This window comes from Triturus cristatus, chromosome 10, assembly GCF_964204655.1.
Source record: "Triturus cristatus chromosome 10, aTriCri1.1, whole genome shotgun sequence".
Classification (NCBI taxonomy): Eukaryota; Metazoa; Chordata; class Amphibia; order Caudata; family Salamandridae; genus Triturus; species Triturus cristatus.
This window is the reverse complement of record NC_140593.1, coordinates 1,088,275,575-1,088,525,529: the sequence shown is the minus strand read 5'-3', so window position 1 is coordinate 1,088,525,529 and position 249,955 is coordinate 1,088,275,575. Positions and strand designations below refer to the sequence as shown.

Genomic DNA, 249,955 nt, shown 5'->3' with positions numbered 1-249,955 from the left:
ACATCAGACTTGTTTTTGCTTAATAGGAAGAGATCTTCTTTCTTTCCTCCTCATCCAGAAAGTTATTCTTACCCTAATCCACTACAATTCCCTTGTACCTGTAAGCATAGGCATTTCTGACAAGATAGTTGCTGTCTAGTACCTTTGCGCCAACCCCTTTCCAATGATATAGACTAATTCTTTCAATGTATTAATTTTGGGTATGTGCTCTATCCCTTTACTTTTGTTTTTTTTAACAACGGTTTTTGGTTTGTCATTTATTTCTAATGTGTCTGTCTATTCTTTTCTGATGTATGAAAGGCTTTTGGACATAGCACGTTTTTAAGAAACTTACAACTCACAGGGTGACCAGAGGTTTTCAGTTTTGGGGTTAAAGCTATGAGCCTGTCTTCCACTTCATCTTCAGAAAGAATATTCTTTCCTGTCCTTATGGAAAGTCATAAAGAAGTGGTTCTGACAATGGACCTGTTTCTCATGACCTTTTTCCCTGCCCAGATATGGTCATTTCCATATAGCGCGTGTTAAAAATAAATTAATTAATTGGTAAAAAAGATATATGTAACTGTGACAGAAGGACATGATGGGACAACTGAAGGATGATGCCAGATCAAAGGGCACTCTGAGTAACTAGCAAGATGGGAACAGGGATGCTAAGAAACAGGGACAAACCCACAAGGTGGCACAGACACAACAATGACTGGGCACACATGTACACTGATAATGACACTGACATGTAGACACTGTTATAGGGCAAAAGGTAAAGGACACAGGTCTTGGGCATAGGACGCAGAACATGGGACATAGGGCATGGGGCCACTGACACATGGACATGTATACCAGGTGACTAGGTGGCAAATGCAGTATGAACATTAGCAAACCTCAGGCACTGGAACACCGTGGATATAAGGACATGGATGTCAGCACTAACAAGGTTATGTCTGCAGCTACAAAGCCTCAGGCTCTGACTGCATATTGTCATTGTCCCATATTCCTAACAATAACAGCATTGCACACGAGGAATAATAATTATGGCCCCTGGTTTTATGGTATTTATTTTTTTAAGATTTCCGGCTGTCTTTATTCATATTTTTTTATGCCCATCTTATTGGTATTTATCCATTTTTATTTTGTGTTTGAAAATAAATTGAGTCATAAAATGGTATATTTCCACATTTATTTAACTGATGCACGTATACTTTGATGCAGGTCACATTTTAGAAAATTAAGCAGCCAAATCTAGCAAAACAGTACAACCACAGGTAAATATTAACATAATATACAAACATGTGTTAACATTACCTGTTTTTTTTAACTCCATAGGGAGCAGATGTAGGTAAAATCAAATTTGCGAATCCTTAATAGCGAATTTTACCAATTCGCTATTAAGGACTCGCAAAATTGAATGTAGGTAGGAATCGCTAAAATATTAGCGATTCCTTAACATTCCTTAATAACGAATCGCAAATTGAGATTAGCTAATAAGGAATACCTACCCATTCATTCCTATGGGCTAGGAGGCCCATAGGAATGAATGGGAAGATATTCACTATTTGCGATTCGCTATTAAAGAATGGCAAATAGCGGGCGCTATCTCAAGGGTGCCAGGGTGTCAAAAGGACACCCTGTTGCACCCCTGGAATGTGTATGTGTGCACATGTGGCGCATATACATGCCCTAAGGGCATGAATGTGTGCCACATGGCAGTTTAAAAAAAGCAAAAAAGTGCTTATTTAAAGGAAATCGCTAATTATCACCAACTTGAAGTTGATGGTAATTAGCGATTCCTTAAGGCTAAAGTGCACTTTCTTTTGTGCTATTAACATGGCATTTAAGGAATCGCAATTTCCGATTCCTTAAATGCAAGAGCAAAATAAGGAATCACAATTTTGCGATTCCTTATTTTGCTAGTAGATTTAAACTCATCTATATTGCTCGCAGTCAAATAGCGATCGCAAACGCTGAAATTCTGCTAATTTCAGCATTACCGATCGCTATTTGGCCACCTACATCTGGCCCTATGCTGTCTACCTGCTCAGCCACTGACTTGGAATTCATGAAGGACAGCATGGAATGTCACTCACAAAAAGCACCATTTTCTGTATTTTTCTGCTTTTAAAAATAAATACAGATAGGAAACACATTAATTTCTGTCTGTATTTGTCTGTAAAATTCAGTAAAAACGGAAAACTGGGAGCCTTAATTATAATAAGCAAGGTCAGTCATGGAGACCATGGTCTCACTTAGGAGTTCTTCATAACTGAAGTTATTTATCACATTCAATAAATATTGATACCCTGGGATACCCATCGAAATGGGGAATAACGTGCATATTTTGTTTCCTACTGCACCAAAATCTGTATGTCCCGTTATTTACTGAATTGTTCTTAACAAGTAAATTTTGGCAGGTTTGACCTAATGGAATTTATTGGCTGAAAAATCAGACTGTTTGTTTTTTCGACACTCTCATACATCTTATATCAGTGCAAACAAAGATTTTTATAGTTCTCGGAATTTAACGAGGCACTCAAAATTGAGGCCTTAGTTATTTAAAATACCGATTGCAGAGGGGCGTGGCTTCGACGCCGACACGGATGGCCGCCTAAGTCCGGAGCTCCGCTGTGCCGGGACGGACTTTCAACGCTGACATCGATTTCAGAGCTTCCTTCTTCAACTCCTCGGCCGTTCCCGGGATCGGAATACAATGCGCACCCGGTGAGAGTTAAAAGAACCTTTATGCTGCCCAAATTATATCGTTTTCGTTGCGCCTTCTAATCACCTCAGAGAGCGTCCGCCATTTTGTGGATAGCGCGACGCTAGTACGATGTCAGCGCGCGTCTGGGACTTCCATCTCCTGTTCTTCCAATGAAGGTCTTTAAGTCCTGATGGCCCCCTTTGCAACATCAATGTGCCCCCTGTTCATTCCATCTGCTGCCTCCTTGCTAACTTAGCCTTGGATATCAACTCACAGCATTGGTCATGCTGCTCTGTCCTGCTTTTCTTATTTAGCTCTGATATTTCTGATATCCTTCCATATCTGGGCCTTCAGCATTGAATAATACACCGGTCTATTGGAGTCTTTTGGATGCCTCTATGTTATTTACGTCACCAATTTTCTTTTTTCTTAAAATAAAGCCTGCTCTGTTAATTTTCTGTCAACCGCACAGAGTCAAAATTTTTGCATTGCTGCTTTTACATGCTCATTTCGACTGTTTCCAGTGAGTGTTTCAACGCTTCTACCACGGATTTGCTTGCTCTATCCTGGTTACTTTCCACTGTATTTTCTATCCATTTGGTCTCCTCCGGCACAACGGACCTCGCTCAGTTCACTATCTGAGCTCTCTATGGGCAAATTACGTAAGTAAGTTCGTCTTTGTGCCTTCGAAGAGTTCTCCTGCGGCATTATCTTCCTCTTCTCCAACCACAGGCTCTCCTTCTACTACAGACCAAATGGCGGGAGTTGCCCCCAATCGTCCTTCTTCGTCGCAACCAATCTCGAACAAATCTTCTCCCCCTACTACATCAACTAAACGCTTGAAGCAGGACTCTCCTCCTCCAGATAAATCGTCTTCTTCTATATTCATGGAGTTACTTTTAGAGGAGATACGCGCTTTGCGTCCGTGTGTAGAGGAAACCAATACCAAAATGCAGCTTCTTGAGGAGAAATGGTCAACTATGGAAAATAGAATGTCTTCTGTGGAGCAGCAGATTTCAGAGATCCAAGTCAATTCTCAACGCATTTCCTCACTGGAAAAGTCTGCTCTTGCCCTCCAACAACACACTGAGGATTTAGAAAACAGGAATAGGAGGAATAATCTACGCATTTATGGTCTGCCGGAGTCTCTGGAAGGGGATGACCCCGTCTCGTTCTTCTCCTCCTTCCTCCCGAAACTTTTGGAAATGCCTACTACCACCTCTCTTAGTATCCAGAGGGCTCACAGGGTTGGTCCTCATTCATCTGCCTCAACTAAACCACGTGGAGTCATCATTCTCTTTTTGAAATTCACGGATCTTCTTCTAGTTCTCTCTGCAGCTAGATCTAAACGCCATGTTTCCTGGTTGGGCCAGAGGGTGTTTCTCTCTCAAGATGTTTCTAATGCCACTGCGTCAAGAAGGAAAGAGTTTTTGAACCTTCGTACTCCTCTACGTTCTCTTGTTGCCAGATACGGATTATTTCACCCTTGTATCTTCAAAGTTACCCACCAAAATCAAACTTGGACTTTTCAAGATCCTGCTGAACTTAAAAACTTTATTCATATTCAGACCACCAGTGGCATGGATACCTCCGCTTCTGCTTGTGGTTGACTGTTTAATTCTCCTTTTTCTTACAGGTTTTTTCTTCAGATAATGTTTTTGTATTTGCCTGTGTCTGTTATATGCAGATTCGCCTTTTGATCGCCTTCAAAGAGTTTTAGTATGGTTTCTTTCAATGTTTACTTCTTTTTCTGGTTGTTCTCCTTAAATGTCTCTTTTTGCTCCAGTTTTCACATTACTTTCAGTTGTTGTTGGATTATATTTCATACTTACATATTTTCCTATGTGTTTCTCTCATCCTAACCGTTTCTTATATTTATTTATTCATTCAGATCAATTGGTGTGTTTCCCTTCATCTCATATGGTCCTTCCCCTTCATCCTCCGTCCTGGTGCGGTATGGTCTCCTGATTCTGGGAGGCCAATCTTGTTGAGTGTTGCCATAGCCCCGTTGTCCTCTTTATGTCCCCCTCAGGTATGTTACTCTCAGTCATCCTTTTTGGATATGTACTGTCTCTTCTTGTACTTTTTTCTCTTTATCCTTCCCCTCTTTTCCTTTCCTTTCCCTCTTACTTGTTATCTGCACTCACTTTCCCTCCGTTGGTGCTATTACCCTATGTTTTTATTTGTATAGTTTCATTTGCTTTTTCTTTATATCTCTTTAGCTTCTCCCCTGATTGCTTCTTCTTTCTTCATTCTTTTTTCTTTCACTTTTTGACATTTTCTTCTCTCTATTTGTTGCTGTAGTTTTTGCTTCTATTAATGTTTTGCTGTGTCTAAATTCAGAGTAATCTCCTGGAATGTAAAAGGTTTTATTAGTCCCATTAAACGACAGAGAGTCCTTTCCCACCTAGCTTCGTAGAATCCCTATATAGTTCTCTTACAAGAGACTCATCTCACTGAGGCTGAGTCTCTTAAGTTAAAACGAGGCTGGGTGGGTACGGTCTTATTCTCTCCTTCTACCAATAAAAAGAATGGTGTGACCATTTTATGTCACAAGAGATTAAAATGTAAAGTTCTGCTACAAGAAATAGATACTGATGGTAGATGGATAATAGTTAATTTACTAATCAACTCTATACCCCTTACTGTATTTAATGTTTATGGTCCTACACAACTTGATTCATCTTTCTGACCCTCAATTACGAACAAATGTATTCAATATAGAGATGACCTCTTCATTCTCGGTGGTGACTGTAACCAGATTGTAGACCCGTTTCTTGATCGTAAGTCAGCTGTTTGATACATACCTCACAAACCTCACAAACAATTTCTTGCCACTATTTTTCAATCGCATCTCATTGATTCTTGGAGACTTTCTCACCCTGACACTTTAGACTACTCCTTTTTCTCTCCTCCTCATGCATCTTTCTCTCGTCTTGATTACATCTTTTTCTCTCAATCCTTATCTCAAAATGTATTATCTTCTTCTATCGAACCCATGCTCATTTCGGACCATGCCCCTATTGTAACGGACCTCGATTTACTTCTCCCGCATTCCAAGTCTTCTCGTTGGCGCTTTAATAATTCTCTTCTTACTGATCCTCTTTTCTCCTCCTCTTTTCGCTCTTTTACTAACGATTTCTTTTTGTTCAATGGTGATCCCAGCACTCCATCCCATCTTCTCTGGGACTCTTTTAAAGCCACAGCACGGGGGTTTATTATTGACTTTGTTTCTAAGAAGAAGAAACATTTTCTTCAGAGGCGCATGGCCTTACTGGCTCGTATTAAATCTCTGGAACACGAGTTCTATACTTCCTCAACTAACTCCATTTCTCTAGATCTTATCCGCACTAAGATGGAATTTAATAAAACTTCTATTGAGAATGCTTCATCGATACTTCTTCGTAGTAGTGCTCGTTATTATGGGGGACGCAATAAAGCAGGGAAGCTTTTAGCTAACTACCTTAAATCACGCAAAGAACGCTCCTTTATTGATTCCATCTACTCTTCTGATAACACTCTACTGCATAAAGATCAAGACATACTTGACCAGTTTCAGCTATTTTATTGTGCTCTTTATACGCCAGAATCGCCTCCCACTCCATCTCTTATTCAAGCCTATTTTGAGAAACTCCCTAACCCCTCGACTTCTCTTCTTAACTTTCCAGATCTTGAAGTTGACCTTTCATTGCATGAACTTTCTGCGGCTCTGAATGCCCTCACCAAAGGTAAATCACCTGGCCCAGATGGTTTTTCAGTTGAATTTTATTTACATTTTTCTGATCTTTTACTTCCCAAAATGTTAACTCTTTTCCAATCGTTTCACTTGTCTGGTAAGGCGACGGGTACATTTCAAGAAGCTACCATATGCCTCATCCCTAAAGTTGGCCGTGACCCCCAATTTTGTAAGAATTATCGCCCGATTTCTTTAGTTAACGTAGACTATAAATTATTTGCCAAAGTATTCGCTTTACGCTTAGATCCCTTTATGCCCCATCTTATTGGTAAAGAGCAATGTGGATTTGTTAAAGGTCGGCTTACCTCTGATAATTCTCATCTTTTCCTTAATGTTTTAAATAAGGTTTCATCCCTTTCTATTCCGTTAGCAGCTATCTCTGTTGATGCAGAGAAGGCCTTTGACAGAGTCGATTGGTCTTTTCTGGTTGCTTCACTGCGTTTGCATGGTTTTGGCCCTCATTTCATCTCTCTTATCTCTCTTCTGTACTCTGCTCCTAAAGCTTCGGTACTGGTTAATGGTCAGGTTTCCTCATATTTTCCTCTTCAGCGGGGCGTTCGTCAAGGTTGCCCCTTATCTCCACTTCTTTTTGTCCTAGCTCTTGAGCCCTTTTTGTCCTCTATCCGTAACAACAATTCTATTTCAGGCTTTCCTTATGGTAATAATCAATTGAAACTCTCCGCGTATGCAGATGACATTCTTTTATTCATTTCTGCTCCAGAAACGTCTATTCCCCCTTTACTATCTGAATTCGATTCATTTTCACAGGTCTCAGGATACAAAATTAATTCAGATAAGACTGAAATTCTTCCTCTTACTAAGTTTTGCCTCCCCCACTTCTTCTCATCTACTGGGTTTGCTTGGAATAGCTCGAAGATTAAATACTTAGGTATCTGGTTCTCTAACTCTATTTCCTCTTCTATCAACCTGAACATATCCGCGGTCTTGTCTCGAATTGAACAATTATTCTCCTCCTGGAACCCTCTTTTTCTCTCTTGGTGGGGGCGACTGGACTCGATTAAAATGATGATAGCCCTTATTTTAATATATATCTTTTCCATGTTGCCCGTTCATGTCCCCGCAATCTACTTTAAATGAATTGATTCATGTCTGTCAAAATTTCTTTGGAACAACAAGAAGTCTAGAATCTCTTTAGTATTTCTTCGAAAACCCAAACCTAATGGTGGTGTCAACTTCCCAGACTTTCGCCTCTATCATAAATCCTTTTCTTTACGTCAGGCGTCTCGATGGCTTGCATCAGATTCTTCTCCTTTCACTCCTCTCTGGCTTCTCATCGAACAAACATTGCTGTTACCTTTCTCCTTTAGTGAAACCATACGTTTCTCTACCAAGGCTCCTCACACTTCCTTTCCCTTATTTAGATATACCTCCTCTCTCTTAAAACCCCTGGTTGGCCCTACCTCTATTACTCGTGAATCCTTTTTGAATTCATCTATCTGGTACAATTCGCTTATCCTTCTAAATAACAGGCCCATCTTTTGGAAATCTCGGTGATTAAAGGGTATCATATGGGTTAATCAGCTCTTTGATGGTATGTCACCTTGCTCCTTTCCTCAATTTCAGCTATCCTTTCATTGCCCTCGCTCCTATTTGCAGAAGTTTGTCACACTGATGACAGTTATTCTCGACCTTTTTTATTCTCTCCCTTCTTCCCCTTCTTCTGTTTCCCAAAATACCCTTCTCAAAAGTATTTCTACCCTTCCTAAAGCCTCTCTCATTTACAAATTCTTTCTATCTCCTAATCCAGATCGTGTTAAATTTAAATTGGAACTCTCTTGGGAGGCCGACCTGGGATATGTTTGGTCCGTTGCCGTATGGGATAAACTTTGGTCCAGACCTTTTAAAATCTCTCGTTCTGCTTCTCTTACTCAGTCTTTATTCTATCTGTATCACAGACTTTATATTTCCCCGCTTTCTCTAGCACGTTTCTCTGCCTCTCCTGATTCTAACTGTTGGACATGTGGCTCTCCTAACGCTGATCTTCTTCATCTCTTTTTTCTATGTCCAATAGTTTCTCAATTCTGGCATACTGTTTGGTTGTATATTTCTCGTATATTTACTTTCTCAGTTCCGTATTCTATACCTCTCCTTTTTCTCGGCAGCCTATCTGATTCTTTAGACCTCCCTCCACACTCTCACGGTCTCTTTGACCTCACGCTCACTCTTGCATTTCAACACATCACCTCTAATTGGAAATTCCTTACAAAGCTTTCCATACGTTGTTGGTGGAATACTCTATGTCACTTTCACAGACTTGATGTTGCTTTTGCCTCCTTGTGCAATCCCACTCATAATAGGGATCTCTTCTGGTTACCTCTTACTTCATATTTGGACCGGTTGGCCCTGAAGAATTTATCACACATCAACTTGGAAAATTTTAAACCTCCTTGAGGGAGATTGTATCTTTTCTTCTATTTTCTTTTACAGGGTTTCTATGTTACCATAATTTTCTTTTCGAACTGAACATTGTTTATTGCTTTATCTACAGCATTTATTTTAATGCCATAGTTTACATTTTTACATTGCTCTGTTAAATGTTCCCCCTTTTTCCCCTTTTATTCCTTTATTTGCCCCCACCCCCTTCTTCTCCCTTTGTCCCTTCTCCCATAAAATTTTACAAAATGCTTTTGTCCTTTTGTATATGATATTGGCTTGATTAATGTTCTTGTATTTTCTTTTATTTTTGATTATATCTTCGGTTTCTGCTGATATCTTTTTGTATTACCAACCTCTTTAATAAAGCTTTTCAAACTAAAAAAAAACAAAAAACGACTGCATGTCAGAATCCCTTTCAGCGTCCATATGCGTGGCAAGTTGCAGGAAAAAAACTCCTCATAAAAGAAAAACACACTGGTAATATTTCACTTCCTACAACACAAATTCGAAACCTTGTTTACAATGACAGTGTGGCACATCAGCCTAATTTTAACTCGCTTGAATTTTGAGAATAAGGAAGGAAGAATTGCTGCCAGAAAATGGAAGCTGTGTGGTTTCTAAAAGGGAAGGCGAGTTTCTTTAGAGGGCAGTGCTGAATAATTATGCATATGAAATCAACAGTAACAAGTTGCAGACTATTACTGCTTCTGTGCAGACAACCTTGTGATCAGTTGTATGTCGCGATAATGAGGTTGACAATATTGGTCTATAATATTATCATATCCAGTACATCACCTATCACTACATCATAGTAATTACTGCTCTTCACTTCCCCATACTTATGGGAATTAGGTTTAAGAGTTAAACATTGTAATTATATACTTACCTTGTAATATAGAGGTAAGTCAATGAAGTAGACGTAATATTAGAGTCATGCATTGTATCGCATGCAGTATAGTACACACTACCTTGCTGTCTATGCTACTAATTGCAGAGCAGAAAACTAATGGGACCACAACACATATTTAAAACTTTAAAGAGGTATTCATTTTTATTGAAGGTTTTTGGTGTGGCGCAGACCTCATTGTGAGGAACAGAAGTGACTCCAGGAAAACGATCACTCATTCACTCGTCACCAGCAGACTGGACTACGGCAATGTCCTCTATGCCGGAATCAACAATAAACTCCTCCGCAAACACCAGACCATCCAGAACACCAAAGCCAGACTAATCCTCGACATTCCACGGCACAACCACCTCTCCCAACACCTCCGCGACCTCCACTGGCTCCCCGTCGAAAGAAGAATAACTTTAAAGCTGCTCACGCACGCCTTCAAAGCCCTCCACAACATCAAACCTCAATTACCTCCTCTCCTTCCACGCCCCCAAGAGAAACCTTCGCTCAGCCGATCTCCCCCTCGCCACCATCCCATGCTTCTACAGGACCAGAGCAATGTGGAAGGTCTTTCTCTTACCTCACAGCCAAGACCTGGAACGACCTGCCCCTTCACATCCGGCGAAGCCCGACACTGCACCAATTCAGGAAGGACCTCAAGACCTGGCTCTTCGAATGACCCAATGGAGCGAAGCGTACTTCACAGAAAACCTATATTTTGGCAGCTGAATCTGAAACACCAAAACTGTGACGTTGTGTTTAAGGAACATACATTGGGACCATCCACTGGTTAGGCATTTGTCTTACATACGTCTGTGCTGCATTACATATCTGAACAATTTAAAAAAAGAAAGAAAAACTTTTTTTTGATCAGATGTAACAATCAGGTTTAAAAACCATAGGCCTGGATGACAAAGGTATTTGAAATAAGAAAATAAACAAAACTGCCTATTCTAAATACATTTATATTAAATATGATCCTTCAGTGTATTTGTTCTCCTCACCGATACACGAGTTGACAGAGACAAGATATAAAGTGAGTAAAATGAACATAGGAATAAAAACAAGAGGTATACTTATGAGGAAAATGAATACACTGAGGGATCGTTTATCTTAAGGAAATGAGAGAATAAGACGCACTGTACTGCTGTTGTCAGCCAAAGTTCTATAAATACTTTACCATAGACCTGACGCCTTTTTGTACTGAGTTACTTTTTACAGTATATAGTGTACATGTGGCTGACAGTGGATGAATGATTGTTTTGTTAGATTTTATCTTTTTCTTGTAGGGTAGGGGGAGATCTTCATATGTCTTTATGTTTAGTTACAATTAAATGTAACTCTAACAGGTTTCCAAGGAAAGGTACTGAAAATTCTTACTTATGCCTACGCGATGAGCTTTCAGCACTCACACTAGTACTTAGTATGCAATTGCACATACAGCTAATCCATTGGATTTGAGCAAATTCCCTTTTCTTTTCTCCATTTCTCTCACATAGAATTTTTTTTTGCCTGAGGAGAAAATATTTTCCCTACACCCTATCAATTTGGGGGTGTTCTGTGGTAGATGAAGATGCAGGGTAGCCAGTAGTATAGGTGATACCAGGATGCTTTATTCTTTAAAATGAGAGCCTCAGGCTACAGGTAGAAGATGGTAAGAAGGTATCAGAAAAGCCCCACCGGGAGCAGCATCCTTGGGGCTGCGCTCACGCACCCCTACGGTCATTCACTCTACCAGGCACACATCAGCATTCTGTTACCTTACACTGGCTGAGCAGCTGGGGGCATAAACCTAAGGAGAGAATGCATGGCTTAGAAATGAAGATACCACACACCTCCCTTCCATAAGAGAATAATAGAAAATAACAATGGAGGTAAGATGGTAATTTTCAACATCATAAAATGAAGATGAACGATGGAAATAAAAATTCACACACACACACTACATAAAACAAACGGACCAGAGAAGGAAATAATATTCCTAGCATTACCCTGCAAATGGATTTACTCCTGCCCGTTATAGGAGTACACCACTGTCTGTTTCCAGAGTGCTAATGGTTCAGAAAAAAGTTTGTGAATATCCACAAACTCTTAAGTTGATGAGCACTCACAAACCAATCGACCACCAGCAGTTGGTACTCCTTGCCCATATCTTTGTTCATAAGCTGCAAATAGTTGGTTGTTGATGGATGAAGTGTATGAGAAGATATTAATTAACCCAGTGATGTGACTAGAAGCTAAAATATCCATCATGTCACTTCTGCTAATCCTGTCGATTTATGAATCAATGTCCATGGTACAGCCAGCAGATATTATTAATGCACATAAAGCTTCCTATATGCGTGGCAGAGCCACTGTCGGCATTAGTTGCAACAAATGTAAGTTGCCATGGTGTTATAGAAAGAATGTATTATTCTCTTAGAGCTAATGTCTAAAGAGAAGGTTCTTGGCATTGAGTGAGAATCTTGTTCCCCAAGTTCCTGGGTCAATAGGCAACTCAAGACAAGTGCTTCCAAGTGACCCCAGAGAGACCTAGGTCAAAGACACCTGTCTTGACAGGGAAGCACTAGGTCATCTTCCAGTCCACCAGCCACCCAGAAGCCTTAGGCCAGTCTCTTGAAGGTACTCACTAGTAGTTGTTGCACAGGCTCACAGAATTAGATTCAGAGCTCCGCCTTTTAACGGTTTTTCCCTGTGGAACGTCCTTTCACAGTCACTTAAGACTGGAAGAGGACTGACTCACGATTATGAGTGCCCTGAAAACCCACCTCCTCTGCAAGGCGTACAACTTGGACTCCATGTTCAAAGCAGAAGGTAACCCACATGGCCTTTATGTACACAATCTGACTGCAGATCCCACCCATCTGGCAGCCAAACGGCTGGCCGTCTTCTACTGCCCCTCCCCTAGTAAGCGACTTTATGTACTTTACCCTGTGGTCCCCACATGAGCCCCAAGTATGGACCCGAATGCATGGATTGGGAATGTGCCCAGTTAAGCTCAGAATCTTGGCCACACAAACCACAGCTGAATCCTCTTTTTCAATCACAGGAGGCTATTTGAACCACATGCTAACCTAGCTGTAAGAGCAATGCACGTGATGAAATGTGAAAACCATGGTCAAAAACCAATGGACCGGAGAATCAAAAGATTCATTGATCATCAGTTTCTACAAGAATGCCCAAAAGCAGAAAACTATCTAATTAAAAACAAGTGTCAGAAGACTTCACGTCTCATGATACCAAAACTGAAGTGAAATTTTGGAAAGCTCAGTGTGATACAACAGTCTAACTTGAATTATAAGAATAAGGAAGTAGGAGAATGCCATGAGAGTGCTGGAGAATGGAAACAGTGTAAAATCACAAATGGGGAAGAAGAGAACATGTTTGAAAGTGTGCAGCAAATTACTGATGCTTAAAAAGGAAACTCCAGTCAACTGCAGGAAATTGGCAGGGGCGTAGCTTAGTCAGTGAGATTTGGGGAGAGGGTGTGAATCTCAAATTTCCCAACTAAAAAAAGCAGTGGGCGAAAAGGCAGAACAGTGAGACGACGAATGTTCGGGATGGACTGTTTCCATGAGGACCAGGATCAGTACTGATTTCTATCAGGTAGGCCTCTGCCTAAAGTGGTTCAATGGGCAAAAAACTAAGTTTTAGAATGACACCTAAGTAATTGCCACTGGTTCGAATATTTGCAACTATTCATACCCTCACCTTTTGGGTGTTTGATTGGCAGTAGTATGTCTGGAAACCTGAGACTGGCACAGCTTTCCAAGCCTACTACTGTCAATGTTTGTGAATTCCAAAAAGTTGTACATTTGCACCTGTTCGAGGAGTACTTCTATGGGTTCAGACTTACTACATTTTTTGTAAACCAGTCTCTATATATTTGAGTTTCTGCTCCAAATAATTAACTAGTAAAAAGCTCTTAGCTAAATGAGAACAATGAAAAAAACTGACACAGATATAGCAGATTCCCAGGGCCCCCCGACCCAACTACTAAGCCAAGAATCAATATGGGGGTGTCAAACCCCAAACTTCTCCCTGAAACTTTGCCCTTGCCTGTCCCACCTGGACCTGGTAGCTCTCCCAGGGAACTCATGACTATGGTCACGTACAACGTAACATCCTTGAGTCCCTGCCCTGGGATCACTTATTTTAAGTGTATTTTCACTGCACTCACTCTTCTTCGTCTCTGCTACAAGAAGCCTTGATGGTAGCGGTGTAAAATCGATGCATGTAAGAAGGGCTCCATGTATCCAGTCCTCACCTTTTACAAATCATTTTATCAAGGGACTGATGGCCCCATGTACGAAACCTCAGCTGCCAATAGAGGTGGATGTGCAAGCAAATTAATAGGGTGAGCCGAGTCACAGCCGAGCCAAGTGTCTGGCTTGACTCTAAGAGTCCATGTATGAGCAAACACATGAAGATGTTTGGAATGTATATCGTGCAACAAACATAATGTAAAAATATAATACAGTCTCTTCAAAATTCAAAAATAGTAATTTTTTAACATGCTGAAGCATTTCACCTTAATACATTAGATTATATCACTGAGTAGACAGATATTTATTGAAAGTGGTGGTTTTGAAACATGAACTTAGAAACAATAATGGCTTGCCCTCAAAGACAGTGCCATTAGTGAAATAAGAGGCATGTCAGTAGTCATGTAAACCATAAACATGGCCTAGATTCTTATTACAGATGGAGCAGCATTACAGTCTATTCAATAAAACATTAGATGTGCTTCTTCAGCGCACATCCTGAACTCAAGTATTCGAGTAAATATACGAGTGCGGAGTCTCCGCACTCATGGCAGAATCTCTGCACTCGGGGTGAGTCCCTTTGTGAATTTGGTCCCGTAATCTCTGGAGATGCTCAAAAACTGCCCGAAGCAAATTCGATAGTGGTTAAATATCCAGAAATGTCCCAATGAAAAGATATGTAAAGGGGTCAGTGAGACTATGGTTTTGTATTGCGGAGAGGACGGGGTGCTAACAAACAGAAGATGTTGGTGGCTTTGAGCTACAGTCAATACTGCAAAAAAAACTGGGGGGTGAAGTTACTCAGAATATTTGAACTCGTGTTCCTGTTGCATACAATAATTTTATAGACGCTGTGTGTTGTGGGTTGTCACCCCGGTAGAAGCCTGCTTCTGAGCAATTTCCCGACAATCATGGATGCTGGGAGAATTAGCAAAATGTCATCAATAGAACAATCCCTGCTCTGTTTACAGATAGCCTACTTGCAGCCTTGGAGGGACTATAGGTCTAGCAAAACTGTCAGGAGAAATGTGGGAGGTGAAATTTGAGGTTTCTGAAGTAATTGATGGGAAGAAGTATGACCTGGTGACTATTGATGGGAATGATGGGCAAACTATAACCCTGAGCCACTGGGGAGAATTTGCATGGAGAATGCTTGAGGCAAGACCAGAAGTTGGTATGCTGATGCATTGGCAAACTGATTCATTGTGGAAAAGGAGGAACATGTGTGTCAAAAGAGGAAGCAAAGTTTTAGGGAAAGTTTTTAGTTTATGATGTCTTTATGATTTTGAAGAAGTAGGTGACTTTGGCATTGCTGTGCTACAGACCGAATATGCAAGTGTAAGGGAAAAACTAACAACAAGGTTGTAGAAAATGAAACTGGCTGAGACAGAAAGAGTGGATCAGCTATTTAAGAGACTTTAGCTATTTATTTGTTCATATAAAGTGACAGATAACTAAAAGTTACAGGGTAGAAGGGAGATAGAAATAATGTAACACAGGCACAGGGATTATTAGATGGTGATGCGCAGTCAAACTGCTTTTTCATTGAGGAACGGGTTGGAAAGACTCCAGACTAATCCTAAGAAACTGAAATTCACTTTGTTGGGATTGATGCCACCATGGAAGGAGCAAAGGGAGGGCTAAGGGTGACAAAGATGAAGGGATTTGGAAGGTCATGAAAAGGTAACCGAAGCCTCTATACAAACATTTACATAGATATGTTGCCAAATAGGCCATCAAGTAAAGAAGCAGATTTGGGCAAGTTGTTCATTTTTAAGTGGAAATAAGTCAATGGAGGCAGATGCTGTTGATAGGAGGCTGGGATTCACCTATTTTGGGGTCTCTGTTGACTGATCCAGGAGAGGTGGTATGCGAAGGGAGTGGATATTGCACGTTACTAGAATATAAGGCATGTAGGTCGCTACTGAACCTGGTTATAGTAAATCTAAAGCATGAAAAAATAGGGTTCAAATTCATTAAACCGACGAAAAGTGATATCTAGGCATGAACGCCATAGTGGACACACGTCAGAATTATTTGGGTGTGTTTCTTTCTAGGGCGCTATAGTATGGAGCGTGAAACAGGTACAATTAGGACACTATGATATGTGGTGGAAAACACAGGCAGATTACGACACTTTGATAGAGAGTCGGAATTGCAGGCGCAATCAGCAAGGACAGCAGAAAAATTGATTTTGTATCAAGATCAGTTGAGATATCTTTATTATGAACAAATTACACATGAAACCCTAGGTCTATTTTCTCCCTAATCAAGTCTATTTGACCTGAATTTGTCCTATATCGGGTACAAACTTATGACACATAACTATACGATAATGTGGCAAAGAGCATGAAATCTTGGACCATGCGGAGAAACATTCGACTGTGGGAGCATCGTAAGACGAAGGCTGTTCATTGGGATAACAAGTGGAGAGTAGGACGTATAGGCCATAAGGCAGCCGGGTTTGGCATCCCACTGTTCACTTGAGTGGGAAGGCAAAGATTGTAAGGTCATGAAAAGTGGCTATCAGCTCTGGTAGAGGTGGCCTGATCATTCTGGCAAAGGGGACTTGATAGATCATGGTACAAGTCTTTGGTGAAATGCCTCAGGCCTTGTAAACCCAATGAGGTGGGGCTTGTTAGTGTTGGAGAAGGTTTTTCTTGATGCATGCCTCAGTTCAGATCTGCCCCTTTCTCACATCTTAAAATGCCTGTGCAGGGACGCGCACCTTCTCACCCCTATTGACAATGATTCCTTTGATCCCTGGTAATAACAGTGGCGTGACCTACTCAAATTACACAGAAAACAATAGCTCATTTTTGTGTTGAGCATGTGTCGTTAGTCATTATCATCATTCTTCAACCTACACAATGTCTCCTGATCTGTGACTCTTTTAGTGCTGAGCCATGATGTTATTAATGAGGAACAACAGGTTTCTCTACAAGCTAGACATGATTAACAGTGACAACGAGCATTGTATCTGTCCAGTACAGGAATGTCACTTTTCACAAGCATGTCTTGGAAAGATTCCAAAAGTCACAAGGAAGTAAGAGGGAAGAGACAAGAAATAGAAAGCTGGAGAGGAGTCAGGTTATGTTATTAAAGTTGGACAACAAATGGAGAGCTAGATGGGCCCTGGGGTCATTCTTGGCTGTAAACCTCACATACAGTGGATGTAGTTAATATGACACTTGTGCATGTGACTTCCTTGGTGCAGCATACGTATTCCAGTGGGTACAACTGGTTGAGATATGCCATTTCATGTTTATTAATCTTCAGGGCGCTACTCTTGCATATCACAAATATGAAATACAGTAATTTGTAGGGACCACTATGATTTCCTGAAGGCTCTTGGACCTAGCTGCCACCGCTTCCCTCTGCTATTGAAGCTATGGCATGTCCTATTCCAGCAGCCTGGTGACGACAGGAGAGCTGAAGGGGCGATCGCGGTATGTTATTTGTGGGTTATTTATACAGTGCTAAAACCCTGTTCCTTCACAGATCAACTCAAGAAGTCTGGTGTCACCCAGGACCACAAATTCTCAGAGGAAGAGAAAAAGAGGAAGAAGCTGTTAAGCAATTAAAAAGAGCATATACATGTGAGTTACAGTCTGAAGACATCCCTTATTTGTTTGAGACATCAATTAAGCAGTCTTCTTTTTCATGTTCTGCTTTTTATCATTTTATTATATTATGAATATGACCCAAGCCCCTAATCAATAAAATACAAAATAACAAAAGCAATCAATATAATATAGTCAAAGTATATCTTCATAAATGAGAAAACCTGATGTTTTTGAAAAACAATGAGGTAGAAAAATGGATAACAAATTATTCCATGTAAAATGGAACCCAGGTATCAACAGTCTGTCTGGTGTCATGCAATCTAAGAACTGAAGAAAGCAGGTGTTTCTTTAGCATATCACAACACATTATTTCATGGGTGAATCCCTCTACAGAAAATCTTGTTTTTGATCATTTTAGGTACAAAAAACACGACTGGAAATAATTTCACAATCTCCCACATAAATTGTCATCTTAGAAACCCACTTTACTTAACTCACCCCTTAGAGCTCTAAAGGCCTGCCCTTTATGCGTCAAACACTTCTAAAATGTTGGTCTATCTTTTTAACTTGCCATTTCTTATTCCGTATTCCTTACCCTTCAACAACTTCCTGTCCAGCTTGCCTTCATCAGGCCTGGGCTGCCCCCATAAACGTTCTTGCTTCCCCCTGCCTTGTCTGAGCTCTCTCTTTCTGTCTACTTCCAGCAAGAGTCCATGGAATCTGAACCACTGGAAGTGATACAATGCACTGACCACCACATTGACGAAACCTTGTATGTGTCAAGCTCAAAATGATTACATTGCTTTTTAGGGATTGGAACTTTAACTCTCATAACAGCTCCAGTACCCACAAGTCATTGGCTTCCTGTTTGTTAATCACTTTCACCACCGCCTCATTATCTAATACAAACATCATTGGGGAGAGGAGTTGGCCTAACGGCTAGGGCGGTCGACCTCGAATCTGGGGAACCGGGTACGAGTCTCGGCAATAACGCTGAACATCCTGTGATTCTGGACAAATCCTTTAATCTCCCAATCTCCCAGTGCCTAACAAAAATTAATGTGTCCTCATGTAACGCAACTGGTGCTATGTAAAGCGCCCCGATACAGGGTCAAGTTTGCGCTATATAAAACTCTGCAAAAAAAAAAAAATGCCTTGCTTTTCATTTCACTCCTCAATACGTTTGCATTTCTTTAAGTTCTCTGGCCACTGTTCTGTACATCTCCAGTAAAGGCCTAAATCCCACTTCCCCAGAAGCATCCGAAAAAATTATTCCTATCTAAATGACGAGGTGCACAGCCTTGGTACAATTTTGAATCCCAACTGTACTCGAGTGGATGGATTTTTGTCTTAGTTGAAGCTGAACTTCAACAGTTCAATAGCATATCAATAACAGTGAAGCCCATTTTGCCCCAAAGGGGCGGCAGAGAGTAAGAGATTTGCAAGCTCTACATGTTTATAAGCATGTTAACAAAGAAGCGAACTCCAATCCTGCAAAATTGTCAGAAAATAATAATCACCTGCTTATAGAATAAGTGAATATGATCCAAACATGTCAGAATAGCAAATACAAAGCCAAGTTATTTAAAGATCATTGTAGGCAAATCATGAAAGATTTGCTTCTCCTGAAGAACAACTCCCTCATATTAAGTAAAGGTTTGAGTGAAGTCAGGGAATTTTAAGCAGCAGGTGTCAGTAAATGAAGTGTCTAACCAGAACCAAATTAACGTTCTAATCAAAGAAGGAATGTGCTTACTCGAGAGATTAACTGTGTGCCGAAATTAAATAAGCATAGGGTCTCAAGAGTGGCAGTGGGACATCTTCCTCCAAAGGTGGACAGGAGCAAATCTAATCATCTAGCTTAGCGATGCACAATTCAAACATAGGATTCAACTTTTGGGATATTCCTTACTGTTCCCACAGAGAAGAAACCAATCAAAACCAAGCATTTGCAAACTCCCACTGTCACCCCTCTTCCCATGCGAATGACTCATACATTGGAAGTTTTCAGCTTTATGGCCTTCCTAGATATTGTGCACAGAAGGATACATCTAAGCCAGTCCAATAACAATACAGTTCTAATGAGCACACTGTTGGAAGCTGGCTTTTCAAACCCGAAAGAGATTATGCACAGCAAACAGAAACACAACATTTCTAACATGGAGCCAGTGAAATCAGTGACTAGGGCTAAATTAATGTGAACACAATCTGTGAATTCCTATCAATATAAAAATCAATAATTATGGTCAATCCAAATAAAAAATCACCCTTGAATGTAATTAACAATGATTATATGTGATGTGCATTAGCATGAAATCAAACAAAAATGAAAAAATAGTGACAATGCTGTCAGGAACCGGAACTCAATCCATGTCTGTCTCATCTGAGATCCTAATCATGTGATGTGGGTTCATAGATCTCCTCATGGTGAAAGCCACATGTATGCAGAAAGCTCTGACAACACACGTCAGATGACCAAAGGCGCCAAAACTCACTTACGGCACTTACATCCAATCCTATCCTGTGACGAATGAGAAAGGATGGGATCTATGCCTGTGAATGACATCTGGCCTTATGCAGGGATGCAAAAGACACACAGATGATGGACTGAATGCAGAGAAAATCCAACATTCACCACCAGTCAATGGATCTGGGTTAAATCCATCGTTCTTTTACTCACCATTCCACCCAAGTTTAGACCCAGCCATATGGGAACAGTCCAGACCGAACTGCCAAGCCAGGTCCTCTCTGGATAGGAAAAAAGCATCCTAGGACCGGTTTGGGGGCATCACCCCTCATCAGCCAGCCCGCAATGTCTGAAAAATGTGATGCCGGCATGGTCACTTGCCTACAGTGGATATCACTGAAGACTCCCATGGCACTGAAGGGCTTAAGGAAGGTAAGCCCTGCATTGCGTGTCACACTGCAGAAAGCGAAGTGGTGCAGGTAGCCTGGGACAGGCAGCCCAAGCTTCAACACATCGATTTATTTAGAGAGACGATCTGAGATCCTATGTCGAAATAAATCGATATATTTCATATTTTTTGCAGAAAATATGTAGGAATTTCAGAGGGGTGCAGCCCCAGAGCCCTAAAACACAAACTGCGCCTGCTGTGCACCAGAGAGAATTCACATTGGCACAATAGAGTTTAGGAGCTGCTATAAACTACTCATTCTTTTTATTATGGTATGCATTTGGTTTTCAGGGTGACATTTGTTATGTATTTTTTCTTGCCCAACAAAATCAAATACTATTTTAAGGATGTTTTAGGAAAATCTGGAGAGTCACAAAAATCTATTCATTCTCAATTTATACGTTTAACAGGACAGTGAATTTTACTAGAAAACAGGTTAAAGTTCCTGCTTTTGTTCATATAAACTGGAGCCATGTTTCTTTTATTTTATATTTTGTGTTTTATTCAGTTACATGGCGCCTGTTGAGATAAATTCTGGTAGAACATTTTTTACCTTTGTTAATGCTTTAACATGGCCATTCATACCTCTTGAGATAAGGGAGAAACAACATACCAAATAATGGTGACCAACCAATGGCCTGTGCTCCATGTTGTTTTAGAATCCAGCTCAAACACTTCTCTCCCAGCCTATGTTTCACCTGTGCAATCACATCCATGGAATCCTCCGCCTTGGGATGGTTAGCTTCTTGTCCAGTGTAGATCGGTGGAGGCTGTCATAATCGTTGACTGATTCAAGTAGTGTCCTTCCCCTACTTGCAGGAAAGCCACCCCCCAGTGAGTGAACAGCCGGGATAACACAACGGCATTGGTGTTAACTAATACAGGAGCGGACCAGAGCACTGGACTAGATGACTGTGAATTTCAACTACCCGGGGCTGTACTACCAAAGTGCCCCGGTGGAGCAACAGGTGTTTGCACCTGCTTTATGTGCCCATGGGCACTTTGGTATTACAGAGGGGACCGCAGATGCTTGCACGTCCCCTTCTGTCATACCAATTGCGCAGAGGCACGTAAAGCGCCAGCAATATCATAAGAAAGCGTTTGCCTCTGCTCCCACGCCATTTTAGACACAGGCGCAGAGGCAAATAAGCCGCCAGGAGCTGAACTGACAGTGCACCACCTAAAAGGTGGCCCACTGTCAGAGCCCCCTTGATGGCAGTCCTCTGGAGGGGGTTTGAGGGTCCTACGGACCCCTCAGACATCCTCTTGCAGGCTGGTTCCGTCCCTCACTGCACCTGCCTGCAAGGGGATCGCTAATCCCCTTTAAATGTGCAGGCGGGTTGCCGCCTGCACTGTGAAACACAGGGTCTTCATAGCAGCTGTTCCCTAGGGACAGCAGGAGTTCGTGACTGCCCTGGGAGCAGCGCATTCATTCTAATGTGGCACATTTTCCTTGATTGCACTGGGCGCTCCTTTTAAAAGGTGCGCCCAGCGCAGTCAAGGAAAATGCGCTGTATGTATAATACGGCCCCTGGTGGCCAGTGTTGATGTAAATGTCGTTTTCATGTTCCTGTGACCCTACCCCTCCCCGGATATACATGAGTGCCAGTCCACTCCAAGGGGGGCTCCGGCGGGTGCGGGCGCGATCCTGTTTCCCTCTGGGTGGCTTTGCACAATGGAGCGGCCACCCAGGTGTAGTTAGGGGGGCAATCAGGGAGGCGGGAGGCACGCGAGGGAAGGTCATAAGTAGGAGGCTGGAAGGGCGGGAAAGTTAGTGTGCCCTCGGGAGCGGGAAGGAGGGGTAGTTCTAATTTTGTCCCACCCACCCTTCCCTCTTTTTTCTATCTGTCTTTACCTCTTTCTTGGGAGATTTTATGTTTATTCCCTTTGGTTAAAGCCAGAACTGTTTTTTCTTCTTGCCACGCTAAGACAGGTTTTTTCAGTTAGATAGTTAGCTTTTGTAGGCGGGTTTTTGCCGGGGGGGTGGGCAGCCTTGAGCGGGATTGTCCATCCTCCAACGGGGGAGGTGGGGGACTCAGTCACGGGAACAGGAAATGAGAATTAGGGGGAGCTATCCACAGGGGTCAGTTATTCTGGTTCTGATTGGGGGTTTACATTGGGGGTATGGTTTTGTAGATAGGTGAAGATAAACTTGGGGAATTTATTTCATGAGATAATGGTGAAATGTGTTGGAGAAAAATATAACTGGCACCTGACTTAATAAAGTGGCCTTTTTTGCTTAACAAGGAAGTTGTGGTTCGTGAGTTATTGTGCGAGAACTAGTGATAAGACATAGGTAGGAGGGAACATGGCTTCTCTCCGGTGTCACGCTCGGCGGCTTGATTTACGGCGCCCGGAGGTGGTCTCGGGTATCTGCGTTGGTGCGGGGGTTCAGTGTTTCCACGCTCTGAGGCTGGCTAATACTCGATAGGGTGCGCCGCACACCATTGAACTTCTCCCTGGCAGAGGGAGGTGGCTGCAGGCGGCTCTGGGGCTGCAGGCAGCTCTGGGGCTATGCTGGGACAGGCAGACTGCGTTGCGGGTCTCCTTCCGGGGCACACCTAGCAGAGTCATCTCCTGCTGGGTGCCCTCGCATCAGCTTGCAGGGCAGAACTCCCTGGGCCCAGTTGCAACTAGACAGAGCAGCAGGTTCACCCGTGACTGCTACGGTGATTCCGATCAGCACTTGAGCCCCAGGCGAGTCAACCGGGCTGGGGGCAGGGAGTCCTGTGCTTCCCCCAAATACACAGTGGCCGGCGGGATGAATAAAACGAGGTCAGAACAAGCAGGGGAGGGGGGACCAAGTAGAGTTAGCAGTGAAAACCTGCCAAATATTTCAAACAGATATGGTCTAAGAAATAAATATATCAGTTAAGTTGAAGGATTCTCTCAACTCCAGGACCCTGCATGGGAGAAAATAGAGTGTAGGCAGGAAAGTAGGAAAATTGAGGATTTGAGTACATTGATTAGAAATACCGACCATGCCTCCTTGTCAACACCAATCCCATCTAAAGCAAAAGACCCTTCAGCTTTATCTGATAAAAAAGCTGAGCGAGTCAAAATAACCCCTTCATTAAGAACCTTCTTCAAGGTACAGGCTAATGGGTCCAACATAATAAATCTTCCCTCCCCTGCTGTTGATGCGTTAAATAAGATTATTGATTAAAAAGGAAAAAGTATAACCGTAATGGAGACTGACAGACAAAGAAGAGCAGAGGCTATTTTTGCAGACATCGAGACCACTAACAGATATCAGGTGCTGGGAGACAGCACAGAAAACACTTCACCGGAGCAGTCCGAGGACAAACATCCGTCTGTTACGATGGATAACCCCAGCATAAATAAAGATGTTGAGAAACAGCCGGGTCTGGCAGAGATACTGGACACCTTAACTGCAGAAATTAAAAGTAAGTTTGCAATATTCGAGGGAAACCAAGCCATAATTAAAAATGTGCACACATCCCTGACAAGAATTTTCAATTCTATTAAGGACACGGAGGGGAGGATTATGCTTCTCTTTTCTTTACTACTTTTCAACAGCAGTCAATCACAATAAAGTTTTTAATAGTACTACATTTCCCGTAATATCACGTGACCAACCATGGAGCCACTGCCGTATTTAATCCCCTCACAGCATCTCAGTGTCCTCTTTCTTTGTTCAGAATCCGGTAGAAACAGTTAAGTCAGTTCAAAACCATACAACTTTGTAGAACATTCGAACATGAATCCTGACATGGCAGGCCAACTTTCTCCTCCGGTCCCAACATGAGACTCACCTGGGGTCCGACTCGAAACTTCAACCAACGGGATGCAAAGAATCCTTCAACCACTCTCCGGCCACCAGCAGTGGGTCCGCTCCTCACCAAACCAAGGTTTGCCTAGGCCAGGAACATCCGCTCCGTATGTAAGTACGTATAAGTACCAGACCAAACGTTGGTGGCACCATGTTGCAGGGATTATGCACAAGCACAGAACTATGCGCATGATTATAGGACCTTGGTGTATAGGGACTGGGTCTTCCTCCCACCTTAGTACCCATGAGCCCAGGACCGACTAGCTATAGTGTCTCACATGCTCTCCTACTCACTCACAGAGAAACAAATGATTAGACACCCCAGAACACAGCACTCCCAGATCTCTCGGGAATCACGGTAACAAGACACACCCTTTCGCTCGCACTCTTGTACTTCTCCACAAAAAGATCTGACAGAGACACGAAACTGTTTAAAATATTTATTTTAACTAACGTGCCCTAACAAGCAGTATACGTGCCAGAACAAGCAGGAAAATCCACAGTACAAATAAAGTCAGCATAGCAGCTAGCCCATAAATCATGAAGGGAGGTGTCATCATGGAAAGACAATAGAGCCTAACCTCCCTCCTTCTCCTTGCTATGGAGTAATATTATTATATATCAGAAGATCTCTGGGCTTTGTCAGCATACCTCATAGATGGCAGATCTACATCATAGGTGCTTTCTCGCTCTTCTCTCTGGAAAGGTTCCTCTCCAAATGTGTGCCACCTATTCTTGTATTCTAATAAAACCCAAGTACATTTATCCAAACAACAGCTGCATCGGTATGTTTTGTCTAAGGGCTATGGTCTGGCCAGAACATGAGTTCTCATGTGAAAGCGGCCATAAACAATATTGCAAAAATAAAGACGTGTAGTAACGTGCGCAAAGCAGCAGGCAGGCTGCAGCGTGGTCATGCTAACTTAGTGAGGACGTCAATGTCTCTATGGGCCACGTGACAGAAGTAAGCCTTGCTTTGGTCATTTTCGGGGTTCTGTTAGGTGATAGGTCACAGATAAAACGTAGAAAATAGGCACGCACAATTGTTATTTGTTTTTAATATTATTGACAAGTATGGAAATTTGTTTGAAATGGGTATCCCCCTTACCACCGGAATATTTAGATTGGGTTAGGTCTGTAAATAGAGTAAACAGCCTAGATTGTAGCTGCCTATCAAAAAAAAGAGTAGGAAACTGGGAGGCCTGGGAAGATTGGGTTACAAATTTTTATTAGATAACACCTATATAAGGTCCATTGATTATGAAATAAGTAAAACCATGGCAGGGAAGAGGTATAACACCCAGGTCGATAAAAATCCTCTGTTTGCCTGGTTCATATGAGTCTGGTACTCAGGAAATAGGAGACGGTTGCAACCGCTGAACCAAAAAGAAGCCTCTCTCCTTCGAAACTTCACCTGAGCTCATACCTCTCAAAAAATTACTTATTTATGAATGAGGACTAAAAAAATAAATAAAAAAAGATAAGACATTGGTAAAGCAAAAACTTTGAAACAAAGGTATTCGAAGGTATTGATTCACAAAGAGCCTTCGTAGTCATGGCAAAATTTCTGCATTGCAGTTTCTCATTGCGGAGAGCCCACCACGGGTGCAGTGATCCCGCCACAACTGCGAATCCTCCACCACAACTGCAGAAGCTCTTTGTGAATCGGGCCCTTAGTTTTTAATTTTTATTTTTTACAGAGTTTTATACAGTGCAAACTTGACCGGAATCGGGTATCAGAGTGCTTTATATAGCACCAGTTGCATTACATGAGGACACATTTATTTTTTTGTTAGTCACGGGGAGATTGAGGGATTTGCCCAGAATCACAGGATGTTCAGCGTCATTGCCTAGACTCGAACCCAGTTCTCCAGATTCGAGGTAGACCGCCCTAGCTGTTAGGCCAACTGACTCCCATGGCGCCTCATTGGCCACCTGTTATTCTCATTGAGCATTCTTTATCCACAATTACTCCATCACCACTGGGAAAATGCCTAACACTGCTAAACAAACCCCTGCCAATCATCCTGCTCTAACTAAGAAATATAGAAACCTAAATCTGGCCACGTAATATGCCTGTGAAGAAGAAAACAGACAGCCCTTCCCTGGACTGTGCCCCTTAACCTCACAACTGACTCCTCTGCCCTACCTCGACCCAACGTCTGGCCCATAGCACAACCTGCATGTCTGGTACTACAACCTCCCCGAAATGCCTGAGGGACGCGTCATCAACCTCCTCTCACCCAGGGCATATCTTTATGGGAAATTCGCTTTTCATCATTAACTTGGTTTTGTAGCAGATTTTGTTTGGCAGCTTCTATCCACAGAAATGCTGTGATTTCCCATTCATTTAACAAACATGAGGTACAATTTTAAGAGCACACAAAAACTGATATGGTTCTACTCTTTGTTAAAAATCTATCTTATGGTCCTCACCCCCATTTAGCATTCTTTGATCTATATTTTACAAAGAACATATCTAGCACACACCACTGAGGAACCAAGGATAGAATGTGAGGCAGTGCTGCATGATCCCCTCAGTGCCTGACAGTAGTGTGAGCTCCACGCAGCCGCATCCAGCCACATGACTGCATTGAATTGTTCTGCTTCCTTAAGCCTAAAAGCTTGCTGAGGTGAACCCATCTATGACACCCATCAGTCTTATCGTTTGTACTATAGTTTATCTTCTATGTCTATGAGCTGTGCCATTCAGTTCCAATATAGAACTAGAGTAATAACATTAAAATCTGGATGAGAAAACAAAAGGAAATTCACTGCGTGTGCTTTGGAGCACGTTGCGTGAAATTAGCACAACATGCATATTCATAGTATTGTTTTTTTACCAACCTATGTTTCAAACCCACTTATTACAGCAGTAAAGTTTTTTCAAACTAATAAAAAAACTGAATGAGGGATAGCCCCGTTGATGTGATATCCATCATCCTATTTCAACAGCTTTATTCTTAAACTATCCCTTCATTATGCCAATTCATACATTCTCAAATTTTAAAGTCTGACGGAGGGTACATATTGGAGGACAAAGGGCACTCCCACTGTAATTTACCAAACTGGACTGTCTACTGTGGTCCACAGCCCCATAACTTGTCAACTCACCAGCATTTGGCGGATGTCACTCACTTTTTACTTCTATTCACCCGCCTGACAAACAAAATGCCTCTGTAGATTTTAATGGGGTCACCCTCAGGTCCTTCGAACTCTTTCTGGATCTGTGGAAGAACGGAGGAAAAACTGCACCTGATGTTTGAGACCTGAAGGTTGAGACCTGCTCCCACACGTATCCGGAATGAAGAAGTGGACTTCAAGGGTCAAATGGCTGACCTCCTGTGTGGCTACAGGGACATCAAAAGCTGTAAGAGGCCTCCTTCCTGTAATGTGACCAGTTATCAGTTGCACCGGGAAGAGAACTGGAGACTTCTGCTGGAGTGAGTCCTGATCCCTAAGTAGTGTCACTTATGTCTTGGGAGCCTTTGTGGCATCCAGAAAGACCTATTATGAAATTTGTGAAAAAGTTGTGGACTTCCAGGAGTACTTGGACAAAGCATCCAAGTCAATCCGCCCAAGGCGAGACCACTCTGTACAAGAAAATCAGGTTGGACCTGCCAGTAGCTTTTTCCCACCTAGAAATTCAGCTCAGCAGACCACAGCAACATGCCTATCTAACTTTGATGCAACCTTCCTAGACACATCCTGCTGCTTTACCACTGAAGGAATTAGAGCGCTAGAAAAAAAGAAGCCAAGTCCGAAGGTAGAAATCTTGACCAGGATAAGGAGATAAAAGTATCTGGAACACAAAATAGGACTTCCATGGGAGCAACATTTGACTTTTCCTGCTCTGAGCTTTTCCGCCGAAAACAATGGCTTCAGAGGGACATCTCTCAATGCCTTTTTGACTTTGAAAGGACTCTTGCCAAATATTGCTCACTGCCTTGCCCTGCTGAAATATTTTGACTTCCATTTCAGATACTAAGTCAGAATGTAAAATGTTTTAGCAGGATGGACCAGTCTGGTGTATCTGACCAGCACTCCATCGCAGTCTGCCTTAAATTGTGCTTTGGTCCCAGTAAACCATGCGCAGTGATTACTGATTGGCGCTTCACTTTTTTTCTACCCTTTTTGCCTAAAATCATTAAAAATTCATAACTTCGGTTCCTCTTATTGGATTTTTGGTGTTTTGGTTTCATTTTGTTTGTTAAGTTTCACTCTGCCCTTATTAAATGACAGTTTGGGTACTTCTAAAAGCTTTACACGTTGTGTTATAGTTAAGCCTGCCTGCTCTGTGCTATAATTACCAGGGGATGAGCTCAGGTTGAAATTACAGAAACCTTTGCCTAGACCTACTAGGTTAGTGACTTAGGGCCTGATTTTGATTTGGGTGTACAGCCTTTACTCGGCCAATGCAATGGAGTACATTTTTCAGTAGCCCTGATGGAGGTGCAGCCTGCCACATTTTTAAAAGTCTGTCGGCCCAGTAAACATTTCAAGCATTGACAAGAACTGCCCGCAAGGCAATTCCTGACAATGCTTTGAAACTTTGCCAAACTGCTCTTTCAAACATGACGGAACCATACAGCAAAGTTAAGCTTCTTTTTCCATTAAAAAAAAGCATGATTTTCTTTTTTGAAAATTAAAAAACACAATGCACCCTCACCATGGGCGTTCCCTCCTGTGGCGAAGTAGGGGGATTGAGCCCTTTTTTGTGCCCCTTACAGCCAGATTTATCCTAGCAGTGACAGGAGACTTGTGGCTAAATGTCCACCCTTCTAAATAAGGTGGACGGACATATAGCCAATTTTCTGAAACCCCTTGCACTGTCAGGCCGTAGGAGAAGTTTGACCATGGCGGAGACGGAGTAGTCGTTGCCATCCTTAAATTGTAGTCAAACCAAATCAAAATAGGGCAGGGGCACCATAACATTGGCAGGGAGAGAACTCCATTGCCGTTGCTACCGAGTTCATTCTCTGTCAACATTTGAATTGAGCCCTTTATTTCTTGTTGTGAACTACCATCCACCACAATTCAAACACAATTATAACATTGAGCTCAATGGGAATTTCTAAGTAAATGCAATTAATTACTTTTTCGATTATTTTTCTTACCACAGGACTGGATCCTAGATTCAGTCCTGGGACATTTCGTGGAAGCAGGTGAGTAAAAACGTTTTGGTTACAGGTATGATTTTTAAGGAATATAACTGTATTTTAAAAGTTGACACTTAGAAACTTTTTCACATAGAATCACCAATGTTATCCTATGGGAGGAAATTCACTGAGCACGTAAGTAGTGTTATCGTTACTTTTCTTACTCAGTGTTGGATCCTGGACCCAGCACTGGTGCATCTCCTGTAAACAGTTGAAAGAAATCGTTTTTATTATACAGGCGATTTTTAAGGAATACTTGTAAGTTTCAAAAATCGAGACTTCGAAGAATTTCTGGTGAAAACCAGGCAGTGTTATCCTTTGGAGGAAAATCAAGTTAGCTGTAAGTACAGTTGTAATTACTTTTCAGGGTCAGTGATGGGCACCAAGATCCAGCACTGGGATCTCTCCTGATAACAGGTGAGTAATTTCGTTTTCGTTATTCGGCTGATTCTAGGTGAATATTTTAAAGTTTCAAAACTCGACAGAAGAATTTCCAAGTGAAACCAGTCAATGTTACCCTATGGAAGAAAAGTGAGTTATCAGCTTTTGGGTAAGTACTCGATTGGCAGAGTTAAGGTTCTGGGCATAGACTCAGGGGTCTCCCAGGGTCAGGTAGGTACAGTTGTTACCCCCTTGTGCTTCACAGGGGCAGCCGGGTGCAGAGAGAGTTAGGCCCAATGTTATCCTATGGCGGGCACGGGCCTTTGGTTGGTGGCTGCGGGGAAGCAGGCCACGCGGCTGTGGGAGCTGGGCTCCTCGTCACTTACTCAGGGCAAGTGGGGAAGTAGATTAGGATAGCTGTTGCACTCCCAGGGGCACTCGGGCGGCTGGTTGCAGGGTGCTTTTGAGCCATCGGGCGCTCAATGGATTTCTATGGAGAAGCTACAAGACGAATAAAGGCTGCAAGCTTGGGGACGAAGATTCTTCAGGTGCGACCACCACTTCGAGAGGTACGTTGGGAAGCTGTAGGTTAGGTAGGCACCCAGGAGCTGGGCACAGGGGGCCGCAGTGCGCCGGGTGCAGGGGTGTCTTTTCACATCGGGAAATCTTACCCTCAGCTGGTCGCGGTTGGGGGGGGTCTCTGGTGTTGAGGCTGCAGGCGTCGTCAGGAGCGTCGAGGAGGGTCCTTGGGTGCTGCATTCTGAGTCACAGTCACTGGAGGGACGTCCTCATGGTCTTTGTCCACTCCGGCACAGGCCAGGCTTGGCAGGTGCAGAGTGTGCAGGAGTCGCGGTTCCTAGCTAGTGCCAGGGGTCTGTTACTCGCTTTGAACAGAACCACTGCTCGTGGAAGTCCCAGTCTTTTAGAGCCACAAGGCAGTCAGGTCCTCCAGGGTTTTTGAGATTACTGACCACTGGAGACACCGTGGTTTAGCAGGAGCAGGTTCGAGGGTCGACAGGTCTGTAGGGCTGGGGTCAAATCAGTTGGTGTCTTCCTCTCGTTAGCAGCTGCACGGCACGTCTTCTTGTTTCTTGTTCTTCTTGCTTGTTTCGGATTCGGGATCTGAGGAAGGAAGGTTCAGGGTGCCCCTAAATACTAAATTTAGGGGCATTACAGGTAGGTAAAGGGCAGGGACCAATGGGTCCCTTCCCTGGGGTGGGTACACCCCCTATCCTGCCACTCTCCTGTGGGAGGTGGGCAGTAGCCTAGTCCTGACTGGGCAGGGCTCCCCATCTTCAAGATGGTGAGATCCCGGAGATGTGCTTCATCTTGCCTCCCCCACCTGAGGGGTGGGGTTGGCAGAGGCTGGCACACCCCCTTTCCTCTGTTGGGGTTTCCCGCCAGTCTTCCCGCCAGAGTGGGGGCTAGAACCGGTGGGGGCCAGTTGCTGAGTACAGCAAGTGGCCTGGAGAAGCTCACAAAGGCGGCATGCCTTTGAAGCTTCCCCTGCCCATCTTGGGGGAGGAGACCTAGCACCTCGCCCTGGATGTGCATTGTTGCAGGCCCAGGAGAGCGGAAGGCTCTCTACCCAGGGGTCCAGCAACATGTCAGCTGTGTGGCAGCCTAGGCAGCCTCTCAGACAGGACGTGGATTGTAGGTTAGGTTCAGGGGGCAACTCTAAGTTGCCCTCTGTCGTGCATCTTACATTAAATCCCACACTGGCATCAGTGTGGGTTTAATGTGCTGAGAAGTTTGATATCAAACTTCTCAGTCTTCAGCATCATAGTGCTGTGGAGTTCGTGATGACGACCTCCAAGCACCATATACTCTTTAATGGCAGCACTGCACTTACAGTGCCCAGGAATGGACCTGGGTACTGTAGGGGTACAGGGCTCTTGCCCCTATACCCTCACCACTGGCATAGTGCACCCAGCTAGAAGGGTGACTGAGGTATGCCAGGGCAGTGTGTTTGTGGGCATGGCACACAGGGTTGTGTGCGATGTCGACTCTCTGTTTGGTTATGCACCAAGACACTCAGCCTGCAAGGACAGTGTGTGTCTGTCAGGGCCTCCAAGGGTGGCACAATAAGTGCTGCGGCCCTTAGGGGTCTTCTCTGGTCACAGGACCCTAGGTACCTAGGGTACCATTTACCGGGGGCTGACATGTGGCCAGAGATGCCAATTGGGTTTAGGCTGTTAGGCAGTTTTAGGGAAGGAACACAGGCCCTGGGCACCTGATTGGCAGGAGCCCAGGGCACACCAAGTCAAAGAGTATCAGTAGTCTGGCAACAAAAAAAGAAAAATGGGAGGGGTTTACTGCAACAGAAACCCACTTTCTCACACAACCCCAATCCCATCTAAAGCAAAAGACCCTTCAGCTTTATCTGATTAAAAAGCTGAGCGAGTCAAAATAATCCCTTCATTAAGAACCTTCTTCAAGGTACAGGCTAATGGGTCCGACGTAATAAATCTTCCCTCCCCTGCTGTTGATGCATTAAATAATATTATTGACGGAAATGAAAAAGTATAACCGTAATGGAGACTGACAGACATAGAAGAGCAGAGGCTCTTTTTGCAGACATCGAGACCACTAACAGATATCAGGTGCTGGGAGACAGCACAAAAAACACTTCACCGGGCCAGTCCGAGGACAAACATCCGTCTGTTACGATGGATAACCCCAGCATAAATAAAGATGTTGAGAAACAGCCGGGTCTGGCAGAGATACTGGACACCTTAACTGCAGAAATTAAAAGTAAGTTTGCAATATTCGAGAGAAACCAAGCTATAATTAAAAATTTGCACACATCCGTGACAAGAATTTTCAATTCTATTAAGGACACGGAGGGGAGGATTATGCTTCTCTTTTCTTTACTACTTTTCAACAGCAGTCAATCACAATAAAGTTTTTTATAGTACTACATTTCCCATAATATCACGTGACCAACCATGGAGCCACTGCCGTATTTAATCCCCTCACAGCATCTCAGTGTCCTCTTTCTTTGTTCAGAATCCAGTAGAAACAGTTAAGTCAGTTCAAAACCATACAACTTTGTAGAACATTCGAACATGAATCCTGACATGGCAGGCCAACTTTCTCCTCCGGTCCCAACATGAGACTCACCTGGGGTCCGACTCGAAACTTCAACCAACGGAATGCAAAGAATCCTTCAACAACTCTCCGGCCACCAGCAGTGGGTCCGCTCCTCACCAAACCAAGGTTTGCATAGGCCAGGAACATCCGCTTCGTATGTAAGTACGTATAAGTACCAGACCAAACGTTGGTGGCGCCATGTTGCAGGGATTATGCACAAGCACAGAACTATGCGCATGATTATAGGACCTTGGTGTATAGGGACTGGGTCTTCCTATCACCTTAGTACCCATGAGCCCAGGCCCGACTAGCTATAGTGTCTCACGTGCTCTCCTACTCACTCACAGAGAAACAAATGATTAGACACCCCAGAACACAACACTCAAAGACCTCTCAGGAATCACTGTAACAAGACTCACCCTTTCACTCGCACTCTTGTACTTGTCAACAAAAAGATCTGACAGAGACACGAAACTGTTTAAAATATTTATTTCAACTAACGTGCCCTAACATGCAGTATACGTGCTACAACAAGCAGGAAAATGCAGAGTACAAATAAAGTCAGCATAGTAGCGAGCCCATAAATCATGAAGGGAGGTGTCATCATGGAAAGACAATAGAGCCTAACCTCCCTCAGTCTTCTTGCTATGGAGTAATATTATTATATATCAGAAGATCTCTGGGCTTTGTCAGCATACCTCATAGATGGTAGATCTACATCATAGGTGCTATCTCGCTCTTCACTCTGGAAAGGTCCCTCTCCAAATGTGTACCACATATTCTTGTACTCTAATAAAGCCCAAGTACATTTATACAAACAACAGCTGCATCTGTATGTTTTGTCTAAGGGCTATGGTCTGGCCAGAACAAAATAACAGGGGGCATTGTTGTTCGACCTTGCACATAATGTTCAGTCAAAATCCCAGGAACATGCAGAGAGCGAACACAGCAATGAGTTCTCATGTGAAAGCGGCCATAAAAAATATTGCAAAAATAAAAACGTGTAGTAACGTGCGCAAAGCAGCAGGCAGGCTGCAGCGTGGTCATGCTAACTTAGTGAGGACGACAATGTCTCAATGGGCCATGTGACAGAGGTAAGCCTTGCTTTGGTGATTTTCGGGGTTCTGTTAGGCAATAGGTCACAGATAAAACTTATAAAATAGGCACGCACAATTGCTATTTGTTTTTAATATCATTGACAAGAAGGGAAATTTGTTTGAAATGGGTATCCCCCTTACCACCGGAATATTTGGATTGGGTTAGGTCTGTAAATAGAGTAAACAGCCTAGATTGTAGCTGCCTATCAAAAAAAGAGCAGCAAACTGGGTGGCCTGGGAAGATTGGGTAACAAATTTGTATTAGATAACACCTATATAAGATCCATTGATTATGAAATAAGTAAAACCATGGCAGGGAAGAGGTATAACACCCAGGTCGATAAAAATCCTCTGTTTGCCTGGTTCATATGAGTCTGGTACTCAGGAAATTAGGAGACGGTTGCAACCGCTGAACCAAAAAGAAGCCTCTCTCCTTCGAAACTTCACCTGAGCTCATACTTCTCAAAAAATGACTTATTTATGAATGAGGACAAAAAAATAAAATAAAGATAGGACATAGGTAAAGCAAAAGCTATGAAACAAAGGTATTTTAAGGTCTTGATTTACAAAGAGCCTTTCTTAGTCGTGGCAAAATCTCTGCATTGCAGTTTCTCATTGCGGAGATCCTGCCACGGGTGCAGTGATCCCGCCACAACTGTGAATCCTCCACCACAACTGCAGAAGCTCTTTGTGAATCAGGCCCTTAGTTTTTTTTTATTTTTTTTTATTTTTTTCAGAGTTTTATACAGTGCAAACTTGACCCGAATCGGGTATAAGAGCGCTTCACATAGCACCAGTTGCATTACATGAGGACACATTTATTTTTTTGTTAGTCACGGGGAGATTAAGTGATTTGCCCAGAATCACAGGATGTTCAGCGTCATTGCCTAGACTCGAACCCAGTTCCCCAGATTCGAGGTAGACCGCCCTAGCTGTTAGGCCAACTGACTCCCATAGCGCCTCATTGGCCACCTGTTATTCTCATTGAGCATTCTTTATCCACAATTACTCCATCACCACTGGGAAAATGCCTAACACTGCTAAACAAACCCCTGCCAATCATCCTGCTCTAGCTAGGAAATATAGAAACCTAAATCTGGCCACGTGATGTGCCTGTGAAGAAGCAAACAGACAGCTCTTCCCTGAACTGTGCCCCTTAACCCCATAACTGACTCCTCTGCCCTACCTCGACCCAACGTCTGGCCCATAGCACAACCTGCATGTCTGGTACTACAACCTCCCTGAAATGCCTGAGGGACGCGTCATCAACCTCCTCTCACCCAGGGCATATCTTTATGGGAGATTCTATTTTCATCATTCACTTTGTTTTGTAGCAGATTTTGTTTGGCAGCTTCAATCCACAGAAATTCTGTGATTTCCTATTCATTTAACAAACATGAGGTACAATTTTAAGAGCACACAAAAACCGATATGGTTCTACTCTGTGTTAAAAATCTATCTTATGGTCCTCACCCCCATTTAGCATTCTTTGATCTATATTTTACAAAGAACATATATAGTACACACCACTGAGGAACCAAGGATAGAATCTGAGGCAGTGCTGCATGATCCCCTCAGTGCCTGTCAGTAGGGTGAGCTCCACGCAGCCGCATCCAGTCACATGACTGCATTGAATTGTTGTGCTTCCTTAAGCCTAAAAGCTTGCTGAGGTGAACCCATCTATGACACCCATCAGTCTTATCGTTTGTACTATAGTTTATCTTCTATGTCACAGCTTTCCAAACTTTTTATGTTGGTGACACACTTTTTGGAGATGCATCATTTTGGGACACAGTGAGGCAGTGTAGCGAGCGAGCGTAGCGAGCGAGCCCGAACCACCTAAGGCGGGTTCGGAATTTTTTTTGAAATAACAGTGGGCAAATGGTGCATTGTCAAGAAAATTTGAGAAAGCAGGAAGGTTACTAAAGCAATTGTGAATCTGTTCGAACAAAGACAGTGACTGGCAAAACTGGGTGTAAGGTTAGGTTTGTGCCTGAAGCAAGAATATAATCATGCACACATTAACACATGCCCCAGTGATTTACGACACAAAAAGGGCTGGTTCACGCACTGCCAACCCTTTCAACCATGCACAAAGTCCGCCTGCTGCCGAGCGAGCGTAGCGAGCGAGCCCAAACCACCCAAGGGGGATTCTGTCTACCTCTCTCTGTCTCCTTCTCCTTCTGTCTCCCTCTATCTGTCTCCCTATCTCTGTCTCCCTCTCCCTCCCTCTGTCTACCCCGGACTCCCTTCCTCTGTCTCCCTCCCTCTGTCTCTCGTTCTCTCCCACGATTTCCCTTTCTCTCTGTCTCTCTCCCTCTGTCTGTCTCTCTCTGTCTGTCTCCCTCCCTGTCTCTCTCTGTCTGTCGCCCTCTCTCCCTCTGTCGCCCTCCTCCCGCTGTCTGTCGCCCTCTGTCTCCCTCTCTGTCTCCCTCTGTCTCCATCCCTCTGTCTCCCTCCCTCTCTCCCTCCCTCTCTCCCTTTGTCGCCCTCCTCCCTCCATCTGTCTGTCTGTCTCCCTCTGCCTGTCTCCCTCTGTCTGTCCCTCTGTCTCCTTCCCTCTGTCTCCCTCCATCTGTCTCCCTCTCTCTCTGTCTTCCTCTCTCTCTGTCTCCCTCTCTCTCTGTCTCCCTCTGTCTCTGTCTTCCTCTGTCTCACTCTCTCTCTGTCTCCCTCTCTCTTTCTGTCTCCCTCTCTCTCTGTCTCCTTCTCCCTCTGTCTACCTCTATCTCCCTCTATCTGTCTCCCTCTCTCTGTCCCCTCTTCCTCCCTCTGTCTACACCGGACTCCCTTCCTCTGTCTCCCTCCCTCTGTCTCTCTCTCTCTCCCATGGTTTCCCTCTCTCTCTGTCTCTCTCCCTCTGTCTCTCTCTGTCTGTCTGTCTCCCTGTCCCCCTCCCTCTGTCTGTCTCCCTCCCTCTGTCGCCCTCCTCCCTCTGTCGCCCTCTGTCTCCCTCTCTGTCTCCCTCTGTCTCCATCCCTCTGTCTCCCTCTCTCCCTCCCTCTATCACCCTCCTCCCTCTGTCTGTCTCCCTCCCTCTCTCTCCCTCTCCCTCCCTCTGTCTGTCTCCCTCTCTCTCTCTCTGTCTCCCTCTCTCTGTCTCCCTCCCTCTCTCTCTCCGTCTCCCTCCCTCTCTCTCCCTCTCTCTCCCTCCCTCACCCTCTGTCACCTCACCCCAGCTTCCTGGGCACACACACTTCGCAGGTCTTTCAAAGACCATTTACTTGTTAATGAGGCTTTGTTGTGAATCACCCGAACCCCATAGGGCAGAGTGTCTCTGAGTCTGCGCTGCTGCGGCGGTGTTTGCTGACACTCTTTTAAAGGAATACCTCTTAATTAGCTGCAGTTATGTGCTAAATGGCCGTTCATACCGGTGTCATCCCGCGACACGCCCACTATTTGCAGGCGACACAGTACTGTGTCGAGACACACAGTTTGGAAAGCTCTGTTCTATGTCTATGAGCTGTGCCATTCAGTTCTAATATAGAACTAGAGTAATAACATTAAAATCTGGATGAGAAAACAAAAGGAAATTCACTGCATGTGCTTTGGAGCACGTTGCGTGAAAGTAGCAAAACATGCATATTCATAGTATTGTTTTTTTACCAACCTATGTTTCAAACCCACTTATTACAGCGTAAAGTTTTTTCAAACTAATAAAAAAACTGAATGAGAGATAGCCACGTTAATGTGATATCCATCATCCTATTTCAACAGCTTTATTCTTAAACTATCACTTCATTATGCCAATTAATACATTCTCAAATTTTAAAATCTTACAGAGGGTACATATTGGAGGACAAAGGGCACTCCCACTGTAATTTACCAAAATGGACTGTCTACTGTGGTCCACAGCACCATAACTTGTCACTTTTTACTTCTATTCACCTGCCTGACAAACAAAATGCCTCTGTAGATTTTAATGGGGTCACCCTCAGCTCCTTAGAACTCTTTCTGGATCTGTGGAAGAACGGAGGAAAGACTGCACCTGATGTTTGAGACCTGAAGGTTGAGACCTGCTCTCACTCGTATCCGGAATGAAGAAGTGGACTTCAAGGGTCAAATGGCTGACCTCCTGTGTGGCTACAGGGACATCAAAAGCTGTAAGAGGCCTAATTCCTGTAATGTGACCAGTTATCAGTTGCACCTGGAAGAGAACTGGAGACTTCTGCTGGAGTGAGTCCTGATCCCTAAGTAGTGTCACTTATGTCTTGGGAGCCTTTGTGGCATCCAGAAAGACCTATTCTGAAATTTGTGAAAAAGTTGTGGACTTCCAGGAGTACTTGGACAAAGCATCCAAGTCAATCCGCCCAAGGCGAGACCACGCTGTACAAGAAAATCAGGTTGGACCTGCCAGTAGCTTTTTCCCACCTAGAAATTCAGCTCAGCAGACCACAGCAACATGCCTATCTAACTTTGATGCAACCTTCCTAGCTACATCCTGCTGCTTTACCACTGAAGGAATTAGAGCGCTAGAAAAAAAGAAGCCAAGTCCGAAGGTAGAAATCTTGACCAGGATAAGGAGATAAAAGTAACTGGAACATAAAAGAGGACTTCCACGGGAGCAACATTTGACTTTTCCTGCTCTGAGCTTTTCCGCCGAAAACAATGGCTTCAGAGGGACATCTCTCAATGCCTTTTTGACTTTGAATGGACCCTTGCCAAATATTGCTCACTGCCTTGCCCTGCTGAAAGATTTTGACTTCCATTTCAGATACTAAGTCAGAATGTAAAATCTTTTAGCAGGATGGACCAGTCTGGTGTATCTGACCAGCACTCCATCGCAGTCTGCCTTAAATTGTGCTTTGGTCCCAGTAAACCATGCGCAGTGATTACTGATTGGCGCTTCACTTTTTTTCTACCCTTTTTGCCTTAAATCTTTAAAAATTCATAACTTCGGTTCCTCTTATTGGATTTTTGGTGTTTTGGTTTCATTTTGTTTGTTAAGTTTCACTCTGCCCTTATAAATTGACAGTTTGGGTACTTCTAAAAGCTTTACACGTTGTGTCTAAGTTAAGCCTGCCTGCTCTGTGCTATAATTACCAGGGGATGAACCCAGGTTGAAATTACAGAAACCTTTGCCTAGACCTACTAGGTTAGTGACTTATGGCCTGATTTTGATTTGGGTGTACAGCCTTTACTCTGCCAATGCAATGGAGTACATTTTTCAGTAGCCCTGATGGAGGTGCAGCCTGCCACATTTTTAAAAGTCTGTCAGCCCAGTAAACATTTCAAGCATTGACAAGAATTGCCCGCAAGGCAATTCCTGACAATGCTTTGAAACTTTGCCAAACTGCTCTTTCAAACATGACGGAGCCATACAGCAAAGTTAAACTTCTTTTTCCATTAAAAAAAGCATGATTTTCTTTTTTGAAAATTAAAAAACACAATGCACCCTCACCATGGGAGTTCCCTCCTGTGGCGAAGTAGGGGGATTGAGCCCTTTTTTGTGTCCCTTACAGCCAGGTTTATCCTAGCAGTGACAGGAGACTTATGGCTAAATGTCCACCCTTCTAAATAAGGTGGACGGACATATAGCCAATTTTCTAAAACCCCTTGCACTGTCAGGCCGTAGGAGAAGTTTGACCATGGCGGAGACGGAGTAGTCGTTGCCATCCTTAAATTATAGTCAAACCAAATCAAAATAGGGCAGGGGCACCATAACATTGGCAGGGAGAGAACTCCATTGCCGTTGCTACCGAGTTCATTCCCTGTCAACATTTGAAGTGAGCCCTTTATTACTTGTAGTGAACTACCATCCACCACGATTAATAATTCACTTTCTTACAGCAACCCTTAGGTCAAAAAGCTATCCAGCATACTATATTACTTGCACCAAATCTCTTGCAGTAGCTTAAGAACTTAGCGGCCTGATAGAGTACTTCCTAACAAGAAACAATGAAGTCAAGGACTACGACACTAGCCAATGTAAGAACAATAAAAATAAAACTAAGGGGGAACGTGTCCAGCCAAGATGGCCGAACGGACATGATCCTTGAGCCTCCGCTGCAACTTAGGCACATAGTTGTGGCATAACTATACTTCAGAACCTTAAATGTCCATTAGCAAGCGACATTCACGGCCCGGAGGCGGAGGCCCCAAATGGACGGTGTGATGCTCCCTCCGTATGAAGAGAAGAGGGCAGATGGGCACCAGCCTGTGCAATTAGCGGTGGCGGCCAGTGAGCATACGGAGAAGTGGGGTTGCCCGCACCCGGTTCCAGGCTCGACTAGCTGCGGATGGTAGAATCGGAGCCCTCCCGGGAGGAAACAGTGTGAAAGGTGAAGAACTAGGGTGGGACCTGCATGGACCTCGGCCGTTGCCGCGGGGTGGAAAAGTGCAGTTGTGGAGGTACTGTCCCAGAGTGGCTGAAGTTGGAGTCCCGCTGGAGCGGATCCTTGTGACTGACGGCCCATGCTGGGTGCCCCAGTGATGCACCAGGGAAGGAGCGGGGGCTAAGCTGGACGGGGACTGATGCACCATACAGAAGTAGACCAGAGAAAAGTGTTGCCTGCCTGACCCTGATATGGCAGACCAGCGTGGTGCGGCCTAGTGCTGCTGCTATTGGTGGGAGCACTCTGGGGGGGAAGTGGGCTATATGTCTTGAGGCTCCCACAGAAGGAGGCAAGAGGGAGGAGATGGATGATCAGGGGCCTTCTTAAGAGTAACGCTCCCTTTTCTACTTAAATGGAGGGGTGACGTTTTCCAGGCCTGCCTGACCCCAATATGGCAGTATATCGGAACACTGTAAGATTGGATGTGAAGACTCAGCAGTGCCTTCTGGTTCCTTCTTCCAGTCTTCAAGAGGGGGACAAGCTGCCTCGATCCTTGTGTCCCGCTTTAGTGACCGGGCCCAGGTGCAGGGAGGGCATCATTGAAGACTTGTGAGGGCGGTGCATTGCCTCCACTGCCATCCACGAGACAACACTCGCCAGATCCAAGATGATCCTTCCAGAACCAAACCTGCTATAAGTGAAACCCTTGAGAAGTCTCCAATCTAAAAGGCAGTGGGTACAGAGTGAATCGGTTGGTGGTGCGGTTCCTCAGTGGGACTGACCGTGAGTAGGGGCGGCTTCAGCATACTCACCTGAGGCTTGACTGCCCCGGGGGACTCAGAAAACAATAGACGCCTGGGAGGCACATACAACTTTGAGAAGAGCTTGGAGATTCTCGATGCGAGGCCCCCGTCTTTGCCCGATAGGCACAATGGAGAGAGCGTCGGCTCCCATGTGATGATGTTGTACTCCGGATTCTTCCCACAAGAGGCAGCCTCATTTACCCCCTCACCAACTTTTGGACTCCCTTGGCATCTACACTTACTGACTTTATGCCGCCCAAGAAATCTCAAGCTAACAAAGGCAGAAGTATGTGGGGGGACCCCTTAGGGAGGAGTAGAAGGCAACCTGACGTTCACAAAGGAATATCTCCTCACATCCCTGCGGGATTTTAAGAGGGAGTTGGGCGAAGAACTCAAGTCTGACCTGAACGCATCCTTGGAGACGCTGCGCTCAGATATTCAAACTAAACTGACTTCACTCCTGCATGATGTGGGTTCTGTCGGCACCCGCACACTGGACTTTGAAGCTAAAGTGCAAGAGCTCGACCACCATCGCACTGGCCAAATGGAGGACTCAGTGAAACTCCTTCATACGCAGCTCCAGGCCTCCATCCTAAAATGCAAGGACTTGGAGAATAGATCCCGGAGGCATTCATCTATGCAATCTGGAGGAGGACGCGGAGGAGACAGATTTGGAGGCTTTTGTTACAGGCCTATTCTCTGAACCATTGGGCTCTTCTGGCATGAAAATCAAAATAGACAGACTTCACAGGGTGGGGTCCCCAGGCCAGGGTGGAAATAAGTGTTTGAGAGATGTGCTAGCAAAGCTCCATTCTGTTAAAATGAAGGAGACAATCTTCCAGGCTGTCTCGGAAAGCTGAGGACATATCTTTTCAGGGTGCCTCCTGCAGTGAACTGACCAAAATTCAAATCAGTGAGCGTTCGGTTAAACGAAGCCAGACACCTTAAGTGTATTGCCTTAACCAACCAAGCTTTAGTGCCATAAAAAAAGCATTTCCCACAGATACATTTAAATTGCATTTATTTTTCATTGAAGGTGTGTGCATTATATTTAATATGCAGTTACATGTAGCTGAAACACAACAAAACAATTACAGAATCTTTTGTTTTGTTAGCCATGTTTGGACTCCGTCTCCACGCTAGCTGATTACGCCCCCATTGTACCGTACCAAAAAATTTACAGCACCTATGGTACAACATTATACCCAAATGAACCACACAGCAGACGATATAAAATGGTTCATAGTTGAAAAAATTCAACCAAAACAAGGCCAAGACTCTGAAGCGGTAAGGAAACATCAGGAGGTTTATTGGATCTTTACATTGGATACGTTTAAAAAGGGCTTAAACCAAGAAATACCCTGGGAACAAGCAATAAAATTCAACCAATAAAAAGCCCTCAACAATAACAATGAACAAATAATCAAAATCTACTCATTTAAGAAAGGCTGTCTATAGTAAACCCACTCTTTTGAATTTAGGTTAAACATATACTTCCAAAAGAGTACACATGATGTACATTCAAAAATGTAATAGGGTTAGTTATCATCCAACTTCATCTAATAAAAACATAAATCAAAACCAATGATTTATATTCCAAGGGTATGATACAACATTAAACATGCCTTCGATTCATTATACATACCACAATAATTCCCCTTTCCTTAAAAACTATAAAAGAAACATCATGTCTAGCATTAATTTAACATCCATGCGGTGTTCTTAACATCTGGTGGCACATTTTCAGATCTGTCCTCTATTGCCATCCTAAACTTAACCTACTGTTTATCATTTACTTTCTAGGAGTAGCAACATTGTGAAAATCTAACAATCATTTCATCTGAATCTGACATTAATTGTAATTATATATACCGCACTCACAGATATAATACAGCAACATGATGAAATTGTATATACATTCCATTTACATTGCTGTGAAATCCAAAAGACGTTGCTCCTCCCTATAAAACAAGATCATCGACCCTATATCTCTTTTTTTTTTGTCCTCATTCGCCTTTAACCATAATAGCCAAACCTACTGTTCATACCCCTACTTGAAGGTCTGGGATAGCGCCTACTCTTTGATGGATTCTATCAGTACCTTCAGCCTGTAGGGGTATCTTTCCAGACCGACTTGCTACTTCCCCCCTGAAAAAGAAGGTAGGTTTCACTCCCGCCTGATCTTTATGACCAGATGGACTCTTTCGATGTCCCGGGGGAAGACCCAACATAGTCCAGGGAGTTTCCGATAGGCATAATCATTGGACCCGCCCTTCGTTATAAGATTTTCCCAATGAAAGTAACATAACAGATCTAAGAATGTATCTTAACTACTTCCAGAGAAGCAACAGGTCTCAGTATGCAACGTTCTTTCGACTCCCGAATCTAGCCAAGTCCATCTTAGATGTTTCATATAACGAGGTCAGTCAGTCCGAATGTTTGGGAGGAACAGGGTCTGCCCACCGTATACAGATTTGTCTCCTTGCCAGTAAAATTGAATAAAATAAAAGTGATCTAGCTGGTCCTACAATATGGCTGTTAAGACCAAAAATTATCAGAGATAGGTCCCTTTGAATTGGTATTCACAGAATACTCTCCATTGTTGTTCGAACTTCTTCCCAAAACAAACCGATTGAGGGACAGTCTTTAAACATATGTGAGTCCGATGCTTCTGCCAACCCACATTTTTTACAGTTGACTTGAGAGCCTGTTACGATTTTAAATAACCTAAGGCGGGATAAATATGCTCGATGTAACGTAAAAATGTGATTTCTCTTCAGCCATGCAGGTTTGACTATGCTGAGGCGATTTTTAAAAGAGTCCTCCCAAAGTAGATCACACTGTACATTTGGTATCTTTTCGCTCCAGAGCTCGTTGGCCAGCTTAAAATCCCCATCCACCACCCCTTCTACGGCCCAATACCAAAAAGAAACCTCCAACTCTGCTCTAAGCTGTTTCCCTCACTGATATGTCTATTCTGTCTGATCTGGGACTGAACCCAGCTTTGTAGCTGAAGATACTTGAATCTTGAGAGGCCAGTACCCAAACTGCTCTTTAAATCTTCCCATGAGATGCATGTTTTGTTGCTAATAAGATCTCCCCATACTCCCAGTCCCGCATCTTTAAGTGGTATTGCCAGCTTATGCCGAAGGTATTCGGGCGAGCCCAGTGAGTCCCAGTGTGATGCTAGATTAGAGAAGTAGTTGAGACCTGTCATGTTTTTTATTCTTGCCCATATTCAGGCAAATCCCTGTAGGACCTTCAGTTTAACATTTTTGAAAAATGTTTGATCGCCAAATTTAAACATAAAACCCACCTCCAACAGACCCGCCTCTTTTAACATAGCTAGTAACATGTCTCCTCCCCCTATGACAGTCAGAGTTTGTAGTAGCATCCGGGAGTATGTAAGTTGAAAAGCCCACACATAATATTGAAGATCAGGTAACGCTAGACCTCCTTTCTCTCTCCTCCGCCTTAGCTTTTTCCAGGCTATCCTGGTAGATCTGTACACCCACACAAAAGAGTTTATTCAACGTTGAAATTTTTCAATAGTGCCCTTGTCGAAATGTAGAGGGATTGTATTGAAGAGGTAGTATTTACATTTTAAAAAGGTTTACCCTCCCCAAGATAGACAAAGGGAGATGAGACCATGTCTTCATCTGCTTCTGACATTCACGAAGGACTCTAATTAAGTTGACATCTGCTAATTTATCTATGTCTTGGACAACTCTGACCCCAAGATAGCGCATATTATGACTTATGCTATGGACTGTGCCCAAGATGTTCAAAGTCATAATTTCTGTTTTTCCAGCGTTTATCTCATAACCTGAGACCTGCCCAAATTCTTCTGCCAATTTAATTACTGCTGGGAAAGTTGTGTCCAAATCTGCTGATAATATCAGAATGTCATCCACATACAAAGCCACTTTCCTCTCCCAATCCCCGTGTCTGAAAGGCTCGATGTTGAGATCTTCTCTGAGCTTCTATACAAATGGCTCAATATAAATGTCAAACAACAGGGGGGAGAGGGGACAGCCCTGTCGAGTCCCTCTGGTAATACTAAATGCCTTGGTAAGAGTACCGTTAACTAAGAGCTTGGCAGATGGTGCCGAATATAGCAACTGTATGGTGCGACAAAACTTGTCTCCCAAGTTGAATTTTCCCATAACTTCTGACAGGTAGATCCAATTTACCCTGTCAAAAGCCTTAGTGGCATCCAAGGTTAAAGCTGCCAGGGGGAGTGAGTAGGTGGAAGCGATGTCAATTGCACCAACCAGATCGCGGGTGAGGTCTGCCAATTGTCTCCCTTTCACGATCCCCTTCTGGTCGGGATGGGGGATATCCTTTGCCACCATCCCCAGCCTGTTCGCTAAAATGGAGATAAAGATTTTATAGTCAGTGTTTAAAAGTGATGTGGGGCGATATGACCCGCAGCTAGAAGGATTTTCACCTGGTTTTAAAATCAGGACTACTGTAGCATCATTCCATGATGCAGGAAGACTAACTCCCTCCAAAAATATTTTATTGAATAGTCGAGTTAGTATTGGGATTATACTCTCCCCGAGTGATCTATATAATTCGACTGGTAGACCATCGGGTCCAGCAGCTTTCCCTCTTTTACAGCCTGCCAATACCTTCCTCACCTCTTCTTGCGTTATACTCTGTTCTAAATCTGACTGTTGGTCTGCACTAATAGGTGTTAAGGTGATTTCCTCCAACCATATTCTCACTCTGGTTTTGTCCTCTATGGAGGTCTCTTTATATATCTCCTGAAAGTATTCCAGGAAGGCCTCCCCAATACCTTCATCCGAGGATATGGAGGCTGCACCGTTACTCCCAGAAATGTCCTTTATGTGATTGCGGAGCTGATCTGCTTTGGTTTTCCAAGCAAGTAATTTCCCGTCTCCTTCCCCATACTCAAAGTGGGCAATCTTTCTAGCCTCCCATCTGCGCATGAGCCTCCCCGGATGAGCGGCCTCCAATTTTTCCTTCAGGTATTGACACTCATCTAGGTCTTCCTTTTGGCCAACCCCTGCCTGGTTATTCATCCTTGCCTCCACTATCCTCATTTCTCGTTCCAGAGCTGAAATCTCTTCTCTGTACTTTTTGCGCCTATAGCTCGACCTATCAGATATCATACCCCTCAAAAAGGCTTTAAGAGTGTCCCATATTATATTAATGTCAGCTGTACCCATATTGGTCTCTAAAAATAGACTTGCTTCTCTCTCGAGAAGACTTGTTTCCTCTTCTTCGAGTAACAATGTCCGATCGAAGGACCATGTTCTACCCTGTTGCGTTTGGGTACAGTCTAAGGTCAACAAAATGCCAGAGTGATCAAACAGATATGATGGCAGATACTTTATATCTTTTACTCTTTCCCTAAGACTATAGCTAATCAGAACATGGTCAATTTGTGACTTATGTTTATAGTTACAAATTCCTGTAGGATACCCCCAATTGTTGTTCTGACCTCTCTCTCCAGATGTCACTGAGCCCCAGTTGAGACATTATTGTCAAAAGGGACACCCTGGGTCTTGAAGTTACTGTCGCTCTGCTATTGGAGGATTTATCTAATTTAGGATCCAGAACAATATTAATACAGCAACATCATGGAATTGTATATACATTCCATTTACATTGCTGTGAAATCCAAAATACGTTGCTCCTCCCTATAAAACAAGATCATCAACCCTATATCTCTTGTTTAAATTTGAAACGATAGTTCATCTAAGATGGCTCTATAACTTCATAATCCGCTTTTCATCATTTAGATCCACTGAGTCCATTTGCTATCTCGGTGTTATATTGACAGCAATTACGTGCACCATTGTAGACCCCTATCAACGTAGAAAGAGACTTTAAACAAAAGTTCACCTAAGATGGCAGTTCTATTCTACAGTCCGCCTCTACATTCTAAACATCCATTGAGTCCACTTTCGATTTCTCTGAAGTGCTAACATCAATTACGTGAACCAGTTGAGATCCTTATCAGCTGTGTATGAGACTTAAATAGCGGCACGACTATGCCGAGCGGCTTTCCTGATTGGCTCTGCGAGATGCAGACATCCACACAGCATGGCGAAAGTAGGAATACCCTCTCCTCTTTACTTTAACTCCTCACCTCCAATCCTTGTTAATCGCATTTTATTAGCCAGTGAGTCTACTTCATCTTATACCCCTGGTTGTATTTTGTTTTATCAGACAAAGAGAACCCACTATGTCCAGGGATAGGTACCACGTAATTTCAGCATGCACAAAAAAATCTAATTAAAATTGTAAGTATAACAGTTATGCCACCTTAATTAATAGGCTCAATTGTCATCTACCCAGACGTGGATAGAAACTAAAAAACATACTCGTTATAAAACATTTTTCCATATGTTTTTTATATATACTTTGCAGGAATGGATAAAAAACAGACTGACTTTTGAATTCTAGACATCTTTTTGTGTCTTTTGAAAAACGCATAAAAGACCCTGCTTTATACAAGACATGGATCTTTATTTATGATACAGGTACCACCGATAACTGAATGCTGCTACATACATATATTTAAAACATGATAGCCAATATAGCTCAATAGTTTTGTAGGATTTGTCCATCAGCAGCCATTTGTTTTCTCATCTTGTCCCAGATCTACTCTAATCAGGCACATAAAAGAGGACCCATTATTGAATGTCCAGGCAACTAGGTCCTACGTAATTTCAGCACGCACAAAAGAACCTCATTAAATTGTAAGTATAACAGTTATGCCACCCCAGTTAACAGGTTCAATTCTCATCTACCCAGATGTAGGTAGATATTAAAAGACATACTCTTTACAAAACATTTTCTTATAATGTTTTATATATACTCTGTAGGAACGGATAAAAAACAGATGGACTTCTGAATTCTAGACACTTCGTAGGGTCTTTTGAAAAACGTTCACAAAGACCCTGCTTTATACAAGACATGGATCTTTATTCATGATACAGGTACCACCGATAACTGAATGCTACATATAAAAAGCGAAAGCCAATACAGCTCAACAGTCATGTAGGATTTATCCATCCTTAGCCATTTGTTATCTTATTTTGTTCCAGATCTACTCTAATCAGGCACATAAAACGATCCACAAAGATAAGCATCTTACGTCTTTTGGTCCTATCAGCCTCCTGCTGATGTAAAAAAAGGTGATCATAGCTTAAAATAACTTTTCTCACATTGGCATATACGGGATAACCATGGAGCACTGACTCACAGCATGTAGATAATTTCTTGCAATGCACAATACACCCTTTTGGGCACAAACGCTATTTGTCTTAAAGCATGCCAAATTGCGTTTTATCTTGCATATTCTATAAGAGAATATGTTTCTAACTTTTACATTTCTTCTACCTTCCCATTCAATGTTTGCCCTACCCATTGGTACTGAATAATAATCAATGCAAATGATTTATAACCTTTGGAAAAAATTTAATATAATTTCAGGACAATTTTTGAACACATACATATTCTTAGATCATGACTATTATGTATTCCATGCAGAGAAAGTTGAGATGGTCCCCTGGTGAAGGCACCTCAGCCGAAACGCGCGTAGCTTCCATCTACCGCCAGCCTCCCCATTGTTTATGGTTCATCTGGATCCCCCATTTTGTGTATATACATATGAAATGAAACAAATCATTTGATTACCTGTATAAATCAATTGCACTGCTATCTCTTGAATACATGTTTGTGTTGTACTGACATTTTTTTAATGATTTTATTTTTAATGATTTATTATAAATTGAAAAATTATGGTTTGATATTATAAATGAAAAAAAACACTAAAATAAAAATATTTTGGTAAAATAAATAACACAACATAGTCATAGTCATTGTCCTATATTAATGCACAATGTTGTCATGCATGATTATTATGTTGTCCTGAAATGTATGATTATATGATTATTGTACACTTCTTTCTAGCATTCCTTTCTCCTTTTAATGTCAATTTCCCCAAGGCTAGCAAGTTTATTTTTGCATGTAGGGGGTCCCCATTTTCCTAAACTACGCCCCCATTGTAACCAGGATAGTAGTTTCCATGCTATCCTTTATGCACTTCGACCACCGGCCTCAAGCTCCACCATGGAAAACCTGAACTACAGTGACTTGACGATCAAGCACGGGAACAAAACTAGATCAGATGACAGCTTGGGTAACGGGTTTGGGCAGTGTTTATACCGGCTGAACCGCGCTGGCTCCACAGCCAATGAGCTAGTCAGAGTTTTGGCAGCACGTTCGGATTGGCTGAGGTACCGCCAAATCTCCAATCCTAGCTCATTTCACACACTACTAATACCTCCCACTCAATACTAAATCGCGGGATGTTTTCATTCGACCCGGAAGTACAGGGCACACTTGAAAGAGTAGCAACGGACAGCATGTGTAGGCTCTGTTGAATTCACGTTTCATTCAGGGTACGTAGCTTACTGGCGTGGACATTGCTGAGGTCGCGGTCCTGAGCGCCCTCGTTGACATCGCCACCTGGGTAATGAATACATATCTTCCTCCGGTTACTTTTCCATTTTCATATATTGTTTACAATCCAAAGATAGTATGTGTGGGACCATTTAGGTCGCCTGCTTTTCCACGTAGCTATATTGATATTATCGGTCCCATAGTGTGTTGGAACAGAACAGTAAGCCCTGCCCGAATTTGATCAATGTTTATACACCAGTGCTTTAAAGTTCAAATGAGTCGGTGCGGAGTGCCTGCACTTTCAGCATGTGTCCAATACTCACAGTGGGAGCGTACTGGCACTTCTCGCTAGCAACCAGGTACTCTGGGGTAGTAATCACTTGTATTATTTAATTTCAGTCTTTGTTGCGCGCTATGTACCTGCAGTCTCTCCACGAGCTCAGCCCATTTCTACGTGTCAACAGTGAGCGACCATCTGCGCATCCTTGGCCGCTTCCTGTAGTCCGTTACTCCTGCTCTGCGCATGCCCAGCTACACGCGCTCAACCACAATCACATTTTCAGCTGTTCGTCAAATATTGTGGCTCAGCTGTAGCATGCTCTCGTTCGCGCGTTGCCCGTGCCACGCATCTATACGCGCATTCACAACGCTGCACGAGACGTCTTACCCGTAACCACCACTTGCTTACTTTTGGCTAGGTTTTCCATTTTAAACCCGGTTTTATTCGAGTTTGCTTCTCTAGCCCCTTATAATAATTAATTCGATGTTATAAACATAAAGCGGTGATTGCCAAAGCAACAAAAAGTAGCAGTGGGAGCAGAAAGTAGATACGGTGGGAGTCCACGGTGGCAAGAAACTAAAAGAACCAATAGAAACGCTGTACAACAATTATGCAACTGTCAAAATATTAAGAATATTCCGTTTGCAAACACTACATTGCAGGAGAATTCTTCCGATTCCCCTATTCAAGCCAAGGGAGGTAGCGACATATCTCAGTAGAAGAAAGGGAGGAAAATGCAGTTGAACTTAGTAGAATATCATAAAAAATCAATTGTTTTATTCCACGTACATAATAACCTCTGAGGCATCCTAAATGCAAAAGTAGTGATAGGTCACTGCTGAAAAAATTAGACCCAAGGCGCTGTTTTAGTGCTTGGATTGCTGAGCGCTTAGAAGTCCCACAAGTATGAAGGGGGCAATAGTTCTATAACTGCTTCTTCATAGCAGGCACCACAAGAGTGAAGTAGCATCCCTGCTGGAACTGAAATGGTAGCTGCAGCCTGGAAACTACTGCTGCAAAACCATCCGCAATCCGTGTAGTGTTGGGAGTCTCTTCTAGGGCTCTGGAGGTCTTCACCGATTCAGCTAGAATGGACAACTCTCCCTAGAGAAGGGGTCTTCAAACTGGGGGGCGGGTCCCCCTAGGGTGGCCTCAAGTGATCCCAGTGGGGTGCCAGGCTCTGGTCAAATGACATTTTTAAAATGGTAACAGAACTTAACTTCAATTTCTAAGTGGGTCTAGACATTTTTAAACATTGCCTATTTAATACAATAACTGTAAACAAGCATTGGCATAGCCAATTGGTCTCACCTTTGGGACCATATAAGTGCTTAGTTATCCAGCACAATAGCCTTCGTGCAACAACATCAACTGTTGCATGGCTAATCACTTATAAGGTCCCAAAGGCGAGACCTATTGGTTATGCCAATGCTTGTTTTTAATGCTGAAGTCGATTTATGTATTTAGTCTGAAATAACCGGGCGCTCAACTATTAATTCTGAAACATTCATTTAATAAATAAATAAGCTGCTTGGAGGGAAGGCAGCAATCACACGCTGATGAACACCACAGGCCTGAGCTCAAGTGGGTTGTAAACTATCTGTAATCGGAGACACCTGTCCGAGGCTTGATGAAAAGGCCTGCTGGGGCTCCAATTGTCTTTCGTTGACAACAGGGGGCTGCTTAGAGTGTTTTAATTGCCCCTCTCAGACTGCTGCCGCGAACACTCCCTCCTGCTTTGTACAAAAACATTAGGCCATTAAGGGACAACAAAAGGTTAATGCGGTGAAATAGCGCCATCAATGGTGGTCGTAAATGACGCTTCTCCACAGTGAAGGATCGGCCTACTCATTTGGCAGGAGACGCAAAGTAAGCACCCTGTGACGTAATTGCAATGTTTTTTTCACTGGAAAACATTGGTTCACACCAAACCACACAGCGTCTAGAGACCAGACAGATGGTCCAATGCGCTATATATTGTATGTTAGCATGTCGCACGGCAAAGACGTAGCGTTGGTAATTGGCGTGCTAATGGTCAGGAAATAATTAACCTTGACAAACACTCTGGTATTCAGATTTACTGAAAGATAAAACAGCCTGTGAACGCCACTGAATGCGTAACTTACAATGCTTTGTGATGGAATAATAAAAACTCAGAAGTGCATTTTGCACTTGAGACTGTTTAGGATTTTAAAGCCGGCCATTGCTATAGTTCAAAAAGCCTCCCGCCGAAACACAAATGTTTTGCATCTAAATGCGACAATGCGTGTATACAGCTAGGGCTTAAAATGGAGGAGTGAATTACGTCTGCATAATACGTCAAAGGATTCCTTCTCCTACATGAGAGCAGAGGTGAGCGATATGTTTTTCGCCGCAGGCACGCGATGCTGGGAAGCTGTCTGGCAGCAGGGCCCTCCAGGCTACCATAAAATCAGGTAACGTGCACTGGGGTGGCGGCGGAAAGGCAAATAACACATGTTAAGGGAAACAATGGACTTCAAAAAAGGAACTCTCTGCCATTTCATTTACAGTCCTACTGATCAAAAAGTAGAAAAGTCGCTATGGATAGCACCCGGAGAACTATCAATGCATCCTTAAAATCACCACTGATATCACAGTTTGTACAGTTGTTGGAACACAATAGATGTGTTTGACAGCCCATTGACGAATATTGCACTAAAACCTTAAGAGTCTGTTCAAAAGATAAAACAAAACCAAACGGACAACCTGGGGACTAAAACATAAAGGAAGTCTAAAACAAGCAGGAAGTGGGATAAGGGAGGGGAATAGGGAACGTCGCGCGCACTAAGGCGGAGAGAGGCATGCAGGCTGGCAAATGGTGTGCACTTTCGCGGCCGCTTTGATGTTCTCAGTGGCCGCGCGGCTCACTGAGAACATCAAAGCGGTCGCGAAAGTGAGCACGCAGGCTGACAAATGGTGCGCGCGCCCGGCGCACATGCACTGTAGCTGGAGGCCTGACACAAGCCACTAGTTAGCACTTCCAAAACCGGCTTACTAAAACTCTATCCAGAGCAGCGCTAAAGCGCTGGCTCAGGCGAGATCTAAAAATGTAAGGGGGCCCTAACCTTTTATTCCGGGGTGGGGGAAGTTGGTGGCATTGCAAAGTTTGAAGACCCCTGCCCTAGAGGGACCGAAGTTACGCAGTGAAACTCTCAGCCCAGATCTCGAGAGAGCTGTGGCAGCAAGGCAGGGGTCCTGAGAATATGTAACATTCATTAGGGCCATATTCTAGGGAGCTGTCTGCATGGTACACAAGCTGCTGTAGCTTCATGATCTTCTACCCCATGCTGCGACTAGCAGACTCCCCTCTTCCTTTACGGTTGTTAGACCTACAAATCTTTTTTCATCTCATTTTTATTTTTCACAAAGGGTTTTTCATATTTCTATTTCAACACAGGTTGTATTGTTTTACCGGGTTTTTTTTCTTTTACATTCATTTTATTTTTCAAAATTTTCCACATGAGAAAAACATATCTTCTGTGAGTTTGTGTAAAACAACTCTAGCTTCCTGTTGATGGAACTAAAGCCCACGCTCCTTTCAGAGACTGCTGTAATCCAGTGGGCGTGTGGACATCCCCCTGCAAAAAGCAAGCCTCTACGGCGTTTTTCACCCCTGCTCTGGACTTTTGTCTACTGAAGGTTCATAAGGCTGAAGTCTCACTCTGTAAGGTGTTCATAAAAGTTATATTTATTTGCTTGCTACAAGTTCCCTTGAGTGTAATCTGGAGACATGCAGTCGCTTCTCCTTGCATACTTACATCTATACTCCTGTACGTACTCTCCCAGGGAAACATTAATAACCAGTAAAAGGGTTAAGATATAGCCGTTAATTAATCACAGCTACTTTCGTAATATTGTTCAAGATAACGTAATTATTTCCACATTTGATTTTTTTTCCTACAGGTCTATGTAAAGTAGATACCAACATAAAATGGTACATTTAAAAATAATTTTTGTAACTATATCAGGCTTGTCAATATTTGTGCTCGCTAACATTCAATTGTTGTACAATCTGATTACATTTCTGTGAGTCATAATATACGTTTTTTCAACCAATTTATATTGTCCCAGGAAGTAAATATTGAAGTGCACGTAGAGCTGGTTTTAGCTTATTTGTGGTGCGGCCATAATTTTTTAATAGACCACTAATAACCTGATTTTTTTGTCCCAAAAAGTAAATGTCACCCAAAATAAAGTCTATAATTATTTTATGTTTTTTTTATGGTGAGTCAGCCTCTTAGCGAATGTCAATGTCTTTTGACCTGTAGAAAATGTTTGAAGCCCCTTCAGGACGATCCCAAGGACCTTTTTATTTTACAAGAAACTAAAGGGAGACTTTGGGGGTCCCCAAATTAGTATGTCATTGAAGCTCTGGGGAGTCCTGATGTATCACCAGGAAAAGTGTTGTGTATAGGGCCGAGTCTGGCAATGCAAAGAAAAGGTTGCCTGTTGCTGATGCGTTTTTGGCTGTGGAGAAAGCCGGGCTAAAAAATCCATTGTGTCTGGCAATTTGGAACCGTAGCTAATTTATAGCGCTAGACATCCTCATATGATGGTTTTGCTCCAGCGGAAAAGGGCAAATTTACATATCCTCCCTGCATCACAGACCCGTCATCACCCTTACTCATTCACGCACGCATTAATTGGTGGGATCCATAACACCAACACTCATACGTCTCACTCGAATCTGCACACAGGAGGAAAGAAGCGGTGGACAATGTAGGGGTACCTTATTACCTATAGGGAAGGAAACTCATTACAGTATATACATATTTACATCACTCTATAGAATCCTAACCTCAACATCAAGGCACTCCACCACTTGGTCGACGGACCAATTAGTTGGACTGGTTGATGGTGATTTAGAACCAGCTAAAACACATTTAAAGCTTCGGAACCCTTAATCAATATCTTATTTAAAGAATCACAAACTCATTTTCTGTTAATCAATGTTTAGTTTATCTAATTAATTCGTTTTCATTTGCATAATCAGTATTTTAGTCAACACAGAATTCAAATTTGATTATTCGGCACAAATGAGTATGACAATTATATTTACCTAAATCTTGATATCGGTGACCATTCCTCAAACCCTGTTAGCCCTGCATAAATCAAATCCCTTCGGGTGAAATCGCCCAATCGAATGCAGGCTAATACCCAAATAAGTCCGGGAAAAGTTTATTTTCGCTCGGCATGACACAGTCCCAAAGATATCCAAAGGACCAGACAATCGTGCAAGCAAATCGATCTACGGCCACCAACGCAAATTCGGGACACCTTTCTGGAACGCACTAGTCTATACCCTCTTCTACAGTTCCCCTTTTATAGTAATTTCTAAAATAATCTGCAACATTTTCTAAATCTAAACACTCGTATTGGCTAAGCCCCTCAATTTTGTAATATTGTTCATGATTCCCAGAGTTTTCTTGGCTCACATGGAATTGGATAGGTCATCCTTTAGATTGTACAGTTCTCATGCGAAAGGGTCAAGTATCAATATGCAGACCTCTAAGGACAGGTTGCCATTTTCTTTTCTGTCATTTACACTAGTTGAGTTTTGGCAGCCTGCAGATCTTCAGAGCCATCCGAGTCTGCGCAGTAGACATTGCGCTCACACGACGGTGGCCACCTCCGAACTGCATTTTGAATATTATGGCCTAGTAGGCACGAATGCCAACTTAAGCAAAACAAACATAAAAAGTAATTAATATACGGAAATAAGGATTCTAATGTTTAAACCCACACTAATCCCAATATATATTAGTAGTTTCCTAGCTTATAGCAACGTTTAAAGCAATAATACTCACCATTCTGCCATACCAGGAATGCAAACCATTACAAAAGCAACATAAATCATGCAAATTTCTATCACAACACATACTACAGTTAAGATGCGTACCACAGTTAGTCATTAGAGTTATTTGCCATGCAATGTGCATTTAGTTCCGCGTGTAATTCGTGTTTATTAAGGTGTAATGTTGATTAGTGATACCACTGCAAACAATTAATACAGGTTAATATTTAAATGCTAAATAGAGAAGGTATACACATTTTTCGTTTTACCTGCTCCACCAATCACCCCTTTGGTGATTTTTAATATAACCACAAATCCCATTAAATTTAATACATTTTGTTTTATGGAAATGATTTCTCAGTTCCCTTTCGTTTCGTTACGTCACATCATTGTTTCCCCCCATCTCATCCTCTCTTGTTTTCTTATACATATTATCTCTCCACTCTTCCAATTCTATAGCTCCCATTTCTCTTTCCCTCGTTTCCTTCCCTCTTTTCTTTACGACTTCTCTTTTTTTATTTTATTTTTCAACTTTCTTTTTATACATACACACCCTAATCTCACAATCAATATTAGTATTACTACACAAGTCACTGGTATTAGAATCTTACCTATAAATGAACTACCTATTTTCATTAAGAAGCTTGTTATAGCAGAAAACCCTTTACCAATCCTTTCCCAAACACTTTCAACCTCCAATGGACCAATTTCCTCCTGCAAATCTGTTATATTCTTAATATATTTCTTTAAATTCTTGCTTTCGTCAGGAATGTAAGTGCAACAATGTTGCACCTTCAGCATTCCGCAGACTCCTCCCTCTTTTGCCAAAATAATATCAAGGGCAAGTCGACTTTGCATCACCATGGCTCTCATGGCAACCATTTCGATATTTACCAGTAAGAACCCACCAGCAGTGCTTGTCGATAAGCGATCCACTACTGTAGACAATTTTGTAATTTTATGTGCATTTAGAGATATTCCAACGGCTGGGATCAGTGCTCCAAAAATATCCACTACAATTTCAGACCAACTTTCCCTCCTTCTACATGTTAGTTGTCTACCTATCTCGTACACACCATCTTTTCCCCTTCCCACATGAAATGTTTTCGGCAAGACCAGGCCTAGATAACATGTGCCATACCAATGGTCCGGCAACCAATAATACGCTTTGTTCCCGCAGATAAAATATAATCCAGGGAATACCGGATCATTTCCTCCCTTAAATCTCCATCCTCCCATGATTCTATACGTATCATGGCGGTACAAAAGGGGGGGTGGTGATGGACGGAGCATCGGAACCAATCAAACACTCACACCCAGTCAACAGATCTGGGTTTGATCCATCACCGTTCTTTAGCCCACTCTGCCACCCCAGTTCAGACATGGCCATATGGAAATCAGTCTGACCCTGTGCCTCATGGGAACAGTCCAGCACGAACTGCCAAGCCATGCCTTCCCTGGACCGGAAACAAGCTTCCTAGGACCGGTTTCTGGCATTTCAGCCGTCTTCAGCCAGGCTTGCTTGAATCCAGTGGCAAAGTGAGCAAGGGACTCACGTCTGAGCATACCCTGCCAACTTATGGCGAACAAAGCGGTACAAAAGGGGGTGGTGATGGACGGAGCATCAGAACCAATCAAACACTCACACCCAGTCAACAGATCTGGGTTTGATCCATCACCGTTCTTTAGCCCACTCTGCCACCCCAGTTCAGACATGGCCCTATGCAAATCAGTCTGACCCTGTGCCTCATGGGAACAGTCCAGCACAAACTTCCAAGCCATGCCTTCCCTGGACCGGAAACAAGCTTCCTAGGACCGGTTTCTGGCATTTCAGCCGTCTTCAGCCAGGCTTGCTTGAATCCAGTGGCAAAGTGAGCAAGGGACTCACGTCTGAGCATACCCTGCCAACTTATGGCGAACAAAGCGGTACAAAAGGTGGTGGTGATGGACGGAGCATCAGAACCAATCAAACACTCACACCCAGTCAACAGATCTGGGTTTGATCCATCACCGTTCTTTGTACCGCTTTGTTCGCCATAATTTGCAGGGTATGCTCAGACGTGAGTCCCTTGCTCACTTTGCCACTGGATTCAAGCAAGCCTGGCTGAAGACGGCTGAAATGCCAGAAACCGGTCCTAGGAAGCTTGTTTCCAGTCCAGGGAAGGCATGGCTTGGCAGTTCGGGCTGGACTGTTCCCATGAGGCACAGGGTCAGACTGATTTGCATAGGGCCATGTCTGAACTGGGGTGGCAGAGTGGGTTAAAGAACGGTGATGGATCAAACCCAGATCTGTTGACTGGGTGTGAGTGTTTGATTGGTTCTGATGCCCTGTCCATCACCACCCCCTTTTGTACCGCTTTGTTCGCCATAAGTTGGCAGGGTATGCTCAGACGTGAGTCCCTTGCTCACTTTGCCACTGGATTCAAGCAAGCCTGGCTGAAGACGGCTGAAATGCCAGAAACCGGTCCTAGGAAGCTTGTTTCCGGTCCAGGGAAGGCATGGCTTGGCAGTTCGGGCTGGACTGTTCCCATGAGGCACAGGGTCAGACTGATTTGCATATGGCCATGTCTGAACTGGGGTGGCAGAGTGGGTTAAAGAACGGTGATGGATCAAACCCAGATCTGTTGACTGGGTGTGAGTGTTTGATTGGTTCTGATGCCCTGTCCATCACCACCCCCTTTTGTACCGCTCTATACGTATCATGACATTCACTCGCACCTATAAAATAATTATCATGCACAGTTTCATTTCTTCGGATACACAATTTTCCTATCTGAGGCCAATCTAAAGCCATTGCTGGACTTCTTTCTCCTTTTAAAAGGTTTTCTCTTTCTACGTCCCAAACTGCTGACTCTCTCTTATCCTCAGGTACCTTTCTTTGCATCTTAATTCTCCTCTCCTCTACCATGTCCAAAAAGGTCTTTTCTTCCTTTCTCAGACTACAAGTAAGATTATTCTTAAACAATTCTTTCAAAGTTAATTCTCTAGTTTCTAGGAAATATTCACCTAAAGTTTTACCAGGTTTTATCTTGTTTAGTTCAGGAACTACTTGTACTTGTGAGAAAACATTATCTACATTAGAATAATGTTACGCTAATTTCCCTGTTTTGTAAAACAAACTGGCTAATACACTATATGTTATCCCGTATGTCACAGGAAGGTGATGGTAGGTAACACACTCTAACACTGATGCAGGCAACTGCATGCAAACATAACAATCTCTAACATCCATAGTTTTTACATATTCATACAATAACTTTGAAAAAACAGTATTAGAAAAATCAGTTATAGATCTATCCTTATGTAAGTCAGTCCTATCTACCAATCTAGTTTCATGAGTACCATAAACCCTTTCTATATTAGTCTTATTCTCCGTGTGATCTTCTAAATTCTCAAATGTTACTTTAAACGAAATTATTATAGCTAATATACTCCACATAAGCATTAATAATCCTGTGCAACAACAACACACTTTGCACCATCTTCGAAGGAACCCACATGTAGGTTTTCTACCTTCTGTGTTTGCCATTTCGGAAATGATCAGTGTCTTTTGACTTAGCCTCTTTTATTTACAACTGACTTTTGTCTAAACCCAAGGCTCTTGGGCGCCTACTCGGTTCCTTTTCGGTTATATGTCTTATCCGGTAATTCAATCTCTCTGCATCTTCTTTTGCCACTTCACTCTGGCATTTGATCGTCTTTGTTTTTGTTTTCACAATCTTGGTTCAGAATTTCCTGAACATCGTTTCTTCTCCGATATCAGACAAGATAACTCTCAGGATTTCTGAATCTTCTTCCTCTTCAACCACTTCCGGTACAGTCACACCTAGGCTCTCTTGGCTATCTGCTTCTTCTTGTACTTCAGGAAGTGCCACGTACGTCCATTCCGGTGACTTATACTTCTGGTTGGGATTCTTGGTTCGCCTCTGTCTTCACGTGTGACAGATCAGTGTCTCCCGATTTCTCCTGGCTAGACACTTCATTTACTTGTTCTGCTTTTGGTGTTTTCACTCTAGTTAATCGATAACCCCAGTCTTTTTACTTTGTTTGGCCAAATTTCCTCCTTTGCCAGCCTTTTTAACCCAATTCTCTTCTCACCTCGCTTGGTTTTCCATCTCTCTTCCTCAGGACTCGTCCTTCTTGTGCTTCTCCTTCACTTTCTTCAGATTTGGTCTCTATTTGACCTTTACCTTCTTTGAGTTTTTCTTTCACGATCTCCTGTTCCTTATCTACAATTGTCCCTCCTCGTGTTTCTTCCACACAATCTTCCTGCTGACTTACTGTCCCTTTGTCTACCTGGATGTGTGTAGTCCCTACACCTCCTCGGGGGGTCTTCCGCAACAATCTTTCCCTCACTCGCTGTATCTAATTCCTCACCTTCTATTTCTATGTCCTCAGGTGGAATCTCTCTCGTACTTGCATGTGGAGCCTCTTTATCAAAGATCTCTTCGTCATTTTCCTCAATATTTTCTTTTACCTTCTCCTGTATTCTCACCTGTTCAGTATCTGATTCAGAGCTAGTATCAGAAATTTCCAATTGTCTCCTTAATAGCAAATTCTCTGGTTCCGCAACTGGGCTTGGTTCCAACTCTTCACCCTCTTGGAGTTGGTCTGGTTCAGGATTCCTCAGATTCTGAATCTGAACTGGTATCCGACTCGCCTAAATATTCTTCTTCAGGTCTATTTGCAGGACTCTGGATTCGGAGAGTATGACTCGCATGAATCCAATTCTTTATTCTGGCACATTTCACTGCCGTCGTCATTGTCAAAATCACTTGATGTGGTTTTCCCCAATGTGGTACCAGACAATTTCTCCTTCTGTGCACTTTGATCCTTACTCAGTCTCCTGGACTTAAATCATGAGCTGGCTTATTTTCAAGGGTGGTTGCATCCGATCCAACCCGATGAAACACAGAATGAACGGAATCAGCCAATCCCTTGCAATAATCCAACACGAAGTCATCAGCTATAGGCAGTAGTTTGTTGACAGGAATGAAAACATGTCTCATCGCTCTACCCATAACAATTTCATGGGGACTCAATCCAGTATTCCTATCAGGAATTGATCTAATCGTCATGAGCACTAGAAGCAAGACATCAGGCCATTTTAAACCTGTGGCCAAACACATCTTTTCCAATCTGTTTTTAATGGTGCCGTTCATCTGTTCCACCACTCCAGAATCCTCTGGACGGTAGGCACAATGCAGTTTGTGTTGTACATTCAATGCTTCACAGATCAATTTTATGATTTCATTCTCAAAATGCTTTCCTCTGTCTGACTCAATCGTGACTGGGAAACTAAATCTAGGCATAAACTCTCTCAATAGGAGTTTTGCTACTGTAACCCCATCACTGCTTCTGGTTGGGTATGCCTCTACCCACCGTGAAAACAGACAAACAACCACTAGGACATATCTTAGCCGATTACATGGGGGCATTTCAATGAAATCAATCTGCATTCTGGTGAAAGGACCTCCCTCTCGTCCTATTGTTCCCAAGCTCACCACTGTTTTTCTTCCTGGATTGTATTGCTGATATATGAGACCACTTTGACAAAGGCTCTAAAGCCGAAACTTGGCATTTTACCATGTCTGTTTGAAAAGTCTGATCATAGCATCCCTTCCTATATGTGCCTGCCCATGGTACATCCGTGCCATGGTAGAGACCATGCTATCAGGCATGACTGGTCTTCCATCCCGATAAACCCAAACTCGGTCTGCCTCTCGGGGTGTGCATCCTGATTTTATCCACTGTTTCTTTTCCTCATCTCCTGCCTCTTCCTGTAACTGCCTCACCTCTTGCCACGTATTCACAGTGTTAGTAAAAAGTAAGGGACATGAGTTCATTTCCTTTTCGCTGTTTCGATTGACTGAGTTCTGGTTCCGCGCACAATATTTGCGAATTCATTTGCACTCTTCGAATGGGCAGCACATTTTACTACTGCCAATTGTTTAGGCAGCTGTATCGCCTCAAGCACCTTCCCAACCACTTCAGCATTCCTTATAGGGGTTCCACTCAATGTCAAGAACCCTCTTTGGAATACAGATTTGCCCAAAGTCATGCACAACTCAGAATCCTTACTGACTATCAGTAATGACGGTGACTCTCAAATTCTTTCCAAATTTGCATGCTCTCGTTAACGCAAATAATTCAGCAACCTGAGCTGATCTCACTCCTCTCAGACAAGACGCCTCCAATACAGCTGCTACAGTACACACTGCGTATGCTGCACTCAAAATTCCTTCTTCGGTTCTCAAACATGACCCATCCACAAACATCACATAGTCACTTTCTTTCAGGGGCACATCTTTTATGTCAGGACGCGGCTTGGTGCAAAAGTCCAGCACTTCCAAACAATCATGATCCACGTCATCCTTCACTTCCACATTTACAGCATCAGGCAACAACGTTGAGGGGTTTACATTGAGACACCTCACAAGGCTCACATTTGTTGCACCCAAAATGACTTTCTCATACTTAGACGACCAGGCGTCATAAATTGGGTGCGGCTCCTTGTTAAAAGGATCGCCACATCATGAGGTACACACACTCTCACAGGATATCCCATCACAATTCTTTAACTCTGCTCCAAGCTCTTACAGGTAGCAGCCACTGCTTTCAAACAACCAGGCAATGCCACAGCTACAGAATCTAGTACAGCCGAAATATATGCACTTGGTCGTCTCAATTTTCCATGTTTCTGTGCTAACACAGAAAGTGTACACCCATCTCTCTCGCTGCAATAGAGCTCAAACTCTTTTTCATAGTCAGGCATTCCAAGAGCTGTGGCTTCACACAAGCTGTCTGTTAATTGTTTAAAAGCCTTCAACTCTTCCTTGTCAATTCAAGAGGGTCTTTCACATCACTCTTCGTCAATCGCACCAAAGGTTTTGCAATCAGTGAAAAGTTGCTGATCCACTGACGACAGTATCTAACCATTCCAAGAAACATTCTCACTTCTCTTTGAGTCATTGGTGCTCTCATTCCCTTTATTATTCTGATTCTATCTGCAGTCACTTTTCTCAGCCCTTTCTCAATTTTATGGCCTAAATATTGTACTTCCTTTTTGCAAAATTGTAATTTCGATGGGGATACTTTAAGTCCTCCATCCGCGAAATGATTCAGTAATGCAACTTTATCTTCTACACAAGCCTCTCGGGTTCTCAATGCCACCAGTAGGTCATCGATGTATTGAACTAGTACTGAGCTTTCGGGCATTTTTAAGTCTTCCAGGGATTTCTTTAGAATCTGATTAAATATTGATGTACTTTCTGTATACCCCTGTGGGATTCGGCACCATGCCAAAGTACGTTCGCCGAACCGGAATGCAAAAATTTGTTGGCTGTCAGGGTGCAATGGGATGGGAAAGAAAGCATGACACAGGTCAATGACTGTGTACCATTCTGCATCATGAGGAATCTGGTATAGGATCACTGAAGGGTTGTACAATGGGACAACATGGTACAACAATTTTATTCACTTTTCTCAGGTCTTGTACTATCCTGAAAGTTCCGTTAGGCTTTTTCAGACCCATCATTGGTGAATTACATGGACTACTCATTATCTCTCTCAAAATACCCTGTTCAATCATTTTGTCTATTATAGGAGTCACTCCTGCAATTATTTCGGGTGTCAATTTATACTGGGGAATATTTGGGTAACTTATTCCTTCTTTTACAGTTATCTTTACAGGGTCTACATTGCTCATCAATCCCATATCTTCTTCCGTGAAATCCCATACCTCGGGTTTCACTGTTTTCTTCAATTCTCCTGAGGCAATTCTTCTGGGTCAAATACAACAAATGCCTCAGTAACTTCGGGTTCCATATTGGCCATGGTCATTCTATACAGTACATCCTCATCAGGAGTTTCAAAAGCTATGCCATCAGGAGTACAGAAATTGTGCAATTCATTTTACACAACAAATCTCTCCCTAACAAATTTACAGGGTTGGTATCGCACACAACAAAGCGGTGCATGTCAGAAAATTTCCCTATTTTAACTTTAACTGGTTCAGTAAGATACGTTTTTATCTGTCTGTTTGAGACTCCAACTACTTGGATTTTGTCATCCGAGAGAGGAAGATTTTTGACGTCAGCCGATCTAACAGTTGAACGAGTAGCACCAGTATCTACTAGGAAAGTAATATTTACATCATTTACCTTTCCGTCCACAAAAGGGCGTGTCTGGTCTACTTCTAGAGTTGCGCCAAGTACGCACTCTTCTTCCTCTCAGCACCGTCAATAACTCCCTTCTGATTCACTCTCATCGCGTTGCAGCCAATACTGCGAAACAGCACTAGCGCGCGGTAGCTTTGTTACCTGTTCCTCGGTGTAGAATCCGGTCTCATTACTGTATCTCTGAGGGTTTACGCTCTGTGGGAAAGTGGCTTTGGCACCTGACACTGTTGGGCAACAACCTGCTGCTGTCGCTGTGGTTGACAACTCACCTCATTCTGCACCTGTGGATTCAATGATTCATTATCGCCATTAGCACTTGGGGGCAATTTACACTCTGATTTCCAATGCCCTAATTTTCCGCAATTATGACATGGCCACTTCTTTTTGGCTTCGTCTATACTAATCTGTCCCTTTCCTTTTCCAATATTAGGTTTTTGTCTCACAGGTCCCATGCCATTTGCTTGTTCAATCAGCTGAGCTTCTTGCCTTTCTGCTACCTTAACCTGTGCCCACATGGCCTTCTCTTTCAGCTTGCGTTGCTTTGCCTCAATTTCGTCACTAAAATATTTTGCATGTTTTCTTTACTTCATCTATCCTTTTATTTTTCCAATCTACCATATGCTGTTTAATCATTTCGCTCACTTCAGGTCTCAACCCATATACAAATTGATATACAAAATGACTTAAATCCTTTTCACTCAATTTTTCATTGCCGCTGTATTGCTTAAAGGCTAACCACAATCTTTCATAATAGGCATGGACAGATTCTTTAACTTCCTGGTGAGTGCTATCAATCTTTACCCAATCAGTTTCTTTTGGAGGCACTTTATTTTTCAAGAAGGTGATTACCTGTTCATATTTACTCATCACTTCTGGATCAGGGGCACCTGTTTTAGGATCCCTAGGATACTCTTGAGTGGGCCAACCTACCGTGAGGTTACATTCTGCCCATAGATCTGCGGGCACAATTATATCGAACAGACCATTCAAATCTAGCCACAGTACTTTTGATAATTTGACAAATCTTTCTACTTGTCGATACCATTCCACCGACTTCTCCCTTAGCCGGGGAAAATCATTTGTAAATGATAAAATGTCCTGTCTAGTCCAAGGAACTTGCACATAACCCCCTCCTGGGATCTCCCTCATGGGACATTCTGTTACCACACCCTCCTTTTCTCTCACTGGAAATGCCGAGGTTCTGTATGTTTTCGCTGTAAACTCCTTAACCAATCGCTTAATTTGTCAGAAGTGGGACCTACAGGAATTGTCTAATTTCTTATTCGCTCTATATTTCTTTCTGGGGTCTCTGGTGCAGATTCCGTTGTCATCAGCGTTTTACTCACTGGACTATGATTCACTGTCAGATTTTTAGGAGTACTTAACCCTGAGGTTCCTACTAATTTTCCCCATGGGTTTTTTCCTGAGTCTCTTTTTCATGTCTCAATTTGTTTATTACTATTGTAAGGAATTGTTAAACAATGCTCACTATCTTTCTGTTTATCAAAGACAGGCATCACTGGTCCTATAGTTACAGGTACCGTGACGGCTTCCATATTTTTGGTTAATTCCCTAATCTTCTCAGTTAATTCCAGGGTAGTTCTAGCCAATTCAGCTCAATTTTTATTTACCATCCTAACAGGTTGTGCTGTTTCAGAGTCTCTAAATGGATTATTCTTCCCTAAATCAGGTGGCGTTTGCTCAAACATTTTATTTCTCGGTGTGTCTTTTACTGGCGCACTCGGTGTCAGCAACATTGAATTTGGTTGTACGGGGGAGGATTTTTATAAAACATGTCCTCTAGCACATCATCCTCCGACTCATTCACACCACACTTATAACCTTCTGACCCTGTATGGTTTCTTTTCTCTGTACACTTTCTACCGCTAGTTTCTTCGGCGTTTCTTAAGGGAAACATCCCATCAGTCATGTTCTCACTCCGCCATCTCCTCATCCTGTCATCATGATTTTCCTGTCCACATGGTCTACCAAACATGTAATTATACCTTCCGCCACTTCGCTGCCGTTCTCTTTCGTAATCTCATCTTCCCATTCAGTTAAAGCTTCAAACTGAGTAGGTCTAGGTTCTAACCTCTTCATCCTTTCTCTTAAATTCCGTAATACAGCTAAACTGAACGAACCACTTTCTGGAAATGCTAGAACCCCTTTTCTTTGGTATACTTTGCCCAATTATCTAGCCAAATACATGTATGATACCCATATTTCGCTACCATAAAGGATGCAGGCGATTTCGGTGGGGGAAGTAGCTCTCCTTCCCTAGTCACAATTGGCTTATCCTTTTTAAATAGACTTTTAATCTTCCCAAACCAGGACTTTTTCTCTTTCTCTGGTGGATCGTAATACATAATGTTTCTTATCCTGTATCGCTATATTTCTTAAATCACTTCTCTATGATTATTCTGTTTGCTGTCCAATCCCAGCGCGACTCACACTAACGCACCAATCCTGTGCGTCTACGTCACACTGGAAATTCTCCACTCCTAGCGCGGCGTACACCAGCGCACCAATTCATGAAAGCTTCGTCTCTCTAAGGCTGGCCAATCCCAGCGCGGTTTTTCTGACGTCAGCTTGTCTCGCTACTCCTGCTTCTGCTCCCCCTCCTTTACAAAATTTATCGACAAACTTTCCTTACGTTTTCTTCATTCAAATCTGTTAGTAACAACAAAAAACCACCACCATTGCCTGTTTCGCTAAACCAAAGAGATAGTTTTGTCCAATTATACAAGAATTCTGTATTTCCCGAAGGCAGCGCTTACCTCTAAATTACCACAGAATTATTCAGTTTCGCCGATAAAGTAGCACTTCCTTCTACTTTACCCTTCTAGCAAGCAAAAAGGCTAACCGTTTCTCTGGGGATAAAACACATGGGGAGACTACACTGCTCCTGAGAATTAAGGTCAGAGCTTCACGAGAGAACCTGTTGCTATTGCACTCACGCACTTTCACACAGAAATGTCCCTAAAGATAACACACGACGATGTTACCAAATCGAACCCAGACAATGCGTCGTGCGACTTCACTTCCCACACATTTTTCCCCGTGTACCTACAGGGCAACAAGACAATACACTGTGCGACTTTACTTGCCACACGTTTTCCCCGTGTACCTACAGGGCATCCAACTTCCTACATCCCGTAAGTCTTAAAAAACAACATAGAACGCGACTCAACATAGAATGTTAGTCCATAAATCAATAATCAATAATCAAAATCAATAACCAGTAGAACTGCTCCAGCGGAAAAGGGCAAATTTACATATCCTCCCTGCGTCACAGACCCGTCCTCACCCTTACTCATTCACGCACGCATTCATTGGTGGGGCCCATAACACCAACACTCATACATCTCACTCTAATCTGCACACAGGAGGAAAGAAGCGCTGGACAATGCGGGGGTACCTTATTACTTATATGGAAGGAAACTCATTACAGTATATACATATTTACATCAGTCTCTATAGAATCCTAACATTTTTTTATTTATTTTTTTAAAAACTTTATTTTTCGTATTAAAACATACAATCTCGTTACTCCCCCCGACATCAGTGAAAAGCAGTACAGATAGGTCCAATCAAAACACATATACTTATGTTGTGCTTCAGAGTGAGACAGGTCACAGTCTATATCGTGTGCGAATCTGGCCCAGCCCAGCTCAGTGCAATACAGGAGGAGACTCGCCGTCATCCCCTCCCCCCCCCTCAGAGGGTAGCGGGGAATACAACTCTCCACTTGTTCCCTCCGACTCACTCTGTGACAACTGCCCCTCCACTGCCAATCCTTCCATACACAGAACTCGCCACGCCAGGAGGTCCTCCTGCAATTTTTCATCCCTCCTAGAACACTGCATATGCGTTTCTTCCGCCAGCGTCCATTCCCGCACATCCCTGAGCCATGTGTCAAGCTCCGGGGCTTTCCGCCCCATCCAGGTAATCGCGACCCTACGCCTAGCCAAAACTAGCATTAACTGCAGCAATTTATAGGATAATTTCCGTTTCCTCGGCTTGGATAGAATCCTAACATTAACATCAACGCACTCCACCACTTGGTCGACGGACCAATTAGTTGGACTGGTTGATAGTGATTTAGAACCAGCTAAAACACATTTAAAGCTTCGGAACCCTTAATCAATATCTTATTTAAAGAATCACAAACTCATTTTCTGTTAATCAATGTTTAGGTTATCTAATTAATTCGTTTTCATTTGCATAATCAGTATTTTAGTCAACACAGAATTCAAATTTGATTATTCGGCACAAATGAGCATGACAATTATATTTACCTAAATCCCTTCGGGTGAAATCGCCCAATCGAATGCAGGCTAATACCCAAATAAGTCCGGGAAAAGTTCCTTTTCGCTCGGCACGACACAGTCCCAAAGATATCCAAAGGACCAGACAATCGTGCAAGCAAATCTATCTACGGCCACCAACGCAAATTCGGGACACCTTTCTGGAACGCACTAGTCTATACCCTCTTCTACAGTTCCCCTTTTATAGTAATTTCTAAAATAATCTGCAACATTTTCTAAATCTTAACACTCGGATTGGCTAAGCCCCTCAATTTTGTAATTTTGGACATGATTCCCAGAGTTTTCTTGGCTCACATGGAATTGGATATGTCATCCTTTAGATTGTACAGTTCTCATGCGAAAGGGTCCGAAGTATCAATATGCAGACCTCTAAGGACAGGTTGCCATTGTCTTTTCTGTCATTCACACTAGTTGAGTTTTGTCAGTCCTCCACGTTCCTATCCTTGACGAGGAACACTGTGCCCTGATCGGAGGACGCCTGGAGATCTTCAGAGCCATCAGAGTCTGCCCAGTAGACCTCGCGCTCACAGGACGGTGGCCACTTCCGAACTGCATTTTGAATATCATGGCCTAGTAGGCCCGAATGCCAATTTAAGCAAAACAAACATAAAAAGTAATTCGTATATGGAAATGAAGATTCTAATGTTTAAACCCACACTAATCCCAATATATATTAGTAGTTTCCTAGCTTACAGCAATGTTTAAAGCAATAATACTCACCATTCTGCCGTACCAGGAACGCAAACCATTACAAATAAATCATGCAAATTTCTATCACTACACATACTACAGTCAATATGCGTACCACAGTTAGTCATTAGAGTTATTTGCCATGCAATTTGCATTTAGTTCTGTGTGTAATTCGTGTTTATTAAGGTGTAATGTTGATTAGTGATACCACTGCAAACAATGAATACAGGTTAATATTTAAATTGATTACGTAATTGATGTTATCATGCAAAATAGAGAAGGTATACAAATTCTTCATTTTACCTGCTCCACTAGTTTCAAAGCGGAAAAGTGGATTGGTCAAATGTACCCCTTTGTGTGTGCATAAACCTACTTTAGTCATGATTTTTGTTGCGCTTGTGCTCAAAGTGGTAAATCTCCTTGCATGTTCTGCAGGCACTGCAATCCTGGTGTACTATTATCATTCACACACCAGGGACGTGAAATTTGCTCAGCAACTTGCAAATTAGAATGTGACTTGTGATGCAGCCTATAGACTGATAGCTCGCAATGCAAATTGTAGATTCGCTGGGAATCTCAAAACGGCCTGACTACACAATATTATTAGACAGATTATTATTTGTGGCTACAGATGCTGGGTTGGTGCCCTGCAAGAGACGAGAGACCTCTGCCCCTGTATTTGCACTCTGCAATGGGGAAACTGCCATTCAAAATGATGCGTTTGGGGAAATTTCAGAGAGCTGGAAGTGCTCTCCTGAACCCCCTGCCTGCGTACTCTTCTACAACAGATGAACACATTCACAAATGGGACACCTTCCCCTTTAGGATCCGTTACAACCCTAACCTGGCTGTCAGAAACTAAGCAATGGTTGTGGCCATAATCCATTGATACATCTATCTGTATCTGAAACAGGAGGGGGGGGGGGCACCCCTTTTGCACCCTTTCATATTTGTGATTCAAAAGGCTCACAAAAACCTTCTACATTAGGAAAAAACATTTTGTGGTCTGAAACCTTGTAAGTCTGTGGATTACAGTGTTTGCAACCACAAGGACCCTATGAAAGCTTCAGGCATTTTGCTCTATTCAGCCATCTCTTATTATTTTACTTGCCTAAAATGTTCCAATTGATCTGTTCGCCCCCTTTTCATTCTTTCTGCCGTTTCCAATATTTTCACGAGTCTGGAAGAAGGGCGGAGGGGGGGTCTATTCCAGGAAGTACAAGTCAGTCCAACCCATTACGGGATGGAGTCTCTCTAGTGTGCATGTGCTCTGATTTCTCGTCACATTTAAGCTTTTCACAGTAACGGGTGTGTGGGTGCTTGGAAGGGCCAATGACCTCCCATGAGACTTGAGGGAAGATGACTAAGGACTACCAGTGCAAGACTCACTACAGTGAGTAATCTGTAAACTTCTCTGTATTGTGGGATTTAGAAAAGCTGTGAGTAGGCCTTAACTAATGAAAGCCGAAGACTCCAACATCTGTCTTTTGATTGTAATTCGTTTTGATCCTTTTAAAATAGGTCTGGCCATGCTATTTATGATTGCTTGATTGATTAAAAAACATTTAAAAAATATTTAATGGAATGTCTGGAATCCACACTAGGCAGAGGTTGAAGCAGTATCAGATATCAGTGTGCAGGAAGGTAAAGAAGGGAGACTGGATGGGCATAATATCCGAGATCAGTTGGAGTTTCTTTGGCAGGTCCTTGGGTCCTAACCTGCAGGCTGTTAATGTCAGTGGCTACTTGGTCAATTAGGATGACCTGCCTCTCTTCTGTTGAGCGTGAAATAACCCCAGCACCTGTTTGACTAAAAGTTCCTCGCCTTTTTGCTGCAGGTGACTGCAGTTAATATTTGCAACCTCAAAAATTACGTTAGTTCACTGGTTCTGGTCTGTTACTCGGTTACTTTCAGATCTTATTGTAATTGTTTTTCTCTTGCATTCACTGTTCCTCATTATTTTTATTTTTTTAGCTTTCAAACTGTTACCTGAAGATATGTCGACTCAGATGACTGATAGTCACCGTAGATTCATCCAGGTGTTGATGTCTCATGGTATAATGGAAGGATCGGAGGCTAGGGCGCTGCACAGGCACTGCTGCGAAGTACATAAAGGCAAGTACAGCTTGGTCCGAGCTTCCTCTATGCTCAATGTTTTTTTAAAATCATTTAATGCTGAAGTATTTTCCCATTGAGAACGGAATTTAGGTGCAGCAGTGCGGATTTACGCAAGTCATTATCTGAGTAACAGCCAAGCTTTTAAAGATGTTTTTGATGGACAGTATTGTCTGAAGGTTTTTCCAAAGGGTAAGTGAAACCTTTTAGAGGATGTGAGTCAAACCCGCTAAGGTTATCACAATCTTTTCCTTTGATGGTATAGCGTGTATAGTAGAATACAGTAATGTTTGTGTGTATGTATGATAGTGGTGCTTTGGCCTACGGTGAGAGTTATGGGGATGTATGATGGTGGTATTTTGGCTTATGGTGATGGTTGTATGGTCCTGTTGGCGAATGATGTTGGAGTTTATGCGTCCTGATGATTATATTCATAGTTGGTGTTTTGGCATGTCATGCTGGTTTTGTGGATGCATGCTGACGGATGTGCGGTCATATGACGTTGGTTGTGCGGACATTTGATGGTGGGTGTGTTGGCATATAATGGGTTGTGTGCTTATTCTACTTGTCTCGGCTCATGAGGGTGGGTGTGTTGGTGTATGATACTAGCGTGTGTTGGAGTATGACAGTATGCATGATTTATGGTAATGGGTTTGTTGGTGGATGATTGTGAGTGTATTGACATATGATGTGGGTTGTGTAGACATATAACGTGATGTGCTGGGGTAGGATTTTGGTTGTTTCGATGTATGGTGGTGGGACTAAAGATTTATGATTGTGGTCGTATGTGCATGTGATTTGTATGTGTTTTTTCGTTTCCCTGCATCCACTGTCTAGAACCCCCAGTCCCTTCCTTAACATTTATGCTCCCTGCCGCACTTCATATACCCCCTCACCCCCTGCTTTACCTCTCTGCTCCACCACCTTCCCTTTAGCACTTCTATGTCTCCCTGCAGACCAGCTGCGTGTCCCTCCACCTCCCAGACATCCTTTTTTCTGTGACCCTGCGGGCCCCTCTTTGTGCCAAATAATCAAGGTTTTTCAGGGGCTGATTATTTATCGAGCTCAGAATTGATAGTTTATACATTTCTGTAATGACGTGGATGTGCTTTTTCTTTTCGCATCTTCTGTCACAGTCGCAAAATACAAATATTTGGAATTAATAATGACTTTTGTATTCCGTCCTTGGTGGATCCTTCTGCACCTACCAATAGTTTTATCAAATGAGTCCCTGCATCTCTCCATTTTTGATGCATTTTTTTTATTGTCAATGGGTGTTTAGTAAAGCTGTGTTCACTCGTCTTAGAAAATATTTTTGTTATAAAGTAAGCCAACATTTTTGGAGTACATGCAGTTGTTCATTTATAGAGGGAAGAGTATGGATATTTCCCTCATTTAAAATATTTCTGTTCGTGGTTGTGCAAGTTTGGATTCGTACTCTGAAGGGAGTCTTGCATACCTTATTTCTTTAATATGTAAACGGAATCATTCCTTTCTTGTTTTCAATATATTTTATAATTTATTAATTTAAACATTACAGTTAGCGGTTTAGTGGTTTGCCACCAATATGACTTGGCCCATTGGCATAGATGATTCTTTTTATACCACTTTTTGTACAGGGATAATAAGCTGTGTGTACCAGTGCTACTGGAAATAACGCCTCCGAATGCATTTTGTTTCTCCTCTCCTTAATTCCTTGATTATAGCTCCCATTTTATCGTCTGAAAGCAAGCTTCATGGCCTCCCTCTTCAAAAACAAGAGTGCTTCCTTGGCATTGGCTCTACCTACAGTTCAAAACAATCGGAAGCCATTTTTTAACTGAAAGCAAACAAATTAATAGCGTACAGACTCAAACTCGTCACATGAAGTATGTGCGTATGGGATCTCACTAGTCGGGCTAGGCAAAGGCCAATGACACCATGATCGTTTAAAGAATTAGTCTTCAGTGTAAATCATACATAAACGATTAAGTGAATCCCTTTTTCTCACTTAATTTGATGCACTCAAGATCTTCAAAATCCAGGCTCTTCGCCCTTGTAGTTCTGCACCTGAGGGTTCCAAAAGCGACATTGATCTCAGATTGCTCTGAGAGCGTTACACGTGGTACAGCATGGGGTAGCACAAGCTTAAATATAATTGTTGCTGCGAAATTGGATAAATATCCGTGTGATGATCTTACACCTGCATTTCCCATCTTGAACTGATACTGTGCTACATTTGGAAGCCCGTCCACCACTGGAGATTCTCAGTGGGCATCTTCTCAAACTAAGCAGGGGTCTGCTCTCATCTAATAAAATGACACTGATTATTTTGCATTGATGGGTCTAGTGTCAGTCCAATCTACTTGATGGATTAACAGAAATACATGTAGGCAGCTGGGCCATATTAATATGCTAGAGGCAGCAACCATGGCAACTTAAAGTACCAGTCACTGGCAAAGCCAATAGGTTAGACTTTTATACAGTGAATGCACAAAATCACTCAACATCCTCACACATTGATAAAGGTTGCACGGTCTTGGTTCACGCAGGCATCCTAAAGAGTAGTATCCCCACAGGTATCTGTGCAGACATTACTGTTCATCAGTGGCCCTAGACACTTGCAACAACCAGAGGACCAAGGGGTGGCCTTTAGCCCTCTCTCTGTACCGAATGCAAAAAGTTGCCATGATTGGTGCAAACACGATTATTACCACACCTAAACGTTAGGAGGCCACTGTCGCCTAATTGAGAACACTAAAGTAACCCCTTCACCCAAAGACTCCCTAATGTGTGAACGCCTTAAGGAGGGTTTGGACATCATCTATTCAAGCATCTAATGCAGACAGATATTGTCTTTGCAGTGAAGCACCCCATAGGGCAGATTTAATCCTGAGGCTTTGATTGACGTATTCTAGACCTGTACTCCTGACTGTGAATTGTAAAAGCAGGACCACAAAGCAGTGAGAGCTGAATGGCCAGATCTGGCTGCACATCTGCCACCATTCACAAGTCCTCCGACCAACCTTAATTCTCTTCAAGCATTGTAGCACTACTTTCTTAAACTTGGCTTCAGTGCCAGTTACCATTGCGGCCAAGTGGTTCCATATCATGGGCGACTCCCTCAGCATTTCTGACTGGGATAGGTGCCAGAGCGACGCACTCTGGGACTTGTAGTTTCGTTTTTAACAGTGCACATTGTGGACTCAAAATCACTATCCTGCAGGGTGCTCTTGTCTTAAAACGAAATCAGAACTTGCTGAATGTGTTTCACATGACATGGCCTCACTTTACAGTTATGTGACCCTCTCTCTGATTAACACAGATGCATACACCTATATTTAGCTTTAAGTAGTATCTCCAAACGATCAAGCAACCTGAGGCCCTCTGTCATTACTGCATCAATAAAACTATTACATAGATGACAGCTGGCTTTTTGTCGTGGGCGTGACTGCCACTGATGCCTCCGCAGCTTGCACTGCTGTTCTGTGAGTGACCCTGTGTCATGAGAACCCTTTAGTCAGTCCCTGCTTTTGTGACATAAGCACCCTGCATACTGGGATGTTTAGGGCCTGGTCATGAGCCAGACAGAGCTGGATTTCTTCATGAATTTTCACAGTGCCGGATTCTGAGTAAGCCGGTGGTTCTGCACCCAGTTGTCACCGATCTTGCAAAACTGGACCAAATTTTACAAGGCAGTAGTTCCACCCTGTAAAATTGCCTAAAGCTTTAACTGCAGTAGGCAAGCTTGTGTCCTCTTTTTTAGGTCTCGGCTCGAAGGCTGCGCTTGCGCAGTCTCGCTCCGAGATTTAATGTTTTGGAGTGGGGCTTTAACCCGCCCCTTTTTTTTACCTCTTCTCCATTGGCTGGCCTCTTGAATGCTGGCCAGCCATTGGAGAAGAAGTTTGTCTCTCCGAACAGGCCCCGTCCTTTTCGGATTCGGGGGCGTGTTTTTTGCTACTTTTCTCATTATCTCCTCCAGCCAATGGCAAGAGGAGAGAAAAGAAAAACACGCCCCTGAATCCGGAAACGCCGCTGCCTTTCTCCGAGGCATTTCTGCTTCGCCTCGGAGAAAGACGGTGGTGTCCAGGGCGATTCCTGCCTGAATCGGGAGGGTATATAGCAAGTAAATTCAGCAAACCGAAAATTATTTTTTACTAACTCGTTTTGCCGCTTCAACCTATTACGCCTCTCCTCCCCCATCTCGGGGACCCTGCTCTGAGTTTTGAGCGAAATGCAGACATGTGCGGTGACCAGTGCCGGCGGCGGTGCCCTACACACGGCGTCATCGCTCCAACAACTTGGGACTTCCGGCAACGGCAGGTACAGACACCATCGACCTCCTTACGCGCTGCGCCGCCTCCGGTCCTTCCCCCGAGCCCGGCATTACAAATACCTCCCTGTACGGGACGGGGGATGCGGGGGCCTGTGCTACGCCCCTGAATCCATTATCATACTTGCAGTAGGTTTGTTGCAGCTCACCGCCCCCCACGTGATCGTGCTCATAGCTGCGTTCATTGTATGGCCTGACAATGGCAGAATGTTTGGTATAGCTGCGCAATACGGAAGCTGGTTAGATTCGTTTTGGTGCACCCGCTGCTGTAAGCATTTGAAGTTCTCTGTACGTTCGTACGCCCTGAAATTAACAGTATTTCGATGGTTTCTTCAAAAGCAGACCGATTGCAATTAAATACCTTCAAACATTAGAGAACATGATCATTTACTATTTTAACCCCAGTGTCTTGATTGGATACTTGGAGAACGTCTATTTCTGGTCCAGTCGTAACCTAAATCTAGTAGGTGGGGTCGGGAGTTAAAATTACGGGCATGTTGCTGCGCATGCGTGCAGCGCGCCAACTTCTGAAGTGGTAGGACATTGGGTGTAAACGCCTCTACTAAAGAGACGCCATATGCTATACGTCAGAAAAGGTAAGGTGGGAGAGACCGGTGGAACTTCACACCCCATCACACAAACGAGACCGTCTTACGTTATAGGATAGGCGGACTAAGTTTACCAGAAGGCACTGGGGTATGACAGCACAGCTGGGTTGAACATTAATCTCACTTTTCCTACTACGACCTTTGGGCTCTCAGTTGTTGGACGACTGCGTGCTACGTTGTGAGCGTTGCTTGTCCCCAGGGCCCGTTGTGAAGGCATATCGTGTTGCTGGAATGTTGTCTGCCTCCCGCCCTCTGTGCTGAGTCATGCTTGCTAGCCTTTTTCACAACCCTCTGTGCTCAGTGAGGGGGCGGTTCCCAGAGTCCTTTGTCACACCTCTGTACACCCAGAAGCACAGTCAGTTTCACATGAAGAGAAACCGCAAGCGAGAACGGTACTCCCGGGAACATAAAAGTAACACGATGTAGTCACGCAGCGCAACAGAAGTAAAACAGCTGTAATGTTGAGTTGATCGTTATTTTATGATGACATTTTGTGCAACGCATATGTCCCCTTGATGTTGCATTTGCTGTGTCTCTGCTTAGTTCCCCAACTTTCCATTATTTCATAGGACACAGCGCAACAGAAGGAAAACAGCTGAATCCCTTGCTCGGCCTGATTCATCTCACAAAGGCCCGTAAAAACTTCCTCAGTGTGCTCGAACACCGGAGCCTAAGCGAAACCGTAACTAAAATTCCCTAAGAGAGACCCACCCAACAAAAACATAAAGAAAAATGTCAGGAGCAATGCCAATAGCTCTAACTTTAACAATGCCGAGACCGTTGCATTGTAAATGCTTGTTTTTTTTGGTAGGAAAGAGCAAACACTGCTCCTCCTATCTTAAATGTATCCTTCCAGCCCCCAAGATCCCCACCCCCCCATCCTTGTTCTGCCTATCACACAAGGAGGCCCCCCGTATACATATACCGCCTGCTTGGAGCATGTGGAAATGTGTGCATTAAACCTCCACAGAATTTTGTTTATCTTTGACTGGTAAATCCAGCCTCAAGCTATTACTCCCCATTTCATGGGACTGCATAGTACTGGCGCAGTGGTACCGCATGGTAACATTGGTTCCCTATGCGGAAATTGCACCCCACCAGTGCAGTGCAAATCGTAATCTGACCTAAATTTTAATAGTGCAATCATAAGTCCCTGAATGCAACCCACTGATGGCTTATAGGATGGATCACGTTTTAGCTGTTTTTCAGAAGAGATTGATTTTGAGATTGTAAAGCACGTGGTTATCTGTGGCGTCTCCGCACATCCCTGCATCGAGCACAATACATCTCGTTTGCAGTATCGTCTAAAAGCAAGTACTTTTCATTAAAAAGGAAGGTTCAAGTGCCCCCTAAAGTAAGAAAATCTCCCCCTGCCCCAAAATTCTCGCTATGTCCCTCAAGCATGCCTAACATCTCACCTTGTATTTGCCATTGCTTTGGTCAGAATTAGCAGCGATGAAAGTGCTGTATAATCTTTTCTCCAAAACGCTGGTCCTGGAAACCAAAGCTTTCCCTTTAAAGCGAACCTCTCTACTTGTCCCGCAAACAAGGTGTCTCTTCACAAGAAAGTCTCAAGAAGAGAAAACAGAGACTTTTTAAAAATGTTTTTCCTTTTTGAGGCATCGTTTTCCTTTAAGGAAGGTGATGAGGTGGAGTGGCAGTATTGGTAAAGTTAATTACGGCGAGAGCTGTGTTCCACATCACACAAAACTGCGATCCCGCCCATTGTCTTCTAGTATCTCAGATCTTTTATGTAGCAATTAAGAGTACTCAAACATAGACCAATACAGTAAGTAAGTAAATATGTATTACAGCTAGCTAAAAAGATAAAGCATTCTACAAATCATATAAAGTATGCCACTCTTTAAAATACACTGATTAAAAGCCTAGAGCCAATCAATCCTCCTTGTAGAATCTAACACAGTCGGTCAGTACTGCCACGTTACATGTAAAACCATTAAAACCAGTGATATCTTATCACTCACGCATGCAGCAATTTATTGTTTGCAAAAACGATAAAAGAACTCTTCGGTTGTGACCAATTCATCTGTTTTTCCTGTCTGTGCAAACCAGCAGACTTTGCATTTCTGAGGACCTCCATTGATCGCTGGACAGACTCTTGACCCATCAGATTTACAGGTTTTCATTAGTTAGCCAATACAAAGAAGTGTGTAAAACTGCACTGGCATATTGCTTCAGAGCGGTTGTTAGTTATTTCGGGTGTTGGATGCCATGTTGAATTCAGGCTGACCGTGGCTGTTGCTTGGAATGGTGAACAGTGAGGCTGATGTAAGGGTCAAGGCCAGGAGGGACTCCATGCAGGAGCACAGCACAGTTCACGGATGTTGTCTGGGTCATGGCTGCAGACCGTTCAGGGTGGAGGAAGCTGCCCTGGTGTTATGGCCTCCAGATCTGCTCTTGCTGGGTGGAGTGTCATGAGATGGAAGCTCCTGCATTCCCCCAGCAGCCCTATGCGTATCCTCCAGCAGATTTGGGTTTTCCAGAATTCACCTCTGATGTGTCCAGGGAACCCCCTTAGCTCCCAGAGGCAGCAGAGGATAGCACACTGGGGACTTACAGTGGTGATCCGCAGTGTGAAATGCAGGGAAAGAAGAGTGTACTTGTACTAGGTGGACATGCGGTACTGCCCTCCCAATTCCATTGTTAGAAGAAGAAGAAAACTCCATATGTCATGGTTGATGGTTACAGGGAGCAATGGCAGGTCCGTATGTGACTGACCCTGTAATCCGCTCCTTCGCTCTGCAAATTACATCATGCTCATAACGACACAAGCACCATTAAATCAAACCTAAAAGTCACATTTTTATTAATTAATAAACTCACAAATTCACATGTTGCAAAAGACCAACACTTAACAAATATATAGTGCTGATGCAAAAAAAAGTACTCCTTATGTCACTTCAAATTAGTAAAATTAGTGGTGTTTCACAGTGTACAGCACTGGCTCTTGTATGAGTACTCTGTACCTGGAAAACATAGAAAGCCTTAGTATCAATCAGACAGTGAGCTGCCAATGCATGCGGTCAAGCGCACCCTTCACCTGGAGTTTACTCACAAACTGGACTCATTCTAACCTATGGATCCTTCTTTCTACAGACCTGGACGGGCATCTCCATCTGCACCTCTCAAACCTGGAATACTCCACTATCACCCACAACTGAAATGAACCCTTCTCCCTTGCCTATCCCAGTAAGGCATTACCGAACTTAGTGAAACTTCAATACTTTGAAGATTAACACCCTGAACTATGGCAGAACCTGGTGGGTATCCCGTACCACAAGATGGTACAGCTATCAAAATCTCTACTAATAAGGTCCATCAGGAAACTATCACAGCTGAATCAAATGAGCAACAACATTATGGAATGCAAATAATGTATGGGAATTGTTAGGAAATGAGTTGATCTTTAAGAGTGCTCACTACAAGGTTACATGGTGATTTAAATGGAGACTCCAGAATAATTTCGGGTGCACTGTTATTGGTTAGGGGGTGATAAGTGACAGGGCATGACACTCACGTTCAGCAAAGAACGGTAGGATCATAATGGAGTTAGTTTCTTTGAAGCCGGGGGAGTTTTAAGAGTCGATGTACTGATGGTACAACAAGGTTGTGTGGTAGCTGGCTCTGTGTGTGTAGGAGGTCTTCTATCCTCTTGCCTTTCTCATCACAGCTACCCCCAACACAAGTTATTGATTTAGGGTTCATGCCCATATGGCACACAAGAATGGAGAGGCAGTAACTGACAGTTCAACATTTCTGAATCACCCCCCATGTCTCCCTTCAGTTTCTCATTTGTCAATGCCAACGAAAACCGAAACATATGGTTTTGGACTCACTGGGGTTTGGCAAATATCTTAGGGGCATATGTATCAAGTTCCGTTTTTGCAATTCTCAAATAGCGATTTTTAGGGAATCGCTATTTGAGAATTGCAAAACTGGATGTAATAAAAAATTCTCAAATGTTTTGCAATTTCTTAGCATTCCTTAATTGCGATTAGCAAATTGCTAATCGCAATTAAGGAAAACCTTCCCATTTATTCCTATGGGCTAGGAGGCCCATAGGAATGAATGGGAAGACATTCTCATTTTGCGATTCGCAATTTGAGAATCGCAAAATGAGAATGCAATTTCAAGGGTGTTAGGGTGTCAAAAGGACACCCTGTTGCACCCCTGAAATATGTATGTATGCACATGTGGCGCACATACATGCCCTAAGGGCATGTCTGTGCGTCACATGGCACTTTGAAAAATGCCAAAAAGTGCATTTTTCAATGAAATCGCAAATTAACACCAACGTGAAGTTGGTGGTAATTTGCGATTTCTAACAGCCAAATTGCAATTTTTCTAGGCATCATACATTGCATTTAAGGAATCGCAATTTGCGATTCCTTACATGCAATCGCAAAATAGAGAACCGCAAATTTTGCGATTCTCTAATTTGCGTTTCCCTTTTGGGATGATACATCCCAAAAGGCCTTTTCCCGTTCGCAAACGGGCCGATTCTGAGAATCGGCCCGTTTGCGAACGGGAAAAGGGTTTGATACATATGCCCCAAAGTTGCTAGTTCGGGGTACATGGTGTTGTAAGAACCCGGGCTGAACATTGCTGTTGCACCTATCATGGTGAAACTGTGAGATGTTTGTATGAGTTTTGTAATCCGTTTTCAAGGTTATTGATTGGTCTATAGTCCATCTATTAGGTAATGTTCTAACTGAATTACGGTCTATTGGAAGGGACAGTAAGGAATGCTTAAATTCTGTAAGGGAACAGTATTTCAGTATACTTTCTATGAGAAGACCACTGTTTGCAAGAGAATCCTGTTACAAATTGTGACCTCCTCAATTTTTGCTCTCCTGGTTTCCATTTCTCTTTTTGTGCCTTTTCTAGCGATTTTTATCTAGAAGGTACTATGCCTCTGCGACACTGCGAAAGGATTTTGTTTTATTACTGTTCACATCCTTCAATTTGGCAGGGTGAAAGCTAAGCATTTGAGAACCGTAAATCTTTCCATGAGTTCTTGAAAACCTCATTGCTTTTCAGCTGTAGGAGAAGAAATAGCAGGATGCATAAAAATGTAAACCCCAGAGCAGTCCGCAATTTTATGCCTCTACAGCTTTTCAAGATATATTTCCTTAGCAAGTATTTTCCTTGGTTTATCATCTATGGTAGGATCTCGGTGGACACCATGCATTTTGGCTTTGAAAACTACTACATACTCATTTGTCAGCAAGGTCTGCATCATTAGCATAATCCTTTGTTCATTCATGCCTTTTCTGATGAATACATCTATCCACAGGTTTCTCAGCTTTTGAATCCCTTCCTCGCACCAGACTGGATCTGGAAACGTTTGCCTTAGCTTCTAGCAGGTGGTGCCATGAGTCTCCAACGTGACTCCATCCCGCCCTAGATATGAAGACATGGAGCGCACATAGGCGCCAACCCTGTGAGCTGACATCGCTTCCTTTTTTCCCAGCCCTTCTTCGCACCTCCAATCCTACTGATTTCAACTGATTTAGTACAACTATTGATCATTATCCTTGTGCTACTTGTAATTGCTGGTCACCACCAACTGAATGATCCTTGTCCATTAAACTTGGCTATGCTTTGAAAGTCGGTCTGAAAAGGAGGGACTTGCCAGTTCATTGAGCTTACAGTAGTTACTCATTCTCCTGGTTTCAGGGAGGCATGTTATACTTGTTACAAGGATTGTCCAGTTGCCTTTAGTTATCTAGGCCCCAGAGAACTAGCCTGGCCCTAGGAGTTAGGATCTCAGAAACAGCAGGTATATTGAATAGAACTCAAGCTCAATGTCTGCCTGTGCTCTAACGTAAATGAAAATGAACACTTTTTCACAGCTAAGTAAAAAAGAAATTAAAAATATGACACAGATGACCCAATGTATTACTACTGTTTATGTGCTGAAGTTTATTAAACATTGCCCTATAGCCTATGTTGTGCTCCGGGGCTGCGCTTGGGTTGACTCAAGGGTTTTTGAGATTCTTCGACTTTATTACAATGTTTACCAAGGAAGTCTGTATATGGGACAAGTGCGCCAGGAAAAACGACAATATAGGAACTTTGCTATGATATGGGCTGCCCTCTGTTTTTGTAGCTAGAGATTCAGTAATGGATATCCTATGGGGCTGCAGCCTCAGCTGCTGTGTTTCCAGCCAAGCATAGTACAATTCCCTGCATCAAACACCCAACACCAAGCGTCCCATCCAAGTAAATGTCCTTGGTGGAGTTTTAGGGTGCCAAGAGTATGTGCCCAGTTCAACAGTGACCAGGATCCTGATGGGAAGTAAAAATATAATATATTAACAAAAGAGGGGGACTAGTGGGCTTTTAAGGGAGGTCCAGCATACAGGCCCAGTAAATCATTTAGTAGAAATGAGTATGCAGTTCCTCAGAACAAAGGGAGAGTAAGAGTGTGAGGAAGAGACCGTGTACAGACGAAGGGGAATTCCTCTAGTCGGAACTAGGGTCCTCACACACCCAGCAAGCTAGGTGTCATGCTTCATCATATGGACCTGCTCCTCGTCGGGACGGCGCTGCAATCCCCGACGGGCACCCTTAAAGGGGCTCTTTAGCGGAGATCTTTTGTTCCTGGCCGTATGATGTAATGTGTGTGAGGGGTCTAGTGGTGTAGATGTGGATGTGTGTATGTGTGATTAAAACAAGTTGGATAGTCCAAAAAAAGGACTTTATTAAGAATGGCTATCCACTTGATTAAAAAACAGGAAACAGAGTGGCAGCTGACTGACGTTAGGGTTCAGCTTAGCTATGCTCTTCTGTAATGGTCAACATGTTTCATGCCTAGTGGTCTAATGATCCATGGCAATTCTTCAGGACCTAATTATCTGATAACTATCTACACACTGTGGGAAGTACAATAGTTACCTGCCACGTGTATTATGGGACAACGGTCTCGCCATATGTAAGGGGGGAACCTAAGGGAAGAAAAGTGTTATATAAGGTCACCCAGACATCGGTCAGTGTTGATATTTAACTTATTATTCAAACAGTAATCACACACAAGGTCTCTCCCTAGACGATGTGACATTGAACTGTGTCAATTGTGACTTAGTGTAGAACAACAAACTATAGGGTTCTTAGTGCTCTACGTGAAAGTGAAATTAAAAACAAGCACCAATTTAAAAATCAGAAGACAGGAGGTGTACTCTTCACTACAGTGAAGTATAGAGAACTAGTGTTCACATTCTGAGTTTACAGGGCACTCACCTCTGAGGGTGTATATCCCTGCTTCTGTCCGTATTCGTTGCGCCACCCGTGACACCAGACTTCTGGTGTCCTGATAAAAAACAAGAGGTAAGATGGAGAACGAAGAACAAATAAGACCGCACGCCCAGCTTGTAGTGTCATCATAGGTAAGGTACTATCGCCCGTGGTGTGATCCCGTCGTGCGGGCCGGAGTGATGCAGGCCATGACACAGGCCGGGGGTTTTTTAAGTGTCAAGAAAAACCCCACAGGGGACTTAGTGGAGAGTCAGGATGAGGCGTAGGGTTGTAGTAATCAACCACCAACCGGTTTAGAGTGTACGTTACCGGACATTACAGGAGCCCCATCGCGTGGTAGCCAGAGCCCCCAAGTGGAATGCGGGGTACGTCCAGTCCACACACAATGTATCCAACACCGCGGTGTTAGTGCGTTGGACTAGCTGATTGTCAGGCACCACTGCAGCGCGCAGTGCTCGACCTCTACTTGAGGAACAACGGGGATCCGCCCGGGTACGCATGCTTGTGTTCCCCTCCCCACACCGTGGGTCCCCTGGATACATTGTGTGTGGACTGGACGTACCCCGCATTCCACTTGGGGGCTCTGGCTACCACGCGATGGGGCTTCTGTAATGTCCGGTAACGTACACTCTATACCGGTTGGTGGTTGATTACTACAAACCTACGCCTCATCCTGACTCTCAACTAAGTCCCCTGTGGGGTTTTTCTTGACACTTAAAAAACCCCCGGCCTGTGTCATGGCCTGCATCACTCCGGCCCGCACGACTGGATCACACCACGGGCGATAGTACCTTACGTATGATGACACTACAGGCTGGGCGTGCGGCCTTATTTGTTCTTCGTTCTCCATCTTACCTCTTGTTTTTTATCAGGACACCAGAAGTCTGGTGTCACGGGTGGCGCAATGAATACGGACAGAAGCAGGGATATACACCCTCAGACGTGAGTGCCCTGTAAACTCAGAATGTGAACACTAGTTCTCTATACTTCACTGTAGTGAAGAGTACACCTCCTGTCTTCTGATTTTTAAATTGGTGCTTGTTTTTAATTTGACTTTCACGTAGAGCACTAAGAACCCTATAGTTTGTTGTTCTACACTAAGTCACAATTGACACAGTTCAATGTCACATCGTCTAGGGAGAGAGACCTTGTGTGTGATTACTGTTTGAATAATAAGTTAAATATCAACACTGACCGATGTCTGGGTGACCTTATATAACACTTTTCTTCCCTTAGGTTCCCCCCTTACATATGGCGAGACCGTTGTCCCATAATACACGTGGCAGGTAACTATTGTACTTCCCACAGTGTGTAGATAGTTATCAGATAATTAGGTCCTGAAGAATTGCCATGGATCATTAGACCACTAGGCATGAAACATGTTGACCATCACAGAAGAGCATAGCTAAGCTGAACCCTAACGTCAGTCAGCTGCCAATCTGTTTTCTGTTTTTTAATCAAGTGGATAGCCATTCTTAATAAAGTCCTGTTTTTGGACTATCCAACTTGTTTTAATCACATACACACATCCACATCTACACCACTAGACCCCTCACACACATTACATCATACGGCCAGGAACAAAAGATCTCCGCTAAAGAGCCCCTTTAAGGGTGTCCGTCGGGGATTGCAGCGCCGTCCCGACGAGGAGCAGGTCCATATGATGAAGCATGACACCTAGCTTGCTGGGTGTGTGAGGACCCTAGTTCCGACTAGAAGAATTCCCCTTCGTCTGTACACGGTCTCTTCCTCACACTCTTACTCTCCCTTTGTTCTGAGGAACTGCATACTCATTTCTTCTAAAAAAAAAAGAAGTAAAAATATAAACAACTCACTGTGCCTTGGTTCTGGTGGTGTACAGCCCGACTCAACTTTTGTCAAGGTTTTATTAGTAAAAACCATAGATGCCATGTGTGGTAGCTCAATTCCATGTTTATGTTTTGTAAAGCGCATGGCTACCCGAAGGCTTCCCAGCGCTGGTGAGTACTGTGCTGAGAGTAGGGCCTCTGGTACATTAACAGGGAAACAGCCATGTCTTGAGTTTCTTCCTGAAGGGAAGTTCATTTTCCAGTGCTCTGAGACTGGGTGGAAGATCATTCCACAACTTCAGTACTACGTGTGCAAACAATCTTCCTCCCCATCTCATCCTTTTTACCCTGGTTGTTCTGAGGTAATGAAAATGTGAGGATCTCGGGTGTCTAGTGGGAATATAAGTGGTTACCAACTCTGTGTTTACTGGGCCCTTGTTATTTATGGCCCTATGAACAATACAGAGGGATTTAAACTTAATCCCTTCCTTAATTGGAAGCCAATGCAGCTGTTTGAGGGGGTTCTCTTGCGGAGACATAACTAGGAACCTTTAGAAGGAGCCTTGCTGACGCATTTTGCACAGTCTGAAGTCTCTTTATTATGTATTTGGTTGGGCCCACATAAAGTGAGTTGCCATAATCCAGATGGGAAACTATGAGAGATTGAATGAACATTTTCCTTAGATGCTCTGGGATCAATACCAGTATCTTCCTGAACATTCAGAGTAAAGAGAAACAGATGCCAGACAATTTATTTGCTTGGTGGTCCATTGCTAGCAAATTGCCCAACCAGATTCCCAAATATTTTATCACAGGTTTGGGAATGGGGGGGGGGGGAGGAGGGGTGGGGGCATGTCAACAGGCCAGCTGATCAGAGGTCTGTGTATGGCCTGGTTTCCAAGGATCATTAATCCGTCTTATCACCATTCAGCTTTAGGCGGCAGCTTGACAACCTGCTGCGCATTTTATCCAAACAGGATGCCAAATGTTTATTTCCTGGATTAGGGCCTTCTGTAAGAGAAACAACCAGCTGGGTGTCATCCGCATAGGAGACCGCTGACAGGTTGAATTCCTGCACTAATGTGGCAAGCTGGCGCACATATATATTGAACAACATGGGGCTGAGAGACGATCCCAGAGGGACACCACAAATAGTTGGAAAGCTGTCAGAGGTAGTCTTTGTCCATGACTTGGTAGGATCTGTTTTCCAGATACGAGGTGAGCCAATCAAATGCTTTGCCCTGAATTCCCACCTCGCAAAGTCTATCTCTTAGGATCTTATGATCCACTGTGTGGAAAGCCACACTTAAATCCAGTAGTAGGATGGCGGCTGAGCCTCTGTTATCCAGTACAGCATTGAGCTCCTCTGTGACCACCAGAAGTGCTGCTTCCATGCGATGGTGGGTATGGTAGCCCATCTGGGTTGGATGAAGAATGTTGTATTTTCCAGAAAGTTTGCTATTGTCAGATTGACATGTTTCTCTAGTACTTTTCCTAGAAAAGGGAGTAATGAGATGGGTCGTAGATTGGCAAGGATTTCTGGATCTAGCTGAGGTTTTTTCAATAGTGGCCTAATTGCTGCATGCTTCCTTTGCTTAGGGACCAAGCCCGCCTCTAGTGAGAGATTAAGAAGCTCCATAAGTGACGGTAATATGACCTCTGCCACTTTGGATAAGGTATTGGGGGGAGCGGGATCTAATGGAGAGCTGCATTTGGTTGCCTTTATAAGATTATGTATTGTCTTTGTCAAGCGTAGGGAGTTTTGCTAGAATTGGAGGCGGTGGCTCCATGCTTGAAGCATGCTGCTTGCATTTCAACCATACACAAAGCCAGCAATTGCCTTTTCGAATCTCATCCGTTATACCCTAAGCTGTTATCCATAAACCAGACCTAAAACCTGACAGTGCTAATATGTAATAAACAGTGGCACAGATTATGCAGTTCAATATAGCTTGCTTTCGAATAAAGATAAGAACTATTGACACTGCTGTGCAGTGATACTGTGTGGGTGCTGAAAGGTTTGATGACACTTCAAAACATTTGCGTTTGACTTCTGCTTGACTACGTTTCTTTTCACTTCCAGACACTGTGATTTGTCATCTTATTAATTCCCTCTTGGCTACTTATTTCTATGCAAATCTGCTAGTTCTGAGTTGCTTTGCTTATGGAGAAGAGTAATTCAGCTGCTATCTGCACCCTGGGGCATATGCCTTGTTCTAATGATTGATTGTGCCTTAAGAATGTAAAAATAGAATAATTAAGCATATTTGTTTCTTATACTATAGTGCACTATGCCCATGACAAACTGGATGACTTCATCAATGTTATCAACGCCCAGCTTCAGCCTTTGTTTATGCAGATCAGGAAGGGAATGTCTGAGGATGATGGGAGGAGACACTATGCACTGGTAAGGGAATTTAGCATTCGATCACAGTAAAATTAATCACATGCGATATCAGAATAGGCACAGGCAGCGCATGGTCAGCCACTAAGGGGTAGAACATCCAAACAGCACTGTGGGATGACCCTCACTGAAACTAGGGAGTATGTGCTGGTCCCTCCAAGTTGCCTACTTGGGCTCCCACACAGCCTCTCACTTAATGGTGCACACTAAGATGTTGGTAGCACACACTCTTGGAGCCTAACGCTGACAATGCTGCACTTGTGTTCTAAAAATCTGTTGGAAGAGTTGAACACGAGTTAATAATATGGCTTCCAACATCCTGAATACATACTAGTGTTATTCTGTGGAATTGTAACTGAGTAGAATTGTCTTCACCATATGGATGGGGTTAAAACCCTTACAGAAGCAAAGACTTCTCTTTGTATTTTGCCTCCAACAAGCAAAGCACTACACCTTTAAAAAAAAACCTGGTCTTCATACTCATATTCTGAATGTACTTTCCCAAGCTTCCTCTGTTTGGACCATTATTTTGCATTTCCTAGGTCACTGAGCAGTTGGGGGTTACAGATTACATTAGTGAAGCAGCTCACTGTTGAGTGTGGAATCAAACTTGCTTCTGTATTTGGAATAATGAAGCCTGTCCTTTCCATACACCTTCCACTCATGCAATCCCAACTTTGTATAAAGCCTACACAGGAGCAGATTCGTGGTGCACTTGAGGGTATTTTGGTACATGAAACCTGCTGGTGCTTGTTTGTCAATGACCTGTAACAGGGGAAAGTACTTGCTTCATGTTGTTGACTGCGACCTTTAGTCAAAGTCATGTATACATATATGCCCTTAAATCTCTATCCCATTAAAAGTAACCTTGTTCATCCAGGGGGAATCGGAGTGGCCTGACCGCACTTCGTATTCCAGATGTAGGGGCTCACAGGGTACTTGCTATCTGATTGCTGAGGCACTCTAACTATGATGCCCTATTTGTTATGTTTCTGCTTGAATTGAGTTGGTCAGTTGCTGCTTTGCAGGAGCATTTCGGTGGTGTCAACTTCTACATGAAACCATGCTTTGACTCTTCCACCATGTAAGTGCCAACTTAACAATTTGGTCCTGTGCAACGAACAATTCCTGTGTAGATTTCAGGAGCACTACCAGTTCCTGATTGTATGAATGACTGTGGGTGGGAAATTGGCAGCTTATAAAAAAAGAGTATGATTGCCACACCAGGCACAAACGTGTTAGACAAATATATTGTTTTGTTGCTAATTGAACCAAAAAAGTGCAATATTAAAAAAGGAATTGTTACTTTGTGTAATGTGTATATTGTCATGTCGATTTCTGTTGACATTTTACAAAACATTCGTCCTTTGACTTCGTTGGTATTCGTGGAATTTTATGTCACCGGAGCTCCTCGATGGCAGTAAGGCACCACATGCCATTACCCTTTATGTATCGTCATAACCTATTGAATATGCACAGATGTGGATGGCTGCAATTCCTGGCCTGTGGTAAGGCCTTATGGCCAACTCCCCCACTCTACTTGCGTACAGCCTTTGGTCAGGTCCTGAACCACACCACCGCAGCTGTTGGCCTCTGGCACTGGAGGTTGGCCGCAGAACTGGGTGCCCAAGTTCCTATGTACCCAACCTAACAGATACCAGGGTATATCAGTATACCTTCTACTTTCTACCTTTTACTTTCTTTTTTTAATAGATTTTGTGAGATTTCTAACCTATTACCATGTGCCCTGTCTTTTAATTGGAAGGTATATTTATTAATCTTAACTTTTAATGTAATGTTTTTGTGGGCCTCTGATCTCCTTGCTAGACTTGGAGACAAGGGCAGTTCAGCAGATCATTTGTACAAAAAGATGTTGCTGTCTCTGAGATGACTTGGCTGTGAGCCCCCTCTGAACATTTTTTTTAATGCAGGTGTGATCTTTAGAGAGATCCCCCACCGAACACCCACAGTTTAAGGATTTGCTGGAACTCACTTTGGCTACCACACCTTTCGTGGCTATTAAAATAATGTATTCCTCATAGCACTGTTTGCTATGTTTGCATAACATGTCATCACTTTTAGGAAACTGCCTTCTAAGTGTAACAATCACTTTTTGTTGAGGGAGCTGCTGGGCCTTTATCAGTACAAAAACAATGTAAAGGGATTCTTCCTCCTTGATCTTAGATGGTTTTGGCGGTATCTGTCTGTAGGCATAAAATGAGAAGGGGTGCATTCTTTGTTGAATAACATTGGGAATAACCAGGTCATAACCATACGTATTACCTCTGAGTGAATTTTAATGGCAATGATCTTTGCAAGTAGGGAATTCCATAGTTTTGTGGCTTGAAAGGAGAAAGTAGTGCCACCAATGTTTTTCTTGCTTTAAGTAGGAATTAAGTGTGTGCCAGCTAGGAACAGACGTTCCTGGGTTGGGAGTATTTTGTGACTTTTAAACTTTTTTTTTTTTTTTTTTTTTTTTTTTTTTTGCTTGAATGAATTTTGGTCCTTTGCCATTGGAAGCTGTGTGTGTAAATCCCAGTAGTTTGAAAGTGGTTCTTCTTGCTATTGGAGCCAGTGGAGACCCTTCAGAACTCGAGAGATGTGGGTTCTTCTATTTGCATGTAGAAGTAATTCTGATGCTTAATTTTGGATTTTGTTTAGCCTTTTCATAGTTGAATGCTATAGTATAGTCTATTAGCAGAGTCAAGCTTGGAGAGGGTGAGAGGATGAGCAGTGTTATTGCTTGTATATTTTGAGGCACCCCAGGATGTAGAAAAATGCATCAAAGTGTTTTTGTTGTGTAGAAAGTTGATTGGGAAGCTTATGAGATATTTACACTTGTTGCTATTTTTTTTGGGGGGGCGGCAGGTCCCAGTTCATCTGGCCAGAAAGAGATTGGGTGATAACTTTTGCATTCAGCACATGTCAATATTTCATTTTCGAAGTATTCAGCTTGGGGCGATTCCATGTTGTATAGATCTAAGGCTATGAGGCAGATGTTAAGTTTTCATATTCCTAAAACCTTAGGCTTTTCCAATTAAAAAAGATATATAAATCTTTTAATTAGAATTGGTGCAAAACGCCAAACAAGTCAGGTCGTTCATCGACCCATATAAAACATTAGTATCCCACAGTTTACATCATCAAGAAGCATTGCCTCGTCCCTCACGTTTACATCGATAAAGTCAAGTTAAATCCGGAGTAGTCCAAACTTGATATACCATTATAAGTGAAAAATCAATCCATGAGTCCAGTCACATTGAGATATATAAGTGCAATGTCTCTGCATTTGTCATCAAGAAGAAGCCCCACCTCCCACACCTGCTGCATGAACAATAGGCAAGACAAATTGCCTGGTATCGTACATTGGCCCCTCCCCAGTGCTTGAACCGATCTGGTCAGAGATATAACCCCTATATGCATTCCAACTTCCCAAACTTTAGCCCATTTCTGGGGACATCCCCAACCTTCGTACACCACCTTCCCTGCTAGCATATACCAGTCCATATCTTTTTTCCAATCCAACACTTGTACTTGTTTTGCTCCACTCCTAGGCGTGCAGTGTTCCGTTTGGCCACTCCCTGGCTTTTCCAGTTTAAAAATTATCTGTGTGTTGTCTGCACAGTTGTAGCAGTTGAGTTTAAAGCTATAGTGTTTTCAAGTATATGTTAGAAAGGAGAGGTGAGATGATAGAGATTGATATGCAAATCCAGTTTTTATGCAGTTAGGATTTCAATAGAGAGGCATTGTGTGAATCTGGTATGAAATGGTTTTTAGGTCATAGTGTATTGTGTTAAGCTGCTTAAGGATTAGTAATGCAGCTTCACCGTTTTTGTTGACCTTGTTTTAGGTCATGCGAAACTGTGATTAGGGCAGATTCAGTTCCTCTCCCTGGGATGATTGCCAGTTTTAGAGTAGTTTGTGTTTTTCTAGATGCTCTGAGATCTGGTGAAAGTCTGCTCTTTCCACAAGTTTACTAAGGAAAGGTACATTGGAGATTGGTCTCTAGGTATTGGGTATTGAGGGCCCAGTTTGGTGTTAAGTCGTTTTGCATGCCTATGTCTTTATAATTATCTCTATGAAAGTTATTTTTTAAGGAGTTAGTGATAACATTTCTGACAGGGATTGATATCGATGTTAACTGGAGGATCTTTTTGTAAGTGTGTGCAGGGCAGAGTCCAAGGACAGCTGCTAGGCTGTCCACATTTAGCAGGTCGCCACATCTTGAAGTTGTAATTTATTGCAAGGCTGATACAGATGGAGATTGAGTATCTGCTGTGATTGTTTTGGGCTGCGTAACACAGGAGCCGTTTCTCTTTGTTCTTGGGTAAGAATCAAGTGTGTCTGTTTTATTTAGGTAATGCATTGCTATTTTTTTGCAGAAGTCTTGTAAAACTTAGGTGGGAATTTGAGAGCTCTCTTGTTTGCAAAATTCTGATAGACTGTTATGGCGATACTTGTGTGGGCATTTTGAATTGCTGATCCTGCTTTGCGAAGTGGCTTTTGATGGCCTATTTTATGCATGCTTTGTACATCCTATTGTGTCTGTATAGGCACCTTTGTCTTAAGTGGTCTTGTACTTAAACTATCTGTGGTGAAGTGTTGATTTGTCCTTCAATATTTTAAGCTCTTGTTCCTCCAAGGGGTGTTATTGTTTTTGCCTTGTTCTTAAGTTGTTTTTGGGAAGGCATCCATTCAGGTAGTTTTCCACGAAGTTTTTTTTTTACCAGTTCAATATTTATTGTTCGGTAGAATTTAAACACCTGCATGTTTTTAATTTCTTCCACTGTGTTTAGGCAGTACCTGGATGGTGGGCTTTATTTGATATTTTATTTGGGATCTTGAATGAGAAGGTGATGTGGTGATTGATTTATTTAACAAATGAGTTTTGTTGAATGGTGATTAGCTTTGAATGGGAGAAAATCACATCCCTTGTACAACCTGCTATGGGAGTGGCTTCAGAGATGATGTGTTGTAAGTTGGGTGTATTTAGACCTTTAGGTTGAGGCATATTTGGTTAATCAAACCAGATTTACAGGTCACCAGTATAGACATACTGGACAGTTTTGTTGATAGACCTGAAACGGTGCCCAAGAAATCATCAGTAAAGGCTCTGTTGTTGGATGGAGGTCTGTACAGCAAGAGGGAAGCGGTAGGTGAAAGTGGGGCTGGGTTGCCATCTAGCAAGGATTTTCCAGCCTTTTTATATCCACACCTTCTAACTTGTTGATTGTTATGGCTAGTCTATCTCTTTTTTCCCTCCTTAACGGTTACATGTAATGACTTGCTAGCCGGGGGGTGTGGGTTAGTTCACCAGTAGGTCAAAGATGCTGTATTTCTGTTTGCTTATGAAAGCAGTTGTAGTAATTTTCTTTTGTGGAATGAATTGTATGCATCTGGGTTATCGCTGGTCTAATCCATTGAGCTCTTTGTGTACATGTGGTTATTATGGATTAAGATTTGTTTGGGAGTTTAGGAATGTGTAGAGGTAGGAAGTGCTGCTGGGATTGTTGCATCCCTCATCTTCATTGTCCTGCTCAAGTAGGTTTATTTGATAGGCTTTATATGGCAGGGAGAATATGAGTGAGATTGTTTTTGAAATTGTTGTTGGTGTAGGATTATATTTTGGTGCTATGCTCAAACAGAATTGCTGTGATATGGGATGTATGATGCAAAGTTTGTGTGATTAATGTTTCTTTCTTTATTGTTTGCTGAAAGTCGAAGGGTTACGAGTAAGGGGTGGTGGTCCAGTTTTAGTGCTCTAAAATCTATGGTTGATGAGTCTTTGATTGGTAGATATGAGGTTTGTTTAGTCTTGTGTAGTGCTGAGACATTAAGGTGTTGGGTGAAGAAGAATATTTTGAAGATGGAGTTTCCGAGAGGTAAGAGTGGGAAGGTATGTGATCTTGTTTTGCGGGCAGAAAAAAATTGTGAATGACTCAACAACTGACCAAGGCTAGAAGCCTCTGTAAGATGTATATGTCTGCTTTCTCAGAGACCGAGCGTTTTTTGGGTTGCTAATAACTTTGGCCCTGTTTGACGAATCTTCACAAAGCCTTCCAAAACAAAAGTTTATCCACCTCCGCTCCATCCTGGAAGGTTTCAAAGTGATCCATCAAGCGGGCCTGAGAAAAAAGGTGAAAACATGAAATCCCCATGCGTTTTTCATAGACTTCTTTAGACAAGGCTATAGCAAAAACTGCTGAACTGAATAACACCAAATTCGGTAGGAAGGTAGATGTTGTTCCGCAGATTGTGCCTTTTTTTTTGGTGTAAATCCGTTCAGTAGTTTTTTAGATATGTTGGGTAAAAAGAAATAAAGACGGGTGGGCTCGCAGGAATCTCAGACTCTCCCGAAAGTAGCAGATTAAAAATAGAGCATTATTTCTCCTGGGCCATTTCTCTCCCACAGCAGTTTGACTCCCACGAGCATGCCGATTGGCTGCCAGCAACATGAGAAAAATATTGCTGCCAGCCATTATAGGACTCTGGCCTTTGTCCCATATCCTGAAGTTGTAATTTTATTTTTAGATATATGGGTGCAGGGTAGGGATACCATGACCCCCCTTGGCCCCATGGAGGGGGGGGGTTGGGGAATCTAGAAGGACCCCCCACCTCCCCCCCCTGGTTACAGAGAAAAATCTGCATAAAATGCTACAATCCTGCAAGACTCTGACAGGAGAAAAAAGAAACAGTGGTGGCTGGGCAGCATTTAAATACTGCATGCCCCGGGGAGCCTACCCCCAGAGCTGATTCCATATAGGGGACCGGCCCGCCTCACAAGCTTCAAAGGCCACAGGTAGTATCCCTCCCCCCCCCCCCCCCCCCCACCCCCCGGGCCGATATGTAAGAAAATAAGGAGGGTCCCTCATAGCCCCCCTAGCCAAGCCTCGAGAGCCCACGAGGTGCTGGCCTCGGGCCGAAAGTTAAGAAGACTGGGAGGGAGGGGGGCGCACGCCCCTCCTCCCCGAGCTTGAAAAGGCCTGGGAGCCTACCCTCGGGGCAGATTCCTTTAAGGGGACCCCATTCCCTAGGGACGACTCAGAAGCTATGTCCCAGGGAGCCTATCCTTAGGACATAGTGGTATCCCTGCCCATAGTGCTGTGGGCTGGAAAGCTTGTTTGCTCTTGCTTGGCAGGTGCATTTTTTAAAATCTCCCACCGAGCAAGAGCAAACTCCAGCAAGCTGGATCTTCAAAAATGCTTCTGCCTGCTGATAGCTGATTTTTCATTTGTTTCCCTGCCCATACTAAAGCGGCCAAGTAAACAGATGACAATATTACTCCCACCCACAGGAAGCATAATTCGAAGCTGCTCCCGGCAGGCGGGAGCAATGCCGTCTCCCGCTATATGCGGGGAGGCAGCTGGGGCTGTGTGGGCCTTGGGGCTCTCCTCGCGGGCCCCAACAACACTATGGGCAGTGCCCTGGGTGGGCACCCGGGCACCCATGTTTATTGTGCCGCCGAAGTCATCCTGGAGAAGGGGGCCACTTGCCCCCCTTCCCCTAATAAAAGATGCTGGGGGATGGGATCCCTAGGCTCTAAATTGTCCAGAGAGGTGGGCTGCATGCCCCCCACCCCCTAATAAATTAAGTAGCTTTTGACACCATCCCTCGGGGACCAGCATAAGTATTGGTAATGCACCTTCACTTTATTTGGTAATGGCCCTGGGAGATGGGGTCCACAAGGCCTTACCAGACCACCCTCCCCTAATTTAATCAAAAGGCTCTGGGAAATGAAGCTCCTAGGCCCTGTGTCCAACCCCTTGCCACACACCGAATTTAGCCATGTGCAGCATGTGGTTTGCTTTATGCTGGGGTTGGTCACAGGCCAGGACCTACAGCCAACTTGGCTGTGCGCGGCGTGTGGTTGACTTTATGTATGGTAATAAAATATCACTTTACATTAAAAAAAACAACTAGAAATTCACTGAGAAAGGCAAAGATTAAAGTAACATTCTAGTTATGTGTCATACAAAGATCTGTTTTCGTTATAAAAACAAAACGCAGAAATTCACAGAAAAAAACAAAGGTTAAGGTAATGTTATAGTTAGGGGAATATGTCAGTGACAACTTTAACATTTTAAACTAAAACAAAACACAGAAATTCATCAGTTGTAGTTAGCAAGGCTAACTCTAACTTGCGACCCGCCATACCCTGCTTATAGCCTCACATGACATCACTGAGGACATCATCCAAGCTTATTTTGTACACATTAAGTAAGTGCACATTAGCTCCGAAGAATATGAAGCATCTTTACTGCTCTCATGCATACCACCTCCCCAGTTAAAGCAAGCTTGTGTTATTTGCAACATAGCCCCTATACCATCCACTTTACGGCTAGCCGAGTTCAAAATGACTATTAATTACAGATAAAAGGGTAACCTATCCTGCACACACTGTTTATTATGTATACAACTGTTCAGGGAAAACAAAGTTCCTCCAGATACTCAAGCTTTGTTGCATAACCAATGCCCTACTACGGACAGTCGTTACCTGTATCAAACCTCTGACAGTTACTGAACCTACACTGAGAAATGTAATTGATACGAGTAGAAAAGTGCGTACTGTTAACACTGTTTACTCGATGGAAAGAGTTCACTCCATGTGTCTCCAACCAGTCGATCGAGAGCTACCAGTTGCTCACAGACACCTTCAGAGTAGCTCGAAGCCTGGAGCTCATTTTCAAAAATGCACAGTCTCACATTTTCCTTTCAAAGTTAAGGGAAGACTGTGTTTATTTTACATTATTATCATCAGGCTGCAGTTAGCAGGGCCTGATAACGAGCAGTGTTGAAGTCAGATTTATGATCCTTGGTTGGAAACAGAGGTGAAGAACTGAAGCACTGAGGTATTTAACTCTTAAAAAAAAGTCCTTGTCAACTCAATACTGGAGTGTGAGAACGGAATGATGCTTCTGAAAGCTTTTAAATAGGAGAATATTGAAATCAAAGGTTACCTTAATGATTGTTAACTCTTAAGTTTAATTTTCGCACATTTCAAAGTGTCACATTTACCAACGGCAGGCATCTTGCTCCTAATGGCCAGTAGACACTGTGCATATTTATTACTGAAAAATACTCATTTTTAAAATTGAGAGACGTTAAAGTGAAGAAAAATATTTCTATGAAACGTTAAGTCTTAATGTTTTTCTGTACTTTCAATTTAGTCAATTAAGTCTTAATATTTTATGAAGCTTGTTTCTTAACTTTTAATTCCTCCCATTTAACTAAATGGCTGTATTTTTCTGTTATAAATATGGCACTCTGTCTACAGGCCACTGGGTGCAAGAAGTCTGCTGTTTGTAAATGAGAAATTGAAATGGGAGAATATTTAAATGATGAGTTTTATGGAATCCATATAAAGAAAGTTAACTTTTCAGTTTAATTTTCTCCAGTTTCAAAGTGTGACATCTACACATAGCAGCCATCTTGTTGCAGTGGCTGGTAGGCACGGTGCTATATGTGTAACTGAAGTGGTAGAAATTTCAAAGTGCAGAAAAATGGTGCATATTATGAACATTTTTGAGGATCATTTTTCTGCACTTTAAATTCTCCCATCTAAAACAAGCATTTGCAATGCAAATTGGTCTCGCATTTGCCAGAGTTAGAGCTATTGGCATTGTAAATGACAATGTATTTTACCCATGTGTTCTGGAAAGTATGTATGTGGTGTGTAGTGTAATAATGTGGGTTGGATTGAAATTGTTAGCTGAGCAGCTTTAGGAACAACGAAGCAGAGTGAGGAGAATAGAGCACCGTTAGTCACAGGCGGCAAGGTGAGAAGGTGAGGAGCAGCTTTAGGAACAAGGAACGAGAGTAAGGAGAAGATCAGAATGAGGCACAAGGAAGCAAAGTGAGGAGAAGACCGCATGAGGCAAAAGGAAGGAGAGTGAGGAGAAGACTGCATGAGGCACAAGGAAGGCGATTGAGAAGGAGAAGACTGCATGAGGCACAAGAAAGCAGAGGTGTGGAAAGGAGTAGCATGGGGCCCAAGGAAGCAGAGGTGAGGCCCAAGGAAGCAGAGATGAGGAAAGGAGCAGCATGAGGCACAAGCAAGCAGAGTGAGGAGAAGAAAATGGCATGAGGCACAAGGAAGCAACGTGAGGAGGAGAAGAAGCATGATGCACAAGGAAGGAGAGGAGGAGGAGGAGGAGAAGAAGGCATGAGGGATAAGGAAGGAGAGTGAGGAGAAGAATGGCATGAGGCACAAGGAAGGAGAGTGAGGAGGAGAAGAATGGCATGAGGCACAAGGAAGGAGAGTGGAGGAGAAGACGGCATGATGCACAAGGAAGGAGAGTGAGGAGGAGACTGCATGAGGCACAAAGAAGCAGAGTGCGGAAGAGAAGACGGCATGAGGTACAATGAAGGAGAGTGAGGAAGAGGAAGCAGAGTGAGGAGGATAAGATTGCATGACGCACACAGAAGCAGAGGTGAGGAAATGAGGGTACCATTAGCCACAATAGGCATTGCGAGAAGCAGAGCAGCATTAGTGCAAGAGGGTAAAATAAGGATGAGAAGGAGTGTAAACTACAAGAAATTCACCTGCACATTGTGAAAAAAAGTGCTGCCTTAGAACTTGAGTTTAAGTAATTCTTTCTCACAATTCTCCAGAGTTTGCTAGCATACCACATCTAGAAATAAATAAAACTGCTGTTCGGCCAGCTAAGTACAGTTTCTTTATAATTGGGCTCTTGAGGAAAGAGCTAGGATTTTATATGGAGACATGGAGAGAATTGAATACATGTTTTTATTAGATGAATAGATTTGCTGACCTCACTCACAAGACACGTGGAATCCTCTTCTCTTCTACCGAGAATAGTCCTTATTAGCCAACCAGCTGTGCCCAGTCCTTTCCAATTCAGGGCTGCTCCTTTTCTGCCCAAAAAAATCTTGTCAGCCAAACAATGTTCAGATGGCAGCAATAAGAAACCTTTTTGTATCAGCATTAATCAACTTGGCTATAAACTTCCAAGAAATGTTTAAAAACCAATCAATAGCACCAGCCATGTTCAAACTGCATCATTTGCTAGAAAACAAAATTTGTGAACCACATATGTAATTGTTACCATTTTATTTCATAATCACTATGCAGATATACCTTTTTAATGTGATTATTGAATGCCAGCGAGTATATTTAGAATGTAAGAAGTCAAGACACTGTTGTGTGAGGGAAGCAAAACTCTAGACTGCTCATCCGGCCTTCAAATAAGGGGAAAGGAGTCCTCCACAAGACACTGGAGGGCACACAGGTGGGACCATGCTGCAAGATTATGCGAGGCCCTGTCCCCAACTAGGGCAAGACGGAGCCTAGTTAAAATAGTAGGTATATGAGGTCACTAAGATGGCACCAACTGTGCAGGACTATTCAAGAGTCTAGTGAGGAATAGAGAGCGAGTATCGCAGAATGGGTGGATGGGGGGGGGTTACAAGAGCGGCCCCAAAGAGCCATGAAGCTAAATAGAGGGCATGGGACTGCGATAATAGCAATGGGGTCTGTGAGTGATCTAACAAACCTACAGAGGGAAGGGGCAGACTCCCAGAAAGGACTCATTTGAGGGTAGAGGGAGGTGCATGTCAGAGGCAGGAGAGGTCCGAGCACTGGGCAAAGAAGGGAGAGCGTGCGGATACTAGTGGGACCCCATCAGAAGGGCGCTACAAGTGTCACCACACTATAGGGCAGAGCAGTACATCAGCAGTGGGAAGCAGGAAACCTGCAAGGAACTTCTCAGAGTACCGCAGAGTGTCCACGAGAGACCTCAGAACTCAAAGGCATGATTTATGAGGGACCTAGTGAGAGGACCTCTTGTTAGGACTTGAGAGATACATACACTAGTGGAGAGATCACGAGTGGCCTGAAAGGGAAGACAACAGAGCGAGAGGAGCCTCAGAATTACAGGACAATAGACTACAAATGGAGCTGAAGAAGGACAGAAAGTGAGACCTCAGAGGGCAGGAATGGATAAGTAGTACCCTCATGAGACACATGAGGTATGCTATGGACTTACAACTTAAACCACAAGAGGGACCTCAACACAAGGGGTGAATGTAGGAGGAACCTTCCTGGTCAGAGGAACTATTATGAGGGACCTCAGAGGGCATGGAAAGGACCTGGAGGGATTCCATGAAAGGGTTGAATGGGGGCTTCATAAGAGGGCAGGGGAAGAGCCACAGGGCAGCGATAAGGTACGAAGGACCACAAAGGGCAAGTGAGGGACCCAGGGGGAACTCTTCAAAGGAGAGAGAGAAACAAACCCAGGTTACATAAAGTGTGCAAAATAGGCAATAACTTTGAATGTGGCCCGACTAATTACCAGTGGCTGAGATAATTCCATCCATCACTTTTTTGTATAATTAAGTGGAATTTGCAATGTAGCAAAATCTTTCCTAGCAAGACTGACACAAGATTCCATTTATTATGTATCTTCTAATAGCACACAGCTACTCCTAGTAGTGTCCCGGCACTCTGCTTACAGGTAGAATCACAAGCTTTGACAAGACCTCTATTCTTGTACAAAACAGCTATGTCTTCAGTCTGTCTTTTGAACATGGTAATTGATTCCAAAGAGCGGTGCTTAAGTGGGAGCTTATTCCATGAGTACAGCCCCAGATAGGAAAAAGCGCACACTCCTGCTCTAGCATGGCGATTCTTAGGAATTCTTGCTCGTAGGCTGTTTGCGGATCACAGGTTCCTGGTGGGGAGGTAGAAGCTGACTCTGCCACCCAGATAGCCTGTTCCTGTATGAGGAAGCGCTTTGTGAACTAAAACCAGCCCTTTAAACAGGATCCTCTTCCACAACGGAAGGCAGTGAGTGAAGGGTGCATAGATGAGGGGACACATGCGTTTTCAGTAGTAGGCTGAGGAGAATGCGTATTCTGGACCACCTGGAGTCTATTAACCAGATAGTCAGGTAGGCCCAGATACAAAGCGTTCTCATAGTCCAACCTCAATGTGAAAAGTGCAGACCAAAGCAAGAGCCTACCACTGAATTCATCTGTGGTGAAAAAGAAAGCCGGCTGTCAAATTTGATCCCAAGATTTTTGACTGCTCCCCCCCTGAGGGTCTGGTGCGAGGGGGCGCAATCTGGCTAAGAGATCTACCAAATTGCTGGGGAATTTCGAACGAAAAACAGAATTTCAATTTTGTCTGCATTACACTTCAATTGATTTGGTGATCCAGTAGAATACAGCAGCTAGATAAGATTTAATTGCTTCTCCTGCAATCTCTTCTTCCTTCTTGCAGGAGAAAAGCAGCTGTGTGTCTTCTGCATAGATCACGTTTGCCCTCAAGCCTTCTACCACCTGTGCTAGTGGCGTAAGATATGTTGAACAGCATGGGGCTCAATGCAAAGCCCTGAGGCACTCCTACTGTTAGGTCCAAGGACTCTAAAGAGAAAGGAGGGACCCATACCTCCTGTCCTCTACCACTCGAAGGATGCAAGCCAGGTCAGAGCCTGATCCTCCACCCCAATTGATTGGAGATGCACCAGGAGCCTGGAATGGGAGACCGTGTCAAAGGCCGCTGACAGCTCTAAAATTATCAGCACTGCTCCCCCCTCCCCCCTGCATCCAGGGTACCTCTGATGTACTTACTTGGTAACCTCCATCAATGTGGTTTCAGTGCTAACATTTGGTCTGAAGCCAAACTGGCTAGGGTGTAACAAGTTATTGTCCTCTAGATACTAGAGTAGTTGCTAGTTTACGAACCTTCCCAGCACTTTGGACAGAGCTGGCAGCAAAGTTGTCAGTGTGTTGTTGGACTGTTCTTTGGGGTCTGCCTTAAGAAGTCTGGTACGGTTCATGGTCTTTATGGTTTCAGTACTAACTTCGAGAAAGGGAGCCATTAGCCAGCTGCCTCCTCTGGAACCCAGAACTTCACACGGACTGTTACAGATTGAGTGCACTGTTAAACTGCCCTACACATTTATGTGACACATCTCTCTTCCCAACAACAAAAAATGGAGTTGAATTTACATAAATATTAGTTCACAAATAGAACCCTGTAAGGTAAACAATGTAGGATCATATTATACCTTCACTGAGAAGCTATATAAAACTATTTACATTCACATATTTGCATTAGTTAAAGTTATACAGTGATCATCAAAAGAAGGTGACAACAAATCCCTAATTGAGAATTGTACTTCTTAAGTAGTCAGCTACAATTCATATTTGGTAATCCCACGTCCACAAAAGCTTAGAGTAAACTCTTTAAAAAAAAAAAAAAAAAAGAAATATATATATTTTTTTTTATTGGTTATTTTTTAAGAGCAAACACAGCAACAAAACAAGACTACTGTACACGCCCTACACAAAGGAGAAGTAGGCAATTATGGTATGAGTATATCTCGACAGCTACAGTGTTACTCAATATGGTACAATCTGCAAGTTGATTATATCCTTAAGTCCATAGCAACCATAGAAGATATACTGGACTGGAAGTAGGCATTACATAGTGATAATATTTCATACTAGTGCAGAATATGTCACAACACTTAAAACTTTGTATGCACCGTGAGGAGGCTTGTTTTTCCTCTTCCTATTTTTAGGATAATATCGCACATATATGTTAACCAGAGGCTCTTCATTTGGAAGAGGGAAGCAAACTGCAAAAAGTAAGGGCGTCAGAGCAGTGAGCACATGAGTAGGATATACTGTAGAGAAAGCTGGGACATCTGGGGAGTCCTCTAACCACCTCCCTTTGCAGCGCCTGATTTTTGGAACGAACTCTTACAATCTTCTTAGATATGGCTAAGGCCTAGTTCTCAGTGGCAATTTTTTAACACTAGGAAGGAGAATGCCATGAGCCACCGTATCATATGGGCTGAAAGATAAAGCTATGCCTTCCTGCTCAACCAGAAGCCAGAGATTGTCAATAACCGATACCAAAGCAGCTCAAATGCTATGAAGTGGATGAAAACCTACCGGTGCAGGTAAAAATAAATCCCTGTGTCGGAGAGCGTGAAATTGAATGATTACGTTTTGAAGTATTTTGATGGACAAAGGAAGTAATGAAATGAAATTTAAGACTGAACAGTTCACCTGGAAGAAATAAGGTCTAAATTTACTGGGGAAACCTAAAAGGCACCTTCTAAAATCATAGCAATCCCACAGCAACAAGGATTCATACTGGACATTAGTGTCCAGAGTTTTTAAGTATTAAGGTGTGGATTTCAGTTCTATGTCTACCCAAAGAGAGAGATTAGTTAACATAGAATTTAGTCGTAATAGACTAACATGCTATTCAAGGATAAAGCTGGCATAACATGGAGAGTTTGTGAGGTGAATGCTCAGTATGGGTGTCCACGGTAAAAGGACACCTCTAGAGCTCCCAAAAACATGAATACTGCTAAGTGTGTGTTTTAAAACTATAAAATACATTCCAGAGATTGTTGGTTTCTCTTTCCAGAAGCTGTTGGTTTCTCGTTCCAGAAGCTGTCTTTTTTTGTAATTATAATGTATGTACTGCTGTAAACTGACTCATTTCCACCTCTTTATTGTCACATTTCAAGGTAAATCTTGCAGAAACTGAGGTTACAAAAATGGCATCGGACTATGCAGAAAATGAGCTAGAACTGTTCAGGAAAACAGTAAGTATAAATCTTTGATTTTTAAGGTAGAAAAGTAACTGAGTGTGTCCTTGCTTCTACGCAAGGCGGTTAAATGATGCTTCAGTAGTGTGCTATCAAAGAAACTTTGGGCCTAGTTTAAAGTTTGATGGTCAGGGTAATGTGTCATTAATGAAAAACCTATGGTCCTTGTGAGTTGTTTAGAGATGGGAGGACCTTATGTTTTCCATCCACAGAGCATCCCTTGGCTCCAGCGACAACCGTTCCTCCTGTGGTCCGATGGAATGGGGGCTGTCTGAGGAAGTATATTACTGCGCCCGCCCTATTTAGTGCAGACGGTGTAATGCCTTTTTTTCCTGTTTGTCACCCCCAGGAAATACCTGGCAGTGAGGGACAGAAATAAAACCATGATCCTCAAACCTTGAGAGAACTCCTATAGCCTAGTAAACATTTATTTTTTGTTTTTCAGAAAAAACTCCTGCTTTGGGAGTTTGTTTCTGAAAAACAAAAACTTGGGGGAGGTTTGGTGTACGGCCATCAAAACCGATGGTAGCTATCCACCGAACATTTTGTACATTGAAATACACCGACATTATGGCTCTTCCTTTCAATGTAGGATGACCACTGAGACAGTGATCATTTCTAAATTTGTCAGACAGTAATCCATCAGTGAGGCAAAGGTAATGTTCGCCACAACCAGCACTGTAGTATCGCCCACCAAACCCTAAATCATTATCCAATGTACAGTGAAGAAACAGAATCGTCAGTTCTTCATGCAACAGAATTGTTTTGTTTTGTAGAATTACTTTAACTTTGTATGTTTACGGATTAATTTCAATTGTTGCTTCACAATAAATGAGCAGAAGGAAGCAAAGTAAAAAGGCTGCACTTTGTATCTCGCTGCATATTGCAATTATCTTTGTTTGAATAATAATGTATTTAATAAAAATGAAACAAATTTCAAGCATTAAGTTCCCGAAAGATCACTTAAAGCGTACGGATTTCAAGAAATAAGGTAGTTGGCAAGCCATGGTTACATCATCTACATGGCAAACACTTATTCGGACAGTGTAAGGTGAGGGAACACAGAATATGAGCAATTTTATTTTAATTCCGTGATTTTCTTTTGTTAAAATACCATCTTTATAAAACTGACTAATTTGGGGAATGCCTTTCGATTGGTTGCTGCTGATTTCACTGATACTCTCTTCTGTGACTTGTGGCCTATACGTAAAATATACACTGTGCCCCAACTACTTCTGCTCTTTGTCACTGGCTTCTGTTAGATCTTCTAGTTGTTAGGTCTGGCAGTCATTTCAGCTGCTGATGCTTCTTGATGTTGCTGCTGCTCATGTCATTCAATTGGAAGGTTCTTCTTTCTTTGGCATGATTCCGTTCCTTCTCCATAGCGCTGTTGGGTTTAAACAGAGCCCCACTTGGTTTTCATGCAGGTAGTCCTTTATAAACAGTGTAACAGTCGCCTTGCATAAGATGCTTGTGTAGTAGTTGCAAGAGTGCGATTTGGGGGTTCAGCATAGCATGTGTGTGGTGTTCTCTCAGTAATGAGTTGTAGGAAACGTTCAGGTGCTTCTTCTATCCATAATGAGCTTCCCTATGATTTTCAGTTCATGTACCTGTTTTGGGTGTATGAAAGGATATAACATGCCATGTTGGTGAGTTGTAACGGATGTATGGATTGCATTCTCTGTGTAGCCTTCTGTGTGATGAAAGGATCCTAGCCTAAAGTTAAGCTTGTAATTGTGGTCCCTTGTACTCAACATGTCTAAGATCTTTTGGAGGTCTATTGACATCAAGCTTCTTCTGGCCATGATGTATGTGCCAGCTATGATCTCGTCAAACTGTTTTATGAAAAACAGGCACCACGTGTTTCAGATCAAGTGACTGTGATGCTCAGGATCTGTTCTTGTACATTTTGTTACAGGTTACACAATTGATTTAGCCACTTTTGTTGCAGAATCACCTGCAACGTTTACAATTTTGGTGCTTGTGTGCTGTGTTTCTTTGTGTGCCAGCTCACCTTTTCTATTTGTACAATCGTAGTGTCCAAATACCTTTTATTTAGTTTTGTCAGTTCCTCGGTGGTGTTAAGAAATTCAGACTCAAGAGGGTATGGGATACGTCGCACATCAGCCATCCTAATAATTTGCAACAGTTGTAATTTGTACATGCTCTTACTATATGCTTTGTCCATTTAATTTTTTCAGTCAGAACAAAATGTGTATGCTTACCCACATTTGGTAGTGTGTAGAAGGGGAGGGCTGTTTGGTATTCTGTTCATAGGGTTTGTTTGTGAGGGTGTTATTATATTGTACTCATGGGACTTTGTTGTGCAAATGGTTACTTCACTTTTACTTTGTTACCGGATTCCTTATTCGGTTGCTATGGGCAGTTTGTAGGTCTGCAGACCTTATATCATTAATTGTTCTGAAAATCAAAATAAGCACAGAAAGGGAGTAGGCTTCTGGTCAGCCCCCTTCCACCATTGGCTCTTGTGTATTTTCCATTGTTTGTCACTGTTTTGATGCGCTTTTCATTGAGGACAAGGCATTTTGTAGACAGCCGCTTTGTTCCATTTGTCTCCCTTCTAGGCCTTGGGGATAGGTATTTAGTAGCCATTTTTAGACTGCTAAAGTCATCTGACTTGAATCCTGTAATTGAGAGCAATCGGTTTATTTAAAAATGTTTATTATGTACTTTGTTTAGATGATATTTTTATTGCTGCCTTGTTTTATTCTTTATTAAATGGGTGATGTTTGAATGCCTTAGCCTGTTATAAATACATCGTGCTATTTACTAACTGCCCTTGTGTGTTCATTTGTTTTACTTTGCTGTCATGATGACACGTTGTAGGAGTTAAAGATTTTTGTTCACAGTACTTACGTACACGCACTTAGACTTGTAATGAAAATATTTACCCTTTGTCAGAAGTGTTTTCTATGCATTAGTTTGCTGTAGTACCATTCACCACTTCACTTGGAAGGCAAACTCAAACGTCATCTTCTGACTCCTTTTTAACAACACACACCATGCAGCATACAGAATACACTCTTGAAAAGAGGCTTACAGTCATCCCTTTAGCCATTGGATGGTCTGCCATACCGAATCCACAATACCTTTCGGACTTGCTGCTTGCTGTTGGCTTTTCTTCGGACTCTTCACCACTCCTTGCGGAACCCGCTTCGCGGGTCCCGCTGCGGCGCGAGAGCCGTCTGTGCAAGACCTGTGGATTGTTTTAGTGAGGGACTGGGTGAGTGCAGGGCTGCGAGCGGCGGGACAGGACTACGTCTCCCAGCAGTCCTGTCAACCCGCGCCACCTGCCTCCTGGCCGATCTCCCTGCAAGCCCCGCCCCACTTACAGCCTGAAAAAGCCCCTCTGAGCTCCACTGCCCTGGGATACCTTTCGGACTTGCTGCTTGCTGTTGGCTTTTCTTCGGACTCTTCACCACTCCTTGCGGAACCCGCTTCGTGGGTCCCGCTGCGGCGCGAGAGCCGTCTGTGCAAGACCTGTGGATTGTTTTAGTGAGGGACTGGGTGAGTGCAGGGCTGCGAGCGGCGGGACAGGACTACGTCTCCCAGCAGTCCTGTCAACCCGCGCCACCTGGCCGCTCTCCCTGCAAGCCCCGCCCCACTTACAGCCTGAAAAAGCCCCTCTGAGCTCCACTGCCCTGGGATACCTTTCGGACTTGCTGCTTGCTGTTGGCTTTTCTTCGGACTCTTCACCACTCCTTGCGGAACCCGCTTCGCGGGTCCCGCTGCGGCGCGAGAGCCGTCTGTGCAAGACCTGTGGATTGTTTTAGTGAGGGACTGGGTGAGTGCAGGGCTGCGAGCGGCGGGACAGGACTACGTCTCCCAGCAGTCCTGTCAACCCGCGCCACCTGCCACCTGGCCGCTCTCCCTGCAAGCCCCGCCCCACTTACAGCTTAACTCTCCTCCTACAAATTTAAACAGCAACTTCCGCGTCGCGGGAGCGCCCGGGGATAAGGGCGGGACCGTCTGTGGCCATCAGGGGCCGCAGGAGGCTGGGCTGGGCCCACTCTCTTTCACCTGCATTTCCTTGATCATATCTGGTTTGTGAAATAGGTTCTGGGTATGTCATCATCGGTCACAGGTGAAAAACCAGCAAAGGAGGGGGGAGCCAACATCGGGACTCTGGACAATTATTTTAAATCGGCAAAGGGTGATGGGGGAATCGAAACCTCTCTCGAGATGCGTAGGGCAGAGCGCCGTCGCTCGATCGAACACATGAAAAATAGGCCCCTCAGTGATATAACTCCCTATCCTATCTCCCAAGAGGAAGGTTCCCTTAATGGTAGCCAGGATCTTTTATCCCAAGAAGATGTTCCCCCTATTACTACGGGATAGCTTTCCCAACCCTGGCTCACTTCCCAAACAAACTACGGACACCATTCCACTACTAGTCGCCAGTAGTTCGGCTGTTGACTTACTCACCCAAACGCACACCAGAGCTAAAACCAGGAATAATAAGCCAAAGCAAATTGTGGTGGCAGAGGTTCATGACCTACCACCAAATAAGCGCAGAAGGAAGTTGAGGGGTGGTCGGGGGAAGACCAAGATCCCCCATTCTGATTTTGGAAAGACACTTAAGTCCGTATCTATGTTTGATAGGCCATTAGTTAATGTGCATAATGCTACTCCCCCCAAGGGTACTAATACTATTACCACTGCTTCCACCAGCGACAAAGGGAACATCCCACGTAACACATCACTCCCTGGCATCTCTTTGGGGAACATTGAATCTCTAATTAGATCACTCCTGTTGCCCATTAGCGAGAGCTTGAAGAAAATAGAATTCAGGCTGACCATTTTGGAGGCAACCTTAACCAGCCTGAAAACCTCGGACAGCAAACAGAGTAGAACCATTGAGTCCAATCTACCAATAGGAACCTTCCCCAATATTCAAAACCCTCCGATCCACACGGGGCCTCCTTTGGGCACCACTGCCGCTCCCCTTTTACAGCCACTTATGGCTAGTTCAGTTCCAATTCCACCTAGCAATCCTAACATCCTACCGCCACAGACAGATGGCCCAGCTTTCCAATGTATAGCCCCCGGCACAAACCCTCGGGTCCTACCTAATGCTAGTATTGCCCCCCTATTCCCTGGTAAGCCTGCCCCTAGACCACGGAGACCCGACTTACCACCAGAGGCTAATAGCCTCATGGTGGTTTTGGCAGGTGTTCCTCCTCTAGAAATGGGTGAAAATGAGAACTTTCACTCACTCAAGAGGAAAATCATCAAATGGTTGAATTGGAACAGACCTCTTCCAGCCCACCTCAATAACGAGATCATTATGGTGAGAAGGGTACCATGGTTGGGGAAGACGGGAAAATCAATAGCAGGGGACTGTATCATGGTGTCTTTTCGAGACCCTGGGACAGTACTACACATTTGTGCTGGGTCAAATAGATCACTGGATTCCACCATACAGACTTTGCCAGTTTCTTTCTTTTTCCCTCCCATTCGCATGCACCATGATTTGTTACAAGGTAACTGGACAAGGGTGGAACGGAGACCTAGACATAGGGGATATGCTCCATGTCCAGTTTATCGACCTCCGGAGACACCCTTTTTGGATCACAATCGTTTCAACTGTCTGAACGGTCTGGATGGGGTTGACTGACTGTCCTCAAACCCGGACTCAAATCCTGTGACCTTGGGTAATGGTCCCAGCAAACCTTCTGATCCGGCTAGACCCACCTCTGAAAATGACCCTGATAGAGCAATTGGGGTAGTATCTGGCTCTGGTACTGGCTCTTCCCTCCACTCCACCTCTGCAATCCCTTCTGTGGTTGCTCCAGCGCACATGAGATTAATTTGGTGGAATGTGGCTGGCCTAGCCAGTAAACTGGGCACTCAAGATTGGATAACTTACATCGAGTCCGGGGATGTTTGCATGCTCCAAGAGACTTGGGCAAGGGAAGAATATAAGCACCAAGGTTACGTGTCATTTTTCATCCCGGCTAGGTGGGAGGGTAAGGGCCGCCCCTCTGGTGGACTCATAACTTGGGTGGCATCCCACTTAGGATGCCAGGCTTCACGCCTACCGGTGCCATCAGACGACATCCTAGTGGTTTTATTAGCCTGGCCGAACCTAGCGAAACTTGCCCTGATAAATATTTACTCCAGGCCAGTGGGAGCTTCGCGTGAATCTTCCACTATAGAGGAGCTTTCAGCCTATTTAGCGGAAATGCCAAGAGACATTCCTTACATAGTGGGAGGGGATCTAAATTCCCATTTCGAGCCGCTGGTCGGCCTCGTAGAGGGATTCCCCATGGAAGAAGAGTCCAGGTGGTCAGTACCCTCTGTTGTAGCACCCTCCCCAAAGGCATGGACGCCTGTAGCACTGCAGATTACTGCCCTTACCCTAAAGCATGGAATTAGAGCCTGCAATGGACGTATTAAGTCTGATGTACCAAGCAAAACCACGTATAACAGAGTGGGAAGAGAGTCCCGCTTGGACTATGCCCTTGTACAGATAGTGAACTGGTCTTCTATCTTGGACTTTAGGGTTATGGAGAGACTAGATAGTGATCATAACGCCCTTGAACTCGATCTTAGTCATCCCGGGCTAGAGGCCTCCATAACAACCTTTGAGGAGTTCAAACCTGAACTTCTATTAGATAATAACAGGAGAAGAATCAGGTGGGATAAACTAGCTACGAGCCAAGTGAAACTCTCGAAGCTCTACGCAGGTTTAATTCCTATTTTGGAAAAAGTGGGAGATCTAGCCAACGATGTGGGCAATAAAGACCACCATGAGAAATTATATCCGGCTCATGAGGACCTTATAAAGGGAGCGGCCTCTGAGCTTTTTAGCAAGGTCCAGAATCAGAGGAGGGCCCAGCAACACAAGTCCTTATGGTACAATGCAGCCTGCAGGAAGGCAAAGGGAGAACTCCTCAGAAGCATCAAGGAGGGAACAGGCAGAGAGAAGCTGTGAGAAAGTAGACGGGCTTATAAAAAACTAGTCACCCATGAATGTTTTGGAGAGTAGTAAATGGGGGGGTCGGGGAACCTCCATTTGGCAATAGAGCCAAATATTGCAGCAGGGGTGTGGCAGGCACACTTCCAGTCTCTCTACAGTTCTGAGCTGGGCGAAACTAAGATTGACATCGGTACTGGATTGGCAGAGTATGACGGGGACTTGATAACAGTGGGGGAGGTGAAGGTAGCATTAATAGGACTTATAGGTGGAAAGGCGCCAGGATTGGATGGCCTGCCCGGGGACCTGTTTAAGCAGGAGCCCGATGTTTGGGCCCCCTATCTGGCCGCTGTGTTTAATGGAGTTTTGCATGGCATGGAAATCCCGAGTACTTGGCTCGGGGCAGAGGTGGTTCCTATATTTAAAAAGGGCTCGCCCCTGCTCCCAGCTAACTATAGACCAATCAGCTTAATTGACGTGTCACAGAAGCTGTTTGGCAGGATACTGCTGAATCGGCTCCAGGACTGGGTGGAGGAAACGGGCGCCTTCAGTCCGTACCAGGCGGGATTTAGGAAGGGAGTTTCTACAGTGGATCAGGTTTTTCGTCTGAACGTTATCTATTGGAGGGCAGCGATATTGGAAGGTGGTAGTTTATACACCATATTTGTGGACCTGAGGGCCGCCTTTGACCTCGTGCCCAGAGGGAAACTCTGGAGTGTTCTGGCTGAGATGGGGGTCCCCCCAGATATCCTGATAATTTTAAAGAGATTGCATCATAATAACTATGCCCGGGTCAGGTGCGGGAAACTTGGGGAATTAACGGACAGATTCCCCGTTGACAGGGGGGTTAGACAGGGCTGTGTATTGGCACCGACCCTGTTCTGCCTCTTTGTCAACGGGGTAATCGCCCATCTCAATGGAACTGAATACACTGACGCCCCAAAATTGAATGGCAGCAGGGTGCCTGCAATCATGTTTGCAGATGACACCCTGCTGCTGTCCAAAACCCCTATGGGGATACAGAGGATCCTTGATTCTTTTGTGGCTTTCTGCACAGACAGGGGGTTAGAAATCAATGCTACCAAAACCAAGTTTATGGTCCTGAACCCAACCCTAAGATCACGCCCGAACCCCCTACTGGGAGCATCACGTTTAGAGAGAGTCTCCACCTTTGAATATCTAGGTGTAACGTTGAATGAAACCATGTCTTGGGGAACTCACCAGACTAATTAATCTTAAATTAGTGCAGACCACTGGCGGCATTGCTCGGTTGATGAAAAGCTCCACATATCGACCGTTGGGGCCGCTTATCCAGATATACAAGGTACAGGCTAGAGGAGCTCTGATGTATGGGGTGGAACTGTGGGGTCATACAGCCTCCTGCAGCTTGTCTATAACTGAGAACAACTTCATTATACAGATAGTAGCACTCCCGTCCAGCACTCCGCTCCTCCCCCTGAGGATGGATCTGGGACTGAGACCAATAGCAGATGAACTAGGTCTCAGACCCATAGTCTTCTGGCGAAGGCTATGGAGCAGTGAAGAACTTTCTTCTTATAGGGCGGAACTGAGGGAGTTTCTAACCCACCCTAAAGCTCTACAGATCCCGTGGATAAAATATATAAAAAAGTCCTGTGTGAGACTGGGGCTCCCCGACCTGTGGTCGGATCCAGCTAACGCCTCACTAAGGATCCCACGAAGAGCTTTGGTCAATGCTTATCACGAGCAGAAATTATTTATGGCCCTAGACTGCAAGGATGAGGGGTCATTAACATTTGTATTCGCGCAAAGCAAGGACTCATACAGGCTGGAGAGGGTTCTGGACGCTATGTCTCCTGTGTTGGCCAGGAAGCTATTTCTCCAATGGAGATATGGCACATTGCCTCTGCGATCTTACACCTGCTCCTGGTCAACACCGCCCTCTACCAAGCAATGCCCGGCATGTGTGTGTGCCGAGGAAAGCGATCTGCATGTGGTCTTGTTTTGTCCAACTTACAAGGCCGCCAGGAAATATTGGCTCCTACCACTCATTAGAAACCTTGGTTTTAGGGAGTACCTCCCGGTGTATAGAATTTTAAAAACTGACGTTTCAGGTCCAATTGTGTTTGCATTAGCCAAATTTCTTACTAATGTCTGGTATATTCGCACCCGTATTCTAAAGTCGCAGGCTCTCACCTAATTTTAAGTCAAAATTTTAATCGCATGGTCTTTTATCTGATGTGTTTCCTGATTATTTTTCCTTGATGGTTTTACATGTTTCATATGTGTTTCTTTTGTATATCTTTTATGGCCAAATTGGCCGAAATAAAGATTAAATATATATATATACAATACTTACCTAACTCACCTATCTCACATACCTAACCTACCTACAATACAGCTACCTTACCACCCATCCCATACCTGAACGACCTACCACCTCTAAGCTAACTCTGCAGTGTGTATATCCTATTCCTACCCTGAAGTGGTGGCTTAATGAAGGAAGGGCAAGTTGTGTTCAATTTGACTTACTTGAAAAAGCAATTGGACTCTACTGTAATAAAGTTGAAATGTTTTTTGCTGCAGCTGTATTCTGGAAATTTTAAGCCTCAATATTTCTCAAAAGCTATTCGTGTACACAATCACAAATTAACATTCAGGCAACATGTATCGTGCAGAATTCAGGCACCAAGCATAATACTCCTCAAACACTTGCAGTGCATCTTACAATAAAATAATACTACAAACAAACTCTCACAACTACTCTATACTGCCAACCTTAACACAAAACACATTGAAGTACTATTCTGTCCACTTCAACGCTTAGTAACACTTCAACCCTAAACTAAAAAATAACCAACGTTTTTAAACCTGTGACATTTCTTGTAGCTCTCGTCCACTTTCTCCTGCTCTACTAACTTTGTATTACTGTAAAATTAAAAAATGTGCTTCATTAAACCAAGCAAATAAATACCTAAGTAAGATTTAACTAGAAAATTACAACTTGATTGGCTCACAGTGCTTTTTAAAAGTCTTTTAATGTCAATTTCTTATGTATAGTGTAATATAGTTAGTACATAATACTATAAAGCAAACCTTTGGCATTGCCAATGTTTGTTTGACATGAAATTTTTAGATCTCGGTTCCAGATAGTTTTAGCTCTGTGCAGGCAGACCTGTTATTTCCGATACTTAACATATGCTAGTTTCGTCTCAGATACTTGCTCAGGATCGGGTGGTTTTGTCGTCTTTCTCAGTTGTCTGCTCCAGAGCTGCCCAGTTTTCAGATTGTTTTTATATGACATTTCCATCGTTTCACTGCTCGTATGAGTGACATTTAAATGTCAAATGTGACACTTTCTTCCCAAGTAAAACGAAGCAATGAAGTGCATGGAATGAAAAAATAAGAGAAATTAACCCTTTGGAGCGATGAGAAGCTCTAACAAGCATTAAAAATGCACTAGGTCTCGCCTTTCATTAAGTTAAAGCCATTTGCTTTGCTATACAATACCATTAGCAAAGCAAATGGCTTTAACTTAATCAAAGGCAAGACCTATTGCATTTTCAATGCTTGTTCCTTTTTACGAGGGTCTGGGATCCTGCGACCAAAAGGGTAGCATTCAGGAGCGTGAATTTAAGGAACGCCACTGGGGAGAAAGCACACCTTTCTAAAAGCTCTTCTGCGATGCTTTAATCTCCTGATCTGAGTTTTGACATAAGCATATCACAAAAAGAAAGAATAAAGTCGTATTCTTACTTAAAGAGGGCGATGAACAATGGGATTATTGTGGATTTACCTTAATTAATATCTTCATTATTAACATTAATGATGGACAACAACAAAAAGGCATTCACTGCTTTTCTTGGAGCCATCAATCAAGCTGGTACAAGTATGCTATGCTACGAGTCATTAACTCTTAGTATCTGCAGTCGTCGGAAAATAACACAGGACTCTGTGTACCTAATTAAAAGGTCTGGTAACCCAATGTATGCTTTGCTGATTCTGCACAATCATTAACAAGAGTGGGGGATTCTCCAGTCAATATCCTGTTGTCCTCGGGAAAGTCCCAGTAACCAGGATATTAAATAAAAGTATTTTAACAGTTTAATCAGTGCCATGTCCAGTATTCATTCTTTACATAAACAGGAGCCAGATCTGGCATAAGGGTAGCTCTGCAGAGATGTATCACAACTGTAACAAGTCGGAGATCTTTACAAAAAATATTTCATGAGCTTTCTGGGAAGTAATGTAAATGTCACTAAATTTCATATTTTTGATACCCATGATAGAGCATCTAAAGATGAAAGACCTCACTCACCATAGCTTCTTAGCCTTCACCTTGAACTTGGCTAAAGAAAGCAAAGTTCACGGCTAGAGCTAGGTCTGTTGCATGTTACTGACGGAAATCAAGGCAAAGTAGTTTATCTGCATTTTTAATGGACCTTCACAGTTCCCTGCTGATCACGTGATAAGTGAGTAGAAAGTAACAAAACTAGCTCCTCGCCTGCAGAGGTTCACCATCCGCTGCAGAAGCAGCATCACACGCACACAACTTCCCAGGGAGTATCCTGGTGTCCTACTTTGGAAAACGGACAAAGTAGGGAGTTTTTCTGGTGCAGAGGTAATCGTAAAAGGAAGTCCCGCCAGATCTCAAACCCACCTAATTACCACCTGCTGAACTAAGAAGAAAAACCTCTTGGGGAGCATCTGTCACCAATGGGATGGGGTGTATACTAGTTACTGGGATAGGGATCAAACATAAGAATAAATCACTGTCATGGAGTGAAGAGAGAATTATACCTCCTACACCCTATACTTCTTCCGTCCATCTAGCAGCTTCAGATAACTGTGTGAGTTCATTAGTTTAGAAATAGAATGAGGTACATTCAAAACAAGCACTGTGTATATATGTATGTGTATGTATGTATGTGTATATGTATAATATATAATTTTAGAAAAATCAAAATGTCTCAGCTAACCTCAGACTTTAAAAACAAAAAAAGTGTTTTGGAGGTATCCCTCCGAAGACAATGTTAAGCCCCCAAATTTGTGGTGGCATTGTAATAACACTCAATATGATAATGATAATATAAAAGCCACCCAGGTGGTAGTTCGAGATTCATTAATGCGCTTGCTTATGAAGGACTAACACAACGTTGCAGTCACACTAGTCCATGCAGCTTCTCTGACCCTATTTTATAAACTCACACTTGGGTCGTGTATTCATACTTGTAGGAATGGACAGTTCAACATAACTGGTTTTTGTATTGTCATATAGGTTACCCATTTGTATAGTATACGTATAGCACTTTTTCACCTATCACCACAAGTCACCTTTGCTGCACTTCAATCACTTCATCGCCGTGTATTGTATTGCTTTATTGACAGCCATATGCATTGATATGTATACATAATATTCATACAATACAATCGTCATTTTTTGACCAATAAATTGTTTTGTCTTTATGGTGTGTTCCATTTATCCCAATTTAGTTCTTAAAAAGTGTTGAACCATTTTCTACATGTTTTACATTAAGTTTGTAATGTTTGCTATTGAAAATTAAAAATTCAGGATGTATTACACACATTGAACAAAGGAATTGTCACTCTCCCGACAGAACCACTTCTTTACATATTATACATACCCAGGTTCTGAGGGACACAGGGTTACCCCATTATTGCTAATGGTCCACATTTATATAGAGGCACACATTTTCTGAGCTGCAGTGCTTACACCTGTAAACTGCAGTTTACACACAGACTTCCTCCCCACCCCAACAACAACAGATCAGCTTTATTAGCAGTCACCCTTGTGTCTTAAACCGGGGTTCGAACAACTACGCTGTAGCATGCACACACATCGCGGACATACGTCTGGAACCTGCTTAAGATCCACTTAAGCAGTTTGTCGTGCACATATGCCTTTCCCAGTAGTTTGCTCCTCTGGTAGAGTTTGCTGCTGCCCAGTTCCAGGAAATTTCATGTTTGTGTTATGTGTTTTACTGTGTAATATACATCGGCGGTGGCCATTCTGTAGTTATTGTTCAGCTGCACTTTCCATTGAAATGGGATTTTTTTTATTTGTTTAAAACTTTTGACCCCAGGGACAGATTTGCATGAGCCTTGCCAGTCTAGTAGCTCAGAGTGCTAACATTTTGATATGCCAAGGTTTCTGAAGATCCATTACTGGGGAAAAATGGCAGCCAGACAGGTTTTTTTGATTGTCTAGATTCCCATCCAGCTTAACTTTTAGGCCAATAGGTTTTCTCTTTTTGGCCCAATTCTGACCTATTTAGCTTCAGTGAACAAGTTGGCGCCCAAAATACACGAAGGGACAGAGTGGTTACGTGATCACAAGATATGTTGGAGAAATTAAGAATTATTACTCAACTATGCAAAAGGTCCACAACAATTTTATCTGTTTGCCTACGCCAGCCATCATTCTTGAAACTAGAGTTATATATGAGGGTAGCCAAATAGTTCTCGATCTGTAATCTTACTCCTGCCGAAAAATGTGGACTGAAACCTACAGTAGTAGGAAAACTATACATTAAGTTATATCATCATTACCTTATATACACCGGTTAATGTCCTAGAAACTATCGCTGCTTTATCTGTGAATAGCAAAATTTGGATTAAGACCTGCACTCAACTTTGGGGGATCCTCTTACATAAATAAGTTCTATTTTTAAGTTCCATTACCTCATCATTTGTATGTGGTAAAAAATAACATTGCTGTGTGAATGTTTCTGTGGTACACCCCTTTATTTATGGGACTTTTCAGGAGTTGTACCTCCCCACTCCCTGCCCCATTATATTGTAGCACAGTTTCTGCTTTCCAAATGCTTATATCTGCTCATACGTTGATGGGCATGCACACATTTATTTACTTAACTATTTTTGTTAGAAGATAATAGAAAGAGGTTTTTAGTTGTATAAAGTAACCTAAACCAACTCTCCACCTAATTTGACTCATTCCAAGATCATAAAATTAGTGTGGCGGAATTGATGTAGGGAAATAATAGGAATACATTTTATAGACACATATACACAAATATAAAATTCCGAACCCCAATACATAAATTTCAGTTAAGGGATAGTTGCAAACCTATGTCAGCAGTGAACCAGCCTAGGCTAATGCATGGACGTATTGAACAAGATAACTGTGAGCTCTGCAGAAATACTTAGGTTACAGTGTACATCAGTTTTAGGAAATGCACATAAAGGTTGCATGGTCAATTTAGCTGTGCTGAAACACACAAATAGATTATATTTCTTTGCAGACTCAAACTTGACAGGACATCAGCAGTTAGTACAGACACGATAGAAAAGGCCACCACATTTCTATCTGTTATACAACAAGAGGCCGACTGTAGGTTTTGTTTTTACACTAGCATGGAGCATCGAGTACAGGGAGTTAACAAGGGTGGATTCTGCCTCAACGCAAGCCTGTTGAGAATATTTTAAAGTCCGAAAGGCTGGGTTGGGCCATTGGGCCATTGACGTCAAACAGGAGAACTCGCCGTGTAGAACAATAAAAGTGTGTTTCTATGATTAGCTCACCCTTATTCTGAGAACTAAAAAAAAAAACACAAGAGGGGGCTTCTGCTAAACATGGACACGTACACAATTACGTGTTTTGGCAGTATCTTATCTGCCCAGCATGCTATTTGCGTCATGGAGGAATGTGTTACCCGTGTTTTTTGTGGCTTTTGCAGTATATATGCTACTGCCTGTAATCCAGAACTTTGAGCTTCAGACTTTGGTCTCTTTTTGAGACTGGCTGATTTTCCCAATTGATTAATTGATTAAAACCATATTGTTGTGTAAAATTGTTTTGTGTTACTTTATTAATAGATGTACCCTCCAACAGATTGGGAAAAATTACTTTCTTTCGAAATGCCACTTGCAAGTGTGCTTTTACTGCAACAAACATAGTGCTAGAAGTAGTACTTGATTCTCTCAGCTGCTGGCACTGTGTTCAAGTAGTCCAGTCAAAGCAAATTAATTTATTTCAGCTACAAGCCTTTAGCAAACATGCCAGAACAAAAGATACATTCTTGATAAGCATTTAAACCGTATTACCCCGAAAGAGTTCATTTAGATCTTTGGGAGAGTACTAGTTATTAAGTGACATGAAGAGAAACACTGTGGACGGTGACTAAAGTAAAAAGAATTAAATTAAGGGGTTCGGGTACTTGATCTATACACATCCACCGGTTGAGTGATAGATCAGTGACAAGCCATATTTCTAGCTCTTCTGTCTCCAATGTTTTGTCAATGGCATTCAGAAAAAAACCAAAATATAAATATTCCAGATAAATTTAACAAACATAGAGTTAGGCAATTGCTCACAAGCTAAGTGGTCGGGGCAAGAATTGCGCAGAGCTGCAAAGAAGGAACAACCTAAAAGCTCAAATAGAAAGAGGCAATCAGTTTGTGAAAGGCTGAAGTAGCTCGCAGACTCTCATGATGGTATCTCCCAGGCTTAGCAATAGCTGGGAAATAGGGTGCAACTCTCTGGCGCTGTAGTAGGAAGATAGTTCACAAACTCAGAAGTGGCCAATTCATAGTTTATGAATAGAGAATATAGCTTGTAGCCTGAGTTGTGGGACTGGTTCAAAATTTCGAAAATGTCTTTAAAAAAGGGTAACTCTCAGACTCAAAAAGTGGAACAGTACTTTACTAACCCAAACATTGGTTACTTACAACATATTACATGTGGAAAAATCTTTGCACATATAGAGAAAATGAAGAAGGAAGAGGATTGGGGTGTCTTTGTGACTATGTTGGATAGAGCAGTATTTGATCCATTTCCACTTGGAAATGTGGGCTAAAGACATGATCTACAAATAAGTTTTAAAGAGGGATAAACGGGAAAATACGAAGATGACCAAAGTGGACGAAAAATTGGCAGTTCATACAGTTATTAAGTAATAGGAACGGGCCAAATGAAGCAATTTGGTAGTAGAAAGGAGAAGAGCCACTGGTGGGCAATGAAGTGATGCTCATCTGTCTTGGATGTCCAATGGACCACTTGCAGAATGTTGGGCATATAGGCCTCTGACCCTAAACAAATGGCTGAAAAAGTTAGTATGTCCTTACAAGGCCATGCCTGATTAGTTAGAACATAAAAAAACACAGGTCCATTAGGAAGTCACCTGGGGGGGGGGGGGAAAGCGAATCCTGAATATACCTTGGTTTTCTTTGCTGTATATTACCCATGTTCCTGGGTATACAGGTTGCACTTTGTTTTCCTAACCTCGTTAGTTAAAACAGGAAGCTGAATGTTTATTGACTGGTTCTGGTTTAAGTGGGGATATGTGCATAGCAACTTTCATGTACTTTAACACTGTTAACTTACGGGATGTTTTACTACAGCTCTTATAAACATTATGAATGCCCATGATAAGGCCATGGGAAGCTAGAACATGATATCTCTTGAGCCAGTAAAGATATATTCTTCATATGACAGTCCACAGTAGATGAAGCCCACTCAGCCATCTCACTAGAATGGCATGTCTAAACAACCTTGTTGTAAATATCAATAGGAACTAGTTCACACTTGGTAGTTCCTATTGATATTGACTGTACTGACAATGGAAGTGAACTGACACTTTCCTCTCGCTCCCATTGATATATACTAAACAACCTTGTTGCCAGAGCAATCGAACATTTGCTTAAATGCCCAAATCTCTTGGAAGCATCAGACATGGACTTGATCAATAAAGCTTGGCGAGTCATGGTTGCTTATTTTAAGTACATTTCCTACATTTATCCTGGAAAATGCGTCTGGTATGAAACAGATTACATTTCTTGCATTCCTGCATGACACGTTTAGAACCAGCAACATGCCTTGTTTGAGTTAACCCTGAAAAGATAGCTTGTCATTTGACGTTTTTGCTTTAACTTTGATTTGTCCTGGGGGCTTAATGAACAAATGCTTATGAAAGGACATCCTTAATTTGATAGTTGGCTGCTAAGCAGAGAATGTCCTATATTTAGTATTTGACTAACCTAGACCACACTTAAACTACACTACTGGCAATCTTAATTAGTCTGACTTCTAATTTTCCTTGCCACGGTCCTCACAAAGTGAAGCCAGCATCACTTTGTGACAGTATGCTTTATTCAATAATTTTTCTGGACAAAATAAACTCTCCTTCTCATTTTGTGACCTTGCGAAATTGACACTCTTCACTTTTTTACTTTTTCTTCCCCATAACTCTACACTTTCTGTTCTGCAAATCTTGTCTGTATCCTAAGCCCTAACTCTGGGAAAGAAGATGTAGGGGCCGTAGAGGTTGGCAAAATTACTATAAAGAGGAAGACATGGGCTCTGAGTAATGAGCATTATCAGTAAGAAATTGGACCATCCCGTGCTCACCAGTCTTCCTCAACACATAATGAGGCTACAGCAAGCAGAAGGATTCTGTCTCTGCTGCTGCATGCATATATTCAAGAACTCAAGAAGCTAGGAGTGAATATACACTGAAAACCACACTCTGACCCTCTTTACTGGAAGATGGTGTATGAGCATCATACAACTGAAGACCATAGTGTTTATTTATTTTGTTTTTTAAATATATTTGTTATTGTTTATAAACAAAAACAAACATCAGCAATTGCATGATCATACAGGAGGAGCAGATCAATGGGCATCAGCGATGCAGAAGGCAATACACAAATTACAATCGTGCATGGTGGAAGGTCTAGGGCGAGGGCGACGGGGGATCGTCACACGCAGGGGTCATAGGGGGCTGACAAATATCTCCCCGATAGGAGTTCCACAAGCCCCACACACGAGACCATTTTTGGGGACATCCACGTGACACATATACAGTCTTTTCTCTAAACATTTCCCAATCCATGTCTTACTCCCATTCCTGAGCCGTGGGCGGAACCGATGCCCCCCACCGCTGGGCAATGTTCCTCTTGGCAAACATTAGCCCCAAAGTCACCCACTGCGTCAAGCAAACATTCAAGTCAGTCGGCTCCCAAATGTTCAGGAGACACCTACGGGCCTCCACTCGGAGCTGCGCTGACAGAACAGTATTGATAATGTCATGAATATCACGCCAGTAGGGTTGGATCTGCTGAAGACCGTAGTGTTGAGCAAATGTTGCTGAAAGGTCCAAGTACAAACCCAGCATCCTTCCCCCAAAGAGACACTCTTACATGGGGCCAGGGAGGCTGGCACACCTTAAGCAGATATCTCACAGGAGCACCAATTACTTCCTCTGCCAGATACAGCTTAGCAGTTGCTGACAGTAGCTTCTGGCTTTTATTGGAAGTAGACATCTTACCTAACCCTCCTTGCCCCTGTGTTACTCAAACAAGGTTCCGACTTCCTGAACAAATTTCTGTGAAGAGTAAAGTCCGATAAACATTGAAGGAATGTAAATTCCGTTCCTGACCTTAAGACAGGCAAAAGGTTGGGCGTTTGATGCCCTCTGTCCTATATACAGACCAAAAGGTAAGACAGTGCCTTTTGGGACAAAAAAGAAAAACATGTTCTCCATGCCAACAAGGGACGAAGAGGATGAACACTACTGCCTTCCTCTGAATATTCCTCAGAACACTCCCAGGAGACAGGGGATTGGATACATGTATATTGGAGTTTCCTGCCAACCAGAAGTACAAAGCATCCACCCACCATGCTGCTTCTCTGGAACTATGCATATGAGACTGGACGGTGTCATCGCAAGTGGCAAACAGATCCAACCATGCCAAATGTCATTGATCTGCTAAAATATTGTCCTATTCAACTGATCTACTGCTGAGAACGAGAACACCCAGCTAAACATAGGTTGTTCCTCTCTGAAATATAAGTAGCTCTTGCATGCACAAGATTTAACTCTGCTCGTGCGTACACCATATATGCCTCATGAGCTACCTCTCCTCTCACTTCCTGAGTGGCTGAGTTGTCTAACTGGTTTTCTGTACTAGGGCACGCTGAACCTTGAGGGAAGAGAGATTTTATGCAGGGCTCTGATGGCTGTGTCAAGCTGTCTGAGGGTGGGATGATTGGGATACTGCAGTTACAACCTGCTTGCCCTGCCTTTCAGAAGTGAATGCTCATGCCCTTATTGAGGGGACCTGCCGCTCAGCGATTGTTTCATGTTGCAGCGTATGGTGTCCACCAGGCTCAGCAATGGGTAACTTGGAAATGGATGTTCCTCATCAATGTGTAACCCAGTCATTGATGTGCCAATTGGTATAATAGGGGTGCCACATCAGATGTAAAGGATGTACTTGAGGCGGTGTGAAGGAAACCAGTTGTAAACGGTGCTTTGTAGTCATTCAAGAGGGGACTGTGGCTTGCAGAACTTCAGTGAATAGTGGAGTGACCTCTACTTGCAATCTTTTTCTCACCATGTGTTTTCTGTGAGCACGAGGAGGTGGTCATCTTGCATACCAACTTATTTAAGAAAGGTGGATTCTGATTTTGAGAGAATAGAAGCAGGGAGAGTGTAGGCAGGACTTTCATTTATGGTTACTGAGAGTGAAAGAGGTAAAGTGAAAGCGGTGACGTGAAAAAATTAGGCAGATGCTGCTTCTTTACACTTGTTCAGCTTTGTGATTGTCATTGCACGTTTATTTATTTAATGTTCTGTTTATTAAATTGTTTCTAGTTAATGCAGTTATCTGAACCTAGTCTATCAGACCAGTGTTAGTTTCTCATTCGTAGCATTCCGTTCTAGTCCGTTACAGACACATATTCATACAAATTCCTAGCCTGTCTACATCGATCTGTTGCTAAAGTAATCCACACACCCTTGAATAGGCTTGTCGGTGAGCATGGGATGAAAAAGGCTGAGACCAGCTCCTAGTGCGAAAAAGTCTATGCAGGGTGAGTAGTGATATAATGAATTACCACATAACTTGAACTGTGATTTGGGGTGGGGGGGGGACACCCGCGTGAGAGAGAGAGTAAGAGACCGAGTATTATTGTGAGCAGAAGTTCTTCTTTAGGGAATGGTGAACTTCCCGAATGTTAGACATAGGAGCTACACCCGTGGTTGAACGCCCAGTGACATACACCAAAATAATAGGTAGAGAGCCCTCTATGAGAAAAGAAATGTTCCAAGAAACTACATACTCAGTCATTGCCCGAGAAACCTAAGACATCCTGAATTAACAGTCTATTTACCCGCTAAGGTGGCAAAGACTCAAAATAAGGTACACATAAAGTAAATGCCTCATCAAAGTCCAGACCAGTTACTCTCCCAAGCCAGGATAAGCAGAACTTTCCCATCAATACCCCCAATACTGGACACCACCAACTACTTGAGGCACATGGATAGAAAACATTATTTTGGCTCATGAAGAAGATAGATTATGGTGCAATATTCATTAACAATTTTTTTTTTTTGTCCTCATGTCACCACCGATTAGCACTAGTCGATGCGCCCTTTGTGAGTGCCCAGAATCTGATATAGATCAATCAGAATTACTGGGTTATTACGAAAACTGCACTGCCCTCCCAGTTACTGAAATGAGAGGGTGTAATCATTGGACAAAGAGGTCTTCAATATTTTAGAGAGTTCCAAAACCCAAGACTGCTTTTATCTATTTCCTTGAAAAAACCCACAGAATTCTTCCAATTTTGCCAAGAAGAGTCTTCCGGATGAACCCAAAGTTCAGATTTCTCTTCTTGCCAATAATATTAAGTAAAATATCAAATAATGGTTTACTTGCAGATCGTACTTATCTTTAATCTCCTGGGAAATCCCAAACATAATTAACTCAGGGCTTACCTCTATGTTGACACCCACGGAGCATGATATGTTCTTTCCCACTGCTGACCAGAATCCTCCCAATTTAGAGCACTTGGCAAACATATACAAGTCGTCAGCATCTCGGCTACCACATCGCTTGCACCTTAGATCTGTGCTTCCTTTTATCTTTCCCAGCCCTTTTGGGGTCCAGTAGATTCTGTGCAAGGTAAAAAAAAAAGTGTTTTTTCTTTAAAGCAGCAAGTTTAACCACCAAGTGAATTTTAGGGCAAGATACTTGCCATAAATCTGTCCGCTCCATGTTCGGCAAGCATCCATCCCATAAACTGTCGGGTGTTTTCATTTCTGCCAGCTCTGCGTCGAGAAGAAATGGATACCATAGTGCCACCTTTCTTTTTTTTTTTTTTTTTTTTTTTCTTGCCGTTGCAATCTGAAGTTCGAACTCCATTTGTTTTGAACCTCTTTCCAGCCTGTCCAGCCAGGAGTTGGTCTGGTAAATTTTAACTCTAGATATTGCCCCATTTGTCTTGTCGAACCAGTAGCTCCAGGTTAACTTCCGTCCATCATCTATCAATTGACCCCACTGCCTAACATCTAACTTATTCAGTGGTTTTGCTAGGCTATCTAATAGACATTCAGGGGTGACTGGAGAATCCCATACAGGGGATAGTCTGCTGTAATAGGGTATCCCTAGTACCGATCTTATCACATATCAAGTTCTTGCCGCTGACTGGAGACATTTCAGTCTGACTTTTTTGAAAAATTTTGGAGCCCCATATTTATAAGATAAACCCTCCTTGGGAAGGCCCACCAGCATAGATTTGAACATAACCCCTATTAAAGAGTCGTCAGGCCTTTGTAAAAGCATCCTGCCGTTTTTAAGTTGGAATGCCCAGCAATAGATCTGGTGGTCGGGAAGACCCATACCCAGTCCCATTTTCCGTCTCAACTTTTTCCATCAGAGGCGTGTTCCTCTACTTGCCCATATGAAGGAGGAGATCTTCTACTGCAACTTCAGGAGTGTTTTCTTTTCGAAGTACAGAGGGATATTGTCAAAGAGAAAGGTGAGTTTTGGTAGGATGGACATTTTCACCAAATGAATATCGTAAGTGGAAGATTCTGCCATCTTTTTTAATAGTATGTCTATCTCTTTTCGTACTTTCACCAGATTAAAAGCCACTATCTTCCCAAGGTCTTTAATTATTTTAATCCCCAGATATCTCAGTTCCTCCACGCATTTGATTTCTCCGCTGTCTTGGTTCCATATCATTACTTCTGTTTTTTCTTCATTTGCCGCATATCCTGCCAATTTACCAAATTCCCTCACTTCTGTCATAAATTGAGGTAGAGTTGATACTACGTCCAAGTTGTAACCCATAAGGTCATTAGCATAAAGCGAGATCTTCCTAAAATATGCCCCAATTTTAAAGGGTTAAATCTCATCATTTAGTCTTAAACTTTGAGCAAAAGGCTCCATGTAGAGATCAAATAATACAGGAGGCAGAGGACAACCCTGTCTTGTACCTCTCTCAATTCGCACAGGGGTAGACAGGCAATCATTAACTAGAATCTTTGCCTTTGGAGCTCTGTAGATTTTAAAAATAGTATCTATCAGATTTTTACTGAGACCAAATTGTTCTAATGTGATCTTTAAATACTTCCAATTAATGCGATCAAATGCTTTTGCAGCATCTAGTGTGACAATTGCAAGAGGAGCATTATGTGCTATAGCTAAATCTATAGAGCCAATCAGGGAGTAATTAAGCTCATTCATATATCTCCCAGGGAGAAAACCTTTTTGATCTTGGTGAATCTGCAGCCCCGTTACCTTATTCAAACGTGTGACCAAAACCCCAGAAAATATCTTGTAATCAATATTGAGTAAAGATATTGGGCGAAATGATTAGCAGTGTGTTGGGTTCTTGCCTGGCTTCGAGATTAAGGAGATAACTACTTCATTCCATGTCATCGGGATGGGGCCCCCAGCTATCAGGATATAATTAAATAATTTGACTCAGGGATAATCTCTTCCCGTAGTAGGGAATACATTTCAATAGGGATCCCATCTGGGCCTGCAGCTTTCCCCTTTTTTTTGCTTTTTCAAAATGTCCAGAATTTCGCGACCATCGTCCTAGATGGAGGGCTTGTGCTTGTGTAAGTTTAGGAAGTTGCTTACTTAGGAGCCATCCTTGTATTTCTTGCTCGGTTACCTCTAGATCGTCTGTATATAGCTCCTGAAAGAAGTTAGTAAACGCAGCTCTACTTTTTTCGCTTTCCTCGACCATAAATCCCAAATCTTCTTATAGGATTTTCCCCTACAAAGTTTTGGTTTCTATCCAGCCTTGATTTCCAGGCCAAGAGCTTTCCACAGCATTACCCTTGCAGGGCTCGAAAAATCTGAAAAATTGTACAAGTCCTGCAGGTCTAGTACCTTGAAAAAATCTCCTTGACCTAACAGTAACCTACTTGACCTCCGTCTCTGAAAACGGATCAAATGTGACAAGATAACCAGTTTTAAAGGCATCTTTATTGCTCATTTGCTTTGTGAGCAATAAAAAGGCCTTTAAATCTTGTTATCTTGTCACATTTGCTCAGTTTTCAAAGACGGAGGACAAAAGTTAGTATGTTTTCCTACTCGCCAGAAAGGGCGAGTAGGACCTAAAAATAGCTCGACCTCATTAAATTTACCTAGCAAATGCGAGCGGTCGAGTGGATTTGTCGAGCCCTGCCTTGCATAATATCCCTGGATCTGCTCACCTTCCACTGTTGAGTTAATTTCTCCTCCAATGTGGTTCTGAACTTCAGCTGTAGCTCTTCAAACTGATCTACCCATTCCTTTCTTTCTCTTTCCATGCTTTTATTATCTTTTAAAAGATTTTCCATTTTACCTATCTCCTCCTCCTATTTAATTAAGGTGTTTTTTCTCTTCCCTAACCCAATATACCGTTAGGTTTTTAACTAAACCTCTCAACCATGCCTTGTAGGTATCCCATACCGTATGCACGGGGCTGACCCCAAATTCCATGAGAAAAAATCCCCAGTGTTGCAACGCACCTTCTCTATCTCGGGTTGTAGCAAAATCCTTCTGTTCATCGTCCACCTACTAATTGTTTGGGTCTCTTTACTCTCAATTTTTAATAACAATGCTGCATGATCCGAAAAATGTATAGGCAGATGGTCTATCCCGACTACCAACTCCACTTCTTTCTTATCCATAAACAAGTAATCTATTCTCGAGAAATGCCTATTCTTCTTACTATAGATGGAATAACCTCTAGTTTTACCCTTGACTCTACGGAAGACATCACACAAAATAAAGTTCTCCATCATATCTAATAGATATGCCCTCATCTTGGGCAAGGTTATTTGAGTCCTAACTGATGACCTGTCAAGATCATTATTCAATAGAACATTAAAATCCCCACCAAGAATGATAGGAGATTGAAAGTCAACCAGATTAGAGAAAAGCTTAGTCAAAGGTGTTACATCATCTGTATTTGGGCCATAGTAGCTCGCTAATGTCTATGTCGCGAGAGCTCTTTTGATCTCGGCAATTATCCACTGCCCTCCCTCATCAGCTCTATATCTAAGAAGCTCAGTCCCTGAGTTCGCCTTTAGTATTATTACTATCCCTTTAGTACAGTGAGTTTGATCAGTAGATACCCACTTTCCAACCCATCTTTGTTTGGACAGAAATTCCCCACATTCGTGCCTCAGAAGGTGCCATTAACGATTTTAAGATATTGAAAATTCAGATTGAGGAATGGGGTCCAGCTGGTGATTGCGTTTTATTGAATGTGGACATCGGAGATTAGAATCTTGGCTTCGTAGTAGGCTACGCTGCTATGCCCATGGAACGATAGAGATTTTGGCTTTTCACAATACTGGGACTTAAAGCCATTCTCTGGAGGACCTCATGTGTGACTTTAGACATGCAGGTTTGTCCAATGGTACGCAAGTTGTCCCCAATGTTGCCACAAATGTGATGCATGAGATTTGATTTTCATGTGTCAGCTCTAGATTTCTCAAGATCAGGAACGAATCTGTAGATTGAGGAATACTGCAAATAATTGTGTGTCGTTTTCGCCTTTAATCAAAGGGGCAAAAATCAGCCAGCCATCATGTCAATATAAAAACAGGTTTCCTTTGTCATTCAACATAGTCACTATAGACTTTGAGGGTAACAGGCTAAAGTGTAGTGACCATTATCAAAACTAAACCAGAGCACCCCTTGAGAATCCTGATGTTCTGGGAAGTGTGAGTTGTGAAAGTCTTGTGAGACCTGTGGTTTGTTGGTATAACCGTGGAATGATGTCTATAGTTATCTTGTGTTGCAGGAGTACTGCAGGGCTTCTAAGTTAGCACGACTCATTAGGACCTTCTGTTTTGACTTCTATACCTAACCCGAAGATTCTCTGTGCTAAATTCCCCCGGACGCACAGCACATCGCCAACCACTTTCACTTCATTGACTGATTCCAGGCTGTTGCTGCCTGAATTAATCAAAACACCTTAAAGTTAATTGCGAACACGATGGAGGCTCTAATTGTCAATAGTACATCCAACTCCTTGTCAAGTGATGTGTTGTCTTCTGACATATATCTGGCCCTATCCTCTTTCTCCTTGGTCCTAACTAGGGCTTCATTTGTTATTGCATTTTATTGTTTAGATCCCAGATGATAGATCGATTTTCAGATGCTTCTTCTCTTTAAAGGTCCTGCTTATGATGCTCCCTCTTCTTTCTTAGCTGCAAGCAGACGGTTATTCGGGCAGCCTTATCTCCATGGGTAGACAATGGAAATACCTTGTAGTTTGTCTCGAAAAACACATTAGACAAGCAACAACATATTCAGAACACCGATGCATACCTTACTCTTTAACCTTATCTACTGTGATGAGATACCACACCACATGACTAAATTGACTGCCTTCCTATACATAAAGAAATATCTTCAGCCGCATGTGCATTTGACACAGTGTTGCACAACGCCAACCTGGCTTATCACACTTGAGCATTGAGATGCTCTTTGATCCTTTGCCAATCTCTGTCACCTGTGTGTGACATTTGCTGGACATGATGTAAAACTTGTGCCTCGTTACATTCGGTTCCTAAAGTATGGGGACCACTTCTCATTGCTACCAGAGAACACTCCATATCGTCCAGTTGCAAGCTTTGGACATATTTTTCCTTTTTCGCGAGTGTCTAGCAGCTTTTCCTGCTCCTCTGCCTTAGGCAATGCTGTGTTACTATTTAATGCAGTGGACCGGGCCCCCGGTATACCTTGTGGTGACCGAGGAATAAGGTGCTCTGTGGTTGGTTCAGATTAGTCTTGGTCTTCAAGGAAGAGGATGGGCATCTGTAATGCATCCTGCCTGTGCAAGAATGAGTATACAACACACTTTTGTAAGCTGCCTGCTTCTGTGGGAGTTTCATCTAGTCAGAGTGCTGAACAGTCCAAGATATACCTTTAAGTAGGACCAGCCAAACCATTGCACAAGTATGAAACCTGCCTAGGCCGGGAATCCTTTTTAATAAAACATTTTATTGAATGTTATTATTATAAGCACATTGTACAAATGAAGCAATTTTTAGTTATTGAAACTGCGTTATGCGCACAACACATCAGATAAACAGCATTGTCAGAACTCAGACATCCAATGGCGATGGGCGGATGCTTAATTTCCAAAAGCGATAATTTCACTGTCTTAAGTTTTGGGGCAGGCCCTGCTCGCTTCTGTAATGGCACCCGTCTGACTAAATTTTGTTTTGTTTTTATGGGCACGTTCTTCCTTTGTATATGGGTCTGTTCAGACTCTCACAATGGTCCATTCTCCCACGCGATCCCTCCAAAGACTGGGTCGCTGCTTCCCTCCAGACTCTGGCGATATCTCTTTTGCCCACCATTAGACCCAACCACAGCACGGCCAATTTGAGCCCTTTGCTAGCTAAATCATTTATGTGTAATAATGTGAATTTTGGGTCTCTATGGAGCTTTCAGCCTTGCACTCGCTCTAGGCAACCCAAAAAGGGATCCCTTTCCCGCAGCCCAAACGGTATGTACCAGGTCCACTCTGACAACTCAGTCAAGATAACACTCCCATCCACAATAGCCTATGACATGTACAGTAGGCCACATTTCCATACGTAAGCAGTCTACCCTAAACTGAGAAATTATTGCTATCTCCCGAGGGGAAACTTGCACCTCTCTCCAGTTGTCATCCATCAGTGGACCTAGACCTCCTTCTCCTGCAACTCGCAGTGGGCGAATGGGGCTGGTGAGGGGACAGTCAGTGAGTGGTACATAGCTGCTAAGTTTTCAGATTGGTTGTGTGTGCCCTTTCTATGATTTTAATGTGTGTTCGAATTCCATTTCACTGCTAATGAGGGACACTGTAATTGACACTATCATGGTTAAAACTAAGCTATAATAACCATATAAAGACATACATATCACTAATGCCCCCCTTTTGAAACATGAAAAGCTCCAACAAACCCTGAAACTACTGCAAAAACCCCTGAAGTGGAAGGTCACTAACCACAGTGGCTGACCTTAGAACAGAGCAGACCTCGAAAAATCTTTAAAATGCAACCTGACCTGCAGGTCAAGTAACTTCAATTATTTGCTCGACCTTTAAAGAGGAAGCAGTATATATATTTATTTAGTGTCGAAATAAAACAGTTTGGTCATAGCCAGATATAAATTAACTGCAGAAAATGCATGGTCTTGTTAACATTAGTGGAAGGCAACACTATTTTCTTTAGAGAAAAAAAAATAGGATAAATGAAGTTTGAGAAACTTTGTTCACCCTATTTTATTAAAGGATATCTATTTTAGCCGGCCCAAGACGTTTCAAATGAAGGTTCAAATCTGGCTCTCAAGTAGCTCAAGCAGGCACCTCTCTATATAACACCACAGTGAGACATAAGGCCAAGCATAAATCAGAAAAGATTACACATGGAAGCCGCACCTCATGGTCAAGGTATCTCAAACTACTGTTTGACTTATAATAAACTAAGCATTTGAGATACCTATAGCAAACACCGACCACTAATGAGTGTGAGGGAGGGACAAAGATCCCAGTACTTTTCTCCCATTTGTTAGAGAGTGCAGTGTCTAATTATTCAACTATTGAGAGCGTTAATGCCTGCTTATTCTTGGGGGTTTTACCAGTTTAAAACATCAAGGGGGAACACTTTTTTTTCATTTATATGGACTGACAAAGCTTGACATCTTTAGAATGTGTGTGGTAAAAGCAATCAGAGTGTGGCGGCATGTGCACACAGAAGAATGCAACAGTGACCGAGGATGTATGAGAGAGTATGTGTGAAGAGTTTGTTGTCATGAAGGGCTCCGGGTAGATTGAAGGAATTGAACCAACCGAAATATCTCTACTCAGAGAACGTCAGTATTTCTACAGAGTTGAAGATTAGTTGTAATGGATTGGAAATGTGTTATTGTGATCAATCTGTTCCACATTTACTTGGAATTCTTTTTAGGTCTCGCTGGCGTTGCAGCGCGAAGCGCTGCCACCAACGAGTACTATTGTTACTGTGTTTCCTCCCAAGGGAGACAGACCTGGGCACGAGCCGATTCTGCTCCAGGCACGAGCCGATTCTGCTCTGTGAACGCACTTCACAGTGGAACAGCTTGTGCGCGTTAATTGACAGGCGCGCCCTCCAATCGGCTTCCCGAACGATGGTGATTGACTAGCGCAGCTGCCACAGACTCCTGACGCTATTACGCTGCGCGCGCTGTGTTCGGGGGGTGACGCACTTGTATCCCTCGATTTCCGCGCTGGTTGAGTGATGCATCTCCTCAATGTTTTATCATCGCCAGAAGATTGACTTGCAGGATTCTTTAAACCCCAACAACCAGTGGACCTGTGAGAACATCCTCTTCTGAACGTGCATTAACAGTATTATTTACTTTTGTGAGACGAAAGAAACAAAGTGATTCCGTCATTGCCTTTTCATTATCAGCTTTGGTAGAGATGCAGACGGAAAGAAGTAAGCAGTTCATCTGGCGGATACTCTAAGAGGCAGTCGCATCCAATACCTCCCAACAACTTCCATCTATTAGAAAACATGCCATAACAATAATCCAGAACGGTAATGTACACTATGTAATACGCATAAGCAGAAATGACAATTTCTCTTTGTATTTGCCACTTTGTGTACAACTATCAAAAGGCAGAATAGTCCTTTTTCAATCTTTACATATGTAGGTAGACGCCTTTTCTGCGCGTGCGCCTCCTGCTGCTGTCTATTGCGCGCGTGCACGGGGTTGGCTCTGTCGCTTGCCTGTGTTGCCCCTTCCATGAGTCCGCTTGTGCTGCCCCTGAGCGTCCTGCGCGTCCCTGTTTTGCCACTTAGCGCGCCCCCGCCCTCTGCTGCTCGTTGGGTTGTGGCCGTAGTGGTTCCGCTTCCCCCCCTTTGGCTCCGCCATTGCAGCACCCGTTCCGTGTGTGCGCGAGAAAGCGAATAGGCGACGGAAGGCTCAACCCGTGACTGGGAGGAGACCCCGGGTGCGAGTCAAACAACTTCACCTGCTGGAAGAGAATTGGTGGTAAGACCCATTAGCGAAGCTGACGAGTGTAAACTCATCCGTATTATTACCGTCATCTCTTTGAATCTCCCCCAAAATATCAGTACCGGAACATCCAAATTGCTATGTGACCAACGCAATTCCCAAAACTTTGCTCCACTATTTCTCATTGACAGCTCTAACTATTACACCCTGTCCGTCATCATCAAGATTCTTAAAGCATCTACCCTCACATTCTTCCTCTGCTAAGTTCTTACCTGATCGCCGGTGTTTCTCCTTCCCATCATCAGCTTCATCCCACAAAGTGCTCCTGTCCATAGGCTAGACTTGTTAACCCAAATATATATTAATTTGCAGACAAAATATGTTCGTAAATGTTAACTTCCTAGGATTGAGGTCAACACGTGAAAATAATCAGTTGCTTTCGGTTTCCTTTACGTTGTTTGAAGAGGTGCTGTTTGGAATGTGAAGCGTGCAGCAGGGTGTGGTGTTTTTGCAGAAATGTTACCAGGGAATTCAAGGTGTTTTTCTAGCTTCGACAATTCAAAAGAGAGGGCGTGCATTAAGGCCTGTTCTGTCATGTTTGCCTTTAGGCGGTTCAGGATAAACATTGTTCTAATTTCCATCCCTCAGGGCAAAGCAAAAGTACACAACCTGTTTGTACACGCACACGCTGAGTAATCCATCTTCTCAGTTAGCAGAAACAGCTCCCTGTCCAACACACATTGATCACTACTTGACATAAATTATTTCTTTAGGGCTTACGAATGTTTATTATCAAAGTCGATTTATTAAAGTCTGCAAATATCTTATTTTGGTTTTGTGATCGGCTCTGTGCTATTACGATACCTATCGATATTTGATTGTTCGATGCGCTTATGTATTGCTTCGTAGGGTATTATTTCATTTTAGGGCAAAACCTATTTTATGAATAACAATATTGCTGACTATAATTAATTGGTACGTCGCGTTATGGACCGATTATTTACTGAACTGTTGACTCAGCTGCTAGTAGCAGAATATGTCTTATTGGCATCCAAGCATGACTTGCTAAATTTTATCATAAATTATTGAAAGAATCAGAATACATTTTGCTTCAAAGCCTCTTGAGACCTTTATTTGAATATTATGGGGACCTTTATTACATTTATTCACACTAAACTGCACTGGTGATGGCCTGAAGCCACTCGCCTCTTGCTGCTAGACCTCATATGATACTTTAAGAATCCCCTTCTCTCGCAATTTCTTCATGCTAAAAGTATTTAAAGGGTAATAGCACTGGTTAGTGAGCAGGTCTGTGTTTCAAACTGATACCTCATAAAGCCTTCTTTGTGTATAGTGCATTACTCTTTTGAGTACTTTGTACTTGTAGACAGCATCGTTAAGGTGGCTGTATCAGATGAGAAATGAGCGGAATGGCCCTGTCAAAAAATCATCCAAGCAAGGTTTACTATCATTATTCGTTATGCTCATAGCAATAAAATCCTAAAGATACACAAACCCTGTGAAACAAACCACTCTGCTCAAATTAAAACAGAAATGTGTTAATGCGATCCTAAAATGAATAATATGTTAAACTTGAGAGTAAGTACTTTGTCTGAATTGCTTAATTTTTTGGTTAAACAAGTTTAACATAACCAAACTAGGGGATTTCAACTATGTCTATTTATTACAGGTGCATCTAAATGGAAATTCACAAACCAGCAACTTGGCTGTGTTTCAGAGCATTTGCTCACTTTTGTGCTAATCTAAGAAGATCGCCTCTTGCTGTGAATTAATTGCTTAGAGAAGCCTACGTGACCTGTTTAAAATAGTTAAATAATGGTGTTTCCAAGAGAGTTGGAACGAGGTATGACTAGACTAGGAGGTGACAAAGTATGAAAATTTGCCTTTACTAGATGCTGCTGATTATTCTGAAATAGGGAGTGTGTGAAAAATGGCTTTGACTCTTAGTAGGGAAATTTGTAGAATAAATGGCATCTGACCCTTGTACCCGGAAAACAATGCAGGGCAAGTCAATAACAGTTTCTGCTAAATGTAAAGTTTCAAGGTGAGGTGTTAAAACGACTGCTGATTTTTACACCTACAAGAGAATAGCAAGTTGACGCAGAATTGGGTGAGTGATGCAATACGAATAGTTATGGTCATTTGTTAACCTCCCACTCAGAGTGCCCCGTAAAAATGGTCGCCTGGCAGTGCATTGGTGCTGCTACAAGATGCAGTACTCGTGGCCTGCTCTTGAAGGAGGCTAACAGCGGCAGAGAAACAAGAAGAGAATTACTTCACCTCATCATAATTGTTCCGAGTAATTGTCTGATACGAAGTGGAGTGGAAGCGCGGAAAGAGTCGCTGCATGGCTTGAGTAAGGAGCAGGAGCCGAATTAAGAAACAACATCAAGTGATAACTTCAGAATAAATCTGTACAAGTTGTGTGATAAACTAAATAAACTATGTAAAGGAGCCTTTGACTCTAACTTTTCGATAAAAAGGAAAATTCATAAAAAGCAAGTCTTGCATTCCATAGCCACGGTCCGTAGACTCTGCGGTGCTTATGCACTATCAGTGGACCTGGAGGTCTTCTTGGGTTTAAGCAGAGAGCAGAAAATGATGTGCTATCGCTTTTTGTATAGTGGTCAGAAAAATACAAATAAGAACCGGGGTATCAAAGATTGGACTGCAAAAAGAAGACGGAAAACCAGAAGAGTAACTTGCTGCATCTAGGCTCCCAAGTTTTGGACCAACATCCCCATCAACATCAGAACTGTTCCAATACTGCTACAGCACGCAAATGATCAAATCTACCTCTTCAGTAAATATAGGTTTTGCTACCCTCGAACATTCTGCGTGACTGAAAACAATCCTAAATCTTAACTCTGGACTCCCACCGTTACTCAAAACTCCATTGCACTGCAGCTAGCTTTGCGCTTTATATATACCTATGCATTCATACATGCATACACATTCAAAACTAGTGAAAAATGAAAAAGAGAAATTTCTAACTGAAAGGTATTTATCTGTATTTAATGCACTCGCATGAAGCAAGTGGCATGGGCCATTGGTTGCTAAATTCAGATATGGCTTTAACAACCCCTCCCTTTAATTCTAGGGCATTATTACCTTATTAATGTAACCAATTCTTCAGTATTTGGCATTTTGCACACAGCTGATCCTGGATTGGAGACACATTGTTTCGCTTCCCTGCATCCCTGTGGAACCGCTACTGGCCCCCAACTGCAGAAAATATGCTGCATGGCTAAATACTTATAAGGCCCCAAAGGCGAGACCTATTGCACTGCAAATGCTTTTTCTTTGCAGCTGTCTATTGCCTCCTGTCGCACGCATGTCCTCCTCTTCACCTGCCTTCCTTCTCCCACGCTTTCCTTCCCCCCCTTCTTTCGTCTATCCTGCTCTATCCCCTAGCTGCCGCTTCTCTTCTCTCCCACTCTTAACCTCCACCCCCCCCCCCCCTTTCCAGGGGCTTAATTTCTCACTCGACACCACCACAACATCACTCACCGCCACCACAGTATCAATCTGTGCAAACCATTCAACAACAACTGGCTCTAATATGTTCTCTCAATATTTAGGCTTTATTACAAATGCCACAAAAAAAATGATAATATTTAACTTCTGTTCTTGAATTTTAGGCGCAATTAAATACACTAAACATAATCTTCACAAGAGTTATTGACAAAAGTTTAAACGATTGCCATTATAATTTACATTAACTTTTATTTAAGTATTATTTGCAAAAATTAAAAGCCATTGTTATTTGTAATATCAATACATCTAAGTCACGTAAATACAACACATATTGCATTTCAAATGCTATAGGTGTCACATTTGCAACAGTTAAAACTATTGACATTGTACATGAGAAAGCTAGTAATTTCAATATTTTCAATACCAACACATAAATACAAAATTTGTCAATTTACAATACAAAAAGCTCAAACTTTCCTAATGCGAGACCTATTGAATTGCAAATGCTTGTTGTATTAGTGTGCTGAAATAAAAAAAACACAGCAAATAGTACTGTCACTTAATGGGCCACATAATGCAACATAACTTGCCTTTTCTTGCAACATAAGCTTAGCAAACCCCTGCTGCATAAGTGCATAATCTGGTTATCCACTGCCACACGCACCAAGTGGACCGATTGCACTGCAATGGAGAGCAGTGTGTGGTTTATGCCCCCAGATGGTCATGGGCGAAATAATGGTGGCCAAAGGGAATCATTTAGGGATCAAAAGGGGGCGCTGGTGTGTGTGACAAGGAAATAGGAGACAAAAAAATCATTAGCACTGCCGAAAAGACATTCGTGAGACACAGATTAAAGGGGGGCGGGGGGTTATTTGGAAAGAAAGAAACCATGTTGGTGTTATAGGTCTACTTTGTCCCTGTACATGTTATAGCTGTGACACGATATGCAGTGTAGTTGTAATGGGGGCGGATGGTGGAACAAGTCATGAGTGCTCGTGCAGGTGACTAAGAAGCAGTCTTTCTGCAGGTGTTTTAGAAAAAGGAGAATAAACTGGATGCCGCTATGATATCTGGAAGTGGTGGTTATATAAACTCTGATGTGTGTAAAAAGCGTTGATAAACTACGAAGATTTAGGGGCATATTAGCAAGGGCAGTATCGCGGCTTTAGCGGCACTTTTTGCCGCTAAAGCGGCGATATTTTTATCGCCCTGTCAGCAAGCTGTCGCTAACAGCTGTTGGCGACCGCTTCATGGCGAAAGCGACCGTTTTGGGTGCCGCTTTGCATGTCAGCGATATTTATCGCTAATGACATGCAAAGTAGGCGTTCCCAACCAAAAGACTATAAAAACGGCCGCTAACAGACATAGCCCCTATTAGCAATGAGGCCCCGGACCCGGTTAGCGATGGAAAAAGTCGTGCTAACCGCATTAATCGCTGGAATTTTTACACCTGCTCAGAACACTTCATACCTATCTACACAATGGGAGGTGGATTGCGGGGCTGAATCCCCCAGGGCATATCAGCAAGCATTCCTCTATCGCTGGCCTATTTGTGCTGGATTCCATGCGATGAACAGGCATTTCGCTGCTATCGCTGGATTAATTATCGCATTGGAGATACGTGTTGCTAATAACGCGCTATCACGGCGATAAAATCCAGCAATTAAAAAAATGTGCGCTAAGCGTGCTTTGCGCTATTTATCGCAAAGAGTTGCTAATATGCCCCTTAGTTTAAAAAAAACAAAAAAAATGTTAGTATTTGTCCCATTAATGTCAATATCAGAACACAATTACAGGTATTTTCTTTGTAATTGTCATTCTATAGCGTCGTTTGTCAAATCAACGGGGAAGGTTTGTGGCATGATATCAAAGCTAATACAACAGTTGATGGACAGAATGCAGAACAATGTCATACATTCACCCCAGTACAGAGATCTGGGCCTAAATCCATCGTTTTTTTGCTCACCATGCCGTTCCAGTTTGAACCTAGCCATATGCAAATCAGTCTTGACCCTGTGCCTCATGCGAACAGTCCAGCCGGAACTGCCAAGCCAGGTCCTCCCTGGACTGGAAACAAGCATCCTAGGACCGGTTTCGGGGTTTCACCCCTATTCAGTCAGTCAATGGACGAGTGAAGTTATACTCGTCCATTTTATTGATACTGTGAAACTTTTCTTGGACTAACTGAAGTAATTAAGGTTGAAGTCCTCTTTTAATAGATACTGAATTTTTGTGACTCTCAATGGAACTTTTAGTCCTGAGGATGACAGTGTAATTCTACAGTGGTCGAAACGCCGTTGACCCCTGTGTGGCCAAAATTTATGAAGGGCACATTCATTTTATATATGTTATACACTCATTGTAACGTGTATTTTTTCGTTTGCCACCTGTCTGGTTTGCGATCTGTATTGTTTGTATACCAGCACATTGTTTTGAGCGTTATTGTCTTAACTGTTTTAGATTTTGTAATAAATGTATAATAACTTTACATTGATTGTTCTTTTGCATATGGGCATTCTTATTTCTTTCTCTTCTTTTCACTAAAGTGCTGATTATTTGTTTTGCTTATGAACTACATATTTGTGTGTTAAAACCTTGTATTTTTAAGCAAATTGCTTCTTGAACCTTTGTTAGGAATACATATTCTTGCCCCTGGTTCAGGTGTGTTGGGCTGCCCCTGTTGTTGGTAATAACTTTAAAAGACAAGCATTGGCCGCGCGGCCGTGAAAGTGACACGGCCGCGCGTCCCGCGAAAGTGATCGTGATCAAAGACGGATAGCGGCTGCGCGCGTGCATGCTCGCGTGCATGCTCGCGTGAACGCAAGCGCTAGGCCACCAAAAGCCTGTGGCAGCACTTTGAAAACCCACACACTAAATTTCTCGCAGCGCATGCGCTGGCTCAGCGAGTCCTAAAAATGTAAAGCAACACACACATAATTACATACACAAATCTATCAACCTTAAGGAGTAGGTGCAGTCTTTGTTTATTAGGACATTTCATTTGCCAGAAGTCCATTCTTGGCCATACAGGGTATAAATAATACAATTTAGGTTTAATGTACATTAGAAGTGCAATGTGAAGTACTTGGATAGTTCCCAAATGAAAGTGGCTCAAATATTGTTAACCAACGATCTCCCACTTTTTGAACATACCGAAGTCTTAATATTCATGCTGGAGTGTATTCCTGTCTGTTGATTTACTGAGAAACCAAATATTATTTGTAAGTCTCCCGGTTTTCCGTTTTTACAGATAATTACACACCGAAAACAAAGTGCCTCCTATCTGTATTTATTTTTAAAAGCGGAAAAATACAGAAAATGGTTCTTCTTGCGGGTGACTCTCCATGCTGTTTTTCGTGATTTCGAGGACAGCTACTGAGCAGATGGGCAGGATGGTAAGTTAAAACAAGCATTTGCAATGCAATAGGTCTAGCATTTACGGGAGTTTTAGCTATTGGCGTTGTAAATGACTAACTTGTAAATAAAAGGCATTGACATTACAATGCCAATAGCTTAAACTCGCATAAATGCAAGACCTATTGCCTTGCAAATGCTTGTTTTTTTATTGATAAGGGCCTTGCACCTTCTTGAAAAATAAAGCTTTACATTATGCATCAAATAAAAAACAATAACTGCAAACAAGGCTGGCGATCAATGCCAGACCTATTGACTCTGCCAGTGCCTGTTCCTGCTTGTATTAGGGACAATGTCACTGGACAAGGTGGGTTCCCGATTGATCGATCTGCAGTGTGTCATACAGTAGCAGACAGACAGACAACACCATCAAGACTGCATTGACACACGTGCAGCTATCTGTTGGCTAGAAGGTCAGAACATTGGAGGCTCAGTGAAAATAACATTGATGCATGTGCTAATTAGATAAGATCCTGATTTAAATGTGGGCCGAAAAACTCACCCAAGCAGGAGATTTGTTTTGCACTCTTGCTCATGGGGTGTATCCTAGCAGTATGTGCGCTACCAGTACTTTAACAGATTATGTAAGGCCGAAAGATGCACGAATACTGATTGTTGACATAATCGTGACCCTAAGCGAGCACCTTTTGCATACTCGAGGGTTCTGGTGGATTCAGCTTGAAGAGATAATGCATGCGACTGCTGAATGAAAATAATTCATAGTGGAGACGTTAGTGGCTCATTGGCAGAGATAGTTATCGGTTTTGTTGCATAGTTAGTCTCCGATGTTATGAGCGATTCATATGCGGAGTGCGGGTACCATAGTGTTACTAAGCGCTGTCCGTGTTAGTGAATGCCATTTCCAATTCTGAACGAGAAAGTAAAAAATAAATCATTCAAACGCGTGTCGCTAACACGAGTCTGCCACCTAGTGGAAGCTAATTAGATTTCACTTTGGTGCGTTTGTGAATAAAACGATATTTACGATCAAAGCTGACACGATTAAAAAGAACATTAGAATGGGAACAGACGAAAAAAGTTACAAAAAAAAAATGTTGTCTATTTTGTGGAATTGTAAATTTATTTGTGAAAATACCGGGCCTATAATATGCAATCCACCTCTTGGGACTGAGGGCTCGTAAACCATGCTTTCTCATTCGAAACTGTGTTACATCCAGAGACCCGGTGTTCACTATAATATTACCAACTAGGTGAAAGCAAGCAGTCATCCCCTTGCTGAAAAGCTGCTCAGCTGACTTATAGAATATCCAAGAACGTTCACGTAACAAGACAGTGGAGTACCTGGAAATGTACACACTTAACGACTTCCGACTGACGGCGCAGAGAGGTCACAATTATCCTACAGTGTGTAGTGGTGAAATTATTCATTGCCAGGTCCGTGGCGAAGATGTGCACCCAGGGCACAAGTCCTAAAGAAGTGGGAGGGGTGGGGGGGGGAGTGCGGCCGAGAGCACACACAGCGTTTCCCTTGCGGGAGCGAGCCATGGGCACCATCTGTTTGGAAGTTAATTAGGAACAGATGTTGCCAAAGCTCGCTCCCGCAAGGAACTCGCCAAACGTGCATGCGTTGCCATTCAAAGCAATGCAATGCGTGCACGTTTTGACTGCAAAACTGAATCGATTTCAAAAGGTCTTTCCTATTTAGCGCATGTGGGCTGCGTAGGCGAGACCTAAATAGGTTGAGATTTCCCCAAATGCAGGTGTATGGTAACATATATTTGCATTATAATGCTCATATTTACCTGTAGGTGTAGAGTATTTCTAGATTTGGCTGCTTAACTTGCTTAAATGCGACATGCAGCAAAGTATGAGTGCATCTTTATCAGTTAAATGAATGTGGGAATATACCACTTTGACTCCATATATTTGCAAACGACAAAATAAAATGGATAACTGCCAATAAGATGGGCAAAAAACAAATATGGATAAATACAGACGAAAATGTTAAAAAAATAAATAAAAAATACCATAAAACCGGGTGCCCTAATTATGTGTGACTGCACCCAACCTGGCTTGGTGTAGACCATGCTACTTGCCTGTAATACCCACCATACCAGCATCTTTTCATATTTCAACAAACCTTATGTTTTCATGTTGTGTATTTTCAGATGGACCTAATAATCATGTCCGACAACGGCTTGGTTTCTTCTACGAACGTTTTGAATTTAACTGACCAACTGCAGACTAAGAAAATGAAGAAAAAGGAAGCTGAGCAAGTCCTCCAGAGCTTCGTGCAAGACAAGTGGCTCATTGAAGTGAGTGCCATGGTGCAGTACCTTCCCTTTTGTTTTTGAGTCTACCGTGTGTGTCCTTCCACAAACTGGGGCTCGAGGCAGAAGAGGAGGATATGGGTTCCTGTCAGCTGCATATACTGACTGAAATGGCGCACAGCACAGGAGGACAAGTCGCATGAGACCCAGGAGGCTGCTCAGTTCTACCATTTCTTTCTAGCTATTTAGCACTAAAAGCAGATTTTTGACTTCCTTACTGACACCCGCAGGGACTTAAAATGTCTCTATAGCCTCCTTACTGACTGGTTTTACCCTCTGCCCTTCGCCCTGTAGTCCTGCTGTCCAGTATGAAATATTTTATGTAGCCCAGAATGGCCTCCAAAATTCAACGACTGTTCTAGAAACATTTTCCCCGGAAAAAAAGTGTTCTTGTATATTATTTGGCAGTTGATTTTATATCATGAATTTGCCTTGTTTTCATTTTATTCGTCGAATGTATAAAGTGCCAACTAACTTGCCACCATAGGTGTGTGGTTTAATGAAGGAACAATGACACGGGGCATTTTTTTCGCTCGAGGCAATGGACGAGTCAGTGTGGTAACCTCTACACCATTATGCTACAGGTAAAAAAACATTTTCCTTCTGACCATCAAGGGCAGAATTAAATGTTCTTCACCTGTTGGGTATGTTCTTTTTGCAAAAAGTGTCTGTTTAACAGGACCTGTTGTACTCACAGTGCTGGAATGAAATGCGTTCTGTAAAACCAAGTGAAAAGCGAGTGCAGCTGTATTGTGTACAACTTATTTTCAGTGAAGTTCTTGTTTCCAGGAGTAATAACGGAAAAAAGATATAACACTCAATAACACATGTGTTCTGTTTCTCATTTAGAAGGAAGGCGACTACACCTTAAGTACTCGCTGCATAATGGAGATGGACCACTACATCCGCACTGCCTATCAAGACGTAGTGGGCATGTGTAACATCTGCCACAGTACAGTAATCCAGGTATGTGTACAGTGTTCATTCCACCATACATCTTCCAGGCGTCTGCAGATACACTTTCTCTCCCCCCTTCATCCCATGTAATAAATGGAATCTGATACTATTAGTTTCTTATTATATGGTCCCCAGTGACTTGAATCTCCTACCAGGGTGATATGTTCGTGCTTTACAAATAGGAATTAAAATAGTTTTTTTTAGTATAGAGCAGGCTTCTCCAATGCGTAGCTCGTGAGCCACTGGGAGCTCTCCTGTGTATGAATAACTAAACTCAAAACTTGCATTCGAGAAGGAAGTGTGTGCATTTTCAGAACCTATAAGCTGCCGTTTGGAGAAAAATGGTTGACTTTTCCAAATAAATGTATACCTAATGTTTGAGTAATACATAAGGTGTCTTTGGGGAGACTTGTTACTAATATCATTTCTTTGGTGCCAGGGGCATTGCAGCGGTTTGTGTTTTGTATTACCCATGTAATGGCATTTCCATATGATTAGGCATTTTTTGACATGATTTCTGGCAATCCTGCTTGATGCTCGGAGGTAATCACTGCTGACAATGTTGCTAATCTTACTAGAGGGGCACTGCCCTCTTGTCTGATGTGGACAATAATATTAGTAGCTCAGGAGGACTTTGATTCCACTTGAGTCGCTCTTATTGCAGAAAAGGTTGGAGAACCCAGTATAGAATTACTGCTCGTACTTGCTGAATTGTTGCAGTTGAAGTACTTTTTGTCTTGGCAACAATCACACAGGTGCAACATCCCACTACTGCTAGAACTATTCCCGACAGGGTAAGATTGCCCTGTTTTTCAACTTCCAAAGTTACTTGAGGTGCAACTGCCTCAAGTCGAAAGAACGAGGGAGACAGGCACACTTGTAGAGGCGGCGCACGCTTGTAGAGGCAGCGCACTTTTAGAGACGCACACACGCAGACAAGGGCAACCCAGTGGTTATGATTGAGATTATTGTTCCAAAGAGAATGTAATTTGTTTTGATTCCTACTATACAGGGCCATGTTTGATTGCACTAAATGTTTCAAAAAACGTATACGTAAACGTTGGCTTAATCTAGGAATTGTTCGTGCACATTATTGTTAGGGGGTGGGAGAATGGCACCCTCAAACGTGATGACATTACGTATCAGCTGACTGATGACTTTACTGGTGAAATCAGTTATCACATCCAAAATGTCGTCATGATGACATCCTTGAATCCGGAAAAGATTGCTTTTTTCCCCATTCATTTGCTGACAGTGTAAATCTAGCGTTTTTCTGTCTGTATCTTTTGTTGGGGGTTGTCGGTGGTACTGCAGGTTTACAGCTGCCATTACATGTTTGAGGGTATGTAATAGAAGTGGGTAGAACTTAACAGCCTTTATTTAACTTTACTTTATACTTGCCTATAGTTTCTGACAGTAGTACAAAATAACGACTATTTTAAGGTACTATGACAATGATTGCAATGGGAATGTGATATTTATTAACAGTGGTTTCTTTAGTGTTATTTGTGATGTTATCTGCAACCACAAGTGACATCATGAGCGGTACATTGGGGTGCGTTATCTGGATGTGTTATACCTGCTGCTCAGCCAGTGTGACTGGGGTTGTGGTTGGGTTGTGTGTGCTGATGCTGTGGAATGTTGGATGAGTGGAGAGTCAGTTGGAGAAGGGGCTGAGCAGCAGGAAGGCTGCTCCTTGTGGGGCTTTTCATAATATCTACTTAAATAAACATTTTACATAATCTACCCTGGACTACTGGACATCATTACAATACATCATATTTTGGGGACGATTTTAAAAAGAAACCTACGTGAGCGAACTGAAAGTATGAAGAAACTATGGAAATAAACCTGATGAAACTAAACTGTGAAAGTAAGAAAAAACTGTGGAAACAAACCTAATGAAACTACAGAAAGAAGAACTTCAAACGTTACTCAAGCACCCTAGTAGTACAGAGGACTGTATGCCCTTGAGCCCCACCAGTGTCCTGTTCCATCGAACAGCCTATCAACCAGGGCATGCACTGGTTTGTACCGGTTGGCTTTTCGTACAAGGGTTTCAGCCCTGTATTTTATGTAGACCCAAGGGTTCTTTGTTTTGGATTGATGTTGTGGCTCCTTACACTCGTATCATATATTCGGCCAGACCTATGCTAGTCCGACCCAGCAACGTGAGAAGGAGGTCGTTGGCTGTTACGGCGCTTGGTCAAGGCAGCATTTCTATCCACTGCTAGTTCTTGGCCTCCCACAGCTCGTGCATTCCTTACCTTTCAACTAGGGTCGTGTGAGGCTGCTTCAGTGATGTTTTTTGGAGTGTGGGTGGCGGAAGGTACATTGCTGCATCAATGGGAATGCTCTCCTGGTGGGGGCTAGGGAAGACCTACTTTCCAGGCTGCAAGTAGTGCAAAACATGGCCGCCCGTTTAGCCTTAAACAAACCTCCACGGACGGCATCCATGCAACTACTAAAAGAGCTACATTGGCTGCCCATCAGAAAAAGGGCACTCTTCAAACTTCTGTGCCTAGTATTTAAGGCACTCCATGGACAGGGACCAAAATACCTCTTGGAAAAGCTGGAATGGTACACTCTATCGCGACTCTTAAGGTCTAGCAGCCAAAAGCTTCTCCTAGTGCCCAAAATCAAAAAAGCAACGACAGGGGGCCGTGCCTTTTCCTATATGGCTCCGAAACATTGGAATGCATTACCTCCATAACAGCGCTCCTGCCCCTTGCTAACCAGTTTTAAGAAACTTTTAAAAACCTGGCTATTCAACTGAGACATGTCACTGTAGTAGCCTGCCGCCCAGGCGCCGAGAGATCCCCTTGGGGATGATTTGTGCGCCTTATAAATAATAATAATAATAATAATGTCCCTGGAGCCACCCGGCGTGCTTTACGTGGGCGTGAAACCATCTTGCCAGCTGGTTGTTGTTCCCGTATTGTCTTTCCAGCCTCATCGTTTGCTCTACGTTATAGGGCAATAACAAGGTTTCAACATATATTAGGAAAATATTTAAACAATATACTTAATGAGCAACACATTCGTGGTGAAGGAAGAATTTCAGCGATCTGTTTTTGGGTGAGAGCTCTATTCAAAAGGTTGGACAAGAATCAGAGGTCTGTACCAATAACCAGCAGAAGAGCAGAACTTGGCGAGAAACTGTTTATGGTGCAAGCTACTTTGACCTCTGAATTTTTCATTTATTTTTTTCTGGTTAGAAAGGGAGATGTGCCATTTCGAGGGGTCACTTTACCTTTGAATGCTTAATGTTAACTGAAGCATTAACTTGATTAGGTGGAGTGTGGGTGCAGCAACATCCTTGCTTTTGGGGTAAACTTCTGCACTCTTTTGGAGATTAACCACTCTACTTCAGAGTTAGTGTCGGAGTGCTTCCTGGGAAACCGGCCAAAGCCTCAGATTATAACTATGCTAGCCAAAGTTAATGCAACTTCCATACTTCAAATTGATTGGGTTATGAGTGGAGGGGAAAAATGAGAATCTCATGGACGTTGTGCTTTAGATTATGTGTATAGGTATGGTGTATGGGGTAAGAGTGTCTTTTGTGTTCAAAGGTGTTTGAATTGACATTGGGTTTTGTGCCTTACCTTCTTGTTTAGGGTTTTGTCGAGTGGGTGTGTGACTGTGCTCTGTGTTAGGGCTGGTGGTGTGGCAGTGGATACGTTTTCTTTCTTATTATGGTTAGATTTATAGTGTATAGGTGTCTGTGAACACTGACTTAACGGAGATTAAGTTGAGTGCGTCAGAGGTATGAGATCTAGAGTTGATCCGGTAGGGTGAAGGGCAGTGTGTAAGCCAAATGACTGGTGTTTGAAGTGTGGAGTTTTTGTTCCACCTTTTTCTATGGGGTAAGGGTGAAGGGCCAGGTTTAAGCCAAATGACTTGTGGTTGAAGTTTGTTGTTCCACCTTACCTACGTGGTAATGGTGAAGGGCAGGACTTAAGCAAAATGATTCGTGGTAGAAGTTTGTTGTTCCACCCTACCTACGGGGTAAGGGTGGGGGACAAAGTTTAAGCCATATTGCATGTGATTAGAGTGTTATTCCACCCTTACTTTGGGATAGGGTGAAGGGTAGTCTGTATGCCAAAGTGTTTCACCTTTCCCGATGTTTTCTTCATTCGCTAGGGGCGGTTCTCTACTGCGCCTCCGGTGGTTGATTCCATGCGTCTCCGGTGGTTGATTCCATGCGTGCTGTCTTTGATGTCAGCCTGGCCAGCTGGCATGTTGTGGCATTAGGGGTTTGGTAGAGGATTTGTGGTGTGGTAGAGTGTATGCTGTTTTATGGTTAGAAGGGTAGAAGATGAGTGAATTTTTATTATTTATATCTTTACTTTCTTTATTTGTGGTGGTAACATGCATGGTCTTTTGCTATTAATATGTAATGACATGTTGCTGAGGGCGTGGCCAAGCCGGCTGCAATGGTGGACGTGTTTTGCTGAGGCTCCACGGCAGACGGGGATTGTGTCTGTTTCACAGCATCGATCCCAGCCGCAAAATGGACGTTTAGTGACCGGAGCTCACGGGGCATCTAGCACCGTTCCCCCCGACTGTTACACTGTGGATTTCGAGCAAATTGCAAATTGCAGCCTTCCGAGAGCCCGTCATTGGATGACAAGATGGCGGCCACCCGGGATCTCGCCCGTCATCCTGGTATCCTAGAGGGCTCCAGACCCGGATAACAGCGTGCAAGGTCGGCAGGGCCAGGCCACAAAGATCGTAGGCGGCCCGTGCACCTGGCAGCAATCGTCAGCCCACCCACCGCTGCGGGCTGTCACTGCGGAGAGCGGGCGGCCCTGAAGAGTCCCGACCACAACCACAGCGGTGCATAACAGCGATCGGACACATTGGGACACGTAAGATCGGCGAGCGGAGGGGTGCTCTATCACAGGAGGCAAGCGATTGCAGGCTGACTCCCCTCTCCCCCCCCCGTGCAGTAGGACGCCGGGCTGCCATTTCAGCCGAGGTCACCTGCCTCTAACGTGGCGCCCGGCAGTGGTGACCGGTGAGTGTCCACAGGGAGAGAACGGGGCACCGGCCAACACTGGACGGATCGGCAGCACCCTACATGCGGTGAGTGGCGGGGTTTAAAACACCCCTCCCTTCCCCCCCCCCGGGCCACCTGATGCCGAGGGGGTGTGGGGCGCCCCCTTCACCACCGCCACTGGCCATCAGTACCTATTGCCTGGCCCTAAGATGGCAAAGTGGCAGCCCGCTTGACACCCGGACTGATAGCCTGCCCCTCCACTGGGCCGTCAACTACCTACTCATCAATATCAACGCAAGGCATTTGGGGCTTGAACTGATACTGGGAGGGGACTACAACTGCTCCAGGCTGTTGAAAGTGCTCATTGCCAAGGACGGTGGAGAGAGAAGGTGGGTACCAGTGCCAGCAACAGTGGTCCCCACAGTGTAAACTACGCGATGCCTGCCGCAGCACGCAACGGAGTGGGGGGTCGCCTTCAGACAGAACTTACCCCAGGAGGAACAGCGGCCCCACGTGACACACGATAATCTCCGACCCCGCATTGCGCGGACCCGAGCGCGACGGGACTGCACGGGTGCCTTGATGGGGAAACCTAGAACCACACAGACCACCGCGGTACCAGAGACTGCGCCCGGAAACATGCCACAATTCAAGACGGGGGCCACACTGGCAGCGACCCCTTCCGACATGTCCATATCGGACAAGCTGGACCGAGTGTTAGCAGCCATTGAACTTTCTCGAGTGTCAATGGAGGAGAGGCTTGGCACTTTGACGACCGACATCTCCCTCATCAAAGATGACCACCGGAAGCTGGCTGATAGGGTCAACGAAGGGGGTAAGATCATGGCGGACTTGCAGCCTGCAATGAAAGACCAGCAGAAGACGATTCGGGATGTCCTAAACCACCTGTCTATAATGGAGGAGCGCGTGGTGGACCTGGAGGGCCGGTCCAGGCGCTGTAATATACGGGTGCTCCGATTACCGGAGGGGATTGAGGGACAAAACCCGGTGGGTCACATGGAGGCATGGCTGAAGTCCTTTACCCCAGCTGCAGACAGGTCAGCCTTCTTCTCCATTGAACGCGCTCACAGAATCCTGGCGCGCAGACCCCAACACGGAGCACCCCCGCGACCGATGCTTGCAAAGTTTCTACATTTTAGGGACCGAGATGCTGTGCTTAGGGCCGCTAGACGAACCGGCCCCCTCCGAGTCGCGGACAAACAAGTGATGGTTTTCCCGGATTATGCGAGGGCAGTACAGCAGCAGAGATCGCTCTTTCTGGAGGTTAAGCGGCGGCTGCTGGCGAACAATATCCAGTACTCCCTTTTATTTCCCGCAAGACTCAGAATCGTCTACAAAGACTCAACCTTATTTTTTATGTGTGCGGAGGAGGCGAGAGACTGGGCGGACATGCACTGCCCGCAGCAGCTCGGATCAGGAAAGGAGCGAGGACAGAGGAACAGGGCGCCAAGGCCCAGAAAACGCAACCCCAATAAGGGACACAATGGCAGAGACATTCTGGCAAGGAGCCCGGCGTTTGACTCCCCTGATCTAGAGCAGATTATGTAGGAGCGCCGGGACGCTCTCCGGGCCGTATCGGCATTGCAGGCTTCCCCGCCCTCTGATGACATGGACAGACCGCCGCGCCTGTTTTCCTCCGCGGGCGAGGAGGACAGTGACGGAGCGTCGTCCAAGGGAGACTTCGTCACCCTGTTGCAGGTCACCAGACAGCAGATTTTATGGGGTAGGATTCACGCAGGTTCATGACACCGAGTCTGCAAGGGAGACACATGGTAATGGGACCCTAGTAGCGAATGGACATGGGGCGGCCCTGCTCACAGCTGATCGAGGGCGAACCCCTCCGCCACATACACTGGTAGGTCTCTCATACTACTTGTACACCACAGCCCAGCAGCAGTCAGGGACCACATGACGCACAGTGATCCTTCCAGAACCCATCCATGGATCACCCTCGCATACACGAACCACCACCCCAAGGTTGTTAATTGTTTGTTGACACTCTCCTTCTTCCAGAGCGTCAGTTTGGACGTATCGCCCCCAGCGATAGGTCCCCAGTATTGGGACTGTTTCCCGACACCAGTTCTCAGTTTACCCACTCGCTTCGCCATGATCTCTGGTTACTCCCCAGATAGGGGCAGGGGCACGCACATACATCCCCAAGTAGTTACGCACATGCCACTCACTGGCTAGTGAAAGGAGGCTCCCCTCTCTTGGGAACAGAACGCAACTGCGCCCCAATTTCGACTTTACTATGGCACACACGGACTTCCAGTTCTTAACCCTAAACGTGCGGGGGATGCACACAGCCCAGAAGAGCTATGCGATATATGCATACATCAAGCGACAGCAGGCACAGATCATATCCCTTCAGGAGACCCACCTCACTGGGGAGGAACTGCGCATACTCCAGAAGAAGTGGCGGGGCACCTTCTGCGGCACGACCTACTCCGCTTTCGCGAGAGGAGCGCTCATTTGGATCCGGCCCACAGTGCCCTTTGGCGAAACCGGTAGACGAGTGGATCCTGAGGGCCGCTATGTGCTACTAGAAGGGTTGTTGGATGGGCTGCCCCTCCTTGTAGGCAGTGTATACGCCCCAAATGTAGATCTGGCACCGTTTTGGGGAACCCTGACAAGCGCGTTAGCGGGATATACACACAGTCCCCGTGGATACTGGGAGGGGAGTACAACAGCTCCCTGGACCTCACACTGAACAGATCCTACCACCCTGCCGCGCGCTCCCCAACCCATGCACAATCAGCCGCATTCCGCGCCTGGGCTGCCCACTGGTCCCTGGTGGACGCATGGAGGCACACGCACCCGACGTCCAAAATATACTCATTTCACTCGATACCACACGACCTACAAGTCCGTCTGGACCGCTTTATGTGCACACAGTCTCTCATTCCCAGCATCAGGCACTCGGACTACTTGGGCAGGGTAATTTCGGATCACGACGCGTACACTCTAACACTAGTGTGGCGACCCCCAGCGCCGCCGATCCCCACGTGGCGCCTCCCCAGGGACTGCCTTCTGGACCCAGTGTTCAAACACGAACAGTCAGAAACCATTCAACACTACTTCGCTGAAAACATAGGCACTACCTCGACAAGGGCCCTAGAATGGGACGCGTTCAAAGTAGTCCTACGAGGAGCATGTATCAGACAAATCACAGGAGTGGAGCAGACACTAGAAAGAGCAGTGCAGACCACAGAACAACAAGTAGCTAGGCTCTCTAAAGCGGTCGACCAACGGGAGCTCCCCCCCCCACACTATTGGCGGAGGCCAAAACCAAATACGAAGAGGCATGCGCTGATCTACGCCGGTAATAATTTCCGCACGTACGCCACCAGAGTCCACAGCGAAGGTAACCGCGCAGGCGCCTTATTGGCCTGGCTCATCTGCCAAGACACGCACACACAACCGATCACTAGTATTCGAAACACCGCGGGGGAGGTAGTCCATGCGCAAGCTGATATCTTAGATGCCTTTCATGACTACTATGCCATGTTCTATAGAGAGCCAAAGCCGGACAGGGGAGAACACATTCGGAACATGTTGACATCACGTACCATAATCCAACTCACGGACGAGGAACGTAAGACGTTCGATAACGCCAGCCGAAATCAAATCTGCCATACACCACCTGGCCAAAAACAAGGCCCCGGGTCACGACGGGTTCCTGATGGAACTGTATTCCACGTTCTCCCAGCAGTTAGTCCCGCGGCTTGACACAGTCTTTCGGGAGGTGCTAGAAATGGGACTCCTCCCTCAATCGATGCGAGAATCGGTATTGGTAACATTCCCCAAGCCCGATCGGGATCCTCTGCTCCGAGCTTCCTATCGACCTATCACCCTCCTGACCACGGATTGTAAAATCCTGGGAAGGATCCTAGCAGACAGATTGACTGACATACTCCCTAGACCAGTGCACATAGATCAGAGCGGATTCGTCCCTGGAAGAAATACTTCCCAGAATATATGACGACTGTTCCAGGTCCAGGACGGGGTACGGGGCAAGTTCCCGAGGGCGGCGTGCCTCGTGCTGGATCTGGAGAAATCGTTCGACACCCTGGCGTGGCAATACCTTTTCGACGTACTACGGAGGGTGGGCATGGGGTCCTAATTTACGGTGTACACCCGGCTTTTATACACGGATCTCACCACAAGGATCAGAATAGGCCGCTCCATATCTTATCCCATCCCGATCGTGCGTGGCACCCGTCAGGGGTGCCCCCTGTCCCCAGTCATATTTCCTCTTGCTATGGAGCCTCTGGCGGCTAGGCTGTGGGAGGTGGGCGAGCAATGGGGCATCCCTTTGGGAGGTCGCACACATTGCTTCTCCCTATATGCGGATGATCTCCTTATTTACGTTAGAGACATCACAGCAGACCTCACCACTCTCTGGGCCACACTCGCAGACTTCAAGTGAGCTGCGGGACTCCGGGTGAATTGGCAGAAATCCTCTCTCTACCCCCTGCATCTGAACACCCCGCATAGGGAGATACATATCGGAGACGCCGCGCTGGCATGGACAGGCGACGCCCCGCGGTAATTGGGCGTCAGACAATATCATGAGCCCCGAGACCTCCTGGAGGGCCACCACTATCGGGTCCTCCGGGGACTTAAAAGTCAAGTTGCTTTCTGGCGGACGCTACCCCTGGCCCCCATTGGGAGGGTAGCCTTATCTGAAATGATCATGGTACCCCGGTTTCTATATTACTTCACCAATATTCCAGTTGTCCCGCCACGGGCCTTCTTCCAGGAGCTCATTTCATTACTAATTTCCCTGATATGGGGGAGGGGCCACAGCAGAGTGGCCCTTTTGGCCCTGCAGCTGCCCCGCGATCAGGGAGGGATGGGCGCCCATCTTTTGAAGCCTATTTTCTGGTGGCGCAGCTGCAGTGGATATCGCGGTGGACGGCGCATCGCAACCTTGGGGAAACGGTGTCCCAGGACAGACAAGTGACGCTCCCGGAGCTGATCCGAATGCTCCTACCAGGCACCATACCCGATCCAGCCCATCCGCTGCTGGTCAAGGCAGCCAGAGCCTGTACCATGTGAGTTCATCACATGTCCAAGGGAGAACCATTGTATTCCCCATTACTACCGTTGGCTAGCCTCCCTAAGGGGCGTGGGTTCTACACCGCGGGAGAGCTTAGAATCTGGACCGAATTCCAACTCACGGAAACAGAGGCCCTGTTCTCCGACGGCCAATTGATCCCGTTCGCAGACCTAGTCGAAGAAACCGAGCTTCCAGCCGGCTAATTCCTGTTGCATAGGCAGCTGATAGCGGACTGTGAGCGGACCTGGGACCTCGGGAACGGGGAACCCAATACTCACCCGGTGCTGCACACACTATTATGCACGGGGGCAGGCAGACACCACATCACATGGATCTACAAATCCATTATGGAACTCACACAGGTACCGCTAACCCGATTACGGAGGATAATTTTGGACGCGCCCTTCATGATCGTGAATGGCGGATGGCCCTAGAACACCACAAAAAAGTGTCCCGCAATCAGAGGTTCAAAAACATCCAGTTCAACATATTACACCGAGCCTATCTCACACCGGCGCGGCTCAAACGCTTCTACCCGACATCCCACTTTGACTGCCCCCGATGTCACACCCCGGAAGCCACATTTGCTCATATGTTTTGGTCATGCCCAGTGATACAAATCCTCTGGATGACGGTGCACACCACCATGCAGACAGTCACAGGTCTCACAGACTTCCATACATGGGAGGCATGTGCCCTAGGCATTTTTAAACGCAACAAACGGAAGAAAGTAGAGACCAAATTTGCCCTGCTAGCCGTGCTGTTGGCCAAGCGCGGTGTGGCAATGCATTGGCGAGCGGCAGAGGGGCCACCAATAGCTGCATGGTGGGGGACGGTGTAGAAGTAGGCCGCAGCTGAGGAAGATCTTATTCGGCAAGAGGAGGCCCTTTAGACAAGCGCACATGAATGACACAGCGCACGCACAAAACCCCCAGGCGACACCCGATTCACCTGCATCCCAGTCTGCGCACATGTCCTGTCTAACAGTGTGACTGGGGTTGTGGAATGTTGGTGTGGTGATGGTGATGCTGTGGAATGTTGGATGAGTGAGAGTCAGTTGGAGAGTCGGCTGAGCAACAGGAAGGCTGCTCCTGGTGGGGCTCTTCATACCATCTACTTAAACATCTTGCATAATCTACCGTGGACTACTGGACGTCATTATAATACAACAATATGTCAATTATCAAAGCTGTTTGGGTAACAATATAATTGCAGGTAGTAGTCTGTTTTCTATGCTTATTGTGGTCTTTGTGGGAAGTAGAATCAGGTGAGAAGACCAGCCAGAGGAAAGTAAGTAATGCGCCGAGCGACCCATGTAAGGAGGAATGGGAAAAGGTTGCCCATTCTCTTCCTTGTTTACGTATAATTGTGCAGAATGCTATGCTTAGAAGGTTCAGGTCTGATCCTGGTCAGTTACTCATTGGAACAAGGAAACACCAGCAGTCATCTCTGTTCCAGAGGCTGGATGCTTTTGGCAAATATTTCCAGCTATTAAAGTTTTGTCATAATTGAGCCTACTCTCTGAGCAGTGCACTAGCCTGTTCTTCTTCTCCTTGACTCTCTTGTGTGCCTCAGCTGATTTAAAACAATGCTTCTCATCCCCTGTGCTCTACTTGAGCAGAATTTCAAGTTTCCGACACCGGTAAATCAACTTGTCGTTGTTTTCTTATTGACTGTTGCCGTTAACTTGTCACGTCATTTTTGTCTTTGGCTTTTTAGATTGAAGGGCTATTTTTAAGGACTGAGCGCCATCTAGTGGACATATGCTTGAATTATTTGAAAACATAGTTGTCAACAGCGATTGGCACGTTTTTAAGTCTCGCCTGAGACAGCGCTTTAGCGCTGCTCTGGCGAGACTTATAGTAAGCGAGTTTTGGAAGTGCAAAAAGTGGCTTTTCAGGCCTCCAAATACAGTGCATGTGCCTGGGCGCGCGCACCATTTGGCAGCCTGAAAAGCACTGCCTGATCACTTGCTTTGATGTCCTCAGTGAGCCGCGCGGCCACTGAGGACATCAAAGTGCACACCATTTGCCACCCCCTTTTTTTTCCTTTGATCCCTATCTTTCCCTTCCTCAATCTCACCCTCTCCCTGCCTTTTACAACTGCGGCCCGCACCACTGCGCCCGCCCCCACTCCCCCCTCCCACTCCCTCCTCGTCAGCTTCAGTGCGCTCTTGTTCTCTGTCTCCCAAACATCATCCAGCAACGATGCCATGGCTGGTTTCACTTTCTTTCTTGGACCCTTCCCCGGTTCCCTCTTAAATCCTACCCCAGCATCCTCCCTTTCAAGCCAGTTGTCACATAACATTTATTTTTCCAGTAATTTTCACTATATTGAGAAATGCGGTGGGTGGAGTTCACAGTGTGGGGGAAGGGCTTTAACCTCATGCTGGATTCCGCACTGGAGTGCTCTGGCGCACGTCACATACACAACACCGAATCAGTGGAGGCGCTGAGAGATCTTATGGAGTCTTATGGGTGACAGGGCGTGTGGCAACACGAGACTTTCAGAGATTGGCATCACGGATGAGTAAGGTTGTGCGCCATCCCTGGACTCATGGAGTTGTGCTGAGTGTCGTCGGGTCGGGTCCGCGCAGCTGGCGTCCCTCTCAGTCTGATAGTGAGAGTACGCTTTTGCCTGCACAGGATGGGGCAATTTAATAATATTAACCCGGCCGCGGCGTATGGTTGGACCGGTGGGAGTCTGGCACAGCATCGACCTCACCTCCCGGACAGTGACTCTCTCAGGGTCAGTCAGTAGGTCCGAAAGCATAATGGCCGCACGGCATCATGAGAGGCTCCGCATCGGGCGCTGCGGGGAGACTGCACGACGCAGTGCTGCACAGCTGTGCGCCCGCGACCACCTACTCCGTGCAGCTCAGTCACGGTGCGCCGCGGCCGCTGGACCCCCCGGCGCTCAGAGAGACAGTGCCTCCTGCCTGACTGGAGTAAAGTTCACAATAACAATCAGCAAGTAAGTACTTTCTGGTCAGTCTGCCACAGTACTGACTTTACAGTACTGTTACCTTAATGTCACACAGCACCACACGCACTGCTGATTTGATCATGCCGCTGCCCTGCGTCCGGACCTGGTCACAGACGAGAGGTTGCACTGACTGTCATCATGGAGAGGCTACTGCGTGGCTCACTGATGTATTGATAGTTTTTATACTTTACAGCCTGTCGCTCTGCTCACTGTAGTGCCGCGGCGGGCTAGGCTCCATTCAGCGGACTGTTGATTTAAAGCACTGACTAAACTTTAAATATAATTTCGGGCCCTGACAGAGGGGCCTCCAGTCCATGCGCGACTTGTCAGTACTACTCTGCTGTGCAGGAAACCACACTCACACTGGCACCAGGCAGGGGTATTTTTAAGTCCTGCTGTGCCCCCCTGCTGCCTGAGCCTCACCAGCCCTGGCCCCAGGTAGAGATTTCCATCGTCTGGGCGGGCCTGTGATGTAACGCATTCTTCACCTGCCCTGGCTCCATGTGTGACCTATAGGTGGGCCGGCGGCGGTACGGGAGCGAAGCACTACCATGCACAGTTTCAAACCGCATAATGGAGGCTGCCTCAGTTGATAGCCTGCACTGGAGTCGGCGCCTGTATTTGTAAGAGTGATCACTATCTATAGTGAGCTGTGCGTAGTCATCAACCACGGGCGGCAGCATGAGCACTTTAATAACATTTCTACATTTTATTTCAAGGTGGTATGTCGTGATTATATTACAAGTGGTGGCGTAGGTGGCTGAATCAACTTACAAGCATTCATGCTGTGGTGCCTCCCTGATGGTATATGCTGGCGGGGATTGAGCCACAGGCCAGCAGTGTTGCACGTGCGCTAAAGAGAAGGCAGCCGGATAACATATACCTACTCTGCTCCCTGGTTCGCAGCTCTCTGCAGGCCTCGCTGTTTGCTAACACCTGCCTGCAGTGCTTCACTGACTATGTAAGTTAGTTGCTAAGTGCGGTAGAAGTGGTAGGAGGATTACCCTAACCAGCCCTCTCAACAACTCTAGAAAAGGCTTCTGCTAGACCCCATCCTCCCAGACAGAAGAAAGTTGGCTGCACTGTAGAGCCTGGGAGACCGCGCAGCCCAGGCCAGTGTGAGGATGCGACCAGCTAGTTTCAGTTGCGTCTGTGAACAAACATAACTCAATTATCCTGCACTGCACGTCAAGTCGGCGGATGTAAAAAGTGCATTACCATGAAGCCAGAAGATCAAATGGACAGTTATATCTGAATGTGCAAGTAAACAATACAGCACAATCAGAAAAATGAAAAAATGAAATTTCAAATGATAAAATAACAATACAACTGTAGAAACGTGGAGTTAAAAGTTTAATCTTCTCGCCACGTAAAAAAGTTAATTAGATTTCACATCGGGTAAGACAGATCTACAAGGGCAAGCTAATAGTGCTGTAAACCTACTGTATTTTCTTTCACACTGTGCGGATTGTCAACATACGTGGTCATAATAGGCACTTTAAAGATGGTGGACGAAGAGCCATACCCTTGTAGTACTGAATCAACAAAAGGGATCTCATTTTGAATAAATCGCACTAAACACTGTGAAGGCTTACGCCAAGTTTTTCAAAGATTTGTAAACCGGGCAGAGGAGAATCTGTACAGGGAACACTTTGGGCATGCACTCCCTGTCTCCTAGGCAACAACTCATCTCAGACGTCATCCGGTGGGATATATAGTTTTCCTGTATACAAGTGCTTTAACACGTCATCGTGCTTTCAGAGGCGTGATATACTGAGGGCACTCATGGTCACAAAAACACTGACTGATAAGACCTTACAAAAGTGCATATTGTGAAAGCTGGCCTATAACTTGTTACCTCATCTCGTCAACCAAGATTATCCCAGTTTCTCGTATAGTCCATGGGCCTAATTCGCCCTCCCTGTCAAATCATTATTTTTTGTATGCAATTTTATATATCACGCAAACGCGACCCAAAGGGGTTCTAGGGCTTTACATGAGCACCGGCTACATTACACAAGGTCATATTAGTCTTTTATACACTGAATTGTGCAGGATCACAGAATGTTAAGCCAATGCTGCTGAGACTCAAACATGGTTCACCAGTTTCAAAGTTGGTAACTCTGGCCCTAGCGCATTCCAAGTCAACAGCAATTTAAAGCCTGAAAAGATCACTGGATGCAGACTGCGCCTCGCTCTTCGCTGGCTTATGAAGACAGCAAACATTCAACCCCACATAAATCAACACAGCGCTACACAATTAAGTGGCACGCAATGTCACAACACACAAATGCACACCACAAAATTCAACTTTTGACCTTCGCATAATTTCACACAACACAAATCAACACAATTCAACTCCACATCATTCGACATGCCACATAAATACCATCCATCAAATTCAACTCCACACATTTCCACTCTGCTCCATGCCACATAATTCCACTTCACATAACACCACTCCATGCAAAATAATTCCATTACACTCCACGCAACACAATTCAACTCCAGATAATTCCCCTCCACATAATTACACTTCAGCCTACATACTTACACTTCACACCACATAATTACACTCCACATATATCCACTCAGCTCCAAAACACATAATTACACTCAACAAAATTCAACTCCAGCATGCCCTGTATTTACACTCCACATAATTCCACACCATACCACACAATTCCACACAATGCCACGCCACACAATTCAATGCAGCACAATTCCATACCACATAGAATAATAACACTCTACTCCATACCACACAATTACACTCCACATAAATCTACTCCATGCCACATAGCAACACTCCACATAAATACACTCCACACCATGCCACATGATTTCGCTCAACATAATTTCACTCAATGCCACACAATTCCACACAACACAATTCAACTCCACACAATTCCATTCCACAACACTAAATTCTACTCCACAACACATAATTTAAATAGATACTACATACATCCAATCCACACCACAGAATCCACATCATGCCACATAATTCTACATCATACTACATAATTCCACTCAATACATGCCACTTTACGACGCACAATACCACTAGATATAAGCCCACTAAACTTAATACTGCATAATTAATATCCACATAATTCTATAGCACACCATACCACATAAATCCACCTCACATAACTCCACTCAATGCCACACAATTCCAAAACAAACAATGCCACTCCAACCCACATCATTTCACACCACATAATTGCAATCCACACAATATAACTCAACATCATGCCACATAATTCAACTTCACTACATACCACTCCACGCCAAACAATGCCACTCCACGTAAATCCACATCATGCAAAATATTTACGCTCCATATAATTCCACTCCACACCTTGCCACATATTTACACTGCACATATTTCATCACCACCCCACATACATCCACTCTACTTAATAAAACATGGCTAAAGACATTGACAATGCCAATTGCTCTCAGAGTGCTGTCTACATTATTTAATGTATGCAATAAAAGTCTAGCAAATAAAAAATTATCACTCTATAATAAACACATACGGTATGGTGCTGTGTTCTTTTGTTCACTGTTTAGCAAAAGTTGATTATTCGGAAGCAGTGAGTTGCAGTTATCAAAAAGTGGTCTCAAACACTGCCAAACTGCTGTTCTTTGGGGGAGTATTTCACGTAGTGGTATCAGCAAAGCATCCTACAATGTCATAGTTTACTATTTAAGTGTGGTAGCAGATAACGTTGAATATTATTTCAATTGGAAAATTTAAAACAAATGTACTGTTATCAAAGATGAATCATTAACATACTTTTAACTCCCAGAACATAAACGTCCATGCCTTTCTCCCAGTAAAACTCTGTTTTATTACTTTGGTGATTTGAGGATCACTTATGGCATACTGCAATGCAATTTAGTCCCACACACCGCAAATTAACTCCAGAAACTAATCCACATATTTAAATACATAACACACTATCTCATTCTATATAATTCCACTACAGTTCATACCATTTAATTTCTATCCACATAATGCCACAGCACACCAGGCAACATGTTTTCACTACACAACTCCACAACAAACAATTTAAATACAACCCATCTCTACATTACACTTCAAAAAACCTTATCTTTCCCACACAAGCACACTGCCCCTCTCATTCCCTCCCACTACCACTAACACCTCTCATCTCACAATTCCACTGCCCTTTCACATCCCTCCCTCAAACTACCTATGTCCTATCTAAACTGCCTGCTCACACATGCTCCCTTCATATACATCATCATACTGAGTACAGGTCCACTTCTCACCCGCCCTTAGTGCCCCTCCCCATACTATCTCTATCTCTATCTCTCACTCTCTCACTCCTCTCTCGCACGCACGAATCCAGCAATTCTCATATTCGTTCACTTCAAGTCTTTCAGCACAGTTTCTTTACCATAACTTTTTTTAAATCCAAACCACAAACACACACTCTCCTCCTCTTCTTTGTGCATCTATAACCTTCTCTCTCCTTCATTCTTGCTTTCTCACACACTCTTTCTACTACTCTATCTAGTTTATTACGCTGTGTGCTTTTATCATTGGCTGCTCACGGGGAAGGGTGGGGGCACTGGGTCACGTCGGTGGTGGAAAAATAACAGTAAAAAAACAAGCATTTGCAATACAATAGGTCTCGCATTACTGAATGTTTGAGCTATTGGTGTTGCATTATTATTAGCAATGCCAATAGCTCAAACTTTAATAATGCGAGACCTATTGCATTGCAAATGCTTGTTAAAGTAGTAGAAAACCTACAATTCAAGCGGAAGTGTCATCGGTGATTGGCACGCTTCAAAAATCAAATCCTGCAACACTATTTAATATGTCAATTAACACTTCTTTGATCGAGTACACTGTATTTTTGCAGGGATTTTTTCTATTCTAAGGGGTCCACTATTTACAGCAGCCTGACCATGGTGTCTACTCTATTTTTCTAATTGACATCGGTGACCACGTTTTTTTTTGTTAATTCATCATTTTGTTTATTGGATAACAGTAATAACATTTGTTAGAAATGTCTAGCATTGTACCTCCACCATCGTTTTTACCTGTACCAGGTGAACCGCCGATGAATTGGGAAATTTGGGAAGCTGTACTTCTTGCTTATGTGGTGGTATCGGGAGGCAATTCTTGTTCTGCTGATAGGAAGCTATTGTTATTAAAACATTGTATAGGTGGCTATAGTTTCAAGGAAATTCTGGACCTCTCTCCTTTGGTTGGGCCAGGTAATATAGAGGTTTATGAAAATTCTTCCAAACCGATGTTAATACGTTATGGGAAGAAAACCAATGTAGTTATGGAACCCTATAAATTGTATTCATGTAAACAGGGTAATGATGAACCTATAGAAGATTATGTCTCAGTTTTAAGGTCACTTGCATCTACTTGTTGTGATTTGGAACATATTAATTATGAGCAAGTTTTACGTGAGCAAACTTGATGACAATTGATAACAAAAAGGTACAAGAAAGGTTATGGGTTACAGCTGACATGACACTTAACACTGCTATAGAAATAGCTAAAGGGCTTGAACATTCTGAACGTTTTGTTCAGGAAATCAGAGGTGAGCCAAAGTCCAAGTTAATATAGTTTCCCCACAATTTGGAGGTATTTTATTTTAAAAGCTGCTCATGGGATGAGAAAGAAGAAATCTAATTTCTTTGTTATAGATGTGATAGCCAAACTTAGAAAAAAAACTTTAGCGAAGATGTGTTGTAAATGTAAGAAAAAGGGACATTTCATTAAAGTGTGCAAGAGTGCAGACAGCAAGAAAGTAATTCTTGTAAAAGATGAAAGTGCTACATCTGGATGTTATGATTCCAATTTGGTAATTGGTATTGATGACCAAGTATTCAAACCACAGAAGAGCATGAGTTTTCCCTCGTGAATTGTTAACTGTGATGAAAACCCCATATTTGTAGATGTGTGTGCTTAATTTACTATTTTAAATAAGAATGTATTTGATGACAACTGTCCCAAAAAGGAGTTGTCTGCACTCAATATCTCCCCAGGCGGGTGTACTGGGCATAACATCAGTTTTCTTTGTTCTTTTTTGCCTGATTTGGAATTTTCAGGGAGGCGCACTAGAGGAAAACTCTAAGTTTCAAGTAAAGGCCATTTATTGTTAGGATGGCCCCCATCAAGAAGAGATGGGTATTAAACTTGGCCCTATTGCTGTTCCTCCAGTATACATTATCAATTCAGTCAAAACCAACAGTAAGTGTACCATTCAGACTGATGGACGTTTAGTAAGTTTAAAGGGGTAATTTAGTTCTGTCTTTGTTGAAAAATTGGGCAAATTTAAAGGTTTTACACAAAATGATTTTAAAGGAAAATGCCATTCCCATTAAATATAAAGTAAGAAATGTGTCTTTAACTTATAGCAGTAAACTCAAAACAAATATTGGCTGATTTGGTAGGCAAATAAATTATTGAACCTGTAGAATCATCTCCTTGGGTTTCTCTAGTGGTAATCACTGTTAAAGCTCAGGGGAACTAAGGTTCTGCAATGATCTTCACGGTCTTAATGGTGAAATATGGGTAAACTCCCTACCCTTGCCAAATTGGCATGAAATGGTATCTACCTGACAGGAGCATTCATCTTTTCCACATTAGATCTAGCAAGTGCGTATCATCAGGTTGGTCTAGAGGATGAATCCAAACATTGACAGCATTTTGTCACTCTTCTAGGCATGTTATGCTATTGTAGAATGCCTTTTGGTTTAGCCTGTGCGGCATCTATTTTTCAAAGGTTGAAGAAGGAAACTTTAGAGGGGATTCCAGGAGAAGTTCTATTCCAGGATGATATTTTAGTTTTTGGTAATTACATCACTAGACATGACTGAAATTAGCATGAAGTATTATTTGCCCTACAGAGGAAATGGTTGACTGTAAAATGAGCAAAATAAAAATGTAACTGTGAAGTGGAATACTTCGGCCCTTATATCAACTGATGGAATAAAACCTAAAATCTGCCCTGTAGAATCCAAAGTGAAAGCTCTTTCTCCTACCACCAAATAACTCCTGATAACATTTCTGGGTTTGACTGAGTTTTATGCCAAATTTATACAAGATTATGTTACCAAAGTTGAGCCTCTGATATGTCTTTTAAAGAAAACTTTTATTTTTCGTTGGGAGCAAAAACAAATGGGAGCCTTTAATTTATTGAAACAAGAAAATATCAATGCACCATGCCGAAAAACATTTTTTGAAGGGTAGTGTATTACAGCAGTGGACCCTAGCAATCGTGGTCTATGTGCAGTTTTGCTACAAAATGATGGAAGGAAGGAATGGATTGTCTCCCATGGCTTGAGAGCTTTACGTGATTCCGAAAAGTTTTATTCAGTCATTGAGAAGGAACCTTTAGCTTGTGTGTGGGGAGTAGAACACTAGGATGTTCTTATGGGGTATTAAGTTTGACATAAGAATAGATCACAAACCTATATGTTAGCTCTGTGGGGACAGATTATAAACTGAAAGATTATCTAGATTAGCTGCCACATTACAAGCATTCTAATACAGGAAGGAACATGTACCAGTAAAAATAATGGGCACGGAGATTGCATGTCAAGACGAAAGATGGAAACAGACGGACCGTGTGTGAATGAGGAACCTGAGTGAGAGGTAGCTTTGACTTTTTGTGATGTTTCTAAGATGGAAATTAGTTGTGGAAAGTCAGACTATATAACAGAGGAAAAATGGTTAGAAGAAGCAAAAAAAATGTCTTTGAAGAAAGTGAAAGAGCATACAACCAAAGGATTACCTGCAGAGGGGTGTATCTTTAGTGAATATGAGTTTTTATAAGATTCGTGATGAAATAGGTGTTGAAAATAGGGATGTATCGGAGGAGATAAAGTAATTCCTCAATTCAATTTAAGGGGGAAAAGTATTGAATGTGCACATGAGGTTTATATAGTTATTTTAGGCACAAGTAGGATCGTATGTGAACAATACTGGTTGTCTGGGTTAGATGCTATGGTGGCGGACTGGGTGAGGTTATGGGTGTTGCGAGTTGTGTGGTTCTAGTGACAAGTCAGCTAAGGCATGACTAGCTGAATACACCTCTTTTGAGTTACCCGATGGACCTTGGAATAAACTAGGTAAATATATTTTGGGCCCATTTTCTGTACTCCTTAGACAAGTAGCTTTTGGCATAGCTGTAATAGATTATTATTTTAAGTGGCCAGAGGTGGTTAGGATGGGGAAAGTCACTTCAGAATCTGTTGTTTAGTTTTTGGATGAGTCATTCTCTAGAGAAGGATTACCTGAATGTCATTGTCTCCGATAATGATCCCAATTTGTCAGTAAGTATACAGAAGATTTTTTGTCGATTTGGTATTTTACACAAGAGAATATCTGTGTTCCATCCCGAGGCCAATAGTCAAGTGGAGGGGTTTAACAAAGTCATTAAGGAAGCTATTCAGGTACCGGTTAAAGGAAGTATCTATTGGAGTAAATCATTACAAGCCCCTCTTCTGTCTTACAGTATCAGTCCCAATCAAGTCTCCAAACTATCTACATTTGAACTATTGAGAGGACGTAAAGCAGGTTTCCTTGGTGGTTGAAAAAGAAGTGTGATGAGAGTTTTGAGATTAATTATCATGATATCAAGTGTGCTGTTAATATGTAGGAAGAAGAGCTTTATGTATTTTAAGAGCAGGAGGAAAAGTAGTTGTTCGAGACTGAAATTGGCTTTCGACTTTGGAAAACGTACAGCTCATTTATCTGACCCTGTCCAAGTAATTGAGGTCCTTTGTGTCATAAAAACTAAATGTCAGGGCCGGACTGGCCGTAGCGGGCACCGGGCAATTCCCCGGTGCGACGCACGGGTGGGGGCCGGATTAGGCCCCTGGGGGCCGGTTTTGTTACAGGGCCGTTTTTTGCAGCATAGCTGCAAAATCGGCCTTGCAACAAAATCGGCCGAAAACCGGCCCTGGCAAAGTGCTCAGCGGCACCTCCCCTCCCCCCCAGCACTTTGCCAGGGCCGGTTGTGGTTACCAGTCCGGCCCTGCTAAAGGTGTTGCGGTTTGGAATTTTAGTAGGGTGTCTTTGTGATGAGAGAGTTTTGGAGCAGGGTGAGTTAATTGTTTCTAATTCTGCAAATGATAATGTATTTATGGATGTTCTAGGGGTAGAAGATGGGAGCAGAACAGCAACATTGGAACGGGATTCAGGAGAACCCTGTGATATGAGTGTTGGTTCAGGAACAAGAAGTGCGGTTTCACACTTGGACAGGAAAGAAGGCAGTGTTTCAAGTATGAGGAGGAGTGTACGATACCACATGTTCCCTGCCAAAATGGAGGACTTAATTTTGTAATGCTTGAATACTACTTCTCGTATGGTTATTTTATTACTTAATGCATCCTAGATTCATGTATGATGTATATATGTTTCAGGTAGAGACATCTAGCCGCAGATTCCTTACTTTAGAATCTTCTCCCCAGGCGCAAGACTGGATCTGATGAAAGTTTCCATAGCACGGCTGTGTGTCGGATGAGGGCGTTGCATGACTTCGTATCAACATCATCCACCTGATGTGATATCGACGGAGTGTATATAACCCCATCGCCAACGCACTGATGTCAGTCCTTCTTTTCTGCACTTGCAATGCGGATCTGGGTGGTTAGTGGGCAGTTTTTCAGCCTATCTCAACAGTTTGTCAAGGAAACAGTGTGCTTTTCCCTGAAATGTATTTGGGGTTCAAGCCCTTTGGATCTTGTGGAACCAAATGTCGGTCACAGATCCTCATGTCATTTGTATGTGGTGCCTCATAGAGCATCACAACCACAAGGAGTATGGTTCCTGTTGCTATCTTCGGCCAAAGGCGTTGAGGGTGCGCTGTTTGAAAATCCTGGCAGCGCGGCTAGCAAAGGCCCCGCATAGTCGTCTCTCCCCATCATAGTCCACAGATCGATCGCACAAGGGTTTTTCTCCGTTGACGTCAAAGCAATCCCCGAAGTGAAAATGGATAAAACTGGCGAGTAAGTCTGACATCTCCGATTCCACCTCCCAGCCTCCGGTTGAGAGGTCTTTACACCTCCCTGTTTTCCCTGGAGTTGTGGCGACTCGAACACAGATGAGGGAATATTATAATTCCCTGCATGAAGTATTTGGGCCTAAGCCTCCCTTTGATGTGCTTTCTAGCCCCAAGGAGGTGGGAGTTGTCTTAACTGGATCTGTGCCGGAGGGTTTGCCCTCTGGGTCAGTTAGGCTTTCCGGGTCCGTTGTCTGATCCGTAATGGCGCCGGTGCACAGGCCTTCAGGATTTCCACATTCAGTGCCAGAGTCTGGTCAACCAATGACCTAGGCAGTACTGGTCGACGTCGACACCCATTTCTTTTTCGGATGCCGATACTTCGCTGCAGTGGTGCCGGAAGGCATCGGATGCGGTGCCGATGGAGCCGTCTGTTTCAGACAACTCTCCATCGGTCAATATACAAAGTCCTGGTTACATATTGCACCTAAAAGCTCGAATTGTAAGGTAAAGTCGCACCATTTCTTTCTCGGTGGTACATGGTTTGCTGTTTAGTCATATTCACCTCATGTGTCATTTTAATATATAAAACCAATCAAAACAGGCCGGAAACCTACAAAACTTTGACAACTATGCAGGTCTAAGAAAAAGCGAAGTGAGTCAAGGAAGTGCCTCACGTAAGCAACACCAGGGGAGCTACTGGTAGGTACTCACCATTTAGCGCACTGTGAGTACCTACCAGTAGCTCCCGCTTGGTTAATCTTGCTTTCCTTATCTAGAATTATCTTCCATTGACTGCATTGTACATCACTGAGTGTGTCGCAAAAAAAAAAAAATTGCTTCTTGTGTCCTAAAGGTAGTTTGTAGCCTACTTTACCAGTATATGTGGGTTCTACTTCTACCTCTGGTATTTGCTTTACATCTAAGCAAGAGGTGATTTTAATTATTGATGACAGTAAAAGTTATTTATTTTTGCTGAATTAAGAAGGTGGGTATGAAGACTTTAACATCCTGTGAGCCTTAAGACACCATATGTTTTTGCTTTTAAGGTTCTGTGTTCTAGCCCTTTAAGTTTGGTGGCTGTTTTGCACATTCTTGTAGACATTTGTTGGTTTATAAATCTTCTTTGAACATTCTTATTTCGTTTTCCTGGAATTAAGTCAGGCTGTTTTAGGTCTCAAGGAAGACGTTGCCTCTAGGTAGATCCTATGACGCTTTGCGCTATTGCGCAGATGTTTTGGATGGCTGTTACTTTCCTACGTGGTATGATACTCACTATGGCTTCCATACTGCTAAGTCAGTATTGTCTGACTGATTACTCTTGTTAATACATAGGTGGTTATTTATTTATTCATCTGTCAGTATATATCTTGGGGATATGCTAGAGGTATTTGTATTGGTTCTAGTTGATTATCCTAGGGATAAGACTGGTTCTATGCCAATAGTTGCTATTGTTGTCTTCAACTCTTTCTAATAGAGCATTTGTTATGCTTTCCCACGGGTGGTGGAACTTTCTCTGTGTTTACAGAGCAGGTATGGCTCGGATAGAACTTTATATGGCAAAGAGGTATTGCTCACTGGCATGACATAATAATCTGTTTTTCACAAGTATAGTACGCACAGTCTGGACATGTGAGGAAATAGCTTTACATTTATAGGGTCATTTGGCAAAAATTGCCCTTTTGTCATGGGGAACGTTATCCCCATGCTTTAAATTTCTTTGTGACTATTCTTTCTTTGGTCCTTTCCGCAGTGCTTATGTTGTGAGCATGCATGGGTTCAGATCCCATTATGGGTGCAAATCGTTTTCTATTGATATTGTTAGTTGGATTCAACCACAGTTTTTCATGCTAGCATGTAAAATTGTATTCCCATGCTTTTTAATGTCTTGTGGCTTTACTTATCTGGTGTTCCTTCCACACTTTTTTTTTAAAGTTGTAGAGCAGTTATTGCTCACCCACATTATTATGAATGTCCAGTCTAATTCAATGGTTCTAAACCAGTTTTGTTCTAGTTGGACTTTTAATGGCCACAGTTCACAGACCCTCCATCGGGATGGTAGGCTTTGGTATCTGACTTTAAAGTAAGGAATCTGCGGCTAGATTTCTCTATTAGATGAACAAGTAAGTTACCTTCAGTAACGCATTATCTGGCAGAGACCGGGTCTAGCTGCAGAGTCCTTAATGATCCTCCCCGCTCTGCGAACTGATTCCTCTTTTGTCTCAATGATTTAGTTATGGAAATTCACATACTGAATTAAGAATTCAGGGATTATTTAACACAAGGGTGACTTTTTGTTTTAGCACACTGTTTCAATGGGCTATATCTTTGTGTGGCTCCACGTTTTGAGTGTGGAAAATAGTCACTGAAGAAACTGACATCAGCACATCGGCTAGGGGGTTATATAGACTTAGTTGACGTCACATCAAGTGGATGACATCGATACGGAGTCGTGCGATGCCCTCTTCTGACACGCAGACGTGCTTTGGAATTTTGTTTCAGATCTAGGCTCGTGCCTGGGGGAGGATTCTAAAGTTAGGAATCTGCGGCTAGATCCTATCTCTACCAGATAATGCATTACCAAAGGTAAGTAACTTGTTCATATAGCTACTAAGATTGATAACAAGCATGTAATATTTGTTTTATTATGTTCTTAATATTCATATTTTTTTAAAATGTTTTTATGAAGGAGGAAGGTATGTGGTATCTTGTTCTTTTCTATCACACATTCTCTTCCTTGTTTACATATAATTGTGCGCAATGTAATGCTTAGAAGAATGTCAAAAATTCACAACGGTGGACCCCCGGTACTGCACCTCACACTAGTTCCAATATATTGTATTCCTGTGCAAGACGCCCCTGCGCCAGCCGTTGCGTGACGCCCCTGTTTTCAGATCCACGATTGTTTTTAATGAGATGGGGGTCCACCAGGAGAATGAAGTCCAGAATTCATGGAGTAATGTCAATAAAGTTCTTTATTATCAAATTTCACAAATTGCATCAAAAGTATGTAAGGCTCAGCCAACGCGTTTCATTCCCTCACGGGGAACTTCATCAGGGCTGAAAAGTTATTATACAAAATAACATCAGAACCCAACATTTTACATGTATAAAACACCACTGCACTCGAAAATATTCAAAACATTGCACAGGACTCCCAAGACAAAAAAATCAATGAACAGTGATCTCACAAAGTATAACATGGTGACATACACAAAACAAAGTGACAAGAAAGCCCAACACTAAAAACAACATAGTGACATATTTAAAACCTACACATGGATACAAACTTGTATATAATCAAAAAGGGGCATATACAGGGTATTATGTAACCCTGTTAGGAGAAGAAGACCCTTTTATGTTGAATACTCATATGTATTATAAAGGCTGGAATCAAAGCCCCAGGTTTATTAGGGGGCGTCAGCAATGTTCGTTTTTAAAAAATTAAACCAGAAGTTGGTCCCTTTTTAAGAAGATAAGTAGCAGTAAAGAGCTATTTAAAAAATAAGCTCATGTATAGCAGAGAGGTCTCTAAATTGAGGGGGTATTGGTGATCATATTGTTAAATAAAAAGGGATAAAGGGGGGGTTATCGTAGAGTGGGAAGTGGTTAAGAAGAGCGCATGTATTGCCAGTAATTGGCCATTTTATTCTAAAGTGTCTGTGTCCCATGTTAGACTATCTGCTCGTTTGACCACAAGGTCCAATGATCAATAAGCAACAAGGAATAGGCTATTCTAAAGCAGTGCATACCTCAAAGATAATAGGAGTAAGAATCAGAGGCTCCAACCGGCCCTACCGAGGGTTCAGTAGTGGGACAAGATGGAGGAACTCCCCGTTGTGTTAATAAGAACCAAAGATCCTGAGTTCAAGCACCTAGTAGATATAAAAAGTTATTAAATGTCCATGTAGTAGGTATAGCAAGTGTATTATCACACTCAATCAGGTAGAGACTTGAACTCTTCCACAAACTGTAAAGATATCAAAAGGTTAGTAAACGGTATTATTATAACTCGAGTACCTGTAGTGTCAGAGGGCCCGATTAAGAGATTCTTGGGGTAAGTCCAAAAGTCAAAGTCCAGTGTAATATGCTGGAACATACTATATGAAAGGTTTGCAGTTACATTGAGTCCTGCATAAGTAAACCTGGGGGAAATAAAGTAACCTTTGTGGGAGGCGAAAGAAGCAATAACAGGCCTACCCAAGAAACGAACTGATAGCTCTCACCAAGTTCATAGATGGTGCATTATATCACGCGTCCCTGTAATTTCAAAAGGCCGAATATAGGAGTTCATGCGGTCAGTCCGGATATCATATTCCAGTGTATTAGACTGGAACAATTTGGAGGGTTTGCAGGTATTATAACTCTTGCACAGAAAGACCTAAGGGATATAAAATAACTATTGTAAGTTTAACATGGACATTTAATAACTTTATATATCTACTAGATGTTATGCTTAGAAGGTTCAGGTCTGCTTCTGGTCAGTTACTCCAGTGTTGCGGTCCTGCTTGGATGTCCCTGACAGAGCCCTTATACTTCAGTGCAATAAAGCTGCTGCTGACAACACTTTTGGTTTATGAGAATCTTTTTCGTCCACTCCACATGTCTAATGCAAAAAAGGAGGGGAGCAAGTAATGGTTGGCAAGAGGTTCTAACAAGATAATAGGCACAAATCAATCAATCAATCAATCAATATTTATAAAGCGCACAAATCACCCATGAGAGTATCAAGGCTCTGGAGTTGCTAGTTGCCTTGCGGTGCTCTGTAAATTCGAACAATTATATCTTGAGTCCTTTTTTTAATTCCCAGAGCGATGCGCCATTCCTGCGATGTAGGGGAAGAGGCTTGGGCCAGATGAGAGAAGGAGCGTCCTCCTTTGTTGGATCTGCGGATCCGGGGGGGTGCCTGCGGGGAAAAGGGAGGTGTTTTGCAGGTGTCTGGTTGGTTGGTTGGTGGAAGATCATTCGATTTTTTTTTTTTTTTTTTTTGTGTGTGATTTTCTTTAAATATCTTTATTGGCATTTTGTTAACATACATTGCATTGCAGAATGAGCAAGTTACATTTATTAGTACAACTTTTTGACACTTAGAGTACAACTTATTGCGACAATAACAACAGTATTAGTGCTTGCAAGTATCTGCCAATGTGTGGATACTAAAGGTCCGCTTAGTGGCTAATAAATCCTCCCCACTTTACTCAATAGAACTTCTAGATATCTCAACGTGTGTGTCCTCAATGATATTTTTCCGTAATAAGTTGTGTGTCTCCACTTCTCTGGGGTTGTTACGGTCGGCTGGGAAGTGCTGTATTGCCATCTAATAATCTTGTCTGCAAGAGCATAACAGATATAAAACTAATTGTACATAAACTAAAGAACTCACCTAGCGCAGGATAGGGGGGCAAATAGGTATTCGAGAGGCATTTTATGGGTTGTGAGCATTGTGGAGCAGTTTTAGGTGAAGGCGGGCCCTACCTGGGGCCGCGCCTAATGAAATTGTGTGCTCCATGTGATGTCACATGGGGGGTGCAGAGGGAATTACAGTCGCCCTTCAATGCTACCGTGGTCCACCCAGTTCTATCCCCATTAATCTCAATACCTCAATCCGTGGAGGTCCCACTATCGTCGTCCGCACTATTGGAATGACTCTGGTGTTCCCAAGCAAATAGAGCATCTTTCCAGATGTCTGCAATTGGATGCTGGCGTAGACCCTTTAACTCTTCTCAATGTAGGGCTCTACCCTCGGATCCTGCCCATTTAGTCACCTCTTGGGTCCAAATATTAATCTGTGGCCCTGTAGTCAAATCATCCAGTGAGTGGAAGATTTGAATAACCAAGTATTTAAATGTGTCGGAGGCCCAGTTGAGAGCAACGGAGAGCTCCTGTGATCTGGGCAAGGGCCGGCCCACTACAAACAGGTATGTTTTACTTCTTTGACCCGCAGGCCCAACAGCGTCCCGAAAGCATCCAAGAGCCAGAAAGCCATTTCTTCTCCTCTCTCAGTATTGCCCAAATAGATCAGTAGATTGTCCGTGTAAAAAGAGATGATATGGGTTCTACTGCTCATCATCAGTCCTAGGCCATCTCCTCCCTGGCGGGAAAGTGTGACTAAAGGCTCTATCGCCAATGCGAACCGGAGCGGAGATAGGGGGCATACTTGGCGGGTGCCCCTTGTTATCGCTTACTGCGGGGTTCCTTTGGTCTCTGGCTTGATTAGCCATGCCAGTAGGTGACCGGCTTTCCCCTCCTCTGCCTGCACTCTGTCCATATATGCCCTCTAGTCATGGGATCGAAGTCTCTCTAGGGCCACATCGTACTGTTTTTGTATGGTAAGTAGACGTGTGTGTGCCTGTACCCCCATTCCCTGCATGTTGTCCAGCGTTCGCAGCTCTTCCTCTATGGCCAGGAGCTCTCTGTGTAGTTCACTCTGTATTCCAGTTGTTTGTCCCATACAGTGTCTCCTCACTACCACCTTGAATGCCTCCCATTCCACTAGTGCCGAGGATGCAGAGTGTGTGTTATCAGCAAAGAACGTATCCACTCGGTATTCTTCCAGCCTGGTTAGGTCATTTGTTGATTCAAGGCAGTGTTGGCCTCCCCAGAGAATCCAGGTGTCCGACTGTTCATGGTAGGGGTACCAGCTATATTTTGTCTAGAGTCTTCGGGGTCTCCACTGGCAAATCAAGGCTAGCTTTATCGGAGGAATCAGAGTCTGAACCTTTGGTTTTCTTCATGGAGCGCTATCCTGCCTCCGATTGAGAGCCACCCTCACGGACAATCTCGGCTACCACCAGCAATGCCGCTGCTCTCTCATGCTCCATCTGAGAGGGACTCTGTTTCTTTGATGCAGTACGTTCAGGTCTCCGTTTAGGTCGTTTTCTGGATTTACAGCGTTCAGTTGCATGATGTTGCCTCTGCCCTGTCGGGGGGGGGGGGGGGGGGGGTTGAGGTCTCAGTTCCATATGCCTCAATCCAGTCCCAGGCTTCTTTGGGATCATCACAGAAGTGGGTCTTACCGTCCAGGACTATGCAGAGCCAGGCAGTAAAGCTACCACAACATGCAGAATGGAGAAATGATGGCTCACTTCACAATGCCTCAAGGGACTTTTGTGTTAAGTGTTCAGTGTATAATGCTTTGTACATGCTTCATGAGTATGATTTATTAAACTTTAGCATAGACTAGCATTACACACATTGAATGCCGCCACTGTCCCTTTCTGTGGTAATCTTTCTTCTCCAGTACCGCATCTGTTTAGGGGTCATAATAGCTAAAGATGTCTTGCTTTCTTCTGTCTGCATTATTTATGCATATTTTTGTTCTGATGTAGATCTAAGGGGGGATAGTGCTCTTACAAATTACCTCTCACTGGCCATGGGTACTGTGAACGTGGGTACTATGTAGATGGCATGACTGAGGATACTGCAGGCAGGGGTACTGTACAGGTCAATAGTAAATGGATGCTTTGAATGCTAAGGGCAGTGCCAAAGACCATGCCACATGTATCCTACATATAGGTTATGAATAAGGGCCATCTCCTGTATGTCTTTTGTTCTTATTGAATCATCAATTAAGTGATTTTGTGATGTCATTTGTGACATGCAGTAGGGGTAATGGTGCGAGTTACTGCAACTTTGTTGTTGTGGTTCTGTTTAATTTCAAATTAATTATTTTTGGATTACTTATAGTTTTAACCCAGCATGAAGAACATTTGTGAAACTTTTCCAAAACATATTTAACAATCAAATTTTGGTACTGGAAAGGCTTGTGTGGATTGGTCAAATGGGTGGAAGTGATATTGTTTTCTCTAAAGTCTCATTACCCAGTCAAGGACTGTCAACACCGCTGGACAGAAACCACAGATGTAGTTCAAGTGAGCTTTTGCCACCAACTGGTAATTCCTTTCTGGGTAAGCAAAAATGTTGAAGTTTTTTTTTTTTTTAAATAGCCCTTGACCAGTTCCAGCAGGGTATAGCTAAAAGCATGCATTGGCCTATTTTGTCAAAAATATGATTTTCGGGCACAGACTAGATCTGGAAAACGTTGCCATAGCTTTCTGGCTCCTTGACGCAAGTCCAATTTTATCTGCCCATTTTGACGAGGGTTTGGAGCTTCTCCCTTCTCTCACTTGAGGAAAGAATTTTGGTGCAGTACAGGTGATAATTTCACCCACTAGAAAAGCCACAGTCCAAACCCCATCAGAGATGTGGCCATGTCTGAACTGGGGTGGCAAAGTGGCTAAAGAACGGTGATGGATTAAAACCAGATCAGTTGACTGGGGGTGAGTGCTTGCAATGTTCAACACTCCGTCCATCATTTCCTTTGGGTTTTGACAAGTGTCTGTTACTGATCCACACTATGATTGCCTATGGTGTCTCAGTTTGAGACCCATCTCATCGAGGCATGATCTTTGCTTGAAGATGATTTAAAAGGCTATTAAAAAGCATAAAGTCAAACTTTTTATGGCTAGGGCTAAAGAAGACCACAGAAGTCACCGTAGCATCAAGTTCAAAGCCTTCCTCCCATTTCTCTGTATCATCAAAAACTTTGAGGAGAAATAAGGTGTCGCCACAAAAAAAAGAGAAGAACTCTTCTGCCTGGAGTGCTAAATCCAAGGATATCACTCCTCCAAGGACTTTTCGTCAGGCTCAGTCTTTGTCAGAGCCACAATTAGTGACCTGAACCGACATTTCTGACTACTGACATAAATATTCTCCGCCTCCTCATTCCTCAGCAACGCCGCCGGACTACCCTGTGTTTCCGGCACAGGGAACGAATCCAGCATCACTCCTCCAAACAAGACTAGAAACAAAAGGCAGCTAAACCCTGTGGTGCACCACCTAGCCTCCTTGATCCATATGGGGCTCTGTTTGGCTCTCTTAAGATGATAAACGTTCCATTGGCACGGTATTCTTCATTGGGTGTTATTTCAATGCCACATTCCTTCCTGGCTACTATAACAATGCCGGCACTGAGGCGGAATTCAACCTCCGCACCAGGGTGATACCATCACTCAAACCACCTCTACACCCCTAGTCAAAAAAAGAAAGGAGATGCAAAGACTCCTTGAGGAGGAACAGTATAGAGAAGATACCTACGGTGTTTACTGCGATCACATTCATGACCAATTTTGATCTGACTGTGATGAAGATCAGGCCCGGGCACAAGTTGCAGACCCTTTAATGCTCTTACCGACTTCTGGTTCCACAGACCTCCGTTCTCCATGAAGCTACTGGACTTGACATTTCTCCTGAAATACGCATAGATCCAACCCTAGGTCTAGCTCCACCAGAAATACCTTCTTTTTGTGAGTTCTGAAAAAGCGGCAGATAATCTAGAACCTCCACTTCCCTCAGTAGAGCATTGTCCTAGCATCTTAACAGATGTACTACAAACATCCACTCCAACCAGTCAACCCTTGCTTTCCTTTAATGAGGCTTTGATAGAAACAGTGAACCATGGTCACGCCCTTCCTTTACTCCGGTGGTTAACAGAGCTATACCAAGGAGATATAGATCAGCTCCTAATGATCCACCATTTTTCCCCTTCAAGGCCTTCACCACCTCAAGACTCACCCCCCAGATAGAGAGTCCAATAAATTTGAAGTAATCTTGGGGGGGGGGGGGGGGGGGGGGGTCTGTCTAGGGCGTACACTCCTACCCAGTGGGATATGGTGTTCAGAGCCTACCAACAACCTCAAACTATCGATGAGGTAGTTCACGATGGACAGGATGCCATTTATCACATAAGAAATTCTGGATTGGACACTGCATATTTCATCGCTAGGTCCATGACCTCCTCAATCTCCCTACGTAGACATTCTTGGCTTCATTACTCAGGTTTTTCCGGGATTGTCCAAAACACTTAAATGGACCTTCCTTTTGATGCAGACTTTTTGGCTCAAAAGCAGACACTTCTTTGTAGTGGTTCAAGGAGGGGCGAGTTCAAGCTACATCATTAGGTCTCCAAGCATCAACGAGAGACCTTTCGCAAACCAAAACCATTTTCTAAAGCTATGTGAACAAACAGCAACAGCTTTCATTGACCTTCACCAACTTAATCTTCGCATGTGCCAATACAGAGGAAGAGAAGGAAACTGCGTCCGTCATGAGATCCATTCACTCCGGAGACCGAGCAGACCCCTGCCCCACCACATTTTCAACCTTGGCAACCCACCCATCTGCAAAGAACTCACCAAGATCCTCAACTCACCACGACCCACTTCCCCTAGAAATGGAAACATGCCAATGTGAAGCTGATACCTTCTGCTGACCCGGTAGAATCCAAGAACTAGCGACCCATATCCCAGCCAAGGTAATCGAGAAAGCTATCGACATCCAGCTAACTAGACAACTGGAGAACCACAACCTCCTGGACCCCTCCTAATCCAGTTTCAGAGCAAACCACAGCATAGAGACCGCTTAAGTCGCAGCCACGGACAACATCAGAATGCTGCAGAGCATGGAGAAACAGCAGCCCTCAGCCTCCTGGACCTCTCAGCAGCCTTTGACACTGTATCCAACTACTCACTGATCAGCAGACTCCCCAGATCTGAATCCAAGGAGCAGCCCTCAAGTGGATCCCATCTTACCTCATAGGAAGAATGAAGAATGCAGAACATCATCCTCCCACCCTACTCCTCGCTTCCCAAGAACATCACCTGCAGTGTACCTCAGGGCTCATACATCAGAACTACCCACCTCAATGTATACATGAGACCCCTTGCCAATATCAGGAGCCACAGACTCAACATCTACACGGACGGCACCCAACTCCTCCTCTCCCTGACCAACAACCCAATGGCCATCAAAGACGAGTTCCAAAGATGCATGAAAGATGTGGCCATCTGGATGAACAACAACTGCTTCAACTCAACACAGACAAGACAGATGTACTCATTTTTGGGAAATAATAATCCACATTTGTAAAGCGCGAACAATCGCCCGTGAGGGTCTCTAGGCGCTGGGGGCGTCGGGAAGATCAAGCAAGCTATTGCCCAGAGTCACATGGTGCTGGGCTAATCTGCCTCCGGTGCCGGGGATAGAACCGTGATCCCCAGATTCCGGAGTCAGTCGCCCTGGCCGCGGCGCCACACCTCTACGATGACGATTGGTGGCTACTCGAGCTAGACCCAATTCCAAACCCACCGAACACGCTAGCAACCTCGGCATCATCCTCAACAGCTAGCTATCCATGAAGAAGCAGGTCAGCGTCGTCCTCTCTGCTTGCTGCCTCACTCTCCCTATACTCAGGGAGAGCTTCAGATGGCTCCCATTCAGCCCCAGGCGAACTGTCACGCAAGCCTTTGTCACCAGCAGACTTGACTATGGCAATTCCCTCTACGTAGGGATCACCGGCCAACTGCAGAGGTAACTCCAGACCGTCTAGAACACAGAAGCCAGACTAATCCTCGACCTCTCCAGACAGACGTAGACCACCCCTCACTTCGGGAAATTCGATTGGCTACCAGTTGCGAAGAGATGCCAGTTGAAGCTGCTTACCCACTCTTTCAAAGCACTACACAACAAAGGACCAGTGTACCTCAACGAATGACTGATTTACCACCAACCGACCGCTCCTTCTCCCACCTGGCGGCTAAGATCTGGAACTCCCTCCCCCTGCACCTCAGAACCTTACCATCTCTCCAGCAGCTCAGGAAGGACCTCAAGACCTGGATGTTCAACCTATGGGAACAAGCAGCATGATTCCACAGCGCCTCGAGACCCTCACAGGTGAAGCAGCTGTGCTATACAAATCCTGATTGATTGAAGAGGAAAAGGCTGTGCAGAAGTCCTTTAGTCCTCCTCTCCAGCACCAGGACGGAATGCACATTGTTTTATTGTAAAGGAATATGTACAGCCAGTAGAAGTGCAGGTTACCTCTTCTCTGAGCGCCTGGGGCCATTACTGCACACCTATGGGCCTTACCAATAGTAGAAAAGTTGTATACCCTACCATTGTGCTAGCAAATTTGAGCATCGTGCAGCAGCAAGTGGCAGCCCAGCCGCAGAAGGGAGAAATGGTGTTGGTGCCTTAGCAGGAAAAAGAGAGGGGTGCTACACTTGGACGTCTTCATCTCTGAAGGAAATTGGGTCTCTATTTGGAAGAGGTTTACACCCTCTCTAAGCATGGATCACAGTCTTAGTCCGGGTAAGTCAGATACACAACCTTAACCTGTGCTCATCCCCTGGGTAGCTTGGCACACACCAGTCTGGCTTAACGTAAAAGGCAATGTGTAAAGTATTTGTGCAACACTTTAATTTCAGTAACACAGTGAAAACTCCACCAAAAGACTCCACACCAGTTTAGAAAAGTGGAGAATATTTTTATAAGTAAAACAAGACCAAAACAACAAAAATCCACGAAGTATAACTTGAGATATGAATTTGTAAAGAATAAATTGCAATATAGTTCTTAGAAGCCAATAGCAGGTTACTTGCGGTCACGCTGGACCAGGGTAATTCCAAAGTTCAGGTCGACCGTGATGGGAGGGCACGCCAGCTACAAGACCCACAGATGGCCCGCTGAAAAAGTACCTTGGCTGGAGCAAATGTTGGTGTCTGACTTGATGCGTCAGTTCTGAACTACGCAGTCTGGTAGATGCGATGTCATCGAGCCTCACCGTCTGGTCTCGTGCAGGCGTTGCATCGTTGTCAAACCTTTTATATTGCAGGCTCTGCGTCGTCATCGAACCTTGTATTCAGGTCCTGGGTCGTCTGTGAACCCTTTATGAGGCAGGGGCTGCATTGTCGATGGATCTCAGTCAGGTCCTGCGTCAGCGAGCAGCTCAGGGATGTCCTCGAAGTGGCTCTGCAATGAAGGACACTGCATCAGTACTAATCAGCGCAAAGTCGTCACATCAATTTTTGTTGAAAAACAGCTGCTGAACCCACTTTCAAGACCCAGGACTGAATTGGCACCTCTTGACGGGGCAGGACTCACATTAGGCAGAGTCCAGCAGCTGAAGCAGAGTTGAAGTAAGCCTTTGATGGCCCTAAGCCAGAGCTTTACAAGCTCTTGTGTCGCGACACGTTACTGTGTCGGCTGCCATGTGTGGGTGTGTCGCGGGCTGATGACGAGACACGGTCTATTAATCATGCAGGATGATACTGCGCATGCTAGTGACGCAGTACCTGTTACTGCGGAAGGCTGGAGGCAGGAAAGGAGGAGCATTGCGCTGCCGTTCTCCCTTACGGATGTAGCTGTGGCTGAATTATAAAATGCACTGCTCAAGGCTCGCGTGGTATGTTTTTTTAAAGTAAGTTTGCCTCCATTTATTTCCAAACTTGACATGAGATTTAAAAGTCATTGATTCTGCTGTTTTTCACGCAGAGTATTTCATGCACGAAAAGCAATCTATCCTCTAGCGCCATTTGTCAATAATGAAAATGGTGCAGTGCCTGTTATATCTCGAGTGCCATTAGAAATGCCGTAAGTAAGAACAAATGCACGGCCTTATAACGAGCCCCGCCGCTGCTCCGGACCTAATGGCTCATTAATGTGCAATTGATTATTCAAGGTACTAAGAAAGCAGTGGGTTAAGTAGCCTTTTTCAGTAGTTCTGCAGTTGTTGCCTACTGCTCATGCCTCGCTAGACAACCACTCTGCACATAAAACACACTACCAGTCCAAAGATTCCTCGCTGTTCATCAGCATTTCCACTATCTAAATATGCATTGACAACAGAGTCCTACAGTCCTACGTGGGCAACAAATGTGGAGATCAGATTCACACCAACCATATTTAATTCAAGGGAAACACGCAACTTAAACAAAGAATACAGCAAAACACTGCACGTTTCTATTTCAAAGAGCGAAGTGCTTTTCCATAAGTTATATTTTCAATTGTCTGTTAACATTACTTGGTAGAAAACTTATGAAATTATTTAAGGGGTTTTTTGGACACGGAAAACATTTTCTACAACCAAAAACAAAACAGAGAACGCAGTCGCCACTCAGTCTAGTAATGATAGTTGTCTGTTGAAAGTGAGGTAGATTATTTATTAATATGAAGCATTTTGAAGTGGCAGTTTGAGTGGAGAGCCTTGACTTAATTATTAGACTGAATTACCGTGTTGCGAAATGATGCATGTCTGAAAAGTTTGGAAAGCACTGCCCTAAGACTTCAAAGCAGGATGCACATCAGCCTGCTCTTTGTGACCTTTGGTTGAAGGATGTAGAGAGCAGGTCTAGTCCCCTGACAGGAAGCAGCAGGCCAACACAGCAAATCAGGTAGGAAGATGGCAGCCACTCCTACAGCACAGCAGCTCTTCTTAGTTCCAGCAGCGTTCGAAGTCATGATGTCAGAGGTTCAGTACTTGTACTCATTTGAGCCTTTAAAGTGGGGGAGACTTCGAAGGGGGCTTTTGAAGTACACAAGGCCTCTGCCTTTCCTGCCCTGGCTCCAGACTCAATACAAGGGGTATGCAGTTCTTTGTGTAGGTACAGGCACAGCTCTTTTCAGGTGCAAGTGTCTGCTGTCACCCACCCCAGATGTATATTCATAGACAGGCAGAGGCATGGAATGGTTAAAGTAAAAAAATGACAACTTTCTAAAAGTGGCATTTTCAGAGCAGACTTGCAATTTAAAATCTGACTTCACCATACAATGTTATTTTAAATTGTGAGTGCAGAGACACCAAACTCTACATTTCTATCTTTTTCTGATAGGAAATTATACTTAAAAGATGTTTTAAGGCAATCCCAATGTAAACCTGTGGAAGAGATGGGGCTTGCAGTAGTGAAAAGCAAATTTAAGAGTATTTCACTACCAGGACAGGTAAAACTGAAAAGTACATGTCCTACTTTTTAAATACACTGCACCCTGCCCTCAGGGCTTTCTGGGGCCTCCCTTAGGGGTGACTTATATGTAATAGAAAGGACTGTTTGGGCCTGGCAAGTAGGTGAACTTGCCAGATTGAAATGGCAGTGTAAAACCGCACACCCTGTTGCAGGGATTCTGCTTATGCACAGAACTATGCGCAGGAAACCAGGACCTCAGAGAATTGTGGTGTACCAGAAACTCCCCTCAAAACTAAGAACCCCTATCCGACTAGCTTAGTGTCACATTCGTTATTCGAGATTTAGCTCGGCGGTCCCAATGTATAGACAAACCAGAACAAGCGACTTAGATATTCTCAGGAGTGGTGGGAACCCAAAATACCCGTTGGTAGCTATATATCAGTCAACAACAGAATAACAAAGACACGGTAAAAGTTTAAAGAGTTTTATTTTATAAACCTCGCGTCCTAAGATGCAGTACTTTGGCTAACACAAGCAGACAAATGGTTAGGATCAGCACCATCAGCATTGTTACAATACCATAGAAAATAAAAGGAGCAATCATAATAATAATGACCGTGGAACACAACCACCCTCCTTTCTCTAGCAACTAATAAGGTATTATTAGACTAATAGAAGGTCTCTTAGGCTTGCATGGGGGACCTCATACCTTATAGATCAGCTTAGTGGAATCACATCACAGGATCAGCTAGGCTCTCTCCTGCATCAGCTCTTCGTTTCGAATGTAACAGAAAACATGCTGCTCTGTAATATTAAAGGGCTCGTCTTTCAGGTATTGGCAGCTGTATGTATGTTATGGCTAAGAAGTAGTATGATCAACCTGAACACAACAGCCTGCCCCGTCTAGTGACCCAGACTCGTTCCTTACACGGTGTACAGACCAAGGTCACTGCTCGCTGTTAAGGATGTTAAACAACAGACTGTTCTCATGTGAAGCAAAGTCGAGTCAGCATTTCTCGAATGAATAACGTGTAACAGTGTAGCGTGCAAAAGCAGCAGAAGCAGCAAGCTGGCTTTCTAACAGCCATCGAGGTTATGCTAACTTAGCGTTGTACATAGGGCGTGGTTAACCCACACTACAACCCGGGCCCTGCAGTTGCAGGCCTTAGACCTGTTTGAAAGGCTACTAAAATGGGTTTAACAATCAGGACTGCAGTCCCACTAGCAGCATTTAATTTACCGGCCCTGAGCACTAATAGTGCACTTTACTAGAAACTTATAAGTAAATTAAGTATGCCAATTGTGTAGAAGCCAATGTTACCATGTTTAGAGCACAGGTCACGTGCACTTTAGCACTGGTTAGTAGTGGTAAAGTGCTCAGGATCCTAAAGTCAGCAAAACAGGAGGTCACATGGCAAAAAGTCAGGGCAAACCACTCCAAGGATGACTGGTCTAACAATCTCCAAAAAAAGTTTGGATCTTCTTCCAATCCTAGACCTCAGGCTCTTGAATCTGTTCTCATCCACGGAGTAGTTTGAGATGCTTTTTCGAGCTTAGGTCCTTCAGGTATTGGATGCATTAGATTGTATGGTATATCTCAACTTGCAGGATGCCTGTATTTACTTCCCAGTCCCTCAGTCGTACAATAAATAACTGCTATTCATAGTGTGGTCCACTCACTACCAGTTTACATTCCTTCCACTCGCCTAATATCGGCTCGGTGAGTCACCAGCAGTGTGATGGAGGTGGAGACAGTTCATCTCAGAAGTTTGGGAATCTCTGAATGAATGAATGAATGAAATAAAATTTATATTACGCAACTAAAACCCGAAGGCATCAAGGCGCCTACAAAACAAATCAAAACCAGATCAAAACCAGAAGGCAGAACACAACTACAAGTATGACCTCACATAAATACGGGTTTTCAAAGCATTTCTAAATAGCTGTAGAGTGGGAAGGGACCTAAGTTCCAGTGGAAGAGCATTCCACCACTTAGGTGCCAGAATGGAAAAGGCTTTGCCCCCCCATTTAGTTCTCCGGATACGGGGGACTAATAAGAGAAGTCTATTAGAGGAGCGCAAGTTCCTGGAGGGGCTATAAAAAGATAGAATAGATCCAATTCCAGTAGAGCTACCATTAGCTAAGGCCCTATAGGTCATGCACATGGTCTTAAAAAGTATCCGGTCCTCTATAGGAAGCCAGTGTAACAGTTTTCTGGCAGAGGTAGCCGAAGCACGCCTGGGCAGATCCAGGACAAACCTAGCTGCTGCGTTCTGGACCATTTGCAGGCGCTGCAGCAGACTTCTATTCAGTCCCGCATATAGCGCATTGCAGTAGTCCAGCCGGGAGCCAATGAGAGCAACAGCAACTTGTTTCCTTGCCTGCTGCGAGAGATAATGCCTGATTTTCCTCAGTATGTGTAAAATGCCCCAACAGGTAGAGACAGTTCTATTGACTTGTTGACACATGCTGAGGGTGGGGTCGATCAAAACTCCTAGGTTCTTGGCCGAAGAGGCGGGAACAGGACACGCTCCGAATGAGTCCGGCCACCAATCGGTTGACCATACCTCTTCCTTTCCTCCAAACACCATCACCTCCGTCTTCTCCCCATTCAGTTTCAATGAATTATGAATCCTCCATTGGCCGACTGCCTCCATACAAGATCTAAAATTGGAGGCAGTCGAACTAACTGACTGGGAGAGAGAGACAAGGATCTGTGTGTCGTCTGCATAGGAAACTACCTCCATCCCTAAAGATCTGATTAGTCTGGCAAGGGGATCACGTATATGTTAAAAAGGGTCGGACTTAATGCCAACCCCTGAGGGACCCCACATTGCACAGACATGGATGGAGATAGAAACTCCCCCAGCTTCACTCTTTTCTCTCTTTGGTCGAGGAAAGAGGTCAGTAGACACAGGGCTGATCCCTCAACCCCGATCTCCCTCAGACGAGATGATAAAACTGAGGGAGAAAGGGTGTCAAAGGCTGCCGTGAGGTCCAGCAGGATCAGGAGGGTGGTCTGACCCCCATCCGCATGTGTGCGGATATTATCTAGCACTATGGTGAGGGCCGACTCGGTGCTACGTTCCCTCCTGAAACCATGCTGGGAGTAATCAAGGCAGCTCGAACTTTCTACGAAAGCTGCGAGATGTTTATTCAGATGAGTTTCTAACATCTTCGCAGGGGCAGGGAGCAGTGAAATGGGGCGAAAGTTCTTTAAAACCCCAGGATCAAGAGATGGTTTCTTGTGTAAAGGTTTCACTACCGCCCTTTTCCATTGAGGGGGAAAAATACCATCCCTCATGGCCCTATTCATGATGTCAACGAGAGGGGGCAGGAGGGATTCCCTGCATTGCTTAAGGATCTTAAGCGGGCAGGTATCCAATGGCGAGCCTGACTTGGTATTATTCAGGAGGTTCTCTAAATCCTGCAAGGAGAGAGGAGGGAAGGATTCCAAACGTCCCAGAGAGGGATTCTCAGTAAAAGCAATGGTAACAGGAGCCACATCCACAGGTACAAGGGGCTCAATGGTTAAAGTCCTCTGCAGCTCTAAAACGGAATAAATGTCAGAGATCTTCGTCTGGAAAAAGACAGCTATGCTGTTACAGAGCTGCTGCGAGGCAGTAACAGGGTACGGGGTTTGAAGGGACATAAGAGAGTCCGCTATCCTGAAAAGCTCCTTCGGGGAGGAGAGTGAGGTGGTAAGGGCCGTAAAATATTACTGTTTAGCCCTTATCACTTCCATCTTATATTTCCTCATCAGGGTTTTGTGGGCCTCCTTGTCCACCCGATCCCAGCTAGTATGCCATAGCCGCTCCCGTCTCCTAACTTCCTGTCTAAAAGATCTTAAATGCTCCGAAAACCAAGAGGCAGATGGCTTTTTTCTCGCTGAGTAACGCGCCCGGATAGGAGCCAACTCATCCAGCGCCTCAATGACAGCCTTTTCAAATTGCGCGACCGCCACCTGGACATTCTCCTCCTGAAGAATGGACAGGCTAGAAGTCCAAGGAGCAAAGGAACTATTAGTGATATTCTTAAAATCCCTACGTAGTTCCATTTTGCTCAGAACTTTTTTGTACCTCTCGACGGTCGGGCAAGACACCTCAAACGGAACGGCCAGGTGATCGGACCATGAGAGGAAAAGGGGGTCCTTTACCACCAACCTCCCATCATTCGAGAAAATCCCATCAAGCGTATGACCCGCTCGATGGGTAGCACCTCTGACCAGTTGAGTCAGTCCACAGGCTGATGTAACATCCAGCAGGGAAAGAGTATCATTGGCCTCCAACAACTCCAGGTGATAATTTAAGTCTCCCAGAACAGTTAAATTTTCGCGGCCAAAATAGGGTTCTAAAATATGGAGCAGCTGTTGTCCAAAGTCCACTCTAGGACCGGGGGGACGATAAATCAGTATCCCATTAAAAGTGGTCTCATGAACACCTTTTAAAGAGAAATACAGGGCTTGGAAGTTATCCTTGGGGTCTGATAGAGGTAGGGTATGGCAATAAAAGCTGTCTTTATACAGAATCGCTAAGCCTCCTCCCACACGAGGAAGATTCACCAGGACCGGACTCAAGCAATTTTTATTCCCCTGGATTTACTGAGAAAGTTGTACACCGATCTTCTGCATCCCTCCCCATTTGCTCCACTTCGACTTCCCTTAAGAGTGCACTTACTCTCCCAGTTGGGAGGACATATTCTGCACCACAATCTCCAGACTCTTCGCCTTGATACCTGGAGATTGACTGGCGTCATCTGAGTGCTTTCTGTCTCCCACCGGATGTTGTTGACTTTCGTATCAGCTTGTCAGCCATCGACTAAATTTGTTCTGGCAGATAGAACACATTTGTTTCCTAGTATTCCAATAAAAGTATTGGTCCTCTGTAGGCAATATTGTTGTATATCCCGCAGTTTGCGTTTTCCTTCGCTCAATATGGGTGTGCCATTCTGAGTCAATGAGTACGTTGCAGCCTTGTCAGCCTTTTTGTGCCCATGATATCAGCTGTCCTTGTTCAAGTCATTGGTGGTCATTCGCCTTTCAAAGGGGCTGACAAATGTATTTCCACCAGTCTCTTTCATTGTTCCTCAATGGGACTCGAACTTAGGTTTAACTTTCTCTGTTGGAGCCTTTACAAAGTTGCCACTTATGGTGCTTAACCATCAGAATGGTATGTTTAGTTGCTGCTGCCTCGTCGAGCTGCAGGCCTTGAGTGTTCGTCCTCCTTTTACATGTTTCTTCCCAGACAAGTTGGTTCTCTGGACTAAGGTGGCTTTCCTACCAAAGGTAGTGTCTCCCTTCCATCTCAGTCAATTTATCACCCTACCCACATTTTATCCCCCGCCTCCCCCAACAAAGCATGAAGAAAGGCTGCACAGGCTGGACCCAGGATTTGTTGGTAGCTTTTACATAGACTGCACTAAAGAGATAAGATGAGGGGATCAGATCTTTATAGGTTACACCGGCAATAGGAAGGAAAGGTTGTCTACTTTCTCATTGGATTCTTCTGTGCATAAAGGTTTGCTGCGCTGTAACAAAGGAGCCATTTTAGGGAATACAAGCTCACTCAGCCAGAGCAAAATTTGGCAAAGCAGCTCTAGTGAGAGGAGTGGGAGTGGTGAACATGTAAAGCAGCAATGTGGATTTCCCTCCTCAGCTTTGCCAAATACTATTGTTTGGATTCTGAGGTTAGGAGGAATGAACATTTTGCCTGTTGAGTACTACAGGATTTCCTTGTGTATGCGTCTCAATCAGGTTACTGGTACTCACCCAGCACGGACTTTCCACTGATAGTTGCCACAGATAATCTCTGCCAGTTATTGGATCAGTGGGCTCTCCACCACACTGTTCCTCCCCGATCTCTTGGGGGTGTTCAACACTGTTTCGAATTACACATTACGAAGGCAACTATTCAACTTGAAAGTATGCATGCAAGCTTTAACTTTATGTAATTCCTTTCTTTCTAGCAGATTTATAGCAAAATCCTGTACCTCCTTGGATCTCACCACTCAGCTATAGCATGCAGGGAGTACCCTAGGGCTCTTTGCTTAGTCCCCTGCCGTTTACATTTCCACTCTTCCGAGCCTTGTCAGATCATTTTAATTTGACATTCTTCCACATGCAGATGACACTCCAATTTATCTAATCTATTTCTATCAATTTTTACATGTATAGACCCTGCATGGTATCTATCACATCTTGGCCGAAATCAAACGGTCTTAAATACAACAGGACTGAGATGCTCCTAATCAGGAACGTATGCGCCAATCTATTGGAGACTCAAAGAGCTAGGAGCCTACGCCATCCTCTCTCAAATCTCTTGCTTAATCAAGTCAACTAAGCTACTACCAGTTGCTTTACCATCTTGGAAATGCTACAAAAAAGATTTTCCTGGCTTCCTTAGCCAATTCACAAAACTGTTGTCCAGGCGCTTATTTCCTTGTGCCTGGATAATGGCATTTCCTTGTATCTTCGTATTTATGATTTTCATTTTCTTTAGCACAATCTTCAGATAATTCAAAACTACTCACTGGACCCATTTTCAACCTGCCTGCAGGTGCTCACTTACCACAGCACCTCAGGAGTCTGCACTAGCTCCAGGTGCACAAGCGTGCCTTAGTCAAAATCCTATGCTTTGCTCCTAATGCTTTATATAACACAGGCCATCTCTTTTTACCAACCCCGCCTCCATGCCGAAGACCGATATTGTGTGAACTAAATCGGATTTCAAAGCCTGGTCAACAACATTAAGGGCCTCGAATTTAGAAAACGGTCTTGGAGCCTATGCAAAGGTCTACCTTTCCCCCTCCCTGGAGCCTTACCTTGAGTAGATTGATAATTCATGGGATAGGTGTCTGCTTACTAGGTTCAGGCTAGGATTTGAGGTGGTAGCTTGGCTTCCCTCTTGGCCGATTTTTTCCCACTAAAGTCTTGTTATATCCATGTGATAAATCTTCCCCACAAAGCCTTTTACATTTCAGCTTCGTCTGTAAAAAATGTTACGATTTTACAAAAATTGTTTAAATCTGGATTATACAAAGAAGGGTGGATCAGAACCTCAGGGCTAGCCCTTGTTTACTTACAACAACTGGATTCCCCATCTAACTGCATTAAACTGCTCTTTTTTTTAATGTGTTGTTGGCAGAAGAAACTCCTTAATGTTTTACTCTGATGGTCTAACTCATGAATGAAAGCTATATGCTTCCTAATGAATTTCCTTATGTGTTTTAGCCACTTTAAACTGCACTTTATTCCTGCTTTCTTCAATGTTAGACTATTGCTTCTGCGTGATTTAAGGCTTATTTTGTGATCCATTTTTTGTATTAACGGACTTCAATTTGTTCCTTGTTTTTACATGAATTGTTTAATTTTTAACTTCTTTTTATATATCTTTTTTTTAAAGTGTTGTATCGTGATTACTTTTATGGTCACATTTTTGTCCAAAATAAAGTTTTTGACTGACTGACACTGGCCCAATCTATGACAACAGCTGAAGCCCATACACCTTCACAAATGTTATGTTCTTCTAATCTGTTATCTTCAGTCTTTTGTATCTACTGATGCAGCACCAGCACCAGGCTTTTTTTCCTACCTAGCTTTTAAAAACTGAAATACGCTCGCGATTCATATTCACTGAATTTCCAATGTCGCATATTTCAATTTTGTTTTTTTGTTGTAAAGTTGGCTTTTCAAACTGGACTAATCTCCTTTTCTGACCTCATTCAGCTGAATCTCTAGCACCAGGATGTCCTTTCAAGGGTAGTAGCCGTGTGTTACAAATAAAAAAAGATAAAAAATTATGTGCAAGTGTTTTGGGTGTGTATGCGGTTCAATATTGGCGAGTGTATGGGTGACTACTGAGGGTCTGCTGTAGGGTAACTGCCTTGTATAGGGATTGAAGTGTTTAATTAAAGTTAAAATTAGTTGTAATTTCATTAAAGGACTATGCTCCATTTATAAATGTTTTTAATTATTGCCCAGTACAGGGAGAGTTCTATGTATCTCTGCCTATGAAATTAATATCTCAGATTTCCATTGAGGTGGGTTATTTTATTTGTAAGATTAACGTCTTTTAATGAGATTTGTATGGAATCCTCATTACATTGTGAACGTTGTTTATTTCCAGAGGCAGACCTGTGAGACCTGTGGCATCCAAATGCATTTGCCCTGTGTTGCCAAATACTTCAAAGGTCAAACTGAACCCCATTGTCCGAGCTGCAATGAGTTCTGGCCTCATGAGATTCCAGGTAAGTAGAGGCTTTGTTGATTTTACCACGGACTGCAAATGCTAACAACGCTATGCTGTTTCATACGCTTAACCTACTTTCAACCGAGTCTATGAAGTAAACCTAAATGGTGACCAGTCATATTACCTCTTGTTTATATCCTTTATTTGTGGTATTGGAAGATACGTGAGTGGACTGTTTGCTACAGGTTTTATTTGGTTGTTTGTCAGAATTTCAATAATAAAATGATCATGTGACATACGTTTTGTGGCCTAAAGATTCCTTGATTACAGTCCTGTGTTCGTGAAACATGTTTGTCTTGTTCTGGTAAACGTTAATGCCATTCTATTTCTTTACCTTTTAACCATAGGGAAATGCATAGTTACTGAAACATTTGCATGACAGTTTGTTAAAATTGGGTTTGAGGTATAATTTGGACGTTTTAGTTTTCAACACCTCAATATTTAGTGAAATTACGTTTTCTAGTTCTGTTAAAATGCATGTTCATCATAATACATGGTCATTATTGATGCGGTGTCTACTTTGTAGGTTTTAATTTTCTTAAATTCCTTCATTTTATATGTGAGGCTCATGTTCTTTGAGCAACGATACACGTCTGTCATTCTTTTGCTGATGCCACTGGGTGGGATTGTACCCCAATTTTACGATTTGACCTTGTGAGAAGAGACTACAAAACATGGTCATGGCAAAGTTAATATTAGTAAAATTACACCTACCTTGACTTTGTTTTGCTGGTGGATATTTTGGTCCCAATGTATCAGCTGAAATGTATCGGCTGAAGTTGACAGCAAAATTGTGACCGAGCCCACTGGGCTTATTGTATAAAGGACCCAAGTAGGTGGAATCAGAGTAGAGAATTATTCATATTTGGATATGAAAAGACTAATAATGTGAAGATATCTTTAAATATCTCTGTATTGGTGTAAAGGTTTCCAGTATTTTTCCACTCTATAAATCCAAATACTTGAGGTCTTGATGTCCGCATTTGGATAAATTGTCAGTAGCTTGCCTTAATATTCTATATCTTTTAGTGGTAAGAACAGTTTTTGCTGCAGGAATATAAATGAGCTTTTCCAGTTCATTATAAACACAAATAATTTTAATGTATCTTAATTTGGCTTTAGTAGGAGCAGAATAGGAGAATAACTAATGGGAAAGGAGAGCACTGCTGTCTTAGCCAAGTAGTCCTGTTGAGGCCCATTATTATCTGGTACTCAATACTGTTTAGTAGGACGAATAATTTGATGATGTGCGTAATGCTAAATTTGGAGTAACTTTTAAATAACTACATAAAATGAGCATCTGCTCTTTTAGTTGTCCTATATTAGATTAGAACTGTTATGATGTTGAATTGTCAAAACGTTGCTCTTGAAATTAGAAGAATGATATAAAAGGTCCAATGATCTTTAGGCCACTTGGAAATGTTTAACATTTTGGCTGCCTGAAGGAGAACAAAATCTGCTTCACTCTAATTTGTGTTACACTCTGAGATTGTGGTTCTTCTACTAGGGATTGAGCATAACCAAAAAGAGAGCAGATTAATGGCAGCCCATGGGTGTTACCCGTGGTTCCAGGGAGGCTCACAAATGGGATGCTTCCCATGGGAATCTGTCCTGTGGTGGGCTACCTCAGTCCAGTAGATGGCAACCATGGAGACTGCCATTGTAGCACACAGGAAAGATTCTCTTACCTCCAGGTGGGGACCCTTTACGTGTACAGTGCACCAGCAATTGGGGAATGGAGAAATTGTGGGGATTGGATGCTGGGGTTGGGGGGGACACAGCCGTTGCAGAGCTGAGCAGAACTGAGTTTTGGCAAAGGGAAATGCGGTAAGTAGTAGTGAACATACTGTTAGGTTCAGGCACTGAGGGCAGTTTGATGCACAGAAGCCCTGTAGTTTGAAGTAAGGTTATGAAGGATTTATGTCGGGCTGCGGAGTACAAAAGAGGAGTCTCCAGTACAGAATACTGCACAAGCAGAGTATACTTTTGAAAGAGGGACTTCTATCACGGTTGCCATAGCGGAGTGATGAAATAACTTGGGGTACTGGAGTTGGGCCACTAGGGCTGTGAATGGGAATTCAAAAGTTTACTGATGACAATGAAGGGTTGGAATGAGTTCCTGCTTGATACTTGACGTTTACTCAAAAGTGTGATGGGGATGCGCTAATCCTGGGGCAGATGCTGGCCAGGCTTGAAAGTTTCAGCAGTTTAGATGTCTTTCCAGTTCCAGAGGAATCTGAAGAAGGATATTCATTTCAGCCCCAGAAGTTTGTCTGGTAAAGTGCCTTGAACTCTGCTGTTTCATGAAGCATTAACAAAACGTGAAGGGCGCAATAGAATGAGGTATCATCTGAACATAGCGAGTGTTTTGGCCCCTCTAACAAATCTTGCGCTGTAAGGCACACAGGAGGCACTGTGACTGTGAAACAGATATGTTCACACCAGGTTTTACTTCTTATGTAGGCTGTCAAATTTGAAACCTTGATTGGATATGTTGGAAAAATGAGTACACTTGCTCCTTGTGGGATGAGGCATGAATGCCACTGGTGGACTACTTGGACCAATCCAACCTGTGATCAGAGGGAACGCTTAGTAGTGCTGGTCCGGGTAAGGAAGCAGCTAAGAGCTGGTAGCATAAAGGGAAATCTTGCTTGAAGATGAAGTGCTAATTAGGATTCACTTCCTGTCTCCGCCCCTCTTGTCTGTTAGGAAAAAGGTTCTTATAGAGAGGTTCATAAATTCAGGTGTCAGAGGAGAGTGAAGGTTTGCAGGGTTTGGAGGCAGTTACTGTTCCAGGAGGGAATAATATGGAAAGTATACATGCAAGGTGTTGTATCGATACTTGATTTATTTGTTACAATCTAGATATGTGCATCTGTTTCGTCCATTATTAAAAAGATTAGCAATGTTCAAGCAATATAGAGCGAATGTGAGGAGCTTAGTCTGGTCTAAGCTGCTGCTGATGCATACATGTGGCATATAACATTGGCAAAATATCTGCTGACTTAACGCACCTGTGAATACTTAGAATATTTGGATATTTAAATAGTTTTAGTATTCATGTTGTGTGTTTATATAAGTGTGGTTTGTGATCTATATTAAGAATCTGGCTTTCTGTCACAGCATATTTTGACCGTTCACTTTTCTGTCTCCTCCTCTTCAGGAGATTGGTATTGTCTCTGCATGATGGGCATTTTTACACACCTTAAATTCAGATTTTTAGTTTCGGGGCTTTCTTTAATCGCTCATCTTATTTCTAAGCAGCGTGTTTCCTGCCTAATAACTCATGCTATATATGATTAACTAGCAAGGTTGATGTGCGTAGTTTTAGCAGATTAGAGGAGGTGGTCTGACGGCTAGAGCTGTCGACTTTGGTGCTGGAAACCAAGGTTCGAGTCTCTGGGTCGCGTCCACATCCTGTGATTCTGGGCAAATCACTTCATCTCACAGTGCCTACCAAAAAAAAACAAGCATTGGCATAGCCAATAGGTCTCGCCTTTGGGACCTTATAAAGTATTTAGTTATGCTGCACAATATCATTGGTACAACAGCATCAACTTTTGCATGGCTAAACACTTATAAGGCCCCAAAGGCGAGACCTATTGGCTATGCCAATGCTTGTTTTGCTATGGGGGGCATAAATAAAGGAGGGTGAAGGTCAGTCAGTCAGTGAGAGAGAGTCAGAGAGAGTCAGTCAGTGAGAGAGAGTCAGTCAGTGAGAGAGAGTCAGTCAGTGAGAGAGAGTCAGTCAGTGAGAGAGTCAGTCAGTGAGAGAGTCAGTCAGTGAGAGAGAGTCAGTCAGTGAGAGAGAGTCAGTCAGTGAGAGTCAGTGAGTGAATGAGAGTGAGAGAGTCAGTCAGTGAGTGAAAGAGAGTCAGTCAGTGGGATAGTCAGTCAGTGGGATAGTCAGTCAGTGGGATAGTCAGTCAGTGGGATAGTCAGTCAGTGGGATAGTCAGTCAGTGGGATAGTCAGTCAGTGGGATAGTCAGTCAGTGGGATAGTCAGTCATTTAGCGAGAGTGAGTCAGTCTTTTAGCGAGAGTGAGTCAGTGAGAGTGAGTCAGTCAGTGAGAGTGAGTCTGTCAGTCAGTCAGTGAGAGAGAGTCTGTCAGTCAGTCAGTGAGAGAGAGTCTGTCAGTCAGTCAGTCAGTGAGAGAGAGTCTGTCAGTCAGTCAGTGAGAGAGAGTCTGTCAGTCAGTGAGAGTGAGTCTGTCAGTCAGTGAGAGTGAGTCTGTCAGTCAGTGAGAGTGAGTGGGTGAGTCTGTCAGTCAGTGAGAGAGAGTCTGTCAGTCAGTCAGTCAGTGAGAGAGAGTCTGTCAGTCAGTCAGTGAGAGAGAGTCTGTCAGTCAGTCAGTGAGAGAGAGTCTGTCAGTCAGTGAGAGAGAGTCTGTCAGTCAGTGAGAGAGTCTGTCAGTCAGTGAGAGTCAGTGAGTGAATGAGAGTGAGAGAGTCAGTCAGTGAGTGAAAGAGAGTCAGTCAGTGGGATAGTCAGTCAGTGGGATAGTCAGTCAGTGGGATAGTCAGTCAGTGGGATAGTCAGTCAGTGGGATAGTCAGTCAGTGGGATAGTCAGTCAGTGGGATAGTCAGTCAGTGGGATAGTCAGTCAGTGGGATAGTCAGTCAGTGGGATAGTCAGTCATTTAGCGAGAGTGAGTCAGTCTTTTAGCGAGAGTGAGTCAGTCTTTTAGCGAGAGTGAGTCAGTGAGAGTGAGTCAGTCAGTGAGAGTGAGTCTGTCAGTCAGTCAGTGAGAGAGAGTCTGTCAGTCAGTCAGTCAGTGAGAGAGAGTCTGTCAGTCAGTCAGTGAGAGAGAGTCTGTCAGTCAGTGAGAGTGAGTCTGTCAGTCAGTGAGAGTGAGTCTGTCAGTCAGTGAGAGTGAGTGGGTGAGTCTGTCAGTCAGTGAGAGAGAGTCTGTCAGTCAGTCAGTCAGTGAGAGAGAGTCTGTCAGTCAGTCAGTGAGAGAGAGTCTGTCAGTCAGTCAGTGAGAGAGAGTCTGTCAGTCAGTGAGAGAGAGTCTGTCAGTCAGTGAGAGAGTCTGTCAGTCAGTGAGAGAGTCTGTCAGTCAGTGAGAGTCAGTGAGTGAATGAGAGTGAGAGAGTCAGTCAGTGAGTGAAAGAGAGTCAGTCAGTGGGATAGTCAGTCAGTGGGATAGTCAGTCAGTGGGATAGTCAGTCAGTGGGATAGTCAGTCAGTGGGATAGTCAGTCAGTGGGATAGTCAGTCAGTGGGATAGTCAGTCAGTGGGATAGTCAGTCAGTGGGATAGTCAGTCAGTGGGATAGTCAGTCAGTGGGATAGTCAGTCAGTGGGATAGTCAGTCAGTGGGATAGTCAGTCAGTGGGATAGTCAGTCAGTGGGATAGTCAGTCAGTGGGATAGTCAGTCAGTGGGATAGTCAGTCAGTGGGATAGTCAGTCAGTGGGATAGTCAGTCAGTGGGATAGTCAGTCAGTGGGATAGTCAGTCAGTGGGATAGTCAGTCAGTGGGATAGTCAGTCAGTGGGATAGTCAGTCAGTGGGATAGTCAGTCAGTGGGATAGTCAGTCAGTGGGATAGTCAGTCAGTGGGATAGTCAGTCAGTGGGATAGTCAGTCAGTGGGATAGTCAGTCAGTGGGATAGTCAGTCATTTAGCGAGCGTCAGTCAGTGAGAGTGAGTCTGTCAGTCAGTGGGAGAGTGAGTGGGAGAGTGAGTGGGAGAGTGAGTGGGAGAGTGAGTGGGAGAGTGAGTGGGAGAGTGAGTGGGAGAGTGAGTGGGAGAGTGAGTGGGAGAGTGAGTGGGAGAGTGAGTGGGAGAGTGAGTGGGAGAGTGAGTGGGAGAGTGAGTGGGAGAGTGAGTGGGAGAGTGAAGTGTGTCGGTGGGGGAGTGTGTCGGTGGGGGAGTGTGTCGGTGGGGGAGTGTGTCGGTGTTGGAGTGTGTCGGTGGGGGAGTGTGTCGGTGGGGGAGTGTGTCGGTGGGGGAGTGTGTCGGTGGGGGAGTGTGTCGGTGGGGGAGTGTGTCGGTGGGGGAGTGTGTCGGTGGGGGAGTGTGTCGGTGGGGGAGTGTGTCGGTGGGGGAGTGTGTCGGTGGGGGAGTGTGTCGGTGGGGGAGTGTGTCGGTGGGGGAGTGTGTCGGTGGGGGAGTGTGTCGGTGGGGGAGTGTGTCGGTGGGGGAGTGTGTCGGTGGGGGAGTGTGTCGGTGGGGGAGTGTGTCGGTGGGGGAGTGTGTCGGTGGGGGAGTGTGTCGGTGGGGGAGTGTGTCGGTGTTGGAGTGTGTCGGTGTTGGAGTGTGTCGGTGGGGGAGTGTGTCGGTGTTGGAGTGTGTCGGTGGGGGAGTGTGTCGGTGTTGGAGTGTGTCGGTGGGGGAGTGTGTCGGTGTTGAGTGTGTCGGTGGGGGAGTGTGTCGGTGTTGAGTGAGTGTCAGTGAGCGTATGATAGTGAGAGTGAGTGAGCCATTAATGCAATGCATTTGTAGTTAGGGTGTGTACTCTAAAGCTCAACTTTCATTGTGAAAATGGTTCGAATATAAAACCCATACATGTTTGCAGAGTTTAACGATTTGTGCCTCTTCCTAATGCTCTGAGGATACTACATTATTATATGCAAATAAATACATGCAGAACAAATAAAAGAAACCATTGTAGTGAAGACTTGAATCCGCATGTTCTGAAAACCTGTAATTTCCCATCTTTCAAAAGAGCACAAGTAGCAGCTGTTTTAAAGCACTCGTGCTTGTGCTCGTCATTGCTACTTTATATTAATCGATTACATTTTAAAGTAATTCAATTAAGATAGAGAGACAGCACATTGTGTAAGGATTACTAGGCACCTGAGAAAACACGTTAAACTCTTATCTAATCAAGCCCGGGAGTGGTGCGTGCGTGCTCGCGCAGTCTGCTCTTTTTCGAAGCACTGCACTCGTGCTTGTTGCGTGCCCCTGCGCGCTTCCGCAAGGTGTATGCCTCTACAAGCACGAGTATGTGCTTCGAAAAAGAGTTGAACGACGGCTAAAGGTCTCCTAAGCAGCGCATGTGCGCTGCGTAGGCGAGACCCAAAAAGGAATGTGTCCTTCTGTAATGTAACCGGTGCTCATGCAAAGCGCTCCAATACCTACGGGCCGAGTTCGCTCTATATAAATCTGCAAAAATAAACTATATAGACTAAAAAGTTCCAAACTCTGTCCTTTTAACAACTTACTGCTCATTTTATGATTCTGAAAGACTCCTTATGTACTTGTGCACGAGACTCGTGGTACAAGTCTCGTGACTAGTTCTGGGCATTATTTTTGGCAAGTTGCTCACCGCACGCCACACCACTAGAATCTGTAAGGAGATTAGGACCAACCAAACGGGGTACTCTTTTTAATGTGGGTTGCCTGTGCCCCTGGATGATGCCATGACATTAAGATTGGTGGCAGTTGGAGGAGCCAAGATGGCGACCGAGACGGCAGCGTAGATTCCCGGCTCCGTGAGCCTCCGCACCCCGCACGGATATCCTGCAAGTGATCCTTCTTCTGCACCACGAGAATGTGTCCGTAAGTGAACGTGGCAACCGACCGCGTGACTCCGAGGTCTCTGACTGCCACACACCCGGAGAAATCAGTGATCGAACTTTGCGGCCCGTGCGGTCCCGAAGCCGGGACCTCGAGTGGGCACCTCGACCGGGTGGCAGTTGAACAACAGCGGCCTGTTGTGCCTGGGTGGAGCCGGTCCACCGGAGTGGAGCCCCCCTCGGCCTGCATTTTGCAGTGGCCGCTCCCCTCTACTGAGTGCTGCGGACTGAGGACATGCCCGGGTGTACGATTTCCGGATTCTGTGGCGTTTGCCCCTGCCTTTGTTGGTGAGCTGCCTGGGCGCCGTCCCTGGCCCGCCTTGATCCTCGCGGGCTGCTCCCGGCTTTTTGCGGGAGATGGTCCGTGGCGGAGGCGACTGTTGCCTGTGACCGCGCAACGGCTGGATCTGTGCCTGTCCCGGGATCTCTGTCTCCAGCGACGTGGCCCTCGAGGCGTTGTTCCCTGGGTCCTGGCCCCTATATGAGTCGGGCCTTCCCAGCGGCCATCTTGTCATTATGCAGCCGGCCATCCTGTCCGCTGGGACGCAGCGGGACTGGGGGTGTGTGACTTTCGGGAGTGTGGCGGAGCGATCGGAGGGAGCCGCTCTGGGATATGGCGACCTCCTGGAGGCCCTGGGTGCCCTCCATTACTCCTTCGCTCATGGCGCCGAGGTCCTGGGGGGGAAGCTAGATGGTGTGGTAACAGCGTTGGGACAGTGGCGGCATGCTGGTCCACGGATACGCAGTGGCTTTCCACACTGCCCACAAGAGAAAGATGTTGTGGCCCCCCCCGCGCTTAGTGTACAGCCGGACACTTCGGACCATATGCTACCGTGTGATCGGCCAACGGTGAACTTGATCGGCTCCGGAGGTATTGGACCTGCGCGGAAGATGGTGGCCTTGTCCCGTGCGCGGTCTCTGGCGGCCCAGGGACACTTTCAGCACCGTGTATCTCATTTGGCTGCTCTGGCCTCTCAGGTCCTTGTGGGCAGTGCAGATCCTCGGGCAACACTGGAAAAGATGCCCCTCCATGAAGCGGTCTGTTCGGATGCCACGAGACTTCCACCCCACCTGTGTGCGGCGTTTCCCAACTGTTTTTGGACACTTCTATACCTTGGGACATTGGACATGGTGCTGGGTCAAGGGGCAGGCATGGGCAGAATCGCAAAAAGTGGTCAAGGCTGAGGCTGATCCTCCGAGGGGGGTCACTTCATAGATAGGCGGGCTCATGGTTGTGCGCTCCCGGGGTCATTCGAACAGTCGGTGTGCAATGCCTCCCATCCCCCCCCCCCTCCCCTATTTTTGTTGATATACTCGGCTTGGTGCCGCTGCTTGTTTGTTGGGGGGAGACCTCACCGTGCGGGAGGGAGAAGCCGGGGATATGTTTTGATGGCCCTCCTCCAACTTATTATGTTCTCTCCGCCCACCCGTCCGGGTGGGCCCTTTCTCACTCTCTTTTTCCCTGTCTCTTCTATATTTCGGGTCCAGTTCCAGGGCGACAGGCACACTGCTGGGGGGTGGGGCCATACTCATTTGCAGAGGTGCAGGGTGGGGGGATGGGGGAGGGGACTCTTTCGTCTTTATCTTTTTCTCCATGGCCTCCTTTTTCTCCACTGTCTCTTTTTGCCCTTTTTTCTGGGATCAGTGCGATACACCACCCTGCTTGTGAATCGTTTGCTCTTCATGTGTGCCACAGTGTCTGGGGGGTTCGCTGGGCTTTAGGTACGGGGACCAGTAGGCGCAACTCTCTTTGATGTCTTTCCCCATCCGTACTTTCTCGCGCCTGCACCATCGCCTAACTGTATTGCTGCTAATTGTTTGTCTCTTATCCTGGCCCTTCTCACTGTTGGTAAATTGTCTGGCACCTGATCCTACTCTTTTGTTTCATCATAAAATGAAAAACCTTCTCTTTCCTGGTGCCCTACCTGCGCGGCTTATTGGCCGGACTATATTGAACTTAAGATTTCGCTCTCCGAGGTGCCGCCTGTGTTGACATTCGCTTGTTATTATCCTGATTATTTAGCGGCCGGCCCCGAGGGGTTGTAGGCCCATACATGTAAATGATTGAAACATCAATAAAGGTTTTTCAAAAAAAAAAAAAAAAAAAAAAAAAAAAGATTGGTGGCAGTTGATTGTAGTGCAGAAGATGTCCTTTTACCTAAACTCCAGTGAGGAGACTGCCTACTATTTCTCCCTGGTAAACTCATGTAGCAACTCAGGATTGGGGAACCTCTTTCCTCCTGTTTGTTCATAGATGCCTGGGCTGCACCCTTTTAATTATTTCAGTCATTTGGATAGTAATTGCTAGAATTCCATCCACATTTCTATTAAAACAGTGCCTGGGCCAGCCTGACTGTCACGCTCTTGCTTACACGCCAGGCAGTTTTCAGACTCGCCTTTTTTAAATGTTATGGTATTTTAAGCAGCCATGGACTGACCTTATGATAGCACTGTTCTACAATACTCTGGTGTCCTCAGGCATCTGCCGCTGATGATGTGCTTCCGTGTCACATTTCATAGGAGCCCTAGCACTTAGGGCATCAGCCCCGTACTTCCCTGGGTTGCATGTCTATCATTGTTGGCTGTGATGCTGCCTCACCACCAGCACCCTTTTTCTAGTAGACAGTAAGTATCACTTTTCCCGCCACACAAGATGAGGTGGCACTGGGTGGGGGTTACAGAAGGCTGCCTGTGTGCTAGGGTGGACCAGTGCGTGAGCATGTGCCCTGACATCCGTCATGAACCTCACACATCCTGCCTCCGACACGTCGGGTTACATGTATGCTGTATACAGATACAGTGCATGTTTCTGCTGCTGCACCTGTATCGGTTTGCTGCATTTCAGTTGTTGGCGAGAGGGCTTCGGAGTCGAAATAGTGTGGTGTGTAGTACCTCCATCTGTGACACCAGCGCCCTCAAACACTGAAGATGGCAGAGCCCTCTTGCCTGTCACTGCCAGCCTGCATTCCTTAGGTGATATGAGAATGTCTTGAACAGGATTGTCCTTGAAATATACAAGCTCAGGATGTGCGCGGTACAAACAGATGCCATTTTGTACATCACACTTTTTGAGCGCAAGCATGAGCGTCCGCGAGGAGGGGTGGGGTGGCAAAGGGGCTGCCCCTACGGATTGTTCACTTGCCCTTTAATGACTATGCCCCTGCCCTTAGACATTGTCAAAAAGGGTCGGAGGATGGATGACATTAAAATTATGCTCCCCCTCCACCTGAAAAACATTTCTGCGGACTCCCATGAGCACATGCATTTCAAGGCACTCCCATAGTTGCTAATGAAAATAATTCCTTTTTTTATAGCGCACATCCTAAGCCTTGGCTTGGCTCTAGGGAGCCTGTGCATGAACCTAACCCTGAAAATGATTATCATGTAAAGAGTGCCACAAATAGCAGGCAATCTTATGGAAGTCTCTTCAAAATGTAAAAAGATATATTGCTTTAACGTGCCAGAGCTTTTCACCTTAGTATACCAGAAAATATAACTGCATTGAAAGACCTTTTATTAGAAGTGATCAGTTTTTAAAGAGGTACTTAGGAACGTTTTCACCCCACCTGACAGCAATGCCATTAGTGAGCGAAAAGGGAAGTCTGTTGTCATGTGTGATTGGTGGCCGGATGCGCTTGGTGTTTGTCCCTGCCTGGGCGCCCATGGGAAAAACCTTGGGGTTATCGTGGACAATTCTCTGTCACTAAGCCTTCAGGTTAGCAGGACAGTCTCCACTTGTTTTGGGATCCTTAGGATCCTAAGAAAAATCTCCCATTTCCTCTCCTTCGATGCACGTGAGCAGGCGGTTATTGCTTTGGTAACGTCCAGATTGGACTATTGTAATGCCCTTTATTTGGGCATTAACAAATGTCTAGTGCGACGTCTGCAGATGGTGCAGAATGCTGCTGCCAGGCTGGTGATGAATTTACCAAAATATCATTCAGTCACAGCCTCTATCAAGTTGCTGCATTGGCTGCCCATGGACTGTAGCATCCTCTTCAAGACTTTGTGCATGACTCACGATGCCTACTACGGTTCAGGCCCGAGGCGATTAAGGCTATTGTCCATCGCAATGTTCTTAGCAGGCGGCTCCGGTCTGCAGATAAGAATCTGCTAACAGTACCGAGATTCAAGAAGGTTAAATGGGGAGGTAGAGCTTTTTCCACTGCTGCTGCTAAATTGTGGAATTACCTCCCGTAAAAGCTCTCAAGTCAGGCGTCTCATTCTCTTTTCCGTAAAGCCTTAAAGACCTGGCTTTTCTTACAGCCCTCGGTATAAACATGTTTTTCTGTCTGCATCCTTATGCTCCGCTTTAGCGCTTGACGCCCTTGGGCTAAGTTTGCGCTTTACAAGTCCAAAATTCATTCATTCATGTGTACCCTATATGCAGCCTTGATTCTTATTATACATGGATTAACATTATAATCCATTAAATCAAACCGAGGTTTTTGTACAGCGCACCTCCTAAATGTATGTATTTGAAGGTGTACATTATAGTGTGGTGGCAGGCACAAGCTCCCAAGAACGTCCGGCTCATTTTGTGCTCGATAGTCCAGGAGGACCTCAAGCTGAGCCAGTCGGGCATCTGGTTCGAGCCTTTAGTGGCTCGCCCACCTGTAAAACTCAATAGTGCAAAGGTGGCACATACATAACAGGATGGGTGCTGCGCAATTAGTAATCATTTTCATAGCGGAAATAAGAGCGCATTTAAATTCATGAGCTACGGATGTGCATGGTACAAAAAAGAATGCTTTTTGTTGCAAATTACCACCTTTCGTATAGTAGGCCACTAGATTTTTGCCTTCTTCAGCTGAAATTGTTTGTTGGCCATAGGACCCTGCACACTTTACTCATGCTAACCAGCAGTAGACTGAATGGGCTCTCCCTTTTCAACTTGGTACAATTGGCATACGTCTAATTTACTTATAAGTCCCGTGTATATAGTACTTGTGTACCTGGGGCCTGTAAATTAAATGCTGCAAGTAGGATGCAGCTGTTATGTCACCCAGTAAGATAGCACTGTAAAATGTCTGCGGACCTGGCCTTGCAGCCTGTGTGCAGTTTTAAACTGCCACTTCTATGTTGCAAAATACACCTTTTGCTATGCTAAACCTTCTGTTTTAACACTTACAAGTTACCCCTAAAGTGGGCCCTAAACACCCACAGGGTAATAGCTTTGTATTGAAAAAGTAGGACACGTATTCTTAAGTTTTACATGCCCTGACAGTGAAAATTCTGTTGTTTTCCATTGCAGTAAACCTGGCTGTCCCATAGAAAAGCACTGGTTTACATGATAACTCCTTATAATGCATAACTTCGGTTTTGGACTAGTTGGAAAAGTGATTCAAGGATTCATTGTAATAGGAATTTAAAATCCAACCTAATGGCAAACTCGGATTTTAAATTGCTATTTTGAAAATGGCACTTTCAGCAAGTTGAAATTTTTCTGCCTAAACCTAATACTGACTTTCTGCCAGTGTCCAGGTGTTTCCTGCCCTCTGCTGACTCCCTGGAGTGAGATGTGTATTTCTCCCAGACAGTGGACAAAGGACCTGGGTTTGGGGAGGTGAGAATCTTCATGACAGGATGGCTGTAGAGGAGCTATGCCCCTGCCCTGATTATTCTTCAAAGGGGTCTGTCCTTGCCCATGCCGAAGAAACTGACACCAGGCCTCCATGTGCCTTTGTTTTACTAGCCAAGCCCAGAGGAAAGGGAGGATCTGACCAGAACCAGTTTTAGAGTTGGACAAGGGGCAGTCCCTGCCCCACAGACTGGCACTGGAAATACAAATGGCACCCCTAGACTGAAATCAGAAGACTTCTGGACCTGTGAAGACTCCGAAAAAGGACTGGCCTGCTGTCTTAAGCCTGAAGGAAGACTTGAACCCAGGGCCTCAGAAGTGGCTCCAAGGAATTTAACAATATTCAAAGATCTTTTGTTCTTCCCAGCTGGCTTGATCCAACTGGACCCGGCCTGGTCCTCTCTGCTGGCTTCTGTGAAAGTGAGATCTAAAAGAAACAATTAGTTATAGATTCCTTATCTTAGAATTACCCCAGGCATCAAACTGGATCCGGAAAGTTTTTCGCCAGCAGTACCCCTGCACGTCGGAAGGTGGCGTCTGTCGACTCCGCGTTCGGCGTTGTGGTCGCCAGGATGACGTCACGGTAGCTACATAGACGTCGCCCTCATGCACTGACGTCAGTAATTTCTTTATCCGCACCTACTAGCGCAGATCTGGAGAGAGCGGTACCTCCAGTCAACTTTTGACTGACTTTTTCTCGACTTTTGTCGACATCGTTTTCGAGTCCATCCACTCCTGGTGCATGAGGGATGCCCAGCTTCAATGCTTGCGGTTCCTGTAACCGACTAATGTCTGTGACGGATCCGCACCGCGTGTGCCTCTTCTGCCTGGGGCGTGACCACGACCCCAAGTCGTGCCCCGACTGCCGGACCATGAATCCGAAGTCTTTTCAGGAGCGGTCCTGAAAGCTTCTCGAGGCCCGGCAGTCGGCTCCTCGCCGCTCGAGGTCCCGGTCGCGTAGGAGGTCGAGGGACCGGTCACGGAGCCACCATCAATTCTTTTTTCAAGTCTCCTCACTCTGGGTCAGGTAAGTCGAAGCACAAGAAGAATTCAAAGAAGCATCATAGCTCTTCGACTTCTTTTTGTAGCCGGCCGACGCGACAAGGAATGCAGGTGGTGCCCTTCCCCCGGCTCCACGTGTGGAGCCTGAAGGGTCTACTCCGGTTTTCCCCCCCTTTCCGGGACCCGGAGCTACCCCTGCCCAGCTTCGTCAATTTTACGAAGCGATGCCCGCCATCTTTGGGCAGCCCGACTCCACTAGCGCGCCTTCGGGACCCGCGGACTAGGCTGGGGGCCCTGAGCAATCATCCTCTTGGATCCAGGCCTGGATCCAGGTTGGAGCCAGTAGACCATGTAACACCTCCACCGGCGCCGACTCCACTGGCACCACATCCGCAGTCGGCGTTGGCTGTGACCCCAGCTGACGTCGAACCCGGCCTCCACCTTGAGGTAGACAAGGAGCCGGACCAACGTCTGATCTGGTGCCGATGGGTACTTTTGTACCCCTGTTCTACCCTGGCTCTTTGATACTAGATTGGCAGCCAGAGGAAGGTGAGTAGGACTGCGAGGGGTCTGGAGACCCTTTGCCTGACCAGTTGGGTTATGAACTGGACTGGAGCGAGGAACTGGGGGAAGCCAGTGGTCTAGATACCTCCCCAGATCTTGGCATGTTGTCTCCTCCTACCGTGGCTATGAAGGAGGGAGCGTCTTACGCTGTGGTGTTGCGTAGGGCGGCTGAGGTTCTCCACCTCGAGCTACCAACGGTGTCTGTCAGGACTAACCTCCTGACAGAGGTGCTTCAACTGGCGGCGAGCTCTTCGGAGCCCCTGCAGCCGTTTAATGAAGCCCTGACAGACATCCTTTTGGGCACCTGGTCCAAGTCCAACACAGGAGCTCCTGTGGATAGGATGATTGCCCGCTCTACCGCCCAGCCCCGGGCGACCCCACTTTCCTCTCCCAACACCCCAACCATGAGAGCTTGGTGGTCAAAGCCTCCACCTCCAAGGGCGCATTCCCTACCGCACCACCTGATGGGGAATCCAAAAAGCTGGACTATCTTGGGAAGAAGATGTTTTCTTCCTCCAGCTTGGGATTGTGGTTGGTTAACACCGCATGTCTGTTGGGTCGTTAGACCCACTCCGTGTGGGATATGGTTGCGCAAGTGCTGCCTCAGTGCCCGGAGGAGGCCCGGGCCGTACCCTCTCGAGCTGTTGCCAAAGGGAGAGACGCAGCTAAGTTTACCATCCGCACTTTGTTCTCATTTTTGTAGTAATGCTAAAACTGATACAAGGTGGATTAATTATCACATAGTGCTGTGCTGAATACACTTGTCATTGTATAATGTGTCGCATATGATTGACTTGATGATGTATGTAAATATGGTTAATTATGAATATTGGAAAACGTATAAATAAAAATAAATAAAGTTTACCATCCGCTGTGGGCTGGATACCGCAGACTCACTAGGCAGGACGATTTCCACGTCGGTAGCCCTTCGTAGCTACGCCTGGTTGAGGTTGACTGGTTTTTCCGGGGATGTCCAATCCACCCTTATGGACATGCTGTTTGATTGCCGTCACCTATTCAGTGACAAAGCAGACTGAGCGCTAGAGTGCTTTGAGGACTCTCGGACTACAGCCTGGTCCTTGGGCCTCTCCACCACCCACCCTGCGAAGTCTGCTTTTCGCCCCTTTCGTGGTTACGGAAGGGGTGCCCCGCCACTTCCTGCCCAGAGCCACAGACAGCACAAGCTGTTCAGCCCCTGTGCGGCTGGGGATGTGGGAACCAACGCCGTGGTTCTGGGGGCCAGCGGGCGGGCCAGTCCACCACAGCCCCCTCTGCAGCAGCCTCCAAACCCTCCTAGTCCGACCTTTCAGGGCTCACCAGTCGCCACTGGGCGGTAGGATTTGCCATCACCTCTCCCACTGGCGTACCATCACATCAGACAGATGGGTTTAGCAAATAGTCCAAAGGGGCTTCTCCCCCCCCCCCCCTTCAAGACTACCCCTCCATCCATGCCACCTCAGTACCATCACATGTCGGAGGATCATCTGGCCCGTCTCCAACAGGAAGTTTCGGCACTCCTGGCCAAGGGTCCCATCGAGCGAGTTCCTGTCCCAGAAGTTGGTCGTGATTGCTATTCCCACTACTTTCTGGTGCCCAAGAAGGACAAAGGCCTGCATCCTATCTAGGATCTTAGGGACGTCAACCGCTTCCTCCGGAAGAAGTTCAAAATGTTGACACCAGCTCAGGTCCTGTCTGCCCTTGACCCTGGATGGTAGCGTTGGACTTGCAGGACGCTTACTTTCATATCCCTGTCCTGCCGGCCCACTGGCGTTGCCTACGGTTCACGGTAGGCCACAAGCACTTTGTTTACCGTGCTCCTCTTTGGCCTTACCAGCACCCCTCGGGTGTTCACGAAAGTGATGGCAGTGGTCGCAGCTCATCTGTGCAGATCAGGGGTTCCAGTCTTCCCCTATCTCGATGACTGGCTATTGAAGGCGGGCTTGCACCAGGCTGTCGTCTCCCACCTCCAGACTACGGCCGACCTCTTGCATTCGCTGGGGTTCTCCATCAACATGCCGAAGTCACACCTGACTCCCTCTCAGAAGCTCCTCTTCATCGGAGCGGTTCTGAACTCTACGCAGTTTCGGGTCTATCCTCCCAAACAGCAAGTCCGGGATATTCGGGCTATGATTCAGGATGACCGTGAGGCTTCTGGGCCTCATGGCCTCCTGCATCCTGCTGGTAGATCATGCGAGGTGGCATATGCAGGCTCTGCAGTGGGACCTGAAGTTTCAGTGGGCGCAGCATCAGGGGAATCTGTCGGATTGCTTCCAGGTCTCGGAGGACTCTGCACAACAATTGCAATGGTGGCTAACGAACCAGGATTGGGTCAACGGCAGATCCCTCTCCCTTCCCCAACCAGAACACATAGTAGTTATAGACGCATCCCTTCTGGGATGGGGCGGCCACATTGGAGAGGTGGAGATCAGAGGCCTCTGGTCTGCGGCGGAGTCTGGGCTCCACATCAACCTTCTGGAGCTTCGGGCGATCCGTCTTGCACTCAAAGCATTTCTTCCCTCTGTCTGGGGAAGAGTAGTGCAGGTGTTCACGGACAACACCACCACCATGTGGTATTGCAACAAACAGGGCGGGGTGGGGACGTGGACCCTCTGTCAAGAGGCCCTCCACATCTGGACATGGCTGGAACATCAGGGCATATCCCTGGTGGTTCAACACATGGCAGGTTCAATGAAGGCCAGGGCGGACGAACTCAGCCGCAGGTGCATGATGGCTCACGAATGGCGTCTTCACTCGGAGGTGGTGCAAGATCTCTTTCAGCATTGGGGAGAGCCTTGGTTAGATCTATTCGCCACCGAAGAGCACGCACACTGTCAGCAATTCTGCACATTGGAATTTCCAAGGCGGCACACGCTAGGTGATGCTTTTCGTTGCGAGTGGCGTTGCAGTCCTCTATACGCCTTTCCGCCTATACCACTTCTGCCCAGAGTGCTGAAGATCAAGCGCAACTGGGCCCAAGTCCTTCTTGTGGCTCCGGCTTGGGCATGAAGAGTTTGGTATCCCGAGCTGCTACACATGTCCATCGATCCTCCGATCAGACTGCCTCTTCGGTAGAATCTACTGTCGCAACAGCAGGGGACGGTCCTCCACCCAAACCTGTCCAGCCTCCACCTCCTTGCGTGGAGATTGATCGGTGGCAGTTGATGTTGTTTGACCTGCCTCCCGTGGTCTGTGATGTAATATTGGCAGACAGGCATTTGAATTTGAATTTGAATTTAAAAACATTTCTATAGCGCACTTTTACCATGCGGTTTCTTGGCGCTGTTAGATTGTGAGAAGCAGGCAGGAGCAGAGGGGAATTTAAGCATTGTAGGCTCGGGGAAAAAGAAACGTTTTAAGACCCTTCCGGAACTCAATGTAGGAAGATGACATACGGAGTTCCGGGGGGAGGGAGTTCCAAAATGCAGGAGCTAGCACTGCGAATTTCGTACCGCCAGTCTTTTTCTTGCTGAAGCGGGGGATGGTTAACAAAGCCTGATGAGTAGACCTAAGCTCTCGTCCAGGTATGTAGGGGGTGATGGCAGAACAGATAAATTCCGGGGCAGTGCCTGTTTTAGCCTGGAAAGTGGTGCAGCCAAGCTTGAACAGAGCACGCTCTTTCACCGGCAGCCAGTGCAAGGCCTGCAATAGGGGAGTAGCTCTATGGTATTTAGGCAGGCCGTGAATCAGGCGGGCAGCCTGATTCTGCACTAGCTGCAAACGGCGAATGGCGTAGGCTGGAGCGCCATTGTAAATGATGTTCCCATAATCGAGGCGCGAAAGCACCATGGCCATCACTATAATTTTTAGGGCGGGTAAAGAAAAAAAACGAGAAATCTTCCTGATGATTCGAAGGGAAAAGAAACAGGAGGAAACAACTGAATTGACCTGAGAGTGAACAGAAAGTGAGGGATCCAGGAGGATGCCAAGGGTCTTGACCTTAGGAACTGGGAGCGGGGGAACACCAAGTGAGGAGGGCCAGTGAGAGGGGGACCAGGGACTGCAACCACCTCTGGTCAGGACTAATTCCGTCTTGTCCGGGTTGAGTTTGAGGTGGTTGCAGTTCATCCAATCCTGGATGAACAGCATGACGGATTGGACATTTGAAGCAGAGGAAGAGGAGTGGGAAAGGTCAAAAATTAGCTGGAGGTCATCGGCGTAATTGAACACCGTGACCTCGAGCTGCTGTAACATAAAAATGAGGGGGTAAATGTATAAATTAAACAAAAGAGGGGAGAGGGAAGAGCCTTGGGGAACTCCACATGCAACCTTACGAGAGGCAGCGGTGAAACCAGCAAGATGGACTGCCTGAGCCCTGTCACTCAGGAAGGACTTAAGCCAGGTGAGGGCCAGGCCCTCTATACCCACCGCCTTGACACGGGTGAGGAGGATGGAGTGGTCCACCGTGTCAAATGCGGCGGATAGGTCTAAAAGAATGAGGGCCTGGGGGACGTTGGTATCAATGCCCTCGCGTAGGCTGTCCATCACTGAGATCACTACCTTCTCCGTCGAGTGGAGGGGGCGAAAGCCCGCCTGCCGGGGGGAGAGGCAGTGGTTGGCTTCCACATAGGTGCTCAGGGTGCTGGTTACATGGGTCTCCAAAACCTTGGCCAGGTAGGGTAATAGGGAAATGGGACGGTAATTGGAAGGGGATGAAGGGTCGGCACCGGGTTTTTTTAGAATGGGAATGACTGCCGCAAATTTATGGGCAGTGGGGACCACTCCAGATTTGAGTGAGTCATTTAAAAGTGTAAGGGGAGGGGTAGGGCAGTGTAGGAAGACTTCTCGCAAGATACGAGCAGGGGCAAAGTCTAGGGGGGAACCTGACTTTACCTTTTGGAGCAGGGAAGAAAGTGTAGCTGTGGTCAGAGGGGGGAAGGAAGTGAGTTTGGAAGTGATGGCAGGGGGGGAGGGATTAGTGAAGGTGAGGGAAGGGGGGGAGATATTAGCCTTGATCGTTGCGACCTTATCAACGAAGAAGTCGTTGAGGGAGTCGCAAAGCGGTTGAGAAGGGGGGATCGAGGCCGTGGCTCTATTAGATGAGGCAAGCTCATGTACTGTGGCAAAAATCTCTTTAGATTGAGATTCAGCTGCTAGTATCCTGTTTGAGTAAAACAGGGTCTTGGCATCAAGTATGCTTTGTTTGTATACTTTGAGCACAGAGAGGTAGATGGTTTTTTTGGCGGGACTATATTCTCTTCTCCATGCGCGCTCTGCTCTGCGTGCGGCTAATTTCTTCTCCTTGAGATCGGGGGTAAACCAGCGATTGGCAGCATGGGCACGCTTCACCGTGATCCGTCTCAGGGGAGCAAAATCGTCGCCTGCCCGGGTCAGCCAGCCATCGATGGTAGTCAGCTGGTCCGGGGCGGCGAGGCCCGAGAGGTCAGGGCAGGAATTGGCCAGGGATGAGCAAAAAGATGGCATGTCTGCCTTACCCCATTTTCTAGCCCAGGTGTTCTTTGGGAGAAGAGGTTTAGGCACTGGGGCTAACGCGAGGGAGAAGGAGATTGAAAAATGGTCCGACCAAGAACAGGGGGAGATGACAGGAGAGGTGGTGGGGATATTTAGGGTCCAAACCTGGTCGAGCGAGTGGCCATGAACATGGGTGGGGCTGTGAACGAGGGGACAAAAGTTAAGACTGGTCATGAGGCTGGTGAATTCTTTGGAAAGGGGGGTTTCGGCGGGATCGTTGGGCCAAAAATTGAAGTCACCCAACACCAACACTGAGGAGTTGTTAATAACCAGTGTGGCGAGGATGTCTTGAAGGCAGGAAACAAAATTGGAAGTTGTGTGAGGGGGTCGATAGATGAGAACAGCAGTAAGGGGGGTAGAGTAAGAGCTAGCACGAATTATTAGGCAGTCTACCTCAGGGATAGGAGGAGAGGGGAGTATTTGAAAGTGGGAGTCAGTATGTGTTATCAGGGCTACTCCACCGCCTCTCCTGCCCTCCGGGCGATCCGCACGAATGATGGAGTAAGAGGGGGGGAGTGCGGCTAGGACGTTGGGGAGGGAGTCTGCCTTAAGCCAGGTCTCTGTTAAGAACAAGAGGTCCGGGTTGTGGCTGTCAAGAAAATCGTGTAGCTCATGCTGATGGCTAACGACAGATCTGGTATTGAGGAGCGTGGCAGTGGTATTATAGGACGGCGTGTGGGGAACAGGCAAGATGGGATGAGTAGGCGCAGCGGCCCGAGGCCGAGGAAGACAACTTTGAATAACGGCGGGGGGGGCAGCGGGGGGGCTCGTAAGGAGATTTAAATGTTGTAATGAGTTAGACACAGTCGGACTAATGGTGCCAGGGATCCAGTGAGAAAGAAGCTCAGAGGAAGTGTATGACAGCGGGAGGGCATAAGGGAGAGCCCCCTGCCCCGGCCTGCCGCGGACGGGCGCAGACGGGCAGGACTCTGGCTTGACTCCGGCGAGCCTACGGCGCGCCCGCTGCGCTCGTCCGCTGCGCTGACACATGGGGGACGTTTAGATAGAGGAGCAGCGTGGGGGGAGTGGCGTGGGTGGGGTCGGGCGAACCAGCCCGATCCAAGATGGCGGCCACTACCGCTAGGCGCCTGAGGTGGAATCAGCTGCCAGCCAGCCTCGCTGGGCCCCTGAAAAAGCAGGGTGAGGGTTAAAAGGTACCTGTTGAATTTCAGTACAGGTTATTCAACAGAATCAAGCAATTTAAAAACGAGTGCGTGTCGCCGCTTTCAATCGGCATGACAACGCGCTAAAAGCACTTAGAAGCTCAGTCGCAGCCCTCAGCTCCCACGAGCAAGCCCACTGCCACCGGGCTGCTCGCAATCGCTGGGGAGACTGTGAAGCACTCCTAAATAGAGGAGCAGCGTGGGGGGAGTGGCGTGGGTGGGGTCGGGCGAACCAGCCCGATCCAAGATGGCGGCCACTACCGCTAGGCGCCTGAGGTGGAATCAGCTGCCAGCCAGCCTCGCTGGGCCCCTGAAAAAGCAGGGTGAGGGTTAAAAGGTACCTGTTGAATTTCAGTACAGGTTATTCAACAGAATCAAGCAATTTAAAAACGAGTGCGTGTCGCCGCTTTCAATCGGCATGACAACGCGCTAAAAGCACTTAGAAGCTCAGTCGCAGCCCTCAGCTCCCACGAGCAAGCCCACTGCCACCGGGCTGCTCGCAATCGCTGGGGAGACTGTGAAGCACTCCTAAATAGAGGAGCAGCGTGGGGGGAGTGGCGTGGGTGGGGTCGGGCGAACCAGCCCGATCCAAGATGGCGGCCACTACCGCTAGGCGCCTGAGGTGGAATCAGCTGCCAGCCAGCCTCGCTGGGCCCCTGAAAAAGCAGGGTGAGGGTTAAAAGGTACCTGTTGAATTTCAGTACAGGTTATTCAACAGAATCAAGCAATTTAAAAACGAGTGCGTGTCGCCGCTTTCAATCGGCGTGACAACGCGCTAAAAGCACTTAGAAGCTCAGTCGCAGCCCTCAGCTCCCACGAGCAAGCCCACTGCCACCGGGCTGCTCGCAATCCTCCACTAACACGGTATATGCCTGCAGATGGAACAACGTTGTGGCATGGTGCACAGCAAAGGCTGTGGATCCCCTTTCCGTCCCTCTTTCTGAGGTTCTCTTGTTCCTTCTTTCTTTAGCCCAGCAGGGCTCTGCTCTGGGCACCCTATAGGGCTATCTTTTGGCTATTTCAGCCTTCCTTGGGCTTCTTGATCAGCCTTCTCTTTTCAAGTCCCCTGTTGTAAATTGTTTCCTTAAGGGCATTACTCATCTTTTTCCTTCTGTTCCCTTCGTAATACCTCAGTTGGACTTGAACTTGGTTCTTACCTATCTTATGGGCTCTCCCTTTGAGCCGCTACATAACTGTCCTCTCAGGCTTTAACCTTGAAAACTGCCTTACTGGTGGCCATCACCTCTGCGCGCAGGGTGAGTGAGCTACAAGCTCTTTCTTCCAAGCCTCCCTTTCTGGCTGTTCATCTGGACAAGGTCGTCCTCAGAACTAGACCTTCCTTTCTTCCCAAGGTGGTTACTTCTTTCCACATTGGCCAAACCATCACTTTGCCCACCTTCTTTCCGCCTCGATCCTTCAAAAGAGGAAGAGAGGTTCCACCGTCTGGTTTCAAAACGTGCGCTTTCCTTCTACTTGGATCGCACCAAACTATTCCGGGTGGACGACCAGCTCTTTGTTGGTTACGTGGCCGCTAAGAAAGGTCGGGGCGTGCACAAACGGACCATCTCCAGGTGGGTTGTTCTGTGCATCAAACCTTGCTATTCCTTTGGCAAAGAAGGAGCCTCCAGTGGCGTTGCGCGCCCATTCCACCAGGGCGACGGCAGTTACTACTGCTTTGGGACGAGGAGCCCCTCTTAATGGCATCTGTGATGCAGCTACGTGGGCATCGCTGCACACGTTCACCAAACACTACTGCCTGGATAGGCAAGTCCGGAGAGACCGCTTCTTTGGCAGTTCTGTTCTCCTGGACTTTCTGGTGTGAACTTAGTTTGCAGACCCACCTCTGGGGTTGGTATTTCTGGGGTATCTATTCTAAGGTAAGGAATTTATAACTGTTTCTTTCAGATGAACAAGTTACTTGCCTTCGGTAACGATATATCTGTAAGAAACATAGGTTAGTTATAGATTCCTTACCGCCCCACCCTTCCTCCCCATTCTAAGAACTGACTTCTAGGGTTAAGGACTTCCTTTCAGGGCCCTAGTTTTGTGCAACAGTGGTCAGTGTCTTGCATGGCTCTGCGCTTCTGCCATGGAAAGTCGTGTACAGAACTGACGTCAGTGCGTGAGCGCGACGTCTATGTAGCTACCGCGACGTCATCCCGACGACGATGACGAACGCGGAGTCGACTGACGCCACCTTCCAATGCGCAGGGGTACTGCTGACGAAAAACTTTCTGGATCCAGTCTGACGCCTGTGGGTAATTCTAAGGTAAGGTATCTATAACTAACCTATGTTTCTTACAGATATATTGTTACCAAAGGTAAGTAACTTGTTCTTCTGGCCCCCAAGTGTTGGATTCAAGGGTCCTGGACACTTGGCTGGAGTCAGAGTGCACTCCTGGCCTAAATGAAGGTTTCACTGGATCTGACGCAGAGCGACACAGAGCCTCCGGCTCCTCACTAAAGGTGTCACCGGATGCAATGCAGAGCTACGTAGCTCCTGCGTAGAAGCCTCATGGGCTACAACTCAGAGCCCAGCACAGCTGCACCACACAGCTCCTCACTTAAGGCTTTACCGGAACCGGTGCATAGAATTGCAGAGCCACTCTGCCCCTCCAGAAAGCCTCACCGGCTCCTACAGTGAACAACGCAGAGCTGTGCCAACCTCTCATCGAAGTCGGAAAGTAAAACTTCCAAACTTCCAGCGGAAGGAACCTGGTCATGTATCCGGCCTGCACTCCATTGTGATTGGCCTAAACTTGTGCTTTATCCTGGTCCGGCACGACCAGATACCAGCAGTTGGCGTTTCATAACTATTGATGCTATTTTGAACCATAAGCTTTAGAAAATTCATAACTCTGTTCTATTGATTTTCATTTTTGTCGTTTTGGTTCCCTTTTATTCATTAAAATTAACTCTTTTCTAAATAGGTTTTGGATTTTTCTTGTGTTGTGTTTTCACTTTATTATGGTTTGTGTGCTGCATTAATACTTTACACATTGCTTCTAGGTTAAGCCTGACTGTCTTTATGCCAACCTACCAGAGGGTTGTGCACAGGTTTATTTAGTGACTTTTAAGATTCAACCTGCCAAGGATTGTGATGAGTATTTGACAAGGGTTCTCACCACCCTCAATTAATACTCCAATTTCTTTAATAAGAAAGAACTTTGATATACATGTGCTCAGGATGTGTACTGTACATAAAGTGCATATCCTGAGCTTATGTATTTCAAGCTACACTCCTATCTCTTCAGAGATATGAATTGCCAACATCAATCATTACGAGATATAACCGCGTTGAAGTAGGCTGCTCTCCACTGCATTTACCAAGTCTGCTCTTACTCGCTGGCCTTTTATTACCGAAATTGTACTGGAAAATACTTCCCTATGCAGCTGACTCGGTCAACGCCTCACCACATTTATAGTCTGCCAGCTGCCACTGTTAAGGATTATATCCTCAGAACTTTGCTGTTGCTGCCGAAGAAGACAAAGAGGTGGACAACTTATATGTAGAGGATCTTAATTTTTAGCCCCAGCCCAAATTCACAATCCGAATATTGCCGTACAAAGGCCTGAGACATAGACCCTGCCCAGACACCAATTACCTGCAGCTGCAACCTCCACCTGTGAGCGGCTCCTGAAGGCTGCCTGCTTCAGCTTGCTACTGCTGCATGAGAGCTGCTTCCCATGAAAATGAAAATTGTGTGAGGCCCCCTAAGCCTACACCGTGCATTCATGCCAGACCTTTTGCGGCCGAAGTCCATACGACTCTATGTGCTACACCCTGCATTATTACTCTTACTTGTGCAACTGAGATGATGCAAAAACATGTCCTACTCAAGAACTTTAACCACGCAGTAGACTCACAGGCTATACCTTATACCTGCTGCCACTCCTTTTTTAGGTGGCAGCATAACAGATAGTGCAGCGGTCAAGTTTGCTGAAGACATCATGGGAACATTCAGAAAGTTGACCTAGGAATGCATTCCGCCCGTTGCTTCCCATTGGCTTTGTTGTTTGGAACTCACATTTTCTTGCTTTCTATTTGCTGGCTTTATTTGCTTTACGCTGTCCAGCTCGAGTTTTTCCCTCCTATTGCCCAAACCTTGTATACTGTATTCTGCAACAAACTTTAAATCTGTAAATAGGCCTTGAAATCTAGTCTATTCTGATCTTGTCACATTTGCTGTGCATTCAAACACTGAGGTCAAATGTCAGGCTGTGTCTGGAGCTTGGTGTTTATTTTTCTTTCTCTGACTTTAAAGTGAGAGGATTTATATGAGAATCATGCTGGCTAATGGTGTCTGCTTAAGGAAGGCTGTACAGATGTTTTTTTACTTGTAATTCACAACAAAACGTAAATGTCTGTAAATGAACTGTGCTGACGATCAACTTTAAACATTGGGTGATGACATTTCCACACTTATTGCTTGTGCGCTGTATACTATAATCAGTGAAGCTGAATGTGAGTGCAAATGTAATGGTCATTTCAATTGAAGATGTGTTGTCTGTTATGGCAGTACGCTACCATACCATGCATACTCCACGTTACCCCGCTCCACTGCACCACTTCCTATCACTGCGCTCTACTCTGCACCGCACCACACTGCACACTTCTCTGCACCTCTCCACTCCTCTCTATTCTACACCACTCCACTGTATGCCAATGTACTCTACCCCACACTGCTCTACTATACACCACTGCTCTCTATGACACTCTACTCTGTTCCACTGCACGCTGTGCCACTCTACTCTGTGCCACTGCACTTTACACCACTGCACTCTACGACAGTATACTTTGCAGCACTGTAGTCTCTGCCACTGTATTTTATGCCACTGAACTCTACGCCACTCTAAGCCTCTCCAATCTACCCTGCACCCTACAACACTCTACTCTGTACCATGCACTCTATACCACTTCACTTTACTCTGAAACAATTTACTCTGCCACTGCAGTCTATGCCACTCTATTGCACACCACACCACGCCACCCCACTCCAAGCCACTGCACTCTACGCCAACGGAATTTGCACCACTTTCCTAAAAAAACAATACACTTTACGCTACTGCACTGTATGCCAATCTACTCTGCACCACTGCACTGTACTCCACTATACTCTACACCATTGCACTATACGTCACTTTACTCTACACCATTTTAGGCTGCTGCACTCTTCACCAGTGCACACTCTGCCACTGAACTCTATACCACCCTACTCTGCGCCCCCGACTCTGCACCACTTTACTCTACCATTCTACGCAACTCTGCCAGTCTAATCTACTGTGCACCACTGCACTCAACGCCACTTCACTCTACCCTGCACCACTCTGCGCCCTTCACTCTACTTTGAAACAATCTACTCTACGCCACTGCACTTTAACCCACTCTACTCTAAACCACTTAAGTCCAAGCTGCATCACTCTACTCTACACCACTACTCTATTACCACTGTGCTCTGCCCTACACCACTGTACTCTACGCTGCACCATGCTTTGCACTCTACAACAGTGGCAGCTCGCAGAGGGAGTGCTGTGTGGCGAGGGAGGGGCAGGGTAGGGGTGTAGTGGACTCGGACATACGACGGACAGGAGTAAAGTAAGTAGATAAAAAAAACTATTTACCTTGCACTCGCTGGTTCGGAGAGTTGGCGATGGAGCGAGCGCAAGGTAAATAGTTTTATTTACTTACTTACTTTACTCCTATCTGCCGTATGTCCGAGTCCCCTACCCCTCCCCCGCCCGCCTCACCGCCCTGCAGCACTCCCTCTGCGAGCCGCCACTGCTCTACAACAATCAACTCTACGCCACTGCACTCTACACCACTGCACTCCACGCTGCCCCTCTCTACGCCACAGCACTTGATGCTACGTCACTCTACTCTAAACCACTGCAGCTTTTGCCAATTCACTCCACACAACTTTACTCACAACCTTTGCCACTGTACCTATGCCACCTACTTTGCACCACTGCACTTTATCCCACTATACAACATTCTACTCTGTGCCACTGCACTCTACAACACTGCATGCTGTCACTCTACAGCATTGCACTCTACATCACTCACTGTACACCACTTTGTTCTACTCTGCACCCACTGTACTCTGTCACTGCTCTCTGCACCACTCTACGACCCTGTACTCTGACACTCTACCCTGCACCACTCTACTCTATGCCACTTCACTGTACTCCACTCTGCGCCACTCCACCCAATTGCACTCTACGCCACTGCAATCTACTCTGCGTCACTGCACTTTACGCATATGCACTGTACACCACTTTACCCAAAACCAATACACTCCAGTCTACTCTGCACCACCGTACTTTACTCCATTTCACTCTAAGGCACTCTACCATGCTCCACTCTACCATGCTCCACTTAACTCTGTTCCAATGACACTCCACTCGTCTACAGCACTCTACTCTGCCATTCTACAACACTACTCCATTCAACATGCCTCTACGCAACTCCATGCCATTTAACTCCACTCTATTCTATGACACACTACTCCACTCCATGCCACTCCACTCTGATAATCTACTCCTCTGTATGCCTCTCTATTCTGCAACACTCTACTTTACACCACTCCACGCAACACCACTCCACTCCACTCTACTTTACACCACTCCACGCCCTTCCACTCTGACGCACTACTCCCTCCACGACACTCTACAACACTGTATACTACTCCATGACACTCCTCTCCACGCCACTCAACTCCACTGTACGCAACTCCATAAAACGGCACTCTACTCCACAATATACCACTCTTTTTCACCCTACTAACCTTTAGCCATGCTGAACAGCAGCCACTCTGGGGTACAACATTGCTAAATATTGGCAAAGTCAAAAGCCCGTGCTTAGGTAAGACCTATTGACTTTGCCTACAAGCAGACACTGCTTGCCTGTAGGGGTCGGATTAGCCTAATTGTTGTATCCCTTGACCAGGGGCAGTGAAATAGGATTATGTTAACAGTCAGAAACAAATGTTAATACCATAAAACTTACTGAAGTTACCGACCACATTAACTGGATGAAAATAACGTTTTTTTTCTTTTTTTTTTCTTTTTTTTTTTTAATAAGAGTACCAGTGCTTGATATGTTTATTCTTAGTGATACATGTGCTGCCTACCTTACCATACTCCACCCCTCAAGAAATAGCTTTAACTGAAAGTCCACGCTAAAAGATGAGGGTCTCGGCAGTTCAATGAGCTAGCAGTATTTCCTGGCTCTTGTGTTTCCAAGGACAGTGGTAATCCTTGTCACAATGATTACTTGACTGCATTTGAGTTACACAGGCCTTGTAGAGCTGGCCTGACGGAAGGGGGAATCCATTTATTAGTGTATTTTGACAAAGAAGAGAAATGGCGTGAACAAATGAGCCAAAGTCTTCACTAATAAGAGACATGGGAAAAGGTTAGTCATTTGTCCAAACAGCAAGATTTATATATATGGAATAATCTTGTTCCTGAAATAATTTTAAGTGATTTCTTCCCACTCCTTCTTCAGTTTTAAGAATTAAAATCTCAACTCAGCCCAAAGAATAACAAACGCCTTCTTTGTATCTTAACACAGACATTGCTCGTTCTGATTCCCAGAATCCTCCACAGCAACCATCAGAGGAGCCATCCACGTCACAGAAAGATCTGCCCACATCTCAAAGAGAAAAGAGAGGTTCAGCCCCCTCATCTTCGGGAAGGAGGTCAAGCCGACGCTGAAAACGAGATTTTCCTTGGGACTTGTTAAATGTGGAAGTTTCCACTCAAACTTGAAATATATTTGTAAACGTTTGAAAGAAATGTGGTATTTGGACTTTCTTTCCTTGGCGCCACTCGCCCCATGGAAAGATACTGATTGGCTGCAGTTTCTTACGATCTGAATGAATCCATCACATGCTGCTTGTGAGTTTTGGAATAAGATTGCGGCGGGCGAGAGAATTTTGGTTTCTAAGATTGTTTGCTGAAAATAAAAACTATTTTTGCCAATATTAATCTACGGACATTTTCAAAGTTATTAAAAGGGTTTCTGATCTAATCGTGATTTACTTTACAGTTGTACAATATTGTAGATGCAGGGGCGGCTCCTCCACATGGGCGGAGGAGCGTCGCCCCATTGCTTTCTCGCAGTGCGAGAAGCAGATACATAAAATGGTATAAAGGTTTGGTTGGGGGCGGGCGTGTGGGTGGGTTGGGGAGGAGTGGCTAGCCCAATGTCTTCGGCGCTGACTGTTTGGTCGGCCCCAGGGCCGACCAAACCAGTCATGCACACTCTCCAGTTTTCTCTATGCAGGCTGCATGCAGCCTGCATGGCGAAAACGGCCTCCCCATAGACGCCTGTGTGGTCGGCATCCCAGCCATTCACAACGCTGCCATTGCAGCATTGTAATTGGCTTGGCTTAGGGGAGGAGAGGGAGGCTGCCTGCTTCTGCTTCCTGTGAGCAGAGAGAGGAGACGCGACGCGAGACCGGAGGCAACGGTAAGTTTGAAAAAACAATTTTATTAAATTAAACCCCTACCCACTTTTGGGTCAAAATTGTTAACGGTTTATGTACTTTACAGTTTTAAACCAGTTCTGGTAGATAATTCTGGCTAGTTGTGGCATGATTTAAGTTGGAATTTTAAACGTTTATTTCAAATCAAATGTTTTCTAGCTAAATGTTTTTTAATAAATGTTTCGAACATAAAATGTACTAGTCAATACACTGATGAAAATGCATTTTGTTACATTAAGAGAAGTTTTTAAATACTCATTTAAAATATTTCCTACATTCTATCAACTTCTTTGCACCATATCTTTTGAGTCTCAATATTTTCGTTACAACATTTAATGACTTGGTTGCTTGTTTTGAACTTTTAGCCAAATATAATTTTTTCGTGCATGAGCCACAAGTTCCAGAAAGAAGTATGGTCTTGGATTGTTGCGCAGCATTTTAAAGACTCTATCTCAGACGTTCATTTTGTCCCTTAATTCTGCAAGGAAATTTCCAGCAGATGCTAAAGGTTTCTCTTTCTCTCTTATTGCTCAACATCCAGTTTCCATTAGATAAGGTTTGAGTCTTTCCGGTTGGTACATGCATCTAGTCAGTGTAAGTTGGAGGGTGACTTTGGATGTTGCAAATTTGTCAAATTGATGAAAGTAATTTATTATGGTTACTTCTAACCACAGATTTCTCACCTGTAGAATATTTCTTAGGTGCCAGACTGGATCCCGAAGCTGTTCAAAGCGGTGCTTTCGTCACTGTATGGCACAGTGCAGCTCCGCTTTGACTTCGCTCCATCCCAGCATTGATGAAGTAGACTTGCATGTAAGAGCCACCAGGTGTGCCAATGTCAGTTTTTTTCTTTCTGCGCTTTTGGACGCTCCACTCACCTCACCGGTATTCAATGACCTACCAAAACGAAATCCAGTGTGCACAGGAACGATACCCCCTCTTAAAACTACAGGCTTCAAACCATGTCGTAACTGCTAAAAACAGATGTCAGTAACAGACCCCCATGATGTGTGCCTTTAGTGCTTGGGCTTCGGGCATGACTAGTAGTTGTGCAAATAATGCACCCTCATTCATTCAAAGGCGGTTCAGGACTGTAAAGTGAAGCTGTACATCGCCAAACATAGGAAGAAACGAGGAACCTCGCGTAAGTCCAGCTCTCCCTTGTAGTCAAGCGCACGGACTGGCTCCCTCTCCCAAGACTGGTCCTACAACAGGTCCTCTTCACAGTCAATAGTCATCTGGTAAGTCAAAGTCTAAATCAAAGCGGAAACCTAAAAGGGAGAAGTGGGACTCAACCTCACCTGAGTCACAAGAGCATCCAAGTAGCACTCTAACTTAATCCCGATCCCCAATCGAGGAGGCAATTTTGCAATTGATCCAAATTCGCCCCTACTTCCCTGCTCCATTCACGACTCTGCAACCTTTAAGGAGCCCATGCTGCATATTTTTCGACCTCGTCTGGCTCACTGTGGCATTCCTTCGAGCCCCAAGCTTCCGTGGGGGGCCTCCAGTGGGGCTACCGTCATTGGATCTGTGCTCCGTGCCTTCTGAGCCCCCAAAACCTATCTCTGCTTCTGCAACAACTCCGGTGCCGACTTCCACCCCGTTTCTAAAACCTGTGTTGGGTCCTCTTTTGTCGACGCTGGTACCGAGGTCGCCAGTACTGGTGTCCGACCCCGAGCCAAATCCATCTCAACCCCCCCCGAGATTGCATTGTAACTGCACTCCTGTACAGTCTGATTCTGATAAAATACCTCCACTAATGCTGAGCCGCCATCAGAGGCTCCAATAACATGTTGGTATGACTTGGCCCCACACTGTGATGATCAGTTTGTACAAGGATTTACAGTAGGCTTGATACTTCCCCTGATATAGGGCTAATTTCTAGAGAGTACATCTTTTGTTGGGTTAATTCGACATGTGGCTGAGGTCCTGGAACTACAACTGCCTTCTGTTGGGGTTAAGAAAGACATCCTCACTGAAGTCCCACAACCTCAGCCTGCTTCCTCTGAGCCATTGCTCTCATTTAACATCATGACACACTGATGGGCACTTGGTCTAAGCCTTGTTCTTGCACACCGGTGAACAGGCAGGTGGTAAGATGCCATATACTGGCACACAGTGACTCTGATTTTCCTACGCATCATCGTTCTCCTGAGAATTTGATGGTCTGAGCTTCCACCAGCAAATCTAACCCTAATACATTCCTCATGACAGAGACAACATCCCCTACAATCCTCCAGACGGGGAGTCAAAAATAATTGAGGCATTCAAGAAACAAATGTTCTCTTCAGCCAGCCTAGCTTTAAGGTCCTTCAGTGCAGATTTTTAATCTAATATATGCACACCCACTGGAACAGGGCAGTAAGATCTTGCCGGTGGTCCCAAGTGAATTTAAGGACTCCTTGGCTCAAACCAAGGTGGTCAGGTTGCAGCCAAATATGATTAATGCCTGCCTGAATACTACAGATTGCTTGGGCGGAGCAGTCAACACAAGTGTAGTGCTCTGTCTCCACGCATGAGTGCGATCCTCAGTTTTGTTTTTGGTGATGTGCAGGTATCCCTTATGGATATGCCTTTTGATGGATCCGACCTTTTTGATGAAAAATGGACTCTTCCTTACAAGTCGGGCAACAGGCATCGGGCCTCTTGACCGCTGACTGACATTTTCCTCATCAATTTCAGACTCTCTGAGGCAACTTCAGAGTTGGCATCCAAGCCTTCCCCACTTCTCACTGCAGTCACCCAAGTCATTTCATCACGGGGGAACTGGCAGGCAACTCGCAAGTCACCATGGGCACCGTTCTCCCCCTCCCCTGTGACTTCGCTCTCCCAGACACATTAGTTTTGCATTAGGGTTGCACGACCACCCTGTGGGAGGCAGAATCCAGTATTTTCTTCCATGGTTGCAATCCATCACAACTGACAGCTGGGCCCCCCAGATTGTTCTGTATGGTTGCACTCTACCATTTCTTTCTACCTGCCACACCTTTCTTGACATTTGAGCGCTTTTCAGAGAAGCATCTGCCCATTCTTCTACAAGTGCAAGCTCTTCTTTTCAAAGGGGCTATTGAGACCGTTCTATATTCAGAAAGGGAAATGGATTGTTACTCTCACTATTTTCTTGTGGCAAAGAAGGATAGAGGGCTTCAGCGATCATAGACCTTCACCCTCGGAATGCCTTCCTAAAGAAGTACAAATTCAAAATGCTCATGTCGCCCAGGTTCTGTCAGCCCTGGACCTAGGAGACTGAATGGTGGCCTTGGACCAGCAGGATATGTATTTTCTTATACCAGTTCTGCCTGCAGTCCCACAGACCTTACGTGCAGTTCAAGGTTGGCCGAAAGCATTTTCAGTTTGCTGTGCTCCTTGTTCGCCTCGTGAGATCCCCTCAGGCGTTCACGAAAGTGATGCAGTTGGTAGCCTTCTTTTTTATGTAGGTTGGTGACACATGTTTTCCGCTATCTGACTGGCTGTTAAAGGCGGGGTTGCCACAGTCTCTCGGGGACTACCTCCAAAAGATGCCAAAGCTCCTGACATCATCTGGGTTCTTGATCAATGAGCCAAAGTGTCACCTGACTCCTTCGCAGAGGGTTACTATTACAGGACCTACCTAAGACAGTGCAGTTCAGGGTCATTTCCTCTGTCGCAATGAGTCCAGGATGTTTGTGCTATGATTCAGATGTTTCAGCCTTTGTCCTGGATCTGGGTTAGAGCAGTTCTGTTAGACTCCTGCATTCTGCTCGTCTACTACACAAGGTGGCATATGTGGGATCTACAGTGAAATCGGACATATCAGTGGGCCCAGCTTCAGGGAAACCTGTTTGATGCTATCCGAATTTTGAAGAAGACTGCATGAGATGTGCAGTGGTGGCTGCTTTTATCAGTAGGACGAGCGGCAGGGTCCCTACCTTTCCTCACCCAGAGGAGACAGTGGTAAAAAAGGCATCACTGCTTGTTTTGAGAGGTCATCTGTTGTAAGTTGAGAAGAGTGGTCTTTTGTCTCCCATGGAAACCTAGCTCTGTATGAATCTGTTGGAGTTGCGGATCATTTGCTTTTCGCTGAAGACCTTCCTGCTTTCCAAGGGGAGGCCAGTGCAGGTTCTGACCCACAACACTACTGACATATGTTACTGCAACAAGCAGGGTGCCAAGAGGCTCTGCACCTCTGGAGTTGGCTGGAGTGTCAGAACATCTCCATGATAGCATACCGCTTGTTGGGATTTCAGCTGGTGTCACGTGGCTTGCACCCTGAGGTGGCACAGGCCATCTTCTGCCAGTGGGGAGACCTCTGGCTAGTTCTTTTCACCACTGTCTAGAACTTGCAGTGTCAAAACTTCTGTGAGGCGGCACCTGCAATGTTTTACCACCCACAAATGGGGAGTACTACTCGGCGCCCATGGAGTGCTATTGATCCTGATCAGCTCAACGCATCCCTAGTCAAACTCCACTGGTCTCCTCTGATTTGGACAAAGCCGTTCATAATTACCATGAATGGCTGGACTTGTCCCTAATCCAGTTCGCTCCTGCAAAAAAAAATGTGTTCATAAGATTAATCCTTCCGAACCCTGGTTCAACGACGATTTCAGGAACAAAAAGCAGGAATGTAGGAGATCAGAACACAAATGGAGATCTCAGCTTAAACCAGCAGACAAAGAAGTATACTGAAGCAATCTGCAGACTTACAAAAAGATGATTTTAATTCCGAAAAAGAACTATTTTGTGACAAAAATAGAAGGAGCATTGAACTCCTCCAAGGAATTATTCGCTACAGTTAAAAAAAAAAAAACTTCCTGATCCCAAAAAAAAACAAATATTAACAAACAATTCTGTAACAAACTAGCACATCATTTTCAGGATAAAGTCAAGTCTGTCTATATTTCCTTTCTAAACTTCAGATTCTAGATCTCCGAAAGGCACACACATCAGTGCTTTATCCCACTTTGCATCTGATCGGCTGTCAGAGGTCCACAGATTACTGATGCAGATCAAATCAGGTTCACCACAGGACCCCTGTCCGGTCAGAACAATTCACTTAGCCCCAGAGGTGATAGCCACACACCTCATGGCCATCTTAAACAATCTCTTCAAAGCAAGTTCTTTTCCAAAAGATTGGAAGGTAGGGTCCATTCTGCCATTATTAAAAAAGGCTGTTAGACACTGGTGACCCCAACAACTATCGACCAATAACTCAATTACCATTTCCTGCCAAACTGGTTGAGAAAATCATCAATAATGAATTGACCATCTTTTTAGAAAAAAGAGTTTGGATTCTACACAGTTCGGTTTTCGAAGTCACCACAGTACCAAACTGGTGCTGATTACAGCCACGGAAGAAATTAGGCAAACGATAGACAGTGGGGGAAATGTGGCCCTGATCCTTGTGGCTCTATCTGCCGCATTTAATATGGTCCAACCATGCTCTTGTCATTGATCGCCTTGAATCAATTGGGATCAAAGATCACACACTTAAGTTCATAACTTCTTTTCTCACCGACCGCATTCAAACCGTCTACTTAGGTGATTTCACTTCACCAGCATTTTCATTACCCTGTGGAGTCCCTCAGGACTCATCCCTGAGCCCCACCTTGTTTAATCTTTGTTACCCCACTTGCAGCCTTAATTAAATCTTTTGGTTTTTCCCAGGTTTCATATGCGGATGACACGCATATCGTTGTGTCCATCACCAATGATCCTGGATCCATGGCTGCCCAGTTCCACAACTGTATGTTCTATATTGATAACTGGATGACCAGCAACTGCTTGAAATTAAACTGCTCAAATACGAAGATTTTACTGTTTGACAACAACCCTTCTTTCTGGTCAAACAAGTGGTGGCCTGAGGGACTGGAGAGTCTGCCTACCCCCAAGGAAAAAGCAAAAATCCTTGGGGTAACTGATACAAAGTTATCTTTCGAAGGACAAATAAATCATCATACTTCGTGTTTCCTCATTTTGAAAACCTTAAGGAAAGTATTACCTTTCCTTCCATTTAGCCTGCAAAAGAGGGTAGTTACGACTCTGATAGACTATGGCCATGAACTTTTTATCAACATTCAAAAACGTTTTCTACATAAGCTACCAACACTACAGAATGACTAGGCTACTGCTGGGCATTCCAAAACATACATCTGTTTCTCAAGCACTCATTCAACTACACTGTCTCCCCATGGACAAACGTATTCAGTTCAAGGCACTCTGTTTTGCCTTCAAGGCACAACATGCTGTCGGCCTAGACTACTTCATACAGCATTTTCATAGATATATCCCCACGTGCTCACTGTGCTCATCCACAAGTGGAAATCTGGTAATCCCCAGATTTAAGAAAGCCAACTGGGTGGGAGAGGCTTCATCTTATGCACATCAAGACTATGTCTGACTGAACTAAAATTCAAAAGAAATTTACTAGAGTTTAGGAAAGATCTAAAAACTTGGCTTTTCCCCAAATAATTCTACCATTTTCTGGATCTTCTCAGCCTGTCAGTTTCTGTTTAGCGCCTAGATACCTCCAGGTGATTGTCGCGCTTTATACATTTTATTTCATTTCATTTTCACTAGTGTCTCGGGAATCTGATGGGGGCGAAGCCAATGTCAGCGCTCCTGGTGAGAGCTTGCAGCAACAGTGGCAATGGGGCAGCATCCTAGCATGGCTCCTTTCCGAATGCGGGGGTAGGAGCTCAAAGCAGTTACCGGATACTGCAGCACTTGAGCAGAGAGCGGGGAGTTGAAGACCCGTTTGTATGATGGCCCGGGGATTTGGCAACTCTATTTCTGTGGCTTCGGTTCCTTTTGCACTCCTTTGCTCTATTGAGTGCTACTACAAACAGGAGAGGGTCAGTGGCAGTCAGTCTATGATGGAATCCATAACAGAGCATGGGCAGGGTGATTGTTGATGGTGTTCAGGAAGATTTCAAGACTATTGGCTGCCCTGAGGAGTTTGTAGCTCCAGTCAATGGTGAGTTTCACTTCGCCGTTTTCAAGGAGTTGGGAGAGAGGTAGTGGTCTGCACTAAAGTAGTTCTACTGCTAATATATAAGCAATAAGTGAGTTTGTAACACTGCAAGATACTGCTGTGTGGGAGGATATAAGGAATCCAGAAGGTGAAAAGCTATTCAGGTGACTGTTGGTTGGCCATGTTAGCCTCCTGTGTGAACATCGTTTTCACTGAAAGAAAGCACTACAGTTTAAGGAATTTCCTGAGAAAGGGCAAGCTTGCTTCATACTCTGCATGTTCTAAATGCTCTTCTGTTGCATCGGGCCTTGTTGAACTGTCTTCATCCGGGTCTGCATTGATAAAAAAGCCCCATAAAAACCCTCAATTGCCAGCTGCATAATCTACTGACTCTGAGCGGACAAGGGGGCATCATGTTCTCACCAGTCGGTTGTTGCTACGACTCTTTTACGTCTTAGGAAATTGCTGATAATGATGTGGACCACAATAGCCTATGTTTTCTCAACCTACGCATATGGAGCAATTGGAGAATACTGCTAACTCTGTTAATATGGGCAGCCCAGCCCAGGGTTCCCAACAGCCAGCTCCTGGTGTGTGTGCCTTGTTGAGTCCCATTGCCTTAATCATTGTCCAAAGATATTGCGATCAGCAAAGCTCCTCATTTTGCCACTACGTGGTTTCACCAAGACCAGGTCCAGTCACTGCTCTCTTCGGTTACTGTGGACGACCAATTAACAACTGCGTTGCTAGCGGTCAACTCTTTGCAGCCTTTGCTCCATACATTACATGTTACAAGTTAGAGATATTAAAACCTCTCAAGGCCAGGCTATGATTTATTTAGAGAGTAAGCTAGATTCTGAAGATCAGAAGGTTTCTTGTATCACCAGCAACCTCGATGAGTTGGAACAGAGGGTTTCCAATTTGGAAAATGAGCATGGCATTACTCAGTGTCAGTAGAGTGGGTTCGAAGAAGAATTAAAGGCGTTTAAAAGTTAATCAAAAAGAGCTAGAAAGTCACTCTGCTCTCAAACCGTAGCTTCGTAGAGACGCCGGAGAACTATGCGAAGGATTGTGGTATGATTACCTGGGTAGAACGTTTCATTCACAAATACATCACGCCCACCCACACCACAGACATCGAGCCCCTGCCCTAATTCGATACCCTACGGCTAAGAATCCTCGGACTGTATTGTTGAATTTTTCGGATTTTCGCATTAAGGAACTAATCCTTGCAAAAGCAATCCAGCAGAAATCATTTGGTTCCCCTCAGGATTTTTCTTTTAAGGTCTTTTCAGGCATGTCCTTTACGGCAGCCAGCAGAAGAAAGGATTTTCTGAGTATGTTTGACGCATTTAAGGCAGTTGGGTATCAACCTACTTTTGTTTCAGCAGTTTAAGTTGAGAGTACTCCATAAGGGTTGCTTTCCTATTTTCAGCTTACTTGAAGATGCTTTATTTTTTTTTTTTTAAAGACCCTACTGGATGACCAAACTGGCTAGATGATGTGTTGTTCATTCATATCTTTTTTTGCTGTTCCTTTCCTTGTGATCAAGTCATGTTGCTAACTTGGTTTGCTTATTGCGGAATAACTTTTTGCTTTTGCTTACTTGGCTATTCTGAGTCTCTTTTTTTTTTTTTTTTCCTCTCTCAGTGCTATTTTCTCTTCCCGTTTTTCGAAAAGATAAACCAGCAGGTCTATCCGGGTTCATTTCGCCTAATAAGTCTTTTGAACTCTAAGCTTTTCATGAAGATCATAGGAATCAGGGTCATGTTGTTAGCTGGTTCACTGTTACACCCTGATCAGAATGGATTTTTACAGAATACATCAATGTGGGTTAACACTCAGTATTTGATAAATACTATTGACTTCTTTACTTGGAGTAATCTTAATGCTGCTATCTTCATGTTTGACACCAAAAAAGCCTTTGATTTGGTTAGCTGGGAGGATGTTTTTTGTATTTTGGGGGCTTTTTCATCTCCCCTTCGGTTTTTGACAATGTTGAAGGACCACTATGCGAACACTTCAGCATCAATAATTATACATTTTATGGAGGTGGGCAAAATTGGGAATACTAGGGGAACCAGGCAGTGATGCCCGTTATCCCCCGTCTTGTTCGCTCCCTTCATCGAACCCCTGGCTGTTGCTATCCGCAGGGATGATAACATTTATCCCCCTCTGCCTGGTATCTCTAAACTGAAGCTTTATGCAGATGATTTAGTGGTTTATTTGAAAACAGAGAAGAATGTTCAGAATGGACTTGACAAGATTACAGAGTTTACCTCAATTGGGGGTATTCAATAAATGATGGAAAGGCAGAAATTATTTTATTTAACGCCGCCATCGCAGACATTCCATCAGACTTAGGTTACTTATACAACCCCTTCCACCCAGTTTGTTATTTAGGTATCTGGGTCACATCAAATTACGTGGATTTGTTTAAACAGAATTGTGTGTCCACAGTAATCAAAGTTCATCATCTTTTTCTTAAATGGTCATTGCTCCCTATTTCAATCATCGGTAGAGCAGCTTTAATTAAAATGTTCATTTTGCCACTCTATCTTTTTAGTCTGAAACGTCCTAATTAAAATTCCAAGGACATTCTTCGCATAGATCGACTCGATTCTACATAGGTTTATCTGGAATAATCATTACCCTAGGCTGAGTCTTTCAAATCTTCAATTGGATAAAGAACATGGCGTCTTTGCTCTGCCAAACCATGATCATATTATCTGGCAGCCCTTTTAGACACCCTTTCTTGTCTTAATGATATTCTTTCTGCTCCGACTTTTGATAACTGCTTAGTCCATGTCACGTTGAAGGATACTGTTGCTCTCCCAGTATTCATGAAAAATATCCTTACCGAAAAATACTAGGTATAAGGTGATTCAGGATTTATTATTGCTTAAGAATGAACTTTATAGAGAATTAAAAATTCCAGATTGTCATTAATTGTTCTCACTGAAAGATTGTACTGGCTCTGGTTTAGTCCTTTCTGCAGAGGAATTGTCTCGCTGGGAAAGCCTTGACTTTCGTGAAGGTATTACGATATATGGAAGGCGTGGGACCAATTAGGCCTGTCAGATGACTTGTGAGGAAAGAATCTACAGTTTATTTTTTTTAAATCAAAAAGCTGTTGAATAATGAATTTTTTCTGTTTCAACAAAACCAGTGATACTTCTATCCATAATAACCGGGACACTTTTAAGGCATCTTTTAGGGCTTTCACCATTGCATAAACGGTCAAAAAAAAGAAATTACTAAACTCCAAGTATCTTTCTGCTCTCCAACACATTAAATCTTTAGAACACTCCTCCTTCACATGTAATTCTCCTACACACCTTCGCACCCTCATTAAGGCGAAATCCGACTTAAATAAATTAGCTACTACTGACGCATGCAATATTCTACTTAAAATAAAATCCAAATATCACGGGGGTCAAAATAAAGCAGGTAAAATGTTGACTAACTAATTAAAAATCAAAACGGAAAAGAAAAACATTGGCCCTATTAGTCATGATACCACTAATAAATTACTTCATTCTGATATTGTTAATGCCTTCCAATCCTACTATCATTCTCTATATACGGATGATACCTTTCCTTCTGTTAGTGATACCCAATCTTTCTTTGATGATCTTCCCACTCCCCCGTCTGTGCCTGATAAAATGTTTCTCCTTGAAAAAGACATATCTCTCCAAGAGATACTCAATGCCATTAAATCGTTGAGGAGGGCCAAGGCTCCTGGCCCTGATGGTTTTTCCATTGAGCTAATCTCCACTTTCTCCTCTATTTTTGCTCCTCACTTATTAGAACTTTAATTCCTTCATCTCCAAATCAAAACCTGAGGGATCTTTTTTGGATGCCCTCATTATAATCATTCCTAAACCTGATAAAGACCACACCCTTTGTCAAAATTGTCACCCAATCTCACTAATTAACTATGATTTTAAAATTTTTGCGAAAATTCTTGCTTCTAGATTGAATACGGTTATACCCCTATTAATCAAAACTGACCAATCCAGTTTTATTAAAGGTCGACTTACTTCCGACAATGCAGGATGTTTTCTAATGTGCTTGCACTGGGGAAAAACTACCCTGATCCTTTAGCTGCATTATCTCTTGCTGCTGAAAAAGCATTTGATCGTGTAAATTGGCCATTCATGTTCTAAACCCTTCACTGGTTTGGTTTCGGCCCTAAATTTATTTCATTTATTAAGTTGTTGTATCTTGAACCCCGTGCTTCGAACAATGTTAGTGGTATTTTATCCTCTTATTTTAACTTACATAGAGGAACCAGGCAAGGGTGTTCACTTCCCCTCTTTTATGTCTTGAACCTTTCCTTGAACGCATCCAACATAACCCCTTAATAACAGGTTTTAAACATAAATCTCACGAAATTAAACTATCTGCCTATGCACATGATATTTTGATCTATCTCCCTAACCCCTCTACCGCTTTACCCCTTGCAGGAAATTTATTTATATTCTAAAGTTTCCGGATACAAACGAAATGTTTCTAAAACGGAGGTAATACCTTTAAACTCCACTTGTTACCAATACTTGTTTTCCGACACCAATTTCAAAAGGTGTCCCTCCAGAAATAAATCTCTGGGTGTTTGGTTCTCCTCTAATATTCCTCATACTCTCTCACATAACTTTAACGCATTAAATTCTAACTTCAAAAGTCACTTAATTCCTGGTCCCTTCTTTTTCTTTTTTGGTGGGGTAGACTGGATACTATTAAAATGATTATTGTCCCTCTCATTCTTTTTTTACTTTCTATGTTACTATTCAAAATCCCCAATTACTATTTTAAACAACTTAATTCTCTATGTATTACGTTTTTGTGGAACAATAAACCTTCTCGTATTGCCTTATCTAAATTAATTAAACCAAAAAATAAAGGAGTAAGATTTCCTAATTTTAAATTATATCATACTGCTTTTTTACTTAAACAATTTCACGTTCTAAATAAGCAGACTCATGACTCTCTGATGCCCAGATGGACTGATTTTGAGCGTTCCCTGCTGCATGATTTCCCCTTTTCCGACATTTGTTATATGTCCAACTGTACCTTTATTTCTCATTATCCCATCTTAAAATACTCTCAACATTTGATACATTCACTGTTCACAGAGGTTGGCACCTATCAACAAGAATTCCTTACATCTTCCATTTTGTTGAATACATTCATTAAATTCCGACACAAATCATTCTACTTCAAACATTGGAAAGAGAAGGGTATTTTTCATGTTTATCAACTTGTAGCTCATAACTCTGTCATACCCTTTACAACTTTACAACAATATTATAACCTACCTCTATCCTATGCTCCCCAGTACTCGCAAATATTCAATGCCCTACAACCATTTTTGTCATCAAACTTTTCATCTGATGACACCATTCCGTCCATACCCTTTACACCCTTGACCCCTCTGGCTACCATAAATCATGACTCCACTCCAAAAGCTTCTGTCCACTCCCACATCCGACAGACCAAAACCTACTGTTGAACTGGCTTGGGAACAAGACCTCTCTCTATCCCTTCCCACTAGCAGATGGAATAAATTATGGGGGGAAAAATTCACTACCTCAAAAGCTGCTAATATTACTCAATCTTTATTTTTTATCTACAACAGAGCTGTTTGCACTCCTGTTCATTTTCATAAGATTAACCCCTCTTCCTCCTCCCTTTGTTGGCCTTGTCTCTCCTCGGATGGCACATCGTTACATTTAATATTTTACTGTCACAACGTTTTTAAATTTTGGAAATCCATTTGGTAGTTATCTTCCAAGATATTTCATTGTAATATACCTTTATCAATTCAAAATGTATTTCTTGGCTCTATGTCTACTGATTTTCCTGACCTTAAACCAAATTTGAAACTGTTTGACCTTTTCATTTCCCTTGCATTTAAAGTGATTTTAACTTGCTGGAAAGATAACTCTAAAGTTTGTACACTAATGTGGTGGAACCTTATTTGTAATGAACATAGAATTTCTACTGTTTCATCATCAACGTTTTCTCAGAAAATCAAATCTGATTTATTTTGGATTCCCTTTACTTCCCATTTATCTGATCACCCTTCTATACCTTAGCTCTTTATCTCATCTTTCCCTTTTCTTTTCTCTCTTCCTCTATTTCTCCCCTTTCTTATACCTTACCTTTAAAACTTTTATCCTAGCTCTCACCTGCCTTAATATATACCTTGTATTCTTCTTATTCATTTCTTAACCATAGGATGATCTCCTTTCCCTTCACCTTATTATCTCTGAATCAGATTGCTTTTTATTATAATATTTATTTTTTATGTTATACATTATATTACTCTGCTGCTTCATCTTATGCTCCATTGTAACTCTGGTACTTTTATTATTACATCAATAAAAATTATTTAACAAAAAAAAAAGCTGTTGAAGCTGTATTCAGCATCCCATTCAGGACGGGTCCTAGGTATTTTAAAAGGGTTGTTTAAATATAATTTGCGAGTTATTGCCAGCTGGTACAGACAGATTCAACAGTTGATCTGATTGCCAAACCTATTTAGAAAATCAATATAGAAACCGAGGTCAGATTGATGTCTAAGAAGTGGGAGGAATTGTCAATTCAGCTAGGAGTCATTCAGAGGTGCCAACTTCAAGCGCATGGAGCTTTTGCCACGCTGGCTTCTTTATCATACCCCCAAGCGCTTGAGCAGCTTCTTCCCTTTAGTTTATAGTCGTTGCTTTAGATGCCATCGGGAGGGAGGAGACTGGATGTTGTTGCATTGTGCCCCACTCTTCATGAGTTCTGGAAACAGTTGGAGGTCTTTTTGAGTTTATTATTAAGTCTCTTTTGTTGTAATCCTTTATCATTTTGTTAGGTATAATTAGTTATGCTTCTGGGATACATTATTTTTCATTATTTGAGCAAAGCCTAATTTATAGTGCAAAGTCAGTTGCCTGCTCTTTGATGGAATTTAATCGATACACTTGTACACCTTTTTTTGATTTACTGGCACAGTAACATTAATAGAGTTGGTTTTTTTTGGAATATGTCTGTGCAAAAAGAATCAATCAGTTGAAGTATAATTTTACGTGGGGCAATTTTTATTCTGCATGAGCAATTTCTTTACATCAGTATGTTAGTTTCTTTTTTTTTTACTATTTGAACAATGTTTTTTTAAATGCATGATATCGTTGCATGTGTCTTCGCATCTGTGTTTTCATTTATAACTTTATATTCCTATCTGATCTTTTCTACTATCAATAAAAAGAGGGGGAAAAATAACTGTATATTGGAGTTCCTGCGACACCGCTTGCTTGGAGATGCATTCCAGCTAGAGTGGAGCATGGGCCTCGTGTACGCCATCCCTGTTCCGAGTTCTGAAACTCAGAAAGGGCGGGGCAGAAGTCACCGTAGTGGCTGCAGATTTAGTGAGTAGTGTGTGCTGCCTGGAACTTCTGGCCATAAGCATCGATCCTCCGATCAGAATTCCACTTCAGGAGGATCTTCTATTGCAGCAGTGAAGCAGAGTTCTGCTCCTGAACCAGCACAATCTACATTGGATCTCCTGCCCGAGGTTGTGGATGCTATCCTTGGTGCCAGGCATCTGTTTACAAAGTCCATTTATGCCAGGCGCTGGGACAAATTTGTGGCTGTTATGGTTTCTGCAAAACAGACCCTTTGCAAGTCAAACTGTTAAATGTTTTATTGTTTGTGTTGTCTTCTGCCCAGCAAGGTCTTTCAGTGGGCACTATTAAAGGTCGTCACCTCTTTTGGCCGTTTTGTGTTTGCCAGAGTAACCATCCTTGTTTAAATTACCGATTGCAAAGCGGTTTATTAAAGATTTAACATACATGTTCTCTCCCAGACCCTTTGTGATGCCACAGTGGATCTTAACTTGGTGTTGACGTTTCTCATGTGTAATCACTTAGAGCTGCTGCACAGTTTCTTGTTGCATCTTCTGAAAGTAAAGACTCTGTTCCTCATTGTAATCACTTCTTGTCGCTTATTGTATGAGTGAGTGCAGGCTCTTTCAGTGCAACCCCTGTACACACCTATTCTGGACAAATTGGTGCTGAGGACTCTCGCGGCAATCCATCAGAGGGCGTTGGTGCACATGAACTTGAAACGCTATCGTCTTCACACCCAGGTCTGATGGGAAAGGGATTCCTCCCAATGGTCCTGCAGGACTTTTTGGTCTCTGCCCACGCCACAGACCCTGCACCTTGGGAGGTATTGTTTTTGTGCTATTCTACAAGTAAGGAATCTGTGGCTAGAGATATCCAGCAGAAGAACAAGTTGCTCGCATTCGGTAATGCTAATTCTGGTGATTTATCTAAACACAGATTCCTCACAGCACTCTCACCTCCCTGTGCTGTGAAGTGTCTTTTTTTTTTTTTTTTACCATTTTAAAAAAGTCCCAAATTACAGACCTGCACACTGGTACCAATATTTGTTTTGGGCTCTGTGTCCGAGGGTGCGTAAAGAATCGTGCAAGAAACTGTACATTACAAAATACTTGAAGTTATCAACTTGTGTGTTCATTAAAAAAAATGTCGGAAATGACAGAAAAAAAATAACAGAAAGCAAACTAGTTAATAAAGCAAATGGAAAGCTCAGACCACTTTCATTGCAGAACAATAAATCTCAAGTCAAAGGTCTCAGACAGAGCAAATATCTCTTCTAGTAGAGTCTAAAAGCAAATCTGCAGTGAAAGATTCTCAGAGCAGTGATTCCACAGGAAAAACATTTTTAAATGTCTCGCTCATCTCCAAATAGCACCTCTTTTTATAATAATTGCGATACAGAAAGCACACATTTTATAACATTATTTTAGATAGAAGCAATGCTCCAGCCACAGAAGCCAATCAAACTATTAGTTTCTATGATGTCCCTGCAACACCTATGTCCTGTTACAGCCTATTGGTTAGGGCAGTGCATAATTAACAAGCATTTGCAATGCAATAGGTCTTGCATTTATGAGAGTTTAAACTATTGGCATTGTAAATGACACTGCCTTTTATCTATGGGTTGTTTTTAAAACCGATAAATAAAAGGCACTTTCATTTACAATGTCAATAGCTTAAACTCTCGCAAACGCACTGCTCTGTCTCACCTGTCAATTTCTTCTATTTTTTCATCATTTTAGCACACTGTTCCCATATTCTCACAGTTTTTTGGTGATGGCTCCACGTTCTGACGCGAAAAAGTTTCTCCGACGAAAACAGACATCAGCGCGCCGGGAGGGGCATATATGGCTCCGCTGACGTCATGTCCGTGGACGACATCCGGGTGGGGCCGGGCGGCACCGCCCCCAGCGCGCAGAGGTGCTGCTGTGGAAGATTTTCCGGATCCAGTCTGACGCCTGGAGATATTCTAAATTAGGGAATCTGCAGGTAGACTATGTCTCTACCAGATATATAACGCTACCGCAAGTAAGTAACTCGTACATCAGCTCCAGTGTCTTGGATGGAGCCATATTAGAATTCTAGTGACCAAGTGGCAGTGTCGTGCTCCAGGACACTTGGTCTCCATTTGACATAACTGGTGCAGTTAACATCTTACGTCGATAAAAAGGGACTTTTGTTGGATACTTCGAACTTCAGATTCCACCCCTTTAGAATATCCCCATGTGCCATGCTGGATCCAGATGCCATAACAGCAGTTCTCCTATGCTCCGCTAGGTGGCACCACGAGGCCACGTTGATCAAGTTTTCTTTGACATTCCAAAGTGCAGAAGTTTTGACAGGGTGCATTCTTGACGGTGGTGAATAGATCCAGTCAGGTTTCTCCCCACTGTCTGAAGATGTGCTGGTCGACCTCCGGATGCAGCCACCATTCGTGATCCGCCAGGCGTCAACAGCTGAACTTGTCCATCTGCACAGAGGAAGCGTGTTTTTCTCCGCGGAAAGGATGATTCCTGCCGTAGTTGTGTACTGACCAGGATGGTTATGACTGTAATCGAAGTGGACAGAACACTGAATGCCATCTCCCCCTAAAGCTCCAGGATCCTTGACTAGAACTGCTATGAATCTCCTATGATGCAGGGATTCTGCAGCTCACAAGTAGAAGAGTTACTATGCAAAGGACATACGATCTGTCTATAATTTGAATATAGGTTAAAAGCCCAGAACCTTAACAACAGTTTGTTGGAGTGTAGTAAGGTCAAAACAATTGCCATATGTGTTGTCTCCTGGAGGATTCCACATTGATGATAAGGAAAACTTTGTTTTATGGTGCGCTGGAGAGAAACTGAAAACTGAAACCATTCAAGTGTAAGGGATGGTTTAGACTTGTTCTGAGAGGATATTTGTTCTTGATAAATTACAGCTATTGGTTGAATGACAGGGGCTAAATAAGACTATCGAAAGAAAGAGGGTTTTGTAGTGTATGCAGAGGAAAAATGTGCAGGTCCCTATGTTGCAAGATAGACCCTAAAGAAAGAGGGGGCATCAAATCTTCAAGGGTAAATGGAAGAAGGCTTGGCATCTTTCTGCCTTGCCAGTGGGGGTGCTGATTTCTGTTACTATTGGTGTCTTGTTCAAGGTTAAATATTGAACAATGAAATAGGGAGGTATGTTTGAATGTGCTGGGTGCATAACAAATATAGGTTTTCCCTTTTAATGTCTAAGTTCCCATCATTGACTAGCCTAGATTCTTCCACCACATGAGAGATGGGTTCCTTATTTCAGTCTTTTAATATACTGTGGTTAGGATTTCAGAACATTGCTAGATGCCTAGAGAGAAAATGAAAGCATTACAGCAGATTGTTGAGCAAAGTTTATTGGCTTTACGTTGGCAGGTCTTGGACCTGAAGGAGCTGTTTTTGGTTCTTACTCTAGGGCTGATTATATGTTCTTAAATAAGCTCAGTTTCCCTCATGTGGTGGGAATGGCACATGTTAAATAGTTCTTATCCAGCTAAAATTGGATGAGGACAGTAAGAACAAGAATAAAGTGTGGAAATTGCAGATACAACATTTTATGGATACAGTTACTGTTGTAATTATAGGTAATGAGATTGTGGATTTCTTTTAAAGAAATTGGTATTTTTAAAAATTTTATTTGACAGAGTTTTATATGGCGCGAACTTGACCCGAATTGGATATCAATGCGCTTTACATAGCACCAGTGGCATTACATGAGGACACATTCATTTTTTTTGTTAGGCACGGGGAGATTAAGTGATTTGCCCAGAATCACAGGATGTTCAGCGTCATTGCTGAGACTCAAACCCAGTGCCCCAGATTCAAGGTCGACCGCCCTAGCCGTTTGGCCAACTCCTCTCCCCAAGATCTGGTAGATTGAGACTCCGCCAGCAATGTAGTAGGAAGCATGGAGCATTTAATGTGATACTACAAATAGCTATAGTTGGAAGAGCACGGAAGGCTGTTGAACACCTGTATGGTCTTTGAGAGACAGACAGGTAGTATGAGAAAAAAGAAAGAAGACAAATCTTATTTGTCCGCTCGACCTTGGAGAATTACAGACAATTTTTAACATGAGACATTCATTGACAATAATGGGATATTAAGTGCTAACAAACTTTAACATTAATATTAAATTTAAAGTATCTAAATAAAGGATTTTAAATATTTTCTTAAGATGTAATTTTAAGGTGCATGGATTTTTCTGTGTAATTTGTTTGTACATTTTATTTTAACATTTGTATGTTGTAAAGGTTTGTCTGTTCACAAACCTAATAGACTGAATTGAATAACTGAATATATCATAACTAATCCTTTGTTAGAGAATTCATTGGGTTGTTAACAACATAAAGAGGTATGATGGGCTTTATCCTAGCTGAGCACAAAAGGATGCAACTGTGATAAGTCATCAGATCATATTATATAAAAGATATTTGTAGGCAAACATTTGGTTGGGCCCTAGGTAAATTTCCCTTAAGGGAGGCTGCGTTTCTGCAGTTGCCGCCACAACAAAAGCACCTGGGAGGGTCATCTCAGAAGGAGGAGATTCTTGAGCCGTACAAAATCTGGGTGGTGGAAATCCCTGTGTTGGGATAGCTACTGCCTACTGGTGAAATTCCATGATGTGCTCAACAGTCTGTGAATTCAACAGCAGTTAATAGCATATACAGTGAAGCAATGCAGAGATTGGAGTTTCCGCCCTTTTTGAGGTAAGCCATCATAATACTAATACAAAAACTAGTGTTTAATCAATAAGAATGAGGGTTTTACCAACCACTGTTGATTGTAAGTGTAGAATGTGAAATTCTAAGATTTCTGCAGGGTGATTGGCAAGCTTAATGCTGGTCAAATCGGTTTCAACTTGTGCTGTTCCTTTCTAGCTGTAGACTAGATAATTTAAAAACCTACTCATGTGCCAGTGTAATCATTGATGGCCAAATGTCTCAACTCAATTGGGATGGTATGCCAAATGTGCAGCAAACTTATGGCATGGGCACTGAGTTTATGCATGGGAAACTAAAGATTGAACAAATGCAAGGTTTTCTTAGGATTGGGATTTCCATAAGGGAATGTGAAGAGGGTATTCAATTATTTTCCATTTATGTCTACATTAGTTGTTGAACTCTTAGCCAGGGTTGATGAGAAGCAGCATCTAGGATCAAGCATGTCATCTGTGTTTAAGCCAACCACATTTTCTTATATGCTTATCATCCTGTAGACTCTGTACCTGGCATTATGGAGGAGATGCAAGACATTGGCATGACTTCTGGCCTGCACATTAATTTATGTAAATTATCTAATATCTAATTTATCTAAATCACCCCATCTCCACTTTTGGAGTGCGCAGGAATGGCCTAGTTAGCACCTGGGCTGGCTGTAGCAGTAGTCTCTTTCAAGTTCTTATTGGAGCAGACATACAAAGAGGAAGAGTGCGGTATATTTAGGTTGAGCATTGAGGGGTTGTTACCAAAATTAGTTTGTGATTATGTTTCCGGGCTGCGCTTCTGATTTTACTAGCTGGCAAGATTGTTTTGTATACTGTCAGATCTGATACAAGAATTTTTTTTTCTTTCAGTGCTCGGACCAACTGGTTATCACTTTGTCAGTCTCACAGGATTCTTGATATTATGCTTCAAGGGTTGTGGAATTCCTTTTGTCCAATGCCCAGGTCATATTGGTTTGGGTCCAGGGCAACAGGTTTTCATGTTTATTTTGACTTCTTGATAAATAGTCACAAACCCATTGGCTGCCAGTTTACATTACCACAGTATGGCTCTGTGAAAGGATTGTCTGCAGCCAAGGAAAGGTTTGTATTCATATGTATCAACTGTTCATACTTGTATATACAATGCATTAATTTACAGCCTTGACCATTAGGGTGTGCTAAAGAAATACTGTGATCTCAGCTTGCATTACTGGTTATAGTTTCAGTATAACAAATATACCCATTTGTAAAATGTGGTCTATTTTTTGAGCACTCAGAATAGTTCCTGATTATTGGAAAATACATGCATAAGCATAAAAGCAAGATTGGTGAGTTTATTGCTGTAAAGTAATATGCACACAAACCTATTGCAACTAATATAATTTTGCTAAACTTTTATGCAACTTTAAAGCACACAACCCAAGGTATCATGTGGCAAAGCTTGTGTGTTGCAAACCAATATTTAAAATAAGGATTGATAATGGAGAATGTGTGTATAACCATTATAGACCGCATGAAACAAATCGGGTCCTAATTCGTAAGGAAAGTAACAAAATAATGAATTTGAAGTTGTGTCCTTGCATTGGTGCATTTTGTATTTCTGCTCACTTGGAGAACTCACGTTTGGAGCAGGTTTTCTACCCAGGCATGCCAGTTCTCCCCAATTTTAGTGGCTGGTGGTCATCTCCCTGGGCAGCTGTTGCGGGTGCCCCAGAGGTGTTCAAGTTCCTGTTAACCTGGTCCCTAAGCTAAGATAGTGCCCACCCAATGGCTGTTGCCTATAAAGGCACCTGGACATGGCGAGGGCAGCCTCATAAAGGAGATTGCCCCATAGTAACTGGAGCCTTCCAGAAGACTTGATGGGAGTTTTGGTGGAGTGAGTAGAAAGCAGGGCCAAAAGATGTAAGGTGGCCCAAGGATGAGAGTGAAACTGATCTGCTTTGATTCCTGTGTGGAGAAGGTAGGCTTATGAGCAATGCTGGAACAAATAGACTCTGCAATAGAGTAGTCGGGAAATCTTGAGATGATATGATGGTGATTTCAGGAAGGACAGGCACAGTCTAGAGAGAAAAGATCTACAAGCCCCTGAGGGTCGCTCTCTGATGAAAGTCATCTTGAACATGCTGAATGCTGGGATAGCGATTGGATTCAAAGAGTCCTTATGAAGGACCAAGCAGCAGAGTATGGCCCACATGAACTTAACTGATGAAGGGGATAGAAAAGACAAAAGACAGCATGCAAATCAGAGTCCAGTGGAGAGAAGCACATTTTCATAAAGCAAAGTTGAAGCGAGTGCACCTCTGCATCCGTAGAAGCATAGGTGTTTGCTTGTTTGTTCTTACAAACACAAACAAGTGACTGTTTTTTGCCAAATCTGGGATTACCCTGACTCTGCATTTATCTGACCTGGAAAACGTAAGACACTAACCCTTTTGTCTTTGAGCCTTACAACAGTTTTATTGAAAAAGTGGCATAAGCTGTACACTCTGAGGGACCTCATATTTCTACACTAAACACGTAATGCTGTTGAGTGAGTGTATTGTGGGGGCACAGGTTGGTTGTGGCTGGTTTTAACTTTTGAGTTGTACTGTTGTAACACTTCTGTAAATAGCCGATGACTGGGCAGATGCACTGAGGCGGCAAGAAAGAGAGTTAGTGTAGGACATGTTATGCTATTGTATCATAAATATTAATATTCTGGTGAAATAATTGCTGGCTTCCATGCATAATTCAATGTTGTTTAAAGTCCCAGGCCAAATGCAGCAAATTAGTATCTTCAAACGGGTGAAGAAATGTAGAAAAGGCGCCCATTTGTCCACTTTTCGGAAGCTAACATCTTGCAGTTTCAATTACCCTCATCAGACTTGCAGAACCTCTCCTTTGACGTCACCATCAGATCTACAGGACAACCAAACCATTCAAGAGAAGCAGTTTTGTAATGCATTATAATCATGCCTGTAGGAATTGGGTGATTTCGCCGAATCTGCAAAATTATCCACAATCTGATGCATACATTTGCAGATTTCAAAGTAAAAAATTGTTTCGAACTGATATAAATCGAAAGTTGTTAAAAATATCTTTTAGGTGAGCAGAGGGATAACTGTGCCATAACTGGGGGGGAAAAAAGATATATTGAGCCCGAAGTTGTAAAAAAAAAAAAAAAAAGCACACACCAAAATGTAGGGAAGATTGTGGGACTAGTCGCAGGGTGTAAACTAATGAGTAATTTAGAAAGCAAATATTATTTTTTCGCCCCACCTGGTGGACCTTGCACTATAACTAACTTGTTTCTTAGGAAACAATGTGTGGTTCATAAAAGCTGTGGAATGCTGCACAATACAATACCTGTGGCGGTTGTATGTTCAAAATGTTTATGCAAATATCTTGCAGTTCACAAAAACTTTGTAAATATTAACTGGTCACCTTTAAATTGTTAATTGTGTGCTCGGGTATTGAAGCAGTGGGAATTTATCTTAAGGTGTATGCACAACCCAGATGACCTGGTGAAAGCCTTTCGTATGCAGAACATAAAACCCTACGAATTTACATGGAAGTAAACAGAAAGAAATGCAGGCTATTGCTTTGTTTACATCACAATGTTCAAAATATTAAGTTATTTGAAAAGGGCACACGAGTTTAGAAAAATCGCAAACTTTTTGACTTTTTTTTTTAACCGTTGGATGTCTTGAATCTTAAAGTAAGACTTAGTGAGACACTTAGTAATAAATATGAAATGCAAAAGCAAAATATTTTTCTATAGGGATGTGCTTTGTGAAAGGGAGTGATTATAGTAGCCCTCGATTGTGGGCACAGAGTGAACTCTAAACTGAAGACAAATTTTTAAAACAGCTGGAATGTTGCAGAATAAAAAGCCACATATTACAAAAAATGTTTATATGTAAACATGTTTGATCACAAATGGGAAATTGTATACGTTGAATGAAAAATAACGGTTGGACTCAAAAAAGAAAACAACTACGTGTAAAAATGGATGTGCAGTGTGCATTGTTGTAGATTCAAATGATATGCACTGTCCTCCCATCTAGTGTTGAGTTCGGAAAATTAAGACTTTTTCTCTGAATATTTTTGTTTCAGTTTTGGGCATGTGTCCAATGACTGGTGATCACGTCACCTGAAGCCAACAAAGTACAGGGACAGAGACTCCATCTTGCGTTATATTGGTTTTCTCACTGGAATAGATGTATCTGTGTTCAATGAACGGTTATAACTGTTTATATTTTTTGATAGGTCTGCTCCCATCTGTTTCTGTGGATCAGTACAAAATGTTGGTTGTTCCATAGATGACAACTTTGCAGCAAAAAGTTTGCGTAAGTATGCATCACTGTCCAACCTGCTGTTTTGAACTCAGGGGCATATTTAAAAGGAAACTGTCAGAGCACGACGTTAACCCAAGATTGCTAATGCGGTGCTTCGACAGTTTCCAAACACAGGGAAGTGCCATATTTACAAGAATGCAGCACATCCCTGCGTTTCCCCTAGCTCTGGCGCTAAATTTAGCTGCCTAGCTCCAACGCAGGCACTCTTGCACCATACTTCAAGGGTGCGTATGCTGTGGGGAATGATTGTTCATGTGCAGGAAGGTACACCTAATGGTGATTTGTAACTTCTATGTGCGCTGCAGAATGCAGAACATATAGAAGTTGCAACTCGTCATTATTTAATGATTGTTTATGTGCAGGAAGGGACAACTTCCTGCACATGAACAATAACTAATGGCGATTTGGTATGGTGCTTCTCTAAAAATGTCCATACACTCATTCGAAAGCTTCAAGTAACCAAATAGCAAAATTTAGCTTCTATATGGTTTGTGTTGAAAATTACTCCCTCTTGACGTGTGTGTTTGATAGCACAAGAGGCGCGTCTAAAGAGGCCTGTTTTCTTGTCGAGATGCCCGTCAGTCAAATGTGTACACGTCACAATGTTAGTATTCTCGTAAAGCTAAAGCCGGGTTGTTTCACATGCGCTTCTTGAACGACGAAACAAGTGTAGGATAATCTGTTACATGCACTGCTCGTACTTATAAAGAAGTAGACGCTGAAGAAAAGTCAGGTGGAAAAGTATTTCTACTATTCCTCTGCCCTCGGGAGCCCTCCCACCCGACAGACCACACTCGGAACCTCAGCATCATCCTGGATTCCTCTCTCACCATGACACGCCAGATCAACGCCGTCGCCGCCACCAGCTTCAACTGCCTCCGAATCCTCCGAAAGACCTTCAAATGGATCCCCCCAGAACACAGAAAATCAGTCACCCACTCACTCATAACCAGCAGACTGGACTACGGAAACGCCCTCTATGTCAGCATCAACAAGATCCTTCTACACAAGCTCCAAGCCATACAGAATGCCGCGGCCAGACTCGTCCTCGGGACCCCACGGCACAAACACATGATGCAACACCTTCGAGACCTACACTGGCTCCCGATTGAGAAGAGAATAATCTACAAGCTTCTTACCCACGCCTACAAATCCCTCCACAACATCGGACCCAAATACCTCAACGATAGAGTCCGTTACCACGCACCCATAAGAACGCTCCGATCCACCAACCTCGCCCTAGCGGAAATACACTGCATCCACAGAAGCAGAGCAGGAGGAAGGGCCTTCTCCTACATCGCGATGAGGCAAGGAACAAGGAAACCCTAGGAGTCAGAAGGGACCAAGGGTAGGTACATATTCATAAGGAACAGTGGTCCCATTCGAAAAGGAGTAAAAAATTGCCACAATTAGTGCAATGAAAAATTCGGTTTATATGAAAGTCAGTGCAAAAATACGATAATAAGAGACAATAGTAAACAGTTATAAAAACAACCCAGTGAGTGAGTTTATGCTGTGGCAGGGTAAAAAGGAAATCAGCCGATTTCCGGAACTATTACGCTTTTTCAGAAAAATACGCCTTCATGCCTTCTTTCAGAACAAATTATACACACCCCCCACAGCATTTACCACATTTCGCCCTCCCTCAACGTTCTCACCACCGCCTCACAGCATCCCAGCTGAAGTCCTTACCTTTGAAAAACTGATTCTTAGTGACATTGCGGCACTCGAACATAGACGCACATACATTCCTTATAACCTTTCACTGGCAGAGAAAAACGCCATGCACAAACTGAAACAAATGGACGATTTGACCATCAAACCAGCAGACAAGGGAGGAGGTATTGTCATCCAAAACACAGACTCTTACAAACAGGAAATTCTGAGCCAACTCTCTAGAACAGACCACTACTTAAAACTTCCCACTGATCCAACTAAGGAGATCCAAAAGCTTATTTTGGACATCACCGAAGAAGGCCTAGCCCAAGGCTTTTTGAGCAAGAATGAATTCCAATTTCTGAATACTAAATGCCCACGCACACCGGTGATTTACACCTTACCCAAGATACATAAGAATTCTACAACACCTCCAGGACGCCCCATCGTGTCTGGTTGCGGCTCAATTCTAGAACCACTGGGCAGGTACATTGACTTCTTTATCAGAGATTTTGTCCCCACTACGCAATGTTACATTAAGGACACCATGGCTATGGTCAACCTCGTAGAGACACTCCCCTTCAATCACCTCAATAGCCTTCTCTGCACCCTTGATGTAGAGTCGCTTTATACTAATATTCCCCATGATGAAGATATTGACGTCATTTGCTCTACCCTCAATACTAGACCACAACCCCACTCGGTCCCTACTTCTTTCATTACTCACCTCCTCAAGATCTGCCTTACCAAGATTTTTTTCTTGTTTGACGGAACCTTTTATCAACAAGTGAAAGGAACCAGCATGGGCGCAGTTTTCGCTCCTAATTTTGCGATACTCTATATGGACTGGCTTGAGACAAACAGGATACTATCCCCCCACAACCCCTTCAGGTCTCACATTGTAGAATGGAAGCGCTACATAGATTACATTTTTCTCATCTGGGATAGCACTACAGACCACCTTTCTCTTTTCCACAATTGGCTTAATCTTCACAGCAATGGTCTACAGTTTACTGTCAATAGCAGCACAGAACAGATAGCATTTCTGGACCTATCCATCATTGCACTCAATGGGGGCCTTTACACCACTCTTTACCGCAAACCCACCGAAAAAAACACTATTGTCATACAGCAGCCACCACCCTCGAGCCCTGCGTGACTCTCTACCTTACTCACAGTTTCTTCGTATATGGCGCAATTGTTTCTTCAAAAAAGACTATTTTTCTGAGGCTAACCTGCTACTAAAGAAACTGACTAGTAGGGGCTATCCACGTAAATTAGTAAAGAGATCACTAATAAGAGCCTGGTATTGCCCCAGGGACATTTTACTTACCCCCAAAGAAAAGAAAAATAACGACAAATTGTGTGTGTTACTACATTCACACCGATCTCCAACGTAGTAAAAAAATGTATCAATAGACACTGCCCCACACTAAATGCAGGCAACCTTAAAATGGAACGCCCTCTTTTTGCTTTTAAAAAAAGCAAGAGTATTAAAGACCACTTGGTTAGAGCCGCACTCCCTGACATTAAAAGGGATCCTACCCTCAGAACCTTCTGTAATTTGCCACCCTTGGTGGGTCATTTTAAATGTGCTGGTTGCAGTGTTTGTAGGCTCACATTGGACACTACAAAATTTGTGCATGCTAACATTAATATTACCCTGAGTCACTTTTCCAATTGTAATACCAATAATGGTATATATGCCATAACTTGTCCCTGCAACTTGATCTATGTGGGACAGACTACACAGAAGATCAGAATCCGGATTTGCCAGCATAGGAGCCGTATTTGGTGCAAAACTGCTAATGCACCTCTTGTTGAACATTTCACACAACTGGATCACACTGAGGATGACATGAAATGGCAAGTTATCAGTGTGATCGTACAGACTTCAAGAAACATGAACATTGCTGCTGTCCTCAACAATAAGGAACTCAAATGGATAATCCGCACTGACAGTCTCCACACAGGACTCAACCATCTGGAGGACTGGTCTAACCTGCTGTAAATTGCTTATTATTGTTTGCCTTCTGTATTACGTATTCAATCCATGCCCGCCACTTTCATTCCCTCCTATCACCCCTTGAATCCTCCCTTGGAATTGCTTTTATTCCATTCCCCATCCATGCTACCTCTATTATCCCCTATGTTCCCTTTTCCGATACCTTTTCACCACCACCCCCCTTGCAACCCATTGCACACGCCCCACCTGTTGTATCAAACCCTTTACCATCCTCCTCTGCACTTCCCCCTGACCCTCTCTACCATGGCCAGCGCTATTCCCTAGCACCATCTTTCCTTTTCCTCACTGTAAACCCTATATCCCCTTGTCTCTCTGTGGTTCCTGTCCACCTTTCTCTTTCCTCACTTCAGACCTTTAGACCGTTCCATCATGGCCGCCCCCCCCTTCTCAGCGTTTCTTGTCCCTCTACTATTTCCCCTTGTGGAAGTGCCTATTTCTACTTCCGCATGCGCTGGGGAAACACTACCAGCTCGTACACTACGAGCCTCCACAACACCACCCCAGCATTGCTCCGGGAGACAACGTATCACGGATCTCCGCTTCCTTAATTCGGTAAGCAGATTCTATCGCCGCACTCGTTTTTCTCCTCCTAAATTGCCGCGACTTAGATCACGCGTTGACCTTTTCCCTTTCCCCACCTTCAGTGACATCGCGCCTTCATCAAGGAACCCTCCGCTGCAACCCAGACTGGCTCTGGGCTTCAACGCATTGCGGCTCTCCGCTGTCACCACTCGGTAAGCCTTACCAGCCCCTGCGATTGCCGCACTTTTTCAATTTGGCCACAATTTTGACCAGGCGCCTAATTATCCTTCCTTACCCACAGCGGTATCGCACCTCCTCCGCGTCCAGACTCTTATTCAGCGGTGAGGACCCCTCGTTTCATGCTCAGTGAGGTTTTACCCGCTTCTGGCTGATCTCCTCACCTCCTGGCACTCGCTGGATTTCTAATTCTTCCATTAGATGCCTCGTACTATCGTTCCTGTAAGTCCCTTCAACCCCTTTCTCCCCTTCACCACTCGCACAATTCCCTTATTCCACTCCTTAATTCCCCCTTTTCTTATTTCTTAATTCTCTGCCTTCATTCGCATCCCTAGTATTCCTCTTCCATATGGGCACTCCATTCCCCTCCTCCCCTCCCCCTTGGTTCCTGCACTCAGCACTTGAACCGTTTTATTACAATTTTGCATATTGTTTTATGATACACTCTTCCCCTTTCTCCCCTCCCATCCCCAGGTTAACTCCCCAGGTAATCCTGCCATCTACCTGTCCTGAAGAGATCCCACTATTACCACAGGGATTGAAACGTCGTCGACAATTATTTCTAAACTCCTTGATATTTAATACTCAAATTTTGGAGTATGAGATGTTCAATTGACTTTTTGTTACTGCTTATTTACATGCACTAAAAAAGTCACTTTTTAAGTCACTTGCCTGGGTTCCGGAAATCAGCTGATTTCCTTTTTATCCTGCCACAGCATAAACTCACTCACTGGGTTGTTTTTATAACTGTTTACTATTGTCTCTTATTATCGTATTTTTGCACGGACTTTCATATAAACCCAATTTTTTATTGCACTAATTGTGGCAATTTTTTACTCCTTTTTGAATGGGACCGTTGTTCCTTATAAATACTTCACCTACATCGCAGCCAAAACCTGGAACGGGCCCCTGGTGAGCATCAGACGCTCCCCCAACCTGCACATCTTCAGTAAGGACCTCAAGACCTTGCTCTTCGACTGAACCGGAGTTAAATACCCCCTCGACCCTTCCCAGCACCTTGAGACCCTCACAGGTGAGTAGTGTGCTTTATAAACCCCCGATTGATTGATTGAAACTCCACCCCTTGTGACTGGGGTAGAACAGTAATAGGGGGAGCATTTGGAAAAGAAAGAAACGTGCTTGTGCACTAAGCGAATATTGCGAGCTGGAGAGAGCTCTGCCTTCTATACGATTGGCTAGCATATATGCCAGTCAAGGCACAACAAATTCTGTGGCAGGACCGGAGGCTCAGATTATGCTTCTTAATCTTTACTGCATAATTAAACGGCAGCCAATTAAAAAACAGTAATACACTACAACTCCCATGAGGCTTTGAACCATGCCTCCTTCAAACCACCAATCATAGAAGTCCAATGTCTACAAAATAACGAGGCACCATCTTACTGCCTCTTTCTTTGCTGCTTCGCAGTCAAGACAAGTGCCTCGTTATTTTTTATACATAGGATAGGCATGACATGCTTTGTGTATGGCTTAAGTATATATTTAATGAATGTTAAATACTGTTTGTGCTTGCGATTGCCCTCCTTATTGCACGTTGCCCGATTTGTGCATTTGGGATATCCATATGCGAAGTTACAGATCCCAGGTTTTCCCCCCGCGGCTTTCCTTTTCTCGCCTCACCGCGTGTTGCGCCTTCCTTCTCCATCCTTTCGTTGGACCGTGGTCCAAGCGGCCGGGCTGTGGCAAGCATGCGCGCGCTGCACTCTTCACCTAGGGAGTGGCCCCTACCAGGAGCTAGGTCGCGTAGGCAGCCCTCATTGCGGCTACAGCCCCAGGCGCAGAGGATATGCGAAGGACACTGCCCAAGCTGGTTTCTATCCCAACAGATTCTGAGGTTTCAGGGGCCGCTTCAACAGAGGGTTCCGCAACAACAACACCCAGTCATCAGGTACAGATTCAACCTTTTCTCTCTTAGATTCCCTTTGGGGGCAGATTGATGCATTTCATACACAACTGATTAAAGATCACATCAGATACATGAGTCCTGAACACTGTTCAAAGGTAATCAGATAGAACTGACCACTCCACCGACCCAACAAGCCCCCCCTCAACCTCTCCATTTTTTCTGGCAAGAAGACTTTAATAGACTCCGAGCAGCTAGATCTTTTGACAGGCCTGTGCTGCGGGAACCCTCCAACCAGGAGGTTTTTGCAACAACGTCTTTTAAGTTCAAAAGAAAGGAGGTGGTCAGAGATTAGTTTTAAAACTCAGAGCTTTCAATCCCTTTGTGACTTACCGTCACTTCAAGATGGAAGGCATCCACCTTCTGAGACACCGGTTATTGGAAAAAGATTGGATGGTTCGGTTTGATCTAAAAGATGCTTATCCGACAGTCCCGACCTATGCCCTCCACCCCCCCCCCTCCAATCAACGTTATCTCCAGCTTCAATGGAAGGACCAGTGGTTACGGTACCAATGTCTACCCTTTGGCCTCTCCCCCGCCCCTTGGGTATTCACGTAACTACTGAAACCTGTGGTGACTCGATTATGAGAAATGGGAGTTCGCATGATCGTCTATCTAGACGACATGCTTCTGTTAGCATAGGATCGATCCCTGCTAATAACACACCTACAATGGACCTAGGCTTTGTAATGAATCTCAAGAAGTCAAGACGATTCCCTCTCAGCAGATAGATTTCCTGGGATTCCAGATCAAATCAGTATCGGCCCAATTACTCCTCCCCTCAGCCAAAATAAAATCCATCAAGAGGGAAATCAAATCGGCATCGTCGAGACAGATGGTTTCTTTGAAATCCCTAGCGAGGATGGTCAGCCTGCTAGCTTCTTCCATCCAAGCGATCTTCCTGGGCCTGTTCCACTACAGAGCGTTGATAAGCCTAAAAATTCATTATCACCACCAGAACTTCACCTATGATCACTCGGATGCTCTGACACCAGAAGCGCAAGAGGAGCTTCAATGGTGGCCGACACACATGGAAGCCTGGAATGGCAAGGCCATTTTCGGAGTTTCTCCCGATGTAGTTATCGAATCGGCTGACCGTCGGGGCTGGGGCGGAACATGCGGAGACTTCGCTACCGGTGGTCGTTGGTTAGCAGAAGAACTGAACTTGCACATCACCTGTCTGGAGCTGTTGGCGGGCTCTTTCGCCATCAAGTTGATCTCCCCATTAAAGAGCAATTGTTGCATCCTCCTGCTTATGAACACTGTGTCAGCGGTGCATTACATAAATTGCCTAGGAGGTACAAGATCTCAGTTGTTAGCCAACATTGCTCAAGAATGTTGGCATTTCTGTCTAGCACAGAAAATGACGGTCCTAGCGGAATACATCCCCGGCATAGACAACTTGGTGGCGGACTGGAATTCCAGATTCCTGAGAGACTTCAGCCACTGGAAGCTACATCCTTCAATATTTCAAGAGATCATGGCTATTAGAGGCCCTTGCCTCATGGATTTTTTTGCCTCTCGTCTAGACGCTCAGGTTCCCCGATTCTTCAGCTGGAGACCAGATCCGATGGCACTGGGAACAGATGCTTTTCTCCATCCTTGGGGACCTCAGATGTATTATGCCTTTCCCCCCACTGCAATGATACCGAGAGTAGCGGCCCAAGTCCGCGCCAGTCAGCATTATTGGTTTTAGTCGCACCTCTTTGGAAGACACAATCCTGGTTTCAGACGCTCTTGGAGTTGTCAGTAGATCTACCATTTCTACTTCCTGTATTTCCACAGTTACTCCTAGACCCAGTCGATCCCCCATCTCAGGAGACACAAACAAATTGAGGGCCCATCATCGGCGGCTTGCGGATTTATACAACAGGCTTGGGCTCCTTCCACCCGTAAACTATATTCTGCTGCATGGAAGCGTTGAGTAGGTTGGTGCCTTCAATGGGAGGTGGATCCTGTGGGATCAGATTTGAAAAAAAGTCTTGAATTTTCTTTCCGAGTGTGCAGAGTCCGGGCTGTGTGACAGGTCGGTAAACAACTTTAGATCTGCTTTGTTTGCCAGACA

At 44.1% G+C, this 249,955-nt stretch overlaps 1 protein-coding gene across 3 annotated transcripts; it reads left to right on the top strand.

The window, feature by feature from the left end:
• Positions 1 to 47,133: 47,133 nt before the first annotated feature.
• Positions 47,134 to 217,620, top strand: NSMCE1 (NSE1 component of SMC5/6 complex). Of its 3 annotated transcripts, none has more exons than XM_085629264.1 (8): positions 47,134 to 47,151; positions 70,778 to 70,918; positions 87,210 to 87,331; positions 102,838 to 102,915; positions 141,148 to 141,294; positions 142,159 to 142,275; positions 188,208 to 188,328; positions 217,205 to 217,620. In XM_085629264.1, the coding sequence occupies exons 2-8, from the start codon at positions 70,801 to 70,803 to the stop codon at positions 217,345 to 217,347; spliced, it is 846 nt and encodes a 281-aa protein (XP_085485390.1). In that variant the 5' UTR covers positions 47,134 to 47,151; positions 70,778 to 70,800; the 3' UTR covers positions 217,348 to 217,620. The 3 variants fall into 3 exon arrangements, with proteins under 3 accessions (XP_085485390.1, XP_085485392.1, XP_085485391.1); XM_085629266.1 differs by lacking the exon at positions 47,134 to 47,151 and adding an exon at positions 49,411 to 49,508; XM_085629265.1 differs by lacking the exon at positions 47,134 to 47,151 and adding an exon at positions 49,411 to 49,579.
• The last annotated feature ends 32,335 nt before the right edge of the window (positions 217,621 to 249,955 follow it).

Bases quoted from the DNA above. Each gene is read 5' to 3' on its own strand.
- NSMCE1 (XM_085629264.1), top strand. From the start codon at position 70,801: ATGTCGACTCAGATGACTGATAGTCACCGTAGATTCATCCAGGTGTTG. The intron at 87,332-102,837 runs GTAAGGGAATTT...TCACATTTCAAG, and splicing joins GGAGGAGACACTATGCACTG to GTAAATCTTGCAGAAACTGA. The intron at 142,276-188,207 runs GTATGTGTACAG...GTTTATTTCCAG, and splicing joins GCCACAGTACAGTAATCCAG to AGGCAGACCTGTGAGACCTG.